Source organism: Corvus moneduloides, chromosome 6, assembly GCF_009650955.1.
Source record: "Corvus moneduloides isolate bCorMon1 chromosome 6, bCorMon1.pri, whole genome shotgun sequence".
In the NCBI taxonomy this organism is placed as follows: domain Eukaryota; kingdom Metazoa; phylum Chordata; class Aves; order Passeriformes; family Corvidae; genus Corvus; species Corvus moneduloides.
In genome coordinates this window covers 20,537,444-20,825,801 of record NC_045481.1, presented here as the reverse complement: position 1 = coordinate 20,825,801, position 288,358 = coordinate 20,537,444, and the positions used below count along the sequence as shown (strand labels likewise).

The following is a 288,358-nucleotide window of genomic DNA, read 5'->3' as shown; positions in this document are numbered from 1 at the left end:
AGTCACAGCAACAACATTAATAACAGAGAGTACAAGAGACGTGAAAGTTAACACACGAGTGCGCACTAGATGGAAAATGTCAATACCTAACTGCTCCACCACATGTCCTGAGTGGAAGGGACCCCTTCCCAAATACCCCCTGCACACGGTGTGAGGTTGTATAGAATAACCTCAGCATCCCAGCCATGCCCCTCCTGGCTAGTGCAAAAATTAACCTTCTCCTGGATGGAACCAGGACACAGATAGAGATGCATCTTTTCAGCTCAAGCACCATGGTAATTAGACTGATACTAGCAGTGTCAATTCCTTTATGTACCTTCTTTTCTTTAAACAGCATTATAAAATTGTGGATATTACTAATACCTATGGCTTCTTTTTTTTTTTTTTTTTTTTTTTTTTTTTTGTCTAGGTCACTATATTTTAGGGATGTTTACCCCCACTTTATCTCTCATCTATTGCTCTAGTGCTGTTTTACTGGTATCCTGGAAGGAACACCTTCTAACACCATACTACTGCCTGCCTGTCTGCCCTCCTTCTCCCTCTCCCTGTAGCTTCTTTAATCTGTTTACTTTATACAGCTAAAACCAAGCACAAGCATTTATATCTATGTTTCAGGTGATTATATTCCTGTTTGCATTTTTGCTTTTCAAAAGCTTTGTGAATCGGTTAGGGGTCAATTTTTGGGGCCAATAACAGACAGGTTCTAGACTGACCATGGTATTTCAGGTCAGAAATATAACAATTCATTTAAAAGATCAGTTCTCATATTAATTCACCTTCATAATAAAACCCTGAGACAATGAAAGACCACAAAACCAAATACTGATTCAACATGAGACAATGGGTCACTTCAGGTTTAGTGACTCTTAATTTAGGGTCTATAAAAATATAGAGTTTAGTGACTTTATATTTATTCTTCAAACCCCCATACATATGGTGGAACTTGTTTTTCATGTACACTGTAGAATTTGTATTGTATGTGTTGAAAGACTCTTTTTTCTCTTCCTGGTAGTGGGGAATCTGTGTTATTTGCACATTGCAAAACTTGTTCCACAGGTATGTTGTGAAATTTTATTGGGTGTTTCACAGTTTGTGATTGATGTCATGTAAAAGTTGTCCAGCTCAGCTTTGTATTTTACCAATTTATGAGTACTGCATAAATGTGATTTGTTGATTGATTTTCCTGGGATGCAAGGCTAATACTACCGTTTAAAAAGTCAACACTAACTTGTGCTTTCCTTTAAGACCCTGAAAGAATTGTTAGAGCACAAACTGTATCTGTGTGTATTTTTTAGCATGGAATATAGTAGTATTCAACTCTCGTTGTCCTAAATGTTTGTGAAATTCAATTTACTGGAAATAGAGTTCCCACTTGCTTTTATAGAAATATGTGTTTATTTTTGATACTATCAATGGGGTAACCCCAGTAATTGTCTGATTACCATGTGTTTTGAATAGGCAGTGACCACTGTTAGTGAGGTTCACACAGTGAACTGACATGTATTGTATCTGAGTGTATAGCCCAAGAATATATATGGACCAGGATACTAGAAATGCTGTTAAGGATCCTCAGTGAAAGGGAAAGCATCTGTTCCTCTTCATGAACATTTAGTCCTACATTTATTCTCCCAACACAGTAAATCATGCCAGCCATCTGTAAGCTTCCCCTGCTCCCTTTCTCTTTATAAGTGACAAAAGTGCTCATGTTTTCTTACTTCGGAAAACTTAGACCATTCTGTAGTTGAAGGTGAAATAGGTCTAAGAACAGTAGGATTACTTAAAGTGTCAAGAGGAATACACTATATGAGCTAAAGGAACCCGTCTAAATTATGTGTCTTTGTCTCTATTTTTGTGTGTAAAATACAGTGAAAAAGGTTAAGACGTGATGTACCCACCCATCCCTTTTTTCTGCAGTTCCAAGCAAGTCTAAGTTCTAGGCAATTAAAATCTCTTAGCTTTATTTTTAAATTACCACATATTCAATTTTTTGTGCTAAATCATTTCAGTGATAGAATTAACAGCCTTTTCAGTTTCATAGGCTGCACCTCTAGTCAAAGTATACCAGGCCAGGATAATTAATGTCTCCCGTTCACCACTTTGTTTGTAGAACTGTGCTTGCAACAGAGCCATCTTACCATGCTCACATTCCAACTGCAGTCCATTATTGTTAGTATCTGGATCACTTTACAAATGCAAACTATTACAATTATGACAATTATTCATGTCTGAAATGGCTTCTACATTTCTTGGTCTCAGCTGGAGCCAAACAGGAGCACCAAAATACTACAGGAAATGTTTTCTTTGTAGTATATTTGGGCATACACCAAAAATTTAATTTCAGGAGCATTAGACTGTTTATAAAAGCAGGCAAGCTATTGTATTCTCCTTAACCAAAAATGAGCTTGAATTTCCTTAAGGTTTGTCTACTTCTGTGCTACTAACAAAAAGTTAATTTACATGGGGAAAAAAATAAAGGTGTGTCTAAACTGACTTCCCTTCCAGAAATTATTAAGTATTTTATCTTACACAAATCAACTTTCTTAAAGTAGATCTCCCTGAATAAAGTTCAGAGAAGGTTCAAAAGAGGCGGGTGAAACCAGACATCACTCCCGTGGGATCCTGGTATCTCCATTGCACTGGTACCACAGTAGGGCTGGTCTTTGCCCAGCACTTAGAAAAGCATTGAGATCTGGACCTCAGCTTAGGAAAGTGCTCCCCACTCAGCTGTGAAAGGGAGGGAAGGATGGCCACTACCTGAAAGCACTAATTTGAAATCATTAACCTACCTTGTTTCATGATTTCAAAAATCTAAGTCTGAATGGCAAATTTGCTTTCCTTTTATCACCAGCCTTCAAGTTTCCACTCCAAGGGAAGCAGGGGCGGCCAGCCACACATCAAGAAACCTCACGCTGTCCTAGGCCATGCCAGGTCACAGCAGGCAGGAAACCATGCTGGGCTGTCTGAACCATGACTGCTTCAGGTCAGTGGGTATTTGACTTGCACATACCTGAAGTAATGTGTGCAGCATTACAATCACCCTTCTCAAACGAGTGTGCTTTTTCCCTCCACATGCATGCATTCCCAGAGGGACGAAATCTTTTTCTCAGTATGTACATAAGATCTGCTGCCAATACATGAAAGATGATGAGCAAGAAGATATTATTGTTTCGTTTCAACAGAAGAAACTATTGTTTAGTCAGCAAATGGGTAATTACCTTCTAATAAATCAAAGTGATCTTTAATGTGAAGAGGATTTACTTTAGAACAGAAGTGTTGGGAAATAAAGTCAAATTCCTCCCCACCCAAACTTTTCTGTTTTTCTCAGACTGAACCAGAAATAATTCATTTTGAAAGTTCAGAAATAGTTGATGAACTCTTGCTTCTTCCAGCTCTTCTTTGTTGTGTCTGCACTTCTGGGTTCCAGATAAATCTGGAAGTAAATGTGAAGTAATGGTCTCATGGCATTTTGGCAGGAACCTCTGGTAACCCCACAAAACAGCTTTTTCCAGACTCAAAGCTGATTTTAAGAGAGCATAACTTCAGCTATGTAAGAAATTGATTCTTTCTGTCAGAAAACTTACTTTTTCATGAGCCAGTAGGCATGATTAAAACACATCTAATTAAAAAAGCCATGAAAAAAATATACAAGAATCCAGTACAAAAACTTATGGAGACAGCTCCAAGGTGACAATGTTATATCTGAATCTAGTTCAACATTGAGGACATTTAGATACAGAAATTGAGCTTATGTAGTGGTCTTATTTCCAGTGTGAATCTAAACCAATCTTTACAATTGTTCCTACCCCCCGCCAGTTAATGTATAAATCTAGCCGTGTATAACATATGTATTGCCAGCACATATATAAACTTAAGTTGCTATCACACCAGAATCTACTTTCACGTGCAAACCTAGCTTTAAAAAACAAGTATGTATCAAGGAGGTTGTCTCCTTGTGTGACAGAAAGCACTTTTAGCTGGAAATAAAGGGGCCACGGCTTTCATAGTGAAAGAGACAGTTACGTAGCAATAAAACTCTTACAGAGTGGCAAAATAGGAGGGCCTCATGTTATGCTATCTGCCTCTGGACCACAGTGGTTGTTCCTCATTCCCTGGGATAGGGAGCAAAGACAGGTTGATGGTAGCTCACGTTGCTCATTAATCTTCTAGGTGATATAGGCATTTATGTTCTCTGAACCGCATATTATCATGTGTAAATTCAACATGATATAAATGTATTTATTTCTAAAGATTTGAAACCTTCCACATTTATATATATACTGGGATTACATATATTTTTACATTAAAAGGCCACGAGCATGTAAGTTTTTACTGATCCCCATTATTAATTTTGCTAAGTGAAAATCAAATTCTGCAAAGTATATTTTGATATGTACAATGCCTTGACTTTCTACTAATTTCAATACTCATTGTCTGTTGTTACAGTTCAGAACTAAAACAGCTCTTAAAATCATGGCTTTGTTAAAGACCAGGAGAGTTTGGTCTGGCTCAGTGCTTAATAAACATTATTTTCTGGTAAAATCTGCATTGTTTTTCCCAAAATTTTTCCATTGCTTTATTTCTGAGTATTTAAACACATGTAGATTGATTTGACCCTGCTTCTCACGGAGTCCCTAAATGTTATGCAACACTAACACCAATCAATATCAAAGCTGTGTTCTGTGCCACTGAACATTCATTCTTTCACTATATTTGCACAAAAAAAATTCTGCCACAGAAAGTCTGAGCAAGAGGAAAGCATTTGCTTATCCCTGGCAAAGGGTCCTACATGGCACCGCTTTGGGGCAGCACCACAACTCATTTTATGTGGTCACCTCAAACAAATCCTGATGATGAAAATCACTGCCGTGCTGCACACTGACACACTGATCTCTAACCACAAGTAATGCTGGAGAACAGAATTCATTCTGTCTGCTCACAAGGGTGTGTTCCAAAGTAAGAGCCCTCCTGACCTATACATCAGAAAGTTAGAAAACTTAAATCAAAATCCACTGGAAAATAAGTGGATTCAAATTTTTAAGCCGTGCAAAGCAAAATTGCAAGGCATGTTTACAGGAACCTGGATGCCAGCTAGGTTTTCTGAGTTTCATATTCAGATGTGTGATCCAATTTTCAAAAAACAGTATTAGAGAACAATGTTCACATGATGAAATGTTCAAAAGAATAAACCTGCTGTTCTGAAGGTGAAACAACACAAAGCCAGCTGTGCCTTCATAGCCCTTGGCAGGGCTATACATACATGAGGAAATGCAGATGAGTGAATTAAAAGCATATCTGTTTACATATATAACATACAAAGGGTATACTTGTCAGTAGGCCGACATTAAGGATCATGAAGGACATATCCAAAATGCACCATGGAGAGACTGCAGAAAGATCTTAAGGACTCTTGTAATAAATAAGCCATTAAGCAGATTCAGTGTCTACAGCTTGCTGATGAAAGCTGCTGAAATTATTATTCATGCTGGAAGTTCACCCAACAATAATCTACTATGTGCAGTGTTTGCAGAGAAGGCAGAGGTGCCTGGATAAAAATAGGTACCCTAAAATTCTCTACAGGTGTGTAACTCCTTAATCTCCTCAGCAAAATGTCAACCATGCTATATAATCACAAAAACTCATGTGTACATAGATGTAAGCACACAAACAAACTTCCCATCCAAGAACCAGGTAAGCTGATTCACCCTCCTTTTGGGGAAACAAGCACACTCATGTTTTAATCTCTTCCTGTGGGGAGGTGTCCTGGTTCCAGCCAAGATAGAGTCAATTTTTTGCAGTAGTGCAGTAGTCAAAAGGGGGTATGGCCAGGATATGGAGGTTATCCTTTACCACCTCACATCATTGCCGGGGTGCAGGGAAAGGAGCCTCTTCAGAGGAGAAGTTCCTTCCAGTTGAGTGAGTGTGGCAGAGGGAGCGAGGGGGTACCACCAGTTCCAAACCGGAGGGAGCGGTTGGGTAACGCCTCTGGGCCGGAGGGAGCCGTGGGGGTGGTGTGGCAGAGGGAGCAGACAGGTATTGTCTATTGCCTATTGTTGGGAGTTTCCGGGGTGAGCAATAATGTTTCTTTTCTTGTACCCTCTATTTTGTTGCTCTTACCGTTCATTTTCCTATCTCACTGCTGTTTCCAGTAAATTGTTCTTATTTCAACCCATGATCTTTACCTTTTGTGCCTCCAATTCTCCTTTCCATTCTGCCACAGAGGAGGGGGAGGGTGGAATGAGAGAAATGGCTTGGAGTGATTTCAGGGGAAATACTACATTGGAGAATACCATTCCTAAACCACAACAGGAAGAAAAGAGAACTGTTCATCATGAGTGCCCAGCACAGCTGGAAGGGGCCGCTTGTGTCCTAGACAGCCATAGAAGAAGGTTCTGTTCTCTTCTTACAGAACCATACTGGCAAAGCGTCACTGTACCCCTATGGCAATCATGGTCTTCTGTTACTAGTAAGGTGTAATGACAAAGGTCACTTTCCCAGTCCCCAACCCTCCCTAGAATGACAAAAGGAATGTTCTTATCATTTCCCTCATCTCAAAATTACTTACTGTCATTTCCCCTTTCTTACTAATCAGCGTCTTCCCAGTAGATGAACCCTTAAGTGATGTAAAAAGGTTCTGACAGGAAGCCACAAATACTTTTGGTAAATCCTTCTATTTTATTGTCTTAAGCCCATAAGGGCCATCAGTGACAATCCAGTGTAACCATCGAGTTGACTCTTCCATCTCCTTTTACAGTGAATTGCTGACAAGACTTGCTTTTGCAAAAGGAGATTGAATAAAGACAAAATATCCTAAAGCTGCAAGTCCCTTAAAAAAAAAAAAAGTAACCACCTTGAATTCAGTTGCTGCAAAACTGCTGGCTGAAATTATTTTCATTCATAGTCCATGCAGAGCCAATGCTCTAAAACTGGAGTGTGGAAGGGCAGGTCACTGCTAGTGATTTCTGCAGGCAGCCTAATTGCCTGGGCTAAGCAGAGACAACTGCACGTGCCTGACTGACTTTCAGTGTACAAAACATTATCAGGAAGAACATTTGGTCAGGAATAAAATTTTGGCTACTTCTTGTGTCCACAGAACAGAACAGAATTTGAGGACTTTGGTCCTGACCTCCGAGTCAATACCCATAGGCAGCCTGAGCTGAAACACCTCCGTTAACTTTGAGATGTCTTTTTTTCTCTAGATGTGTGTGGGGGTGTGTTGGGGGTGGGGGCATGAGGTGATGGGTAGGAGGAGGAGGTAATATGTCCTAGCAAAGCACTGTAAGGAACTTTTTGAGATTAAGAGCGTTGTTGCATTGACTTAGACAATGAATCTGGAACTGGTTTTCTATTAAGACACAGTACATACCTCTCAGGCATGTTAGTGTTTTCAAAAACTGCTTTTCTAAACGACACAGTAGTTGTACTTTTAAAGTCTTTTTTTTTTTTCCCCAACAAAAGACAGAAACTTAAACTCTCCAATAATGACATGACTCCAGCCATTGGAGCCCTTTGCCCTGGTGTTTGTCACTTAATCCACTTCTGCATGGTGATTTTTATGGGAACTCTCTCTATGGCTAGCACTCCATCCTTAATAAAATGGACAGAGCATTTACTCATTAGAGCACATTCCTTCAGAGAAACAGTGGGAGGAAAGAGATTATCAGAGATTATGTAACCAGAACCAATTAAAGGCAATATCCTAAATTATTTAAATCATAGGACACTTTGCCATTAGCATGATTTGGGCTGTGATGACAATCCAACTTGCCACTGCATTTTTCCTCTTCCATCCTCTTAAAACAAGCATCCACATCAGAATATCCTCCTAGAGGTCTACTGGACCTCTTCATATTGAAAGGGATCCAGAGAGCTATGCAGACTGTGTAAGTTGCAGGCATGATATAGCTCTGAGGCTCTTCACATCCACATTGCTCTTTTTCTATATATCTCAGTGAAGAGTATCTCCCCACACCTAACAAATCCAAATCCCATCAGCCCTCACTTTACTAACAATGAAGCTTAAATTTTGGAGCTGTTTAGTTGCACCCAGCATGAGCTAAGGACTTCAGATCCATGAGTATATTGCACAGACCTGAAAGAACACTGAGTCTTTTCAGATCAGCAGTGTGCTGACCCCCATTGTGCCAGCACTCCTGCTCACAAAAGTGCCATGAAAACATTGGTAATCACAAGGAGTCGAGGTTCAAGTTTTGTATTTCAGTCCAAGCTCACCAGAAATCTCAAAGCTTCTTACATCTCAGAGCTTCCTACAGAGCAATTTCTTTGCTGTGGGTGGTAAAAGTAGAAATCGGGGTGTTTGCCCCACCTACTGATTGTTTATAAGGTTATAAAAAATTGGCCAATAGAAAAATATCAGCAGGTGTGTTTGCCATTCAGACCTCATTATCCATGACTGTTTTGGTCCTTTTGAAATGCTCTTCCTTTGCTGGGAGTAGTTTTGAGGTTAGGAGTACTCCTAAATGACCCTACTCGTGTTCTACACTAGAACGGTGTTGTCTCAGGTAATTTGTACTCTCCTGTTCTGTCATTAAAACTGCACCTTTCTTGAAACTGTGTGAATAGTTTTTATATTTTCTTCACAAAAACATGTTCTTATCATGTACATGCTTTAGCAAGGAATTACTATTTTTCCCTTCAGGCTCTGTAATGGCATATATCATTTGCACAGCAACTTCTCGCCTGGACTGCTATTCAGCTACATACCAGAATTTGCATTAGGGCTCTTACACTATAATTCCATTCTGTATCATTTTATGTAATCATGTGGTTTTTGGGGGGTTTTTTTGTTTGTTTTTTTTTTTTTTTTTACATAAACAGAGTTTTTGTAACAACATAAATTAAACGCACAAAACTATGTTTAGAAAAATTGTTCCCTACTGAGTAGCAGAGGAGTATTTATAAATGGTTTCTTCTGATTTTTTTCTGTCTATTACCTGTCCTATCAGTGTGAGTTACCTAACCTCTGGAGATGAACTGATCTGCACATGTGAGTGTCAGTATTTAGGTGTTTTTCAAAAGGAGTATTTACTTTAAGTTATAACAGGACAGCAATTCAACTTTTCCCAAATAATGTGTCCTTTCAAGATATCTCAACATAGGAACTCCACAGATACAATAAATAGTGATATTGTGGAAACTGGTGCTTCATTCAACATCTGAACATATGGAGGAGAACAATGAAATTCTGGCAAAGAAAGACGAATCTACCTCTACTGCTACAATGCCATAGCCTTTTAACTGCAGAGAATTTCTATTCAGGAGAAATCAAACTGGGATGGTGACTACCATGAAATACACTGAGAGAAGGACTAATAGGTGAAAACACTCTTCAAGAAAACAAGATTTATCCTGAGGCCTATTAAATTCTCTTCATAGTCCTATTGTTTCTTCCCTTTATATCAGTATAACCATATTTTTTCAAAGTTACTTAAGGAGCGCAATACATGGGGCAAAAAAGACTTCAGCCAGTAATATGTAACTACTCTTTCTGACATCACAATGGAATATCTTGCATTCAATTAAACTATTAATAGTAAAACATTATTTATAAATCAGGATGGTTTTCAGTATCAAAGCAGTAAAGGAGAGCCAAAACAACATTTCTTCTTTTAGGTGAGCCAAAAGCATCTATGATGAATTATTTGACTTTAAGAAAAAAAATCTTGACTGTTACATTTTGACCATGTTTGTATTTTAGTATAAACATAAGAAACAACAGCAAAATAGAAATGAGCTCTATAACTTTCCATCTGCAATCTCAAAATAAACACAAGGAACTCAAGATACTATGTCATCTTGGCTACCATAAGGTAGTAAATAATGGGTCAGTCTTGCTCCCAAACAGGGCAGTGATGGCATTTTGTTCTACTCTAGTGGAAAAAGAACAGGGACAATACACTCCAGGTATGCTGAGAAATTAATTGGTACAAGTCCTCCCATTTCAGGAGCGCATTCACTTCTTAATCCAAAATGAGTTGGGCATTTCAGAAACATCCCTTCCTTTCACCTTTGTTAAACCTGCTGATAATATTTATTTCAGAGCTGATTAACCCTATTTAAAATGGCTTACTAAAACATGTGCCACCTTTCCTCAAAGGTAATGTTCCACTGGTTAAAAAATTGGCTTTCCATCAAAGACATCTCCTAAAATTTGTGTGTATTTTTAAAACTTGTTCTTGCCATTATGCATTTCATTAGGGAAATGTTTGATTGGCTCCAGATGCACGTGACAAAAATCCATGTGCATATAAACATTTTAATTTAGATTCTGTGACTTTTAAAAGGTTGGCTGCAGGAGAATGTATTGAACACAAGTAGTTACCTTACATGAGCCCTGCTTAAATTGTCATTCACAGGCTACGGGTGACATCGGAATGTACCACCTCACCAGCAGCATGGATTTTTTCATTTTTAAATGTTTTAGGAGAAGAATGGTCTAATGGATGAAATCACTACATCTAGGGACCCAGTGGAGTCTTATGTCAGGTCAGCCATATGTTCTGTGAACCATATTTGCTGCTCTTTTTACTTTTGTCTGTATTCCAGCAGTATAAATGGCAGGAGAGTGTTGTTGTTGCTATAGTCAAGGAAAAGGCACAGGAGCTGCATAAGACAGGCACTGAACTAGGCATGTGCTCCTGTTTTTACCTTCGGCAGTCCAAGATTGGAAAACAGGTACAAGAGGGAAGGCAGAGCTCATGCTTACTTTCTCTCTCTCACTGTGGGTCTGACATGGTGCCAGAGAGCTTGGGTTCCTTCCAGGGGTGGGTACCTCACCATGTTCTCCCCTTGGAGGTTATTCAGAATTGGTCCAGATTAGCAGAGCACTGCTGAGCAGACAGTACCAAATCAATTAAAAATTGAACCTAATAGAACCACAGTGGCCAGAGTTGATTTCACCATGGCCACACAGAGGACGACAACAGTACAGAGCTAAACTTCTTGGTCAGTGGGACCCCCCCAGTGCCTGTGCCAGGGCTGAACCATGGAGCTCCTCATCAAACAAGGCCTGGCTACACAGCTGAGGAAGAGTGGTGCAGACAAATGCATCCCAGTGGTCTTCACTTTTAAACCTATTTGGGTTTACAAGTGGATTTTAAGAGGCTCGGGGTTGCTCTGTGACAGTTTTCAGCTTCATTTCAGATAGCTGCAGCTGAGGACTCTGAAGCTGGCCAAATTTCCAGTGAAACTATTTGCTAGTTTTCAGTTTATCACACAGATGATATACATGGTTATCATGTTTCTTGTGGGTTTTTGTTTTCCTCCACACTCCATAAAAATATTTTACATTTATTCCAAAAGATGCCTGAATGTTTGCAAGTTTAGAAGAGTAATCTTCAAAATGTGACATAAGAACTTACGCTTTTATTTATTTCACTCATAAAAAAAATATAGCCCTGGCTTTTGCTCAAACCATAAATGCTTCTCTCAAGGAAGGATTTATAGGACTCAAACCTAACACTTTTTGCAGCTGCTGACACCTACAGAAACCTACACATAGTTCTTGTAAGGCACATTATTTAGCAGTGATTGTGTTATATGATTTCTGACTTGGCACACTGTCTTTTGTATATTTTACTGTCTAAATAAATGAAAGTGTAGGGACTATGGGAAGCAGCACTATTCAGCATGAATAGGATCCAGAACCTTCAAGAACTAGGAGACAAAGATATCAGTGTCTCAGACACTGATAGGGTCCCATCTGCCAGAGACTGTAAGAGGTGATACAGAACTTGGGCAGAATGGCAGGAAGTAGAATGCCAGGCTGGTCCTGGAAGATGGAGAGGAAAAAGGTAAAAGAAAAGGCTACACTGGAGAACAGGTTATAATAGAGACTTTGGACACTGGCCTCAATCTAAGCAGTCAGTTCAAGTCAGTCAAATTGAGCTAGTTCAAGCACAGATTACAGAGCACAAAGTCACAAAGGAACAGTGCTTGGTGCTCTGCAAACAGATACAACTATCCTTCCTTGGGAACTAACAGAGAACTTAAGACAGAAAATATAGCTCAGGCCCATCCAGTAGTTGTTGATACTTTCAACCATAAATAAATGAAGTAGAGCTCTTAGAGAAAATGTTTCAGAAAGTGAAAAGAAATTATACTGCACTTGTGTACATTATTTACATGTATGAGATTTCTGGTCGGGTCTTACCTCAGCTGTAACCCATGCCAAGAGAGCATATGCCTTATATGATGGTTTGCTTTCATATTCCTAGTAAATTCCAAACTCCTCTTCAAATCAAGGGCTATCTGGTCATGGGAGAAACAAAGGACTAGATCTTTGCTTGCAAATTATGCAGGGCTATGTTGCTCATGAGTGTATCAATTAACAAAATGGAGGGAGAATAAATAATACAGAACATGGACTTGAACAATTTTTCTTTGTTCCCTACAAAATGAAGTTTGTTCTAATTTGGATAACATTCTGCAATATACAGCAATAAAGGAGACCTCTGAGCCATTTCACACCACTGTACTTCTCCTCAACTAAATCAGCTGTTAGGAACATTTGTCTGTAGGATGGGTAATGATGTAGAAAGAGTCCAAAAGTAATATCAAAGGAAGGGGAAAAAGTGTCAGCTGTAGCATGGCTGATAAAGTTACTTTTCAGGTGTTTAGAAGAGCCAAGGATGTGCTCTGATGCATTTTAATACATAGCAGAGACCTATTTTTCAGCCTAATCGAATTTGATGGAGTTATTCAGCTTAGTTTGGGCCAGACACAATAGCATATCTCATGGAAAGCAGCATCTGGCTCAATATGATAGAACTCTCACTATAACAAATAATTTAGTGAATGCTCACCCCTCCCAGAGGTGCTTAAATTACATAAGCAGATTAAAACTTATTTAAACCTGTTGGTGTGCCAGTCCTGAAACACTATTACAAACCAGCTGAAAATTCTGCAAAAGTACAGCTTCTCAGATGCCAGAGTTTTGATTGTGCCATTTTTTTCTGATTTCAGCATTCCATTTGTTGCCTGGAGCACTGTGTGCTTCTAGCAGGGAGAGCTTATGCTGAGGCAGAGGTCTTGTGTGATAATTTCCACCCATTTATTAAATGATCTTCATAAAGAGCCAGACTGTCAGCTGATGCACAGATTAGGACAGATCCGTTGACACAAGATGGAGCCTTTCCAGTTCACACCATGTGAGAACATGGTGGTCCATTTCTTCAGATACTTTGAAAATGTTTTCTCCTTTACCACAATTCAACAAACCTCTACTGAAATTATCACTAGCATTTTTTTGCCTCACTACTGTTAGTTTCAAAGCATTTTTAAAGTGAGAAGGACAGAAACCACCACCTCCTTCATGGAAAAGTAGCCTGGTGAAGAGGTAGACCAGGTAGCTTGATCTAACAAAAATCAACCTCACATCTGAGAACAGACCTCAAAATAAAATTGTAATGACAATGTAACTATACTTCTTTTATACTAGGTTTTTGTTTCTGACTAGATCCGAGGTGGTTTTTGAGTGCAACCCTCACAGAGGCTATAAGCTATATACATCCAAGCTTCCTTTGCCACAACCCGCAGCTGTTGCATACTTCACTCTTACCCTAAATAGTCTCCCAGGCTGCCAGTTTAGACATCTGAGTCCAAATTCCCAATCATCCTTTCTGCCTTGCTGACTTTTATTTATTGTTAACATTGCATAATTACCACACTCCTTCTCAGCCTCAAATTTAGCTCTAAAAGTGCTTTACAACCCATGAAGGCTAATTTCATCTCACCTCTGGATGGACACATAAAGGAGAAGACTACAGAGAATGTGTGATATGAACTCTTTCCCTATATATAATTAATAAAAGATTTGAAAGAGAGAAACAAAACAATCTTTCCTATAAAAGAAAAAGTCTGTTTTTATGTGATAGGACAATGTGAAGAAAGGAACAAACATGTCAAAGGAAAAGATGAAGAAGATGAAGCAGTTACATAAAACATGCTGTTGCCACTGCTTCTACATGAAACAGGTCTCACAGCTCTTTTATTACCACCCTCTCACCAGCTTTCTTTTTTCCCATAGTGTTTTCCTGTAAGCAATAGAAAATCAGGAGAGTCAGAGAAAGTGCTAAAAATGCTGATTCAGTTTGAGTTACCCATGCACATTTTTAAATGTGTATTTGCACCATTTATCTGGAGTTCAACACTTGCTGAGTCATATGGCCACGTAAGAAGCCAAAAGGAGAACAGCATCATCTCCAGTCACTCTTTTTATGCTGCGGCTGGTTTTGGCATACTGGCAGAGAGAGAAAATATCTGAGGGACAGAAATTTCCAGGAAACCTTTCCAACATGTAACTCTAGTACCATTAAGATCACTAAGGATAAAGGTAAAGTGTATTGATTCTCATTCCTGCACTGCTTTGAATTTTAAAAAATTTGCATTAAGGGAGCAATTCAAGAAATTTTACACAGTGAAAAGATACTTCCCTTCTATCCTCTTGTTCAGCCTGGAGAAGGTGACACTGAGGGGAGACCTCATTGCTGTCTACAGATTCCTCAAGAGTGGAAGAGGAGGGGCAAGCACTGATCTCTTCAAGCTGGTGACCAGTGACAGGACCTGAGGGAATGACATGAAGCTGAGTCACAAGAGGTTTAGTTTGGATATTGGGAAAAAGGTTCTTCACCCAGAGGGTGGTTGGGCACTGGAACAGGCTCCCCAGGGAAGTGATCACAGCACCAAGCCCGACAGAGTTCAAGAAGCTCTTGGACAACAGCTTCAAGCACATGGTGTGACTCTTGGGGCTGTCCTGTGCAGGGCCAGAAGTTGGACTTGATGATCTTTGTGGGTCCCTTCCACATCAGGATAGACTGTGGTTCTGATTTGTCACCTTGTTCCAGAAGCCAGCAATCCCATGTCTCACCAAGAGATGGAAAATAATGTTGTGATTAATTTTCTCAACTTAAATAGCACCTATGGGGCTTAGGGCTATAACATATCATGAGATTTATAGGATTTAAAACCAGATGAAGTGCACCTAAGAATAATGTAGGCATTCTGATTTACATAAAATAGAAACAAAAATATTAAAGAAGGGGTATAAAACTGGAACGGCCTTCATGTGAAAGAGGGTCAAGAGGGTCTACTAGACCTCCTTAGGCAGTCTGAACAGGTCACAAGGTTGGTGCTCAGACTGGGTGCCTGATGGAGAGTTTGAGGTCATTTTTTCATGTCTTGTCTCCTATCCACTCTTCTGCCCAGTCACTACAGCCATTGGTGTTTACAAGACTTTGTTATGGCCCATCTTTGCCTCTTCCTACCCAAAATCTGAGGCACATAGAGATGAATGGACAGAAGCACTAGTATTGTATGAGGAATGTGAGTTTCCTGAGGTGTCTATTAAGAAATCTAAATGAAAATGACTCTCACCTTGCTGCATCTCTTACTCCTTTCTCTCTGTGAAACTGTAATTTATTAAATTCCCTACTGAAAAGCGTGTATAAAATACTGAGGGTGTGCAAAGGACAAACTTTTCCTGATAGATAACACATCCAATTCTTCAATATGTTTTTTCAAGCACATATTGGAAAGTATCTGAGAAGGATTGCTGTGAAGTCTGGGAAGAAAACACTCATGCATTCAGCTTCTATAATTCTACCATTACTAGAGGGTTAACAACATTTATGCATTACTATTTCAGCAGATCACCAAAGACCAGGGATGAAATCCATTTCTGTTTTCCAAAGCCGCAATACTGAACTGTGGACTAAAGGCACAGAGATGTGGCGTGGCTGCTGCCTTTCTGTGAAGCCCCAGGCATTCAGAACGAACTTGATGGATCATTGTTTGAAATTTCACAATTGTTGTTATTGAGTAAGATGCAAAACTGTACTGAGTGGGGTGGGTGAAGAGAGAGAGCATTAATTCTTTATTCATGTATTTGTCACAGACAAGTGGACACATGAAGATGGAAAGACAATACAGAGCTATTGAGAGAGGTAAACCATGTAAGTCTCTGAACCACTGGTAATTCCAAGGAGGGAGGATTAAGTCAGAACAGCTCATTTTTCTAAATCTGCAATAAGAAGCTAGATTAACAGCTACCAAATACAGCCATCAGCAGAAGTTTGGTGCCTTGAACTTTGGGTATTTCATCACCTTAACAACTCATCATGAGCTCTGATATAATCTTGTAATAGACTGAAAAGTGAAGACGTTTACTTCCTAATCCTTCTAGAGACTCAATTTTCAGGCTCTCATCCAAGGCCTAATTTAAAGAGATGAAAACTACAATTTTTTTCCAGTTCTTAGATGTGAATTTTCTTTTAATTCTGATGTACCTTTGTTTGCTTGCTAGATGGAAATCCTTTTACATATTCCCCAACACTAGACCAGTTAAAAAGTTAAGCCTTTTTATAGCTTTTCAGCAGACTAAGGATGGGACCTTTTGTACATTCTTTCAAGTGTGAAATCTGCAGCATGATTGAAATCTCCTGCTGCTGTTTAAAAAGAAAACACCACCCACATGGACAGGCTTAGATCCCCCAAAAAGCATCTGCAGCATTTTTTAAATGCAGTGTAATCTCTGCCAAAAGGAGGTGCACATATATTAATAAAAGCACAGCTAAGGTTGCTAGCACTGCTACATTAAGCAATATTCATTTTACAGCCTTTTGAATAGCCAGACTCAGCATTTTTGCCTTTGTGAGGGTAAAGCTGTGTCACACTGAGCCTGCTACCTCTTTGCTGCTCAACCATAAGTACTTGCACTACGGGTAAAAGCATCTCCTGGAAAAATAACAAAACAGCATAACAAACATTAACACCACTGCTCATCAGGAGAGAGGCAATCTTGGAAATGAGTATGAAAAAGGTCAAAACTTATTCCCTTATTTAGGCTTTCTGATGACTGTATGTCTTGAAACTCATGTGTGTCCTGTTAGAGGTCTGTGCTCAGTTCTCCGTGCCCATGAGCATGTTCCTGAGGGACAAGAAAGGTATAAAAAGGATGAAACCAGTCTGCAAGATATTTCTCCTCTTCTGTCCACAAAGTATTGCAGAGAAAGGGGCCTCAGCCCTTCCACCCATTTGTACGGTCTGCTGCCTAGCCTTGGAAGTGACCAAAATTTCCACCGGCAAAACAGCCATTACACACCTTCCTTTCTAAAATTATTATAATCAATTCTTACACCACCAGGAAGAGCCAATCTAAAGGCTACCAGAAGCTGCTAGTCAGTGCATTTAACTGGCATTTTAAGGGTACTTGCGCTGGCAGTTCTTCAGAGCTCTTTAGGTTTTTCCAGCTGGCACCTGCACTGGGATCCCATTTTCCTGTAAATCTCATCATGATGCATAGTACTGCCTGTGTTCTTGGCTGTCATCAAACATATTGAAGGACCTTAGCAGACACAAACTCCTTACCCCATGAAACCATGAAAGCAGTTTTTTTACTGCTACCTTACCTGTAAGTTACATCTCTCTTTATACCTCAGTGCTTCACGAGATTCTTTCTGATCCTTAGAAAATCATGTTTCTATACACTGACTTCATTTCCACACTACTTGTTTGTGACTCACCAATCTTTTGATCTGGTGAAATGTTCCTGCTTGGACATCATGCTTCAGGGTGGAATTCAGCTTAAATTTGCAGCATATATCAGATCTGAGACTGAAGAGATCTTTTCCATTTGTTTATCTTACTACCAAGGCTGAGTCATGCTCTATGGCAGATTTACTATTAACCACTCAGCGCCAAAAAGTTTCTCCTAGAATTAGGGCTTTACTGGGCTGTGCACTATGCAAGCAGATGGACAGCCCTTGTCCAGGAAGGGTAATGAAGGAACAGTGTGCTCAACTACCATCCTGGTCTTTCTTGTGTGAATACTAGTGAAAAGCATTGTTGCTTCAGAAATCTTTCTCCTCTGCCTTCCCAGAAACAGATTCAGAAATTTGCCATGATTAGAGGGCAGATTCTATAACAGTTGTTGTTGCAAAGGCAGAGGATGTATAGGCCCTCACATGACAAGCAAAAAATGACCTGATCTGCAAGAAAAAGTATCAAAATGACAAGAAAAAATCACTTGCACAGAAAGCAGTTTTGTGGGTAAAGAAGAGCCAGTGTGCCATAAAGGTCCTTACACTCTTAAGATCCCTTTAAGAGGGATCACAAAGGGTTAATTACAATGATATTACCATTAAGTATCAGTTTCAATATTTCCTGTAGGTTGTGTCTTTTAAGACTTGGTTTCGAATGATATATGCTGTGCTTGTGTTCTACATGGTATGTTTGAGAATTATATATGCTAGTCAACTATCAGAAATAATAGCTGAAATCAGAACTCTTTAACAAATAGAGCTTTTGCAAGCACAATGTTTTCCAAGGGAAACAGCTACTGGAAATAAGAATTAACTAAAAATCTAAATTAAGAGAGAGAATGCAGAAAAAAGATCACATTTCGGACTTGAATTTGGCATGCTACTACATTCTAAAAGTTTATTCATTCTTAATGGACAGTTAATGTTTTCCTAGCCAACATTCTAACCAATTGCAACTAAAATTCCTTCTCTGATCCATTCCTAGGAGGAACACATGTAAAGCTATGCTTTCTGTGCCAATTTTGAAATTCATTTAATTTGCACTACATTACAACAGTTGCAGTTTGGCAAAGTCATCGCAGAGGTCTCTTGCAGCAGAGATAACTCATTAAACTGCAAAAGATTATGAAACTGTGGAAAAAAAACAGAAGCCGTCTTCATTCCTTTCTTGTGCCTACAGCTTTTCTTCTCACAGTCACACTTCTGGGCAGTGAGAGAATGGATGAAGTATAGTTTAAAAAAAACCCAGATATTAAGAAGGAGCAAAAATAGGAGAGAGAAAAAGAAGAAAAATTCTTAACATGGAACACACATATGGGAAAAGGACACAGTAGAAACAGATGTTGATATATAACATCATCTCATCATGATGCAACTGACTAACCTCACTGGAGGTCATGCAGCGTAGGAAGAGTTTTCATTTTCATTTGGAGAAAGATAAAGGTCACCATTCAAACGAACTAGCTGCAGGAAACTTTCCTGTCTTTCTTCTGCCAAATAATCTTTAAAATGAGGTCTGGCTCTCAATCTTGTTTAAGGGTGGGACCTCCTCAAACTCTTGTCTTCTTTTCTTGTGGAGACTAAAGAGAAGCAAATAGCTCTTTGGGATGTTTTGCTTTCATGCTAAACCTTTCCCGTGTTTGCTCCCTGAAGGTACACAGAAAACCAGGGTAGATTAAATGCCCTAACAAGTGAGAATTTTCCCAGCTTTAATTTACTTAGGAGATTTTCACTGACTGTTTTAAGTAAACCTTCCTGACACATAACTCTCACTGCTGCAAACTTATCCACCTCCTTAGGTGGACCCTGAAAAGATAACAGCAACTGTTTGCTATAGGATGCCTTTCAGCACTGATGCTCACATCTTCTCTAGCACGTGAGGGATGAAGGGAGTACCACATTGCTTATCTTTTGAAGATGAGGGTAAACAGCAGAATTATATTTGATGTTAAAAGGTTTCAGAATCAATTCATTTTACTTATGAAAAAGTGAAATTATGCAACAATTCTGCAGTGTAACTTTGACAAATACTGAATTTAAATGTATCAAACTGCATTAAACTGCCACTGAGTCCGAACTCCAACACTTATGTTAGTTTGAAAAATACCAAAGTATAAAGAAGTATAGAACTACCATCTCTGTTGTTTATTTTCACTTTTTGGTCTTTTGTGAGCACTTTAGGCCAAGTTTAACTTTCTCTATTACACTGAAAAACTTACCAGGCACAAGCACAGTGAGCCAGGTTCAGAGAGTAAATTATGAAAAAAACTATCATATTTCACCATTAAAATAATTTTTTCTTTACTTTTACTTAACATGGTCTTTTGACCATGGTAGATAAGTGACATTATAACCCACTCTCTGAACATTTTTAAATGATAACAACCCAGCTTTTCACTTGAGTCGCTTCTTGCAAATCTAGTGCAATTGTTTTCAGCGTGGTTACATAGAGTATGTGCTGAAAATCTGAATTTGTCTTCTCATATTTAGTGCCACAGTTCAGTTCCAGAAGCATTTCCAGTCAATTCTGAGCAGATGTAAATTGAGGTATCCTTTCTCTTTATTCCCCTCAGTATATCTAGCACAAGAATATACATCCCCTAAATAAGTGCACATTTCTGACCTAGCAGTTCCAAACCAAACAAAGCCCTGAGTGGAGCTGGAGTTCAGCAACACAGTAACACAGCATCTGCATGCTCAGGAACATCAACTGACTGACCTACCTACTCCTGTGAGCTTGTATCAATACACTGAGTGCAATCCACTTCCGGGTCTGTAATTAATGGAGCTTATATAGCATTAAGAGAGTCCAAAGAAGATGCCAGAAGTCTTTAGATAGTATTTCCTAAAGATTGTCTTTTACTTGTTCAGCTTCGTACGTCCTCCCAGGATATTTCCAGACAAAGGATTAATTTATATTTTGTAATGAACTGCCTATATCTTCCATTATGAAGTATTGCAAGGACATCAAACTAGAGACAGGTGTCCCTTGCCTACCTCAAGTCACATCACATCCTTAAATGCCTTTTGTTTAAAGCAGCAGCAAGCAGAACTGAAAAATGAAAGTAAAGGCAAGGAGAAAATGCTATGCAATGGCAGGGCTATTACCACCTGCATTATTAGGTGCAGATGCAGCTATTCAGTCTCTCCAACTGATAGAGAAAGTGTTCTATCTTTAGAGGAAGGTTGAAGCCATAAAAATATACTTAGACCATGCTATTCCCAGGTCACTGATATCTCAGGCGGCAGACTTTGCCCTCCTGTGCTAGCAACCTCTGTGCCATAAATGTCCCTGCTGAGTGGGGAGTGAGCAATACCAAAAAAAAGGAAGAAAAAAATACCTGCAAGACAAGTCTCAAGAAAAAGCTCTCGTGTGAAAGGTATGCTGTGTATTTGCTGAGGATGTGAGGAAAGAAAATTGCACAGAATGGACTAAGCAAGAAGTATCAAACAGAAAACAAAATGCTGGTTTTTTCTAAGCTGTTAAAACTTCCATTGTCTCAGTGTAAAAGTTTGGATTTTTTTTTTATTAGGTCAATGACAAAAGAAAAGTAAATAGTTCTGTGAAAAATTACAGTGCATATCAATTCTTCAGCCATTAGCAGCAAAATGGAAAACAAAATATACTTGGAATTTCCAAGTATATTCTACAAAAAACTGTAGTAACACCATTCCACAAGACAATGCGAAAGACAGTCCACTGGGAGGATAAAATGTTTACTCTAATTGTCTCTCCAAAAGAGGGTCCTTGCCCAAAATTATAAAACAAATTTTGCCCTGATAGAATGAGTGCCAACTCTATCTGTCTAAATGGCTTTTCCTCACAACTGATGGTAACAACTGAGGAAAGCAGGGAATCCTAAGGACTGGACTTTGATAGAGGCATTTGTTTCTTCATTAGTAGGTCTATCAGTCAGAAGATTTTTTGTGAAAAGGAGGGAATTACTTTACTGGAATTGAAGAAGTGTTCTACTTTCCTACACTAATATGTTTTCTTCTTTCAAGTTTAAAATGAATAGATTACTGCACAGAAGAGAAATTCTAAGAGGATACTCAGACTATAGTAGCTCTTTGTTGTTCAGCTATTGGCAATTAAAGTATTAATGTTAAATATAAAAACAAGGAAGCACCACATGGGTAGAACTAAATATGTACAGTTAATGAGCTCTAAATAGAGGCACAAGTCAGTTTTCTTACTGAGCTTTCTAAAAGAAAATATATCCAGGGTTATGTAACGATAGAGATTGGTTTTTTACTTTGCTCTGAAGTTAATTTTTATATTCCATGTAGCAATTTTTAAAAATTATTTCACAACATTATTGGCATATGTAAGTTAATATCTAATAGGTCTAGTGACAAAATTCATCATACTATACCAAGTATATTTTTTTCTGAATTAAATCCATGAGAATCAGAAATAAAAGCAGCAGGGGATAACTACAGCTGAATTATAACAATAGAATAATAAAGAGAGTGTGTCCAAAAACAAAGTCCAACCGAAAAAAATTGTAGAAGAAGAAACCAGATTAAAAATCCATATAACAGTAATTGCCTATAGCATGATGAGCCAAATTAATCTCTGGAGTTTCATGAGAGTTGAATTTGGCTTTAAGCAAGATTCTTGTTTATGGGAAATTCCGATGATGGGAAAGAACTATAACATAGTACTATTTTCAATGAAAGCTAACATTCAAAAACCAAAGTGGAATTTCAGAATGTTACCTAAATCATGCAAGCTATCCTCATCCAAATGTTCATTTTTCTCAGATTCAGGCAGTGAAAAAGAACTATGTCTATTCATTAAAGATGCATATCCACAACTACTAGGGCTACTTGTTTATGTAAAAGTACCAAAGGAGCAACAAGTCACCTGGAGGAGATTTCTATACTTCAACTACTCATGTGCCTCCTAGATATAGCACTGCATGAAGAACAGACATGCTTTATAGAATATCTGGTGTTCTTAAATTCTCACATGTCCAGTGTATTTGTCTATCAAGGTATGTGGATATTCATCCCTATATGCTTATATATGTGCAAACATGTGCCTTCCTGTCTCTTACTCCTCCACCCCTCACAAAAAGAAACTGATAGGGTAATGATTTTAATATGCTATTTTTTTATCTGAGACAGAACAAAAGCAAAGCTAATAAACGCAGAAATAGTTGTAGGACATGTAAACGTGTAAGCACTCAGGCTTTCTCTTTTGTGTATCTCAGACAACACGATCTGTCACTACTAGGTGATACTGCAAAATAAATATACTGGGACATACATGTCAAACATATTAATTTACCTCAAAATCTACAAGGAAAGTTTACAGCCTTGGCAGAGGTAGCATTTTCACCTGTAGGGGAAAATTTTTCCTAGAGAACATACAGTGGATGAAGGTGAAGATCAGAGGCTTAAGTGTTTAATGTTGTTTTATTAAGTTTCACAGCAGCTTTTAAGTTACTCCAGCCTTCTATACAAATAAAGGGATCACATCATGCTGGAAGAAGGAGGACACAGCACTGACGCTGTAGGGAGATTTCAGTGGAAATTCCCAGCAACTGGAAGAGATTGGACCAATCATTGCATGTAAGTAGGTCCCCATTTTGCTCACATAATCAAAGAATTGGAAGACCAGCAATGGGAAAATGCAATGGGGAAAAAAACCCTCTCTCTCTTAGAGGAGATCCCCTGTTTTGATGTGCAGAAGACAACTGTAGACAGGCTCTTTCAGCAGCAGCTTGTGTGTCCTGACCCAAACTTCCAATATGTTAGCTCCTCATCTCTTTTCTGGAAGCATTCCCAGCCCAGAGAGAGACATCCTTGGATCACATGGTCCCTTTAATTCCCACTAGTAAATATGTTTTGGTCTTGGTGGAGTCAGTTGTTCCTCATAATTTCCTCTCAGATGAGAGGGAAGTCTCAGCCACCACAATACTCACAGCCATTAGCCCTGGCCAGCTGCAGTAAATCCTCCCCTATTCAGTAAGCTTATTACTGGAATAAAACATCAGCTTCATTCTATCACTCTCTTTGTACCTCAAGTGTATAATTACAAGTCAACTGAGGGTCATACGTTACCATGACACCAAAGAACAGAAAGCCTGATAAGAGCCAGAAGAACGACTCACACTGATTTTAAAGTGTTTTGCCTCAAACCTTCAACAACTCCCACACTGGAGAAGTAGATGCAGTTGTCACGATCCTCAAGGGTCGTGATGGTTCATTTATTGATCTCAGAGTGCAAAAGGAGACAAGAGATTTAGTCTTAATCAGAACAATGCACCTTTATTAAGTGCCCACAACACGGTAATGTGATAGAGGAGAGAAAAAGAGAGAGATAAGACAAAGTAAAAGGGTAGAGAGGAAGAAAAGGGGAGGAATAGCTACCAACAGATGAGACGAAGTCCTTGTGGTCTTCTGCCAATAGATTCATCTTCTTTCCATGGGGAGATCTTGTCTCAAATATTTTAGAAAGTCCCTTTATAGTTCTTTTCAGAAGCAAGGGGCAACTGGCCAGGAGGTGGGGAAATCTACAGCCATTGTTATGAGGTCCGTTGCTTTGGGAAACAGGTACAGGACAGACGTACAAGACAGGTGTACCAGAGAGGTGTACAGGACAGGTCGTTCCTTCCCGCTTCAGCGCAGTCCTTCCCGCCTGGGCAGCAAGAACGGCACAGTCCACTGTGACCTGCACTAATTTCCTCAGGAATGCATACCAGTTCCCAGTGGGCACACCCGCAGGCAACACTTGGCAGACATCCCACCTCAGCCAGGCCAGGACTCCTGTGTTCAGTCTGTCCTTGGCGATGATCGTGAGGCAGATGAGGGATCTTCGGACCATCTCTTACACCACGAGGACTTTGTCTCATCTGTTGGTAGATATTCCCCCCCTTTTCTTCCTCTCTACCCTTTTACTTTGTTTTCTTTCTTTCTCTCTCTCTCTCTCCTCTATCGCATTACCATGTTGTGGGCACTTAATAAAGGTGCACTGTTCTGATTAAAACTGAAATCCCTTATGTCCTTTTGCACTCTGAGATCTATAAACAAACCATCACGACCCCCGCTTGTATGAGCAGATCATGACATTAAACTGGCGTCACAGACAGGATTTCTGACAGACAGAAGGGGTTGCAAGGTTGTGTGTAGTCTGTAATAGGGGAAAGATGTTTTGCTGCAGCCGCACCCAGCCCAACACCCCGAAAAGGGTGAGCGGTGTCTAGAACGCAAGGGGGGTGACTCAAATTTCCTGCAAACTGCGCACGCCTAGGTGAAAAGCACCCCATACTCAGCTGAGGGCTCTGTCTTCAGATTTTCACAAAAGATCTCTTAGTGCAAAAGGGGGAACCATTTTTGGGGTGTGTGTGTGAATTTGGACGGCTTGGTGTAGCAAAGAGACAACCCGAAGTAATTTAAGGAGTACCTCCCAGGCAGATTTTGGTCTCTTAGAGAAGTCCACAAGGTTAAATCACAGGAGTAGAAAACAGGAGAGTGGCTGCAACTTGGACATCGTTTAGGAAGCAGTTCTTCATGTTTCAGTCTCCATTAGGGCCATGGAGGAGACATACTGGGTACTTCACTGCGTTTGTGCTACTCAAAGTATTAAGAACAGCAAGAGCAGACCCCCTTCCTGAGGGTCTTCCCCTTTCAGCTTTTCTTTCAGGTGTGACATTAACATCTAAAACAGCAGCGCAGTCACACTTAGTCTTAAAGGCCTCAGTTTGGGCATCAGTGCATCTTTCTGGAGACCAGCTACTTTAAAACAGCTCTAACATGGTCATAGACAACAGTGGAATTGTCAGGGAGAGGCTACCCTCTTTATCATGTAATCTAAAAATCATCAGAAAGGGACTCCTCAGCCATTCAAAACCAGTCAGAAAACTAGTATGTCAGCAAGAGAATGCATTACAGCACATATGATTTATTTGTGGCTATCTATAGATACAGGATTAGTTTTTACCATGTGTATGAGAATTTTAAACCACAGTGGTGATTAGATTTTCCCAGCAACAGCTTTAAGACTAGATAACAGCAAACTGCAGTAGAGGTAAATTAGGGTCTAAAACTACTTGTTTCACTGAAGTTCATGCTTGGTGCTAATGTATATGCACATGTTTGCAAATGGACGACCTAATCCTTTTATATTGTCTGGTACTCCCTAGTCACCCCTGAAGCCAGTATTTCATTAACACATTGAGATCTTGGTATCTTGCAAGTTTCTGAGGAAAGTTCTCAACTTCAGTTCTCCACATTATACCACCTTCAAAACATTAAAAAATAATAATTTTAAAGCAGGAAGTTGAAGGTGTAATCTTTTTGCTGGCTTGACCACAAATTAAAATGAGAAAGCATTGGAAAATCATGCTTTATATCAAGCCATGGAAAACAGAGGAAGGTCAAGTCATATCTGGAAATTCTTTCAGACATCCTGCAAGGGCTGTACATGACTTAATGTTGTTGTTTCTGGCTGTTTTAGTCACTCTGGAAAGAAATGTGAGCAGACCTGGGTATACATGAACAGGAAAAGGTAATCTAGCTCTGCACCAGCATTCAGTCATCTGTAATGCGCTAGTATGCTCTTACTTGAAATTACACTAGGTATTTAAGCTGATCGAATGGGACACATGCTGAAAAAAGTCATCCTACATTTTACTCCCTACTATCACCTGCATGGTGCCACCCAGTCTCTTGTCTCTGGAGCACTTCTGATGCTTTGCAGAGATGTTCAGTTCTGAGGACTTCAAAAACAAGCACTTGTCTTCACAGTACCCCCTTTTGGCTTGAGGTCCTTCTCACAAAACCTCACTCTCTGTGTCCTTCCTCTTTTCAAAAACATGCATCATGTGATTTTCTTTAACACTTTCTGCTCCATAGCCCTATACTGGTGGTTATTGACAGGTTACATAAAACCTCTGTGTGCCAGTTTGACAGAGGCAAAAAGGTAACGTAAAAAGCTTGGGGCAAAGCTGAGAGTTAACCCCTTGCATTATTATGCTTAGCTTCCCTACACATATCCAAATCTCTGTCTTCCTCTTTTTCCTCTCTTATTTACTATGAGCATTTTGTTGAACTAGAATAACCTTCATGACTGCAAAAGATGGAGTAATATTTGGCACTATCAATATTTAGTAAATATTCTAAACATTCTATTTGTTCTTTTGTGCATCTTCTCTGGACATAAATATTTTGTCACACCTAGGAGTGGGGCATTCAATTCTATACTATACATGCTAAAGAAAATAATACTATTGTATTACCAAACCAGTTGGCAAAGTCATTCTAAAGAAAGAAACTTAAGGGATGAACTCCAAATTAAATTATCATAAATAAATTTTTGCTAATACTGTAAAAGAAATACAAATATGCAAACTTGCTATGCCTGAACAAGGTGTAACAATCAAGTGATAACACTTATCAGAGCCACTTCAGTATTGCAGAACTGGCTCAACCATTTCAGGAAAGCTGTGGGAAACACACTGAGGTCTGAGCAGTTGCAGTTATTGTGGGCAATAGACGGTAAACAGCTGGTAATCTCCTAAAAGCAGATGCCATGAACCACTAAATTAGCTCTGATGGCCAAATTCTTATTAATTTAACAAATATTTTTCATATATATACATATGCATAAAAATTAAATAGATATTAAAAATATATAGAAATAACATCTCATATTTATTATATACTTTCATTCCAGATACTTGACACTTGACTGGAAGAACCACACCTAAATGTGCTCAGATTCCATTAGGGTATCTGTTACAAGCAGTGCCCTGGTATATCATTAGACAGGGAAATAAAATTCATTTCATGGTGTCCAAAACATTCCAACTGCAGGACATGGTTTATTTGTTTATTTTCACAAGTCTCACAAAGGAAATCCATGAAATTCTGCATTGAAGGGAAATCTTTCCCAAGATCTAGTTACAAAAAGAAACTCTCCAAACTGTGTGTGGCCACATTCTCAGCTGTACCATTGTTCATTAGATGTAACTAAGGAGGAGGCTGAGGATGAGATCCATGAAAAACCAACGCATTTCTCCTATCCTGGGGGCAGTTTTTCACCAGCCCTGCCCTTCCATAGATGAAAGCAATCCAAGGGCTCTTCTAATCTATACCAGCTGCTTTGCCAAAGCCTCATGTTGGTCAGGACTTGCTGCAAAACACCCAGGTCAGGTTCCCTTCTCCCTCTCCCCTGCTGCAATCTCCACATATGAGGTTGGTATAAAGCATGCCACAGGAAAATATCTCACACGGGAGGTGTGCACAGAAAGGATCACTATGCTGGGGAAACCTGACTGCTTCCCACACTCCTCTTAACACAGCAGCAGTGAAAAGGGAATGAAAGGGAGACCAGTCTCTAGTCTCTGTGCCTATCAGATCTACTTATTCTTACCCATGGCTCCAGCTCACAGTGGTCTTCATCACAAGTCTGCAGAAATTACCTCCTCAAGACTAGTAAGAACATGACCCATGAAAATTTATCATAAATCACAGGCCACCACTGTTCCCCAGGGATTTTACTTCTTAAATACCTCAGGATTTATGATAATCATGAGTTCATAGTATGTAAAAGTAAAAAAAAAGTGTGCCAACTTAGCACAGTTTAGCAAATGTAAATGGTGCGGCGACTGAAAGGCTGGTTTTGTTCTGCAATTCCACAAACCAAAGTTCACCTTGGAAATAGGGGACAGGGTGGGATGGGCAATGTCTCTCTGGTAGCCTAATGCCAAGATTTTGTAAGCCCAGTGACAGTAAAATCATTCTGCCTGCTTACAGATCAGAACCTGCAAATCCACAGAGCATTTTTATCTCTCTGTCACTGCAATCTACAACATCAAATCAGCAACATACTTGTTACAAGGGGGAGGGAAAAAATGAAAAAGAATAAAAGAAAAATGCCAACAAAGGCACTGAACTTCTAGTAAGAAAGAAATATTTCTATACAGAAAGTTTCTGAAGATGAAAGAGTGGGAGCAAAGCCCAGTGGACCTCTGCCTGCCAGCAAATGATTTATCATCAAATGGTCACAACTGCTGCTTCTAAGATGTGATCAAAAGTTGCGGACACTACAAAGGCTTAGAAAAGGCTTGTGGTTCATTGTGAGATCTTCTTTAGAGTACTCAACCATGTAAACTCCATCAGAAAAGTTGGCACACATGGTAAATGGACAGAAAAGAAATTTAAAAAGGTGGGGAGGGTTAAGATTGAAGTAATTTTAAAACTGTGCAGATTTACTTCTTTTTTTGCTGTCTGCTGCTGTATTGAATGTGTTGTTGGTCTCTAGTACAGCCTGATATTCCTATCCTGACATATGCAATAGGAAAATGCTGTTTTTTTCAAAAAGCAGGAAAATCACAAACCCTATATGATAGAAGAAAACAGTTCTTGCTCTTATTTGATCATTTATATTTGTGGGGGAAAAAAACCAAGACAAAATGTCCAAAGTGGTGAATTTAAGCTCACAGTAAATGCAGACTAAATGAGAAATGACAAAATAAAATTTTTGCCACTGAAATTAAATTTCCACAAAAAGTAGTCTTTTGTATCAACATTTTCTGTGTTTTGCTCAAAAAAACCCCAAAGACTCCCAAAATACATAAATATAAAAATTTTTGTAAAGCTCTCTGGTAAAAATTTGTTGATTATCAAACCTTTAAAAGCTTGACAAAATGCTTTTAAAATTCAAGCTTTACTTTTTTTGATTCATTTAGTTTAGTTGTTCAAAATCTTTTTCATAGAAAATTAATACACTCACTACTACTCTGTGTATGTAGTTGTTCGTTAGAGTAATAACAGATTCTTATCAGATTCCTAGGCTGATAGAAATCCTACAGGTGTAAGAGTCTCCCGCACTGGTCATCTCATGGCTTACCTCACAGGTTAGGCTCCACAGTGACATTTAGTCTAAAAGGTTTTGCTTAGAGGTAGAAGAGCCAAGACCAGACTCCCATGTTTAAACACTGTTCATTCCATCAGAAGATCTCCTGCCAGAGTCCAAAAATAAGTCAAAACCCAATCTTTATTGGATGGAATACAAGATACATCCCTTTGTATCTCTGTGAGAAAGCAAAAATGCTGGATGGCCAAACTCAGGTACCAAGTTCTCATTATTCAAGAACAGAAAGTACAATCAAGTAGGGAGGTATTGGGAATATGATTAAATATACTGAAATCTGGATAATTTTTTTTTCTAAATGGCTGTGTACTAACTACCAATGCAACCATAATGAGTGAAGATTAAGTCATATCTTTGAAAAAGTGCCCAAGTGAATCCCATTTTATCCAAACTATGCTGAAAAGACACAAATGCAGATTGATTCTAATACATAAGGATTACTTTATTTTTTACTAATTTTAATAAAGGAGAAAAATAAACTATTTCTTATTCCTATTGTTATCTGCAATACCCTGAAGTGAATGAACACCTTGGCTCCTGCCCAGGATCCCTGTCAAAACAAATTCCATTTGTACGTTTAAAAATGAGTACCAGGGAAAAACATGACAAAACCTGAAATGTGAAACATCAAACTTTCTGCTTTAACTATTCAGATCTGGCATGCATACATATGGCTTTTAAACCCCAGCTTATCCCTAGAGAGCATCAGAGCAGCCAAAAGATTGTTCCAATTAACACCTGCTACTATTGGTCCCAAAGGGTCATTCTGAGATCTAAGGATCTCAGTGCAAAGAACAGCTTCAGCAGCTGTAAAGAAAAGGAGACTGGACCTTAGTACACAATTCTTGCTGTGAGAGGGGAGAGATCTTCCAGTGTTTGGAAGAATTGGGTTAAAGGAGGTCTTGAGACAAGGGAAGGTCACAAAATACATTTTGCAGTACTGGAAAAGTCAGGTCTGTGATATATGTTTTATTGTGCATAATGAAAATAACTGTAAAACCTTTCAGTTTTAGTAAGCTTTTTCAAATGATCCAGTCTTTGCAAGAGAGATTCCTTTTTGGAGACAGGAGAGGGACTAATTTTTCCCAAAATTTCACAGCAAAAAACATTAAAATTGATTAGCCCATTTGGGAGAAGACAGTTGAATTTTGTTGTTCTCACAAGAGCAAAAAGTAACCTTTTCCAAAGCAATCCAGGACTCTCAATTACACTAAAATGAACTTTCCATCTTCCCATGCTATACAACCACCAACCTGTGGACAAACACATTTCCGCTTAACACTCTCAATGCCCCAAGCCCTCCTCTCCCCCATAGCATTCATCCTTTGGACTTATAGTCTCCCATATCCCACCACTCAGTACTTGGCAAAAAATAAATGAGGGGCAAGGGAAGAGCAGAACAGTCATGTGCCATCTGTCCACGGTATTTTTTTGTCTCCTGGTGATTAATGGGTCTCAGGGAAGCTCCCATCTACTGACCTCTCTCAGCCTTGGTAATCCTACTTGGAGTACTTTTATGAGAATTTTCAAGCATTTCTTTTTTCTTAAGGGAAATCTAGAAAATTAAATTTAAAAAAATATAAAGTGAACGCACTGTTATGTTCCTGCAGACATTTATCTAATGACTAATGTTATCCATGTATATACAAAGTTACACGGAGGCATAAATGTTTCAAAATCTGATCCAAGTCTGGTAAACCACTTTCAAAATCAGGAAATTCCAATGGAAAGGTTAGCTACATTTGCATCTGTATTATTTTCTGTTCTTGCTTCCATTTTTGGTGAAAATTTTAACATAATCCCAGTCCCTTAATCTAAACTATAAAATAAATAACACGCTTAAACTGTCATTGAGTAGTCTAAGGCTAATGATGCCACTCAAGCAAATAAGAGACCATGGAGAGGAATTTTGTTTGTTCATATTGAGAATATTTTTTAAAAGCTGAAGGAATAAAAAAAGGCTTTATAGTACAAGGAAATCAGACCCAAGTTTTGCAGAACAGCTGTGGTAAAGACCTCAGATCTGGGAAATTTCTGGCTAAGAACCTTTCATCTTAAAAGTCCGTTTATAACAGTGGACAAGTCTGCCTTTTTGAGCCAGCCTCAATAGAGATGAGCTTCAGTACAATAAAGAAAACAAACAAAAAACCCTGAGGAAAATCAGACTGTAATGAGCTATTCTTCAAGAATAACTAGTCTTATAGTACATCCAGAAACCTGTCAGAACTGAACACCGAACACTGGCTTACACATTCAAGCAGGATGCCTTTACAGACATAATTTTTAGCATATTATAAGCATAGATACATCAGAGTACTTACTGAGCTTGATATTTGGCTCAAATACTACACTACATATGAAAAGGGAAAAGAAGAAAAGGACAAAGGTGAATGAGAAGGAACAAATACTACAGAGCAGTTTGTACTTAACTACAGCTACTCTACACTTATTGTTCAGAGCCATTTTCCAGATGCACACACACCTGCAAGCAAGAGGAACTTTTCTGGTACATGAGTACACCAGACTGGCTTCTTCTGCTGCTACACATACAGCAGCAGCCAAACTATAAAAGAGACCTAGACAGATTAAAAATTTACCCCATTCAGTATTCTTAAGCCACCAGTCATTTGAATTAGCTACTAACGCTTTTTTAAGGGTTAGTAAAGATGAAAAAAACCCAAAGTTCCAGCAAGCTACTTGTATTTCATACCTCAGGCAGTACATGAATCAACATCATCATAACTTCACATTTTTCTCAAGGATTGATTCTCAGCTAAGGAAAGAAAACTATTCTTTTCTTGCTCTAGTGATGTACTTAGTTACTAATGAAGCACATCCAAAACTAACCAACAAGCATGTTAAATTAAAGACAATTTGAAAGATTAACAGCATTCAGCTGTGCTGCTGAAGGGAGGATTATCTGCTTAGTGCCACACCCCAGCTGTGGTAATTGAAGTGAGGATCAGGAGGGAAAAACCTAGCCTCAAAAGATAAGTCCAGGTTCTGTTTCATAACACTTCCCTTCAACATCATCTGTTCTACAGATCTTAAAAAAACAAAAATCAACACACTAGGACCAGTCTCAAATAAATTAACTCAATGAAAGTTGTCAGCCTAAAGCAGTGAAGACTTATTTATTCATAGGACATGTACAGCGCAGGAAGCTGAACTGAAAGCTTACTGAATGGCTTCTTGCCAATGGCCCTGCTCCCTGCCCTGGAAGACTGCTGAGAATATTTTGGAAATAAGAACAAAACCAATTAGACATATGAGGCATATATAGACTTTCAGCATATATATTCACCACCACCTCTCAAAACTGAGCAAGAGTCATCAACAAACAGCCTGGATTGGTGTTTACACCTTCTTTTCAGAGCATTGGTATTGTTCAGTCTCTCACACATCATTGCCGGGGACAGGGGAAGGGAGAAGGGGCTTCTTCTGGTCCAGTGAGTGGGAGGAGGGAGGGGTTGGGTAACACCTGTTCTAAGCAATCACATGTGAATCGCTTGTCTGTCTTGTATGCTTTGTTATTAGCATTTTTGCCATTACTGTTCATTTTCTTATCTCATTGTTGTTTCCAGTAAATTGTCCTTATCCCAGCCTGTGATCTTTACCTTGTGTGCCTCCAATCCTCCTCTCCAGCCTTCTGAAGGGAAGAGGAAAAGGGGAAAGGGGGGAGTGAGCAAGTGAGCTGCAGCTTGGTTTGGAGAGTCTCTGTAGAAGCACTGAATGGGGAAGTACCATTCCTAAACCATGACAGATTTCTGATCTCAAAACTATATTTTCTCTATACTTCTCTTTCTAATTATTGCATTCATTTTGCCTTCTTCCAAACTGTACTGTGAAGTCTCTAGAGGAGGGAGCACTATTTACATATCTTTCCAGTTTTTTTAAATTATAAACAAACATGCACAGCTTTTCTGAAGACATCATAACATGTCCTTTCCCTGTGAAGATTTCCTACGCTTTGAACTTCAATGCATGAAGGATATTGGTGCCTATATACCCTCTGCAGTCTTTCAATAGTACAACAGTTTCATCTAACTAGTGATCAGAATAAATTTTCCATCCAGAAATAATGAAGTTTGACGTATTTCATCTCTACCACTCACTGCTAGAAAGGGGTGTAGGATCCCTTTGCCACTGATGGCACAACTGTTTGTAGTATCTCATTGTAAACTGAGCAAGGGAAATGCTCCTTCTTCAAAACAACCCATCAGAAAAGACGGGTGTTTTTTTCAGCCCTTGATCCAGTTTATTACATGGTCTCACAAAGACTTGTGCCAACAAAACTGAGAGAGAAGTGCCAATGATAGCGACAAAGTAGGGCAGTGAGTCCTTCGGTTTTTGTCCCATAGGGCATGGCCTTCTAGAATGAACTAAGCTTTTTAGAAACTGATTTTAACATTTGGACGGCACTCAAGTTTCAGTGAGAGCAACCACTGAGCTTTTTTAAGCACCTGGAAGCAGCAGACAAATGATGCAACATATTTTCCTCTTACATAGCTAAAGACAAGACTAAATATTAGGTTGGGGTTGTTTTGGTTTTTTTTTTTCTGTTGGGAGCTCATCCAAAAAGCAAGCAGCAAAATACCTTTAAACTCACGGCCTTTTTGTTAGATGTTTTATTCTATGTCTTAATTTGTCTCAACAGCACCACTTATATTCCATTTAAGAGTTTCTATGTTACAGTAGGTGACACTGAACCGTGCCATAAATCAAATCCCTCCTGATGGGAGAGAATTTTCTAAAAGTCCTTGCAAGGAGTTTCAAAGATAAACCAAGACTTTTCCTGGAGTCTCAATGCTGCCGGACAGTTGTTTATTAAGCCTTATCAGAGGAACAGAGACATTAGCTTGACCCAGGTACAGCATAGAGCACAGAAAGCAGGAGAGAAGTCTAATTATCAAGATTTACGTGGCCTTTTAAAGATAATTTAACCAATAGTTACTAAAAACGTATATTATTTTCACTTTCCTACCAATTATTCAGTAACATGGGCAGGAACTGTGGAATTCTCTATCCAGTCATTCCAAACTACTTTTACTGCAGAACATGGAGTAGTAGAAGAAGGAGAAGAAGGTTTAGAGAATAACAACAACCCTCCATTTTGATATTTTTTACTCTTATCTATTTACTACAAAGAGAAGCCCAAAACCTCTAAAATTTTCACCCTGTGACAATCTTACATAGTAGTCTATCACCTAATTCACACCACTGTATTTTCTAGTTCTTGTCTGATCGTTGGTAATTTTTTCCAAGGTTGGAGGTTAAAACAGTGTTGTTCAGGGAGGTAAGAACCCTTAAAAACAGGCAGAGAAATATTCTCAGTACTCCGGGTTCCTACAAGTAGGTCCACTGTCTATCTAATCCAAGAGACTGGTGTCCAGAGCTTTGAAGAAAAAACAACATCCTTGTGTGTTCTGTCCATCAGAAGCAGTAGGCACTCTCACAGAGTTTTAAGGCCGCAAAGCTGTCCTTCTCCTGTTTCCAACTCCCATATTGTTAGTGGTTTCAGTGTGCAGAATAGCACAGTCCATTAGAGAAGCTTGTGAAATGAGGAGAGGAAAAGGGATCTACTCCATTTCATTCAGGACATTATATCAGTTCCTGATAATATTTTCGCTGGAAATTCATGACACGGGAAAGCCTTTCCAAAAGTGAAAGGATTTCACACATGGGAAGCTTATCTTATCTCTGCTGCTCTTCCAAACTTTGTACTATATTCCAGGAAGTATTGATTTTTTATTTATTTTTACATTTCTGGAATAGATTCAAGAGAGTCCTATTCTGAACATTGAAAGAGGTGAAGGTCTTACATTTTATCTGGGAAAAACTGGAAGGTCCCAACATTTCACAGTATTACCTTATCACTTTGATCAGGCCAGGAGTGTATTTAACAAATGTTTCATGTTTAAAAGTTTCAGGGTAAGAAAATTATGGAATCTAAACTGAATATGTTATGTTGTCAGGTACTGTAAAACTGCTTTCTTTGCTTCTGATAGCTTGAGGATGGGCAATTTTTAAAGAGGATTATACCTACAAATTCACAACACTAAAGTTGGTAGCACATAAAATGTCACAAATCTACAAAAACAGGAATAAACTCATTTAAAAAATGCTTCTGAGTGGTAAAGAAAAAGATCTAGCTCAGCTGTCTTCAATAGAAAATAAATGTTATTTCACAACTGACTAATCATTTTCAAGTTACTGCAACAATTAAAAACTGTATTCATATTTGCAGTGCAAAAGTGCATATATTTTATTACCTGAAGTACCTTTTTTTCTCTTTCATCTTCCTTTCCCCTCTAAAGAGTCTTGTGCAGAGGCACAGATGGCACAAGCAGCAAGGGTTTAAACACAATTCTGTGTATCAGAGAGTTGTATTAAAACTTCCTATCCATTCCTACATTGTACTTCAGTGGGGCCCAAGGCACAGTAGATCCAAAATTGAACAATGAGTATGAGGCATTTTTAAATGTTTTATATTAAAACTAAATGTTTAATGTATATAACTTCAGAACACTTATAATAGCATACAATTCTAAAGTCCTTTACTTTTAATTAAATACTTTAAAATGTAAGCATACAACCCATAGTATTTAAGCCAGAATGAACAGAAATGTATATAAGAAACTGCTTTGAATGCAAAATGGTAATTGGTAGTTTCCAGTCCCTGGGGAAATAGACCATGAAAGACAAAGTGGGTCCAGATAGCTTATCTTCATATAAAGAATTACTACTGAAAAAGGAAACTAAAAATACACAACATATACTGAAATCTGAACATGCTGAGGACTTATGACACCAATCATCTAAAGGTCAGATTGTTACAAGTACTTACAGTAAAAATATTTCATGTTGTATTATAATTTCCAATTATTTCTACAGGTGGGACATGTGAAGTAACATGCCAGAGGTTACAAACTAATCAGTGCCTGAGCCAAGAGCAGAAGAAAAGTATCCAATTCTGCAACCTGCTTTTTAATCAGCAGACAGCATAACCATAGGTAAGACCCATACATAGAACCATAGGTAAGAACAAATACATCTCCCGGTAAACATTTCTCATTGGCTGACTTTCTATAATGCACCATCATTTTATATATAGAAGCACTGTTCTTAAATTCTATTAAAAAAAAATTAATTCTTTGGGAGAGTGTGTTGACATTTTGTTCCCTTCATTCTATGTCTGTTTTTTCATTATTTGCATGTAGAAAAATTAAATCCTCAGAATAAACAAAAATATTGACATAGGTCTTTTTTCTTTGACATTGTAAGATAGCAGAATAAAGTACTTTTTCTTCCCCACATACTTCCACACATTTTTCCATTTTCTTTCTCAAGAGAAGCTGTATACATCCCAGTTGCATCTCTTGTATTTCCCCTATTTAATCCTTTTTTCGCACAACTGCCTCTTCAAGTAACAAGCCAAATATTTAAGAAGCACGCTCCTTGAAAGCCATTGGCCCTGATCTCTCTGTTTTTATTTTCCTTTCTTTATAGTTCATTTGTAATATTATTCAAGCGACTCTTCTAGTGAAAATGTTGACTTGCTAATAGAACTAAGATCATCCTAGCAATGGCATTTATTATAAGACCAAGAGAGATCCATCTGGTGCTTTGGCTGTATGACAGTCCTGAACTCTAAAGATTTGAGTTCATGTTTCTGCTCTACAGTAAATATCCTGTATGCCTTTTAGCAAAACACCATGAGCCTATCCAAACTCCATTGGTGAAGCATAGGTAACATTTTCCTGCTCTCCTATAGAGACACATCAAGATGCTTGGTCACTAGAAGTATACTCCCTTCCTCTTCACTGCTTCTTTCTTTTTACTTTGTTTTTTTCTACAGCCACTCCTCCTTTCAGCAGCTTCTAACCACAGCTTGGAATAGTCACCATTTATTGGATTCTCAGGACAAAGTAGGACTGCACATAAAGAAAGTCTCAAAAAGCACCAGAAGAAAGTAGAATAAGATCAGCTTTTAAAGTATGAAAGCACCCCTTCAGAAAATTTCAGTGCTGGCATGCTAAGTGAAAAAATAGCACAGTAAGACTAGTCAAAAAGAAGAAGAAATAAAAATCACAGAAAGAAACTTGCAAAAGACATAAGAAATTAATTATAAGCCATCATCAACTTCTGTTCACTCTAAAGCTCTAAGGGAACTCAAGATGAAGTAGTGAGGCACTAATTGTGGTATATTGCATCTTACCTAAAATTGCTTGGATGGCCAACATGAAGCTGATTCTTTTTTGGAAGTTTCAGAGAGACCCAAGGAAGACCTCACCAATGAGCCTCACAGCCCTCTGAAATGTTACTGGAATTTATCCTACATATTAAAATTAATGGACATGTGGATGAATATGAATAGAGTTAACACTATTTGTTTCTTGTGGGTTTTTTACAGAAAATTTGTGCCTCGCAGATTTATTTAATTTCTCTGAAGAAGCAATTAAGAATGTGGACAAGGAGTATCCCTTTGATATGGTCTACTTGTAATTTCAAAAGGCATTCAGTAATGGTCCTCACCCAAAGACTCTTAAATAATCTAAACAACATGGGAATGTCCTTGGTTGGATAAAGAACTGTTAAGGAGATCAGAAACAGAGCCAAAGAACAAAAAGCCAGTGGAGTCTCACAGGGTTTTGTGCTGGGACCTGAGGCTCTCAGCGTATTCATAAATGAATTAAAGGGGTAAGAATACCAAGGTGACAAAGAATGGTGCTGACACTAAACTATTCAAGGCAATATAGAAGAGAGGCAGTTTCAGAAAAGCCTCACAATAATGAGTGGCTTGGCAAAGAAATGACAATTGAAATTCAGCTTAGATAAATGCATATGGGGAAAAACAATCTGAACTTCACATATAAACTGTTGCTCCAGGCTGGCTTATTCAAAGCAGGATGAAAATCTTGAAGATTTAGTAAATAGTTTGATGAAAACATAATCTCAATAATTTATAACAGTCAAAAAAAGACTGTAGAACACCAGCAGTCATAAGAACAGGATTATTCCACTGCATAACTCCCTGACTCATCAGTATTGTGAAAATTTTGAGTAGGTCTGACCTCTCTTCCCCAAAAGGAGAATTAGAAGAGATATGAAAAAAGGACATGTAGCAGTATTGTAGGGAGCCCAAACCAGAAAAGCACTAATTAACTAAGGTTCCACAATCAGAAACTGAGACCATTTAATCTGAAATACAGTAGTGGTTTAAAAGATAAAGAGTAAAATGTGAAAGAATTTTTAGTATCCTCTTCAATACAATAACTAGAGAACAGCAAGATGATAAGGGCTAGATTCAAAAGTATCAGAAGGAAGTACTTCTTGATCACTGTGCTGTTTAAGCTATGGCCATAGAAGACAAAGGTCATACAGGTTCAAAAAGGGAATGGACAACCCACAGAAAAAAAAATTCATCAAAGTCTTAGAGGGCTGTGTAGACTCCTGGTTGCTGGGAGAATATTCTGGGGAAATATCAGTATGCAATTGCCTGTACTTACCTTTTCTTGTCACCTTCTACAGGTACTTTTTCTGGTTTGGTTTTAAGACATTCATTGGTGCTCTCATGCTACAAATTTAGAATTGCAGATTCTGGGATAATTGCTTGTTCTTACATTTTCCTCAAATTTTACCTCAGCCTCATACTTTGCTTCACATATTAGTACCCAATGTCTGAATGCACCTTTATTGACAGCAGTTTTATACAAGGGAGCATCAACAGAATAGGTGTGGCATAGGGTTGTTGTAGTCATAAATCTTAATAGAATACTTGATCTGGAACTTTCTCTACCTTCTCCTGCCCATTGAAGCTGCTTGCTTCCATGACTAGAAATCAGTACTTGTTGTCTTGGAGTCTATGTTCTGCACTATCATGGTCCTGTGTAGGGAGGAGCAAGTGGTTTCTGAACATCCCAGTCTCAGAGATCCTGGTGCAGTAAGGTTCAGGACATGTGAGAGAACCACTGCTGACCATTCACCTTTTGACTCCTTTGCATAACTTCTGCTTCTTTTCCTGATATAAGTCCAAGCAGGAAAGGCCTAAAGTAGCTGAAGAAAGTTGAGTAAAAGTGGGAGGATGGTGAACAATGATATTTGCCAGCCTACTGTCTGGGCAGCAGCAGCACTGACTTTCTAGCTCTTTCCAAACAGACAGAAAGAATGACAATCCTGCTTTTTCACTATTCCAGTTTGACAGCCTCTTCTGTTTTGAGTATCAATTCTTTGCATCTTACTCTCAGAAGTCTGTATCACTGCTAGCACAAAGGGGCCTTGACACTTGCAAGTGGTGTTGCAATACATGAAGTCTGGTAGTCATGGCCATTCTCGGTACCTTGACCTTCTGTTCTTCTACTAATGGGATCTGGATAGGATCCTTCAGATCCTGCTCTGCTGCTCTTGATAGCTTTCCAGGCTGAGGAAGTAAAATGGGTGATCTGGCAGCAGGTTTAAGGCAAAAAACAATGAACCACTTTTCACTCAACAAATCATTACAATGGGGAATCCATTACTATTCAGCACTAAATAAAAAAATAAGAAGGATTCGGGAATCAGAATAATGGAAAGTATTATCGTCGCTGAAAGTGCTCTGGATGTAGTTTCTAAACCCCTGTTCAAGGGAAACTGAATATAGAGTTCACTCACTGCATTCCTCTCTAAGCCTTTTCTGCTGGGCAGTGTCATGGACAGGCAGGTAAATTACATGGATCACTGGTCAGACAAGGAATGGCTGTTCACATGTTCTTACATTATGATTTCTGTAACTGATCGATGTCTTTAACTCCTTGTCAGGAGTTAAAGGAGATGAAGGATGGATTGACTAGTAAAGTAACCTTTGGCAGAAGACAGTTTGAAATCCTTGGATGCCATTATAAATGTCAGTCATTAATGTTTTATTGGACTGGGCACTACTAGCCCACAGCAGTTAAGCTGACAGATTGATACTGAACCTAATAATATCTGCAGGGTGAAAGTGAAAGCAAGGAAGTTAAGATTATTTCACCAACCAATCTGACTGCATTAGTAAGAAAAGGTGTTTCCTACTTAAAAGGTCTAAAGGTTCAAAATATGAACATATCTATATTTCTTCATCTAATGTTGAAAAAACACACTAAATTTTTTGTTCCTTTGGCTAAATATTAGGGGAAATAATTCCTAGACATATTATGTTATATTAGTGTTTAGCATATGACTGTGATATCTTTCTGAGGTCTCTGCCAGTACCAGGACTGACTGTATTCACAACATGACACAGATCTTTGCTAGGGCAGTATTGCACTACAAAAGTTTTAGCCTAGGAAGGCACGTATTGCACAGAAGATGAGAAGACAGAGAAGCAGCCAGACAAAATATTTTTGTGAACTTCATATTTAAAGCCAATTAGTCCCACTGGGGCAGCTGTGCACTATTGCTCCCTGTGAATATTCAGGAAGAAATGAATAGTGATATTCAAAAATGGACTGTGATCAATCATGTCAAGGTCTGGATAAATATCAATAGCACCTGCAGGTATGTGACGTTAAAGGCATGTGCTAAATCTGAGATATTAAGCATAAATTCTTCTTCCCTCAACAGGAATTCATCAGCGAGCACAATCAGATCCCTACCTACAGAATACATCATTGTGTATGTGAAACTCATGTGTCACTGGAGACCCTACACCATGTCTTAAATGAGAGTGAAAACTTCAAAACAGAGACATGATGAAGACTTTTGTTAGCATCAGAGAACAGTTATCCATTAGGGAAGCCAAGGGAAACCCAGAAAAGAAGAACCCAAAGGAAATTGGTGTCTTGCCTTTTAGATGGGAAGCATTCAAAAATAAACTCCAGACAACGACTCTAACACCTCCCTACTGATTTTACCAGCCAAGTAACAATTTGCAGTCACAGCTCAAAACTGTGCCTCCAGCTTTAAAATGACATTATGGAATACTGTTTAATGCTAAAGCAAAGATGACAACTGCATTTGTCTCCACAGGACTGAATTCTGCAACAATGGAAGCAGACACTGTGGTCCAGATTCCAGGATCTTATGGACTCCTTTCCATTACAGGGTATGAAACAATGCAAATTAAACACAATGCTCATAAGCAGGATGTGTTCTAGCAGCTACACAGTAAAAGTTATTTTCAGCTTCAGAGTTTCAACTATTGTTCCAGCCTTGAGCTGGAAGTATATAAGTAATGGAGGTTGGCCTACAAGTTACAAAAAGCAGGTTGTAATTTCATTTAAAGCTTCCCCACACAAAGAAAATGAAGAGGAAAGACTGGTCTCCAGACTCCTACTCATTAGAAATAATACACTTGGATAGCAAAAGCTGTAATACCAATTTCTTCTGTAGAATGCAAACAAAACTATCCAGATTCTGCCACACTAATATTAGTCCCCTTGAGTCTGAGTTTTCACTTTGTCTGTTACAAAGTTACTGAAGTAATATTTTTCCAATCTTACAAGTAGATTGTACTAGTAAAAAGTAGAAAAGTACTACCTAAAGTACTTAGTACATGTTCTGCATGGAATATAAAACAACAAACATCTGTGCACCCTACCACTACCTCTTCATCTTTTTTGAGAGGTATCAGCCATGATTTTTCTTTCTATTTAATTGTCCTATTCAGCCTACAGTCTTGACTGTGGCAGAGTCAGCCAAACCTCAATTTTTTTAGTAGCTCTATTGATGCAAACTTGAGGATTTTGAGTATAACTTGCTCAGGCATGGCCATTGGCCATGATGACACCTCTAGTTCCCAAATTTGCATTGAAAAGTACATATGCACAGAGGAAACATGCCTTCAATCAGAGCTAGTTAGAAACTGTAACAGTTCCATAAACTTTCTGGTAAAGAAAGAAAATGCAATTTCAAAAAAAGTTACACACACTAGAAGGGAAATGCACCATATTTTCAGATCATAACCAATAAGAAATTATAATCATGGGAAAATAAGGTTTGCTTCTTAACTTAAAACCTTTTCATGTTCAGTGTTGACATCAAAATGTTTAGAAGGTGGCCTGATTTCAACAGCAATCCATACCAGTGATTTTGATGGCAGAGCTGGTAGAGTACTCAAGCTTTCAAAAGTGGGTTGGGAATAGAAATCACAAGTGCTCACCAGTTATTTACTCAAGGTTAAAGAAATATTTGAAGTCTTCCTTTTCTGTATCTATAGCACAGAGCAAAGCTCTTTGTTTCCTATAAATATGGAGTTGCATCACTCTTATGAACTGTAAATAACAGTTCAGCTCTTTGAAAGAAGTGTCAGTTGCTGCCTCAACAGTAACAACTGATCATGTTTGTTGGGGTCCTTCCCCCCTGCCATGGAGCCCTGGGAGAGGGGCCCTGGGGGGGTGGCACAGGGTTTCCCTGCCCCTGGTCAGCCTCATTTCCCATGGGTTGTTTTGTGTTCCCCTGTGCGGGCAAGGACCCTCGGGTCCTGTGACTGTAAGAGTTCCTCAGCAGAGCTCCAGCCATGCGGCTGAAGAAATAAACATCTCTGAAACATCTGTCAAGAATCGGTCCATATATATTTCTTTTCCACGGCCCTCCTTGTTTGATACATCGTGTTACAGTATCCGCACTGTAACAAATGGTGGCTAATGCGGGCAGGATGATCCCCGATCCCTAAGGACAGCGACTGATTTGTGAGTAAAGAAACTTTGTATTCCTCTTCTTGTTTTTGTTTTGCTATTCCATATCTAAACTATGGAAGAACCGTGGGAAGACTCTTGGCTCTCAGAGCCGCATATGGACATTTATCTTAAACTTGAAAAGATTCTTGAACAACAATTTGTAAATTTTAGCTTAATTCAAGCTCAAAAGGAACTGAAACGCTTCCTGGCATGGTTGTTTAAGAACTTTTTCTGTGTTTCTTGGGATTTAATTCTTACCAAAGACTTTTGGAACATCGTTTGGACACAGTTAATTTCTGAGTCAAAATATATGCCGATGGAAGAATATTTTCGTGAATATTATTTAGTTACCGAGACTGTTGAGCAATGTCAGCTGTGTCCTGGTGAAAGGAAGCCTGGCTCAGGGACCGTGCGGCCCAGGCCACGTGGACTGAGCCCTTTGCGAGTAGCAGCGAGGCAGTTCCCGCGTGCGGGCGGAGCCACATGAGCCGCAGTGTCGGTGGCGGAGCGAGGCGCGGCGGGAGCGGCGGGACCCGGCGGTGCCCGCCCGGTCCTGTGCAGCGCGTGGTGGAGCGAGCCCCATGAACGCCTGACCGAGAAGGGCGGCGCGCGGGCGGCAGCTGGTGGCGGTGGAGCTGAAACGCGCTGGAGCAGGGCGCAGGGGAGTCATCGCTCAGGGGCCCGGCCGAGACATGGGTGCAGCACCTGGCAGGGGCAGCGCAGCTGAGAGCAGAGGCGGAGGAGCGCAGAGTGCTGAGCGGCACAGCCCGGCCCAGCCTGCGCGGCCCCGAATGCGACCCTGGGAAGAGCGCGCAGACACGAGCAGCCCCGACAATTCCAACACGGGAGCAAGCGACAGCAAAAGAGAAAGCAAAAACGCGGCAAGACAGAAAACAGCAGCCACTTGGAAAAAGGAAAAGATCATTGTAGCTAAGGTTTTAGGAATAGTAAAATGGTATAATGTTAAACAAAATTACGGTTTTATAACAAGGTGTGACAACCAGCAAGACATATTCGTGCATAGAACTGCTATTAAAAGGAACAACCCTGAAAAATGCATCCCAAGCTTGGGAGATGGAGAAGTGGTGGAATTCAAAATTGTACAAGGTAAAAAAGGGTTACGAGCATCAGAGGTCACTGGGCCTGATGGTGTTCCTGTAAAAGGCAGTATATATGCTAAAAATCGTAGTCATGTTAGACAGTATCTCCATTATAAGCCCCCCCTACAGTCTCCCTTTCCTAATCCCACCTTTCCCTTTTACCCTATATCCTATTACCCCCAGTGTATTCCCAATCCATTTTTTCACCCATGGTTTCCCTCACAAAACCATGCCTTTGCCAATTGTTTCCCCAAAAATCCCTTTCCAATGCTGAGTGGGGGATGAAAAGGGGGGGGGGGGGAAGAAATTAAACCCTCTCCTGCCTCAGTTTCCCCACAAAGCATGCTCAGAGAGTCCTGTCTCCCTTCTGTCAGCCTTAAGATGTTCCAGAGAATCTGTTTGGACATTAAAGACTCAGGAGGGTGGCTTATTTTGTTTTGAAACTGTTCTTGTTATGTTTATCCAGTTGCTTTCAATGTTAAGTTTTAAATCTCTTTTTGTTAAAAATAAATGGGTGAAATGTTGGGGCCCTTCCCCCTGCCATGGAGCCCTGGGAGAGGGGCCCTGACAGGACAGACACGGGGTTTCCCTGCCCCTGCTCAGCCTCGTTCCCATGGGTTGGTTTGTGTTCCCCTGCGCGGGCAAGGACCCTCTGGTCCCATGATTGCCTCAGTTCCTCGGCAGAGCTCCGGCCATGCAGCTGGAGAAATAAACATCTCTGAAACATCTATCAAGAATCGGTCCATTTCTTTTCCATGGCCGTCCTTGTTTGATACATCGTGTTACAGAATCCCCACTGTAACACGTTTGCAAGGGCCAACTCTAGACTTGAACACACTCGATGTCAATAGAATGGATATCACGCTTCTGACACTGGTCCTATGCTCTGACGTACAATCAACAAATGGTTAATGGGTGAGTGATTAGGGACCCCAAAACAGAAGCTGCCCTTGAGTTGTTGCAGAGTAGTGCTGAGAAACACATTTAAAATCTTTACAATTAAAGAATTGTAGCATCAGCCTTAACATGCTTAGATTTGGTATCCATGAAATGGAAAAAAAAAAAAAAAACAACGAACTGGAAAATCACCCACCAAAGGAAAAACAAGAAAACAAATATAAAAATCTACTCAATTGCATTCTCTTTCAGAAGTAAGAAACACATAAGACCAAGAATGTTTCTTTTAAAAACAGCTGGAAGGAACATCTAAGAGAGCTAAAACCTTTCAAGCAGTATGGTGTTTATCCAAAGGTGCCTAAAGAGGCACATGGTGAATGCACACTGACTGTTAGAAAGCCTTATGATGGAGCAAAATTATACCAACACAGCCAAGTAGAAAGCTGATACACATAATTAGTAAATTCAGAAAAATAAAATGTTGTCCAAAAACCCCAACCAACCAAGCAAAATCATTAACTCATACAAGTTCAAAAATACCATGAAAACCACAGTGCTGGAGACATCAATATTGGAAACAATTTTCAAAAAACTAAAAAAACTTCGAGCAAAATAGCTACATATGTAGTGTAGCCTCTTGTTTAGTATGAGCTTTGTCCCTAAGAATGGGAAGGTGACATGTTTAATGCCAATTTTTAACTAGTATTGCAGTGGAGAATACCCACCTTGTGGAAGTGCCAGCCATCTAAAAGGCTGCTTGGTTGCTCAGTGCAGACATGTATTGTTTACCCTATTCAACTACGTTCCAGGGAGCCAAACTTCTTGGAACACCACTTAAATTTGTTTCCTGCCCCAAGGGATCTCAGTTTGCTCTCCAGAAGGAACAGGACTGGCAGAATCCTCCATTAAAAGTCTGTCTCAGGAAGAGTTAATATCCCACTAACAAACAGTTGCTAACCTGAGATCATTTAAGGGAGAGTATGCATCAGAAAACATTCCAGTTTCACAGAGAGAAGCTTTCAATTTTCACTCTGAAGCCTTTAGTGTTCTGTTCCAATATCTAACCTGCTCTGTTTCTCATCAAAACCAGACAAACTAGATTTACCAGATATTATTTTCATCTAGATGGCCTCAGTTTTAGAAGATTGAAAAGTTTTTTGCATTCAAGTGCAATTCGGACCATGAAAGACCAGGTATCCTCAGTTGGCATGGTCTGAGTACATGCAGGATGCTCTCACCATCTGTCAGGCTTTAAATGTCATACTAATTTCCCAGATGCTTTGGGGCACTGGGAGGGCACTTCTGTGCCAAAGATTTAGCAGGAATTATATTGTGTTGTTTAGCTGGCTGGCTGATTTGCTTATTACTTCTCCCTTCAGATGGCTGTTTCTGATCCAAACCATATGCAGCCATTTTTTCAACCATCTTCAGGGTCCTTCTCAAAACTAACTACTCCATAATTCAAAAAACCCCTGCCATTTATACTGTAGTACAAACATAAAGCAGAACTAATAACAATATTCAGAATACCTCAAGCTACAAATAACGAATTAAAGTTTTGCTAATATTATGTGAAGTCATTCAAAGTTAGCTATACCAATTCTGCAAACTGAGTCACTCATCCTAAAGCATTAACCGTTCCACAATAGATATTAGTTACTTAGAGCTGTGAAATTTTTTACAGGGATTTTAAAATAACATAAAAGAAAGATGTATATTAATATTATAGAGTGACCTGCAAGAATTGGAACTGTGATATGTCTGAATTTTAGAAGGTTTCATGGTCAATAATTGTGAAGTTTTTAAGATAGCCAAAATTTGAAGAGAAGAAAGCCTCCTAATTTGACAATAGCTTCTAGGTTGCAGCATGAAATACTGAATTCAATGTCATTGTCGTGAGAGTTCCAAAATCCTGCCTGTATGGCCAAAGATGGAACCCACTAGTGCACTAGATCCTTCATGTGAGATCTGTCAGGGTTCCATTCTTACTGACTTACAAGAATCAAAAGACTGAGATTGAAAGGTTCCTCAATGGCTCAAGAAAAGTGGATACAGTCAAGATAAAGAAAGAGAATCCTAGTTGCTTGTCCTTCCTGAAATTGATGCTAATTTTGCAATGTACTTTACTGGGACAAGATTTCATCCATATGTGACATCCAGAAACTTTGATGCCTGTCTTGCTTTCTTTTTGATTGCAGAGGATTTAAGTTTCTAACTAATTTGGTTGAAGAGGGGAAGTTCTGCTTCTTACCTAGATTTCCTCGACTTCTCTCCCTTCTTTTCAAATGTCAATTATTATCCAGCATCTCAGAAACAAACTAGTGGGTATTTAAAACATTTGCCAACAGAAATACCCTAATAACGAAGTTACATAAAGTACAAGCTCAAGCACTGCCTAATCAGTTTTGATTAAGCACATCAGGTTTTATTCACTCAACTGGAAAACTAACATTTGCTCAGCTTGGGAACTCTAATTCCTTGTGCTTACTGGTGTAAAAAAATGTGCAGTTATCTCCAGCACAGTGTTTATTCAGTACCTGTGCAAGCATCCACTGCTTGGTTAGATTAAGCTGACAAAATTGCAAAGGTATTTGGAATTCCCAAAGAAAATGTTAAAACAAAAAATCTTTAATGCTTGGAAGACTCCTGTTTTCTTCTCTTCCACATTCTCTGCTGTGAAAATTGGTATGCTTCTATTGTCAGTAAAGTTTTGACCTGGTCCTACTTTTTCTTTAAAATATGCCATTGAACATGAACAATTCAGTTAATAAATGTTGCCGTTCTTTCACCAGCAACTCAACAGCTGAGGGCAAGGCTATCCTACTCAGAAAGGAAACTAAGACAAGCTTTGACTTATCCCGCTTGGGCGAAAGTCCTGCTGCAGAAGTACAGATTATATATAACCTGGAAAAGTTGAAAATCCTGTCATGCAAACCATTGTCTTTTTCTTTTATTTCGAGTGTATCTGAAGAAGGTTGGCTCATTCAGGAGCATGAGAGAAGGTATTTTAGTGTGCAAAATAGTTAAGTTTTCATTTCCAGGACAACTCTGGTTGTTGTTTCTCACAAAGCTTTCCATAAACAGCCTGCAAACTGTTTTGGTCTATTAGTCATAATCTTGCATTATCAGTTACCTGTTTGCCAATAAACAAAATCATATTTGCAGTGGTTTTTATATCTCACTCTTTTAGGAAGATAAATAAGAATCTAATTGTTCTTTTTCCTGTTCCTAATAAAGTCTATATTTCTTCCTTAAGTCATCTCATTGATTTCAGCACGCTCTGTTTGGTTTTTGACTGAGACAGTGTATTGGGTCGTGCATTATATTAGATCTTAAACATCTTCTCTTTTCTCTGCATCTTACTCAACTTCAATTTTCACTTGTGTATTTTTTAGCTCTGTTACTCCCTTTTCTATCACTGATAATGTGAAGTTTTTTCTACCTGTCATCTTACATATATTTTCTTGGAGTTAGCAAGGACTTCTCACTTCGGTATCGTTGTTTTCATCTCTAAATTTCTTTCCTAGAACTACCAACTGGCTACAATTTCCTTAGCAAGAAGCACAGCTTCTAGAACTACTGCACGAGCACAAGACAATGGATGTATGAAGAGCAGACATTCTTAGGTGATCAAGCTGAATTTCTGTCCTCACACATCCTTTGTCTTCTCTCATTTAGCACTCATTTTGTTCTTCTCTCATTTTCTCACTCTGCATTTGATGAATTCTTATTTCACTGTCTCCCCAGCCATCTTGCCAACAGTTCTGCTATTAACAAGTCTCTGACCCTCCTAATTCTTTCTGTTCTGTTTCATGAAGGTTCCTATATGCATTCCTCAGTGTTTGATAGCTTTATTCTGTTTACTGGACGTCCGTCTGTCCGTCCATCTGTCCATCCATCCGTCCTTCCCTTTGTCAATTTTTTTTGCCATGCTTTATTAGCAATGGCTTCAGGACAGCAGATTCCCTTGGTTTTGACTGCAGCTCTCTACTCTCTTCATACTGAGAGAGAAAAGCAGATAAAACTGACTATATTGAACAAGGCAGGATGAGAACCCATTGCAGCCCAAACCAGTGAGTGTTCTACTTAAGAAGCTGGCTCTTCACCAGCTTCTTCTTTGGCTCAACTAAACTACAAGGCAGAAATCACAGAAATATATGGTACTGACCATTTTTTCTTCTGTATGTTGTTTAATCTATCAAAAGATTCAAATTGTACTGTTTTACACTGCAAAATAATCTCAAATTTTAAAGGAAAATACTAGACATAATGCTAGCTGTGATAATGGAAATGGAGTCCGAATCTTCAGTGCAATAAGAAGTAGTATGTTCACAGGATTGCAACAGGCAGATAAGGAATATAGTAACTGACTTGTATTATGGTCTCTACACACACAGTGTCAAACTTCTGAAGCTCATTATCTTCACAGAATCACAGAATATTCTGAGTTGGAAGGGACGAACAATGATCATTGAGTAAAACCCCTGCACCATCCCCAAGAATCACATCATGTGCCCAAGAGTACTGTCTAAATGTCTCTCGAGCTCTGTCAGGCCTGGTGCTATGACCACTTCCCTGGCAAGCCTATTCCAGTGCCCAACCACCCCCTGGGTAAAGAACCTTTTCCTAATATCCAGCCTAAACCACCCTCAGTAGAGCTTCAGGCCATTCCCTCCTGTCTTGTCACTGGTCACCAGAGAGAAGAAATCGGTGTCTGTCCCTCTGCTTCCCCTCACAAGGAAGTTGTAACTGCAATGAGACTTCTCCTCAGTCTCTTCTTCTCCAAGCTGAACAGACCAAGAGTGACCTCAGCCACTTCTCATACGACCTCCCTTCAAGGCCGTTCACCATCTTCATAGCCCACCTTTGGACACTCTCTAATAGCTTAATGTCCTTCTTATATTATGGTGCCCAAAACTGCCCCCAGCACTTGAGGTGAGGCCGCCCGACTGCAGAGCAGAGCAGGACAATCCCCTCCCTTGCCCAGCTGGTGATGTTGTACCTGATGCCCCTCAGGACACACTTGGCCCTCCTGGCTGCCAGGGCACTGCTGGCTCATGTTCAATTTTCTGTTGATCAGGACCCCCAAGTCCCTTTGCCTGGCACTGCTCTCCAGCCTCTCATTTCCCAGTCTGTCCATACATCCCACATGCAGATTCCATCACCTTGCTGAACTCCACACGGTTTTGGTGACTGCCCAGCCCTCTAATTTGTTGGGGCCTCTCTGCAGAGCCTCCCTGTCATCTAGGGAGTCAACAGCTCCTCCCAGTTTTGTATCACCAGCAACTTGCTTAGGATCCCTTCCAGTCCTGTGTCCGAGTCATTTATGAAGATGTTGAAGAGCACAGGATTGGGGATGGAGTCCTGTGGAGCCCCACTAGTGACCAGTCAACAGTCTGATGTCACCCCATTCATTATAACCCTTTGTGCCTGACACATGAGCCAGTTGCTCACACACCACACGATGTGTTTATCCAGCTATTTTCATTCAGATAGTTTGTAAATGGACAGTACCATATACCTGTGAAGGTGAAAGTGATATTCAAGAAGACAGTAAGTACTGCCAACTACTTTAAACAAAGAAGTGCTCACAGACAGCTGAAACTTCACAAAGTCACAAAGGCTATGTCTACATTAGCAAACAATACAAGCAGATCTGTAGGTCAAAGCAGTGTTTTCTGAAACTCCCATGTCTCAGCTGTCTGCTTTTTATGGAATTTCAGGTCAGACTAGGTTCATTTTGGTCACTTAGAATGAAAGTGGTAATGAATATGGTTTGAAGTTGTCTCAAGGCCCAGTTCTTGCTGCTGGTGTCTCTCAGAGGCTGCTTTGCATTTGGCATGCTGGAATGAAACTTCTAATTTAATTTCCATTGAATGCAGTCTTGTTCTTATGCACCAAATAAGTGAACAAATATTTAATAAATTTATTTTAATCTTTAGAAAATTGTATTCACTTTACTTGGATTAGTGGAGTTTTGATCTAAGTTGTGGTCAGGTATAATTATCTTAAACCATCAGTCTCTGCTAGACAAGCACACCTGGAACAAAATACTAAGAGAACCATTTGCAATTCTGACAACTGAAATTCGGGGAGGTGGGGTGGTGGTATTTGTTCTATTTGAAAGATTGGTGTAAATTAGTTAACTGTGCATTCAAGAAGTTTTTAAATTGTCTAAAATTTATTTCACTTTGACAACCCACAGAAAATTAAAGGAGGTAGTAATGCTAGCTAGCATCTTGTTAAATACTCATTTCTGAGCTCTGATGCTGTTTATTTTTCATGCACTCCAAAGTCTCTCTCTGAGTAGATATTTGTCCTCCTTCATTCACAGATGATAGTCCACTTTGAGGCACATGAGAAAAACTCAAAATGACACTTAACAGCAACAGCTCCACTTACACAGTCCCTGCGGCAAAAAAATTTGGAAGCAGCATGGAAAAGCCAATGCAATCATTGTGGTATTTTAAATTACTCACAATATTGTGCAACACAAGTATGTTACACTATATTGGAAAATAAATGTTTTTATAAGGCAGTATTTTAGACAAAGGTGGATAAAGAAGGTTTTATGCAAGATCAAGATTACAACTGCAACTATCAGTTATTCCCTGCTTTTGTGTTTTTGAACCAGCAGAAATTGTATTTCTTCTTGCAGCTTTTTTTTTTTTTTCTTTTTTTGCCAGGATATGTGGCAATGGAAAGTCTGATCAGCTTTAAAAAACAAATAGTTTTGTGTGGCTGCTAGTGATATTCACTGGCCAATTTTTAAGAAAGGTTAGTGAAATTTTGGGAGCCAAAAGGTAATCATTATTTTTTAAAAGTTCTAATTAAGATGTCAGACTGGGCAGTGGAATGTATTTAGAATCCCATGTAATTTGATTGTGTTGGCCTATTTAGATAAATTACTTTGGAAAGACAAATAAACCAGCTCTTAAAATGTCCAAGAGGGCCAGGCTTCATTCCAGTGTTTCAAGCAATAGCCCTTTGTAACTATCAGCTAATCTAACAATAGACATACACGTGTCAAAGTCTGATAGAAAGAATGATACAAGCGCCTGAATCACCATCACTAATAGAATAAACAGTACACAGTGTTATTTAACTGCAAATGCTCAGCTTTTTTTTGCCTTTGAACTGCAGACCTTTGGAGACCATATTAAAGGAAATGAACACCCAAAGTTTGGAACATCTGAAGCTGAGGCATCATCCTACAAAAACCCCTGGGATTATCTGGGTTAGTTTAGTTCCGTTCACTACATGTGCTAAATCTGTATGACAAACATAGTATTTAGAACATTTTAATACCGTGCTATCAGTAACCTGAGACTCTAAAATCCACACCACTATCCTTGAAAATCAAAATAGAGTCTGACCCAGTAATGTAGCCTTTTTATCAATTTGCACCACAAAGAATTTTACATACAATCTGTTGCCTTTTCCTTTCATCAACAGGGAGAGGCAAGGGTGGAAAGGGTTAGAAAAGGGTATTTGTTTTCCAGAGGTAGTAGCTTTGTACTTTCTTGTCCTTGCCTCCACCATTGTAGGGTAGGTTTAGGCATGGACAGCTTTCCCAGGAGGAGGCCAGTGGGCTTCTTGGTAGTCTATCCCAATGGCACACGTTTGGTGCTCTCGGAGCAGCTCTACTTTTCTGACTGCTGACTTTCATCTGCTGCACCTATGCAAAGGGCAAGATTTTTTCCAATCTTCATGATTCTATGATTTAAACGCTTGGTAGTGCTTTAGCTTCACTCGTGTTTTTGTATTTTTGTGCTGTTGATCCCAACCCAGTTTTTCCTGCCCTTTGCATCTCGTGTGACACAACCACAGTTCAGTTTCAGGGGCTTAGAAGGGAAACTGTGAAGTTGCCAGAATAGATGAAACAAAACTTCCTCTCTGAGCTGGGGGCTCAGCAAACACAGTAGTGCACTGTGGCACTTTGGCATAGCAGCAGGGGCGTGCTGCCTTCCCAGGTCCCCTTCCTGTTCTCAGACTGTACTACAGATTATGCTCTGAACTCCTTCCAGGGTAGCGGGACACTCGACTACTGTCATGCCAGGCAGCCCCAAGGAGGATAAGAAAGGTATTTGCTCTTACTTGGGCAGACCTCGATCATTCCCTTGATTTTTTTGTTCGTTTGTATTTTTTTGTTGCTGCTGTTGTTAAGGGGGGAGAGAACGTTTTCCTAGCCGGAAGGTGAACAAAACAGAAGCAATTTTGCATGTCTTTGCAGCTAAAGTACCTGTTCCAATGCTGCCTGGAGATTTCTTTGAGAGGGGTAATTTGCACCCGATTTCTGTCCCCCTCATTTGCATCTGAGTTTCCAGAGCTTAATGAAACAGAGTTATATTGAACTTTACCCTACTGTTCTTCTCTGCCTTTCTTCAAAGACAACAGGGAGAATAAGGCAATATTTACTAATAAAAAATCCTGAACAAGTAAATGCAACCATTAATTTTATGCTGGTACCTGAAGTACTAAATCAACTCAACTTCCAATTCATTAATCAGGTTTAAAGCAACAGCAACTGAGTGCTATGGCACAAAACTGAATAATCCCAAAGCCTTGGGGAACTGCAATTCACATGACAGGCATGTATAGCAGCTCTCAGCCAGGGCAGCAAGCAAATTATGTGAAATATTAGATACAGAGTAGGCCTTGGCATGGCCTACTTCCCTAGTGTGTTATTTTAGATAATTAAAATTAAATTCTTCATATTTCTTTTCTTTCCTGAAATAGCAAAGAAGGTTGGGAGCAGGATCGATGTTTCCTGACAGCTGTAAACAATCACAGGCTCCTGCCTTTTGAAGTACTTTTTTCCTTCTGTGACTCGTGCATTTGCTTTCAAGGTCTTCCTGTGTTGATTTATTCCCAATTCCCCCAACTGATATCTAATTCTCCTCTGTACTTGGCATGGCTGTTACCCTCAATTACTCACTTACACAAACTTAGAAAAGCAAAATCTACAGACATAATTCAAGGCTCCTACCAGTTTTAAAAAATTCAGAACTGGAGAGTAGAATGGTATCTTACATTCTGTGATGAAGAAAGTGCCACTGCACTCTTTTTCTGCTTAGCCTACTAACAAAGGCTACTCGTTAGATTATTTAATGTCACTTTTAGTGCAGACTTTTACCCATAAATACCTAAAAATATTACTGCAGTCTTTCAGATAAAGCAAGGAGACTTGGGAGTTTAGATAAACCAGGAGTCTTTCTGGTTTAGCCACAGGTCTGCAGCTTTGGCCAAGACAGTCCACATACCTCGAAATTAAAATGAAAATTCAAAGTAGATATCACTCCTTATCTACCATGAAAAACAAGAGGGCAGGTTTAATTACAGGCTTGGCATGTAGGAAGAAAAGGTACAGAAAGACTACGAATAGTAAAACATTTTGCAGAAGTACCAGCTCACTCATGCCATTCACCATGCAAGGGCTCATTATTCTCAAGTATAATACTCATTATTTTATTTACCAACCATCTCCATTGCATCCACAGTGTATGGCATGTAGCATTAACAATATAATAAATAATACTTAAAACTTCATCAAATACACAATAGAGAAGGCAAGCAAACACTAAATAGAGTAATGGAGCATTGAAAAGTAAGCTTTTATATCTCATCTCCCATGTAGCTTCCAGCATCCCACTGTGACATTGTTTCAGTACTGAAATAAATGGAACAACCCCTGTTGTGTCACCCACATCAGTCCTTCTGGCACCGTGGCGGATACCGCTGTCAGCACCGCTCCACTGAAGAACAGCCCCTCCCTGCAATAACCTCTCCACTGCCTGTAGCACAGGCATGGCTAGAAGTAGGTCAAGACTCCAGTGGTCATAAGAATTGTTAAGGAGGAACACTCCTATATTCCACAAAACAATGGACTTCCCCAGAACCATTAAGTTTGAAAAAAGTGGATCCTTCAGGATCAGACAAGGAAGAAAACACTTCCAGATAGGCAGAGATGAGAGGTGATTTAAGAGCCCAGTTGTGCGCAGCAGTGGCTGTTATTTTGCAGATTAAATTTTGTGTATGCTTGAAAAAAATTTTAGGTTTGCCTGCACTCTGTACTATCTCACAAAGGGTAATTCCTTTCATTCATCTAATAGGGAAGAAGTTTCCTTCCTAGCTGCAGAAAAGCAACAGCCTCCCCACACATGTCTAACCAGAAAAACAGAGCAAAATGACAAGTTTTGGTTTAGGAGGTTTCTGAGATACAGTTTGCAAGAAGCTGGGAGAATAGTTTGAGGAGGCAGTGCCAGATGCTTGCCTAAACTCTTGCCTAGCAATTTATTCCTTAACAATGTTGGAGACAGGGCACTGAGCTAGATGGACCTTTGCTATGGAGCAATACAGAGTAACACACACTTGCTCCCAGCCTTGAAATTAGCATGGGGACAAAAGCTGTGAATTAAACTTTGTATCTTAAATCACAGTAAATACGATATTTCCTATCTAGGAGACTGCAGAAACACCTTGTAACATGGTACATTCTGAACAGCAATTAACAAGGTTGGACTTGATGATCTTGGAAATCTTTTCCAACTGTAATGTTCCTATGATTCTTAATGATCCTATGTTAGTGCAGTCTGTTGAGATCCAACAAAAGATTACGTGGGCTTTGAATTCCAGTATAAAACAACAATCCAATATGAAACATTAATCTTCTACTGTGAGATAAAAAGACACAGTTACAGTTATTAGTCTATATCTGATTAAACCAGGCTACTTGAGGGAACAGGGAACATTGATTCTTCTCAACTTCATTCAGAAGCTCTACTTTGAAGAAAGCAGTTTTGCTATGCCCCAGGTGTCTTCTGTCCATCCATTCCTTTTGAGCATCCAAATGAGCTAGTCTCATTTATTTTATTAGCCAGACTTATCTGTTCAGCAGAACGCCTTAGTTCCTCAGAAAAAAAAAGTGTTCTCTTAAAACTAGACTGTGCCTACAGGACAGACCCTCCATCAAAGGTCACAGAATCTGTTTCACATGTTGGCTTCAAAATGCTACAGAATAAGACCAGAAGATTCCAACCTCTGTCCATTAGCTAACAACTCCAACAGATCTTTCTTCCTTGTTAAAAAAATCCCATCCAGATGGGATCCTTGTTGCTAAAGCGCTTGCTACCTATCAAGCAGCCACAGCAGAAACTGATGACGAAAGAAACAACTTGAATCTCTTCCTTCCCACATTATTTTTAGAAAAGCACTTTTCGTGATAAAAGAAGGGTCTTCAGAAGGCAGAATTCTCTTACTGCAGTAAGAATTAGGTCACTTGAATTAGAACGTTGTAGGAGGCATATTCTGAAAGCTGACCACATCTACACTGCATGATTATGTCACAGAACTCTTTTGCTAAAAGACTCTTACAGATGATAAAATTCATACAAGTTTTAGAAGTATCAGCACAAATTCATGGAAGCAAAAAGAAACCTCAAGTCCATCATTAACTAGGAGACTATCACCAGAGGTTCAGGAATTCCATGAAATGAAAATTGTTACATGCTGGAAACATACCCTTAAAAACCCGCATCATATATTTTCAAAATTCTCAATACTTCTCCTTGGTATCTGGAGACAGAATTCTAGATTAGATGACATTTTGTTTGAAATGGTACCATTGTTCCAGGGTTTATATTCCCAAAAAAATATTGCCTTAATGTGCATTCAGGTACTTTTCCTTTTTAAGTGAGCATTTGTGTGTAAGCAGTTTGCTCTGAGCTCTGTTCTTGCCAATAAAGTATGGGGAAAGTTGGCTACATCAGGGGTTACTGCCAGCCAGTGACAGCTGCAGCCATAGCATCAAGATACTTCAACTTGGCAGTAATGGAACATGTGGAATAGCTGGAAATGAGTAAGAAAGGTTTCCTTCGTGAGTCTAACTGGCAAGACCCCAAAGGAGCTGGAACATATAATTTGCCCTGGACTAGCAAGAAGCTTCCTTACTGAGCGATTATGTGCATGTTAAGTAAGGACGTGATATCAAGAAGAAAAATCTCTAGTCAATTTGTGACTAATTAACTGCCTTCTGGTAGAAGACCAGAGTAGCTGTCTCCTCCAAGGACAGAGGCTGGAGCTAAAAACAGGAAACAGGAAGGAGAATTAGGGGACAGACTAGAATAGCTGCCAGAGAATGAGCATGAACAAAAAAATGAATGGACAGGTGCATGTAAACAGTCCTGCTGAGCAGAAGGCTTCTATAACTGTGAGAGACTGAAATGTTAAAGGTTAAAAGACTTTAAAAATTGGCCATTTGCAAAAGCAGCAGGTGCTTTGCTGAGGCCAGGTTTGCAGCCCCCAACCAAACAGGAGGAAGAGAGTTTTTGTGTGCTGTGGTAAAACCTCTGATCCGCATAACAACAGCCCAGGTGCAGAGGGGGTGCGCTCCCACCTAGAGAGGATGATCACAACAAACCAATCTTGGTTTAGAAACAAGCTGGGATCTGAGCCAGATTTGAGTGAAAAGGCTGATAAGCAGCAGATCCTTCGAGGTGGGAAAATGCTTTTTATCATGCCAATGTCCTCCCTCCCCATGGGGCTCAGGTGTAAAATTCCCCTCCCCATGGAGCTCAGGTGTAAAATTTCCCTCTCCCCACCCCTGGGAGAGGCACTGGGACATCTACACGTAAGTCTGAAGGTGTTCATCCCTTCCAATAAGGCCCAACTGGCTCAACTATGCAGGTGTGAGAAACAGCCATCATGTCTTAGAAGGGATCATAAACTACCAAAGACCCCAGAAGTGCCCCCAGACTCATTTCTGCAGCCTTCCACCAGAGAACGGAGCATAATCCACAGTGTTGTATCAGTGTAAAACTCCCCCACCAAGGCAGGAACCTGGGTGTTCCCACCTGAACTTGAATGTACTGAACTTTTGAACCCATTGAACTTCTTGTTTCATGGGCTCTCCCCACTTCCAATGGATCAAGACAGCGACCATCACTTCCATCTACAGACATTTAAATTGCATCAATCAAGTATTGTTTGTGGATCCAGGGGTTCCTCTCACTGTCTACTCTTGTCGTTTCTTTCTACTTTTCTTTTTTCCTTACACATTTTCTTATGTGCTATCTTTATACTTTTATATTGTTATATTACTATAGACAATAACCATTACCGCTACATACCTCCTTTCCAGCACAACCAAATTGTTCCAAAATAAACCTTATATATATACACACACACACACATACACACACACTGGTGTGTGTCATTTCACTGTAACACACTCCAACTAACCTATTAACAAGAATCCCAGTTACCCTGCCTCAGGGGTGGGTCCTAACAAATGTTTAAGCAAGACAGAGGAAGATTGAAAGTATCTCTAGAAAAAATTTTCTCCTGCTCACAAATGAGTCCTTTCTTTCAGGCTTGGCCTTAGATCAACAACATGATGGTTTTCTGAGATGCAGCAAATGATGCACAGTGCCTCCTAGGTCCCCAGGAATTATTATTTCCATCACTGCTCAGGTATGGTTGTGTATCTGTACTCTCCTCTCTGCAATGTCCTATTTTCAACTAATTCTGAGTTCTTCCTGTCCAAGATCCCCATCTCACATATTGAAAACTTTTCTGCCTAAGCATATTCAGTTACTCCCTGGGGCACGTCATCTTCCTGCCTTTTTTCAAAGGTTCTTGACCCCATCAGTCTCAAACAAATAAAGCAAATGCATGGGGACTACAAGACAAAAGGATTTGGGAAATGGGAGGTTGCATGTGCCCTGAGGGTAAGATCAACAGAATCAAAAAAATTACTACAAACCTGGCTACAAAATCTGAAAATATATTCTCCTAATCTGCATTATGCTAGCAAACTTTGTTATGCCTGTATTTAGTGGATGTCTTAAAAGTTGAGTTTATTCTATTTCTACCCCAAAACAGAGTTCACCATAAACTAAGAGAAATAACTGCATTTCTAGGCAGGATATATGTGGGAGAATTTTTGGGACCATCTCTTAGTAAAGTCATAGTATAGTTTTTTCTAAGGGACTGTAAGGAAATCAAGCTGCACTCTTATCAGTGTTGTTGGTTGCAGGTCTATGCTAGATTCAGTGTTAGACATATCATTGCCTGTTTGGAATTTTTGTCACAAAACTGACTATTGAAAATTACTATATAAAATTGACAAAATTGATTGTGGCTTGCACTTTGCTGTCAAAAGCTATTTCAAAAACTATTCCAAAATTCTCAGCTCCTGAGATAAAATCCAAATTGTAATTTCAGCATTGTCTATTGTTCTTTTTTCACAGTTTTGGGGAATCTTTTGTGGACCTAGTCTTGTACTCTGGTTTAGTTCCTATCTGAATTTGAGGCACCAGGAGGAACCCAGGGTCAGGCCAAGAAGAAACATCACTTTATAGTTCAATGGGTTCCTGGCTTAAAAAAGAAGCATAAGGTAAGGTCTACACTACTAAATGAGGGCCAGCTGGGGCTTCTATCTGAGGTCACAACAAATGCATTTTTCTGAGACTACAACTAAAATTCTTACTAAACCAATTTGTCCACTCTTTTTATCAACCTACTTTCCTTACCCATTGAGAAGTGTTGTTTGAGCTGTAGTGGTGTGCATTGCCAAGAGCATCAGAGATGTTGATTGACTTGTCTTCATAGTCATCCTGTCTCCTGTAGAACCATTGATGTGTCCAGCAGTAGTTTTCAGGCAGCCTTTTCCAGACAGTAGTATGTGCTGCTTTTGAAATTCTACCCAAGGATCACATTCTGAAGGTATCCAAAAGGAGATTGGAATAAACTACTTGTTTTCACTTGTAAAGAAGCCTGTAGGGTATTTGCCTGCCATCACAAGAGCTCAATTGTCAGGGCCAAGGCTGAGCCCATCAGCAAAGGTCGTAGAGCTTCTGGGACAGCAGATTTAAGAAGGGGGGGAAAGTGTTGTGCAACAGCTGCTGAAAGAGAGGAATAAGCATGTGTGAAAGAAATAACTCTGCTATCACCAGAGTCCAGAGAAAAGTAAGTTTGTTATAAAACAACTGCAGATCACAAAACTATGTAAAATACATGCAAAACTTCTTAACTCCAAAAGACAAGGGAATATGTAATAGAGGAAAATAATAGTAAATAAATAGTAAAATAATTACTGGCTTTCAATAACTGATTTCTCAGTATATAAAGAAACTGTATTTTGGCTTGTTTTGAGAAACCATAATAAGAAAACTTCATTATATGGAATTATGCAATACTTTTTTTGTTGTTGTTTTGGTTTTGTTTTACTTTGTATTTTAAAATAAAATGCAAGGCTTTGTCTTCCATTAAATGCTTCCATAGAAATTCAGCTGTGTGGAACTTCCCAGCAACAATGATTTTTGTTTCATTAAATACTGTCACGGCTCAATCTCTTGTTTAACTGCATCCCATTTCACTGCCTCCAGGGGTGTCTCTTATTTTAGGTAATAAAGAATTTACCATGGAACACAGATAAAGCACACATGGATAGACCCCACTCTGTGGGTGGACATGGTACCTATAATGCAGGAAATAAGCATCTAAGGCAGATGTCTGGCTCTCCTTTTTACTAAATGGAGATTTAAACAATATAGTTAGAGCAGCTCACTGCAATTTGATCAAACCCTAGCTGCTTACTTTGGGGTGAGATGAAGGATGCCACTGATCCTGTTGACTACAAAGGCAGGTTCATTTAGATGGAGGCAGATGTTCTGTTCAGACTCAAGTTCAATGAGATTAATCTTGTTCACACTCTCCAGGAGACTATAGGCACTACAGCCTGTCCTAATTAAGGGCACCTCTGGAAACACTGTCAGTAATGGCCAATGTAAAGACCTGCTCCTATTATAACACTATAATACATTGCCAGATTTTTGGGTCCTTAATGGTAAAAAAATCTTTAACCTAAATACAAATTTTGAATACACACTTTTGAAGAAAACTGTGGTGGCCTGTGAACATACATGACAAGGGACAGAGAGTTTTCAGTAAGACAAGTTCCTAGTGCCACAAGAACCACTTTACGTTCGGGTGACCAGGAAGGCTTCCCCCAGGCTGCATTGGTCTGTTATGTTCATCTACCCCAGTTTGGATTCCCGGGTTGCCTGTCAGCCTCTGCCCCTCGTCACTCCCCCAGAGCTTCCCCATTGGTCCCCGTTCCCTGGTGCTGCCTTTTCCCCGCCCCCGGATAAAGCTGTGAATTTTGGGATCACGCTCCTATTTGCCTCTGCAACCTTCCACAGCGTTGCAGGATTAAATGGTCCTGCGGGAACGCACGCAAATGCCCTTCTCAGCTCTTTGCTCCCGACTGTAACACTGAACCCACCCGTGCTGCTGTGGGGGCACGCGGGACCCCATGGAGCTGGGCAGGGACAGTGTTAGAAACCTACTTATTCTCACAATGAAACTAGCATCTTAGTTTTAAAGAAATATTACAGTAGAAGAAAGAAAACAAAAGAAAAAATCCAATTGCTCCTAGAGACAAGTTAAGAAGAAACTTGGGCAACACAATTCCATATCACACATCTATATTTCACAAAACTAAAAAAGATCAATTACATAAAACAGGCCTTTACAAAAGTTTGGCAACATCAGGTAAATGAATACAGATGGTATGCATTGCTTGGAAAAATAATTTATTATGTTAGTTTACAAAAATGACAAGTTTTTACTTTATACTTTAAATTACAAGTACAGCTAGCAACTTTGATCCTACAAAAGTACTATCTATCTCCTGAGCTGCAATGAAGACTTGCAACCCTGCCTTCAGGAATTGCTTGGAGTAAGTCCCAAGTCAGCAAAAGTGTAACGTAGCTTGATATTTTTGTTACTGCCTCACTGGCTAACATTATAGAGTCTAATTGCAGAAAGTAGGTACAAATGTTAATGTTAAATTAACATACGAACTTTCCTGGTAGAGCCTTAACCAAATTTAAACATACCTGCAGATTGTGCCAAGCTTTCAGTTTGCAGCAACATGCTCAGAGCACAAAAGACAGCTTTCATATACTTCATACTGCAATCACTTGACAAAGTCTCAGCACTTAGTAGTTTGATTGGTACTTAGGCTTTATACATGAGGCTTCATATTGGTACAAATCAGGCACAGGCATTCTGAAGTCAGAGCAGCAACTCAACAATAAAATTGGTGTTCTGGAGTGACATGAGTCACACCTCATGTGTAACCACGTACCTCAAACTTCACAGGTTGGTAAGGACTTGTACATCAAACCAACATGGTAACAGCTCCTCCTTTTATACTTCTACAATGCATTGTTGCTAAACCTGCACGAGGTGTTCTGAAAATCCAACCTGTACACTTAGTTTTATGTGCATCCATGCGATTTACAGGAAGTAATAGTCAAGCAGTAGTTTGGTTGAACTTGATCTAGAGGGCCTCTTCCTACCTAAGTGATTCTAGGATTCTATACCTTTTTAAATTCATTACATACTTCTCAAGATAGTCAAGTTGGATTTTTTTCCTCCTTGAATAATGGAAAAAGTGGACTGCAAATACCTTGTGAAGCTATCTTGAAACAAAAATATCATAGAACAAAATAGTCAAAACTGGGTTTATTTCATGAGTCTTTTGTAAAAAAAACCAAACCAATAGTGCTGGAATTTAGATGTAAGATATAATTAGCTTCTATCTACACACAAAAAAATTCCCATTTTGGGTACTCATTGAATTACTAGATCAGTTGAAAAACTGATAGGAAACAAACCATTTAGTCACAAGGGTGAAATACAATTGATACACATTAACAGATGAACTATCTCTCCTTGGAGATGGCTTCATTATTTTGAAAAAGCTGTAGTACACCACATTGAAGTGGAACAAAGAGCTGCAACGTTTCATAATTTTTCAAATTTCATAAGCTTGGATTAATGTTATTTAGAAGGACAATGGTTTTTATTATAGAACTAACTTAGATTTAGTCTTCTTGAAAAAATAAAAGAACGTAAATGAACTCAAAATTCATTTCTCAGATTCTGAAAAAATATAAAATATAAAAATGACATAGTGGCAGATTATTCTAAATGTTTTGCAGTTTGCTACCAAATTATTTTTATAAGAGCATGTATTTTTCAGCAAGTATTTGTTGCTCATCAGACCAACACATATTGTAGACTTGCAGACCTCCATAATGCAATGAAAAAATAGACTAAGAAAGTATTTCTCTCCCCTCTTCTAAAAGACAGCATGAAATGGTAACTCCACTGATATTACAGACAAGGCCTCTGCTAGCTTTACTGCAGTTAGGATTTCCAAGCATAAAAGGATTCATTTTCTTTTTGACCAGTAAAATTTTACAGTGTATGAACATGTTTATACACGTCAATGTCTATAAGAAAGAGACATAATTATGTGGACAGGATATACCTGATGCCTACACAGCTATTATAAGTCTGAACACACCTTTACATTTCAGAAATCAAGTTTGAAGGAAACTGCAATAGTTCTGGTTACCACAGTAAGATGAACTTCAACATGTATGAAGAGCTGGATTCCTTACTAAACTTTCAAGGACTTTATCTCAAGAAATAATTCAATGTTGAGGAATTTCATTCCACTATGCTTATTTCTATTACGTTAATCAATACAATAAGGTTTAGAAGTATTAAACCGACCTTTCTGACTTCACACCAGCACAGAGACATTTCGCATCCATATAATTTGTTGAAATTCTGTAGATTCCTTGTTGTTAGTTTATACTATACTGCAGTGACAATAGCTGACTGGGAAACATGATGTAATATGTTAAGTGTCACATGAATGAGATGCCTGGGCAATCTTAGTTTAAGAATGTCCCAACCTAAATACTAGTTCACAAGAATAATTTTGCTCCAGTTTTAGGACACCAACTGCAAAAAAACACTGTATTTCATTCAGATGAAATGAACACAAAGGATCTGGAGGAAAATGACTCATGTATCAACTAACTTAATTAGGAGTGCTTGTAATGAAGTATCAGAATTAGATGGTTGGTTTTTTTAGCTAACCCCAAATTAAATAGAAACTGGCAGCATGAAATGGCAAAACATGTTCCAGAAATCAAAAGTGAGTAACATATTTTCTTCTCATACTCTCCAAGGGAAAAAAAAAATAGAATATCAGCATTTGCTAATAAGGACATATAGAAGTGTCAGCCTCAAAAGTGACACACCTTCGAAACCTCAGTAATACACTGTTATTGTATTGACACTCTTACCTACAGTCTACGTATTTTTCTATTTGTTGCTTTCACAGCAGAAATTTGAACATTGGAGCTATTTGTTAAAATACACTGCAAGAGCCAGTATTCCATCTGTAGCATATCAGCTGTCTCTGGTGAATTTCAACTTTGCTATTCAGTGCACAACACACATAACAGACTTTCCCTAAGTATGGAACACAGTTAAGTCTAAATCAAAGTGAGCAAGTTTCACACATTAAGAGATGCCACAAAGTGGGACTGATGTCTGTTGATTAACATATTCAGGAGCTTCATTTTAGTATGTCACTCTAGTGAAATTTAACAAATTACTCGCATTCTGGAAAAATGAAGTGTTTCTTGACTTTGATACTTCATTTTTCCATTTTCAGAGATTTTTTGACTATGAAATAAGAATAATTTGTCTCACTTTTTAAAACTTTGTAGATTAGTTGTTTGTTAATTCATAGACCTCTAATCAATCAATGGACAACATACTAATGGATTCACGTTCCATGGCTAGTGAGCCTCCCTGCTGATGTAGCTCATGCTGAACAAATGTTTCTGCATTTTCTAGCTTTATGACTGCACTGGAAACTGCTCCAGAGGAGACAAAACAAACAGCTCCAAGGTTTCTGATGGACTTGTTGACATTTTGTTAGTCAAAACATGTAACAAAAGTTCTGCCAGCTACATGATATCTTCATGGTTGCAGCTGTTTGAATGAAATGGTGCTGCCAGCGCTGCACCCATCAGTGAAAGCCTCAATAAAAATGGTGCACGTGTTGCAATCCATACACCAAACAGCCACAAATGCAAACTGTTCTCTTGGCCAGCAGCAAAACACAGGTCATCTTCATCGTTTTCCACATAAAAAACTGTGTCACTGGTGGTTTCTGTGAAGAGCCTCATGCCAGAAACATAAATTGGGCTGCTTCCCAGTTCCATGCTTGTTTAACAATGTGAGTGACACAGAAATCCTTTTGATCATCTTTAGCAAATTTTAGTATCACTTTTCAAAAATATTTTAGGTGTCAGCAACTGTTAATCATGAAGGTGATTTTAGTGATATTAACACACTGAAGAAATATACTTTGCAATATGAGTATTTTAGGTTCTACACTAAGCACTTAGACAGATGTCCTAAATTAGGTGTAGTCTCATTTTTTGCCTTGAACCAAAAATATTTAAGGGTTCTTGCAGCAAAGTCTGTCCTTTACCATTTCCTTCTACAAACTGTTAGTAAACTCAATGCTGGCAATCAGAAAATCTAGACAAATGTAGTAAGAGACATATACTTTGTGGAATAATCTTTAAAATTAGACAGCACGTGACCTCATGTTAGTCCATTTACTAAGCAGGTTTTATTTTAGTAAACAAGTAAGAGTGTCAGAATTCATATGAAAAGAGTTTATAAGAAACAACTGCCTTCAACACTAATGTGATTCCATGGGAATATCAACTACCAAAATTATTGACGCAGAGTACGTGAAGAAATGATGGTATGTCTTCTGACATACTAGTGCACTGTAGATGGCAGATGAGAAAATCAGTTTAAGATCAAAACAACTCTGGTCTGAAGACAGATGAAAATAACAGATAACTCAAGAACCGTTGTACTTAAACAAAACACATATCAAGGAGCGATGTCCCTAAAAAAAGATAGCAAAATTATTCTAAAAGAGTGCAGTTCATGTTTTTAAATGTAATAATCTAACATGTTAATAACTATGTTCTGAAAATATTTAGTTCCAAATAGCACCCAAAAGATTCCTAAATAAAATGACTAGAAATTTTAAAATATCATCACTGCATATTTTCACACTACAAATTTTGTCATTATTAGGGGAAGAGAAAAAAAAATCTAATTAATTCAGCCAGAGAAATGACAGATGTGCAACTTCAGCTTTAGAAACAGGAGAGCTGTTGTCGTTAGCACAAACGATAAATGCTGGATGTTGCTGGATTTTAACCACAGCAATCTCCATTTTTGTTGTCAACATTCCCAGAAGCATTGCAGATTTTTGGAGGACTTGGTGATCAGATTCTGCTCTTTTGTACTCCTGTATAGAGCACTAAAATATTCTTCAGATTTAAAATCTAATTTAGTTATTTACATAGAAAAGCAAATAAATTCATATTCACAGAAGTCTAGACATGCCTACAGTAAAGAGTTGAGTTGAGCTAGAGTAGAAAGTACTTAAGCATGTAAAAAAAAAAATTATCCAAGATGGAATTTTATTTAGGGATCACTTTTATTCAGATGTAAATACTAGCTCTAAGGTGTTTTTTAAGCTAAGGCATCAAGAATAAAAGTGTTCTGAAATTATAATTTAATCACAAATTGCTTTCCATCCCTTCTACTGCTGCTTCTGAATTCTACAATTAGATCAAAACCACAGGAATTTGGGTGATGTCCTCCTGCACATCCATTTTTGACAAGGCTGTATCATCAGATATTGACCTGCAGCTCACATTAGTTTCAATATCAATTACTTCTGTGGGGTGACAAGGGCTTAGAGAGAAATAAATTTGTTACTAACACACTGCAGACACGGAGAGTTTAACATAGGTACAGTAAAATTTGACTGTAACAAGCAGTGCCACAAAAATTTATGCATCAATTTTTCTGCACGTTATAGATATGAGAACGCATCCAAGCTGCAAACTTCTCATTTTTAGCCATAAAGTTATATCAGTGTTACAAAAATGCCTACTGATTTCCTTTCAGGGTAGTACTGGCATTTTCATTCATGAAAACCCATTCAGTGCTACACAGTGCAGAGACTATGCCTTGCAAGCCAGAGATGAACTGATATGTAGATTCCTTAGCTCATAAATGGATTTTAGAATAGTAGTTTCTTTGTTGGATGGGTTTTTCATATATTTTCTTTATTTACTTTGCTGTAATAGTTAGTAAAAATGTGGCTGAGCTTTGAATATCCAAGGAGTACTTTCACCATCATGGAAGACTGGCTTCCAACAAAAATTTGAGAAGTAAATGTAAGAAAATAGATTTGTTTTGCACTGTAAAATTTTATTTTTTATTTTTATTTTGACATTTCTTGTTAGGATGACATAATTACACAATAAAAATAAATAATTTGGGCTATTTAGTAAATATAATCTCAAAAGTAATTAAGTAGTCTCAAGTCTGCTGTAAAATGTTAAGGAACTGAAGGGCATAAAATTTATAGCTTATTCATGTGACAACTATTTGACGCTAAAATAGAGGGCCAATGCATTTTTGAAAGCACAGTATTGAAGCACTGTATTTCAGTACAGCATTAAAAGAATGCCTGATACTAGCTTATAAAATCTGTATGTACTTAGTACATACATAAAAGTTTGCCTGATTTACCAAATGCTAAACAGAACAAAGAAATAAGCCATCATTTTTTAGTGTGTGCAATACCACGTTTTTGATTATTGAAAACCACTGCTTTGGGCAAGAACTGAGTAACAGGTCATTAAAGGGTTAAAGTATAAAAAAATCTGGCTACCAGAAGGGACAGCAATTTATAAAATGTGCAATATACAAAAGGTTTTATTTAAAAATTATCTGCTTTTCTACTTTAAAAACTGAAACTGTGCAGAAGAGTATTATTTCAGACCAATATGGAAAAAATATTATTTCTTAAACCACAAAGGGACAATTTCACATAATGTCATGAACGGAACTTTTGCCTTCAGTAAAGAGGAAACAAAATTCACTTTGTAATATGAACCTCTATCAAAGGTGGAAGAGAGACAAATGTTACACGCTATCTAGACTGCCAGGCCAAGAGGGTAAATTTAAGAAAGAATTTCCTGGCTTTGGAGTCCATAAGTCTACTCAGTAAAAATATTTTTTTTTTCTTTTTTTTTTTTTGTGTGGTTTCATGTCTCTTCTGTTCTTCCAGCCCTTTTAGAAAATTTTATAAAAGGATATAAAACTGTTGAAAACCCAGTCACATGGGCAAAGGCAAATATACTAAGCACTGAACATACTTAAAGTCTTAAAGCCAAAATTTTTCACCCAGTAGTAATTTCTGTCCTGTATAGTACAAAAAGAGATCCAATACTTGATGTAATAGTGAGGGAGATCGGACTGCTTATCCTTAGTTTTCTAACAATAAAAAGAAGTATCCTATTTTAGGAATACATATTTCAGATTTCTAAGTTACAAGTCAGGAAAAAATGTATAAATACATAAAATGGTAAGTTTTTTACAAATTCCTTAGCAAAAAGAGAGGACATTACATTTCTGGTATTACTTCCCAGCTCAGACTCTTAAAGACCCATTCATTTACCAACAGGCACATTTATGTCAAGAAAACATCTAAACTTTGGTACAACAGGTAAGGTACACATTTATCCATCAGCAATCAATGCACCAGACCTTGTTACCACATAAGGTGTTTTGAGAGCACAAGTTTACTGTTTCATAATATATTTTAAAGTGACCTTTCTATGTTTTGGCCATAATTTGTAGGTACCATAAGTCTGCAAGCTGGTGACATTTCATTTTGCATTTTTTAATGTTTCAGCAGACCAAACCAGTTAAAATATTTTAAATGCCGTTATTTCCAGCTCTGCTCTTGATCTAATAAAAAAAATGAATTACAAATGTTGGATCCGTTTAAAGTAAGTTTAGTTTATAGTAACTGTGGCTTGAGGTAAACACTGTTTCATGACATCCACACTCTTTGTAGAGAGCAGAAGTTTATTTGTTGATTTTTTTCTTGTCCCTATCATGGCTGTTGAGATGAGAACAGATGGATGTGCCTGTTTTGTTTCCTTGACCCTCTGAATGAGCAGATGTGCCAGAAGTCTGCAAAAAGCCAATGCCAGCACTACCATGCACAGCATAATACACAACAAAAGGTAAAGAAAACTTTTTAACCGAATCAGATTTTTTTTTAAATTTTAAGCAATTTAAGTTCATGGAAAAATGAATGGAGAATAAACTCGAATATTTTTCTCATTTCTGTGTCTGATTTTGATGTTCTCAGCATGTTTTTCTGTTTGAAACAGGTTGAATACAAGGTGATTGTCAAGGAAGAGCACTGTCCAGAGCACCCACAGGAACAACAGAACACTTCATCAGAGTAGGGAAAAAAAATTTTTAAAAACCCTCTTTTGAGATGGCACTCTGTGACCTGTGAATTATGCCTGAGACACCTACAGTGCTAAAAAATGACGGTGTTTCAGACAAGAAATAGGCTTCCTAAATATGACAGAAGTCTGCAAAACAAAATAGTTTGAATGGTGTTAATGTTGCTACAGTACTCTGATAGCTTTGGCAAATCTTTTAAGGCACACTAGCAGTGATCCAGCCAGAAGTAGCTGAAAGGAGAATAAAACAAGAAATGTGAGAAACACTTGCATTTCTTTAGACAGCAGAAAATTCTTCTATGATTTGCTCTTTGAGACCACTGTAATGCAAAACTGTGTCTAATTTGTTTAGAATAAAAATATCTGAACAAATACAAATGTGCAATATTGTATTTCCATAGTATTTTACAATCAATATGACACATCTTCTCTAACAGAGAACAAAACAGAATAAATAAATGAACACGAAACCCTGCTATTATGATTCTCATAGCCACATAGAAGTGCCTTTCAACACTTGATGCAGATGGGTGATTCAGATTCTTTAAAGTGCCTTACCAAGGCCATCTGATAAAACTGTTCTGGCGAAAAGAATAATTCTTATAACACATATATCCTGAACCTGAAACCAAGATATGAATTTTCACTAGCTTTGAGAAAATTTTGTTTTATCACTTCTTTCTTAAATGATTTTTTCAAACTGAAAGACCTATAATCAAAAATGTGTCTGTACAACACTGTATAATGACTCTCATCATAATAGGCAATTTCTGAATATTTTTGCATTATTAATAATGTTGCTAAATGTAATAAAAAAACAAGTGTCAGAACAACTGTATAGGGTAAATAAGCTCATAGCAAAGATTAATGTCACAGGTATTTCACTTCACAGTATTTCAGGAATACAATAAATTTAGTCTAGGAGGACTGCAGAAACAAATACAAGAGAATAGCAAATCCCAGAAAGCCTTTGGTGTACAAGTCCCCTAAATTATCACAAGAGTTCATCAGAATCACTCTTGGTGCTCTTTCATTTGAGTGTTTGGCAATTGCTGAATCATTAAGGGTGCATCGCTCCTATAGCAGATGGAATTACTACTGTTCAAACCCAAAAAAAGAGTGGAATGGAATTTACCACAGAGAAAACTGGTGTGGTTTTGTAAAATATTCTACTGCTTTCCTCCTTCTGCTTGCAGCTTCGTTTCACTAACAGCAACACTAGTAGAATCTTCCTTGGTGGCACTTGTATCCAAAGGAACCATCCCTTTCATAAGTGCTAGAAAGAAGTCACACAAAAAACCTAATTAAGTATCTTCGGAGACAGACATGAAGTCAGTTAGACTCAATGATCATAGAGGCCTTTTTGAACCTGTGATTCGCTGATTTGTTTGACTGACCATTAATGTTTATTTAAAACATGTATTTCATTATATGATATCATAATTTATTCCGCAAGTAATATGGTGTTCATAAATATTCAATATTCGTAAGGCTATGAATTGAGAAACTAACTTATTTTTCTAGAGAAATAGATTTTTATACTCTATATAAACACAGGCATAGCCAAGAGCTTTCCTATACACAAGAAATGTAGACTGCATTTACAAAAATTTGATTATTTCACTAAGACATATTTTCCATTTATTTTTTGAGAATTTTTGTTTAAATAAAATAAGACAAACTCTCAAAAATTTTGTGAAGGAATATCTTTACCAACGGCATGGACTAAACCCACCAAATAACACTGAACAGGTGTTCATACGATGTCATACTGTGTATATACCTTCACAGCAGGGTACATATATAGTGCATATTTCTAAATACATTATATTGCATCAAAATCCAGACAATATGATTTGACAAAACATCTTATGATAAAATGCTGAAGAAAAAAAAGTCAAAATATCCAAACATTTAGCAAAAGGCAGACATTAAGGGAAGGAAAGTGGCTACCAGCTTATACAACATCTCTTTATCCTAACGGCCTTCCTTGTATCACAAGCATATAAGAAAAGTGGTCCTACTGAATATCCAGAGAGCAATTTTTAAAGAGCCAGTAAAATTGTAGCAGTACATAACCAAAAGTTATTTAATAAGAAGCAAGAATTCACAGTTTGCTTAGGAGAGTTTTCACTTTCAGAAGAATGAAATCTGTGTTTGGGACGTTGGTGTGAGTTCTAAGTTTTCAGAACTGGTCCAAAGCTCTGCTACTGTATGCTAATGTCAGTGGTACCCTCCTGTGGACAGTATTCAGAGTAAGGCGAAAAATCATAAAGAAAGTGCATTGCTTAGCTAATTCAATTTGCATTTTTCTAAGTGATGATGTCAAGTTTAGAACCCGCCATTCCAGGTTCTTATGCTTAAGCAGCCCCAGGTTTTGTTCTACAAGGGTGTCCCATGGCACAGTGATGTTGCAATGTCTTTTTACTTTTAAGTACATTACATTATTTATAAATGCCAACACAAAGAGTCTTAAGAACTTATGAAAAACTGTACACAGAGGCATAAAGACAGGCATCAGCAATACAGTGCAAGAGTTAATTGTTATGACAATAAAGCCTACATTCTGGACAACTTGGTTTTATTCAGCTGTGCGATCAGTCATACTACATACCATGTTGACACAAGAGTGTTGTCTATCACAGCTTATGAAGCCCTGGCACATAAATTCCCAACAACAATAGAAAGCCTCTAAGACATATGGTTTCTGGGAAGCCATCCAGGTTAAAATCTCGAAGTGATGAAATGTGCAAAGAGAAAGGCAGGACTCAATTCACAAAGCTAATGCAAAGCACGTGTAACTCTAGGGACTTTTGTACTCAAAAATTCAGGAAAATACAGTGGCCATTAAAAACAGTTTCTGAGGATTATTCTTTAGGTAACAACTAGTAGTGACTTTTTGGACCAACCGTTTTGGTCTGATAATAATATAGACTGCAAACCACGTCTAGTAAATGTTTCCTTGAATAAATTATTTTCTCATTTAAACGTCTTCATTTCTAAGAAAATGGGTATAGAAATAAAAGCACATTCCCTCAACATATTTTAAAATATGTTTGTAATGGAAAAGCTGTTATAATTGCAGAAATTATACCAGTAACAAAAGAGATGTTGATGTTAATTACTTTCCTTTTAACTGCTTGCTGCATTGGCAACTTTTTAGTAAATACATATATATGGAAACAGATTTTTGTTCCCTTATCTATTTGTCCTTCTTTCTTCAACCCATTTTAACTGAAATCCCACATCACCCTCACAGATAAGTTAAATTATATCAAATGAGTCTGCTCCCCTTCCTCGTGCTCTCTACAAGTCACAGGAGACCCACATTGGGAAGGAAGATTCTAGTACTAGTTATTGACTCTATAATAGTCTGTAAGGTTTCATGAATTGAAGAGAGATGGAATGGGGAAACATAAATCACAAAGGCTTGCAAACGGCTCCAAAAGGTAAATGAAAGAAAAAAAAAATCCATTCTTCTATTTCTGAAGAAGTAAGGAGACAATTAATCACAGAAAACAGATGACAACATGTACAGGAAGATTTATTAAAAGCTACAGTAGGTTTGGGAGCTAAGATGTCAAATTATACTTCTCTGTCAAAGTCTCAAATGATAATTAATTAATATCATTACTGAAATTAAAAGTTCATGGTGTTTATGTGACTATCATGACTGAAGTAGCTGACTTTTCATTTGCCACTCACTGGAAAATCTCCTTAATGCTAATACCACTGCAGAATTTTCACTGTCCTCAAGATCTATATCAACAACTTCAAAATACGCATTTAACTGGTGGAAATCAGTTTCAGCATAAAGTGACAATCAGTCACAAACCAAAGGCTATGGAGTAATCCACATATCTTAGTGCCATAAGCACTAAGCAGTGAATTGAATCACTACTGTCTTTTGTTAATCATTTATTTTTTTGTCTCCAGGAAGTTTAGTACTTAGTGCTGGTAAAAAACAGTTGAATCAGAGAATAAATATGCAGAATTGTTTCATCAGATTGGTATTCAGATCACATGGATCCTATTTCTCTTAAAACTGCCTAAAATTTATTAAAAAGTATTAAAGTAACCAAGTCCTACCTTGTTTAATTTGGGTTAAGCAGCGTAAAGACATTGTAGTATTTTAGGAATATTTATGCTGCCTTTTTAAATTTCAGTAAATTTTTGCAGTGAATCACTTTTGGAATTCTTGAGATTGGAAGGGACTGCTGGAGGCCATCTATCTGAACATGCTGTGAGGCATGGGTTACTCCTTTTCTATACCCATAACAGGCTCAGCTGTACTTTGATTTGCAAGACTTTGACAGGGATGAGGTTTGGGAAAATGGAAAAATCAACTGTGAGTCAAGGTAAAGTGTTCCTAAAGTACAGATGATACGGAGATATTTGCTCCTGTGCTTTATTCCTACTATTGTTACTCAGTATGCTCTGCAAAAAGATATTAACCATAACCCATAGATTCTGAAAGGAAGAGAAACCAATTATCTTTAACCTCATCAGAACAGCTCAGGACTTACTGGTGAGCAGTAATGTACCACAGCATTCATTCTAAGATGCAATGCTTTCAAAGTGTAATGAAGCCTGAAATAGGACTTACCATTACAATAGAATGCAACTTTCTGAATAGGTTCCCAGTACACAAACTGGTTATATTGAAAAGAAACAGAAGATGACACCCTTCTGAAGAAAAGTATTTTAGTATCCATGTACTGATGTGCTCAAAAAAAACCCCCTTAAAAACCTTTTTGACACTCATGCAAAGATGTGCTTATGTACCTGGTAAGAACTAATACGTCCTATGTTTTATTGAGCATTTCCCAGCTGTATCAGAGATCCCATGACTTTGCATGAACAACACAAGTTGTATACACACAAGGGGGTAGAGAAACCAGTTAAAAAAACACAATTGAAGTAGAATTAGCGAATTCAACTTTCACTGCGAAAATGCTACATCTCTCTTGGTCCCTCAGAAGATACACAGCTTACACAGGTATGACTCATTATGCAGAGATTCAGAACTCAAGGGCAGCCCTTTTCTTTGGCATAGGTTTGGGTGACAAATAGAATATATTGTATGTCTCAGTCAAAAAAACCCAAACGACTATCCATGGGATGTAATGAAGTACTTCCTAGGCAAAGACATCCATCCAGTATCTAAAATTAACACACAGAAGGATACTTAAGATGGTTCTAGCACTTCTTTTCTGAAGAGTAGAAAACTCTTTCAAGTAGAAAAATTTTTTAGAAGAAAAGAGTACGTTACCTGTAGATTTTTTCTGTGATATAATACTTACAACCTGAATTGGAGAGCAGTGAGCTGCACAGAAAGCTGTTTTGAGTTTGCCAACTAGAAGAGTGAGCAGCTGCTTCTATATCAGAAATTTCAGCATCCCTTTTCACATCCTATAGGAGCCAAATAAAAATAATTTTATCTGTCACTATCAAGCAGCTGTAAATTTTAACAAAAAGCATACAGTAGCACACATATAGGCACATGCTGTGATTTCACACATGCTGGAAACGACTGATTTGAATTTTCTGAATTCTCAGTATTGCAGTTAGGTTCAAATTAATTTGCTTATGATTTTTATCCCCATTTCATCCCTATAGAAGGTCTGCAAAAAACTGCTTTGCCTTGAGAAAAGTACTGGCAGCATTGCAAGTCTTTGCCACTACAGTAAGTTGTAAAAATGCTCTTTCCTGTTCACATCACGTCCACAGTTCAGGACATGTCATATCAGCAGGGCAGACATCAGCGAATGATGACTTCCTCATCAATGAATGGTTCATATTAATTCACTGAAGTTATACAAGTAGTAACAAATATTAGATCTATTTTCCCTGCCACTTAGGAAACTTGAAGTTCACTGATTTCTCATATCAAAATACCTAAAGGTGCTTTTGAATTTTTTTGTTAAACCACGAAATAAAGTCTGAAGTATAATGTTACTATTCATGGCTAAATCCATACAGCATAGCTTCTTGGTGAGGAAAGTCATTTGGTCTATAAGCTAAAAAGAGAAGATAAATTTTAAAAGGTCTTTTAAACAAAAACCCCTGAAAAATCTCTATTAGCTCTGCAGCAAGTAGACCCCAGTTACAATACCATCCAAAATAAGATAAAAAGCTTGTCTTGGTATCCAAATTACTCAATTTCTTGAAATGAGAAGAGGTAATAATGAACAAATGCATCAGTTCATAAAACACACGAGTTTACCGCTGAATTCTTATCATAAACAGCCTCAGGGAATTTTCTTAAAACATCTTGCAATTTATCATTCATGCTGATACTAAGATTTGAAAACTAAACAGAAAACAAAATAAAATTCTACATTAATTTAGAGATACAATGAGCTTTTGTTCCATCACTGAAGAACGATTTACTCCTATTAAGACTAATGGGAATTATACATATTAATCCCCTTATGTGCTGATGAGAGACTTAATACCTAAAGTGTTCATAGCACAAGAACAACTTTTAAAGAATAAAAAAAGTTTGTCTTTCCATTCTACTTCCAGAAATGCTTTAGAAGAAGAGCTTTTAAACAAGAAAGGTGCTTCTACCAGTAACTGCAATACAAAATGGCTCTCTCTTTACAGAAATTTTTATTTATAGAATGCGCTTCATTGACAATTACATCTGTATGTTGTGTTTGAGAAGATGGTCGATTGTCTGTGACAGTGAAACTCCTAAAATATTTTTATCTCTGCATCATAGTATTTATCTCTAGTTTTCCTCTGTCTTTCTTTTTCGATTTTGCTTCTGTTGGTATTCTTTTTTACTATGTTATATTTATGGGGTTTTCCCCCCAATTTAACCTTTACCTACTATAATTTGGCCCTTTCTTCGTTGAAAAATCAAGTTTGTTGTACCTGATGGTATTCTACCAGCCACTGGCTTACTATTATTACTGGAAATCTTCCATTTTAACACATACAAATAGAAATTACAATTTTTCTGGGCTTCTGAGCAACAGGTATTTTAAAGCCATCTGATAAGACTACAGAAGAGTAAGAAGATTGAGTGGAGACAAAAGAAATCATAAGAAAGGAAGAAAAAACCTCTTTTAGGGGAACATTCAACTTTGGTTTAATTTTTCCTCCTTGAAATGAAAAAAGGCTGGGACACAAGATTAGATAATGGCTGTCTGAGATCAGTGTTGGCAAGCAAGCTGAAACAAGTGTATTATAAGAAAGGCTAGAAAGATAAACATAACAGAAGAGAAAGATTAATTCCACAAGTAATTTTATCTACAACGATTGATGTAAAAAATTTTGTAACAACCATGCATTTTCTTATCACCTATCAAATATCTATTTTGTATGGCAGGGGCACTATGTACAGAGCATGAACCAAAAATATCAGAAAGAATCAACTTTGATGTCCTCAAACCTACACTCTTCCAGCAATCAATTTTAGAGACTCCCAACTGACAATAAAAATGAAAAAAACTAAAAACCAATGCATTTGAGTTAGTTCCAAAGGAGGGTAAGAAAGGCAAGCATTAAAATGATTTTTTTTAGTCTAAGCTAGCCTGATCACTGAAATCAGATTAGCACCCGTCTGTTACTTGGTTTTGAACATTCTGTTCTATTTGCAACAGCCGTGACAGCAATGAGTACTGTATGTCATGCAAAAACCCAATTAGGCCTGACTAAATGGAAGCCATTAAATGCTCTCGGTTGTCTAAAGAAAGAGAATTGTTTTGGAATTAGCTTTGTACTGGATTCTGATTATTGAGTTCAAGTCACACAAGCTCAGTAAGTTCAGTCAGCTTAGTGCAGTGTTATGTTCTACCGTCAGCTGATTGCATTCCACTTAGCCTTTCAATGTTGTCCAAATTTCAATAGCTACTAATTTAGTAACGCTTGTGTGGAGGGAGGAGAAATTCAAGAAACTGAAGATTATCATCAGCAACAGACTGAATGCGCCTGTTTCATCCTTTCAATTCTTTCTTACAGAAGAGCAAGATGGCTTTTTCAAGTAACTTAATACCTTCTTATAACAGCAACTTAGTAAGCTAAAATATTCTGTATTTTTTTTACCTTTTCCACTTTTTAAAAGACATACTGGTAAGTATGTCCTCATTTTGCAGAAGGAAGATGGCTACAGATGAGTTGGGGAACACAAACATCTTTTTGATAGAGTATGTGATCCTTGATTTGAGCTCAATTGCTTAGAGACACAGGTATGATAAACTGCCAAAGAAACTGATTTGATTGAGATACATAGCAGAAATACTAGTATGATTCTTCAGGTCTAATCACTTATTTCAATCACTTCCATAAGAAACTGTAGTTCTGCTGAAGCAAGCCACTACCACAATGACAGTGATATAACAATGAACAAGCTAATAAGGGAAAGAAAGCATGTTAACAATTGGAAAGTTGAACTCATTACAAGCCAAGTTTCTAAACAAGAGCACTGGATCGGTATTGCAAGGAGTTAGTTATTCATGCTTAGCACTGCTATGAGTCCAGTGAGTGACCTTTAGCAAATCACTTCCCTTCTGTTTGCCTGGATTTCATTTATGTATGAAAGAGACATCATACAGAATCATTTGTAAAGAACGCAAATATCAACTACTGAAAAATTACTACATGTGATTTATAAATTAGTCAACCTTTATATAGAGGAAACAGGTTTCTATATCTTTTACTTGAAAGGATAAGAGAAAATTGAACAAAACAATTTAAAAATTGCTGTAGACAGCAATTCGACAAAGCAGGTAAACATTTCAGAGTAGTAAGACACAGTAAGACACCTTTCTGTAAAATTTGAAAGATTTTTGGAAACTATCCATGGCACTTACAATGAACGCAACCCCTAATTCATCAAATTTCATGCCATGTCAATATACCTGCCATGCCATCAGCCATGGCAGCTATATGAAACAGAAACATTCATGCGGGATTTTAGTCTGTGTTTGTACTAGGAGTTAATAAGGTACGGTTATGTTGCTGATTGAAAGTAACTGGGACACAAAAGTGGAGTACACACAAATACCTTGACTTGGCCGACTCTTTGCTTTGAATCTTCCAGCTGTTGCTGTAAGGAAGTTACTATATCTTTATACTTCATATATCTTTCCTCAATCATCTCCCTTCGGCAATAGGTCTCCTAGAAATGCATTGAAAGATTTAGATGATTTAATAACATGAAAAGTAGTTAGAAACTCTGACTATTGTAAACACAGGTTTCGTCAAGGACTTTCACCACAGCAAGAATGAATTAAGTACTAACTTTCAGAGGCTGAACTACAGGGGCCATGTAAAAGCATAATGTTCTGTACAGAAAAATAATGTTAAAACAAATGTAGATTAAAATGGAAATGGCCTTATCCTTAACTGGTGAATGATTTCTTGTAACCCTTTCTGAACTTCAGCAATATCATACCTTCTAACAAAGAAATTCTGTAATGTGAAATATTAATTACAGCACTGCAGAAACAAGCACTTGAAGAAAAAAAGGTTCTAAGGATATGGACAAAACAGTATTTTTAATAAGAAAACATAATGCTACTCACTGAACTAGCTAATGATTTGCTTGAATTAACAAACCTCCTACACAACCTGAGAAGTTTATCAAAACTTACTTCCTCTTTCGTTCTCCCTCCCAATAAAAACATTGAGGGAAGAACTTGCTAGCATTGGAGAACAATGAACAGCTTTGAAATACTTCATTCATGCATACCACTTGAGAGTAAAATATGCTATTGTACAAAAAATCCAGTATGTTATTTGCAAATAGAAACAGTAATGAAGCTCCAAACTGACATCCTTCTCAAAGTTAAGGCATAAAGCTTAGCTCTCTTGCATAATAAATTATTTCTTAAACAAAACACTGTGTTGAAAGGGACTCATCTTCAGAAAACCATCTTTAAAAAACTAAGCATGATGGAGAAAGACAGAGCCCAATTTAAACCAAAGACTTTGCATTCCACTCTCACAAATATTGGCTAAGTTATAACTAGAGCAAACCAGAAAATGACACCGTAATTTCAGAGCAGTGTTAAGCGAGAGAGGGCAAGTGTGAATGAGATTGAAGATATCCCACATTCAAGCCTTTGCTTTGCCTGCTGAGAGCAAAATTTTTCCTTTAGCAGAAACAGAAGGTAAACACAGACCTCTGTCAGAGCAAAAAAGCTCTTCTGGGGATACCTGGAATGTGAAATTAAAGCTATACATCTCAACAATATTTTTCATAAAAAACCCAAACTTTTTAACCAGTATTTGCACTACCAAATCTGTTGATGATGACAGCAATAAAATGGTGTACAATTATTAACTGATGACCTTGTGCAGGAACACAATAAACAATGCTCCAAACAAGTATGTTTTGAAATGTTTATGACTACCACAGATTGAGAAATTTTACATAGCAAATAAAATGCAAATCATTACGTATTTGTTGATCTGTGGTTTAATACTGACTTAAAATTTATACTGTGTAAGGAAGTTCCAAATTCTTTTTTATTAAACCACCCATTTCATATATGTAAAGTAACTATGGTACAGGCATTTAGCCACTTAGCCACTGAAAATCTAATCTGAGGTTTATCACTCTTGACAGTATCTTACCACTACTGTCAGTGTGTCCTACTGTATCCAAACACACCTTGATTGGATAGTGGTTCTAAGGAAATAAGTGACAAGTACTGTCATTATGTCAAGACAAAACAAAAAGTTGTAAAGATCATCTATCTTCACTCATTAAGTTAAATATTGAAACTACTGGCATAATTTATTTAATTATAAAATTTTCATTTTTTAACATGTAATATCACTCAATAAAAATATTCTGAGACAGTAATTAACATATGACCAGTTACACCCAGTTATCAGTGTTTGCTTACATTATGGAGCAGTGTTAATAATTAGAACTAAATTTATAACCTGAAAAAAATCTGAAAACCTGAAAAAATAGACATGAAAGTAAATTGCAGTATGTTTCTGTCTATATAATACGAACATACATAACTGTAAATGCCTTATTAAACAACTTATCTTTACATTCATAGAGAATATTAATTAACCAAAATATTTTAGAAGTACTGAGAGAGTCAAATGAAATCTGTCTCACTCCAGTATCTTTGCAATCTTCTAACAGGCTCAGTTTCTCAGGCACAGACTCCAGGTGGTCTAAAGCTACTCGAGTACTCTGAAGAAACAGAACACAAGTTCAAACATTAAAAATTACTCCATTTTTTCAGCCATCTCACACATTAAAAACCCCAGTCTTATTAGTGTACTAGTTTAAGCTTCCTCAGTTATGGTGTTGCCATGCCCTAAAGCTCAATCCCATGTAGCTGTGGGACTCACTGAAGCAGCCATGTCAAAGGCTCCAGCCAGGCAGACCTGCTGATGGGAGATGGAGCTCTCCAGGTCAGAGGCTGCCAGGAGTGCCTGATGCCTCTTCACGAGGCTGGAGCTGATAGTTTTTTTGAAGAAGGTGAGCTGTGCTTGAGGAGCTGGTCACCAGGTGAAGGAACTACGGGAGGAAATGAATAGGCTACGTAGTGTTTGAACAAACAAGCAAGAGAGAGACTGATTATTTTCAGAGTCTCATAGTCTCAAGAATCTCAGGAGCCATGAACCTCCATTGGAGGAGAAGCAGATGGACTCAGAACCCTGCAGGGTAATTAGACAAATGACTGCTAGCCAAGGATCTGTTAAAGATGAAGGCTGGAAGCAGGATACGGCATGTACTAGGAGGAAGGTTCCTCCACCTTCTCAGAATTTGACAGGTAGGACTGGCACCTTCTACAATACATGTGAGGCTCTGGAACTAGAAGGCCAGACAACTGATGAGGCAGGTGAAGGTCTTTCTGGGATAGTGAGGCCTCCTAAAACAACACCACCTGTACTCTGCACCAAGACCTCCTCTGTTAACAGGAAAATGAAGGGTAGTTGTAATAGGGAACACCCTTCTAAGGTGAATGGAGGGCCCGATATGCAGACTGGACCCAGCTCACAGGGAAGTCTGCTGTCTCCAGGGGCTAGAATAGGGGACATTACTGACATGGGAAGACTACAGAGATGCTGCTTGTCACTGTAGGGAGAAAATTCATGTGGCCAAAGCTCTATTGGAGTTGAAGCTGGCCAGAAATGTAGAGGACAATAAAAAGAGTTTTTTTCATATATATTAATGGCAATAGGCAGTATAGAAAAACGCTCAGTCCCTTACAGGATGAGGATGGTGACCTCACAAACAGGGACAGAGACAAGGCAAATGCATTAAATGCATTCTTTGCCTCTGTCTTGAACATGGATGATGGACCAAGGGGATCACAGTGCCCTGAGCAGGAGGACCATGACTGTGAGAATGATCAACTCCCAGTCGACCCTGAACTTGTGTGGGATTTGCTGCTCCAGCTGGATTCCTACAAATCTATGGGGCCTGAAGGGACTCATGCAAGACTTCTCAAAGAGCCAGCTGATGTCATCACAAAACCTCTCTTGATGTTTTTTGAGTGGTCTTGGGAATCTGGAGAGGTTCCAGCTTACTGGAAGCTGGCAAACCTTGTCACAATTTTAAAGAAGGGGAAGAAGGAGGACCCCAGGAATTACAGGACTGTCGGTTTCACTTTAGTGCCTGGTAAAGTTATGGAGAAGATTATGCTGGGAAGTATTAAAAAACACCTGAAAGACAACACAGTCATTGGTCACAGCCATCCTGGTATCATGACAGGAAAGTCCTGTTATTATCAAACCCGATCTCCTTTTATGACCCCCTTGAGTCCTGTGAGCAGTTTTGGTCACCACACTATAAATAAGAAATACATTAGAGAGCATCCAGAGGAGGGCAATGAAGATGGTGAAGGGCCTTGAGGGGAAGCTGTATGAGGAGTGACTCAGGTCACTTGGTCTGTTCAACCTGGAGGAGCCTGAGTGGAGACCACATTGCAGGCTACAACTTCCTCATGAGGGGAAGAGAAGGGGAGGGGCACTGATCTCTTCTCTCTGATGACCAGTGACAGGACCTGAGGGAATGGCCTGAAATTGTGTCAGGGAGGTTAAGGTTGGATATTAGGGAAGGGTTCTTCACCGAGAGGGTGGTTGGGCACTGGAACAGGCTCCCCAGGGAAGTGATCACAGCACCAAGCCTGCCACAGTTCAAGAAGAGTTTGGACAATGCTCTTGGGCACATGGTATGACTCTTGGGGATGTTGCTGTGCAGGACCAGGAGTAAGACTCAATGATCCTTGTGGGTACCTTCCAACTCAGCTTATTCTGTGATTCTATGGTTTATTTTTTTAAAAAATAAAAATATATGCAATGAGCACTGAGCTAAATATAGAACAATCAAATTTCCATTTTTAGATTAGACATAGTAGTGTGTACTACTGAAAAATGAATTACCACTCCAGGGAGAGTTAGGGTTGGACTCAACAATAAGATTTCACATTCACACCCATCACACAAAAAATGTAGTCTGTTGCAAGCTGCAAAGAACTGAAAAAAACAAATATCATGGTTTTGGTTTTGTGTGTAGATGAAGTTAGTTGGTCATGCACAAAGAACAGTCATGTCCCATAGGCCAGATGCCTCTGCAGTGTCTCAAAGACTGCCCTTCTATTATTTGCTGAAGAGCAAGTAAAACCAGTACTGTTTGTACTTTCTGAACAACAGTCAGTATTTCCTCCACAATTCCAAAAATCACACTTCTTTGGATAAGGCTCTGCTAGTCTGGTATTCAATCTACCAACAATGGGCTTCATTAACCATATTACTGCCCTGGTACTTCAAAACAAAATCTGTAAAACAAATAAAATTCATCAATCCTGAAATCAAATATATGTTATGTTGTAAAGCCTATGCAAACCGAGTTAACTTGCCCTTAACTGCAAAAGCTCTGTTGCTAGTCCTGGAAAGTCTCAACCTGACCAACATTCTGAAAAACATTCCATTTAGATCCCAGACTTATGACCTGAAGAGACTAAAAGTTTCAGTCACAAGAGGGTAAGAAAAATTAATGGGAGCCTCTCAGCACAAGTGCAATCAACTTCAAAAAGATGGAGACTAGGAGTGAGGAGTGGAGAATCAGAACTGAACAGGGTAACCTAAATGAAGACACACCATCCATTTAAAAGCAATGAGGTCTGCCTTGTTGTTAGTTCCAAACATTCAGTTTTTGAGGTTTTAAGAAATATCCGTAACAAACAAAGGTCAAATTTTATAAACAATGGAATTCATTTGCAGCTAACAGGATTGAACTTGTAGTCAGTATTCACTACCGATAAACTAAATTAGGCAGAGGATGTGAAACTCATTCTTCTGTTTCTGCAGTTACATGTGTGCAAAAATATTATGTGTACAGAAATATTTCTCTATTTTCTGTAGTTAGGAAAGATTTGTACTGACAGTTAATATGCTGACAATATCAGGACATATTTCTATAGAACAAGCATATGGTTAAATCAGTTTTCTGGGTATTTGGTTGGGTTTTTTTTCCTTGTGAGACTAAAGTTTCAAACAATATCTCCAATTTTCTAGGAATAAACTTTTACCCTTAGATTGTAGGCTAGATGAAACAAGGCTCTCATCCCACTGTTACATTCTGCAGCAGGAATGCAAAATGCAGTAGGAAAGAAATGGTTGAGAATTCCCAATCTGGTGCTTTTTTCTCTGAATAATTTCTATTCTTCACACTGTGCAGAAGGGAACAAGAATACACTGCAGTCAAATGAGCTAGAACAATAACAGCTCCATTATCACAGGGAAAGAATTATTCAAGAGGGTTGGATGAATTGTTGCTTTAAGAACAATATGAAGAATAAACGACCTACAAAATGGGGTAAAAGGACTGATCAGCATGTAAGGATATTTTAGATTTTAAGAAGTACAGGAAGAATTGTCCAAAGTGAAACAGAGTAAAAGAAAGATTTGTTAGTCACTTAGCAAGAACAGGTAAATAGAAATGAGACAGGAAAAATAATGTTGAGATCATTTAGGTAAGAACACAAACCAGAATGAGTAGTTTTGCTTTTCTTTAATACTAACACATTAATTCAGTTAGATTGATAAAAATTTACAGGAATTAGACAAGACTAACTATATGAATTATGCCTGAAAGATAGGTATATCACTTCCTGAAATGGGATGCCCTGAGGATGCTCAGTACAAAAAGGTCCCTAATTGCAACATTGAACACTGCCCATGGACAAGACCTGAAAGGACAGAAAGGTGCATACTTGTGCTGACTTGCGGTGAATAAAGAAGGGCAAATCAATTTTGTAAAACTCAGATTTAGAATTAATAAAGGATTTTTCTTCCAGCAAGAAAACAGCACTTTTTTGTTTCTCACCTGGTGCATGAGAAAGGAAGTTCAGTGATTTTCACACTTACTTAGCCATGTTTGGACCAAAACTACAATCTATGGTATTATCTTTATTAGAAGTCTTATATTTCAGTGTGTAACTTAGTTTGCAATATATTTTTTTCTACTTGCAAAATTCACCTAACAAGGATTTTCTGTAACATATGGTTCTTTACCAGAAAATTATTATGGAATCTGCAGTTATATATGTTAATAATAATGTATAAAATGGATTCTTTTTCGTATTTCTGGATGTAATCAAGTAAGAGGCCTACATGTTGCATTTAAAGTGTTTTTCACAGACGATAGTGTAGAAATATTTATATAGATATAAAATAGCTTCTTTCTTTTAATTTTTTCAAGTGCTACTGTACATCCTCACTTGAAAGTAAAATTGCCTAGAGGTATCTATCAATCTCTAATGTTTCCCTCTCACAAGAATCAACCACTCCACTTTTATCACAGTAAAGCAGTATTCATTCCTATTTTGTGCTTCTTTTACAATGGCTGTATGATCAGCAAAGCATAGATTTTCCACACCACTTTCGTACGATTAGATGTAATGTTTGCTGCTTCTTCACAAAGTAGCCCCTGGTATTGGTCTATATGTATATTTCTAAGCTGAAACAACAGAGCCTGAGGAATCCAAACTTGAAAATATATATGAAAAAAATCCTAAATCCTAATATTCAGCAGTCATTCTAGTATGACACAGATTTGATGGAGACCAAGTCTGCAAAACTTTTTACTTTGAACACCAACAACTCCCTTACCCCATTAGAAATAAAATGCCTCCTCACAGGAAATAACCCTGAAATTGCAATGCCCTTCAATCTCTCTTCTTGGTCCAGCATCAAATTACACTATAAATATTTTAAGCTTACAGTATATATTACCTAACACATTTTGATAAACTATTTTACTTATGAACTGCAGAAAAATCTAAATCTGAGATGTTACATAGAGTTGAAATAAAGTTTTCTGGGACACAGGGCAGACTTAGTGGAGTAGCTCCTCATCATGCTATACTGTACACCCAATTTACAGCAATTTCTTTTTCAGTTATGAAGATTTTTCCTTTCTTCCCCACCCTGTTTTAATACAGATGACTTGTGACCTGTTCTCATCAAAAAAGGAACTCAGGCCCTAGATGTAAGCCCATGCCTTAAGCCATCCCATTTTTCAATTCTTTCTCTAGTTTCAGTGCCAAGACCACATGTCAACACTGTCTGTAAGTGGATTTAAGGAAGACATTAATTGTCTGTTCTTCCAAAGTGTCTCCTAAATATATCCCCTCTATTTCATGCACTTCTTGTAGGGGAAAAAAATAAATTAGCTGTGTCTCTGCTAGTCCTTATTAGTTACATTATTAAATATAATCCTGAAAGCAGAAGACCAGCCTTTGTGTTAGATGCCTACTCAGCCCTTGGTTTTTGGTTCTGTTGAGAATCATGTGGATAAAGAATGGTATAGTCTACTTGGATTTCTGAAAGGTATTTTAGATTCCTAAAGTTTAAATATAACTTCACACTCAAAATGATGTGTTCTAAGGTAACCATTACTAGTCAGGAAGCAGATCATGGGGTAATGATATGTATTACCAAGAAGCTGCTAACACTGTGTTCAGTATCAATCAGAAAAGCAAAACCAACACTCAATATAATCAGGAAAGGATAAAAAAGCCAGAGAAAGAATATAACTGTCCCAGATTATTAATCCAGTTGCATCTTGACTGCTGAGTGCAGATGTGGATCTTTATTTCAGAAGGGAAATAGGGAAAGGTCAGAGAAGTTCAACAAGAATTTTCAAAGCCATGGAGTGGTGTTCCCAGGTGAGAAATTATTAAATACAATACTCTAAAGAACAGGACTCTTCAGCCAGGAAGAAAGATGCCTGAGGGCAGTAATGACTAATTTGCATAAAATCAGAAGTCACATAAAGATAGAAAATTTCATATGGCTTTAAGCAGAAAACTGGGCAAATTCGTGAATGAGAAAGACCATAGAACGGTTCCAAATTCACAGAAACTACATCTAAGTCTGGAAGCCTTTGAGCTTTGAACGGCTGGACTCGGAATGAGTGGGAAACAAAATACATGTCAGTCCTGTTCATACAGTCTTCCCCAAGCATTTTATTTCAGCCATTGTTGCAATGTCTATAGCTGGCCTAGACTGACCTTTGGTCTCAACCAGAATGGTTCCTTTTATATTCTAAAATTCTCACAGTCTTCCGAGCAGTTTGTGGAGGGACTTGAACAGGATAACAACTCACATGCTAACATTTTCAGGGACAGAAATGTCTGCCTTTTCCATAAAATGGATGAAAAGAACAGTACTGATGTCCAAATAAAAACAGAAAAAGAGAAAAAGCCACGTTTGTTGTTAGGGGAGATACAATAAGGAAGGTGGCAATAAAAGGATACACTGAAGAATGGGAGGGAAAGGTGATAAAAGACTTTTAGCTGGCCCACAGAATTGGTCTGGTAATTAACAAAAAGCACAGCAAGCTCAAGATGGTTCAAATGCCATACTTGTATCATTAATGACTACACTCTATTCTATTAAAAAGATAGATTTAGACACACAGATAAAATGTGAAAAAGGATGTTAGAAGCACCTGATATAGAGGGCAATTAAGTACTGTTAATTTTTTTCCCAGAAATCAGAAAGCTGTATGCCATAATGCATTACAAATAATCCTAAAGACAGCAATCACATCTGTCTGCTTATGTATAACAAGCAATAGCAGGTACTGACCCAGTGCACTGACGGTACTGATAAGAGGAAGAAACGCCCACTGTACTGGCTGAGGCAGTATTAATTGCATTTTACTTAACAGCAGTTCACCTCAAAAGACTGAGTGCTACTAATCTTTCTGTTTTTAAAATAAAGACTATTTACTTTATTTTCAAATAAAAAGGGGCGTTCTATGTTTTCACAGAGAATAACAAAACAAATTACTTATTTTCCATGACCTAATACAAACACTGATGTTTAAACTGCATGTGAACAGTTAATCCTCCTATACTGATGTGTTCTTGGTAATAGATGGTTTCACACTGTCTCAAGGGACAGATCTAAATCAAAATCCGACATATTTTATTTTTAGTCTGAAAGCTGCACTGCTAAATGCAAATAAATCAGAGCAGGTTTGTATATAGTACTCCTAAAGTTTGCCTTTATAGTCAATATATTGAAAACACATAAACATAAACCAGAAACCAAACTTCATTGACTTTCAAGTACAGTACTCCTTTCTTTTCTGAGGCAGGTAAAAACAAATGGCTATCTGCATTGCACAGATATTTTTTTTTAATTAGAGTTGGCTTAAGTACCAGTTAGCTAATCCCCAAAGAATAACCATAAAAGGATTAAATGCAACGTCATTTTAACTGACTGCAATGCATGTCAGCAGGCAGTTACTCACAATTGAAATGAAAGATATAATGTCAGAGGTGATCTAAAATGACTTGTTTTTAAAATACCTTAGTGTACTGAATACCTAAATAGCAAGAATAGGATGCACCCAGCATGTTTAAAAGTATCCTTTGCCTTCCCTGTTAAAATCTGTAAAACTATGCACAACCAGCTTCAATCCCCAGCTCTCCACTGATACATCATACACTTTCCTTTTACGGAAGTGGTCCTGCTTAAGAGGCCTGAGATGCTCTGCTGACTTTTATATACCAGGCAAACTCCATGATAGCTGCGATGTTCTGTGAATAGTACATTATATATAGAGAGGGAACTTTCGGACAAAACAAAAAAAAAGTACTTTGTATCTTTGTATTCCACGTGTATCATGACTCCAATTACACAATTGTTTGATTTCAGCATAGAAAGAAGTCATTACCTATACAAAGGTAGGCAACACATGTAACTTGATAAAGTTACAAAATGATATCAAGTTACATGCTCAATTGGCTTGTTTTTCTGTATTATTGTTTCATGAGTTTTAACAAGTAAGATTTTTTAAATATTTCCTTAGTGTAGTTCAAAAACTACACTAACGAAAAACAAATGACTTTTGCTAACAAAGCATTGCCAATGTCAAACTACTTGAACATTTAATTTAGATTCCAGATGTTTCGCATGGGGTAGACCACATTTTAATTAAGGGAACTTAATGGATGCTTCCTTTCCTGTTTGCAATGACATGGACTGTCTTTCCTCTCATTCATGAGCACATGACATCCCTGTGCTAACTAGGGGAATTGTTTACATGGGAAAATATTAGAAAAGTATTCTATGAATTTGTAGTTGTTTGATGCATACTAGCAGCTGGAAACATGGAGGAAACTGTTGTCTTTTGGCAAGCCAGCTTTCTGTGAATCCACAGTCAGTGCTCCAGGTACTCTGGGGGTCAATAGGACTAGTTTTTGAGAATCTATTCTTTATTTTTTGCTTAAATTTTGATCAGAGACATCCAGATATAATTCCCGGAAATTAAAACAAATATAACACAAGAGGCAGAGTGTGTAAAGTAAAGCAACGTTAGTGGGAACACATTCTTAAAAGATGTAAAGACTTCCTTGTTGCTCATCTTCAACATTATGGAGCATTGCAGGCTAAAAATCCTTACATGTAATTTATGTTAAAGTTTTGTATGCTAACAGTATTTCATCAAGCCTTCCAGAAAGCATTACAAAAATTCAATTTTCAGCCTTCATGGGAAAGAAGAAATATCGTTCCGTTTTTCAGGTGAGAAAAACTGAAGTGCAAAGAGAAGTGATTTAAACAAGGATTCACAGCAAATCAGTGTCAGAGTAGAAAAAAAATTACGAGTCTTCCTTATGGATTTCCCTATTTTAATAAAAAGCTGCACAATAATGAGAGAAAAAAAATCTATGGTATTGATGCCTGTGGTCTTATGGTTATAATTAGATCAAATATAAAGCATTTATAGCTAAATGAAGCTAAAATGAAGGATGTAGCGGCACACTGTAAACATCTAGTCAACAGTCTGCTGTCAAACAAAATTTAACTTATTTTGTGATATATGAAACAAACCAAGAAAAATAAAGCATCTATCTATGTCTTATCAAGCTACATTCTGTGGAAGAACTCAGATACATATTCTACAGATGAAAGGCCAACATAATTCATATAAAAAGTAACTGAGGGAGCTGGAGTCGTTTATCATGGAGAAAAGGAGACTCAGGGAGGACCTTATCACTCTCTACAACTGACTGAAAGGAGGTTGTAGCCAGGTGGGGGTTGGTCTCTTTTCCCTGGCAACCAATGTCAGGAGAAGAATAAATGGTCTCAAGCTGCTCCAGGGAAGGTTCAAGTTGGACATTAGCAAGAATTTCTTCACTGAAAGGGTTTTTAGGCATTGGAACAGGGTGCCCAGGGAGGGGGTGGAGTCACCATCCCTGGAAGTGTGCAAGAAACAACTGGATGTGGCACTTGATGCTATGGTTTAGTTGACAAGGTGGTGTTCAGTCAAAGGTTGGACATGATGATTTCAGAGGTCTTTTCCAACCTTAATGATTCTATGATTTTCTGATTTCTCAAGAGAATCCTGTGGATGGAACTCATAGGATCTCTCTTTAAAATTACATTTACATACATATATCTACTACGTTAAAAAAAAAGTGAGAACACTGTATATTACTACTCCTAGTTCAACTGAGATAAATAACTTTAGGTAACTTCAGTCTTTTGCAATAAGGATTTTTCCTGAGATTTTTATTTTCTCTAATTAAAAACTGAAGGATTTTGGTTTATTAAACTTTGGCAAAAATGTTCAATATTTGCAACATGTGGAATGCATTTTCATAATTTTGAAAGGAGCTTAGATAGAGAATGTAGGGGTTGCACCAGGAACATTGCCAGCAAGTCAAGTGAGGTGATCCCTCTCCTCTCATCAGCCCACATTTGGAGTGCTGCATCCAGTTCTGGGTTCTCCAGTACAAGAGAGACATACAAGAGTCAGTCCAGAAAAGGGCAACAAATTTTTTAAGGGACTGGAGCATCTCTCTTGTGAGGAAAGGCTGAGAAAGCTGGGATTGTTTAATGTGGAGAAAAGAAGGCTCTGGGAGGTCTCATCATTGTGTACAATACTCTCTGAAGGGAGAGTATAAAGAAGAGGGAGCCAGGCTCTTTTCAGTGCTGCCCAGTGACAAGCAGTGGGCACAAACTGAAACATGGGAGGTTCCGTCTGAACACAGGAAATGCTTTTTCACTCTGAGGGCTAGAAAGCTAAAGATGATTGTATTACAAAAATACCTCAAAGAACAAGTGAAAACCCAAATAGTAGGGGGCAGAGGATGGACAAGTAGCTGGGTATTAAACAAGAGCAATAGATACATAGGATGAGAAGACAACATCAAGGAAGAAGGGAAGAGAAAGCTGAGCATCAGGAGAAAAGAAACAGCAGGCTGCCAGCACCCTCAGGAAGCAGAAGTTACTTGGTGGTAACGAGTAGAGGAAGGACTCCGGGAAGCCCAATGAAGGGAAGTGACACACTGGCTCACCGATGAAAGGAAAGGAAAGGGCGAGGCAGGCAGGACAGAGGATCTCAAACTGCTCCTCCTCTCCTGGTCATTTTTATAAGATCAAAGAATGTCTGTGTTCCAGGAGGACCAGAAGGCCTTTGATGTAATGGTACTTTTGGCAAGACACTAAAGAATCAAAGAAAGGGGAAAAGAAAGTATTAACCCTTTGAAACAATATTTCCTCAACAATTATACAAGGAAAGCATGAAAATCATGAAATAATCTCAAGAGCCAACAGCAAGACTTATTTATTGAGGGAAGGCACACTGAAAGAAACACAGAGAGGGAGAGCAAGCACCTAAAAATGGATGGTGTCAGTTAGTCACATAATCTCTCTGCAAAATGCATTTAGTATTGTTATCCTTTCAATTCTTGTTTTGAATTGGATGATAAACCAAAAAACTGATGCAAATTTGAGCCTGCTACTACAGGATAATAATCTAATAGCTTTTACATTGCTGAATGGATGCAGACAGAAATTTGTTTTACTGGTATTCAAAACCTTACTTTCACGAACATAAAAATGAGTTACTACAAAACGCATAAATGTTCATGCTGAACAGAAAATTCATATTAAATAACAGTTTTGCTGAGTACTTACAGCATTACTGGGATCAACCTAGATTTATGGACATTGTAACAAAAAGTTGAACTGTGTCCAGAAAACTCTGGTCCAAGTATTCTAAGAAAATGGTAACCTCACTTCTGGGTTCTCTACTGAAAGCAACAAGCTGTTTTATTGATCAAAGGATATAGAATGCATATGTTCACTGGAATAACTTCAGGATGTGGTTGATTCCAAACTAAATTTTGCAGTCTTTTATGTCAGACTAGTACTAGTAAGGCAGAGGAATATGATTTGCAGCCTATGCTCACAAAGAACTGTATGTAGTTTACAGAAACCCAATAAAATCCCAAGCATGGCATAGTAGCAGTGTGCACCTACAAAATGCATCCTGATCTCTTTACAAGAAATAAATACACTTTCCATTGTAGCCTCATCTGAGAATACAATGCAGATTTTTTCTCAAAAAACCATATACCTTCCTCTATAAATAATACAGAGCCAAATCTTGTAGGTAACAACTAAGCTATACTCAAGATTAAAGTAAATCATCTTATTTAAAGATAAATCATATTAATTCTCTTGAAATGTCAGACTACATAATTGATTACTAAAGTAATCAGGGTATTTACTTGTTAATAGCTACGAAATAATTAAATTCACTTTATTAAACAGCATTTAACAAAATAAAAAAGCCACACAAAACACATAATCTCTAGATACTCAAAACCTCAGTTTTGCTTGTACTTGTTACTCCTCTGGAACTTCTCAACAGTTGAAGGATCATTCCAGAAAACATCTTGGTTCTTCAGCTCCTTTTATATCCACTAGTGAGTCTGTCTAATTAACCTTGCTCTTCCTTACCTTCCAGCTTCTGCTCCTGTCCTGTACAACTTGCTGGAGCAAGAAGTAGTGTACCTATCTATTGAATCATACAGGAAAATTGATCTGATTGAAAAAAAAGAGCCAAAATATCCAAAAGCTTCTTCTGATGGGTACTTTTTGCTCTTAGGCTCCTTAAGGGAGTGATCAGATCATGTGTAGTATCTTGAAGGAGGTTCATAATACAGCACTTTCCTCTGGAAACAGGAGTTGGCTAAGGAAATAGAAGACCCGAGAAACTGTCTGGTACAGTAGACAGGAGATGGAGCTTCCAGCTCAGACAGACTGCTGAGAGGAGAAGGAGCTGACAGGGCTCAGAGAGAGGCAAGGGACCTCCTTGTTTGCAGCAACTCACAAAATCACAGAGTTAGATTAAGGTAAGCCTGGAAGGTTAATTCACCCAGAGCTCTGAATGGAACCTGAAAGGTTCATGTTACATTCCTTTCCCAACTTTTTTTTTATTATCTAAGTTGGCAAGTTCATCACATGGCTACTACAACAATTTTATTGGCAAGGGCAGGAGTTAGAAATGAGTCGATTGTAGAGAAAGGGAGGACAGTGGGATAGTATGATAAATAGGTTCTCCTTTTCTTCTATCAGAACAATAACTTACAAATCTTCCTTTATAAAGTAGGAGACATTGGAAGTATAAAAGGGAGAAAAGCTACAGAAAAAATAAAAATAAATATTTGTCACAAAACACAGACTGAATTTGCAGGACACTGTAGTATTTGCAAGCAACTACCCTCTGCCTGTGTCAAAATAGCTCTGGGAGCAGAAAGGACAAGGAACTTGTGTAGGAACCCAGAGTGCAGAGAATATTTCTCTGCCTGTTTTGAAGGGTTCTACCCCCCTGGACAACACTGTTTTTGACCTTTGTCAAGGAGGCGAGCACGGAGACATGAATCAGTGTCAATACTGTTGTTGATGCCACAGACATCAGTTATCTTTCTGTGCAAGAACTGTGGACCGAGTCTTATGCAAAAGTGCGGGAAAGTTAATGGTATAAATTTTGTATGTAAGAGTGTGGTACAAGTTGTGTTGCAGATCAGAGATTCCTGTGAGATAAAGCTGTTGAACATGAAGCTCAATCAGGTATTACACTTGTGCCTTATCATCTCACTGATTGCCTTAAGCAATGCAGCTTTCCCAGTGAAACAACCAAAAGAAAATGTCTGGGAGACTCTGGCCAATGCATCAGGCCTAGACACCATTTGTCTCACTCACTGAAGACCAAAGGATCCATTCTCAACATGTTTGGTTGACAGCAGAGAAATGGCTACCTTCCAAACATGTTCATCCAAAACTTTCACAATTCGGTTCGAATCCAATGGAAAGTTGGGATGTTGGGACCAAATCCCTTCCCAAGGCTCCTTATGAACCTCAGGAATTGGAAATTCTTGGTTCAATAAAGATGGAGTTTTGTGTAATATTCAGTTCTCCAGGGTTGAAACAAAATAAAGTCAAAGCAACAGATGTTACTCCAAATTACAAAATATATAGAAATGCAACATCTTGGTGCAATTCAACAGTAAAGATGAACACACCATCCAACCAGGCTCCATTACAATTACCACAAGGGATGTTTCTCATTTGTGGGGACAGAATTTGGCCTGCAATCCCCTCAAATGTCAAGGGCAGTCCATGCAGTTTTGGGAAGCTTTCCTTGCTAACGCTTAACACAGAAATGATAGAAGAACATAAGCGTAGGGAGAAAAGATTTGTTGAGCAATATAAGTGTGATTGTAATGACAAATTTGCAGCTTGGAATTTTGGACAAAGGCTTACTGCAGCTCTTCTTTTACCTGGTGCTGCTGCAGGAGCAGCCTTAAGACAATTGGATGAATTGGGCTGTTGGCTAAGTAAGAACTCTCGTGCTGTCTGTCTCGCACTGAGCGATATGTTAACTGATGTTCAGAGTGTGAGACAAGCAACTCTGCAAAACAGAGCAGCAATTGATTATCTTCTATTAGTGCATGGACATGGATGTGAAGAATTTGAAGGTATGTGCTGTATGAATTTGTCAGATCATTCGGAATCCATCCATGGAAGTATACGGCAATTAGAGGATGGAATAGCTAAACTTGGAGAAGAAAGCGGATCACTGTTGAACGATTTGTTCAATTGGTTTGACCTTATACCCTTACGGAGAAAAATTTTGAAGATAGGTTTGTATGTTTTAACTGTTGTTGTAATTCTTTTAGTATTTGTGCCTTGTATACTCCACTGTGCTAGATGAGCCACAGACCAACCTGTCAAGGAAGTGGTTTTGGTTCAAACAGGAGGGGGAGATGTAGGAACCCAGAGTGCAGAGAATATTTCTTTGCCTGTTTTGAAGGGTTCTATCCCCTTGGACAACACTGTTTTTGACCTTCGTCCATGGAGAAAATTGCCTACCCTCTGGGAAGAATTAGAATCTACACTGGTGTGAATTAGAATATTATGTAAGATTGTCACAGGGTGAAAAATTTAGAGGATTTGGGTTTGTTAATATAGTAAATAGATAAAAGCAAAAAACTTCAAAATTGAGGATTGTTGTTCTCCAGACCTTCTTCTTCTTCTACTACTACTCCATATTCTGCAGTAGAAGTAGTTTGGGATGATTGGATAAAGAATTCCGCAGTTCCTGTCTACGTGACAAAGTGATTTATTGAACATTGGTGGAAAAGTGAAAATATCTTTTGTTTTAAGTTTTCATTGGGTGATTTACCTGTAAAAGACTGTGTAATCTTGATAATTTGGCATTCTCCTGCATTCTCTGCTCTGTGCTATGTCTGGATCATGTTGGTAGCTCTATTTCTCTGATAAGACTTAATAAACAACTATCTGAAAGCAAAGAAGGCTGAAGGTCCCGTTCGTCTCTCGGACTCCTGGCAGACTTTAAAAACTCTCCCCCATCAGGGGAGGCATAATTATGGCACGGACAGTGTCAAACTTGCAGGCAGTTAAACTCATGGTTCATGAGAAATGGATGGCAATGGATACACACCTGACTGGTTGCCATGTAAGCAAACCATGAGTAAGAGAAGGTTGTGATCAGAATTAATGTCCTGTCAACACCTGACAATCACACAGCACCACACGAAGTGCCAGGACACTGAATGTCAGCATTAGCTTTCTTCTTCCACAAGGCAGGTGCTGCAGCACAGCAGTCTGATTTCCAAAGGGCCTTTCATGACTGAATGAAAGCTTTTTCTAACATATTGAATACATTTTAAATATATTTTTGAAATCAGAAATTGTTTTCAGAGATGCAGAGACTATCAAAAAGAATAAAATAATAATTTGCACAAATAAATTTTAAAAATTTATATTTGCAGCATTGATTTCATCTCAGTAGTGGTTTCTTTAGATGAAATTTTCTGGATTTCTCATGAAAAGAAACTAAGGACCTGATACAAACAATTTGTGATGTCTTATTGGACATTCCTACATGAGAAGAAAGAAGCATGGTTCCAAAATTATGGGGCAAGCAGAAACTCATTCCAGCTATTCCACCTGATGGGCAAACTAGCTTGGGACATCTGGATAACGCATTCATGGCATGTACAGGCATGAAGTTTTGTTCTTCCAACTTAGTATCAAATTATATTAATTAAAGACTAAAATTACATTCCTTCACGCTTTTAGTGGCAGCGTTGATATGGGCAGACGAACTGATTCTGTCTGCACCTCCCAGACCAAACAACTAAGCACACAGAGCAGTCACTGAAATATTAGATCTATCCCATGGACCTCAACCACTAGAAATGTTAGAAAAACAGCATCATTGGTAGGGATAAAATCAACAACATTTCTCTTCCCAGGGATGGGATGAGGACTGAACTGTACAGAAAAATTACAACACTGAAATACACTGTATTTCATGTAATGAGTACACAAGTACTGTAGTAAAAATCTACACAGAGAGGCGCAGTTCAAAATTATCACATCTTCTCTTAAAAGTAAAATGACAGTTAAAAACCCAGAACTGCAATCATTAAAAAAAAAAAAAAAAATTTTCATAATTTAGACAAATTATCAGCAATGTCATTGTGGTAGGTTAGGAAATTAATTTAAGAAACTTACCATTTCTAAGGCCATAATACGTTCCTAAAAATGAAATAGAAGATGCCATTAGAAAGCAAGGAATATAAACACAGTGTAAGTCAAAGAATGGTAAATAGGATTCATTTTGGGTGTTTGGTGGTCACACGTACAGTTTTTTGTAAAAATCTCACTGAATAGGAACCGTTGTACTTATCGGATGTCTAACCTTTCTATACTACTCCATTTAGTAGTTTGTCCCAAAAAGAAGAAACCACCCAGAAACAAGGTAAGAAGGGATTTGAAAAAAATTACTCCACAATACATTTTTTCAATTAGTATATTAGGTTTTCAGTATTGTTTATTTTACTCTTACGTATCCCAAAGAATGATTTCTTTTTTTGATCATCTCAGACTGTAAATCTAGCATGTTTTGGAATTCATGTCATCTTAGCATCAGGCTTAGTTTTCTTTTACACATTTCCTTAGAAAACTAAAAAGTAAATTCCATATCATTATTCTTTCATCCAGAAATAGCTCTGAATAATGTTTTATTAATAACAGGATGACATTAGTCAAACAAATGAAACAAACTTGTGTCAGTTTTAATCCAGCACAAAATACAGAGAACCCAGAATTAGCTAATTTATTGCATATATTTTAATATTCTTCTCCCATTGCAAAGTATTTTAAAGAAAAATATGAAGCTATTAAAATCAAGATACTGTACTCTGGTACTATATCCTGACTAGGTATGGTATTTTAAGTAATCTGACAAAACACATATTCAAGTGTTTAGATGAGCCCACATTTAAAGTACGTAACCATTAAGACATTACAGGACCTCTTACCGTACTCAAATATTACTCAAATTTTTCTCAAGAAAGGTAGTATATCACATGCTAAAGTCTTTATTCCTTCTCAGAAGCAGGTCTGAGATACAGAGTATTTTTTTGTACACCAGAACAAACTTATGACAAAAAATATGCTAAAAACTCAGAAATTTTTATTCTGAGATGTTTGTTCCTCCACAAAATTGCAGTGGCAAACACTCATTTTTAAAGATTCTGAAACAAAACACACACTCATTACCATAAAAAAGATGGTATTTACAGATCTCATACATTTTTGGTGATAATGAACAACAATTCAGATATAATTTTTTTCAGTTAAAGAGGACTACTTTGAAAAAAAAGGTCTTAGAGTGAGTAGAACAGTTCCAGTGATAGAATAAATAGTGTTTTCAAAATGACTCATGCGTTAAATAAAGTGCATGGTATAGTTACCAAATTCTAAAAATATAATAAACTCTTACAATCTCACCAAACAATTTTCTGAAGACTAGTATCTAATGTATTAGGAAATTTACCATAGATAATTTATACACTACTTGACTGTGAAAGCACAGATATCTGAAGGAAGAAAAAACCACATCAAGCATTTGAATATAAAAACAGCACTACAGAGCACTTCAATTCACTACAATTCACACACTCAACCAGAACTGCCAGTTAGGGAAAGGAATAAAGCAATTTAATCAGGAACATGACAGTCAGGCAGGCACATATAGCCATACAAGACACTACTATGATGCAACTTCCTGCAGTCTAAAATTACTCCTCATTCAGTCAGAAGTAATATCATTAGAACAATTTGTCAACCATAAAGCTTCACATGAAAGCAGATGCAGAACTGTTTCACATGAAAGGAGATCTTTTTACATTGATGTAACTAGATATGCACCTGTGTAAACTGCTTGCGCAGACAAGCTCCCAGCCTTGTTGAACTTGAGCTGCCAGAAAGCCAGGCCAAGATTTTTGTTTGAACAGGAAACAGCTGGATTGGTGTGTTGTGTAACTTTTGGGTCTTGCAAGTTGTCTTTTCTTACTGGAGCAAACTGTTTGTATTCTAACTTCTTTGATACTTCTAGCCCTCAAAATGCCTTCTATTTATTATATGAGAAGGCTTATCTTCAAACAAACTCCTATGGTCAAAACTCAGATCAATACATAATTTCATTTTCCTTATGAGCATTATCTTCATCAGTTCCCTCACAAATGCCCTGCTTTCAGTACACTTACAGAATGCTGACTCATTGATAACCTCCATATTGTATGTAAACTTTTTTTTATATTCATATTGGGAATTGTTTGCAGCAATTTGTTGTTAAAAATTTCTTTTTTTCTCTCTGTATTCTGAAGAATACACACATTACCCTCCCTCATAGCCTCCTGAGCCTCACAATTCAGACATTCAAGCCTGTTTTTGCTTTCTTAGCCATTTCCATTTGAAAGGAGTATGTTTTATTTGACTGTAAGGCTTAAATACTATTCCAAAGCCGAGCTTAGGGTAAATCTGACTTGAAAGTTCTTAGCACAAACAGTCTTACTGCTAGAAGGATTTATAATATTCTATAAGGTCCTAGCAAATATTGACAGGTCCATTCTTCCTCAGAAAGGTGATTATGAACATTTAGTACTTCTGAGGCTTTAAATACTTACTTAGAATACTTTACTTTCACAAAAGAAAGTAATGCAGCCCAGAGAATTTAACCCAGCCAGTGAAGAAACTCAGCAGTATTACTAGCTATTGGGTCTTACTTGTCTGCATATACTTCCAAATCTGAATTCAAGCTACAAGGCAGTTCAGAAAATCATAATGCTGCAATACAATTTGGTAATTTTAAGAAATTTAACAAAAAATGTAGCTAGTTAATTGAGCAGAAAATATACCTGGAGAGCTCCCATTTCTTCCTCTCTTCTGTGTGTCTTCTCTAGTAGCTCTGCAAAATGAAAAATAGAACTTGTAAATTCAACTTTCTGTCTCATGGCCTGATAGAAAAAGCACCATGTAAAATAGTCATTGAGTTTTTATTTTACAGCTTTCACAACACCCCTTTTCAGCTGATTAAATAATAGATGAAATGTGTCAGTGATATGACTGTTTCCAAGCATGGGCTGTTGAGGTGACTAAAAAACAGCCACAAGAAAACAGAGAGACAATTTGACTGGTGGGGGAAAAAAGGCTTTCAGATTCACAGACAAACTTTTCTATACTGAAATCAATCTTCTGGTGTATTTTTAGAACTGAATGAAAAAATCAAAGAGATTCTTTCTAAAGATTGACTAAAACAGACTGTCAAAGCTACACAATTATATATGAAAAGTTACTGTAGAATACTGCAGACTATTTTGACTGACAATAATTACCTCCTCTCACTAAAATGGAACAAATTTGCTAAGGAAAATAATTCACTGTGACAAAATATTAGAAAAGTTTCTTATAGTCTTTATAACATAAAATCCTAGTATCTCATATTGTCACATGTGACAATTATAGACATTGGCACATATATGCACATATGTAACATTTCACATTAGAAATTAATTTTGTTGGAATTCTGTGGCATATGTTGCGAGTTGCTTTTCTCTTATTTCATTCACATAGTTTTATGATTAAAATTATGTTTTTGATAAATTGCAACATATTTAGAATTCTGGGAAACCTTAAAGTTATAACCTTATAAAGAGCAGGAAAAACAAAAAACCATGCTGCAGGCTTATTACTATTTTAACTATCAGAAGTTCACTCAGGAGTTTTGCATGAGAAGAGTATTGCTTTATCTAAGCCAGAGACTGACTTTGAATTCAGATATGCTCCAGTTTGCTAGCAAATAGGAGAGTTACAAGATTATGAAACTGCCTTGACAACATCAGGACCGAATTCTGACTGTCAATTCCCTCAGTATCCAAGGACAGAACAGCTAATTGAAAGTACCTGTGTTTACTTCCTTAAAAAATAAAGTTCACTGATACTTAACATAGTCATAAAGATAAGCATCAATGATTTACAATAGTAGCTACATAAAATATTCTACTGATATTAATTTGTCATCTTTCCTTTATATCGCTAATCTTTTACTTTTCTATCTCCTTCTCTTGTTATGAAGCCTCCCCATGAGCACCCCAACCCTCTTTTTTCATAGATTATTAATTTCTGACTGCATGTAGATTGAGACTTATTTCCAAGCACCAGCCCTTTAAAAGGGATGTAGATAACATGCAAAAAACTTTAGTCAATTCTTTCACAAGCTGAGAGATTGACTTGCTATTCTTTCTTCATAGCTTCTATGCAACTTTTTCCAAATCCTTTCTTAAAATTACTAAAATTACCGTTTCTTCACTTTGTTTTGGTGCATTTATGTTTTTCTGGATTATTCTTTGGTATGCTTTTCAGTCCAATGATTCAACTGACATACAAATTACTGTAGCCAAATGTGCTGCCATCAACATTAGTACAAGAATTTTGGGTTGGAAAGTAGCTGCCCTGTATGTTTTCCTTGGGTATATTCCAGTATTATATGTAAGTTGATAAACATTTGTAGTGTAATACTAGCTTTAAAAAAATTTAGGAGTGAGGAATAAGTTTATGAGAAAAGGGTGGGAAACGAAAAATTCATCCCCATGTTCCATCTGACCAAAACCCCTAAATTAGTGTACTTGACTTTGCTTTATTTTCATTCTAATGTAGTAACTAAGATTCTATTGTACAGACATGATTGTTCTAAGTGAAAAGGTTGCTATTACAAGGTTCCTTTCAAAGATCTTCTACAAATGTAAAGTAAGTTGAACTAATTTCTGCCAACAGTCTCTAGATTTGAAAGTTCTGCATCTCAAATTAGGGTTATCTAGAATCCATTTACTTTACTGTTCGCCTGCCTACATCAGCTGTCCCGCAGGACGCTTCATAAAACTCTGTCCCTGGAAGGGCAGGCAGGTATTGAAGGGCAGGCAGGTGTTATTTAACTGACAAAATATACACCTGCACAGAGCCATTCTTTATGAACACGTATTTAAAAATCAAGTTCTGCATTTCAACTGATGATTCCATTTAGTATTCTATCTAAAATAATGACGTTTTCTCCGAAGCTAAAGTAAAAAAAAATTAAAATTAAAGCAATATATATTAAACAGCTACAAAAAAGCCATATATAGCATATTATATCATTCTTCTGGACATTTACAAAGATAGAATAACTTTGCATATTTGATCTGAAAAGCTCTGTTGATTTATCATTTGTACAACACTTCCCATATTTAAGTTCTTGTGCAAACTTAAATATGTTTTATGTCATGTGCCAGAAAATAATGTTGCAATAAATTTAAGAAAGAGAATGCATTGTGTCTGCAACAGACTAGGTCACTGGCCCTAGTGGAGGCTCCTTTCATCCATCCTATGAACAGCTTCTGAGTTTCTCCAATTAGAATTTTGTTCGTAAAGGAAGTTGCACAGTGGCATGGGTTGCTACAACAATCCTGCTATCATCTTCTTTCGAGGCCTAATGTAACCACAGGGTACTTGGGGTTTTTTCAAAGCAATGCATCATTAGTCTCACGGGGCACAGACCACATCCATTTATAAATTTACTAGAAGAAATAGCATTATTGAAAAAGGCACCTTTAGGCATTGATGGCTCTTCTCAAAAGATGAATACATGGAAAAAGATAACAAGATAAATGAGATATAGAAATAATGATATTCATTATTACTTTTTATTTCTAGCTAAATATTGAAGCTTGCAACCCAATAAGGAACTATAAGCTAAAACTATTAAAAATCAGATATATTTCAGGTATTTAAAACTGCTCAAAATCAACAAGCTCAGGATACTGTCTGCAAAATTAGGGATCATAGTTTTGGGCAGTTATACAAAAACAATTTATTTACAGTGCTTAAATCTCAAATCATTTAAAGATTATATCTCACTGAGTTATAAACATTGAGTGTCCTTGAAGTTACACTACAGTGACTTAGATTTGACTAATGAAACTTACAGGAAAAATACAGCTTATGATTTAAAACATCCTGCCAGAATCATTATCTCTTGCAGTTTGCCTGACACTGAACCACCACAGTACGCTGCAAAATAATGCAAATACTAACCTGGAGATGAAAGTTATATATTCCATCATACCACACAGATAAGTGCGGAAAAAAGGGTATGCAGTTATTTGAACAGATTTTTTTCACACAAATACCCCAGCTGTAATTTTTACTGCTGGTGAAAAGTATCAGAAAATAAATTGAGGAGCAGGTATTTACTGACTGAAATGAATAAAATGCAACAGTACTATCTTATTTTTACTAGCTGATCCATTAATACGCCAATACCTACCTAGAATGTTAAAACTCCTTCATCAACTAAAATGTTCAACTCCTTTATCTCTGTGCTGGGTGCAACAAAGGTGGGAAACAGGACATTGACTTTGTATTAACTGGAGCAGCAACTTCTTGATTTCAAACACTGCATGACCTCCCATTTTAAGAAACTGAAGATAATGATAGACAACATTCCTCTTCACAATCTCAGAGAAGACTGACATGCCAGAGAAAAGTCTACAAATTGGACCAATACCACATTTTTACGTTCACCTTGTTCCAGCCAAGGGGATTGCACAAATACGGAAGTGTACACAGAATCAATTTTTACAGTCACTGAGATCTACTCATACAGTGAAAAAATCCTAAAATGTGATTCAGAGTACTCTGAAGTTGACACTCACACTACAATTCAGATTTGCATTCATAGGTAAAATGCTGTAAACTATCCTAGATATCTGCAGGCTGATGGTAGATTTGACTCAATACTCTCACCGCTCTGAAGCAGTTGCATATCACACAGGGAAATACAGAACAACTCACACAGCACAAAAAATACAGCTACTATGTGGCATTAAAGCAAGAAATATAGGTTATTACCAGAAAAGAAGGGCAGTTTGGAAAAAATTGTCAGCATAATTTTTGCATCATCAAGCTAAGAAAAGCTCTTCTCCAAAACACAAATCAAGGCTTTCAGTTATATACTAGCAAAACTATTTTGGATTTCCCAAAGTTTGTAACCCTAGATATTGAGGTTTTAAGTTACATAAGTGTATACCAAACTCTTGAGAAATCACTTAGTTAGACACCCTGATAATATTACCTTTAAATTTGCTTTGATCATAAAATTGTAGGGTTTTTTTATTTCAAGTATTTCCCATTATTCTCACTTCAAATACGCATCCCACAGCTTTCAGTCACTGTTTGGATATGTCTCCCACAAAACTGCTGAACAGATAATGCAGCATTCCTGTAGCTGCGCAAGGCAGCCAAGTGGGTTTCCATCAAGTATGAAGGAATTTTCAAGCAGCTGAGTAAACCAGTTTCTCTCAGCTAGAAATTACTTACCTTGCTCACATCTACACAGCCAAGTTTAACCACGTATTATACCACTTACAAGTTCTTCCCTTCGCACAATGAATCTGACATGAAGGCCCTATTTTGGGGGTGAATCAAGATGTTTCTAGCCGAACCAGTTTAACCAAAGTGTTTCACAAGATAGAGATATAGATAGATAGATATAGATACATATATTCATGGCTAGTAGAGGCAGAACAACTGCAGTTTTTCCCTGTACCAGTGTTAGGTTGTGATGAATGGCTTCATAGTACTGTGACAACTGTCGCAGTCTAGAAACACTCAGTAGTAAAGGATGTTTCAATGAGGCTGAACCTTTGTACTGTCAGGCCAGACACCACAAATCACCCTGGCATTAAAACAACTGAGATGTGAAACAGTACTGTCACATGCTTCACACTATTTTAATTGAAACATGACTTGCCACACATGCAAGCCATTAAAGGAATTTCTACATAACCATATTATTATGATCTTAAAAGAGCTTTAGTGAAATAGGTATTTCTTAGTACATTAATTTTTGCTAGTGTGGAACAAGGCCCATAAATTATTAGTATTTCAAAATGTGTTTACGTAATCCCAAGCAAGATTTAAAAAAAAAATCAAAAAACCCATAGGTTGCAAGTGATTTTTAATACTGATTAGAGCTTTCTAGTCCATTAGCAAACTGTTATATTAACATTGAGCACATTCCACTGTCTTTAAAGATTTTAGTTCTGTTTCCACCACTGCAAGCAATGCAGTATTCATGATCACCAAGACCAGAACAGCTATTCATCTGTATCTAAATCAATAGCTTTCTCACCCACATTTAAAAAGAGCTCCAGACTTAAAAGAACACCATTTTAAAAAAGGGATTCCCTTTTGCAATATTCTTTGCCTCTTTAGCTGCTAGCAATTTATTAGCTACTGTAGTTGTTAGCAAGTAACACAGTCAAGACTTCAAAAGAATATACCTTACACAAAACTTGTAAGTTTTTTTTAATTCATTCATTCTTTTTATATCTTTTAGGTATACACTTGTATTTTTACTGTGTAAATTCAAAGCAGATTCTTGAAGCTACAGTAATGCATTTGCTTACCTTAACCTGAAGCAGCACCCTTAATCATAACAGAAAAAGAAATAGAAGATAGGTGTCAGAACCTAATAGAGATAGAAACAGTTCACTGTTCAGATTCCCTAAAAGACTTAACTACCATATAGGAAACAGAACATACTCTTTTCTTTCTATTCCCTGAGGCTTAGGTAGGTCTGATGTACTGAGGCAAAACTTTTAAACATTTGCATCTCCAGTCTGGACTGGTCTATACTTCTTTATTTGCAAAGAAGATAATTACTATTGGGGAAAAAAAAAGGATAGCTTATAGAAAGGAAATGTAATCATTTGGGGGCTGTGAGGGACAACAGAGAAGTGCAACTTAATCTTCTCAGAGAATTTCTATTCAAGTCATATTCATGACTTTTACAAGACTTCTAGGAATGAGTGATACATTACTGGGTTAGCCCTAAAATCATGCAGTTTATATCTAACTTCAGACAGAAAGCATGAGCAGGCAGGGGGATAAAAAATGTTAATATTATTTACTCTAATGGCAGCTTCCAGAAATAAGCATCTGAGAACACCTAAGCATCTGAGAGAAACAGGACTACATCTGGACCATCCATGACCTAGCTGACCTCCATAAACGTGACTATTTCTTTAAAAAAACTTTAAAAAAATATATTAATGGCAAAAAGCAGTGCACAAATAACACTGGCCTATTACAGGATGTATCCCTCACAAACAGGGACAGAGACAAAGCAAAGGTGTTGAGCTGGGGTCCCAGTGCCCTGAGCTGGAGAACCATGGCTGTGAGAACAATAAAACTCCCAGCCAATCCCGAACTTGTGTGGGATTTGCTGCTCCTGGATCTCTAGAAGTCTATGGGGCCTGATGGGATTCTTTCAAAAATACTTAAAGAGCTGGCTCATGTCATTGTGAGGCCTTTCTCAATGATTTTTGAGCAGTCTTGGGAATCTGGAGAGGTCTCAGTTGACTGGAAGTTGGCAAACGTTATCCAGATTTTCAAGAAGGGCAAGAGGATGACCACGGCACCCATGGAAAGGGACCTGGAAGTCCTGGTTGATGGCAAGTTGAACAGGAGTCAGCAGTGCCCTGGCAGCCAGGAGGGCCAACCCGTGTCCTGCGGGGCACCAGGCACAGATAGCATCACCAGCCAGGCAAGGGAGGGGATTGTCCTGCTCTGCTCTGCAGTCGGGTGGCCTCACCTTGACCACTGTGTGCAGTTTTGGGTGCCATAATATAAAAAAGACAGGGGGGCTACAAAGATGGTGAAGAGCCTTGAGGAGAAACTGCATGAGGAGTGGCTGAGGTTGCTTGCTCTGCTCAGCCTGGAAAAGAGGAGGCTGAGGGGAAACTTCATTGCAGTTACAACTTCCTCATGAGGGGAAGAGGAGACACTGATCTCTTCTCTCTGGTGACCAGTGACAGGCCTGAGGGAATAACACAAAGCTGTATCAGGGGAGGTTGAGGCTGAATATCAGGAAAAAGTTCTTCACCCAGAGGGTGGTTGGGCACCGGGACAGATTCCTCAGGGAAGAGGTCACAGCATCAAGCCTGACAGAGTCCAAGGACTGTTTAGACAATGCTCTTGGGCACATGGTGTGATTTTTGGGGCTCTTCTGTGCAGGGCCAGGAATTGAATTCAGTGATCCTTGTGGGTCCCTTCCAACTCAACATATTCCATGATTCATTGAACATATGTGTTGTTTCGGATGCCAGAATATTTTGGGACAATGAGTTTCTATAATTGAAGCATGTATTGTGTAAAAGAAAAAGTTTCCTTTTGTTTCTAACATGATATCTGGACTTCCAGTGATTTTTTAGATGTATAATTCCTGCTTCTAATTTACTTCCTTCAATAAGTCTTCCTCATGTTTCATCCTGATATTTCTCTTTATTTCCTTTTCACTTTGATTGGTATTTGATGTAGATAATTTGCATACAAATATCTCTAACACTTCATTTAGAAAACCTCTTCCAACTTTCCACTTGTCCCAAGAAGCAGTCTAAAATTCTCATTGGTTTTATAATGTCTCTGTACCTGTCATTACCTGAACTATTACAGTGTCTGCCTTACAGTGAATTCAAAAGTTCAAGAGTGGATACATGTATATTCAAATACACAGCTTAAATACACAAGATACTTGGCCAAGTTGCTGTAGCCTCTTCTACAGTCCAAATATGATTGCATTGGAAAAGTTTTCTGAACATGAGATTAAATATATTAAAAAACCTAAACTATAAGGTTACCAATCAAAAAATTATAGGTCCCAATGTGCTGTATTTTAAGAGGCCTTTATCAAAAGAATGAGAATTTTTTTTCTAAAGCTTACATGAGATTTTTTATATCTATTCCTGGCTCCCCACTATTCCTGGGAAATTTTCTGTGCTTCATTTCAACATGGCTAAAGAAAATATTTCTCTATCTTCTGACGTGAAGTTCAAAGTGCACTGAAATCCATGCAAAATATTCCTATGAACTTATGAATACAAAAGGTGACCACAGCCCAAAACTTCATTATGTCTTAGCAACTGCATAACTTATGAGCTGGGATAGAGATTATGTCTATTATATTTGTTTAGGACCATATTGATTCCCAGTTGAAACTACTGTAGGAGGAGTATGAGGGAGGGTTGTGAATATATATATGCAGTTAACACATCTTGAAGCACAGCTATAAGCATTCTGTTGTTTTCCTTTGAATGACGCTTATGTAGCAGCAGACATACCGTAGAGGATTCCAAAAGCTCCTGAGGGACCTTAGGGTTTCTAGTTAAAAAAAACAAATCACTGAAGAACAACTTCCCAAAACAAGCATCACTTCCTAGATACTTTAGTAAGTTCCAATAAGTTTAATTAAGAAACAGTGACACAGACAAATAAGAAGGCTGACCTTGAAGTGATAAAATAAAAATGTCTTGTTCTGATTGAAAGACAATTTCATTATGAAAATGTAATCAAGGACCAGGTCCTCTAGCTCTGTGGGGTTGCACTTACTAAGGTGTGTATATTTATTTATCATCAAGTTGTGTACATATATATATATATATATGTATTTATTGTCAATAAATAAATATACATATATTAGGGGGGTATGCTCACAACTTTTTCACTGATGGCGCACGCAATCAAAATTTGGATACTAGTGCTCAGTATTTAGAACCTTGAAACAATCTCACTTCTGAAGTAAGCAGACTATGGCCGGCAGTTAGCATTCAGAATTTGATTTTTTTCAATAAAGGCATTTAGTTTTTATACAGCTGAAATGCTTTCTAGCCTCCTACTCCAAAATTCTTTCTCCTTTATACATCAAGCAGCATACACCATAATGCATAGAATTGAGAGGAAAAAAGCAAAGTTCAAGTAAAAGCAAGGTCTAATGAGAAGGGTGTCTATGGGAAGGGAAACTGTGTGGGGAAAAATGAGGAAGAGAAGAAGGGACAGAACAAGAATGTGTGGCTTATTACTCAAATACAGGCTCTCCTATGAGCAGCGGATCATATCTGGAGACCTTACTGTAGCTTTTGAGCCACTAGTGATTGGTACCAACTAATCTTGAAGTGGCAAACACATCTTCGTATCTAGAAGAGAACTGTCTGTATGTTAATACAAATCTTTACTATTTTTTATCTAGAATTATTAGTGTCTTCTCTAAACAGCTGCCACTATTATAAATTCAGAGGTGGTAACCCAGGTATTGCTTGCTCTCTAAAGCAGTGTCCAAATAAGCAAGCTGAATTCCAGCCAGAATAGAATCAAGGATCTCTTCTAGAGAGATGTTATATCACAATTAACACAGCTGGGATAGCAATACAGCTATTAACTCACAGTGAGACACAACTGAAGAGCTATAGAAAACATTCTGTTTGCATTATTTGCTCAACTCTTCTCTACAGACATGTAAAAGCATATAAAAAGCATATAAAGTCAGACCACCAGAATTTCAGGCAGACTCATTAATCAATCAATTGTCTCAGTCTTAGCAGCCACTTTTCATTGCCAGGAATACAAAATCTCCTATCTGAGTGTCCTTGCACTACAGACTTTAATCTGCTTCACTGCTGTAGGATGATACCACCATAGCTTTTCTTATTGAAGCCTTTACTATGCCATGATTCTACTGACAAAAAAAACCACTGCAGGCTAAAATTTTCTCTATGCCTCTATTTAACAATTTCTTAAAATTTTCTTTTAATATACATATTTCAGACTAAATTAATAATTTAGACAGAAATAAGAACTTTCTTCTCTGAAAATATGAACTACAGATATCAAGAATGGTACAACAACAAAAAAAACCCCAAACATGAACAAAATCATGGAAAATTGATCCAGAAAATCAAAAAGTTTATCTGAAAGGTATGGCTTCTGCCATGAAAATTAAAATGGGACACACCAGATACCAAAAATGCAGTTGACTTTTTTTTCCCATTACCTTTAATTAATGCCTCAGTTAGATGGTTTGAAAATGGTTCGGGAGTTTCAGAATGTTGACATCTTCTGATTATACATTACCTAGTTATAAAAACTATATCCCCAAATCTGCTGCAACCAGAAGGTTGATGTGAAAATTAAAAACAAGTCATACAGTTGTTGGTTGAATCTATGCTCAAATTAAATATCATTTAAATATCATTAAATATCATTAAATTATATTAAAACAACCCTAATAATTGCAATTACTCTTATCTTGTAACATCCTTTGTGTCAATACCACTTTTTTTTTTCATTTAACACGCTTAATGATAAAAAAAGTAGGATAGAATATAGAAGGAAAAGCCAGCATTGTTACCGTCTATGCCCTCCTCTTACATGAGCTAAGGAACATTGTCTTGTAACTGCACTTTAAACACAAAATCCAAATCTCAAACAATAACAACAGTGAAATCCCTCTAGTCATTATAGATTCTGGATTATGCCTTTTATTTGCAGGCAAAAAGAGCAAAATTTTTTTAAGTGCAAAACAAACTTTACTCATGGCAAAACTTTTAGTACTATTAAATGTAGTAATAAAATATTAATGTAATTTCGGTAACAGAGAAAGTAACTTCAAATTTCATCTTGCTTATTATCAAAGATACATATGCCAAAAAGAATTTGTTAACACACATACACATGGTATTCAACAGTTAAACACTAGAGTTGGAGTATACTGCTATGCTTTTCTTTTGGCTACTATCTACTGAAACATCTATCAAAAGACTCAAGTTCTTCTTTCAGACTATTACTAGGCTGTCATGACTCGACTACAACAACAGAAATCCTTGCAGTTATAACTATGCAGAATTTCTTATGAGGAAAAAAAAAAGATTTAAAACCCTAAAAATAAAGCTAATTGAGGAAATAATTGAGATTTACTAAATTTAGAAATTATTCCGACACTAGAAACTCAAACAAAACACAAGTCATAGTGACATTCTGAATTTCTGCCACTAAGCATTGTGTGATGATTATTAATGCTTCTAAGGCTTTAAATGCAAATTACTTGATTCTACTTCTAGATGAAACTGTTATCATGTGTATAGGTGTTCATTAGTCATGCAGCAGTAACACAGCCAATTAGTGCTGGAATGCAGGCAATAATGTTCCTATTAGAAACAAATCTAAAGAACAAACCTTTTAAAAAAAATGTAACATACAACGGTCGTGAATAAACGCTTCCAATTTTACTTGACAAATTTTGCTGAGAAGCCATCAAACTTCAACCCTAACAATCTAATAGCACATTTATACTACAATGAAATTCTTTACTTAAAGCTTCAAATAAACTAGTTTGGGTACTAATGAGTAAGTAATTACTCTTTGTGTCCCACAGAAGCTAGTCCAACCCAGCTGACATGGTGCTAGCACCAAGTGCTCCAGTTCCACCAGATGTGGTCAGATCACATCACAGATGGCATCTGCAGCTGCATTTGCCAGAATGCATGGAGGTCTCTTTTTGCTCCCTGCCCCTGGCATTTCTCTTGCTTACTTTGTCCTGCTTTGGCAAAATGACAAACCTGGACCTCCAAAAGGTCTTAGTTCATTACAATGAGAACAGCATACTGGCAAAAAACCAACAGTCCTATGTGGCTAATATTGAGTAATATATGATTATAGTCGGGTTCAAAGAGGAGGAGCCATACAACAAGGGATGGAGCAAGTAGCACTGATGGGAGTGAGAAAAACAGAAATAAGAATTCAGCCTTTGGTCTGCAGTAATATTAAATGTCTCCATGAATGGGATACTGCAATTTGACCCACTAACTCATGATTATCTTGGATTTGTGTATGTGAGCTGTCATCATAACTGTAACACAGACCTATGTAAGGAAACCAAACAATGTTTTTTTCTCCCATAATTTTGATTAAAAAACCTATTAAATAACCTGGAAAGAAAAAAAATCAGCATTATATAAAAGAAAATATAGCAAGAAATGTCTCAAAGCAAGGTCCTCATAATAGCTAACACTTTAAACAGCAAATACAGCTGAACACTCTTTTATCACTGCATATAATATATAATTGTTACAATTCTCTCCTGAATGGAAAAACATTTCCTTTCTGATAATGAATAAAATTTTCCAGGAGCACAAAGAAAGAAACTGAAACTTAATTAGTTTTCATTTACCAAGTGCAAGCTAGAAAAGATAATTTGTCATTTCTTGGTTTAGAAAATTATGTTGATATGTTTATGGGCATGGTAGCTATATAAAAATTATGGTATGGCATATGTAAATGACAAAACAGGAAATTGAATGCCACTTTCTTCAGCAAGCTCTCTCTCTTAATATCATAGGATTTTCTTTTTTTGATGTTTATCATCCCAACCATATTTATGCATATCAGCAAATTTCCTTTTGGCTACATCTGAAAGGCAGCTGCAGATCTTAATGCAAATATACACAGAACTGATCTTGGACCTATCAGCTAAGGAATGGTCAATGATTAAGGGTATCAAGGTTTTTGAAGCAGCTAGTGCAGCTCATTTGAATTGAAATAACTGGGCAAACCAAACGAGGCCAACAGCCGCAGGACAGAAGGCTTTTCTAGCCAAGGTCACTTGTTACCTGAGATGAGTAATTCTCCCAAGCCTAGAAGTGCATTTCTTAATTGGGCTGTTTGAAGATCAGAGCTAAACAATCCATCTGCGATGTTCACAGCATAGGAGAACAGATAATATTGGAAGCTCAAAGATACTGGTCCGGAAATTAAGTTTCTCTACCAATCTCAGAAAAAAGGGACTTTTAAGCAGCTTGGATGTCTTGTCAGAGGAGTAAAGAACACAAAAGAAGTCCTATCTCCATGGGATTCACTCCTTGATAAATGCTGTAAGAAAGCTTTTAATTCTACTACATGGCCCTATGTATCCCTAGGACCCAAAAGAAAACATTTAGTGCAACCAAACAAACATACATGCACAGAGGTCAGTATGACTTGTTGACACCAAATATAACGCAGCTAGAAATTATATAACACCCTATCTATTACACCTGCTATAGAGGAAGGTGCAATAAACTGAGCTAGCAGTTATGAAGAAAGCCATTACAGCAATCCTTCTAATTTTTTCAGCTGTACTTAGCCTTTAAGTTTATTCCTTGGTGGGACAATCCTGTTGTACTGTCCCATGGTAACTGATGCTATACAACTGAGACTTAACAACTCAGCTGGTAAACATTTCAACTTTTGGTGAATGGCACATTTCACTTAATATCTAAAAATCTATTTTGAAAATTACACTATCTAAATGCACTAACTTATTATTCCTTCTACACAGCCATGTGCAAGAATCTACAGTAAAAGAAGTCTAGTAAATTTTTTCAATAAGAACTTTTTATACATAGATTTGAGGAAGAAATCTCTCCTACACTCCAAAAGAGAAGAGAATATTAAGAGGAAAATTATATATAATATATTATAACTGAATAGCAACATCAGAGCTTTTGTTTTTCTTTTCTTTCTCTTGTGCAGTGGAATAAGTGTAATTTTCAACTGAGACTTGATTTCTTATTTCTGATCAGTAGAATTCCTGGAGACTGATCACAAAAAACCCAAATTTACTCTGCTGTTTTCACTGAGTAAGAAGGTAAGAGGGCATTAATCTCACAATGGAGATTACATGGAGAAATGTATATCCAGTATGAGCAGTATAATAAATGTACTATAAAAATTTTATTTGTTATAAAAGGACACTGCAAATCTTATTACAAGGTTGATAAAAGCTGCAAATAAATTATGTTTATTACAGAATTGCTTATCCCATTCTCTCAACACTACATAATTTCTACAGGTAGACGCATTCAAATAGCAATCAAAGAAATGGTAAAATGACTGTCAAAATTCCACAAAAATGCACTGTAAACAGGAGAATACATTGAGTATTCTACAAACCTAATCCTTTACCTATTTACCTTATAGCTGCATGTCTGTTTAATCTCAACAATGCAAACGCAAGGAATAAACTGAAGTTTGCAAAGGTGCTAAAATGTCTGATATGTTTTTATATGGTGCCTCTTGCAGCCCACATTATAAAGTAGATTGACAAACACAAACTTGGAAAGTGCTTTCAATAGCTGGAGCATCATCTCCAAGGTGAGGAATGGAGAGGTACCAAGCAAACGGTGAACGTGCTTCACTGGAAACGCCCTGAAGGGTACAACGGTTATGAGACATAGGTTAAAATGTGCAGTGATCTGCTCATGCCTGTTGAGAATAGACAAAACAACAGAAAACTACTCTCTTAATGTACACCTAATGTTGAAAATTCATACTGTAAGGTTTTTACATCCTCTAGCAATCTTATTAAATGACTAAATTTCTCTTCCCTTGGATCCTTGTATTACATACGACAAAATATAATTACAATCAATTAAAACTCCTCAGACTAAAAGTAAAGGTTTAAGCCTTAGGTCTGAAATATGTTTTGTACTGTGAAAATACAGTTCTAAACTTTCTTCAGAAAACAAGAAAATAACGAAAATGAAAACTTGGGTTTACTCTCAGAAACTGTTTTTTCTCTCTTACAGAGAAGTTTGTATGCTTTTCTGTGGCTTCTATAATTTAACCCCTTTGTCTAGTATAATTTTCCTTTGCTGCAACATTTGTTGCCAGCATATTTATTTCAAAAGGCCTTTTACTTGACATAAGGATTGGAATTTTTTTTCTGTATGACAATCTACAATTTTAATAATTACAATAAAATACAGATCATGGAACCCTTTCAGTTTCAAAGTAATATTTCAAATTAATCATGCTGAGTTTCTCTGACTCTATCAAGCTTTCTGACAGCATCTTTTCCAGACCTACACTTTACACATAGTACAATGTCACAGTGCAACACACAACTGTGCTTCTCCTCTAAGTTCATTTGTCCCAAAGCACTAGCATGACCAATAACAGATTTTTCCCATTTAATAAAAACTTGTTTTACTGTAAATATCTGCTCCTCTGCTGTCTTGATGTGTATTTTATACCTTAGCAAACCAGTTTACTTGAGCTGAAGTACAATAGTATTACAATTTCTTCTGGAATAAACTCTTTCTCTTGGATCTTGTTTGCTCTGCTAAGGCAGAGCAAACAAAGCCTTTAGAGCAATTTAAAAAAACAGAGCTGTCTCTAAGGACACAGATTAAAAGCACTGCTTGGGAAAAAGAGCAATGTCAGACATGCAACTTGGAACCAGTGTACACATGCAACTTGCACACTGTGTACTTCAGAGCGCACATCAGATGAGAACAAAACACATGCAATAAATTTTAAGGTACAAGACACTTGATACTATGTTTTCTTGACCTGGCATCAAAATATTATTCATATTGGTGATTCAGATGGAGAAAGAAAACTACCCAGCTTCTGATGACCACACACTCCTTATGTAGCTCTGTAAAAATGCCCTGATCACAGCTGGCATCTGTACTAGTGAACTGACACTGAGTACTGACATTTCTTCCTGACCTGATGCAGCATGATTCATGATCTGTCCAATACTGTTACACTATTACTCAAGTAAATTAGATTATTATAGGTTAGCAAATCATCATCAACATAATTCCTAATGAACAAAACTAAATTAATTACAAAAACTTTATGAGTAGCAACAAATAGAATGCTCAAATTCAATCACACTATATCTGTACATGACCACTTCAGGAAATATGAAATGCTAATTTTGTGAACTAAAAGCATTTTATGTTGCCATTCGTATGGTACTAACAGATTAACGCATGAAAAATGCATAATCATCTATCTGAATGGCCCACATAATCATACCATTGATTCTCAATTACAGTTAAGGATGGAAATTTTCATAATTTAGTAGTAATAACACTGGCTTTATTGAAAATAATTCTTTGGAAATCAAAATTCCTTCCAGATAACAGAAGAAACAAAATCTGTTGCTTACTGCAACACTACAAAATACTTATTGTTATTTAATCAGGTTACTTTACAAGTCACACACTGAAATGTTTTAAGATCAGATCAAAATAGGAGTTGTAGAGTACTGTAAACACATTGGATTTTAAAATACAATCATTTTTGAAACAGTCAAAAAAGAAATCTTAGGAAGCTTTCAGTTTTTATTACCCTCACAATGCAATATTCCACAATGTCAGAAGCCAGCTTGATAAGGCTATACTATATACATATTGTATATAAGATTTATATATTGGAAAGGATAGGGTATTTTTGTATTTTCAAATTCGAAATGTTTTTGCAACAAGTTAGAAACATTCCAACCCTAAAGTTGAGATCTTATCCTACTCTGTGGCTTATTTGCTAGCATCATGTGTTTCACTGTAATACACATAGACCATGGTACAAACTCATTAAACCAGTCTGTGTAGATAAGCCTCATGGACCAAGAATGAAGTATTAATATTTCTTCAGCTTTTACGAGAATAAGAATGTATATAGTAGAATATTCACATTCCACTCTTACTTAAGAAGCCTCTCTAATAAAACATAGCCCAACATACTTACAATCCCCTTAATACACTCGAGAACCATCAGCTTAACATTCCCAGCTTGGAGAAGAAAGTCCCATCTTCCTCAGACATGAGGATAATATGAAGCTATGCAAAGCAAACTTCATCTCAAGTTCCATGACATGTCTCATGGCTTGACAGAAGAAAGGCATCTGAAAAACTAAGTTCTCTGCCAATTTAAATATGCTTTTGCTAAAAAATAAACTGTTTTTTAATATTCATTAAGAACTTGATAGGGAAACTATGGATCACCAAATAGCTGTAAGATTGTTGCATTACACTCAATAGTGTCCTAACTTAATTCTGTCCTTTGAGCTCTTCCTTAATAAAAATGTGCTCCATGGATTTTAAGCACATCGCATTAGAACAAAATAATTTCACTAGGATTTTTTCATTTTATATAGTGTCTTGCAAGGAACGGAATACTGTCTGATCATTTGATTTTTCAAGTAGAAGCAGTTTTCCATACAGACAACATTCAAGAATTATTTTCAAAAAATGCTGCTTCTAGAACGTCAATCCAACCAAGAAAGTAATGTTTTAGGGCCAAGTCATCAAATATAATTAAAACCAGGGAGGCAAAGTTTTTCTCCTGGCAGCTGAAGTACGTACAACATCGATGCAGTATGTACATATGCATGAAGAACAGACATATATATTTCAATAGATGTGTTTTCTTGGGTTTGCACTTAGCTTCTTTCTTTAGTGGTAGGCATCTCAATTTACCAGGTATACTAAAACAAACAAACCAAATATCCACAACAAAATCATATGTGTTAATTTTTGTTTCACATTCTAAGTCAACAAATTTTACGTTTAAATGTTTCCACTAAACAGAGATTTCCATACTGGCAATATATAATGTTACACAAGTGTAGTGCTCAAATACTCAAAAATAAGTACTGCAATATGAACATGTGTATTTTAAATATAGTTCTCAGAGTAGAAAGGTGGTGCAGAATTAAGAAATTCAGCTGAGGAATATGAGACCAAGCTCAGTTCTCTCTCTTTTTTTTTTTTAATACCTAACCAGGAGCAATTCTCTTTATGACTCAGATACTGTATCTGTTTTAGCAAAAAAATAAAACTTTACAACAATGTTTACTAAGAGTGCTTAATCACTTGCACTGCAACTCCTTGAAAATAGACAGAAGTATTCAAATCATGCCCTTGACATGTTACAACTTTATCCTAGAGACATAATAGATACAGACAAGAAAAATACTGTGACACTCTGCCCACTCTAAAGATTCAGAAATATGTGCCATTATTACATGTGAATTTTTTAAAAATTACATAGAAGGACTTGTTGTTTAGTAAAAACAATTAGTAGCTTGTTGCTCTGATCACTCATACTGCATGAACTGTATAGTTAATTTGCTTGTCTTGCTTGTCTCTAAAACACTTTTAAGGATTTTCCCTTTTAACTACAAAATATGTAAAGCATTCAAAAGTACCAATCACAGTTCCCATTTTCTTAAACCAAAACCAAGAAGGAAAAAAAGGTGTTAGATACAGACAGTTGTTATTCTGAACATGCTCATCAGAGTAAATATTCAACCTAGGAATTTGTCATATTTAAGCCACTAGAAGGAAAAAATGTGCAAACAGATTAAATATCACTTATTTAATCTTTATATAGCAAAAATAAAACCAGCTAGATTTCCTTTTTTTTCAAGAATTCACTTATATTGTATATTCTGTAATTAAAATTATTTTGTTGTGTACAGTCAACATTAAGAATTGGTTTTACTGATGACTGAAGCTCTTCTCAAAGTGAGGAATTTTTTGGTACTGACATAGGACTTAAACTTCAATTCTCCAAATACACAATATCATGAAGACACACTTCAGGAAAAAAAAAGATTTTAAACAGCATGTCAGCTGAAAGGATATAAAAGCTATTAACATAGCAATGAACTACACTGAAAACCATATTCTAGACAAAAAATTCTAGACAAAACCATTACACAAGCTCTAATTTCGAAAGATATTGAATCTATGATATAGCAAGAGGCAAGATTTTAACTACTTTTTTAATTTCAAGAATTTTACTATAATAAATCTTAGATAGCATTTTTTTTCCATTTCTGTTCAAATTTCCAACATGATTCATCTGTATTTTAGACTAAGATGGCTTTGACCAAGGGAATAGGTACAATAGGAGAGGAACATAGAGCCCTTGGTTCAGTTTTATTTCCTATAAGAGAGTATATTATTTAATTAAACTGTCATCTTATCAGATATTAATAAGTTTCTTTAGGATGACATTGTTACCTAAAGAAGACTAAATGACAGCATGTTTCTGTAATGTACTTCTCAGGAAAATATTGAATTCAAGACAAGCATGGAAGTGTCTGTGTTGGGGTAGTTTTTGTTTGGTTGTTTTTTTTTTTTTTTTAATTTAATAACTGTAAATTGGTGATATCAGTCTGGTATAGAAACATAGTACATAACCTGAAAGCATGACAGCACCTTTCATATTAATTCAAGGAGTCCTGATAAAGTTGTACAGTTGATTACAAGATTCTCTTTATTATATAGTGTTAAACCACTGTTAAGCTGTAATTGTGCTTATAAATAGTCCTATGCCATCATTTCAACAGCTGTAAAAAAAAAAAAAACTCACTAGTTCATAGAATACCATCTATTTTAGCTTGGTTTAAAGAAAAAAGTCATCATTCACAAAAGGAAGAAAAGATCAAATAATACATTTAAACTATTTAATATACACTGAATCCCCATCCCCAGGTTACTCTTGTTAATTTTGATTTAGTTTCCGATATGTGCAGATAAACCCAGAAGTAAAACTAACAAATTTAGTCTCTTACTGTTAGTGAGCAGTACAAACTCAGCAATTTAAAGGGCTCATCATGCTTTCCAAACTAAAAATCTGTACATAAGTTTCAGAAAATCACCTAAACTATGTGATTCAGAAAGAAAAAAGAAATCAAAGGAAGTCTTGAAAACATCTTAGCTACAGTTTGATCCCATCTCTTACCTTCTCTTTTTCACAATGGCAGCCATATTTTCATGAGTGCATAAAAAGATAATGTCAAATGGAAACGGCTCCAGAAAAATACTAGATAATTACAGCAATGCATGTCCAGTCAGATATTTCCAGTTTTCCAATTTAAAAAATTCCACAGGGTAAGATTTCTAAATGATTTGGGTTTATTTCCATTCTTCTAGGAATCTGAACGCAGGTTCATTTTGGCAAAGTTTAAAATAACTTAGAAGTCCTCCCTCCTCCTTCCCCCATCACATTAAAAAAACCAAACATTATTTAAAGGGCAAGAACACTTATAAGAAGAAATAAATTATTTTAATAGTAATGATATTTCAACTTTATGCATTTTGAAGCTCACTATGAAAACCAAGTACAATGAAGAGTTTCTCTGAAATCCTTCAGATTCCTTCCTGTATGTATGCTTAAAAGAGTGTTCTCTCTACTTGATGCTCCCGATCACTGTTCAATAAAAGATGACTGGAAAATACCTTGTGATGTTTCTTGCTGCCACAGAAAGGACTCTTGTTCAAACAAGGGCACTATCATGCAATATATAAGAAAAAGAAAATTAATAAAAAAGAAAGAAACAAAGCTGAAGGGGCAGAATCAGACTAAGTTGTCTTCAAAACAGCATATGTATTTTACTATTAAATGAAATATAATAGGTCATAATAGAAAGATTTTAGACTATTTTGATTTTCACTGGTTCCCAATTTCGTATGTTTCCTCAGTTTAATAACAGATTCCTCAGTGTCAGTGTATTTGCACTCAATGTACTACACTGTCTCTTACTTTAAATTTTTGCTCTTTCTGCTTTAGTGTTTCCAAACAAAAATTGGACTTACTGACTTTAAAGTAGAAAAAACCAGGAATATAATTTGAAATATTAGGTTTTGTCAAAGCAGAGTTTTACCTACATTTTTAATCTACTTTAGTATAACAGGCTCTTTTGAGTGTACATTATCCACAGCAAATGAGTAACAGATAATCCTGACTGAACCTAACAGAAAAAAAAGAAATTAAACTGGTGTCTTGCTTCAGGAATCACTTATCAAAATCTTTGTAAAATATACTTGTTTTCATCACAAGTGATGAAACTAGAGGTAACTGTAAGATTCACAGAGATGCCACTGTCACTAAAGCCAGCTAAAATGTAAGTCTTTCAAAATTTGATTTTTGTATCCTCAAATCTGAGACAATGCACAATGACAAATGCATGAGGGATAAACTTAATGCATAAAGACAAACAGCACAGACTTGTGCAGTTCAGGTTGGTACTTGTGATAAAAGCATCTAACATTAGTCTATCATAGCTCAGGACTAGAATTGTTACCTTCTTAAGCTTTACTTAGCAGTATAACCTGTAAAAGAGAAATTCTAAATGTGTAACAATTTAAGTGTGATTATAGAGTATTATCTCAGTAGACAGTGAGAACTAGTACAGAGTATGTCCTGCATCACCTGGGACTTTGTGTAAAACAGCATATTTGCAGAATATTTTGAGATAAATTATATCAGTCTGTAAATAGGAGCAATGCACCTGCTCTTCTTACATCACTACAGCCTTACTAACATTGTTTCATTAAAAAAGAACAGATACAGCCTTGCCAAATATGTCAGGTCTTATTTTGCTAAACATTTATGTGTTGACTATCCATGTCTTCTCTGAAGTAGGAGCATATTATCCTAAAACAAAAGAACTGTGCAGACTTCATGTCCACCACTATACAACACATTATGTCTAGCTTATATAAATGTCAATATATTCCAAAATTTTCTTGGAAAGGCAATTAAAGTACATCTGAGCTTCTAAGACCAATGGGTGCACCCAGGATCAATATAGACTTTCACTGATTCGAATGATGAACTTTTCAGACTACACAGTTTGGCTAGACCATATAGAAATGCAGTAAATGAAAGAAATTTGTGCTAGGTCCTGGGTACAATTCTTGACAATGGCATTAAAAAGATAATAATAAAAAAAATACTTGTTACCTAAACTAACTTTTAAATTATTTTAAGAACACCTTGGCATGCTCAGTGATTCCAGAATGCAAATGAAGCTTAGTTAAGAAACTGGAACTTATGTGTTTTATTTCCTCATACCCTTGTTAACAGATTGAATACCTAATGCAATGTTTTTGAAATAAATTTGATAGTGAGACCAAAATCACTCTAAGAGGAAAAATGGAATCCAAGTTGTTATTTACTGAAATATCTCGTTGTGTAGCATGCTAGAAAAATATATTAAGTAGTGAACTGTATCCAAAGTACGAATCTGCAAACCTGAAATCAGAACTCACATCCTCTTCAGTTCTTCTGTATTCATAAATATTGCTAGACTTCTGAATTTCTAAAGTCTCCAGCATGATACTTTTACCAAGAATGGAAGACAAATGTAGCTGATCTTGAAGCATCACCAGGTAACTCTGAAACTTCTGCTACTCTGTAAACAATCCTGAAACTCTGTGCTTCACAACTGTACTTTGCTTCATTCTCTATTCTCTCATTCATGAATCTTTATGTTAGCTTACTTGTATTTTTCAGGATTATACCACATGGACAGCCAGTTTATACCACCACAGGTACCACTGTGATAATGTTAACACTTCTACAGAGATTCACAAGAAGGATTCAAAAGCCTGCAATATCCTAGGTATTTACAAATGCCTTGGTGAAGGGAAAAGACAAAAATACCCCATAGTTAGAAGTTTTAGTAGGCCTATTTAAGCTAATAAAACTTCCTTACACATGTTCATCAACAAAGCAGTTTAAATATTTATCCTACCTACTTTTGGTATGTCCACCATAAACCTCTATTTTTATTCTTTCTCCCAAAAAAACTCCAGGAGTAAACTACATTATCAGATCCATTGAAAGGAAATTAACAAATTAATTTCTTGAGAATACAATTTCTCTATCTCATTTTCAAAATTTTGACATAAGTGAACTTAAATTAATGGAGTATTTTCACACTATATCAGGTACTCAGACAAGTGGTTTGTGTCGGTGGGGACAGTCAACCACATACATGGATATTCATGGTTATTCACAGAATCTGGTAAAATGTTCCATCTAAAATCTGTGTCATTCCAAATGCAGCAGAAAATATTTTCATCCATTTGATCAAATTTGATTGAATGCCCATTTAATTTAGCAATACTGTTAAGGATACATTGGTGTTTAAAAAAAAATAAAAAAGTGAAGGGCTCTTTTTTATCAATTAAATACATTCTGCCTTCAATTGCTTAATTCCTGCACCTGGGATTTGCCCAAAATTTCATTACTGGGTGCCTTAGTATTGTGTAAGTACTTCCATTTTCTATGTTTAAGAAACAAAAGCCAACCAGCATTCTGCATCCTAAATTTAAATTTTTTATCATTTTGATGGATTGCTTTCTCCTTTTGGCTTAACACCTTTTTTATGCTTTTACCTGTGTTTTCTTTTTTCCCCTCTGGGAAAGTATTTTCCAATTTTCATGTTCAAGTCATTGATCCATTAAACTATTTACATGTTTACATTCTACTACTTGCATCATAATCAAGGCTGGGCTTTTCATTCAGTATGTAAGAGTATCTGTTCAAGATATAAAAGCAGTCAGATTTTGTCTTGCACCCTTTTTAAAATAAAAACAACCCTTTTTAAACATTTAAATGTATCACTTGATACAAAGAACAGTACTCAAAACTCACATTAACAGATATACATTCTATTATTTCTCTATCTTCTACAATTTCTAAAAAAAAACTGACTTGGTGTAATGAAGGTCATAATTTTCAAATTAAAAAGAACAATCTAAGTTGACATGACTGTAAAACAAACCAATTAAATTCATGTGGAGATTGTAGCTCCATTATTCTTGCATACACTGTCACATGCTCTGTCATTTAATTAGTGGTACAAGAAAATTATGTTAAATACCAAGTCAACCTGCCGATTGGTGCACTAATAAAAAGCTCTTAAAATTTTGTTCAATGTTTGTAAACATTATTATGAACTTCTGACTCTGGCTTCAAATTCAAAATTGATTTAAAAGCAGTAAAAATAAATAATACATAATATTTCCTTTCTTGGTATCAGGTAAATGAAATTAAACAATTCCAATGCTATTCCATTTTGCGTACCAAAAAAGCCACCAATGTTTTTAAGGCTCCAATTTTTATTATCATATTCCTACTCTTCATACTAAGCCCACTCATGAAGAAAAGTGAGTCTACAGACCAGCATCTCTAAAAGAGTACCAACTATCCCTTTGTCACTTAGAGAAGCACATTCCTTACTTGAATTTATCATTCTTATATTTAATCATCACATCAGTACTCCCCTGCACAGTTGCACGTTGAACACCATACAGGCGACAGCCATACTGTGGCTTCTGCTACATCTCTCAGTTATTCAGTAACTACCAACTATTTTATCAAATTAATGACAACAGGAAGTTGGGCTCAGATGTATTTTATTTCCCTATCTCTAATTAGAATGAACACTTACTGAATTAATAAAGTCTTGAATACTATTAAGAGAAGCAGACACACTCCTGGAAGGGCTGTAACACCACAGGGCTAAAGCTGAAGAAATACACTGGTACTGAGCCAAATCATGGTAACTTCATCTGTATGCACAAGATTGCTGACTATCAGATCTAATCAAAATGGAACGTGACAAAGTGAATTATAAATTTACAGACATGAAGACTATTCTTAATTGTGTATATAAATAATTGGCTGTGTAATTGGAAATACCTGCATCTCTCCTCCAACACTATTTTAATAGCAGTGCCCAAAAACAAACAAAAAAATCCCATCAAACAACACACCAAAAAACACCCTACCAATCACCACCTTACATGACCAGGTTTCAAATTATATCTCATTAAAAAACCATGGCATGTCAAGAGACAATAAGATGCTTGATAGCTGCTTATGAACACACTCCTGACTCCCTATTTCTCCATCAAACAGTAAATTACGATTATTTAAATCAGAAATAAAATTCAAAACAAAAATTAATGTTTTATGAATGTTTTTAAGTGAAGACAGCAAGGAGGATATCTTGGGAAATCCACTAGCAGCAGTCAAGGTTACTTATCTTCCTCTGCTGCTATCTTCATACCCATGTATCCTCAGATCCTGTGTATCTATCCTGATCCCAGGGTTTAAACCTAACACTGGCCTGCATTGCCGGCACTGCGTCACCTTTTTGTAAGTTCTATTTCTCATTCTTTATTTAGTGGAATTTTAAAGAATGTTTACTGTTTTCTGCTACACAGAAAACTTTAACAACTATTTAACAGTTACTTCCTTTCTCTTACCTACTTTTAACAAGCATCCACCTCTAGAGAAGACAGAGGAGAACACCATTTACTTAAAACTGCATAAGTTGTAGTATGTGAAGTAACAAATGGAACTGAGCATACTTGGAGGGGAAAAAAGAAATGGCCCTTATAAAAAGAAGGTATAAGATTACACACTATTTTTTGTGCTCAGTTAACAACATTACTTCTTACCACTCTTTTCAGTTTAATAATTGCCCATAATAACTTGACCTACAGCTTGAAATTTAAATGCAGGCTGTGAATTGTTCCACGAAGTCTAAACTAAATAAGTACAATAGAACAGAGATCTAAGTAAGGTTTGCTTTATTTCCTATGCACTTGCATTAAAAAGGCAAATAAGGCTTCAGGGAGATCATCTTACTAGATAATCATTCAAATATAAAAACACTAAAGCACTATTAATGTCATATCAGGGTCTGTGTGCCATCTTTCTTAACAAATGAAGGACAGCAATAGAAACATTCAAGCTTGAAAGATCAAAGCACGTTCTCTTTCAAAGTTCTTTGTAAGTGGAAGAAGAAAATTTTGACAGAATCTTACAATTCTTTTAAAACAACCAGCATTGTTCTATAAAATATTTACAAGAATGTTTTTATCTGTTATTGCTGTTGTGGTGGTGGCTTAATCCCAGTTGGCAACTAAGTACCATACGGACACTTGCTCACATACACACACCCCATTGCTGAAATGGAGAGGAGAATCAGAAAGAAGCTAAATCCCATGGGATTAGACAAAAGCAGTTTAAAAATTAAAAAATTAAATAATAAAATTTTTTAAATAAAAAAGAAATAAAAAAGAAAAGGAAAACAACAAAAAAGATAGAAATAAAAACAAAAAAACCCCAAGTGATGTAGAATACCACTGCTCACCACTGACGTCCAGCCCCTTCTCCAGCTGTGATTGGCTCCTCCCAGACAACTCCCCTGTGTTTATATACTGGGAATAGTGTTCTAATATACAGAATATCCCTTTGGTCAGTTCCCCCAGCCTGGCCATGCTCCCTTGCAGATATTTGTGCACCTGCTCACTATCGGAGCATGGAAAACTGAAAAGTCCTTGACTTAGGGTGCAACAACTAAATCATCACTGTGTTATCAACATTACTATCATATTGAATCCAAAACACAGCATGTTTCAGCTACTAGGAAGAGAATTAACTTTGTTCTAGCCAAAATCAGGCAGTTTTGGTTTTGCTACATTTCACAAAACATTTTCAATAATAAGTCAGCCACTAGAAGCTATAACTACACTTGCTAAAAGTTTACGCTTATCTGAGTCTACATCAATCAGCACAAAGTGACATCTAACAAAATAATTAAAGAGAATACTTATTCTGTCCAGTTATATCAGTATGGAGTCCTGAATAAAGACTGGAACAAGATTTCTGAAGAAAACCTAAAAGGTGACACCTTTCTTTCAAAACTGGGGGAAGAGAATACCATGAAAGATCATACCACGACACAGCGAGCTATGCAAATAGCAGTCTAACTCAGACAGCCTCAGACTCTTGTATAACCCGTTTTGCCCGGGTCGTGCAATGTCCCAGAAGGTACAGCTGGAAAATATTTCTATATCCACTGTGCATGATGTAAACTCTTGTGTTATTCAGCCACTGTACTGGGTTGAAACACAGTTGATTGCATTTGCCTTTTTTGTCAGCGAAGGAAAACAAAAACCCACAAACCTAGCATTTTTCTTGGTTATCACTAGCACATTGCAGTTTGCAATAACTAGTTGATAAAATACATCTGAATGTGCCATAGAAATTATAATTAATACAATTTTGCATTTTTTCTCCTTTTTATCAACAAAAATCAAACCAGTAACATACCTCTTTTTTCTCTGTGAACTTCTTCCAGAAGTTTTTCTTGGTTTTTTATCTGTTTAAAGAGAGACTGATGTTCAGTCTCCTTTATCTGTGCAAAGTGCTTGAGCTGTTCTCGGCTTTGCAGCAAGTAGCATCGCAGTTTTTTTTCCTTACTTTCTCTTTCCTTTACCTCCTCACACAGCCACTGAAGCTTAGTCTGTATTAAAAAAATGGTACAATAAAAAGTAAAGAATTCTAATGACAATAAAAGGACGTAAATGTTCACTGAGCAAATTGTCTTTGGAGTTACAGATTACTCATTTGTAGCTATCTGAATAATAATAATAGGGGACATTCAGATATATGACGAGAACATATGTGGACCTTCAAGAGACTCAAAAGACATATTTTGGTTGATAATTATATGTGAAAAGCCAATATAGTGATCTTCTTTTATATTATTGTATTTCTTTTTAAATAAGAAGCATGAATTTGCTAGGGTAGATATGGAAATTCACTTTGAATTAGTGCACACAGACACCAAGAGATAGGCCTTCCTTTCAGAATACCTTTTTCTCTCTATTTTATGTTGAAAGAATATAAAGTATTTCTCCTTTCTAAAAAAGTGACATCAATCCTTTCTAGTCAGCAAAAGTCAGTATTTAAGGTTTATTCAGAGGAGAAAAAGATCTCATTGATAAGGTTGTGATCAATATAGTAAATCTAGAAGTGATCAAATGAAATACTTTCACACAGCCTGTTTAATGACAAAAGAAAATAAAAGTGGCATTTTAAGTAGTCATTCATTCTAAACTTCCCTCTGGCAGCTAAACAAACTTAGGTGAGAAATGTATGCAAAATATTACTAGTCACTCTTTGAAAGTTCTTTTTAATATTATGTCAGTGTCACTTTTTCAAGTGAAGAAAATACTTCCCCCGTAACATTTCTCCTATGATTCCAATCTTGTCTCTGTTATCTATAGTGGTAGTGTTTCTTGGTCTACAAGTCTTACCCAGACCACACACCATGAATAACCTTCTCTTACATGAAAACATTTGCAATTTTTTTTCCTTAAGTCAATTCTCCCGTGGCTTTGACCTTTCTACATGAAGTAAAAACACCAGTTGTCGTCCAGAGTTTGTGATCTATTTTGATCATGAGAAACTTACTTCTTTTAAAAGATATGGGTAAGAAATGTGCTTATGTGTATGAGTTGAGGGTGCTAGAGGAAAGCTACAAAATGAAAGGCAAGATTTATGAGTTACAGTCATCACCTTGAAGATGTTTTCAAGCATATGTGCCCCCACATTATAGGGCTTGAAAGCTTTAAAGTGGAAAGAAAAATCGTTCATTTTCCAAGAATCCAATCTAATACATTTCAGATTTAATACCAGCCTTATTTAAAACCATCTCTTGCCTTGTGATAATGCTAAAGAGAAACTTAACCCGCTGACTACATTTTCATGCTTTACTTGTCTGAAAAAAATTTGAACCAGATCTAAAGGCTATCACTGCTCTTACTTCAATGCCTTTATTTGGTGATAACAACATTGCTATTTATTTTGCTACAGAGATGGCTATATCTTGTTGATAGAAACATTCGGAAAACTATTCTGTCAGTTGAAATAACAGTCTGGAAATACCAGAATTATTGCCAAAGGAATGCTTTTGTATTTTTCCTTTTACACTTTAAGTGCCATTTTAAACAGACCTTCAACTGAATCAGATCCATCCTTTCAGACTCACCCCCTCACTCAATTGTTAGGGCTGAAAAGGACCTCAGGGATCATCTAGTACCTAGTTTCAAACCCCTGACATGTGCAGGGACACTTCCCACTACACCAGGTTGCTCAAATATTGGATATTAGCTTATTCAGTGAAATTTCAGGAGTTTTGACTATTACCTTTGTTTCTGCTAACCAGCGATGAGGATCATTCAGTACTGTTGGTGTGAGGGATATTGCCTATGGAAAAGCAGGAGACAGAGAAACAGACGTAAAACGGGAATTAGACATAGAAGGAAGAAAGTCCTGATTACTGGAAATTCATCAAACAAATACATTTTTTATCAAGGAAGATTAAGCCTAGTGTTTGACTTCTCTGAATACAAGTATTTATCCATCAAATTCCTCCTTGCTCACCCAAGTTGTAGTGGCAATTTCTTGAAGGGTGAAACTTTTTAGAAACCTTGGCAATACCTAAAGTACTGGGCAGAGGAACAATATAACAAAGGAAGCTGCTTTTTTTCTTTTTTTTTTTTTAAACTAACTTTTTTTCGCATTAGCTGTCTAGTCAAAAATTCACATTCAGAACTAGTTTAATTTTGCCAGTGAGCAAAAAAAGGAGAATTGTACAAACAGGGATCTACAAAACTTTATCCAGAAACCAAAAGCTCTGCATGAGGTGGGAAGCAAATCCAAGAAGGTATGGCTCAATGATCAAGAATCTGGCAACCAGAGCAGATCACAAAACTTAATAAAAAACCAGACTGAGCTATAAGAATACAGAGGAGAAAGCTTGTTTGTCAAACACATTTTCTTAGAATTCTCATCTAGTTTTGTGCTGCAACATCCCAACTCCATATGTGAGTGGAGAAATGGTGTCAATTGTGAAAAATTCCTATTACAAAAGCAGCCTAGCCCAGTCAAATGACCAGGAACTACAAAGTATTCTCTGTTTAAATAGCAAGACAAAAAAAGATGTAATATGAATGTACTCCGGGGTTGCAGCTAAGGCTAAAAATCCACCAGGTCAAGCACTTTTGAGTGTGGCAACGAGCTGAGTCATACATTCCGTTCTCTTTATTCTCAGAAATGTACAATGTTGATTTAAGAGGATTAGTCATGTAGAATCATACGAAGGGAGGAAGAGTGGTTTCTGAACCTGGGGAACAAATGAGAATACTCAGAAGAAAAGCTACAGGGAGACAGGGGTTGCAGGAGAAGTAGTTAAATAGTGAAAAAAAAGTTACAGCAAGCTACCAGTTTCCTGAAAATTTGGGGCTGAGTTTTCTGGATACAAGGACCTGCTCCTCAAAAGAGGACGTTTTAAACTCTTTTCATTTTCAGTATTTAGTTCTCTACATAAAAAACAAAGCATCCAAGTGATTTTTTAACAAAACCTTTCTTAAATTTTCTCCCAATTTTAAAAGCATTTTAGGCCTTTCTTGAGGACTTCCCAACTCTAGACTGCCTAAGAAAACCTACCTCAAAATTTTGGCTCATAAAAGGTCTTTTCACACAAGCAAAAGGAGAACTGTTTCTCACAAAAAAAAAAAAAAAAAAGGGAAAAGAAAGCAGTACCAATTAATGCATGGACAGTTCTTCATAGCATCCCATTCTAATACCTAGCAATGTCCCTCTGTACCAGCTAAATATCCATAATTCTATTAGAATGATTATCTATATACAACACTGACAGTAATGCATACAAGTTCTGCTGCAAACTTGCATTAAGAAAATAACAAAATGTGAAGTATACTTAAAACTAGAATTACTTTGAATTTCTCCATGGAGTCCCGAGAAAAGATTTCACAAGCAGCATCAATTTCACTTCCTATCATGGAGAGAATGGATTGCTGTTCCATTTCTAAGTGACGCAGCTGATCTTTAAACTGCAGTCTGGCCTCGCTCATCTTTCTCAAATGATCTTCTTCATTGATGATCTGCTTTTCCTGGAGAGACAGAGGAAAAACAAAACAAAGATAAATTATTGCATTAATAATGTAACATACATTATTAGCAATATACCTTTCAATCTTATAATCACACTATACTCACTCATGCTAATTTCAACTCCTTGCCCTGGAAAAATAATACCTGCTAATAGCACTTTTAAGTTCCTCCCTTGATTCTCCTTATTATCCTGTAAATCAGTTAGGAAGAAACTGCTACCAAATGCAAACTCAACAATCATAAAGCGTACCTTCAAAGTCAAAAATAGATGTTCTATTACAAATCTCCTCATGAGTAGAAAAAGAGCCCAGAGCAAATGCTCCCATTATTACCTTCTGCCTGAATCAGTTATAGGCATCTAATCTCTATCATCAGAAGAGATCCCAGAAGGATAATTTTATTGGCAGTGTGCCCTCAAAGGAAAACTACTCAAAGAATATCTCATAGGAAAGTGAGTGGCACTGAGAAAAGCATTTTATGTTATCATCTAATGTCAGAAAGTTGATTAAATATGTTACATATGTTTTTAAAATTCAGATTCTCTTCTTTCATATCTATGATAGAGCTGCCATGTAAAACCAAACAAAACTGCTGCTGGATTACGCAAAATATTGAATTATGCATCATAATTAATATAGAAAAACCTATCTTGTGAAAGTAAGTGAAATTGAAACACACCTGTCTGCTGCTGAGATCAGGAGGATGTAATGCAGCGAAGGGTGAACACTTTAACAGGCACATTCCAATGCATGCAAGTTGCACCAAGAATGGTGAGAAAAGCAAGAATTTCAAAAATTTATTAATTTTTATTAATTAATTTTTATTAATTTTATTTATTAATTTTTATTAATAATTATTACCTCCACAATGACAAGGTACAACTGTTTGAAGTGTATTTGATGGAAATCTGCATACATTGCTCTTATGAGACACCAGCGTGGAGTTAGGTAATGTCTAACACAAGTTCCATGAATGGGATATACATGGAATCATAGAATCATCTATGTTGGAAAAGGACTCCACGATCTTAAGAGTCCAACTGCAAACCCCACACTGCCAAGTCCACCACTAAACCATGTCCCTGAACATCACCACATCTACATGTCTTTTGAACACCTCCAGAGGTGGCAACTCAACCACTTCCCCTGGGCAGCCTGTTCCAACGTGTGAACAAATTTTTCCTAATATCCAAACTAAATCTCCCCTGATACAGCTTAAGGCTATTTGCTTTTGTCCTACCACTTGCTAATCGGGAGAAGAGACCAATACCCACCTTGCTACCTCCTTTCAGGAGGTTGTATACATATATATGTATAGGTGTTACTTCTATTAGCGAAATAGGTGTTTTTAATATAGGTGACCTACAAATGTGAGACACTCACACTTGATAAGCAGTCTGATTTTTTTCATTTAATTAATACAAAAAATACTTGAGTTAGACGGCAGTTATTCCAAACTGAAGAAATCGTAAGATTTTTACAGATGGACAGGTTCCAGTATTTCTGTACTATAAAGACGGGAGCTGAACAGTTTTGACCTAGGTAAGTATTCTGAAAGTAATAAGATTGCATTGTATATATTTCCAGTATCAGTGTTCGGTTATCTCACTATTCACTGAACGCAGTCCATCACATGTCAAAGTTCATTCCCAAAGACCATGACTAAAACAGAATATGTAAATTTATTTATTTATCTGCCTGATTTTCTGAGTGTGCTAACATTCCTTAACATTCTACACCCAGAGCCCACAGGAGAATCAAAGTCACTAATGACTCAGAAGTGCAGAAGGAAAAGGAAAGAAACCAATCACTTTACCATTATTCTCTGCTCCTCCATCTTTCATGAAAAAAAAAATCCAAGGTAGCTATAATACCTATGCTTCTTTGAATTAGTATTTGCATTAAGAACAGAATGATATTAGAAGTATTAAAAGCATGGAAAAGGAAGTATTTTGTAACACAATAAGCTTCTGCTGCATTGCCACAACTCTATGCTAGTATGAAATTTCTCAAAAGGTAATATTATTTCCCCCATCCTAACACCCCTTTTGACAAGCCACGAAACCACAATAGCAAATATTCTCTTAAGTTAACCATTAATGCAATCTAGTAGAAGTCTCCATCTGCATTTACCTTCAAAAGTTGAGACCACGGGATTGCATGCTTAAAAACTCCTCTGATCTTTTTCAATTTAGAGATAAAAGATTATTTTGGTCTAAAAACAGCGTCTTCCCAACATTAAGGTTGGAGCTAGGTCACAACAGACTACAGAAGCCTATGTACGCCCCTATAAACATGTTTTCTTAATAATAGATATTCTAGAACTAAAATGCCAACATAGAAAAAACGCATTTTGAATTCTCATTTCAGATACTCTTTATTAGTCTGACAAGTTGAACTTCTAAACCACTTCCTGATAGAAAAATGTTAAACCTGGCATTTCTTTAGCTTGCTAAACAATCTCCATACTATCAAAAAAACCCCCAAAACACAAAAAGTCCTCCACCCCAACATTAGTTAGAATTTCTTTTACTATGCTTACGTTGCATATCTCCTTCAAATTACGTCTAAATTATTCAGAGCTCCACTGCTTCTTGAAGAAAAATATGAAGAAAACTAGAAGTGGTTGGTTAAACATTTGTTAGTTACCTATATTAGAGATCAGGCAAGCAACAGGATTTATATTTCTAGTCCTAAATAATATTAGCAAATCTTTGGAGGGCTACAGTTCATAACTCAGCCAAAGCACTTTTGTCTTCTTTCATTTATACAGAAACTGTGTACTATGGTATGACAGGGTATATGCTTTAATACATACATGCTGGGTTTTTTTAGGTTTACCATCTATTTCTATAATCCATCATTTATTTTAGGTATTATCAGCAGAGAAACAAATCATGGTTAAAATAAGTTAATTTTACCTTTTTCTCCAGTTCTTGTTTTACAGACTCACATTTCCATTTTAGTTTTATATTTTCTTCTTCATTTTGGGTTAATTCTTCTGACAATTTATCACACTCAACTTTTATTTTTTCCAGTTGTCGAGACTGAGTCTTAACTATGTTTTTCTCTTCTAAAAGTTCCATCTGATGGTAAAGGGAAAACAGATTACAAAGTCACTGTACTGGTTATTTTAAAACACACACAAACTCTGAAGTTTTAAATCAGTGGAACGCTATTGCCAAATGGTAAATGTAAAAAATCAAATTGAGTTAAGTTATACTAAGTGCAATCACTTATCTGAACACGGAAAACATGCATCACAGAGTAGAAGAACCATACAGTGCTTAAAAGCAGAAAATAGAAGTCTCAGATTCTGAATTTCAACTCTGCTACACTCATCAGCTTACATCATCCTGAGAAGCCTAGTATTTATGCAACTTTTCCATTACTGAAATAATTTGGAATCAGAAAGTCTAAAACTATCATTTAATTTCAGGAACTAATATTAAATTTATATTTGGAAGGAAACAACTGCAAAGACTTAGTACTTTTAAGTTCTGTAATTGTGTGGGTTTAGTGCTACTATTTTGTGCGATTAATGCTACTCATGAAAACATTGCAGAGAAAAATGAAGAAAACACAGAAAAATGAAGAAAAAAATGACTGACTGAAAATTAAAGATTTGAGAAATGCTCTACAGTATCTAGAATTTAAAAAAGAATACAACAAAGAAGCAAATTAACACACACATTACTCAAAACCAGTTTCCTATTAGATGAATTGTGGGATGCAGTTAAACACAAAAATAAATCTGCAAAGTAAATTTCCTTCTGAGGAAAAGCAAAAATTCTATTTCCCAATTACAATATAGATATAACTTCTGTAAGGAAGAAGGGCAAGAAGAGAAGTTTTATGAGTTAATTTAAACACTAAATGTAGACACTAATTTAGACACTAAAGGGATTACAAAAACCCTTCCAGGGGACAATTTTAGAAAGAACTTTGGCATCCACAGTCTACAAAGACTTATGACCACAAAGACAAGCCTGCAATGCCCAAAACATTTTCTGTGAATATGCTTATAAAAATCAACTTCTCAGTTCCTACTAAAGGTAATTGCATTATAATACCTGTAGATGGAGACAATCAAAGAAAAAAAATCCCTCACCTATATTACCCTTGAGACACAAAAGAGAAAGTTAATACTTACTAATTTTCAGTACGGACAAGGCAGATATGACTGTAATTTAACTGATCTTTATTGAACCCAATTTCAACATTTAACAATCTTCAGGAAAAGAAGGATGGCACAATTGGAAAATGTGTAGAAAACAATTAAAAAATAAATACACACATATAAACAATTTTATACGTATAGATACATATCTCTATATAACCTTAGATTAAAGATTAATACTTCAAATACTTCCATACTGTCAGGAATTAGGACATTTTGTACATCATCATTCTAAGAAAAGAAGCATGTTTTTAAAGCAAATGAGGGTATGTATTAGAATTAGGGGACAGATCCATAGCTTCTGAGCATATAGCTGAATGGGGACCACTAAGCAAACCACTTGAATTCCTATGACTAATGTATCTACAATTTTAAATAACAAATAAGACATCATAGAGGTATTGGTTGGGAATCATTTAGGATGTTCTAGAAGAAACCAAATTAAAAGTTTAAGTATCAGAATCTCTGTAATGAGACAGTAAGATCCTCCTTAACACTGCTACCTCAAAAACTCTACGTTCTTCTCCAGTTCTATTCCATCATACAGTATTTTTATGGTACCTTCCTTACCATCCCACAAAATCCTTAATTACCTAATAAATTTTCAATCCAGTGCCACACTACAGAAAACCAGGCAAAAGTGAGGCAAGGGAGGAAAGAACAACAAAAATCGAAAGTCACTCCTTTTTACAATCTATGCAGCAGTTAGTCCTCTAAACACAGGACTCTGCACCCTTGATTTCCTGGAAGTAACTCATAAATGCATCCTCTTTTAAGTTTAAGGCTTTGGATCCTACAAATACATTAAATTTCCCTTTACTCCTCAAGTCTCTCTCAACTGACCTTTATTTTTAAAGCTTTAACTATCTTTGGACAGGATATGTATATTCCTTTCCAAAAACAGTTACAAAGGTTGGACGCAGCTGAGACATAAATAAGGTCAGTTATTACTGTAACATTAAAAGACAACTGGTTGCTAGACACAAGCTTGGCAGCCTGAAAAAAAAAAAAAGGTTTAAAAAACCCCAACGTTTTCTGTTGGATTTCCCTAAACGCTACGCTAACACTAAATTTAAAAAAAAAAAAAAAAAAAAAAGGATAAAATTCATGTTAAATTTACCTTAATTTGGAAGAAAAGTATTTCCATAAAATTGAACTCCAAATGCAATGTAATGATGAGTTCAGACAAAAAGTAACCAAATCACCTGCAGGATGACATGTTCTCATCAGATCTTCCTAGAGATGGATATGATTTCCTATTTTGTTTCATTTACAGTCACTCAGTCAAGAGAATCTTGTGCACTATCATTTTGTATACTTCTAAAACAGTTGCATACCCTAATATCTTAGAAAATTCACCTCCCTCAAGCCTTCCACTCTTAAAAAATATATGTAGATTTAGGATTCTGGGAAAGTCATGGAACTGTAAATGAAATAATGGAAGTGAATTTTTTTAATACTCCATCTAGGTTCAACAATCAGTAACAATAAAAAGGTCCTAACTGTAGGATTTGCCATTTCATAGAAGAACACAGTCACAATCAACTTATTTTTTTCTTACCAGCATCCAGAATACACTTTCCTTCTCTCCACTTTATATCAAATATACACTCTTAATCTCAGTGTCATTACCAAAGAAAAAAACACATTTGGACAGACCAGTTAAATAATGCTATACACACTAAAAATTAAGTCCCCAGTGTTAAGCACTGCTGTCAAAATATTTAATCTTAATGATCCTTCTACTAAGGACCACCTAGGGGTTTTTTTATTGCTATCTTCACTTAAAGGTTTCTGTCAACTGTCAATTATTAAGCCATGAATGATACATTAAATAACTAAACACTAGTCCCAACAGAGATCCCTGAGGGACACCACTCATCACTGCTGTACATTGGGACTCCATACGGACTCTGAACTGTTGACCAAAACCCTCTGAATGTGACCATTCAGCCACTTTCTTATCTATTTAACAGTGCACCTATCAAATCCATCTCTCTCCAGTTTAGAGAGAAGGATGTTGTGGGGTATCACATCCAAGGCTTTACAGAAGTCCAGATAAATGACATCTGTAGCACTTCCATTGTCCCCAGATGTGGTCACTCTATCAGAGAAGGCCACTGGGCTGGTCAGACAGGACTTGCCATTGGTGAAGCTGTGCTCGCTGTTCCAAATCACCTCCCTGTCCTCCATGTGCCTTAAGACTAGCTTCTAAAAGGATTTGCTCCATGATCTTCCCAGGAGCAGAGATGAGACTGACAGGTCAGTAGCTGCCACAGTCCTCCTTCCTACCCTTTTAGAAGATGGGTACAACGCTTCCCTGTTTCCAGTCACCTGGCACTTCATCTGATTGCCGTATTAGAACATTACAGCTTCATATATTTCCTTTTATTCTGATCATAGACATATCTATTTTACTACTTTTGAACTAAGATTTTGACCTAAAACTGGTACTGTTACATTATTTACTCTGAACTTTAAACTTTTACAATGGCCTGCAAAAACATGTGTGTTAAGTGCTTTAAAGCCCATGCTTTATTACTTTCATCATTCAATGGCAGGGGCTGTGTGTGGGCTATGTGGGAGGAGGGGAGAAGTCTGACAATGGAATTCTTCATAAGTACCTTTAGCATTCTAATCTTAGCCTCTGCATCATCTTTTTCTTGTTTAAGGAGTTTCATGAGTTCTTGAACATTTTGTTCATGTTTGATTTTCACATTTTGTAATTCTGATCTAAGATCTGCCAGCTCCTGTTGGTGAACCTCTCTTTCCATCTTCAGCTGCCTGTTAGCTGAAGTCATCTCTTCATGACTAGATTCCTGCTGTTTCTGGAGGTCTGAGAGGCTCTTAAGTAATTCCTTTTTGGCTTTCTCCTCTTCTGCTATTCTGTTTGTTAGTTCCACACGTACAGCACTTAAATTTTTTACATCTGCTTGCATTTCTAGCAGCCGTTCTTGGTCTTTTTTATGGAACAAGTTAATAGTTTCAAGTTCTGTCTTCAAGTGTTCCTTCTCGGCTTGCATTTGATTTTGTAGAAAGACCTGCTTTTTCAACTCATTCTCCAATTTTTTTACAGTACCTTGAACTTCTTCAATCTCTTCTTCAAGAGATCCCTGGTGTGACTCCATTTCATTCAGTTTTACCTCTTTACAATGGAGGAGTTCTTCCTGCTGGGCTCTCTTTGTAAGCACATCATTCAGCTCTTTCCGTAGGTTTTCTATTTGGTTTATAGCTGAGAGAAGCTGACTTTTCAGATCATCTTTTTCTTTAAGGGCCTAGGAAAGAAGGAAAAAATCCACTGTGATCTGAAGTAATTAAAGGTAATTGTTGTAAGATGGCCTTAGACATTAGGAATGTCTATGGAACAACTAACATATGTATGTGAAAATACAAAATTTTTGCTTGCTATGAACTTAGTTCAAATGTATTCAGTGTTTCTTTAAATTTACACACAGATCATGTGCAATCTCAAACTTGGCCTTGTCCTTAAATTATCTAGCCTTCTAAGTAGGGATAGTTTTGGTTAATTCTCTGCTTCTCACACTCTCTCTTTGCAGACTGAGAAGTGTCTCTTTATTGGTTCCTCCAAATAGCAAGATGGAGAAAATAAGGTAATAGAGCAATGCAGCAGCATACAGGCAGGACTATTGGACACATACACCTTACTCACAGTCCACTCCATATGCTGATTTATTTTGTTTATTTTCTAAAATACTACATATGAAGTATACCAGCTTTAACTTATTTTTGAAATTATGCACAGTAGATGAATTAACAGCAGTTAAAAGCTTGGTTCACATATGCATCAAAGCCAAGAAATAATGACATCATCTCCCAAATAAAAATCAGTCAAATGTAATAAAAATTCCACTATTTTCCTAAGGATCTTAAGGGTTTGGGTGTTTTTTCCAACATTGATATATTTCATGTTAAAAATACCACAGAATCACAGAATGTGTAAGCTTTAAAGGACTGCAGTGGGTCATCTGGTCTAACCTTCCTGGTCAAGCAGACTTATCCTAGAGCACAGGCACAGGATTATATCCACATGGTTCTTGAATATCTCCAGTGAGAGAGACTATGCAATCTGTTTGGGCAATCTGTTCGGATATATCAGATTCTTTAAAGTGACTTAATAAATTTGATACTAAATTTTACTGAGAATTTTCACCAATTCAACAAGGAATGCACATTTCTTATGGATATAGCAAAATTATTTGAAATAATTCAGAACAAAAAGGCAATCAGGTTAAAAAGTGTGCACTTAAAAATAAAACTATTTGCAATTACATCAAGAATAAGCAATGCAAAGCAAAATACAAAAATAAAAAATTGAGGACATGGACTGATGACCATCATGGGTTTTTTCAGAAAAAAACCTACCAAACAAAAAGACCTTCCTAAACCTATCTTGTAATTCTACTTGAAGGATTTGGCTAAAAAAACCCAAAACCCAAAAAACCACCAAAACCAAAACTCCAGAAAAATTTCAAACTAAAACCCGCAAGTTACTTGCTTTGAGTATGTTTTCTACATTACATACTTAAAAGAAAATATATTTCAAAAGGCACAAGATGTTAGAAACTCCACTTTCAAACAGTATTAAGGACAACCACATGGGCAAAACTTTAACTAAATTATCCCAGTAACTCCAAAAGAATGAAACCTAAACAATCTCTCTATAGCCCATCCATTGTCTGCAAATATTTCAAAAATTTCGTAATTGCAAGGTATGATTGCAATCCAATTTTGAAAGTTTTCCATCAACCCTTTGAAGTCCTCTAACAGAAATCAAAGACAACAGACTGCCATTTTTTCCTTTTCTTTATTATTTTTACAGAATCTTGTCTCAGATGTTGTCTGTATATTTCAAAGCTAGTTAAATTATGTTCATCCAGTTACCTCAAGTTTATACTAAATACTGCAGCTAGATTGATTATATTCCTGTATGTAAACTGTTTCCAACTTTATACTGAGAACATGAAATATCGTCTGTACTTTTTTCTCCTTCACAATGACACACAGTTTATTTGATATTGCATATCTTCAAATAAAGAAACTTTCTTCACCAGTGACAATTACCTCAAACTCGTTGGCAGGATGGTGATGACTTTAAAAGTAAGAAAAAATACTGACGGTATTTCTTAAATGGAGCTTAAGACAAAGTTTAAGCACTGCATTTAGCACGTGAATATATTTGTCACATAAAAAGTGGTAAAATCCAAGTCAAGGAGTCTCATGTAACAAAGAAAATTTCAGTGCAGACAGTGCTATCAAGTGCCTCTACAAAGACCTATGTGCTTACATGAACAGTGACTTCAGAACCTTTTTGGGATCTACTGCTGCTTATTCACAACTCGCCTTTACTTTTTGCTTATTTGTCCATTTGATAGACACATATGATTTCAAAATGGTTCAGGTATTCTTCCTTTCCTTACAACCTCCATTTTCTTAGGCAAGAGGTGACCAGCTTCTTAAATGTTTGAGAATCTTATTCCCCCAGACAACCATAGGGCTAACCAAGATTACTATAGAATGAATTGTTGGAGCATGGATAGAGGAAATAATAATAAAAAGTAAGGAATATGATAGGCAACTCAGGAGATAAACAGCAAACCAAGGAATCACAGTTTAGATTTACTAGAGTTTATTAATTTCAACTCAGTAATAACCCAATTCTGACTTCTCCTGTGCTTTGACCATGGTTGCATTCATGTACCAATCTCAGAACGGAATACAGGATCAGAAACAACACAGGATTAATAGACATCCCACACTGCATCCCATATAGCCCTTGAAAACCTCAATCTTCGAGTAAGACAAAGCAGAGGATGGAGCCATCTCAAGCCCATCAGATTTAGTAAACTAAACTGGATAAAAGCCATGAGAAAATATGTGAAAAGAGAGTATAGCACTAAAAAACAAAAGCAATACGACAGACTGCACCAGCAGAGCATGTAAGTTAAGATAAAAGCTCACAGCATACAGTCTAGCACTATATTAGCCACTATAAGAACAAGCAACTTTTTACTCAGCCACTGGAAAATACAGACCCACAGACTCATTGCCAACAGAATGATGGCTTCTACCATTATTCTGATACAGGATGATAAGCATTAGCATTGATGTGAGTGCTTGTCTTTAAAACAGTGTCAGCAGCTGAACAAATAAGGGAATTCTTCTAAGTCAAAAATCAAAAAACCCATGTTTTTTCCTGAGAAACTTTAGAGGAGGAAAAAGAGAGGAATAAGTGATCTGCCATACTGAACAAAGACAAATGAAAAACCCAGAAATTCTACACAATCAATTTTCAAATTGATTTTTCAAAGAAAAAGTTCTGAAAATTATACAGAAGAGGTCCAGAAGTTAAGGCAGAAAGCAGTTTAAGTCACAGTTTGCATAAATAAGATCCTTCTCTTCATTTCTAAAACAAAGGGAAAGGGTACCAAAAAAAAATCAACCAATCTTACCTGACTTTTCTTGTCCACCAGTTCACTGATAGTTTGATTTTGTTTTTCTATCTCACGATTCAGTTTCTTACACTTCAGTTTCCACTGGCGGATAGTTTCCTGTGCTCTCACCTTCAAATCTTCTCTTTTTTTCTCAGTCTCCAGCCTGAGTGCTTCTGAATGCTTGTATTCAGTGAGATACCGTTCTGCTTCCTTGGTACTCTCTTCAACCTGTTGAGCTAACTCAGCAGACTGGAGTTCAGTTTGTCTACGTCCATTCTCACAAGCCTTGTAGCAATTCTGTATCTCCTTTAGCTGGTCCAGCATTTTTTCCTGCTGCTTCTCCCTGTCTTCCAGGTCAGATGTTAACACCTGGAATCATCATAGCAAAATACGAACATTCTCTAAAGATATGCAATATGAAACCTTATCAAACAACATATAGCAACATTAAATCACATTTCTATCTAAAATATGAACAGTGCAAAAAATCTGCTTGACTATCAAGGAAAGCCCTGTTAGCCCAGAGAATCTCTGCCTCTGGAATGGTAAAGAATTTCAATGCAAGACATAAAATACATACTACTGCAATTGTTCCTCTTCTGGTTGTTCTTGTTATTTTTCTGTATTGTAAGTTTGAGATCAATCACTGGCCATATATTACACTCTACATAAAGAAATAAAACCAAATAGTAAGATATAAGGAGATTAATGTAAAGATGAGAGAAAATGAGAACTGGAAAAGAAACAACAGCATTCACCACAATCACAATAATTTATAGTATATGAGTTAGCTGTTACCCAGTTTTATGCTGGTTGCATTTATGAAAGCAATGTGCTAAATAAAGGTGTATTTGATAGCACTGGATACAAAGAGAATACAGCAGCTTGGTAAATGTTTCTAGACCAAAGTGCAAAAGATGTTTGAAAATGCAGCAGGCATATATAAGCCTTTCAATAATGAATTAAATTGAAAACACACGTTTTAAAAATACAAAGTGCTGCATTTCTCAAATTGCATTTCTCTGAACAGTCTCATAAGCAACTCAGGAAAAATAGTCCATACACCTTCTGGAAGGACATGCTCAGAAATCAGTTTTTGAAGATACACTAGCAAAATTGTATTTTACTAAGATCATCACACAGACATTCACATTAGTATTCTGCATTTTGGGCCTATTTAGACTGCTTTCATACCATTCAGTCTTTTCATTAACAAAAGATGAATTTGATAGACCTGACCTATTGTCAGTCAAACATATTATCGAGCCTCAGGGGATTGAAATACTTTAGAGAAGAAGATTAGGTTTCAGAATGACTGGAAAAAATGGCGAATGTAGTCTGAAATAAACAGCCTGCAATTCAGAATGGACAAGGGAAAAGTATTTTACCTATGAAAGAACTGGAAACTTTACAGATGGATATAGAATGACTATTTAGACAAAGATCCTTCCACAAGGTTGGGGGCAGGAGGGAGACTTGGATTTGTTGATAAGGTAAGGGCTCTCTCCTTGTCAGTTTGTTAGTTTGTTTTGTTTTATTTTTTCCCATCCAAACCAGGCCAACACCTCCTGGGAGGCAGTAAATTCTATCAATCTCTTCAGGATAATATTTGCTGCGCTGAAAAGACAATCAAAACAAGCTCACAAGATACAACTAGCAAAATTTTAATCAAAATAAGCTTAATTTCCAATGATAACAGATTATAATACTTCTTTAAAGATAAATATTTAAATTGAGTATAGCAGAAGTTAAAAATAGCCTAATAAAATACAGTCAGATATTACATTTACCATTCCACAGATTTTCTAAAATGGGTCATCATTCCTTCAGTCATGATAACATGCTGTTATCACTTCCCATTCCATGTCTTCCTGGAGACACCATAGAGGATGTCATACTAAAGTGATGTAGTACTCAACTCTGCCTCATTAAAAAATAGTTGCTCATATATAATTTCCCCAGAGTACACACTTCATTAACAGAACTACAGCCCCCACAAACATTTTAATGAACTATGAGCCTAAGCTTAAACACAGAAAACAATATTCAATTAAATGTAAACATTCATCTAATTGTGTAGAAGTAAATCAATCTCCAATTTATTGATTTACAGTATAATAAAAAAGAGGAACATTTGTTTTAGATATTTACCTTGAAGCACAACAAATTTATCAACACAAACTATTTGCATGAAGAGGAAAATTGGATTTTGACATGGATGTACCAATATAAATGTGACTTCTAATGTTTTCTTTTTACAGTATGCGCAAATAAGATAAATCTTAGCAAAGAATTTGCACTTTGCTTAGAAAAGTTAAGCCAGCACAGGCCCAACAGTTGAAATCAAGTGGAAAACAGCATCATAGCAAGTCAACATTTCATGCAGCCAACCCTGCAAAACAAGAGGATAGAGAAAGTATCTCCACACTCTGTATCTATATCGTAACAGGAGTCCCAAATGTTCTGATCTGTACTTTTGAATTCCTAGCTGACGTATGATAAACGCGTATCTCTGTGTTAACATGGATGCAGTTGTCAAAATTCTGTCTGATCTGTAAGGGCTTGCACTACTGGCATTTAAAACACTAAATAAGCAACTGTTAAGACACTGTCTGAAGATATCCTCTTCTGCTTTGTATTACTGAAGTTTGGACAAGGAGCTCAATGTCACAGCCATGACTGTGCATGTACTGAAAAGGGTTCCACCCCATACAGCTGTGCCCTAAGCCTTGCAGGATGCCCTTTCCCACCACGATGGGAGAATCTGGCAGAGTGATGCTTTCTTTAGACCTTACATAATATATCCTAATTTTCACATTCCTATCTTGGAATCACCCTTCTAGGCAATTATGAACATAAATATTTTAAGGATTTCTATGAGACAAGAATATAGAGATGTAGGGTATTTGGGAGTTAGTTTTTGGAGTTTTTTGTTTGTTTGTTTGTTTTAATATTAATCTAATTTTCTCTTTTGTATTTGTTACTGTAGTTAACGGTGAGATAATCTAGGAGAAAGGACAAGCACTGTCAGGAGGTTGCACTCATTAAAAATAGAAGAAAAAATTTGCATAATTTGCATTCCTTGGACACTTGAGTTTATTTTCCAAGTAGAAAATTACTAACCACCTGTGGTTGCAAAAAAAAATTCTATACAGATGACAAATGCTGCCTTTATAGATTAAAGATTTCAGATTTCAAGGAGCATCCATTATCTTTCTTCGGTGGCTCAAGGTCAGTCACACAGAGAACTCAGTGAGGATCTCTGGAAGCAACCGAACTGTAACAGTATTTTGTGACATACATTACACCATTATGGAGGTTCTCCTGACAGAAACAACCCGGGATATTCAGAACAGTTTGTTGGTAAAATATGTTGTGTATGTATACAGCAATTGTTAGCTTATTTTGCATTGCGATTACTACAGAAAAAACTGATTGCAGCACATTGTCTCTCCTCACTTTTTACACAAGACAAGTCTGGGTCTCAATTTTTCTAACCCAATTAGTTTTATTGCTGCATTCTCACAATTCCACTGCTGACAGAATCAAGGGGAAGGTATTAGAATAAACATCTCAAGTCATTCACCATAAACATAATATCAAATACTCTCCTCCTGGCTTTAATATCTGAAGGTTTTTATAAAAGGTTAATACTTTTGTGGAAAAATTAAAAACTGTCATTAAGACTAGCTACTAAATCCTGGAGTACAGCATATTAATGCTCCAGAGATCTGAAGGCAACTATTATTTTCAAAATTGATTAGAAGGTTTGCATCAGCCCTCGACTGTAACAGCACCACAGACGTTTCAACTGAGAGACTCTGGCTAGGGAAAACATACAACAGAAGTGATTAACAAACTCAAGAACAGATGCAACATTTGCCTCAAATAAAACAGTTGTACGTCTAGTTTTCTCTAGATCCAATATCCCACTATGTAATCTAGCTTTCAGTTTTCATAAGAAAATAGAAGGAGAGAAAGGGGCCAACATTTCCCAGTTATAGCCGACTTACTTATCTGAAGTGTAAACTAATCACTAGAGGCACTAAACCTGTCACTCTACCACCATTCCAGATACTCCTGCAGTTTGGACTTTCTAGTCCCTAGTTTTAACTGCACATATCATACTTTTGCCCTGCATTTTTGACACTTAGTTTAAAAATAAAACCACCCCAAACTGCAAAACAAAATTCATTCTAGGACAACAAATTTCTTCTAAGAAAAGAAAACACAATACATAGTGTATTCAGTGCAACATTCCTTAAAACTCATGTGAACATTTAAAACACAAGTGAGGACCACTCATTTGGTAGAAGTTATGCAACTAATGCCCTATATCACTGTTATGTGCAAACATTCTATACTGATAAGAATACAGAAAGTCACATTTTACCCCACCACACTAATTATATTAATCACCTAAAGTAGATCTGTAAGTGTTTTTCTCCCTCCTCTCTTACCTGCCCTGCATCTCAGCAGTACAGGCACCAGACTGTAATGCTACATAATCATACCACTGTCACTGATAATGTTTACACCAATTAATCATTGCGCCTAATTACGTCTTATTAATTTTTCCCAAATGCAGACCTCAGATATTTCGTTCATCCCTATCTGATCTGCATCTCTTGCCAATCTGAATGCATCTAAACACTAAGAACCATTAACACCAAAGATTTAGATTTTTTATACAAGCATAAATTTTGTGAATTGAAAAATCAAAAACAGATACATTCAACCAGTCAAAAAGTACACTGATTCAGTAAAAAGTATGTTGCACAAAATCAGTTTCTTGAAGTGATGCCTTCTCTGTATTCTTCCAAAGCATGGTACTCTTTCTGACAGATAATGTCATATGTAAATACAAGACACACCAAAACCACCTTTTTTTTCCTCTCAGGTTGATATGTGTTTTTAGAGAGAAAGTGTATCAAAGCAAACAGTATCTGCACATTGTAAACCCACCTGTAGCACTGTTTCAGTATTTGAACACTGGCATGGCAATACAGACTGGTCTGCAAAGGTATTGATTTCTCCTATTTTGTAAGAATATCTTTAAATTTAGAGAAGTGTTACCTATTGATTTTCAAATACCTGAATTGACTCATAATGACAATCACTGGCTAACAATTTAATTTGTAGAAGAAGTCAAAGTAAATTTTAGTGAGATATAAGACTGAAAGATTTATATTACTGAAGAATTCTAATATTAAATAAACATATCAATTTTCTCTCAGAAAAACTAAAATATTTTAACAAACTGACTGTCTGCTGTACTGGACAATACTGTAAGACTACTAACACCAAATTCGAATGAAGAGTAATTAGTAAATCAAACAAGTTCATATGCATAAGAGTCTAAAAACACTTACGGAGAAAGTAGGGTATTGCATCTTTATAACTTGTGCACTTTATTTCTTAGTCATAACAGTTAAATCTTAATAGTTAGCCATAACAATCCCATATCTTTATGGTTTCATGCAGAAAAATGTATTTAAGATAGTTGTATACATTTGCAAGATCTCACAGCAGCACCCTCACATAAACTACAGTAGCTGAAATAAATATTAAATTTAAAAATTAATTTAAGATTGAACTCACTTTTAAACATGAGCTTAAGAATATGTTTTAACCTTTTTCATCCTCTCCATTTGACATCACATTGTGATTTTATGGCAACTGTCGGGGGCTAAATGTACAACACACACACAACTCAAATTGTTGCAAACAATGACATTTGAATAAATCAAAAGAAATTTCTAGTATCACATGTACATCAGAAGCAAGTGCAGTTAGATCCTCCCCACTAAACAAAGATAAATTGATCTCAAGTCAAACATGGCTGGTCACTTCCAACTGCGAATCAGACTATCTGATAGGAGCAGCTGTTAGAACAGGCTTGACAAAATGCTTTGTTAGTACACAAGTTTAGAAATTCACATCCTTGCATTCCTTGATGTCTCATTAAAAGAAAAACACACTAGCTATTTTCCTGTTACTGCCCCTGTAGGAGAAAGGCAGTGGGAAGCAGATAAGAAGTACAAAGTATTTTCTGTTGAGAAAATGAGGGAAGTCAAAGATTTCTAACTCAGAGAAATGACAATGACCCCAACTGAGCACTCTTGAATGAGTATTTTCAGAGCAGGAAATTAGTATTATAAAATCATTCTGATCCTTAAGAAAGCATGTTCTGCAAGCAGAAGTTTAAAATAATTGTTTTTCTGTGGGTTTTTATTCAATTAATTCATGTCACCAAAATAATTAGTTTCTCAGGCACAACAAACAAAATACCAGAATGTTTTCAGTTAGTCATGGGTTGTATTAACCAGCTAAAATACAAATGCTGATCGACACCAGGAAATGAGTTCTGTTCGTCTTATCCCCTATAGAAACACTTTAGGTCTTTTTAAACCTATTCAATGACCGAATTTCATAAAGCACATAGGAACTTATTTTGACATGGCTTTTTTTTTCCAAATGTAATTTGATGTATTAGTTTGATTTAAATCAGCACAGAAGTTTTCATGGTAAAAGAGCAGTAGAAGTAAACTGAACAGTATAGTCCTGTAAATCTATGAAAAGACAAAAAAATAAACTCCTACATTTGAATTTCCAACACGATGCAACATCATTTCAAGGTAAGTACCTTCACTAGGAAAATAAATACTAAATTTCTTGCTTACAGAATGCCAAAATACAAGCAAAATAAAATGTTAAGTCCTTGACTACTGAAATAATGCACATGGTTTTGCTAACAAACTCTTTTCTCCTGACAGTCATGGAAGACAGAAGAAAATTGATACTGTTTAGACATACTACTACCAATGACAAATCTAGACAGGAGCAAAAAATACAGAAATTTCCCATCTTAAATAAGAATGCTACTGCCTACTTAGATCTCATTTTATGGTCAAAACTAAAATTCCAGTACAAAAGGCTGCTGTTATCCTTTTCATAGAGAATCACATTAAACAGTATGTGCTTACCATAAAGAAGACTATTAATACTTATGATTATATTATTATATTGCATCTAATTGCAAAAAAGAGAGAAGTTGTGATCTACACTTGTTACTCTACTGCATTCTCTCATAGAACAAGGTATCTCAATTTTTAAAGTTGAACTTTAGTTCTGAGGAATGATGGAATGGGGAATAAGGAAGTACTACCTTATAAAAGTAGTTCCAAAAACCATTATTAATGGTAAGTGCTGATAAAATCAGATCAACTTTTCTTTCCACATGGGAAAGAGAAGGAATCCAAACCATGAAATCATGGGCAATAGAGCAAATACCTTTTTTGGTGTTACACGGGAGAGAAAAAAAGTCAGCAAACTCAAATCCCTTTCCAAAGTTATTTACACAATAAATAACAACGAGCACAACAGTTACTCAGTTTTAAAGGTTAATCCCTAATCTATCACCTAATGTTAAACAGATGAGAAATTATTGAAAAACCAAAAAAGTGCCACTTGACAAAAAGCAACAAAACCCGACTTACCTGTATGTGCATTACAAGCTGTGCTTTCTCCTTGTCCTTACGCTCTATACATCTCTTCAGTTCCTCTACCTCTGACATTACAGCATTATGACTCAGCTTTGCTTTAAGTTCCAAAATATGTTTCTCTAGATCCTGCTTCTCTCTCTCATATTTTTCAGCTACTGTAAAACAGCAAGAACAGAGGAACAGACTCAGTAGAAATACCAGCTTGTGATAAATTAATTTTATCTCATTTCACTTTTGGCAATTTGCTTCTCTACTTGAGGCTACTCTACAACTGCTGATTTTGACCAAAATATCTGTGAAAAATGGTATACCTGAATCATAACCTAATAGCATTTTACTGAATTAAACAGTATTTTTCAGTCATTTTATAGGGGTTTTCCACTTTTCCCCCTGGACACACCTGCTCCCCTCAAAAAAAACCCCAAAACAACAAAACAACCAAAGCCCCAACAAAACTGAATAAAATGAAATAGAATGGAAGAAACAATGGGAAAGTCCTGGTGTAAATGAGATTTGGCCACCAGCTTCAAGGCCAAGATTTTATCTCACCAGAGTAATACCTCCTAATTTGAAAGTCACATTATCTGTGAATTTTATGTCTGAATCCTGCAACTACAACCAAAGGTTTTGATAAGAGTAAGTTATAAATTCTCTCAGAAATTCAAAGGTCTTTAGTCATAAACAACTATTAGAGGCAAAAGAAAAAAAATCTCCATTTGTCTTCTTCCCGTGCATCTTTGAAGAAACAGAAATTACACAGCAAGGTGAAACATGTGCATACATTTATATAACTTGCTATTGAATCTTAACAGTTCCAGTATATTTTTATTTTCTTCATATTTTTACATCTTGTTTCGATTTATAAGACTAATAGGAAAATTAAAACATGCTTTTATTAACATGAAAGGCATATTGTTTCAAATAAATTAACTTTTAAGCAGATACATTAGCATGACTGGAGAAAAATTATTGAAATTATTACTTTGCATTACATTTCTGAAGCTAAGCCACATAAAAAAATCCAGTCAATTTCCAGTGTTCTGAGATTTGTAAAACACAGAGTCAGAGTCCTATTTTAAAACCCAAGATAACTCAGAAGCTGAAGTACGAAAATACAAAAATACGTCATTAGCCAAACCGATTAAACATTCCCCTAGACACTGGACTTGGAGTCATTATTCCTGTATTACCTTGAGTAATACATTTCTATGCTAATAAGGAGAAAGACTTTCCCTAATGTCTTTCTGATTATGTTTGAAAAGTTTAAACACAGACAGATAACTAACAATTAATTGAAGACCTTGTTAAAGTGGTAATTTAATATGCAATCGTATCTTGAAATAGTTTAAAGTATTTGTCTTCTAAATGAAACTATTCCAACTCTAAAACGCTAGCATAGCGCAAACAGAAGCCCTGACTGCATCATCAAAATTTTCTTAGCCACTCAGGAACATGCTGCTTGAAAATTCTACCAGAAAATCATCAGCCTTATTAACCACCTAGTCAATGACTCTTGTTATCATTTTCAAGATGGCAGAATTCAAACTGCAAATGGACTGAAATGCAAGTTTTCTGGAAAATGATTACTTAAAAATAATACAAATGTGTTTCTTCTGTAAAAACACTATTCAGTTTGCTGAAATTGTCTCATTTGTTTTAACCATGCAAATCAAAATATTTTATAATAAATTAACTGTCATTGCTATTTGTCTGTTAATATTCAGGTGCCAATATTTATTAACTTATATCTGATTAATTAAATGGCTGTTCTTGTTGAAATAATAGAAGAATTACACTGTGACTCTAAGATAAAGTTAATGTCCATGCCTACTAACTAGTTTGCAGGCCTCTAGTGCAAAACGTTAGTTGTACCTGCTCTAATTCTCCTGTCATCATCTTGTACATCCTGGTAACTCTGGCGATGCATAGCAGCATATGAAAGCTGATGTTGCAATTCTACACGGTCTTCTTCTGCTCTCAAAAGCTGGGAACGAAGATCCTCAATCTAAAATATATGCACAAGCATCAAATGTTTAATGAAAAACAGAACAAAAAAGTAAATACCATACTTGTATTAAACGCTAAAAAAAATAGTACACACAAAAAATATTTATAAATAAATCTTGAGAGTACTGCAGATGGTAAACACAAACTACCTCCTAATTACAGGCCACAAAGTGATTATTCAAAATTAAAGGAAATATTTTAATTTATGTCGACCACAGATGAGCATTAATTTCTCTAGACCAAAAATTATATGTTGCAATTGTCTCTTTACATAGCTAGTAAAAATGTCTATACAAATTTAACAAACAATATGTTTTATTTAAACTGTGTGCCTTAAAAATACAATGTATTTATTCATAAGAAACACTGGGGCTTTTCACATTTTTCTTTCCTATCATATATAGTACAGCACTTACAAAGATGACAACATGCAGGAAAGTAAAGAAAATCCAACATGCTAAAGCTGAATTGAAGAAAAATACCTCTAATTCATATTACCCTATATTCCATGCCCAGTGATTTAAATTCAAAACAGTAATATAGCTAACTCAAACTTCTGCTAGATACCCAAGTCAAACAACTAAAAGATGAGAATGCCAATTGCCTCCCCTTCCCTACTTATTTCAGTCTTTTTATCCAGCTCCTCTGAAAGAAGGATGTTTAGGAGAAAGGACTTTTTTTCTAAAGCAATAATCCAAATTCCTACAAATTTTATATTTAATCATTGATACATCAATAGCTACTGTTTGAAGCACACTTTAGATAGTTTTTCAGGTATTTGTTTATTTATTCTTATTCCATGTTACAATATAGCAAATACATCTAGGTCATTGATTTATCTGATTTCACCAATTATAGCACGCACTTTGCGGAACAATGATTACTAATACAGAAGTTGCTCTAAAGCATGCTATGAAAGGAAATTTCACATAATGTGTTTATGTACTGAAAACATACCATTATTACCACTACTATAATTAATATATATGAACATATACACATAAAAGTTTGGAAAGCAGAAAAAGTATAATGAGCTCAGTCCACATATTTTAGACACTTAAACCTATCTTCCTATACCTCATTTTTTTCTTTATAAAACAATGCTATCAGAGTATGAGATAGTAATATTAAACAAAAAGACCTCAGACACAATCTAATATGAAAACTTTAGGATTTTTACCACACCAAAGCAGTTACCTGATGCAAAAGAGCTTCTCTACTGCCTTCAGATTCACTCAACTTTTTTCGGGACTGCTCCAATTCCTGCTCAAGCTTTCATTTCAGAGGATGATGAAGAAAGAAAAGCAACATATGAATCATAATATAAAAGTGTATTTTAACATTTAATTTTGACACAAATTAATCCATATAAGCACCTATTTAAAATGCGATATAATATACACAGTATTTTTATTCATCCAAAATTTAAAGCAAACCTTCATTTGTACTAAATCCCTGCAATACTTATTTAAATTACATAAAAAGAGTTTTACTTACAGTCCATAATTTTTGTACAATATTCTGTATCATATGAAGATACAAAGTCATTTGTATTATCCAAAACAAAAATCACAAAAGCAAATTTTTACTGGGTTAAAAGTAAAAAATGGAAGATAAGTTTTAACAAAGTTTCAAAAACATTGTCCCTGGATTTGAAACATACTTTTAAACTCAAAATTAACAATGACTTAATATTTGAAGTCACCTTTGGTAAACACTTTATTCATAGAAGTGTTAAAGATGACATGCATTGGTAGAACTGTAATTGGTAAAACCTGTGGGGTTTCTGTGTTTTGAAAGATGATGTATTTGAATTATTCTCGAAACAAGATGACTAAAAAACTGAAGTGCCCTGAATTTCATAAAACTGGAAGTTTTCCTAAAAACATAATATTAAAAATGTGTAATCAGAAATAGTCAGCAAACTGATGACAATTAAAAAAAAAAAAGAAACGAAAGCAAAAGCTACAAAATATTTTCTGACTTCTTCCACAAATAGCTCAAAGATCCACTTGGAAACAAATACAGGTTTTGACAGCAGAAATTGTTATTGTTGAGATAGTAATCTCAAGGAGGATGTTGAGAGCCTGGCAAATGGGCAATGTAAACAGGACCAGCATTAAGGGAATGAAGAGAACAACATAACATAAAACACTACATAAAGGCTTAGCATAAAGGGGTATAACTTTGAAAGATGCTAAACTTGATGCAAGTGGGAAAAAAACTGGGCAAAGCCTACTATAGCCCTAGTATCCTGCTAGAATAGAAATACATGAAATCTTGTTTTCTATGAACAGAAAGAGTGCAATATGGCAAGAGTTCAGTAAGAGTAAATGACTATGTTGCAAAATAACCAGCATGAGTTAGTTGCAGGGATGAAGAAAAGGTGCTTTGAGCTGCTGCAAGTAAGCAACAGCAGACTATATACAAATTCAGAGACAAAACAGAGAAAGAAATCAAGGATAATCCTCAAGCGATAAATCTGTCTGCCTGGCAGGATGGAAGAGTCATCAGAAGTAACATAGTATAAATAAAGAGCTTTGAAGGAGAGACACAAGTTCAGCATAGCTATACTCTCAGTGCCTCTGATGCAGAAAAAAACTCCGCACCTTGTATTCTTAAAGAGTAAAGAAAGTTTTTTTCTACTGGTTTCTCAGAAAAAGGAAGCATATATTGTAACACATGACACTATAAACTCATTTAAAACCAAACAGAAAGGAAAAAATTAAGTCTTACCTGGTGCTTTTCACTTTCATATTTCACAAGTTTGTTTCTCATGAGTTCTTCTGTTTCATCTGCTTTAGCATCTTGCTTCCTTAAAACCTTTAGAGGAGAAAAATATATTGTAAACTTCATTATAAAATTTACAGAAGCCATCATTCCAAGGCTGTTAAAAATTAAAGAATCTGCTGATACATTTAAGAAAGAAGATCTAGACAAATGCTTTCTGTCTGCATCTCATATTTCCATGTAGAGCCAATGTATATTGTTATGAAAAGATAAATATAAGTCCATGCATACATAAACACACCCATGCAGAGAACAGGGACAAACACAAAGTCTAACATCCTTCCGATGTATAGAGCTCCACACACTCAAGTTGACCCCAAACACCTTTAGATTCAGGTCTAAAAGGCTCTATAGATCCCCTACAGATTAGCTGTGTACATATCACAGAAAAAGAATATATTCTCTAATATAAAGTGCACATGAAATACAACGCACTGTAGTCAAGAAAACTCTACCATAAGATTGTGTCATAAGGAAAAAAAAAAGGTTATTTTTTCTGAATCTGGACGGACACTTAGAGCTGTAGAACTACAACTGAATCAACTGAAACTTTCCTGACCAAAGTTATCAACATTGATGTGCCCTTCTTTGACAACAATAACAGAAAATAAAACAAATCCATGGGGACTTTTCCCATTCCCTCTCAAACTGAGGTATCTAAAACCATGTATGTCCATTTTCTAAACCATCTTACAAAAATAATAATGCCTTAAATATCAATTTCAAAATCTTGTCGCTCTGCAAACCAACACTATTTGCAGAACACATCACTGGCAAAGAAAGTATTAGATATGACAGATATTAATGACATGTAATATTTACAACATAACCCAAGTTTAGATATCTCAAGCCATAGCAATATCATTGGCTCATTTTAAATATCACTTAGAAACATCAGCTGAGAGAGATCAGTAGCCATATACTGATAATTTGCCATGAATTTCTGTAACTGTTAATTAAACACGGTTTTTATCTGTGCAACATGACCAAGCATTTTTCACACTAGTGTCAAATCAATTAATTAGGGACCTTAGCACAAATCTTTTACTTTTATCCCATATCTTGAAGTATAAGTAAGTACAACTATTCCTTCCATAATTACTTGCTAAAACAACAACAGAACAACAACAAAACAAATACCCCTGAAATTTGTTCCCATAAATTGTGCGATTTCATTCAGTTTTTGAATATTTTCTCTTCACTGTACACTGGAGAGCAATTTCAGTGTATGAAAACAGAATAAAAGATATTAATCAACTTCAGTGAACCCAGGCATTCAGCTTTAGAAGTTTTGACTTTAAAAGTAGTTTTTTGAAGAAAATAAATGACTATATATACTTACCTCACTCGTATAACCTCACCTCAGTAAATATAAGCGTTTCAGTATAGTTTGGATTACTCTCCTGGGTGAACAGCTTACATTAAAATCTGAGACCATGGAAGACATTAATCATAACTATGCCACTGAAAATATCATGCCACATAAAGAGTTATACTTTTAGTCATACTGATTCCTAATCAGATAATAGAAGACTGTAACACATTTAAGGTATTTTCGTAAGTATTCAGTAGAGATTTAAATCTATCATTCCAGTCAACTATAAAACTCAACACTGCACACATTTTACTCAAAAAGGCTCTTGGGAGAAGTCCCAAAAAGCAACATGAACAAAGTCTAAGATCATCGCTTCAGCTAATGCCGTTTTTGCATTACCCAAGTTGACTGGGTTTTTGCTTTATTTTGGGTTTTTTTATTAGTTTATTTTTAATGACCAGAAGTACTGGTTCAGAACAGCCTACCTGGAATACATGATGTCTATTAACTGTAACTGACCATCAGTTTTACCAGCAAAATTAGAAGCTCTGGTACAGACAGTCAACTTTATGCCAACTTTATTTTTGGCACTAAATTAATAATTAACATAGTACCAAACATGCATGTTTTCATGTGCAGATTTGGCTAGAGATATCAGAATCATAAAGAAAATATGGGCTGGATTCAGGAATACTAGTAAAATTTTCAAAGATTATTCCTGCTGAAAGCAAAAAATGACTCTGCATCAGTAGCACATCCTAACTCCCAGAAGAAACCATGGAAATAAATATGTCATTTCAACTTACTAAGGTTCACTGACTGATATTCAGGCTATTAAATTGCAATAATTTAAAACAAAAATGTGTCCTGTACTATAACTGATACTATAAATATAACCTTCAGTTTTATTTTCTGCATATTGTAAAACTAGCCCATAGCCATTTCATTTTAAGGAAAAAACAGCTCATACATATATATAGATATAGACAGATACACCAAAGTTAAAATACTGCAAAAAAAAGTGATGTGACAGTAAATGAAACACATTATATGTGCACTGCTTCAACTGTGAAACATGCATTGTACCAGTAGGTGCCAGGTAGGCAGTTAATCAGTGTCATTAAGAAATGGAAACATCTGGTCATCCACAGCCAGACAAATGTCAGCTCTTACTGACAATTCAGAAATTGTACAGGTCAAAGTTAATTCTGTGTTTTGCCCCCTTTCTGTACTCCTTTTTAAAGAACCCTCTCTTGTTGATTTATGCCACACTTGTTTTTTTCTCCACTAAGGATCTCTATACAAGCTTTCTATTGTGAGGGTAAAAGAAAAAAAAAAAGCAAACAAAATGTGTAAAGATCCAACTGATTCTTCGATTTCATTTGTTGTCCCCAAAGAAGGGGTTGGGGGAGTCAAATGTCAAAAATGGGAACTATGAAAAGGATGCTGAGGACAACAGTTCAAGCACACACTCCTCCCTAATGGCTCCCAAACAGCAGGCACACACTGCCCAGAGAAGCTGAAGCACCGAGGAATAGGAACAGACCTACAGTAAACAGGATTCTCCTACCAAGTTCCTCCTCTGAAAGCACTCTAGTGTCCAGGTTGTTTTGAAGGAGACTGACAAGGAGTTGATGAGGCCTTGGAGGGGGCAGGTACAGAGGCGGCCACAAGGAGACAGAGAATTTCCATGTGAAAAGGTCTTCACAGCATGGTTTTGGGAAGGACCAGCTAGATGTTCCACTGCCTACCTAGGTGGTCAGGCTAGATGAACTTTGATTTGACCAAGGAGAGGAATTCTTACAGGCCTTTATAAAAGAGTTCACTAACACAAGACTGCATTAGAATACAAATGTAACTGGTATACCCCAACTGAGCATACCTCATCCACATACACAGACTATCTATTGAACCCCAAAACTTCAAAAACATAACTTACTGCTTGATAGATCAATTTTTCCTATACATGAAGAAAACTATAGGGAGGATTCTGGAACAACAGTTCTCAATCCTTCCAACTTATGATAACCTTTCAAGAGCAAATAATAACTTTTACAGCAACTTAAGCCTACAAACTTTTCTTAGGCTTTGGATTTTGGTCTTATTTTGGTTTTGCTGTGTTGTTTTTTTTTTAAATAAAACCAGATTTTTTGAAAGCTGTGCACAGACCACAAACTGAAACTTGCTCTTTCAAAGTGAGACTGATCAGTGAGTTTTTCATACTACCAGAAACATACAAGCAGCCTCATGCTATAGTTTAAAGGCAGAAATGTACATCATAATCTGAATGAAAGTACTTTCCCTAACTTGCTACATTAGTGACTAGCATGGCTCCAAGCATGCTACCCAAACATAGCAGCCAGGCTGTTAAAAACAGACTACCTGGCTATTTCAGTGACAGATATGAATGAGACTTGCCGATGTTCCAAGCAAAAGACAGATTCAAACCACAATCAAAACAGAAACCATTGGCCACAGGTGGCATAGCACAGAGCCAAAGAGCAAGTATCAACAATGCACTAAAATATCCAGGTGGCTCAGAGCACAGATCAAGTTTATGTTTGTCTAAAAAGAGCGGTGATAAAGATATGCAAAAAACAATGTTCAGTAACACTTTTGACCATCAGTTTACCCCAGTCTCTGTCCACCAGCTTCTTACAGTTCACTGTATTTGCAGTGGGAGGCAAACAGAATCTAAGTATACAGCTGCACAAAGAGAAAGTTAAAAAATGCTTCCTGGCCTACCCAAGTTGCTAGCTTAAGATACAACTGTAGTCACCACCTTACCACAGTCAGTGGATTCAAGAAGTCCAATAAAGATGATTCTGTTCACCTAAAGCATGCAAAGCATGAACACATGGACACATTTCACCAAAATCCAGGAAGCCAAGCACAGAATTTTGTAAAGCCATCCAGGACACCCGACACACAGAAAAGCTGCCTACAGCCCATTTTCTTTTTAAGAATGATACTTGATCTTGTTTTAGAAAATAGATGCATAAATGCAACTATTACTTACAAAAACTAAGAGGTGATGGTGTCCTTATATTCAAAGAAAAAGAAGCACTGAGGAATCTCAAAATAGTTTTCATTTCACACAACAAATGCAGTTGTTAAAGCAATTCATGTATACATGTTAATACCACTGGCAAGAAGAGAATATTTGTTCTCCTTTCTAAGCAGAAACATGTTTATATAAAGAATATAGAAAAAAATTAAGATACACAATTTGCATGAATTTGTTTGCTAATTTATATTTTCCAATTTGCAGTAATTGCTGTTTAAATGCGCCAATACACATTAAGGTAAAAGATACATAAATATGTAGAGAAAATAATATCTATACAACTACACACAGCACAGACAGGCTACAGATTCAAAAGAAAAATGCAAATTTAAAAGTTAAAGATGTAAAATTTTATACATCAAGTTTTCTTAACAGTCAGTATACAAATAGATATCATCTTGGTTCATAATCAGTCTATGATTATAATACTACTACAATACAAACAGGAAGTTTGCACATTATAGAAAAAAAACTCATAGAAAGAAAAGACAGACAAGAGAAAGGTACAAAACAAGTACAGATACAAAACAAATGTGTCATCATGTTCTGTTAGATCCTGAAAATATATAATTTAATAATTGCAATTCAGGAAGGTGATTCTCTTAAGACAGTAAAACACTGACAAGTAGTGGTCAGTTACAGGCACTGCACTTTACTTAAAAATAATAGCATTTAAACTTCACAAACTTCACAAGAATTCTTAATTAGAACAATTACCGATCCCATGCAAAAGTCACATTTGATTTGGTTTGATTTAAAATGTGTAACAGGCAAACTAATGAAAAAATTGTATCATTAAACAGCCACAAATGCTTTAAATAGCATTTCGCTGTAAATCATTCAGGCCATATTAAATGACAGGATTTCAAAAGTCAGTCCAAACACCACCCTCCTTTCCAGCAATGTTACTTGGGAAGCATCTTGGAGAAATAAATGAAAACAGAAATAGACTTCAATAGAACATTATGTCCATGCAACGATCACCACAAGACTGAGGCCATTGTCAGAGTTAAGAGACGATTTAACTCACAATTCAAATTACAAAGGACAAGAAACAGAATAACAAAGTAACAAGCTCAAAATTATGCAGAAAGATGTTTCATCCAAATAACAATTGTAGCAAAATATTTATTTACTTTAAAATCACTAGGCTATGCAAAAGTACACAAGGCAATTCAAGTACATTCTTTCTAAAATACAGCAACTTAAGCTGTATTTTAGAAAAGGGTTCCTCAGGGAAAATGACTTGCAAAAACAGAATTTCCAGAAGAAGGATTAAACCATCTTATTAAAACAGCTGGACATCTTAGGTGAATAGGTCTAGGATGTACTTAGTATTTCATATTCATTGTGCATGAAATTCAAAAGATGAGCTACCAAGAATAAAGGTACGCAGCCTGAAGGCTCATGATGACATAGACTATGATCGTTCATGTGATCTACAAAAGATCATATGAAAATTTCTTGAACTACATTTGAACTCATTCCCTTGAATTCAAGTTTTCTTTCTAAGGAAACCATGGCAGTGTCAATGTAGATTACAAGTCATCAAGCCTTTAAAAGTAAAGTCATCATCCCTTTAAAAGGATAAAAAACCATTGTTCCATGCTGCAGATAACACTATCAAATCACACCAATTCATTGCATTAGACATCCCTTCCCCAGACTGAAGGCACTACTGAAGAACCTAGAAGCAGACATAGGCATATTAAAGAGCAATGAAAACTGAAATTCAGCACTCTAGTTCTTATCACCCACTAGGACATCAAGTGGGGGGAAAATGAAACAGTAAGTCTTTCCGAAATACTGGCAGAAGGATTACAAGCCTTTCGATAAACACTACCTTTTATCTATATCAAAAAAAGGATCTCATCTTCTAAAATATGACATCTTTGAACAGTCTCTAGCTTTACATTAAATGCATAGCATCACTCTTAACTTCAGGTTCTTCAGTATCACTGCACAGTGTAATGTCTTCCAAAAAGCCTTGCTGCAAATACTAAAATTGAAAACCAAGGAACTGCTTATTTCTTCCCAGTCATAGTATTCTATTGCACAGACAGAGATAAAATTGCAAATTGTATCTTAAGGGGAGTGAAATAAAAAGTTATGCTATGTTAAGACACAGATTTTCCAACCAGGAGTAAAATCAGAAAAAAAGAAGTATTTTTCATATATTTTCTAAAACGTACAGAAAAAAAGCTAACAGCTGTCTCAAATTTTAACTTATATTCTAAACATTTCTATTTGTCTCCTAAATAATATTTTATATTTCATTGGGCATTGTTGAATGAAACTGAAAAGCAATGAAAAGCTGTCTGGCCACTACAGTGGTTTTGACTGTTGAAATAAAGTGTTCATTTGCACGAGCAAGCAAAGCTTACCTTTTAGAAAATAAAATGTTTTAATTGAGAAAATCCAGTTAATGACTTGCTTTTGTTTGCTTGGGCTTTCAGGAAGGGCATAGGGGGTAGGTTCTTAGAAGATTTGTGGCCGTTACCAAAAAGGTCTAAATTATAGACAAGATAGTATAATGAAGAACTGAGACTTTACTTGGTACCATCTGGTCATCAAAACAAGCTGAGCTCGACTGAGAGCTAAAAAATGTGCCAAAGATATGAGCACTTTTGCCAGTTTGACAGGTACAGGCTCACAAATGGAACACATTCCTAACTAAATCCTAAATACATGGGAAGCTCTCATTTGCATACCTCCTGTAATTGAAGAGACATGTGTCCCAGCTGGTCCTGGCGCCTCTCTACGAGCTGTCTTTCAGCACGCATTTCTTCTTCTATCTCCTGAAGTCTTCTCTCTACCCGTTCTGATACCTTCAAAAGGAAAAAACCCATGCTGTAGGAAATTAGCGTGCCTTTTAATACATGTGAAAATATCAATGGCAAAAATGTAAACAGAGTATGGGGTGAAAAGAAAAGAGAATACATAATTTGTATTTTGTTAAAGCAGATTTAGAATGGAAGAGAAAATAACTAGTTATAGCAGCGAGTACTCCAGAAATACTCAAGCAGGCAACCAAATTGTTATCTTGCTGGCAGTATCCTCCTTTAGGTGTATGCATATTTTTCTCTACAGTGGTGGTTCTACTCAAGCGTTAAATATCCCATTATCAAGTTTAGAGCAGCCTAATGTGAAGTTGCAATACAAAAGTCTTAGCTTCTCTGTCACAAGCCTGATTAACCTCTGGAGGGACATTTCTTTCCCATCTCCAGTCTGCAAAACAGACCAGTGTTTGCCTCCTTCATGCACCAAAATCTGTGAGTGAAAAGTAGTAAACAAGAACTAAGTACATGAGAATAACTGTAACAACATAAAATAATTACATCACTTAAAGCCTTTTTCCCCAATATTTGTAAATCCATGTACAAACTAATAAAAACAACAACACGTATTTATTAAAGCAATTTGGACTAGGAACATAAAAGCTCAATCAGACTAGAATACCAGAACTACTTCACTTTTGCAATTCATACTGCTAGCAGACAGCACCCTCTTGAGGCAACAAATTATTTTTTTTGTTAAAGAGTAGCAAGAAAAACACTTAAGTATCATTTCCTCCCTATCTTAAAACTAATTATTTTAAGCAACCACTAGAAAGCAATATATCTATTCCCAAATGGTATTTAGATAAAAAGAGAAAGACATAAAACAACATTCGACTCCTAGCTTCTGATGTATGTGGAGGTAAGTTCTCATCTTTTTCCATTAAGCACACCTCCATTAGCACTAGGCATATAAGCACAGATAGAAAATTTTACTACGAGCAACACAGTTATGTAGCAACAGAAACACAATTAAGGCTACACTTATGTTCTGGGCTTCACACAGCTTAAACAAAACACTCTTTTTCTTTACAATAGAATACATCCCTCAGAAAACACTTCTTGCTTGTGCAGCCAGATGAATAGACAGCTTACAGTCTGGAATACTGTATTTTTTCCTAAAACCATCAGGAGATGCCTGGTACTGCATCAAACCATGCACTTTCATCTAAGTTATGAAAGCTCTGAAGTCATAATCCAGAATAATTACTTACTAAAAACTAATGTATAAAAGATAAAGACCACATCACGATGTTTGTTTTGACAAGTACTACTTAGTGTTACTTCTCAGAATTCATAAAATACTCCAGCTAACAGAAACAATGATACTATGTAGCAGGAACAAAAAAAACCACTCATTAAACTCGTTATATCTTTGCTCAAAACCAGGAAATAAGCTGTCATCCTTTTCCCTATACATATCTAAAATAAAGAAATTAAACAGTAGCGTTTTTGCATTTTTTAAAAAAGGTTTTGACTATATGTTTCTGAAGACAAGCTTTCTCAGATCTCTCATTTACCTTTTACAATGAAGCAAGTGAGCACTAAAGCTATTACGAAAGAAAATGTACAATTTTGACTTGACAGAAGATTCAAAAGTAACATCACCCCCAAAGATGACATTCCAAAGGAGAGTTCAGTAACTTCTTCACTGTCATGGGTCTAGCATGCACAGCAGATAACATGACACAAGGCAGCACTAGACAGGCTTTAGATTCCTGCAAACTTCTAGTTTCATTTCAAATCATCACTAACTCAGAACAAGTAAGAAATAAATTTTATGAAGTGATTTGCCTTGCCTCTAACTTCCTTCAACTCACTCCAGAATACAATTGTTGTATTATTTCTAACAACGTACTAAAAAAGATGGATTATATATCATTGTATTTGTCAGGTGCATGGAAATTCCAGTTACAGACATAATCCTCTTCAATAAACAAACAAAAAACCCCCCAGAACCAACACAAAACAGCAAACATTTTCATGCTGCTTATAACCCCTATTTGTTTCCCATACTTTGTACATTGGTATGGTATTGGTAACACCTTGGCACTTCAGCAAGGCTTTATGTCCCACAAGAATTGTTCCATGTTTTTGTAGCCTCTCTGACCTTCCTCAGTTTGTCACACAGCCTGTGGCGTACAACAGTAGGAATTAAAAAAAAAAAAGAATTAGAAACAGTTAAGGGTTAATTTATTAATTAGTACATGCAGAGTAAACTCAAAAACATACTTGTCTTCCTTTATCCCAAACGACCTTGACTCAGGACATTTCTAGCATGAAATATGTATCTAGACCTCTGAATGTTACCAAAAATCTTAGTGTAGACAAGTGGTTCACTGAAGAACAGTACAAAGAATATGGAGGCTCTAGACAACGACATGAAATACTAGCAGTAAACTGCTGCATTCAGAACATATTAGAATGTGACTTCAAGCACGCATTTTTAGCAACACAGACTATCTGAATGATAATGATGACACTAGAGCTGTGTCTCCACATAAAGCTTTAAGGTAGCAGCAAAATCCATGAAAACAGATTAGGCTATCAGAAAGTTCCTCCCCTCCCCTGCAATTAAACACAAAGAACAGAATATCCTTTTTAAAACCAGGGTGACATTTAAGTCATGCAACTAAATATAATCTTATGGAAGATGCTGGATGCTTACTGTACAAAAAGCACATCCTACTTAGTGAATTTCTGCCCTGTTTTTCAGCTTTCCACTGTTACTCCTAGTGCACAAGTGCTGCTAACAGAAATCTATTGCAACAGATTTTTGCTGCCTTTCTTGTTACAACTCATTTTATCATCAATGCATACTTGAAACAGGAGTATTAAAATCACAAAAAGAGCAAACTTTTTTCAGAGCTATAACTTTAAATATTGTTAAACTTTCCCCTCGTGACAAATGATAATATGTGTTATACCTTTTACAAGACACCTGTGCAGTACCAAAAAACCTTATACCCAATGTTCCGAAGGACAGTTCATTATCTGACAATAATCCTGGCCCTCTGAGATACCATAACCACAGTAACTCCATGCAAGATCCATTTCACTTGTCACTGCTGTCGTTTTCCAGAGACAGTCTATCATCATTTTATAATGGCACCATCTCAATTAAGCATCTACCTAATTTGAACTAAACTGTGCTTCAATTAAGTTGCTTTTTATGTATAAAGATCAGCATCTTGTGCTATTTGGGATGTGCTTCTATCCAAGAGATTGCAAGAAAATATCCAAGACGGCTATCTTATATAACCATAAAGTAAGTAAATATTCTTTCAATTGCTTCTATGCCTGTCTAGCAAACATCCAAACCCTTTTCAAGAAGGAAGGAATCTCACAAAATGTCAAGTTAAGAAAGAGATTTTGATATAGAGAGAGTTGTAGAACCTGAAAGGCTTTTTACCAAAACTGCACATAGATTCTCAAGTACAAGGCCATGGAGAGTGCTCAACCTGAAACAGGCATCCAACAATGCCTGTGTCACAACCTTCAATGTCATCTGGTTTTTATATTGAGATGGAAAAGCTCTCTTTACAGGTAAAATAGTGTGCATTGATTGTGTTGTGTGGATCTTAAAGTATTCAAATTCAGCATCAAAAAGGCTCTAAGAATCATAAAACTCTAATAAAAATAAATTCTGAACTAGTGACTCAGAAGAACTGCAGTGATTTAGACCTTCATCATCACACACCTACATACAGGCAATTTTCAAACAGCCCCAAATATACCAAACCGTAAGAATTTAGATATATGTCTCTAAAAAAAATAAAGACTTAAGGACACTGAACTGAAAAGAATGTTTCTACCATGAGCTCAGCCTGTGAAATTATCAAGATTTCAAGTTGACAATTTATTGCCAAGAACCATACAACAGAATATAAATACAAGGATGGCAATCCTCAAGGTGATAAACACTCCCAAATAAAGTCATAAAGGCACTAAGGACAAAAGTTCCTGCACAACTTTGCATAAGGAAGTTTTGAGAAAAACAGTATTTCCTCTTACCCAACTCACTTTCACCAATGACAATCAATTCTGAATTAAGCAATCTCATTAGAATTCCTAAATACATACACATACTAAAGGATCTCAAATATCTACAACAACAGACCCTAGTTTCTACATGTACTCTAATCTCATGCTTTGCTATGCATACTATGAGAGTTATTTTTATTCTTAACATCCATACTAAGTTCCTCTCTTTTGCATTTACCTCATCTCACTGATTCTGCCAGGCTCATGAGGTAATAGGAGACCACTAAGCTTTGAACCAGGGCAGAAGATCCAAACCTACTATCAGAGAGCACTGGCAAAGCAGCAGTGCACAATGTTGCTACCACTAGGCTTTTTAAGTGGTGTGGAATTGGCAACATCGCATTAAGTCAGAATTTTTCGGCCTGAAAAGTAACACTCTGAAAAGCCTCTGAAGAAACTGAACAACCTCCCAAGTTAAAATTAGGGATGAAAGAGTAGTTAGATTTAAAAACCAAACAAATAAACACCCTACAGCAACTAAAAAAAAAACCTACGACAAAACACGTCAACCAACACAGACACACACAAAATAACCAAAAAAAACCCCAAAAAACAAACCAGATCACCTAAAAAGTGGCAGCTCCTCTCAAAATATATAACCTATCTGAAGAACCCCTTGCTATAGGACAAAATCATAAAGATACGCAAGTTGTAACAAACACTGGAGAAGTGTCAAAAAAGAAATCCACAGAGAGATTATCACTCAGTACAGAAAGCAGACAGATCACTTCCAGATCAAGAAGCGCCTAACTCACAGGTGACTAGACTACTACTGTACAAAATTATCATTAGATGACTTTCTGTTCTAATACTGTACACTAAATTTCCACTTTTTGGCCATTCATCATACATGGCTAGATCGTTCCTAACTACCCGTTTCTTCTGCAAATTGAACCCCAGCAATTCTTTTATCTTTTCAAGGAACTCTGAATCAGTGGTCTTTTTTATTTTTCCCCGTTTTCTTGCTTTCCCTCTCCTCTTTCCATACTTCTTCCCATTTGGCCAATGTTCTTCATAACATCAATAATCAGTAATGAGCAGAATATTCCGGGTGAATTCTTACTATTCCTACACATAAAAATCATCTCACTGCAGCTTACTGCAGCATTTGTTTCTTTACTAAAAGAATATCAGTAAATATTTCAGTTTGCATAGCTTTATTGCATGATAATGTTCCCTCCCAATTAAGACACTTATTCTTCTGATATTCCCCTTACCATGAACAAACTCCTTACACTTCACCTCTCTCATTTTTTGCTCCTCTCAGGTCAAAAGTTGTAACCTTCAATTTCACATCTTGAAACCCTACTGTAGGAGGTCAAAGAGCTAGTTATTTCTTTCATTAATGAACAGACAGTGGATGCCTGCATTCCAGAGGATTGAGGAAGGTTTGTTTCTCTCATGCAAAGGCACTGAACAGTTGTAATGTAGCCAGTTGTAGCAGCTATTCTTTTGAGAATCACCTTGGTTAAAACTTAATGAATTCGCTAATTTCCTAGTACATGAAAGAGAAAAAAACATACTGAGAAGTCTTCTACAAGAAAAACACAGCATTTTGCAAGTATCAAGAATTCTTTAACAGATAAACTTACTTTATCCTACCAGGCTACTAGGAGAAAACAAAATTAACATTTCAACAAAGACAACCCCATCCTATTTTTCTACAAAGGCTGACAAGGCAAGTCTTCTTTCCCTAATGGACTCTATCATATCAAGAACATAACTGGTACATATAGTGCCTCTTGAATCACTGTCCAACTTAATCTAGAGTCAGGAATTTATACAAGTATGTTTATTAAGTCTGCTGGTACCAACAAGTGGTCCACGCCAACAATATTGTTATCGGTGACAAACACATCACTAAAGCCCTTGACAGAGCATTTAGTACCAATTCATGCAATTTTAGGGCAAGATGAATCACCTATGGGAAAATAAGCATATATAACACCTGGTCTGAAAAGTCAGCATTGCTACTAATATCACAGTAAATGCTTACATAAAGCATACACTCGAGCCTTATGTGTCAAGAACTACCTACAGGATTCTCACCTACTAATTACTGGGGTGATTCTCAACTTCTCTTGTTCCTCCAGCAATATGCTGTTTGACTTTCATCTCAATAGCAGATCTCTTTCAGATTAAAGTAAAAGAGACTGCAGTTAGTCTGCTTCCAGCAGATACAGGAGACAAGAAAAGACTGTCATGGCTGTCCTGCCTTCTTTGTTACATTTTGTCACCAAGCCTTCAGAGAAGAGCGCAGCCCAAAGAGACTCCTTCCATTTTGCTACATAGATGATAAGGATTGAAAAGGACAGGGAGGGAGGGAGGAACAAGAAGCAATACTATTTATCATCATAACATGGGAAAGCTTGTATCTTTCCAAAGGTATCTTCAAAAAGTGTTAATAGCATTCAAACCAATGTTTAAAGTTAAAAAGCAGCTTCCTCCGAGGCAGTGAATTTTGAAACAGAAAAATTCACAATACACACACCTTTAAAACACTTTTACTTAAAATAAGCACCTGAAACACAAAATTTGTCTTGCTGATTCAATTATCGAAGAGTAATATTTCAACAACCTATAGTAGCCTAAAAAAGATCATGTTCAGATACACATATCAATATGCAATACCGATTACCAACACACACATTAAACTAGAAGCCCACATTTTGCTTAGAATACTAAATATAAATAATCTCTTCATGTTAGTCACACTCACCGTTTCTTGTCTTTGGGACTCAGTGAGCTTTTCAGACAATTCTTCTAGAGTCTTTCTTAATTCAGCATCAGTCCTTCATAAGAAAATATAAGTAAGACAATATTCTACAGTGCAAAAACTAAGTAACACCCGTGATAATTTTAAGCAGCAACAACCTCCCAGAATTTTTTGCTACTTCAATTTCTTCTACAGCCTATTCATAATAGATCATAGCCTATTCATAATAATTTATAGCATAATTACAAACAAGACTCAAGGGGAAAATTCATGATAAAAAGCATTTCCATTCCTCAAGTGAAGAAACAGAGCATCTAAGTATCAGCTAGGTATCAGGTCAGCAAGTACAAAATTATGGGCACATCCACACAGCCCTTTTGAACAGTACTTTCCTACTAGGAATTAACAGTCTAACTCCTGTTATTGCTGTTGAACAAAGCACGACATGTCGAGAAAGTATATAGATTATGGCCTGCAGGAGAGCTTGCCCTGAAAGGACTCCAGTAAAAAGAACAAATTAGGAGCAAAGATGTAATAAAAGAAATTCCCTAGTCCTTGTTGTTTTGTGCATATTTTAAAAAAAAGCTGAGGAAAGCCTCATATACTACATAAATTGGAATTGATGGGTGTTATTTACATTTATAAATACTGCAGAAGATGACATAAAACAAGCAGTTCATAATCCTGCTTTCATCTATATGTTGCACAATCTCCCATTCTCCCCAAAATTATTTTTTGAAATAAAAGAGTTTAAGAATTATTTTCCACACTGTTCTTCACATGAAGTTATATTCTGTTTATACCTATTTCTCCTTGAAAGCTCACGACTGATGTCATCTCCCAGGCGAACTTGTTCACTGCTGAGATCTCGAAGAGACTGGTGAAAAGAATGAAGCTGTAAATAAAAGTACACAAATTAAGCTAAGGCTTAGGAACCGTTTTTTTCTGTGATATTCCAAAAATACATATCTACACATATATACACTTTTTAAAATAAAGCAGACAAAAATAACCTACAAAATAATAAAACTCCATGAACTGTAGTTGAGCCTGGATGACTGGATGAGGCTTGCACACTTCTATTTCAATCAACCCTTCACAATACATGCTCATTGTAGTTTAATTTTCAGTACTTTATTTGCTAAACCAAGTTTCCTAACCATGCTTTTTTTCTGTGGTTCAGAGCTTAGACACTGCACCACCTCTTTACGCTAATGCAAAGCAAGTTGAAACATCTGAACAAGTAATGTTCAGGAGAGACATATTTCATGTTAATAGATCCTAGTATAGCTAAAACAAATTCTGCCCAGCTATATATGCTACTAAAAATAGATGACATAGGAACTTGAAACAGAACAAGCAGAGCGGTATGATGTCTTCAGGAACTACCAAGAACAGGTATCGCCCAAGACTTTACGGGCTCTTTTTTCAGATCTTGGGAAAAAAAAAAACAGAAAAACAAAAACACACATCTACTTTCCTCTGTAAAATCTCCCACCTTCCCCATTCAGCAGGCTCCCAACTTATCATCAAAGTTTTAGGGAGCAAATAAAAAAAAAATGAATAGGTCATTCAGTCTTCATGGGATAGAAAGTGACAGTTAATCCATCCTAATGCAACCTATTCCTGTCAACAGTTCCATGGCCAGGATTATCGTTATTAATTTGTAATATTCCTTTGGTCTATGCCCTAAATTTAAACCTTAATCTTCCACAACCAAGCTGACTGCCCTCAACATTCAGACACAGGCACTACTACCTCCCTTGTGTGATTACCCAGAAATTTCAACCTGACCTGAGAGACTTTGAAAAATAGAGCATATTTTCAAAATGTGTGTGCTAAGAAGGAGAGGGACTTAAATGTGTCAAAAGGTTATTCGGCTGAAAAATTACTTCAGCTAGGAAAAGTCAGAATGGGAATAAAGAGACACCAGTTACAGAAAAAAAGAAAACGCCACAACTTTAGTTAAGCAGTACTGCTTTATCTCTGGTCTAATTTCTACCTATAATCATGATCAATGACTACTTGTAGTTCATCATTCCTCAAAGCACTATACTCTTCTTACAAAATAGTTAATGAAAAGAAAAAAGCCATATTCACTCACTGAAAAGCAAGAATAAGGAATAAACCAACGGTTATCATCAAAACTGGAAAAAAAGCTATTTGCCTACACACATATTTAATACGAGGAACTTTGTATGCATTGCAGGAACTCCTTTGAATAAAATTTCCAAGATATTTATAGAATATCTAGAAGTAATCTAAAATAGTCCTAAGATTTTTTGATGGTTAGAAGGGAAGATTTCCACATAATATTATTTCCTTCCAAGGATTATTTTCCACTCTTACCATGGGGGAGGAAGGAATGGGGAGAGAACTAGATTAAAAAGATAATGAAATGGGGTTAAATAAAAGTCTAGGAATTTCTATAGCTTCCCAAAAAGTCAACTGAGAAAACATATTGTAGTTAAGTTTAAAATTATTTGGAAGCTGAGACTGATTTAATAAAGACTGATTTAATGAGTACCTTACAATCAGCTTCTTTAATATTAGTCTACACAGATTCACTCGAGCAAGTCTAGCCACTCTGTCTGAAAAAGCAAAAACAGGTAGTGAAATCTCCTCTCTATCTCTAGGATAACAGAAACACTTTAATCTTATTCATTAAGGTAATTAATTTATTTTTTCTGAAGTCTGCAAGCAGACACAAGTTAAGGGGTATGGAAATTACCAGTGGCAAACACATCCTCTCCTCCTCCCATCATCTGCCTGAAGTACAGGGTCAAATTATCCCACTCACAGGTCAGACCAAGAACTAAGATGAAGAACTAGTTGGATCAAAATCAATCTAAGCTACACTGAAGTAGAAGCAAAAGCACTAATACCCTATGCCATTAACTAAAGCAGAATAATCCCCTTCACAGCCTCACTGAACTTCAGCATGAAGGTGAAAGATAATTGGTTGGAAGGGACCTCTGGAGATCATCCCATCCAAGCCCCCTGCCAAGGCAGGGTCACCTAGAGCAGTTCCACAAGGCACTCGTCCAGGTGGATTCTGAATGTCTCCAGACAGGGAGACTTGGCAACCTCCCTGGGCAGCCTGTGCCACTGCTCTGCCACACTCATTGTGAAGTTCTTCCTCATGTTGAGGTGGAATTTCCTGTGTTTTAGTTTATGGCCATTGCTCCTTGTCCTGTCACTGGGCACCACTGAAGAGTGTGGCACCATCCTCTTGACACTCATGTTGAGATATTAATATGCATTACTGAGATCCCCTTTCAGTCTTCTCCAGACTAAACAGGCTATTCAGACATTATTTTTCTTTGCCATTAGATGGCCTAAAAAGTAAGGAGATTATTTTCGTATTTTACTTTTGATATCACTACCATCTGCATCTTTTTTCTCTATAATGATTTGCATGAAAGTTCATGACAGATACAAGAGGTGACTGCCTAACGAAAAATAGCAGGTAACACTGAAAGCACAAATCATAGCTGAAACATTCTTAGCTGCATCTCCAGAATCACCTCATTTAATGTAAAAGCAAAAAGTCTGGTGACCACATATTGCCTATGTGGGACAGGAACTCCCATTAGTGTTCTGTACCTGGTCCACATTATCTGCCTCACTGACAAATCGAACACTTGCAGATCTAGACCTTCGATGTTTATTGCCCTGTGAGTCTCTATAATCCCTGAGAGGAGAAGTGGGCAGGAAGTGGCGGTTCCCTGTAGGAGATATGAGATTAAAAGAGTAAGTAGGAAGACAAAATTTTGTATGGGAAATTTTTCATTTTGCTTCATGACAAATGCATATTTCATCCTGACAATGTCCTTCCAGGTCACGTTACAGACAAAACAACTACTAAATTACCTAACATCCATGTGATTCTTTTAGCTCTTCTCTTCTTCAATTTAAACATTTCTTACTCATGACATACAAGTATTCCAGAAAGTAGAATTGTTTCTCCAAGGAGTGAGTAGTTTTTCCTCAAATTTTATTTGCCCAACCAACCACTTTTTCCTCCACATAAACCCATTGGAGCTTCAAACTATTATATTTCACAGCTTTGACATAGGAATGAAATTTTTAGAGCTTTCTACTAGAATATATTAAGTACCAGCTCTGGAAGGAATACTCCTCCCAAACATACCTTTTCCTAAAATACAATGAATTTTCTGAGACATACAAGGAAAAAAACCTACTCTTCTGTGGGTCATAAATTACTTCTGTTTTTTTCTTTTACACTGTTTCCAAACATCCACAATCTCATGCATTTAAAATTTAAATTCCCTTTTTGCTGTGAAGCAAGCTTCAGAAGCTGCAATATCTTTTGGATTTAGCTTTAACTTGTATGTACCTACAACTCATGCAGTGGAAAATTTATTTTCTCAGCTGAAAGAATCAACATTTCATTTAGATCTCTTGGGATATCAGCAGAAAATACTACGTAACAGAAAGCTGGAAAAATTTACCACATAAACAACTGCATAACTTAATGCAGGTCTCCCAAATTTTTAAACTGAATTTCTTTCATGTAATCAATGATGAGTTTCCATGCCACTACTTCTACACATTTTTCTTAATTTCCTCTTTGCATAACACAGCAATATGACATAATTTAAGCATACTCAAGCCCTTTAAGTATTTTACCTGATGTTCCTTCTCCATCCAGGTCACTGGGATATAAGCTTGAGAGAGATGCACTTCTCATCCCAGAGTTTCGCATTAGTCGCTGGCTCCTTAATTGACCTATAGATTGTTCCAGTGTTTCTTTTAACTGCAGAAAAGTTGTAATTTATTGAAGTATGAACACAGACTTATTTTTTAAAAAGCATGGAAAATATTATTTATTTAAAAGTCATTAAGAGAATAAAAACTATTTTTAAGCCAAGTACAGCTAAGAATTAATAACAGCTTTTCTTCAATATCTCATATATCACATTCCTGTAATTATAGCAAAACATGCTTCCAACATTGGCAGCTTAAAATATAAAGTTTCTTAAAACAGTGGTGCACCACATGGTGCATCACCATGAAAACTCAAAAGTTTGTCTCCTACAACCAAAACAAGACCTATTTGCCAGCAATGCTCATTAACAGTCCTGCAAAATGCAGAAAATAACTTCAAAGAAATTAGTTTTTACTAGAATTTTTCTACCAGCCCTACCTGGAATCAGTTTTACATATGGCTATCAAATTTCCCTAAGCAGCTTTACAGAAACCCCTATTTTCAGAAGTTTCATTTCCAGGAAAAGGAAGACATTCCCAATTTAAGAGTACAGAACTAGCTATATTCAAATATTAGTTCTTCATTTTTCAAACTTGCATCTCATTTTCTACAACTGCATTTGCTAACTTTGGTTCTTAGCCACTTGGTTTGTCACACCTTTATTTTACAATCCACAAAACATCAATTTCTAAAGGTTCTCCTTTTTCTAAGAGAAGCTTGTAAACAATGGTTAAATTGATGCTTTACTCCTGCAGAATTATACACTGTGTTGGATCTCTTTCTCTGAAGAAAACAAGCTTTCTTTTCTACGCATTTGCTTCTTCACTCTCTCTATCTTCACATGTAAAATATTCCTATGTAAAATGTTCCAAGGCAGCACCTGCTGCAGCTTGTTTGTAACCAAATTGTAAACCTCTCTTGCCCTAGCAGCACTAACTTGTTTTGCTTTCTCTAAGATACCTGTTTTCAAACTTGTAGAAGACTCATTTTAGAATTTTCACCCTTTCTGTAGTTTAGAGCAAGCTGGTCAACAGATCCAGAAACTGTTGTAGAATGACAGGAAAAAAGCTGCATCAGTATGATCCCAATCCCATTCCCTGCTATAATTCAGCTTTTATCTTATCACTTATTCATGCAAAATAAACATATTCCCTAATAATCTATTTCAGCTACACATATTGTACTTGGCATAGCACCATAACATAATCTACTGGGTGCTTATAAACCAGAAAAGTAATGAAGCCTACAAAACCTGTCATGGTTTCATTATATAACACATTACTATACTATGATTTAGATTGCTCAAATAAATATGAGAAGTTTCTGTTTACAGCTACTTAACTCCTTATATATTCTGTCCATTAATATCAAGTTTTCAGCTATGAATTCTACTAATGGAAAAGACCTAAGAAGTTAAGATAAACTGAGATAAACTGAAAGTTGCTCACAGTTGTTATTGCTTTGGTTTGTTCCTTGTTGTATTCTCTGTATTGTCCTAGCAAATGGTCAACATGTCTTAGATTTCTGTTGGTATCCTTAAATAAAAAAGTTTTAGAAAAAAAAGTGAAAACAGAAATCTCCTCTAACCAAACATTACTGTTGTCTTTATCCTTCTTGATTTCTAAGATTAAATTGAAAACATAAGTGCTTTCTAAAGGGTCTACACATTCAAAATCCTATTCAAGTAATCAGAATCTGAAGTGGTACAGCAGGGCTAAAGGAAGGAAAATAAAGAAAAAGGAAAAAACAAAACCAAATGCTATCATTTCAGTACAACAGTAAGTCCTCAGTTTCAAATAAAAAGTTTTTTCAAGTTTCAGCCATTCTGTAAAAAAACCTTTTTAATCCAAAGATCTTAACATTATCTGCTTGTAGAACAGAATAGTGATCTGAGAAATAACAAGTTTTTGAAGAACACACTAGGTAAGGTCACTGCGTGAGCATTCTCTGACCAGATGAGCAATTGGATCAGATGGCAGATCTGCTGAAAAGCAGTCCACAAAAAGCAGTTAGCTTAAAATCAGAATTTCAGAACAGCAGCTAGAAAGATGTTAAGACAGAATCAGGAGAATACCAAAGAATCCCTTTTAAAAAACAGTCAGACTGTATTCTTACTAACTTATTATCTTTTTTACCAGATTGATGTTTATTTTCGAGGTAAGAAGCTTTGAAGTTTAAATTTACCATTCTATATTGATTTTTCTCATATTTTAAAAGGAAAAAAAAATACTTCTGGCCAAACAATAAATAATAAAACATACACCCACCCACTCTAGGTATTCAGAACTGTCAGCTAGAGAAGAATGGGAACAAATTCTCAAGCATTAATGGTGTCAGGATAGCTAAATGTCTCCTCCCACTTGCAAAAAAAAGTCAGATATTCCCTCTGCACCTTCCACTGAAGAAGAAGGAATGAGATGAACACTTTTTCTTGCTCAGGTATGTGAATCTTACAAGTTTAGAAACAATGCTTCTCACCATGCTTTTTCACATCTAGAAAATATTTCAAATGTAAGCTCTATCCTGAAGGAATTGACTGCCTACATATTCATCAGAAATCTGGAAATTTACACAGTACAAAGACAACCAAGACAAGGCTGAAACTTTCTCCTAGAAAATTTAATGCCTCTTGTGAGAAACTAACCAAGTTGATTTGGCCCTATTCAGTTTCCTAACTTTATAAATAGTATTCCCCAACATGTCGCTGTTTCTAACAACATTCTACTACTGTCTGAAATAACAGCTGTATAAAAGTCTAACAAGCCACACACTTTCAGTTCAAAAGCAGTATGATCAATTTCCCAAAACCCTTTTTGGTTTGCACAGAAAGCAGTATTTCCCATCTGTACAGTATACTCCACAACTTTAGAAATGAAAATTTGACCCTGTGTTACAGAAATGCAGGCTCTATAAATTCTTTAAAACCGTATTTTGTAAACAACCTGCAAAGTGCTTGCTAAAGTATGGATCTTCTCTGTAACTTCTTCAGCACCATAAATCTGAGCTCTGTTGTGGGATGCTCTCAAAGGCCGCTTTCCCATCCGACCCGTAAGAAAGTTGTCTGAATCACTGGATGAATCTGCCATCAGTATCTTGAAGCCTAGGCAGGAAGACCAGAAAAATTACTTATGTTAATTCCTGAGTGCAACTGAACAGTCTTGCACAATATTCCCAAAGCAACTTCACAGACTCAGATTACATTTACATTAGCCTTTCTAGTCTGGGTCAGCAGGATGTACTTTTGAAGCAGATCTTCCAGCCAATCCTCAATTATTACCTTTGTTCACACTATGAAGCAGCGTCAAGATGCAGGAGGCATCTTGCTCTTAGAAGCAAATTAAATCAAAATAGGCACTCTCATTGCTTCCAAATGTTCAGTACTCATAAAATCATGGCCCAAAGCAAATTCTCCCCCCAAAACATACAGTGGAGACATCAATGCTTTATCAATCATCCTGTTCTGCAAAACCATTCTCCTCTACCTCCCACTACTCACTAAGCTGTATTCAGAATGGAGATTGCTAAGTCTCAAGGATGGCAAGAGAGAGGGAAAATAGGTCAACAATCATCAGACAGGGGAAATTATTAAAAACTACAGACAGCTATGCCTAGTATAGTAAAGTTACATAGTAATAGATTAAAATAACTCTCAAAACGTAGATTAGATCAAAATTTTTTCTTAAATTATTACACACTGCAGCAGATTGCCTTAAGGTCATGGAATGACTTGACAAAGAGAGACTGGCAAACTCTTGAACACCCTGTAGTCAACAAAAATAAAGTCACAGTAAAGATGTCATTCTTCTAGCTCTAAGAGCTGAAATTTCAAAAAGGAACCATGGATGGATTCAAATCTTATATTGTATTTTATATGTAGGCAATTTGATATTTTTCCAGATCCTTGTATTTAATTTTTAAAAGGTTGCAAATTTGTGTCCCCCAGACTTGGATAGAAACCTATCCAATAGGAAAGGAGAGCAAATCAATGTGCTCAGTCTGTGCTCAAGTACATCAGTGTTCCTTATATTTTCTGAACTGGTGAATTTATCTCATCTTTCCTCTTCTTATCTCACCTCACTAAAGCACATTTTTACTAACAGTATCAGAATTCATTATTCCAGTGCCTCACTCTAGTCAGCTGCAATAAAGTCTTAATGAGACTGAAAAAGCACTGTGAAACAGGAAATATGGGATATTTTCAAAGACAAAGAAAAGTAAAATAAATAAAACACTGGTTGAAATAATAACATGGAATAATATTGGTTTTTACTGTAATTTGGAAAAAAAAAATCAACAAAACCCAAAAAACAAGCAGACCCAACCATAAGAGCCCCAACTATTGAAAAGCAAACACTGGGAAGAAAAAGGGAAATAAAGATTTACAGCAGGAAAGATTAATGGGTTTATTTTCAGCTGTCCAAAAATAGGCTCATTAAAATATTTATTAGGCAAAGCACAAAAGAAAGGTCAGTAATCAAGGTAGACGCAAAAGAAAGCAGTCGATAAAGAGAACATTTTGTCTGAAGAAAACTTACAATTTATGGTTAAGCATTCCTCTCTGTTCTCATGAGCAACCTAAAAGGAACCATAAGTACTTTTAAGGTAAAGAAGTTGTTTCATATAAAGCAACATCCTCATTTTTAAAGGAACTGTGCAAGTTTCACTTTAGGTTAAAAAAAATAAAAATCATAAAGTAGAAATTTGTAGAAATGTTCCGTATGCACATTTGCCCATCAATTGAAACAAAAAATAAAGCTTATTACTTTTCCCAAAAAGCTACACTAATTTCAGCACATGATCATATTACCTACTTGACAATGAGAATCATTCAGCTCTTACTGGCTTTTAGTGCTACCCAAACAGATCATAACCTTTGTTGAACTGATAAAAAGCATCAATACTCAGTATTTTTCTTTCCTGTAGAAAACAGAGCATTTCAGCTTCACTGAGGACTCTCTTGTTAAGAGATCTGCAAGGTAAGAAGTAGAGCCGACAATCTGAACGTCAAGTTCTCCAGCTCAAGTAAAAAAAAGATAAAGTCAGTGTACACAACCTGATTATTCCTCAAGTGTTTTATTTGTTCAGCTCCACACAGACTCATCTATCATTAGGTAACTAACTTAGTGTTAAAGGTATGGTTGAAGCCTTATAACTAAGACAGAGCATGACCAAAAAAAAAAAAAAAAAAAAAAAAAATTATAGCCATTCCAGAAAGGAACAAAATGACACCTGAAAGGCCCTTTCCTTCAGTGCTTGTATTTGAGCCCGGAAAAAGCCAGGAAGGTGATCCTGTATGGTGACATTTCATCACCGTGCCTTCAGGGATCAGTACCACATTTTACTGTCAATTTTGCACACCGTGCTCCCTGCACTCTTCGGCAGCACGACACAGAAAACGAACCCTCCACACTGTTCGTACACAATGCCCTCTGCAAACCCTCCTCCCGCCGGGCACGCAGGGAACTTCACTAACAGCCGGCTCCAACTCTGAGAGTCTCCTGGTTCTTTGGCCCAGACAGGACCGTGGAAGACGAAACGGCGCCGGGCGCGCCGCCGGCCGGGCCTCCGCACGGTCCCGAGGCACCCCGCGGCCGCCGCGCCCCGCGCCTCCCGCCGCCGCTCCCATCCGCGCCCGCCCTCCCGCGGTGCTCCGAAGCGGGACAACCGCCTCCCGCACACCGCCCTGGCCGCGGCCCCGGCTCTCCCTTCCCGCACCCCCAGCCCTCACCGCACAGCGCTCCGAGGCGAGGCCGCCCCGTACCCGGGCACCTTCCGCCCGCCTCACCTCGCCGCTATGGCAACTTGAACTAGCCGCCCTGCCGCCAGCTGCCGGGGCCGCGGGCCGGGCACCGGGCCCCCGCAGCGCTACATGGGACATGGAGTCCACAAGCGGCGAGCCCGCCATAGGAAAGGCAGCGTGCGGGACTTCAACTCCCGAGAGGCTTTGCGGTAGCAGCGCGGCGGCAGCGCGGAGAGGGACGGGCAGGGCCCGCCTTGCCGGGAGACCGCTGGGCCTACGGGGGGCGCCGGCGGGCGGTTCCGCAAGAGCCCTGGTGTTTATGATAAAGTTGTTTTGTGAAACGCTAAATTTTTACAAAATACACATTGGTGTTTACAAACATGTCAGCTAAACGACTGCGAAGAGCAGAAACAAAAGCTGTTGCCCTGGTAAAGCAGACGAGTCTGTTCCGCTTCCGAGCAGACGGCTGGCACGCTGGAAAAAGGCGTGTGAGCTACGGAGAGCAGCTGTTCTTATAAGGGGGCATCTCCCTTCCTGTTTGTTGACTTTTCCTTGTTTCCTTAAGCCACGCATGTCCCTGTTGTGTCCATTACCCTTATGTGCAGTAAAAACGACCAAATATTACACACTGCTACCCTGACTGGCCTTGAAGAGAGAAAAGTTTTTCATGGCTTTTTCATGAAACAAAGCAAAAGGAAAAGCACAAGAATTCCTCAATGTCCCGTAGCCATAAAACTCAAAAACTACCTTGAAATAGAAGACAATTTTTTTAATATGGACATGAATTGTCAAGAACCTAGAAAAAAATATTTCATATGGCTGTTCAAACACTTGATGCTGTGTCAAAGCAGTGTGTCTAATGCATTTTGTTCTGACAGGCCAGAAATTATTTGCGATACTGAAATAGAAACAGGTAGGAATTGGTGTATCTTCCAAGTGTCTAGTATGGCAAAACATGTTGGTTAGTCAGAAAAAAACCCCACCAAGTCTTTTAACCGACTCTTTACTGATTTATTTTCCTGGTTTAAATATTTCCTCATGCAGATATTCCAAGATGTGGCTGTTGATATCTGGTGATCTATATGGAACACCAATTAGACCTAATTGCTTCTTTGTTAGAACCCATTGTGGTTTATCTGATTTGTGTATAAACCACATAAGCAGTGCAAGGATAACTGACAAACCACATCAGATCTGGCAGATGATAATAATGTTATTTTTTTCAGAAAGCACCACAAAAACAATGGAGTTTGGAGCCTTGCAGTGCTTGAGATGATATGTACTAAGTGAGAAACCATGGCTGTCACTAGAGGGAGTGCCTGTAAAAGTGGAAAAATATGCTTGTCAATTTTTGCTGTGTTTAAATTAATAGGGACATGCGGGGATCGTAGAAAAAGCATCAGAAAAGATGATCTGCAACATACTGTGATTTTAAAGTGATTTTCTTTCCTATTTGTTTGTTTGAATCAGAGAAGAGGACAATTTAATTTATAAAAATTACTTAATTTCTCTAGCCTCAGGGCATACAGGATTTTGCATGTCTGTTCTTAGTATTATATTTATAATTGTGGATGTACACTGGTTGGTGATACTTTTAATACATTAACTGGTTTTAGTGTATAAAAGAGGAACATTTATTAATAGTCTACAGGGTTGAAAAGTTGCCAGTCACTCTAAGCTGCTAGATGCCATCGTTTTTCAAAACTGATATGGTCAGAACTATTGATTATTGTTCTTTTTTACAGCTTAAAACGCTTCCAGTCTTGACTAAGCTAAGCAACTGTGTTCTATCATTCCTTCAATACAGGTCATGTTTCTAAACCTCCCATTTTCCTTACTATCCTGTGAAGAATCCTGTTTGTCTACTTCTTGATGATAAAGTATTCCAGACAACTCTATAAATGTGAAGTAAACTGGAATAATTGCAGCATATTCCCATATTTCTGCCATGCAGGGTGTATCTTATTGCATCTTATTGCATTGCTACCTGTGTTTTTCTATTCGGAATTTACATTCTGATCTAGAGTTCAGAGACCTCCCTAGCCTGGGGTTATCTGTAGACTTACACTCTTAGTGCCCCCATCACTGGGCCTATTCTTGAAAAAGTTGAACAGAAGGACCAGGAACTGTCTAGAAGAAGACAGAGCATGGCAATGCAAGGCCAGCAGCTCCCTCAGGGCCAGGCACCAGGAGCCACAGGGTATCCTCCTAGAGCAGCAGACAGGGCCTGGCAGCCGATTCTATCCCACCAGCCCTGCCAGGGTCTGGGAAGCTGGTGGCTTTTGGGGCAGCCACAACCCCAGGTACTGTCACCTCCTGAGGGAATTGGGACAGGCTAAGGCGGGGCCAAGGTGGCAGCCATGGCCAGGCAGGACAGTTGGAGACCAGCCCCAGTGTGGTAGTGCTGGGGCAGGGACTGATAGCCCTGGAGGCTGACACGGTCCTGGGCTTTGTGCAGGCTGGGGGAAGGTCCTAGTGGAGGCCAGGGGGAGTCAGGTCCATCAGTGCTCTCAGCTCTGACAGGCTGCTCTAGGGAAGGACTGCAGGCTGTGAGCCAGGTGTGGCCACAGCACAGAGAGTGACACAGTCCTGCAGCATCTCAGCAGGACTGGGTTGGTGATATTGACAGTCACAGCAAGGCAAGGAATGAAAACAGATCCAGGATCCAGATAGGAGGAGCAAGAGACACCTGGAGACAAGACTACAGTGTAGGTCCAAGGTCTATCAAGGAGACAGGACTGGAGAGAAGACCAGAGACAATGCTACCTTTCACATCGGTCCCCAGGAAATGCAGGAAAATGAGTCAGCAAGACAGGGCTGCAGGAATCAGGCTGGGAATGAATTCAGTGTTTAAATATCTCAGTCCTGAGCTGACCCAGAGCTGTCACAGAGGGTACATGGTGCTGGGGTGAGCAGGTTGGCCAGGACAGAGCCCTGACAGAGGGAAACAACTGAATGGTGATTGCAGACTTGTAACCAGCAAATTCCTTAAACATGCTAGAAACTACAATGCAAACATCATCTTGCTCTTCCGAGCGAAGCCAGTGCCCATGGAAACACCGTGTGGTTAGCAACAGTCATTTTTCTCTCTGAACTCTGTTGATGTTCCTGGTTCAGAATGTGCAAGCCAAGTCTTGAAGCACAGAAGGAGGTGCATCCAGACCTGGAGCTCTTCCCAGGCTGAAGTTACATGTTCTGTCCTGTTTCCTTCAAGACTATCAGGCCTTCAGCAACAGGAGTCCCTTGCTTCTCTCATTTATCGTTCAAGCCCAGAAACCATATATTAAGCAGTTCTTATTTATTTTAGAATCTGTTCCAAACATCTTTGTGTCAGCCTTGCCATTTCTTTGGTATACAATCTTTCACAGTTTCCATTTTTGATCCCTTAGAAATAGCTGGGAGGATACTTTTCCTTCCATTAATTCTTTCTGGACTATCACCACTGCCACAGAGGCATTGGCATGCCAAAGCTTCTGATGCCAGTATGTATGTGCATGCTCTTTTTCCCTAATAAATGAAAGATAATTCAAAATACTTTGCTCTCAGTGAAAGAACAATGAAGCAAATTACCCTTCTTCTTATTTAAGAGTCTGAAACACAATTATGATGGAGTAGTTAATGCAGGTTACCCTATTAGTAAAGGTAAGTATGCCAGATGAGTCAGTAGGATTTGGTTTATGATGTGAATGACACAAATCTTGGGACTACTTATCTTCCCACCAGTAAAACTATTTCTCCTTTATTTTGTCCATGCACAGTGATACATAAAAAGTAACTCTGAAGTTGGAATAAAAGTGGGAAAGGGGCGGGCTGCCAGAGAGTACACACAAGATATTGTAACAAATCACTCCAGCAGTACTGTAATTAGAGATGTGTCTCCCATCTCTGGTCTTTTCTGGCAAATGAGGTCATGTTGTGAGAAGTAGGAACTCCTCTGTTATGCTCAGAGTCATACTAAGTCATCAAAATTGGTTGTGAGAAAACAGAGATTAAGCTGGAAGAGAATTTTATGCTGCTTGAAGCTGACAAATTGCCTCTGGACAGTGCCAGGCAATATTGTTTGCTGGATGAAACAACTATAACCTGTACCCACCACACCTGGAAATCAGGTGTAGAATGGGCTCGTGACAGCTGAGAGATAGGTCCAAAAGACAACAGAAATTCCTTTGATGATGCATTTGTTTTGCTATATGGTTTTGTATGCTTTGTGTCAGCCTGTGTCAACCCATATTTCTTTGCCAAAGCCAAAAGGAGCAGAGATTTTCATTTCTTATTTCTAATATGGTATACAGTGTCCCTGGGACAAGCTGTTACTTTGGCAGTAAGAAGCAGAAAACCAGGTGAGAATGTTGATATCCTGGAAAACCCTATAGGCAGGTATAGCGCTGCATGATTTTTGTAACATGTAACACATTAAGTGAAGTTCATTAAGTGGCTGATTATTCCCGTTGGATAGAGGATCCAAGGCAAGCCTAACTCCACTAAACTTTTATGTTTGTTTGGTCTCTGATATATTTGCATTTGATTTTTAAAAATTATGGCCATGGAAACCACAACAGCATGAGAAGAAAAAAGAAGACAAGTCCCACAGATCCTGGCAAAAGCCTCCCTGCAGTACAGGTGGGCACTGAGGTGATGTTTCCAGATCTGGGAAAGATCAGTGGCATTGAATGGAGCACACAGTAAGGAACCCTGAGCTTGCACTGCTACCCCATTCTTGTGATTTGCCCTCAGAGATCAGTAAGACTTCAAAGTATTATGAAATAATACAATTGTGTCCCACAACTGATATAATAGGTGGATGAGAATTGTTATCTTGTCTATGGTTCCTAAAACAGGAAGACAGGCTATGCCTCATGAATGCCAGGCAATATTACTCTGAGTGTGTTGGACAGCAATATAAGTTTTGCAGATTGTAACAACTGTGGTAATGTTGTACTTGCTGACTCTCAGTTACTGTGCCAAACAGGATATGGTGCATCTAGCTTCCAAAGAGGACACAATGGGTGGCACAGGACCAGATGGGGCAGCAGCACAGAATTAGGTGTGTTTCCACTTTCAGAACCTGTACTGCTTTGTGGCTTACTTCTTCATGAAATGTGGTGTTAGCTCTTGGCTGGGAAAGAACATGATCCCACTGCTGAGAGATGGCAACCTTGAAAACCTTGGTAGCAGCCTGGAGCAAGCCAGTCTGGCTTATGCCATAGTGGAATCTGCTCCCTTAGCACTGAGCAAAGTGGTGAACAGTTACAGAGCTCCATGTCTGACTTGGCAAGACTGAGTCACACCTTTTGTCTCATCTGTGCCTCTGTGGAGTGTGTATCTCTCTTGTTCATTTGCCTTGAAATTCAGTGATCTGCCTGTGGCTTCGTTGTTATTTAGTCAGGTTGGTACAGACACCAAAAAATGGTGGTGGATGGTGGCTCTTAGGGCTGCAAGTGAGTTACAGATGTGAGCAGTGTGTCAGAAGGACATGACTGAACAGGACATAGGGCAGCCAGTGTTCCTGAAGGAATTCATGCAATGCAGTGTGAAGTTGTCTAGGACACTGTTGTGGGTGCTTCAGCTTGTCACCTCTCTGGGACACCCCTAAGGATATCCCATCCTAAACAGGAATAAGTGTAACTGATGGGATCCCTCACGTACACAAGATCTAACTTCTTAACATAGGCCCTTAAGATCAGGATTTATGTTATATTTCTTTATGGGCACAGTATCATTTGCTTACCTTTAAAAGATGCAGTAAAGGGATTCATTACATTTAGGAAACACATACTGGTCAGCTGACTTAAAGTACTTTTAAAGAGTTATATCAAAATAGTGTCTGATGTGTTGTACTCAAAACATTGGAATAACTCTAACATAGCTGGAGGGGAACTATTTATCCAAGAATATTGTAGTCTAATTTACACTGTGCATAGGATACATTTTCAAGTTTCCTCCTCTGAAGGTTACAAACATTTATTTTGACATTTTTCTTGTTGTGTACCTACTTAAGGTAGGACAATGGACAATAATTCCACTTTATTTCTGTCAAGGTTAGATTTTTTCCCCCCATTTTTTTTCTTCAGTGAATGGATTTCATCTTTTCTGATAATGTGGAAAATGCTACTCTGTCCTCTTTTGCTCCATCCTGTCATTTTCAAAATCATTAATTTTAAATTTTCAGTGCTTTTTAAACTTCTTTACGTTTAGCACATATCTAACTTGTAGTCAGTGAATTTTTGCTTGTCGTAGAGGTCTGCTTTAACTTCACTGCTTTCATCGGTGAGTTAGTATGGCTCTTACTCAACCTCTTTCCTTCTGTTCCTTTCTGCAAAGATGCCAGGAGGAATGGTCGGGATCCGACGTTTCGCCGCTGCCTTTGAAAACGGCTCGACGGGCCGGTCCCGCTGCCGGCGTGAGTCTCGCCCCGGCAGAGCAGGGCTGGGCTGGGCTGGGCTGGGTAGGGCAGAGAGCCCGCTGTCCCCACGCAGTCCCGGCCGCCCGCGGCAGGCGGCCCCGGCGCCCCAAGGCTGCGCTGGATCCGCCGGCTGCGGACGAAGCGCGGGGAGCGGCGGGGTCCCGGGACACAGCGGTGAGAGCCGGGGTACGGGCGCTGCCGGGGGCGGGCCCCGGGGGACCCTGCGGGAGGGGTGCGGAGGAGCAGGGGGCCGGGTCCTTGTGGGGCGGCAGCGGCGGGGAAGGATGGCCGGCGGGGTGGGCGCGGGGCCGGGGCAAGGAGAGGGACCCTGCCCGATGGCGAGGGCGCGCAGGGCTTGCTGAGATCTTTCCTGACCCCGCTTAGGGAGGAGGCGGCGTTGTCCAACATAGGTGCCGCCTTTCCCCGGCAGCTTGTCCCGGCGGGGCAGCGTTGTCTGCCCCTGCAGCTCTGGAGTCTCCTCGTCCCCTCGGAGAAGCGAGGGGCAGAGCGGGAGCGGACGGCGAAAGATGCTGTGCGTCACGGTAGCCTTTCACTTGCTGCTGGTGCTGGTGCTGTGCAGCCAGGGCATAGAGAGGTGTCCTTCAGACTTCTGCGAGTGCTCCGACTGGGAGGACTACAAAATCACTTGCAGGGACATCCACTTCATTCCCAGCCTTCCGGAGGATACCCAGACCCTGTGAGTACATTGCGATGGTTTAGGGAAGCAAAGTCGTCATACTTTGCAAGCAGGAGATGCTCTGAGCTAATGTCCTGTGAGATGAGGAAGTGGCGAGAGGGGAGAAGTGCTGCAGATTACCTGGGCGGTACAGGATAGCGGGAACGGCAGTGTGCACACTCTGCGTGTGGCTGGAGGAGGTAGGAAAAATCACTCTCAAACCTTAAAGAGCTGTGAAGAGATGGTTGTTCATTGGATCTTAAGAGTTCTGTGTAAAATACTGGAAAATTAGTAACTGGGCTGTTTGTGGGCAAAGTGAGCACTAGGCTGGATTCTGTGTAGCAAGTGCTTAGCAGATGAGGGGAAGGAAGGGTAGATCAAACAAGTTTTGTGATTAGAAACTGATAGGGATTGGATGTGTCACCTCACAGAGTTCCACGAAATCCTCTGTGCATTTTCAGCTTCTTTGTTAAAGCTGGAAAAAATAAATAAAATCCATGAGAATTGAGAATCCAAGTATACTCTCTGGGAGATGGAGTACTTCAGATCAAAGTGTGGAGTGTAGGATAAAGCAGCAAATTTAGAGCTTGCCAAAGTGATAGAGAATTCAGGTACCTAAGCCTAAGTGTTTGGTCCATTACAGGCACTGTAGATCTTGTCTGAGTTCCTGCTGCCAGCCCAGATGAGCATCTTATGTCATATCTGTCAGTTAAATACTGTAGTGCGACTGAAATGGCACCTGCTAGTTAGTTAAAACTGAGCAGATAAATCACTCCTGGCTTTTACTTTGTTTCTTGAGTTACAAAATGTTTCTAGTCTCTGTGGGAAGGTTCTTTTGTAAATATAGATTACTTTCTGATAAAGTAAATGAACTCAAACTCAGTTGATTTAATTGCAAGATAAAACAGTAACAGATTGATTGGTTTATGTCTTGATAATGATTCTCAGGACTTTATTTTAAAATACAAACCATTAAGTTACTTGAACTTATTTGAATGCTGCTCAGATTTTTTAACACTGAAAGTAAAAGCTTAATTTGATCACTTGCCTAGAAAGAAAGAAAAAATTATTTATTTCCATTATTTTTGCTTGCCTTTAATTTTTTTGATGGTTAGACTGCAATATTTCAGTTAAGATTCTAAATTATACAAGTTTTTTTTGTTATTATACTTTTATATACACAGTTTATTTAGGTTGAAATTGCAGTGATGTTACTATAGTATGTTCTATGAAATCTACCAAGTAGTGTGTTCTTTGAAATCTACCATGACAAATTAGAAAATATAGGAGTTTCAGTTTATAGAAGCAAATGCCTTTGTACAGACATTTAAAAGAGTTAATAGAAACAATGAGATCACATAATGAAATTTGATACTTTCCTTGAAACATGCTGGCTTGATGGCTGAGAGGTACCTCTCTACATACAGCTCCAGAAATAAAGCACTCTGGCCACTAGAATTCTAGTGTTTTAAATATATGTAATAATGGGGGCTGTAAAATAATAAGCTATTGTTTTGAAAAGACAAAAACACACAGTGAAGATCTTATTCCCATGGGAGAAATAATTAACAAAAACAAATGAAAAATATTTTTCTGTTTATTTTGGGTGAAATTTAATCATGTGCACCAACTAGAGTGACCATTGCAAACTTCTCAAGACAGGTACTCCCTACTGTATCAAGAAAATATTCCAGGTAATGACAATTGTGATTTTATAGTGTAGAACATGCACTGCAATAGTCTTTTATTTGAAAGCAAATGGGAAAATTATCTGAGGAAATAAGGAAACACACAACCCCCCCCCCAAAAAAACAAACAAACAAAATACAACCTAATAAACCAAATAACAGAAACAAAAAAAAAAAAAAAAAAAAAACCACCCCTCTTTTTAACTTCAGTTTGAAGTTTCCTCTCTGGGTGAAGTGTGTTCATTTTTCTTCTGTTCTCTTACTTGAATTGCTGAAGTCTGGTGGGCTGTACGTAGTTCTGTAGTCCCTTGCTCTCTGTAAATGTCTTAAACTTCTTTACCTCCATATGTTAAATGGGAGCCATAACAGTTACTTATATGTGTTTGCTGCTTCAGTTTGCAGTTCTGAGTGTTTTCAGATGCTTCAGACTGGATTATTTGCACATGGCAGATAAAATAACAGAGTTTTTGTGAGGGATTGTGAAGCGTGTTACCTTTATTCCATCATGTTTTCATCCTTTTGCCGTATAATAGGCAATCGTTCTGAATCAAAGACAAAAGATTCCAAAATAATTGAAGTTTCTGTTAAACTTAAGAACAAATGAACACTTCTTTGAGATGAAATATGTAACTGTACACATCTGCACATTTTATGTTGAAACCCTCTACAATTTTCCTTAAATCCAGCAAGTTTGTTACTTTAGGCAAAGTAATTCTGCTTCTTGGTGGTAACATGTGAACCTCAAGATTGCCGGTTTAAAAACTTTTTTGTGTGGCTATTCAGTTTTGTAGGGTTTGTAGGACTAAGAGACTGGTGAGTCTAAGAACACTTTGCCAGCTTTTGGAGATGATGAGCTCTTTTCAGTGCACAGGATCTTGAAACTCCAATTAAAGTTTCATTCTGATTATTCAATCAGGACTGTTCTCATTTCTCTACCCTACTTTAAGACAATGGGGCAAACCTTTATTTAAGAAATGCTTATAAGAAATTCCAATGAATGTTTATTTCTAACTCTTTTAGAGAAAAGTGACATGAACTTAAGCCAGAAAAGTGTGTTTATTTTAAACTGTTTGTAATGTATTTATCCAAATATAGTTAATGCAGGTGCTTATCCAGAATGCCTGAATGCGCAGAATTGATCTTGGAGATGTCCTTTTTTCAACATAAGATTTTTTTTTTTTAGTTCCTTTTCTGGGAAATTAACAAGAGAAGTAGAAAGAAAAAGGTTGTGTATATTATAGGTAATTCTTGTCTTGTTGCCAGAAGTTAAGGATTATATAATCCTTATATAATATATACACATACCGTACTTTGGCAGGGAAGCCATTCCAAGTGGTATGCAAATTCAGTACTAAAAATATGGAATAACTTATCAATTATTTTGTCATATCTATATTTTTATGCCTCGCTCTGAATAGCTGACACCCTGACTTGGTCTGTTGCCATTTTACCACTTCCTGATCCTCCTTTGCTTCTGCCTTTGCCTATCCTTGTCTCCAGTCCTCCATGCTATGACAGTGGCAATACATGCATGGTAGTGAGGAGATCTCTGTCCCAGCCCCTTGGCTGGCAGTGTTTTTCTCTTCCACCAGCAAAGTGCTGGAGCAGAGCAACAGTTGGTGCTGTAACCTCCTCTGTGTTGGAAGGAATATGGCAGAAGAGATCCTGGCCTTTCAGTGCAAGCAGTTCCACTAGGAAGTGGAGGTTAATGACTAGGAAGTGGAGGTAAAGATTTACTTACACATACAGATCACCAAAGCCCTACTGAACATTTGTCCAAAGATATAATTGCATCATAATGCTTGAATTATTGTAATATCCTTCTTGCCCTCATTATGATGACATGATCAGATGGTATCGCTATCACAGCATCACCTCAATGCACTTCTCAATGCTTTTCATTTTATAAATGTATTTTTGTAGCTTTTAATTATTTTTCTTTTGACAATAAAACTAATAAAGTCTTTCTTCTTATTTAGTGTGCATTTCGTCTCCTGCATTCACTTACTTAAATAACTTAATCTCTCTCTTCTCCCTTCCCTTCCCTTCCCTTCCCTTCCCTTCCCTTCCCTTCCCTTCCCTTCCCTTCCCTTCCCTTCCCTTCCCTTCCCTTCCCTTCCCTTCCCTTCCCTTCCCTTCCCTTCCCTTCCCTTCCCTTCCCTTCCCTTCCCTTCCCATATTAATATGGTTTCTATGCTGTACCCAGGTGCTGTTTTCACATCAACACAATCAAATTTGATTGAAATTGAACAAGAGGATATTAGGCAAGGACAATGGAACTGGTAAATAAATAGACACAAAACCAGTAGAGTTGTCAAGAATATGCTCTTTACATCTGGTATTAAGCTACAATTCTACATCTGCTCCAATATATTGGCCATAGGTAGGATACTGCCTTTTGACTAATGCAAGGCAGCTCACCCTTCAGGGATAAGGAACCCTAATGTGTCATGTTTACTGTATTGGCAAGGGTGAGCATGTGGATACCAGGCTAAGATGTAGTGAATCAGCTGGTGTATTTAGTTCCCCATGCTATTGTTAGCTTTTAATAAAGGACATACGGAAACTGTGCAACGTTTTACACATTTAAAATGTGATATTTAGAAGTAGCAATGATATGTCAAGTGCTCATAAATACTTATTGATAAACATGGTTTTTTGAACTGGAGAACAAAATATATAGGGACTAAACAGTTTTACCTGTAATAACTGCATCACCAGCATCCACATTTTTTATTTGCTTAATGTGTAATTTAGAGCATTTTGGTTCACAGAATCTATAAGTAGTACTGAAGGTGATGATGTCTCTAATTTACATACAAAATAAATTACACTGATTTAAAATATTTCCCCCAAACTTAAATCTTAGGAATTGTCTGAAATTCAGAGATATTGTGATTTCAAGTAATTCTAATAGTTATCTTTTTATAGACTTCATTGCTTCAGAATTAAGTACGGAGCCTCATAAATGCATCTTCACAAGACAACCCTGCAACCTAAGCACATAATTATTATCCCTATTCTAATGCTGAAGTACTGAGAGTCTAAAAAAACATGAGGAACACTGACATGCTTAGACAACGGAAGGGAACTATTAGGTTATCCTTCAGAAAATGGAAGTCATGCCCGGAAAAGGAAATCTTTGGAAACATGAAGTAACACAGTAAAAAAATACTTTCAAGAGAAACTTGTAATATCATAAAAACTCAGTATAGTCTTTAAAACATATCAAATGCTAATCTCGAAAAACTATCAAATTACAGTGTCGGTATGAGTTTTGTTTGAAACGAACTGAAAAAATTGAGTAGATTTAAATTCCCTGAACCAGATAATACTTGTGTTAGTTCCATAGGCAAAAAATTGCTGCATTACCTAGTGTAGTATACAACTTACTGTTTAATTCAGCCATGGTGACAAAGCAATGGAAGGTCAAGAGTGTAGCATAATTCTTTTTAAAAATGTTTTAGGGAATACCTTGGGAACTAAATGCTTGTTGGTCTGTCTTCTCTGAAAGACTCTGAAAAACAGGAAGGACTCAAGCTGATAGATAGGGTGTAGTGTTTGCTGGGTCAGTGATGGTCAAATGATGGGATGGTCAGGCCCAGAGAGTGGTGGTGAATGGAGTTACATCCAGCTGGAAGCTGGTCGCAAGTGATGTTCCCCAGAGTTCAGTGTTGGGGACAGTTCTGTTTAATATCTTTATTGATGATCTGAACAAGGGAACCAAGTGCACCCTCAGCAGCTTTGCAGTCAACACCAGGCTGAGTGGGAATGTTGATCTGTTGAAGAGTAGGAAGGCTCTACAGAGGGATTTGGACATGGGGCACGAAAAGTCCATTCAGGCTGAAGGAAGAGTGGCTGAAAAGCTGCCTGGAGTCAAATAACCATATATTCTGTATATTCTGGAGGTAATATAGAATGGCAGCACTTTTTGAAATAATGTTTTAGTTGCAATTAGTTCATTTTCCAAAAAATAGTGAGTTATTTTCACTTGTAGAAGTATTTAACTGTTTCTGAAGTAAAAACCTGATTTGAACCTTCTTAAATTTTTTTTTTTTTTTTTTACCAAACACCATTATACTTACCAAATCCGTGAAATTGTTTTATCAATTGTCTTTCAGGTAATGATTTAAATAATTCTATGTACATACTGCAACATAAAATGTTTTCTAAATACTGTATTTTACATGAAACTATAGTTTCTTGTCAAATCTGATGCTTGTTATTATATTTACCTACATATTTTGCTTAGAAAGGCATGGTATTGCTTCTATAATCCTGCTGTTAACATACAAAAATCCTGCATTTGACATACAGTAGGTCCAATATACTAGGTTGAAAAATTAGTGTGTGTTATCATCGCAGTTAAAGTGAAATGTTAAAGTGAAAGGATTTGTTCATAATCACAATGGTAAGTTGAAGCACTGTTATAAGGGTTCTTGAAGTTATTTACAAACTGTGCACTGCTTTACTGTGCACACACAGGCCAACTCAAAGTGAGCAAATGAAGAACAGGAATGAGTGACAGTAAGGGAGCAGAGAAACTGCTAAAGACCAAAATAATATCTTGTAAACATTGAATACAATATTATTTTTCATTCCTTATCAGTCATTGTATCAGTAGCATTTCTTGTACATTTGGAACATTTAAATTTCCTGTGTCGTGGCACAGAATCCCTCAAATGCTGGGAACTGTACAACCTCAAACCAAAAAGCCATTGCCATTCCTAGTAGAAACAAGCATTACTTCAGCATTTTTTAACTGCACACCAAACTTGCTCAACAGAAAGCAGAAGGATTGCAAGTACTTCTTTTGTAAATGCTGTGAAGAGCTTAACCTCAATGAGAATATCACACATTTTTACAGAAGACACTGGTGATAAGGCAGTAGAAATTCATTTGTACCATTTCCTTGTCCTAGAAGATGACGAGTTTTGATCATCATAGTAGCAAAAGAGTAGTTTATACCAGAGTTAAAAAAACTCTATTTTTAGAGTTGATTTCAACAGAGGTTCAACAGACTGATTCTGTAAGTGTTACACTACACTGAATCTTGAATTGCTACTGTAGTCAGTTTTCATTACAGTGTTTTCTTTTGACATAAAATTTCCAATCCATTACACTTCAGAAGCACACAACAGCCTTCTCTTGAATTGGGAAACAGAGCTTATTGATATATCTGTAAAAGAGAAGAAAAAGCTTAAATTTTACAAAAAAAAAAAGAAAAAGAAAAATTCATGTGACTACTAAGGGGTAATTTACAGATTTTTTTGCAAATAGCTAATATCAGTTAAGAGGGCAACTTTTCATGAATCTGACTCATACAGACTGTTTATATATTTTCAAAATCAATAAATGTTTGATGTTTTCCTTAACATGGGTTTACAGAACCTCAAAACAGTCTATAAAAGGTGATTATATTTTGAAAACTGGACTGTCTCAGGAAGTATTTTAAAAATGTCTAAATGATCTGCCTTCATCACCAGGTGTGACTGAACCTTCCCACATGCAGTTCAGAGAGACTACTGTGAAATGCTAATCTTCCAAAACAGGAATAAGAAAAATGAGGTACAGTCTCAGTTCCTCAAAAACTCAACTTTAAACATGCTTTGGTTGACCATACCTAGGCGACTACTATGTGGTAGCCAAAATTTGGAGAGTAGAAAAAGTAGCTTGTTTTACTCAAAAACGAGAAGTGACCCATCTACAAAAGGCCATTTTATGTCAACAACTTCTGTTCTATTCAAGATTGTGCAATCCAGCCTGTGCCCTGATACCTTACACAAGTCAATGGGAAATGATACTCAGGATTTTGCAAAGTGCAATGCTATGGACTCAAGTTGAAGCAATGAGAGCAACTACATTAAACATTAAACGTTACAATTTAAGCATCAATTTAGGCAATGAGCTGCTGACACATACTAAAAGAAGATTAGTTCTCTCTTGAACTCAAGTCAGTGAGTGTGATCTGTCTGGATCTAAAGAAACAGGTATTTTAAATGGCATTCTTTATGAAGAAAGGTTGAATCACACAACATGAAAAGTTTGAGCTATTTTTTTCTCAGAAATAAGTAGATACATAAATATGGAGGCTGAAGAACCAGTCAAGGTAATTGAAATGAAACCTAATATAATTTAGCATAGAATTATTACTGCAGGCCTGGTTCCTACGGTGTATCACCGTGTCCCACAGCCGTAGGGAGGAGGAGGAGAGAAGATCCAGCAGGCAGGAATTGTGCAGCAAGATTGATTTATTTAATTATTTTACAAACTCTTTTATAGACTTTTTTCTTCATAGTCTAATTGGACAAAGGACCAGCCACCCCTTGGGGGTGATTGGCCAAAATCCTAAAACATCCATTGTCAAAATATTTTTCTACTATACCATAAACAAGACTTTTCAAGGTTGCAGGTGGTTTGGTTGTTTACATTCCCTGCTACCTCTTTTGTGAGAGAGAAAAGTCTCTCACGGACTTAGAAAATAGCAAGAAAATCCTCACTAACAGCATAGAATCATACAATAGTTTGGGTTGGAATGTACCTTTGAAGATCATCTAGTCCAACTGCCTCTTCAAAGAGCAAGGGCATCTTCAACTTGATCAGGTTGATCAGAGTACCATCCAGCCTGACCTTGAATGCTTCCAGGGATGATTTATCTACCACCTTTATGAGCAATCTGTGCCTGGGTTTCACCATGTTCATTTTAAAAATGTCTTCTTTATATTTAGTCTGAATTGATCACCTTTTAGTTTAAAATCATAACCCCCTGACTTATTGCAACAGGCTCTACTAAAAATGTGTCCCCAGCTGCTTTTTAGAAGCCCTCTTTAAGTGCTGGAAGGCTGCAATAAAGTCTCTCTGGAGCCTTCTTTTCTGCAGGCTGAAAAAACCCAGCTTTTTCAACCTTTCCTCATAGAGAGATGTTACAGCCCTCTGATCATCTTTGTGGCCCTCCACTGAACCTGCACCAGCAGGTCCATATCTTTCCTGTGCTTAGTACTCCAGAGCTGGATGCAGTACTCCAGGTGGGGTCTCACCTGATCAGAGGAGAGAAGCTGAATCCCCTCCCTCACCCGGCTGCCCACAGTGCTTTGGATGCAGCCCAGGACACGTTTGGCTTTCTGGGCTGTGAGTACACATTGCTGGATCCTCTCATCCACCAGCACCCCCAAGTCGTTCTCATCAGGGCTGCTCTCAATCTGTTCATCCCCAGCCTGTGTTGATACCGGGGGTTGCCCTGACCTAGGTGCAGCACCTTGTGCTTGGTCTTGTTTAACCACATGAGATTCCCATGGGCCGATTTCTTGAGCTTGTCCAGGTCCCTCTGGATGACATCCCATCCTTCAGGTGTGGCAACTGCACCACTTAAGCTTCGTGTCATCAATAGATTTGCTGAAGGTTCATTCAATCCAACTGTTTATGTAATTGATGAAGATATTATTCTCTGCTGGGCACAAGACTTGTGTATTTGCCCACTACTGGGCACAACACTTTTCACTGTTCTCCATCAGGACATTGAGCCATTGACCACAACCCTCTGAATGTGACCATTTTCAGCCACTTTCTTATCTATCAAACAGTCCACCTATCAAATCCATCTCTCTCCAATTTAGAGAGAAGGATGTTGTGGGGCACTGTGTCAAACACTTTACAGAAGTCCAGATAAATGACACCTGTAGCACTTCCATTGTCCCCTGGTGTGGTCACTCCATCAGAGAAGGCCACTGGGCTGGTCAGACAGGACTTGCCATTGGTGAAGCTGTGCTGGCTGTCCCAAATCCCTTCCCTGTCCTCCATGTGCCTTAACGTAGCTTCTGGGAGGATCTTCCCAGGAGCAGAGATGAGACTGACAGGTCAGTAGTTGCCACAGTCCTCCTTCCTACCCTTTTAGAAGATGGGTACAATGCTTCCCTGTTTCCAGTCACCTGGCACTTCACCCAATTGCCATATTAAAACACTACAGCTTCATATATTTCCTTTTATTTTGATCACAGACATTCCTATTTCATTACTTTTGAACTAAATTTTGATTTTGACCTAAATGGTACTGTAACTTTTTTTACCCTGAACTTTAAACTTTTATAATGGCCTGCAATAAAATGTACTCTACAGTAGAGAAGAGCCATGTTTCTGAAATATTGAGCTAAAAGTCTATAAATGGCTGCAAAGAAAGTTCAAACAGGAACACAAAATTTTGAAAAGAGCAATCTGAAGAGGTTCACTTCCTACAGGGAAGGAGAGTAAGAACAGGCTGTAATTGCTGGCTACTATTGTGTTTAATTGGAGAACCACTAAGTGCCTATAATTGCTGCCAGCTGCTCAGCAGAGGTAAAAAAGTGAAACTGAATGTTAAGAATTATTAAGATAGAAATATAGATGAAAGTAAAGGAATATGTTTTGCCTCTGATTGCGTACATAGCACCTGCAAAAAGGACATTCAAATGTATAAAATTACTTGTATACAAAAAACAACTGCATAGCAGCCACTAGCCTGTGTTTCCTCAGATCCTCCTTTTTGCCTCACTAGAAGACATGCAGGCTGCTTTTCTTTTTCAGACATAACTTCCCTTGATCACTATGATCTTTCAAAGATGATAGGGTAGCCTCAGAATGATATCAGCCAGCTCCCCCATTGCCCTTAGGTGCAACCCGTCTGGTCCCATAGATTGCTGTATGTCCAGTACCCTTCTGTGCTTCTTTAGTGTATCCTCTACTGCAGGTACTGCCCCATTTCCTTAGGCTGTGCTGCCAGGAAAAGGACTTAAGAGGCCTGGGAGCAAATTAAAAAAAACTAAGTTACAAAAAAGTGGCCTGATTTTGGCTGGAATAGAGTTAATTTTCTTCATAGTACCAAGTGTGGTGCTGTTTTAGATTTGTGCTGGAAAAAGAGTTGGTAATTCAGGGATGTATTAGTATTGTTGGCAGTGCTTAGAGAGTCACAGCCTCTTCTGCTTCTCACACTATCCCGAGCTGGGAGGGGACACAGCGAGCATAGATACCATCTTTATTTCAACCCCCAAATTTTCTCACTTTTACTCTTCTGATTCACTCCCCCATCCTACCCTGGGGGGAGTGAGTGAACAGTGTCTGGGGCTTATTTGCCAGCTGGGGTTAAACCATACCAAGAAGGAACTGGGGTCTTTTCCATGTCCTTTGTCACTAAATCCCTTGTGCCCCTGAGTGGTGAGCCCGCAGTTTCTTTGTTTTCCTTTCATGGACCATGTACTTCCAGAAGTCCCTTTTGTTACCCCACACATACCTTGCAGTTTCAACTCTGTCAAAGCTTTGGCTCTTCTAATATGATCCCTGTATATGAGATTATTCGTATCTTGTGCCCTGGGCAACTGCTTTTGGTCAATGTTCAGGACAGGATCTTGGGTGAGATGGAGCTTTCTTCATGACCCAGTAAGATAATGTTTAGGTTTTCATGCTCCAGGACACTCCAAAGATTCAGTACACACACTTGTTCCCCAGTAACTAACAAAGGTCATTGGAACTAAGATCCATTAGTCAGAAAAGAAACACCCACCAAAATGGTTTAAAAGAGTCCATGGCAAAAAAAGGCAGTTTTCTCCTTATCCATTTAATTAGTGAGTTTCCACAAATGGCAATATAAATTAAGAATATATGAAATATAATTTTCCTGCAGAACCTCTCTGAGAGGTAACATTCCTCTTCCTTCCTCCACAAGGACTGATGAAAGTTAGGAAAAGGTAAACCTCTGTCACAGGAGAGTGAACAAAGGTTAAAAAAATGAAAGTCTAGAACTTAACATAGCTATTAGAAAATTAATTCTATTCCTTTTGATGGGTAAATTAAGTTCCAAAGGAAAAAATGATCTGACTTCCTCAGAAACTACCTCTATTACAATGTTCTGTCAAGTCTGACCATGACCCACATGCATTCAGCTGAGCCTTAGCCACTCCTCATGGCAATTTTGAAATTCATGTAGCTGAAAAGGAAAGGTTTGCTTCTAATATAATTCATAAAATGTGTATCTATACTCTTTGCAAAATCCCAACTCTAAGCAAAGAATTATCTTTTTTTCTGGCTGTCAGGAAGAAAAGAGGATAATCTTTACCCTTTCCACCAAAATGATGTCATATTTTTCTTCTTAACCTTTCTTTCTTTCTTTGTATTTGCATATTATTACTTTTTTCTCTTCTTCTTTTTTTTGTTGTTGTTTTTGTTCATTTTCTTGATTTTTGCATGAGTCAGACACATGTATTACACAGTTGTTGGACTATAGAGGCCATTCTCCCAGACTGAAAATGTTTCAGCAAGTCCTATTTACACTACAGACCACTTGAACCATGTCCATTTAAAGAAATTTTTAAATGTTTATTTGAGAATAAGGAAGGAATTTGATTGGAACCTGACTAACTGAGCAGGGATTATAGAACAGCATGCTTTAGTTAATAGTATTTTTTACACTGAAAATGTAAATGAAGAAATTTCCTGCTATTCCATTAGAACAAAAAAAGCAACATCTGGTTTTGTGAGACAAAGAAATCTGAGGTCATATGTGACAGAGAGGAAAGAGGCTTTAAAAGCCTCAGAGGCCTTTATAGAACAGTCTTAGACAGATTTTAAATTTCAGAAAGATCCCTGAAACCTAATTTTTTGTATATAAAAGGCACATAAACTACATAGGAAGTTGCTTCAAGAGTGCTTGAATTTCTACTGAAAACACACACAAGCAGTAATTCTGGTTTCATATTCACTTTACTTAAATAACTTTCATTTATAAATTACAACAATGACAGAGCTCTGGCTCAGGGAAAAGAAAGCAACCCTATTCCAGAAATGGGTGTGTATTATGTATATAAATATATAGCTTTCTACTTCTCATGTTTATCTATATCTCTCTGCAGTCCTACATTACATTTGGAGGCAAGAACTATCTATGTCCTGTCCTCCTACAATGCCCACAGTTACAGGGTTTTGGTCCATGAAGGACAGATATATAAACAATGAATGAAATAATTAATATAAGTTTCTTGATTTTTTTCCTATATGAGGAATGTAAGGAATGACTTGGTGTTGACTTGTGGTGATGACAGTACAAGTTAAATACAGGCAACTATGAGAAGTGTATCTGGTATGCAAATGGACATTCAATATGTAGCCTCTTTTAAAAGGTTCCAGATTAGTACTAAAAATCCAATGGCTGCCTGTCAAAGGGTTTTTTTTCTCCCTGTTAGATTGTGTAAAATCCTCAGTGAAGGATGAGGGAAACTAATAAATGCTGATACAGAAATCTGGTCAGCATCCCTGACATTTCTATTACGAGTAACCGAAGCAATGGAGTACCAGCTGGTATTTCAGACTGTACAGCACTTAAGGTTTAGAATCTTAGAGAAACTGCCAAAGATAGCAGACATGGTACTGGAGCACTATGATAAAGCTGTTAATATACAAGTAAATAAATCTAAGCTTTGAGGTTGATCAAAGAGAACACATTCTGCATATGTTTGTATCTTTACTCAGACCTTCCTTAAGAAATAGCTTTCACTGTTATTTTCTACCCAATACAAATGTTTATGTAAGAATCTTGTGTATTAAATATAAGTTAATGCAGTTACCTCCTCCTCAGGGAGACACTTCCATATACAGGGAAAATTTAGCTCTTTGTTATGGGGAAAAAAAAAAGTCTGGTTAATTTCCAAGGTTGTGACAATCTGGATAAAGACTCTCCAAAAAGATTATTTATTAAAAGTAGGAAACAAAGGAGAAGAATAAAGGAAGTTCCACAGGGATCTGGGTAAGACCTTAGGATGTTTAATATACACTTATAAATGACCTGAAAAAAGGGGATGAACAGTAATGTAACAAAGTTTACTCATGCTAGGAAGTTATTAAGGTAGTAGTGCTAAGAGCTGACTATAAAGAATTTCAGAAGGCTCTTACAGGATGTAGTGGCTGGGAAACAAAATGGTAAATAAAGGCTGGTGTTTATAGAGGAAAGGATTCAGTGGGAGAACCATATAAAGATACATATACTAAAAATGACAGATTCTGAGCTCATAATTTCATCAGGAGGAGATCTTGACATTATGTTAGATCTTGGCATTAGTTCTGAATTCATGTTTAGGAAGAGTCAAAAAAACCTGCAACAAACCCACACAAAACAAATAATCATTAAGCCAAAACCTAAATCTAATATTAGAAAATACTGGGAAAGGAACAGATAACATACTTTTGTCACGACAAATTTAGGGTTTGCCTGTACCTTGAATACCTTGTAGAGCAGGTATTGCCACTTGGGGTAGAAGATTTACTTAGAAATGGAAGAAATACAAAGAAAGCAGGAAGGATGACCAAAGGTATGGAATGGTTTCCAGAGACGTACAGGAGGATGAATCCTTCCCTAATCCTGCTGACCACACTATTTCTGACACAAGCCAGGATGCCATTGGCCTTCTTGGCCACCTGGGCACACACTGGCTCATGTTCAGCTGCTGTTGACCAGCACCCCCAGCTCCTTTTCCATTGGACCACTTTCCAGCCACTCTTCTCCCAACCTGGAGTAGTGTATGGGGTTGTTTTGACCCAAGTGAAGGACCTGGCACTTTGCTTTGTTGAACCTCATACAGTTGGCCTCAGCCCATCAATCCAGCCTGTGCAGGATCCTCTATAGAACCTTCCTGTCTTCAAGCAGATCAACATTCCTGCCCAGCTTGGTGTCATTTGAAAACTGACTGAGGATGGGATCATTCTTTCCTATAATCTTTTTTGACTCAAATCCAGTCATAAGCAGTGGGTGATCACGAATTGAGTAAGGATAAGCTCCAACATTGTGGATTGGTGTTTTTCAAATTCAGTCATAAACAGTGGGTGATCACAAATTGAGCAAGGATAAGCTCCAACATTGTGGATTGGTGTTTTCTGTTTGCTATAAATTAGCAAGTAACCAACCTGAATTCTTGCCTGTCAGTCTGAAAGTGTCCATATGTACCTCAATTTGTAGGAAGAGGATACATTAGCAGTAAGAACTTCCTTTCAGTACCTAATTGTCCCAAACACTGACCTGTACACTTTCATTTTGAAAGCATCTATTATTTAATTTCTTAGGGCTGGGCCAGTTTTGAGAGATACTTTATGTTATTCTGTTGGACTGATAGTTAATTGTAGGAAAGCAGCTATATAGTCTTCTTGCATATTCAGAAGTGATTCCCCACTTTCAGAGTTCCTTTGCTTTGTTAATCTTTCCCTCCTTCTTACCACATTGGTAATACTAGCATTGGACACTAGGTGGCTGGTAATCATCTTCTGGTAAGCTCAGCATGAATTTCACTATGTGAAATGTCTTTTCATAGCTATTTTTGCACCACTGAAAGACTACAACACATTTATTTCAGAATAATTAAAAAAATATATTTTTGTGTGTGTTGTATTTAATTGGATATAAAAACCTAGAAACAAATGTGTCAACAGCTCTTTACCTAGCCATTACTTTGCTGTCATGTTTATTTCTCCTATATAAAAGCTGGAAGGTCATTACTTGTTATAATTTTCTCAGAAAAAAGAAATTAGGATTTAAATTTTTTACTTTGTTTCAAATTGACAAACTCTGTTTCATATTGACATATGGTAAATTTTCCCCCCTGTATTGGTGCAGAATAGTTCATTAAAATACATATAGCTTTTGTTGACATGATTCAAATTATAAACCATGTAATTTCAATCTGAAATTCTTTGGGTGGTCTGTATTTACTTATTGTGTTTTGTAGATGTGCATTTAAAAATTCTTTAAAAATGAAGAGACAACTACATAAAATATATATATACTTTCCTAATATATCTTACTGAAGTAATATCACTGATACTGCTGTGGATGTTAAAATAATGTCTATAAGGTTAGACATATATTTATATATTTCTGAATATAGAAAATGTGAAACAATTTATGTGTGAGGAAAATACTGGTTTCACATGGATTTTTCACATATTTGCCTCCAGATCCTGTTAAAAGATAATGTCCTCTCGACACTGGCATGGCCTACTAAGTGCTTTTTGCTTCCTTATTTATCCAGAATTTCCAGGCTTATCTGACAGGATGTGTAAATTTCAAGATTAATGTAAGATTTCAAGATTAATGGGAGCTCAATTAACGTAGCTCACGAATGATGGGTCAGACTCCACTCATTCATGGAGTGGGATGATTGTCTGACATAAGAGCAGGAGGTCAAGAAGAGACCTAGGATGATGTTTAAATTCTTCAGTTTCTAGAAAATGGAATTATTTGTAAGTGGTAAGTTAAGTAACGTAATGATTGGGGATTGAAAGTAACAATGTGTGGATCAGCATTTTTTAGGGGAACAGGGGACCAGAGGTATATAAGAGGGATTAAAAGTGAGCTTGGATAGTCCAAAGTGACTTAAATGATATTTTTCTTGGCTTTTGAGCTCTAACAATCTAAGGTGGAAGCCTTAAGACTGCTTTCTCCTCCTAATGCACCTGGGTTACCATTAGACTTATTTGCAGCAGGGGCACATTGCTGACTGACATTCAACTTGGTGTCCAACAGGACCCCAGGTTTTTTTCTGCAAAGCTGCTTTCCATCTGTTTCCTCCCAACAGTGTTGAACCCTGGAGTTAGTCCTCCCCATGTGCAGGACTTTGCACTTTCTGCTTGGTGAACTGTGTAAGGTTCCAGATGGCCCACTTCTCCAGCCCATCAAGGTCCCTCATTCTCACTATTTTACTTTAAGACCTGTTAAAACCTGGCTGAAACCAGAACTTCCACAGTAATTATTGTCAGCTTCCTCAAAGGCCTGGAAATACAGACAAATGTTGACACAGAACCACAAAATCAGCAGGCTGTGCTGGACTATAGAGAGGTTTTCTACAAATATTTTGTCTAGGATTATGATAATGGAAGGAAGTAGTGTGTGAAGTGGAGGAGGGAGAAGGATGAGAGAGCACTGGTATGGGTGTCACAATGCTATGGGTACAGGGGAATAAGCGATAACCTCTGGACCAATTGACATTCCACCAGTCAGGGGCTTGGCTGGAGCCAGGTGTATTGAGGTCAGGAGAAACATCAATTCACTGTTGGAAAAGTAGAAGTCTTTAGTCATACTTGCAACAAGTATATGGAGTGGAGAAGGTACACTTGGGACGTAGATTCTTCCCTTGGGATTATAGGAATGTACATTCTCTTAATTTATACTTTTAATTCAAGATAAAACTTTTAAGAATTTCTACAGCTATTGTTATTATTAAACTCTATTTCTACAGTTTTATTTCTTGTATGTAAGTTCCAGAACCTTGATAAATCTCAAGATGATAATATATTTGTCTATGTAAATCAAATACAATTATGGTAATCAGAAACTAAACAGAATCAGGAAATCATACTAATTTGTTTATTTCTTTTCTCTTTAACTGTTGTTAAACAGCAACTAGGGGAAAGGTTTATCATTTGTTCTTGATTATTCTTCAAATTATTCATTGACTAGAAATTCTGTAAGTGTGTTCCCAAACTCTATTGGAAAACCAAGGACTAACAACAACAAGTTGTAACTACAAGTTTAACAGACATTGTAGGCTGATTTTCCAAAGCATTTCCTCCTTTCGTGTTTAGAGGAGTGAGTCTGCTAGAGATTCATCTGTTAAGAGCTTGGCTGTTGATAAGTATCTCCCTTAAATATTGTGGGTTTTTCTGAAATCTCCTGCAGATGGGTAAGGTACATGCCACCCCCCATCAGAGGTCTGGAAGAAGAATGTAGTATTAATTACAAAGAAAATAGAGAATTCTGTGGAGATAGTATGTAATTGCTCTAATTCAATTTTGGCTGATATACCTGAATTTCTTGCTCAGAATGAGGGATAGGATATCTTTGTGGAGCCTGAAATGATGAAGGGAATGCTTATTCTCTTAATACTTCATTTACTTCAATGAGCAAATATGTTTTGCTGGTCATGCTGTGGACCTTGAAAGGTCCATCATCACCACTGACTGCTGAGTTCTTGGGAGGGATGATGCAGAAAGCTGTAATTTAGATTGATGAAGCACAGCAAACAAAGCAAGCCACATAATGGAACAGGAATAGAAATGAGGCAAAGATGGCAACACTGGGAAAAGGCAAGATAAGAACAAAAAATATTGGAGTAGAGCTGAAGCTGTGGAGGACTTTTTAATGTTAAATTGTACTTACCAAAGGAAATTAACTGCCAAACTTTTATTTCTCTAGGAGGTTTATGGAGACTCATCTAAGAACGATTCCAAGAGATGCTTTTTCCAATCTCCCCAACATCTCTAGGATGTAAGTTCTCTTCTGTTTCTGATACTATTCTTTTAAATTTTTATTAGAAATCACTCTCCTTCTCCAAAATTCTTTGTGTATAAAAACTTAGGAAATGAAAATATTCTTGTACCTTTGCATCCTCACCACTTTCATTTTAGAACCGCAGGTAATAATCCTATTGTTTATAACCTGAACCAGCTATAGGAAGGCATTCTAAGTATTTGTGAACAAGACCACTCCTCCTTTATTGAAGTCGATGTGATAAATAAAGCTATAAAACTTTGTTTTAGTTAGCAAATTACAGGAAATCATTTCACTCATAAAAAATTAACATATTCAATTGCTGGTCCTGGCTAAAAATTTGTTTGCAGCTGCCAGCATGATTTGTAGCACATCTCATTGGAGACCAGGGGCATTTCTAGACCAGAGATGGACTTTCACCAAAACATTAATATTTCCGTGATGTGAGAGAGACTTCCATTGTGTCACTTCCTTTGTGTGCAAACATATGCATGGATAGAGTCCATGAAAGCAGAACCAGCATCCTCTATCTGTTTGCCTCACATCAACATTTGTCCTGTTGAAGGTAGCTATGTTAAGGAAACTTGCCTGTCCGACCATCCAGGAGCCACTCTGACAGTCATGTTCACACCATTACCAGCTCGACCGACCATTTCCCATAGCAGAGTCTCAGATGTCCAGATCTTTCAATAGTTTAATCTTGATTCAATAACTAAATAACAAAATAGCCCGAGCTTGGTGCCTCCAAGCAGGGACCCTGAACAAAGGAATCTCTGGGCTTTTACACCCTCACAATCTAAGTGCCCCAACATCTGTGGTCATTGGCTCCTGCTGTGTCTCTGAGTGTTTCCCTCACCTGGCTGGGCCACAGGTCCCTGGGTCCTTTGTTATGCAAAAGGTCAGCAGTTCATGGCCCCTTGCTTCAGGCTCCTCCCACCCAGAGCTCAACCTGCAGCTCCCACTGCAGCTGCAAACCAAGCTACCTGCACTGAATGGATTCCTCAACAGCTGCCCTTGCACTGTACTGCTCGTTGATGTCAACAGTCTTGACAAAAATTTGTCCCACATTTGTCTGTTCTTTGTCGCTGGCCCATAATCTGTGATCTTGTGCATGACTGATGCAGTGAATTTCTCTGCCACCTCACAATTCACTCCCTAGAATCAGAGCCGTGTAATTTAGAAGGGACTTCAGGAGGCCTCTAGTCCATGATCTGCTCATACGATCCAATCAGAATGCTTAGGGCTTTATCAATCTGGTGCTCAGCTTTATCTGTGGCCACTGTTAACTAAATAAGCCACCACATTCAGCAACAGGCCCAATTTTTCTTGTTCAGCTTTTTATTACTAATGTAGCAATAGGAATTCTTCTTCTTGCCCTTGATGTTCCTTGCAAGTCTCAATTCTATATGAGCTTTGACTCACTAGCTGAGTATTACCATCTAGGAATTCATGAAAAAGGACTTTGGGGGAACATAGTCTGCCTATTATATTTTATAGGTTCATCCAGATATATTGAAGTAAAGACTTTCTATAATCATTATAAGTAATTGTTCTTGAATATCTGCAGCCTCATTTACCATCAGTTTAATCAGATAGATGGTATATTGTTTGGGGGTTTTTTGGAGAGGGAGAAATATCCCTCACATGATGTATGGTATCGTATATAGAAAGGATAAACTTAGTTTAGAACAGAGATTGATTCAATATAAAAGGGTGTCAGCTCTTCTTTGGCTCCAAAAACTCCAACTGGCATTTTAAATTTGAATACTGTCAATGCCCATCTGGATATTTCTTATAGCATTACTACTACCACAAAACACGAACTCCCACCTTCTTGATATAAACTTCAGGTTAAGGAATCAGTACCTGTATTTTAACTGCAACTCTTATGTGTATGTCTTGGCCTTTAATGTACCACGTCTCATTTGCCTCTCCCAGCCTATAATTTCCGTGCAATGAAACTGTGCAATGAAAATTTCCAGATCATTCCTGGTTTTGCAATTTCATCTAGAAAATGTTCTGAAGTGTCAACAGGGGAATATATACTGTGTTTACTGTTCCAAATACAGCAGTTCATTTTGCTATATGGTTTCTACTATATGATTTGCACAAATAAACACAGATTTTTTATCTGTACTGAGTAGAAAATTTAGTTGTCCTCTTTATGAACCTTATTTAAACAAAAATTTTAGAGCTACAATTTCTCTTAAATTAATGCATGTCTATGTATTCTTGATAGCCAGAAGTAGAGAATTTTTTCCCCTGTGCTGCTTTTCCACATGAATGAAAGAAAAAGCATTTTAATTACATGCTTAATTGCAAAGCTAATTGCTGTCAGAAAGGCGTCACTGAATAAAAGAGTTTTATAGGATATTCAAATGCAAAAGAAATTTCTGGTTTCCACTGTTAATCATGCAAATACACTAAATCTTGGTAAAATGACTTCACCTGCTGTTTTCTGCCGACTTAGGGACATATTGAACATTCAGTATTTTTAAGGTCAAGGATAAGAAACATTTTTCCTGGGCTTAGCATGATGCTTTGGGGTCACATTCATGAGTACCTCATAAACACCTGTTCTGTAGCTCCTTGAAGTGTTTTCTCCACAGCTTCTCTACACAAAGGAGCATCCCAGAGTGCCCTCTGCCAGCAGCCCCATGTAAAGCACGATTCCTGTGCACCACTTTCCTGCGCAACACAGTGCCTTTCGCACCCTGTGCACACTGCTGTCCCATAGCCAGTGCCACCACTCAGCTCCCCTCACCTAGCATGTTTCTGCACCTCCCGTGCTCCCCAGTGCCAGCTGATACAGCACAGCCTCAGCTCAGTTTCCATTGCCTTACCTGCTCCTGGTTGTCCTCTCCTGAAGTGCCCCATGTGTTACCAAGCTGGTCTCCAACAGCGGCAGAGGACAACAGGGCCAGCTGGTGGGCAGCAATACAGGGGATGCTGAGGTTGGAAAAAAAGCAAAGAGAGGTGGAGAGAAGGAGAAGGAAGAAAATAAGGGCTGGGAGAGGGCTTTGTGGCTGCTGCCAAGTGTTGATCTGATCCTGTGCTCTCAGGCTTTCTGAGTGGGCAGCGGTGATTAAAGTGTTATCTGCAAACAGACTTCCTCTGAAATTGTGCATTTGGTGTTCAAGCTATCCCTGCATTCATGATGAGTGTTGAAGGCATTCTGAAATCCTGCAAATTAAACAGAGCCAGTAGGGAGAGGAGGTGCTGAATTGTAGCTTGCCTTCAAAATGGCAGTTTAAACATGCTTTCCTTTTTCTGATGCAACTCCTTCCAGTTATGATTGCTATGATTTTTATTTCTTACATTTAATGTGTTGTGTTATCTGTTCATTAGGCAGAGCCCAAAGATTCTTGAGGCACTCTGAGCACTTGGAAGTAAATGTTTATGCACTATTAGTACAAATTTCTGTTTGACATTCCCACCTCAGACAAGATTTTGAGTGTGTTTGTGTGGAGGTTTGGGTGTTTATCTAGATGACCCTAAAGCAAATAAAACTACTCATTTTCCTGTCATCAGTGGTGGTGTGGTTTAATTAATTTACACAAATACATATGCTTGTAAAGTAGAAGAGCAAAGGTCAACACATGAAGAAAGTAAGCCATTTCCTTCCCACTGTGTACCACAATTTTAAGACATAAAACTATACCTCAAATGGGTCCCAGCCAGACAACATATAGTAAAAATGTGACATGAAGCGTGGTGGGAAAGTACATAATGGCTGCAGGGGTGAGAGAGGGGAGGAGGAATCATCTTCTCTGGCTCTTCTCATACATGGGAGAAAAGCACCTGCTTGCCTGATGTAAGGTGACTCATTTTGATCATGGAGCACACAGAAAGTACTCTCCTACTTCCTAGCTTTTACAGGAGGATACAATCTTAGCTCATTATCTGTTTTTAATTTTATTTTCTGTCAAACTGATTTTTACATATCAATTTGCTACATAAAGAAAAAAATTTTAATAATATGTTATTAATACAATGTATCTTTTGGTGCATTAAAACGTAGGGTCTTTTAAAGTGGAATAATCCATTTTCTTTAAAGACTGAAACTCCAATTTCCTGGGAAACAGACATTATTACTTACAGGAAAACAAAATTAAAGCATTTCACATAAATATCTAACTCTGCAACACTAAGTTACAGAGGCACAGACTGGACATATTTTCTTTATTGTATTCCTCTTTTGTTACCTTCCTTCATTTTGGAAGAGGCAAACACCTTTGGAAAAGCAGTATTACTCTAGAAAGAGACTCTGATAGTCATGCGATCTCTACTTGTTACTTGTCTTTCTTTTCAAAGACAGTTGAATACATCTCCAAAGTGACCAATACAAAATAGATTTCATGCTCGATGAGTTAAAATTAATTTGAGTAATGTGCTTTTAGCTCCAGTCTGGAAAGGACATCAATTCCCCCCCAGTTAGTGCTATTAGTCGTCTTCTGGTTTTTAAGGCATGCGCTGGTCACAAAGTTTTCAGTACAATTTTTTAAAGCATTTGAAATATTTTTTTAACAGACATTGAAGAAACAAAGATTTTTATTTTCTAAAATTTACACAAAAATTAGTAATCTGATTTATAACTGATTGTATTAGAAAGCCTTCCTCGGTTAAATGATCATATTTTAATTTATTCTTTACTGTTACTACTCCTTATACTATCATTGGGAAAAATGGAATGTTACAAATCTTCTCTCTTTTGTTTAAGGAACACAACCCAATTGCAATTAATGTAAAATAACAGATATTTTTTAAATTATATATGACTCTAGGTCTTTGTAGGTCTGCTGATTAACAAGGAGGAAAGCCACGTGACACAATATTTTTATTATTGGTTTTTTTTTTTTTATTTTGACATCTAAAATTGATGTCTATGACTCATCTACTCAATTTAATTTTGTGCACTTAAAATACTTATCACGTTGCTCAGGGTTTGTGTAACCATGCAAAATATTAAAAACTGCATTAATCAATTTTGATCAAGAGTATCAAAATGTAGTACCTAAATATTTTACCCATAATTATAAAAATTTATAAGGAATTATTTTTTAAAGAAATATATACCAATTAGAAATATGATATAAAATACTACTAGAAAAGTAAATAAAATACAGTGATAGATCACTTAAATCCTATTCCAGTATTAATACATTTTAAAGCTAAGAGGTATTTTGAAAGACAGAATCAGGTAATTTAAACTAAAGAGCAATAGATCAGTTACACTGATAATCAGCTCTAGTTAGTTGTATTACAACTTTATTCACACTTCAAAGTCTTTGATAATAGTTGCAGTATTATAATTCTAATGATAGTGGAGAGGCTGTAGAGCTGTTTTCTCATCACATTCCATGGATCACCAGCAGTGCAAATGATACTCAGTCTGAACTGTGTACAAATAAATATTTCTTGTCCAGTTTTCTTTCTGAGCCACCTTACTCCTTTATGACACTCATTGTATGGCTAGAGTTTCTCTCTAAATTCATGTTATAGCACGTTTTACTCAGCAGTATCAAAGTAGTGGTTGCCCTGATGACTTGTCTCTTTCCAGAGAAATTGCAACAGTTTTTACAGCGATGCCCCAAAGGTCATCTTTGTTTCTTTCCTTCCTTTTTTTAATTCTTTAGTATAGAGAAATATGCCAATTTACCTGAGGCTTAGATTCACCTTAGAGAACTCCAAGGTGATCTTAAGTGGGGAAAAGGGAAGAAATATGATGCTGAACTGTGAAATACTGGTATCCACTTTTGCTGCTTATTAGCACTGCTCTGTTGTTTTGGTTTGACTGTGTTCTCCAGTACAGTGTGAATCTAAAGCATCAGTCAAGATCAAGACCCTTAAAAGGATTTTAAAAGTGTATCCTTCAGACCCTGTTCATGTGTCTGGCAGTGTCATCATAGCTGGGTGAGAAAAATAATGAGATAAAAAATGAAGTGGCATGATGGGCATGGCTTCCCAGTGTCTGAGACCTGTTTATTTTTCTGTTTGCTGGTGTTTAGTTACATCTCTATAGATGAAACACTTCACAGTCTGGAGGCCCATTCCTTCAACAGTTTAAGCAAAGTCACTCACATGTAAGTACTGTAATTAAATTAATGAACGCAGTGATGAGATATATTTGGGATGTGTGGAAATAACATACATGATGATGTTTGAGTTTTCATTCCTGTCTCCTTTGTAGCTAAATATTCCTTTTCTCATTTCCTTTCTCCATAATGTAGAGTGAGTCAGTCTCTTTTTTGAGCTTATTTTATTGTGCTTGTTTTCCATACATCTTTTTGGTTCCCTTGCTCTTCTGTATCCTCCTATAGAAATGCAGGTAAATGCAGTGAGAAACTAGTGGGACTTACATCATGAGCTTGATGTAAAGTTGAAATAAAATGGCAACTAAGAATTATTTCTCTCAATTTACTGCAGGTAAGCGTAAAACAGTAATATAAAGATCAGAAATAAAATCAGAAGGACCAAAGCACAGAGCAAAATGGCACTAGCTGGAGACATGAAGAATAAGTAATCATTCTGAAAGTGCACTAGTAGAATGAAAAGTGTTTATACGGTTATTAAATGGAACAACAATAATATGGAAAAAGGCTTCTGGGAAGTGTTTTTACACCTTTTTTTTTCATGCTCTGACCAATCCTCACCACTAGTGATGCACTAAGGGCAGTTACAGAACTGGTAGGATACCTGCATCCAGAGAATTCTTGTCATTCATCAGGACCCTGTCAAAATGAGAATGTAATGTATTGACTAGAGAGCTCCATAGGATCCATCCTGTATCTGGTACTCTTCCATGTTTCCATTACTGATCCAAAGGAGGGATTGGAAAGTGTGCCACAGTTGTAAAGCTCAGCCAAATTACAGTTTGGCATATTTCAGAGATTTTTGTTTGCAGAGGTGCCATGGGAGAGCACTGTTGGTCACCATGGATCCAGAAAACATTGTCAGAGAGGAAGGTCTTTTGTGTCCAGAAAGAAAACGTGCCAGAGGCAGATCGATTTTTTAAGGTTGTTGCAAGAGGTGCAAGCTACCACCCATTTTCACACTAATCTTTGAAAAAGAAAAAGGAATAACAACATTAAAGTAGATTAGAGGAGATTCGTGTCAGACTCTAGGAAATGTATTCATATGGCTGGTATAAATAAACACTAGAATTGTTTTCCTGGAGACATTCTCTACCACTGCAGACATTTAAGGCTGTATGATCTCAAAGTCCATAGATCTATTTAATCTTCACTCAGAGAAAGAGATTGAATTAGATGATCACTTAACACTGCTGTATTTTCTATTTTTTTTTTCTTTTACTTTGCACAGTGTGAAACAGAAAGACTAACAAAGTTACAGGAGAAAAATATAATTATTGTTAATGAAGATAAAGAGAGAAACTAATGCTGGAAAGTGTCAGTGACTCCTCTAAGAGAACCTGAACCTGACTAGCATATCTAGAAGCAGAGTGCAATATCCTGAGATCTACTTCAGGCCAACAACATGCTCCAATAGTATTCCAAAGAGTTTCATAGCAAGACTTTGGTGTGATATCAGTACTTACCTTTGGTTATAATGCCATTCCCTATTCTGTAGATGTTTTTTTCCAAGCCCGTTGTGTCCATGTTCTCTCTTCCTCTTTCATAGTTCTTGTGTCTTTAGAATTTCTTGTTTAACACAAATGAACATTTAATGAAACATTTACTGGCAGCACATTTTATAAGCAACGAATAAAGCATCTGCCACTATGCACTACAAATTCCTCATGTGATACTTCTTTGGTGGTTCACTTTATTAGAAATTAAAGATAAAATGCTCCAGACAGCTCCAAAATCACCGCATTGTCACACCCACTCCAGCCCTCAGGCCTGGATGTGTTGTCCATGACCGGGAAGCTGGAGGTCTGTGCAGGAGTCAGCGGAGTTCACAGGCACCCACCCTCATGTCACCTCTGGCACGGGCTGTGGGGAGGGCACTGGGGGAATGTTTCCTGCTCCACTATACAACGGTATGGTAGTGTGGGACCCCTTATATTTCTTGCAAGGCACTACCAAAAGAGAAACTGTACACAGATATACAAGATATACTTTTTTTTTTTTCCGCACAAGAGCCAAAAATACTACCCAGGAAAAGACATCAGAACTCTGCTCACAAAAGTTACAGGAGAACCCCAGGCCTTTGCAGATAGCCCACAAAGAAGGGCAACCTCTACCACTCAAAAGTGCTTACCAGGTTTATAAAATCTGTTTGGAAGTTAGGCACATGTATGATTTAATCAGGGAATATCCAGGCATCTGGCAAGTTACTTGCATATAAGCTGTGAAAGTAAGCAATTTATAGATCTGATAATTTTTATGAATTGTTTCCATAACTCCTGATTTGTTAAGACTTATCACTGTTGAATTTGATTTACTTTCCAAACAACAGGATTAAACAGGGATAAATTTGTGTCTTGTGCTATGCATTTATTTAATGTTCTCCATTTACACAGTATTTTTAAAGTATTATTGCTAAAATAATACTAGGTTAAGATTATCACAAAATATTTTAAAGGAGGTTGAGATTAACGTTTTGAAAAGTCATTTCATGGGGTTTTATTTTTACAGCTTGTTTTTCCTTGAACTTTCAAAAAGTACAGCTTTATGTAAATAATCTTTTTACCCTAACTGAAACTTATACACACAGTTTCATTTTCAAAACATTTCTTTTTAGACGTAAGAACTTCTTAGGAGAAAATTTAGTGTTTGTGGAAGGGAGGAACTAATAGTTTGGCATGAGCCAAGTGTTACGTGAATAAGCATCCTGTGTTCATCATGATCTGTCTGCCAAGCTTGTTAGTGCACTTCAGCTTTGATCTTCACCAACCCATTTTCTCAGTCCTTATTTGGTTCATGTGCCTCTGTTCTGACTTTCTGTTCCTTCCAGACCTCAGCTCTTTAAGCATAGGCCATATTTTTATGCATCCATGCCTTTCAAGTACTGAGCAACTTCTGCAAACTAAGGATACTGATCACCTGCTGTATTTTAATGAGCCACATCTCATTTTGCTGGTAATTAGTGGCAAAATTTCCACCCTATGAAGATGTAAATAAGGAACAAGCTTTTGCTAGGTTTTTTTTCCTCCCCAATTGTGTTAAATTTGTCTCACAATGGTTTCTTGTTTCCTCTTTTTGCATTTACATTTTTTAAGTATGTCTGTTTAAGAAATCAGAACTGTCTGTCTCATACAATTACATAAGTATTTATTTTTTGTAAATGTAATTGTGAAAGGGTCTGATAAGCAATCAGTGTCTCTGTGTAGTTGCCTTACTAGTAGAGCTGAAGCTTGGTAACATTACACGAAATAAAAACCTGTTGTAATTAGGTCTGTGTTTCTCAGGGAAACATTCCTGTGAATGGAACCTCAGAAAAATTCACTTTCTTTTCGTCCTTTCTCTGTGTCTTGGCTCACCCTCCCCTGCTCTCTCCCTACTCTCTTCTCCTCACTCATAAAGCATTCTTCTCTTATACAACCACATTAAAAGCCCTCTGAGCATTTGGGAACACAGCCAAAGGTTATGGTTCAAGTGGCTTGTCCTCATATATGTGATGTCATTTGGAGAGCAGGTGGGGGACCACTCTCCAGCTCTGCAGTGAGATGGAGCCAAGGGCCAGGGCAGCCCCACCATCCTCTGGGCCAGGGCTGCACTTCTCTTGGACAGCTTGTGATGCCAGGCCATGGGATACAGTGCTGCAGAGAGAAGAGAGAAGCAACTGGAGAGGAAGACTGAAGAGATTTGTGGAGGAATGCTGGATACCTGCAGTGAATTTCAGAGCACTGGGATAAGTGCTGTGCAAAAAAATCTTGTTAAAATCTGCAGTCTGGAGGTAGGGAACGGACTGTTGGGAGCCTAAGCCAGTTTTCTGGTGCCAGTGGTGCAAAGGCTTAAAACAGGTGCATGTAGATGAAATAACATGGATACTTTGGCTGCAGAGGGAAAATAAAACATGGAAGTAGATGTACAAGTGAGAGAAACTAAGGTAGCTACAGACAAAGTAAGTCTCAGAAGGTGGGGGGGGGGCAGGTTATTACAAGAGAATTAAAAAAAGGTAATTTAAAACATTTCACAATTGCTGACCTGGATATCCTTAGTCTTTGTAGGTATCTCAGCATAACATTGATTATATTGCTACTCTAAGGCTAGATTTGCAATTTCTGAATTCTGGGCCTAAACAGACTCAAGAATGTGTCAATATTGCAAGGCAGGTATGAAAAGCATGTCTGGTAAATGAAATTTAGAATCCACTTAAATATGTAGATGTTTGTGCTTTTTAAAATGTTATTAAATTCAGATACAATGTTAAGTAGCATATTAACCCTTCTGAAAAGTTAGCTGACAAACATATGTCTCAATTAATTAATTAGCCTAATATTTGAATAGTTCTTACTATTACTTTCATTTTTAGATTCATTTGGATTTGAAACTAAGTAGTTATATCTTTGCAACTAAACATAAGTTCATAGCTATTTTTAAGTCTTCACGCATATCTTTATATCATCAAGTGACTTTCTCTGCACATCCATTCTTAATGTGATAAAGTTTTTTGTGTATTTTCATTAAAAAGGAAAAGTGAATTGCTGTTCTTGGACAGTCAGGTGGTGATTCGATTGTAAACCTAGTACATTTTTAGTTCCTAGTCTGAGTGCCAGAACTAAAATTTCAAACATCATTTGTCTTTAAGGCACAAATAAGCCAGTTTTTAAATGGTTTCTGTATTTTCAGAAATAAAGTAGAAGTTGAATAGTTTGTAAAGTAACTTTGAATACTTTTATAAATACCCCACGAATAACTCTCTTAGCTTGTGGGTAAGTAGCAGCATGCTTCTTTCTTATGAGCATCTCTCCGTAATTTTAGTTAGGACTGCAAAGTGAAATGTTTTTTCAGGACACCTTTTGCCTTTTGGCATCAATGGTCCCCAAAAATGCCTCCTAACTGTCTCAGGTTTTCTTATACCTTACACGCACTGAATGCCCAGAAGGACCCAGAATTGTAACACTGCTGTATGCCATGATTAAGTTGTATTTGTAGAGTGTGTTGAAGTCATTTCAAAAGTAATTTAAAATCAGCTCTCATAGACACTTAGATATCTGGGAACTAGCTTACTAGGCATTTACAAGTACACTCTTTGGCTTTATCTGCATTTTAGGCAGTGAAAACTACTAATAGTTTTCCTAGAGCTCCTTTTCAAAGAACCATAGCTTTTTAAATTCACAAGTTTCAATCTTTTCAACTCACCAATTCATAAAAGATAAATTATATAAGTGCAAACCCTGCTTAATGAATTTACTGATAATCAACTTGTTCTTCTATCTTTATGGACCTTTTGGGATTAATATTTACAACACAGCAGTCTTTTGATTACAGTTTGAAAATTAGGATCATATAACATTTATGTGCCTTTGAGTGTATTACGCATGACTGATTGCTGTGAAAGAAATTGTAAAATCCAGTTTGTCCTGTTAACTGATGAGGTCAAAACAATTCAAATATCTTTCCTCCTTACAGGCTTAAATTCATAGGCTCCAATATCAATGGAGCAATAGATATCCTTTAAATCTGTGATTTAGGGAGGAATTCCTTTCAGTACTCTAAGACTAATGATGTTTGAGTGTTTAAAACAGGAACAGCAGCACTGTTCATGAATGGAAATGAATTTGAAGATCTGTGGGGAGGAAAGGGTTGAAAAATAGAAGATTGGCAAGAAGAGAGAAACATAAATTGGATTAGAATTGTTTTCATTCAGAGACCAATCTTGCACCGGGGAGATGTTAGAAAACAGTGTGCGAGAATTACGTATTTGTGTTTGTTTTGGTTGTTTTTTGTCTACTAAAGAAGAAAAATTTTCTGACAAGATAACATAAAATTGTGAAAGACTTAAAAGCATTCTTCCTATAGGCTTGGGGTCTCTTTGTAAGCAGGGAAAGGAGATAAGAAGTTCGGAGATTGTAAAACACAGCCTGGGGAAGGTTTGCACATGTTCCAGGCCCGCTTTGATATGTAAGGCAGGAATCAGGCCTCACTGTGTTGTGTCCCTGCTAACACAAGCCTAGCAGTCTCTGTGTCTCTGCTCACTTTTTTTGAATCCTCCAGCCGGTGAGATGATGGAATACATCTACTCTTTGCACTTTAGCTGTGTGTCGTGGTCATCTTGGTGTTGCCTAAATATATCCAGGGCACACAAGATCTTCCTCTTTTTCATGCAGATAAAGTAAGAGGCCACATATTCAGGCCAGTCAAATGCAGGAGGCACATTTAACTGGACTAGAAGTAGGGAAAATTTGATTCCCGTCCTCATTTTTTTTCTTAAGTGTAACATTCACTTTTGTCAAACCAGCTTTTATTTTTATACCTCTCTCATCTATTTTGACTAGACACTTCTAAGCCTGTCTGTCTGCTCCACAATGGCCCTTTTCTTCCTTTTGGGCTTTAAGACACCTCTGTAATACAAAGTGTAGTGTGAAATGCAAATATAAATACAGTATATATTAAAGCATACTTCTTTTTTAATCCCAACACCACCAGTTCAAGAAAATTGAACAGCTGGGACATAAACCTTTTCCCAACGTTTAGTTGAATCATATTGACTCCCTCACTCACATTATTTAGGATTTTCTCTCATTACTGTGCTAAGTGTCTCATCTAGCTGTTTAAAATATTTCATTCTGAGATTCATTAGTTTTTCATTTGCCTTTTTTAATCAGCAAATGTCCTCTCATGGCCCAATTACTTAATAAATCGAAATCGTATCTCATTACATTATTTTGCTCTTTTAATTTTAGTACAATCTGCTGATTTCTAATTCTTATTTTCAGTACCCTCATCCAAATAATTTATGCAGAATACTATGAATAGCAACATGCCAAAACCTGATGACTCTATGATACTCCAATGCATTATCCATTTCCAGGCTAAAGGCTGAACTGAAGACTCTCTTTCCCTGGAATATACTTGGTCCACAGAGGAGTAGATGGCCAGGAAGCTCAAGAGTCCAACATTCTGAAAGCAGTCAGTGATGGAAAAAACATGTCAGTTAATGTTTATGAAGCTAATTCCACTGTTGGGAATGTGATAGCTACATAACTAATAAAATAACTGGAGAGAAGCAAGAAACTAACACTGAGAGGATTTCTTTTAAATACAGAAACACAGCTACAGTTCAAAGTAGCTAACAGATGTGAAGAATAGTTGAATGCAGCACTAGAGTAGCAGTACTATAGCTATTAATGACATGAGTTTAACATGCAAGTAAAAGGTAAATCCTCATTTCCCTGCAGGGTTTTAGTAAACAGAGTGAAAACTGATGACTTGAAGGGTGAAGCAGAACCGTTTTGTTACTACAACAATATATGGAGAGGTTGAAGTTTTTGTACCAGTGTCTACATAGTGATTTATCTACTAACTCCTGTCTCTTTTTCCCACTTCTATTTCTTAGACAACTTGTCTGGGTTGATTTTATCGTATTAAAGCAATTCCAGAGGTAGAGGTAGTCTTAAATCCCAATTTCCTGATTCTTATATTATATAGGTTACTTGGCACAGTTAGGCCATGGTAAATTAAATACTACTGGTTTCTGCCCATTGGGTCTCTGTCCAGTAGCAGCACTTTGACTGACTTAAGGCTGGAACACCACTGACGTAACCTTCACCACCGTGCCATCTAAATCTGTCATCTTTATCAAATTTCTCTATATAAGTAGCTAGAAATGTTTTCTTCAGGCCCATTGCTCTACGGCTAGTATCAGGAGGAAGCCTGGCACCATTCTTTCTATATGGTTCCTATTTTAAGAAAGGCTGAGAGTTATTTCAGCAGTGTTATGAGACCAGTGTCCAGGGCTGATTTAAGGTAAAGAAATAGAAGCAAACATGCAAAACCATCCACATCCTTCTGGAAACAGTAAAGAGTCCAGGAAATGAAATGTCTATGTGTGATGGAGGAGGGCTTTTTTAATAAAAGATGAAAATTGGTAGGTCTATTGAATCTACCTCAATAATGAGAATTTTGGCACAGTCTGACTGGTGCAGCCAGACTGCTGGCTGTTGTTATAGATAAAAAAAAAAAAAAATCTGCTAGAAAATAGAAGATTAAGAAAGATTGAGGGGAATTCCATTAAGGGAAGAGACAAATATTTCAGAAAAATGAGGAAGAGTCATGACCACCACCACTCCAATGATGGTGGTGGCTGGAGGGGCAGCAGCCCCACCAACACACCTACAGAAAGCACCATCATGGCCACAGCTGTGATCGGGCTGTTTTTTCAACATGTGCAGACTAAAAAGCCATTTGCAGACCAAGCTGTCTCCTGGGTAGAAGTATTTAAAGATGTAACTGTGGACAGAAGATGTAAGGAATGAAGTTTGTGTTGTGTCTTGACTCATTATATAGCAAAGAGATACGCTGTCCTCTATACTGCTGCGCATGGCTATGTAGTGAATGGTGGGTCCATATCAAGTCTCAGAACAAAGTTAAGTGACTGAGCCATCTCTCGATGAGTTCTGTAAAAGAGACAGGAAAAAATAATACAGAATACTGTCAGACACATGAAGATAGTAAGCAGAAAAATAGCACATAAAATAATAAGGTGCATAGATGGTTGTAACTTGATAGGATTATTATAAATCCTGAAGATTTTACTTTTCTTCTTTTTACTGAGCTTTGCAGACACAAAACCCTCACTATGTTCAACGTAATAGCCATTACCACAAGATATTTGTTTTGATTTTAGGACCATGCAGACAAAGGATCCATAATCAAATCTTAGGTACTTCTTACTTGCTTCAACAGGCCAGTCCCCAGGATGGCATCTATCCAGACGATAATGCATCACTGTAAGATTGCTCTGGTCTTGAGCTAGTGCTGGCCAGTACAAAAAGCTTATTGCAGGAATTAGGTCCCTGAAATTTCATTTTAACATTGCTGATTTCTGTTGTGATAATTAAATATTAATTGTCAGTGTTCCTCCCTTTTTACAGTGAAATTCGAAATCTTAGAAACTTGGATTACATAGATCCAGATGCCTTTAAGAACCTCCCGCTTTTGAAATATCTGTAAGTATTTAGTACCTGTAACAAATTGGTACTTAAATTTCACAGATGACTCTTTATAGCAGTTTTGTTAGTTTGCATTTAATTTTGGAATTGATTGCCATGTTTTTGCCTGTTGCTTTATTCTAATGACAGAAAGCCAGCAAAGGTAGGGGTTGGAACTCTTACTACTTTTGTGAGAAAGGAAAACATGTTCACAATTTCTTCAGTAGTTTTCCCATTTGTCTTATCCATTAAATATCTACAATACACTAGTGTTCCTTGGCAAAATTCCACAGCTAGCTTTTTTTCTTATAAGTGCTGCCTTACTCTATTTTTGTAGGAAATAGTGGGAAGAAGGGACACAAAAAATATATACACGTCTTTAGTATTTACGAGGCATTTATACAGGGTTTTAAAGCATACCTGTCAGCCAAATGTGAAAAGCACACCTATAAACACCTGATTTCATATGACCTCTAGGGCAGAAAGAAATCCTGAAAAATGCCCATGATTTTCTAAAGAAACTTCTGTGATTTTGAATAATATTTGGAAGAAAGGCCTCTTCTGTGTGTGTGGGTGGTGGGGGCAGTGTCAAAGAGGAAAGATTTGTCCAGGTTTTTCCTATAGATGTGAAAGCAATAAAAAGGAAAGTAGTAAAAAATTCCAATTCAGGAGAATAGTTTTAAAAATTGAGAACGATATTTTCTTCAGTTATTTTCACTCTACAGAAGTTCAGAAAGAAGGGGCTGTAAGCATTCCACATTTTAAGACAGTATCCCTTTTTAGAGCTATATGAACAGCTCTTAGCCTCAATGAAAGATAGAGGATTCAGGGGCCCAGACTATTAAATGAAGCAGCCTTAATCTCTCAAGTTAAAATAAACCAGAGTTTTAATTATTTTCTCCCTATCAACCTCACAAGCTACTTCCCTCTGCAGATCTGCCTAGCTGTCTTTTTAGTCTGTGTTTCCATTTTTTAGATTCTATAAATTATCATAAGTCTGGTATTTTGAATTTTTAAAATTGTTCTGGTATCCTTCTATTTTGAACAGTTGATTATAAATTAGTTGATTGACTATAGAGAGCATGCAATAACCATCTTGTGCTATTTAACACTTTAAATGCACTGTTCATTGTTGTTCAGTGATCCAGTAATTCTTTCTGTTTCTCCTCTCTTTCAGTGGTATTTTTAATACTGGACTCAGAGTATTTCCAGACCTCAACAAAATCTATTCATTTGATGTGAATTTTTTGCTGTAAGTATCTGTCCTCACAGCTGGTTAGAATATTGCCATCCTCGGAACACAAAAAAATGTATAATGAAGGTTTCTGGTTTTGAGAAAAATATCATGTAAGTCTGACAAAGCAGTTTTCCTCAAGTGATATTTCAGTGATCATTAGCACCAAATCTGGAGAATGCCAGGTCACCTAGCACTATATGTTTGACCTGAATTCGAGACATGGACATGCAGCACATTCACAATATACAACTTCTACAGGCCCTTTGCTTTTATTTTGTTTCTGGGTTTGCAATGGCTGTCGAATACCTAAATTAATCTGAAGTCAGAATAGTGTGACACACAGGACTTGAGCTGGCATACATCCTGCTAACATCAAGTCATCCTATCAAAATTCTTCTAACAATTTTGAGCTGGCATGGTGAAGCAAACTGCAGAACAATTTCTTGAAGAAAGAGAATGGGAATGCAAATAGGGGCAAGGAGGTCTCCCACTATTATCCTTAAAGGTGTTTCAGAAACAAAGAGTTCTACTTTGAACTCTAAAAATAGCAGGTGTTTCTCAGTATTTAAAAAGAAGAGACAACATCTACCTGTTTAATCTATATTAGAATTTTGGGTTCTAATCAAGTTAAGGAGGAAGAGTAGCTCAAATGAAGACTTGCAGCCTGATACAAGGTAGAAGTATCTTGGTGACTTCTTGGTCCCAGAGAAGAGTTAGAAATTTTATATTGTAGCAGTTTTCAGCTGGAAGAGGCTTGAATTCTGGATGGGCTAGGCAAAAGGCAATTAAAAATGAGGACTATTATGTTAGAAGGTGACTTGCAAAGACATGATTGATGATCTACTGCAGCCTTGTTTCAGTGCTGCTAAGGGGTGTTTTTGATCAAGAAGGGTCAGTTCCCACTGCATTCATGGTCTGCCACTGGCAAGATGAACCTCAGAGCAATGTAGAAATGCTGCTTGTTTTGCTAGAAAGTGTAGGAAGCAATGAGATCTTCCCTTCCGAGCATCTTCGAGACCAGAGATAAGCCTTGTTCTAAATCATAGATTCACCTTGGCTGTAGGCCTCAAAGATTGAAACCTGAGTCATTCAGAGCCCTGAGTAAGATATAACTACATCTTAAGAACTATTAGGGAGTTTCTCAAAGACCAAAAGGGCTTCAGCTTGGATTGAACTCTGCTAGATCTACTTGTACATAGTAGAGAAAACCAAGAATTAAACAGGCTAGATGAAACAAAGCAGTTTATACAGCCATCTGTGTTCTTACTTCCAACCAACTCAGTGCTTTTCTAAGTGGCAGAAAGCCAAACATTGTTTGACTTCTGCCTTGATTTTTTTTTTGACAGAGATCACTAACAAAAGATAAATATAGGTCTTATATGCTACACAGAGTTTTTAAAGAATAGACCTGTACTTTCAAGGAAGATAGTTCTATGATGTGTATTTCTAAATATTGCTATTCAGTGAAAGACTTTTTGTTTCTTCCATCAAGAAAAAAAATTATTTTGAAAAATAATAGGTTTCTAAATAATGCATAAGGTATAGCTGGGGAAAACCCATCCATTATATTACTATTTGCCTTTGAGGTCAAGCAACTTACAAGTAAACATTTATCTAGAAAAATGAACCAATCTGCAAAACGTCAAACTCAAATGACTTGTGGTGGAAACCACCTATCAGTGAAAATTACTTGGAATGAAAATGGTTGTAGTACTGTTCAGTGTTAGCACATATATATGCACAAATGTAGCACAGAAGAGGAACGAAGTTATTTCTGGCACATGGATAATTGCTAAGACTTCTCAGCCCATGGACTTTATTAGGCCGTACCTAATCCACAAGCTGAAGAAAAAGAAAAATTTGTGCAAATTTTCACAGACTATAATATGATTCAGGAAAAATCAGAAAAAAGGCAATCAGAGACTTTGTTCTGCCCTCTGTTTCTACCAGCTTTTTTTCTCTCTTCTTTCTCCAGTTTAGTCATAGTAAATCTCTTTAGTTTTCATTTCTTCCTTTTGTTACAGGAGAATTTTGGTCTGAAGATACATGGTATTTATTAAGACTGCAGAGTAGGAGTAAAAAAAGTATTTAAGAACTGAGTAGTGAAACACTTTTTTGGACAAGAGGTGAGAAGAATCAGTAAGTTCTTCCACTTACTAGTGAAAGAGATGTGCTAGATGCACTTCTGTAAAGTAAAATGCCTCTGTCCTGAGTAATGTGTTATCTGATATCTTATCTGAATTTGGAGAGCAGGATTTCAGCTCTGAAGCCACATGGGTTGTTCAGTTGATACTGAACTGCAGCTAATGCTTATTCACTCTGCTAATTCTCTGGCTCCTGAGGCCAGGGTCCTGTCTGTGCCATTAGCCACTATTATCACACAGGCTGGCACACCTCACCAGAACTACAAAACCCATTTACCTCACGAGCTGTCATCCTGGATGCTGGAACATGCTCAATTCTTCATCCTACATGTATCTTCTGGCCTTAGATGTAACTAAACAGGGTATTCTTTTAAACTTATTTATTTAAATAAATAAATTTACATCTATAATATAATAAATATGGAAATTTTATTTATTTAAATGATATTAATATCATAATAAATACATTAAAATAATTTATTTAAATAAATTTATTATATTTTAAACTTTATTATCAAGGCAGAGAACAATTAGTAACAAAGCTGTTCTTGAGATGCTCTGTTGGGCAAATGTTTGATTGTGATATTTTGTTTCCTTTTTCAGTGAAATTGCAGATAATCCTTATATGACTTCAGTGCCTGCAAATGCCTTCCATGGGCTTTGTAATGAATCTCTAACCCTGTAAGTTCTTCCAGTTTAAGTCACAAGGCAATTACCTCTCTAGTAATGCATATGGCAAAATGTTTATAAAAAAATTATTCCTGTCCTACTCTCTAGGAGTCTGCAGCCAAGAAACACCATAGACAGACAGTATCCATACTCTAGTTTGCATAAATTCTGTACCTTGACAGCTATCCGAATCAGTCCTGCTCTTTTCTTTAAACTGGCTTGATTAATGTGGTTTTGTTTTTCTATGACCCTAGTGCCAGTGAATGGTTATATTTGAAAAAAATCAAAGGAGAAAGTCTGCAAAGTTCTCCTCTTGTAAAGCTACAGCAGGGTTAGAACTGTGTCTAACTTTTTTTGCAACCTAAGTGGCACATACCATGGAAACTAATGGATGGCAAACATCAAAAGAGTCATATTTTAAAGAAAATTGTTAAATAAAATTCAGTCAGTCAGTGTGAGCCACAAGATAGAGCTGATGGGAGTGAAAATTACTGTAGTGAGTTATGACCTGAACTGGGAGGAAGAGCATTAGAATGCAAACAAATGAATTCTAAAGAAATTCTAAAAAAAAATTCCTTTTGCTCTAAGGGAGGATAAGAATGAATTCTAAAAATTTAAGCCAGGCCTGATAGTAAAATCAGACCTTTTTTGCTAGTTGTTAGTTCCTTTAGCCTTCCTTAATCAATCCTAGCAGGATTTTGCTTCCCTGCTTTTAGCCTAAGGGTGGGCAAATTATAGCTAAGTGTTTTAGTCTATCATTGCTGTAAAAAAAGGTGAAAGATGGCACACCTGCCATATGGTATCCTTGACTCAGGTGCACTCAAGAATGCTTCTGGGCATTTTTTTGACCTTGTGCAGTAACTACTGCTTCTTCAAGAGATTAAAATTAACCCATCCATAAATGTGCCCTTGCAAAGAAAAATGATCCATAAGATGTTAGGTATTCATGTATTGAAGCAGCCCAAAATACACGAATGTAATTTTTTTTTTTTTTTTTGCCTGCAGTAAACTCTACAATAATGGTTTTACCAGTATTCAAGGCCATGCTTTTAATGGGACAAATCTGGATGCGATGTAAGTAGCAAGTCATTCTCTTCTTTCAGCAGAAAAAACCCAAACTTCTCTGCTTATTTGAGGCTCTAAAATACATATTTAATTTTAATTACTTTTAAGGAGCAAAGAGAGGATATTAATTTCAGCCAGCAATAACAATATCATTGCTTAATGTCTTTTGCAGTGTGCTTTCATTTAGTATATGTATTTATAGCTCAGAAATAAAATCATGGCAAGTAATTCCAGTGTGAGTTTTGTTCTGGTTTGAAGCTACAGTAAAACTTTGTTTGACCAGGAACTTTTCTAAGATGATTTGGAAGATAATTATGCTTTTTTTTACAAGACTGTTTTGTTTTAGTAAGTGTAGCACTGATAATGGTAGCAGCTCTTCCACAGGTATCTCTTACGTGCAAAAAACAGGGTGCTGTAAGGTGCTGGGAGCAATTCAGAGGAACCAGCCACTTATACTAGAAATGAGATGCACATCTCAAAAGCATGAATCAACCATTTCATATTTCCCTGCAACTTCTTACTGTATTTTCTGAAAAATTAATATTTACTGAGTGAATATCCTTTTTACACCATACCCAAAATCACCTGCCTCAATCATTAAGACAGAATAAATATCGGTTCTAGAGACTCCATTCACTTTGGCAGAGCTTACTCTTGTCCTCCAGAGGCTTGACTGAAGAGTTTGTCACTCTCATGAGTAAAGAGATTTCTTCATCATGAGCTCTTAAATTAACCAGAGAGACATGAGGATAGATATTTTTAGTACTTTAAATTAGGCTTAAATTCTATAAGAATTCCATAAGAGCATCCTTCACATGGTCTTAATCTTTCCAAACTGCCTATTTTACCATTGCAGCTAGCTAAACTTCTTAACGTCTGAAAGGTTTGAGTTAAACCAAAAATCTGAAATAGATCTGATTTTATTCACACTGGTTCAGTTACTTTAAACTTTAACATGAAAAAGGAAGTTTTCCATGATGACATAGTGTTTGTACTAGTGCCCACAGAAATCAAGAGATATAAAACATGGCAAAATAAATCCAGTGTCTTGACTGAATCCCTCTTAGCTGCATGCAGCAATACTCAGAACCTTTTCAAGCCTTAGCCAATACATGAACTGTGTTGGTTCTTCCATTTTGACAAAACACGGGTTGGACACTATTTTGTAGAAATTTTTCTTTATGCTTCTCTGATAGTAGGCAGGTGCTATTGCTTCTGTCCTCTTTGGAATTTCCACGATTATTAAAGAATCAAGTGAAAATGCAGTTTTAGAAGATATGGAGTCCTAAACATCTGCTTTGTTGAACTGGGAAGTAGAGAAGCAGACAACATATACTAGCTTCTGTAGATACTGTTTGTTTACTTTTAGAAAAAAAAATTTGTAATTAGTATTCTTTAAGGATATTTAAGTATTTTTTAAGGTCAAGAGTAGAGGGCTTTACAGAGAGATCTGGACAGACTCGAGAGCAATCACCAACCATATTCAATTTAACAAGAACAATTGCTGGATTTTCCATCTGGCACAGTATAATCCTGGTTATACATACAAAGTGAGAGGCTGGAGAGCAGCCCCATAGAAGGAAATCTGGGGGTCCTGGCTGATGGCAAGTTGAACATGAGCCAGCAGTGCCCTGGCAGCCAGGAGGGCCACCCGTGTCCTGAGAGGCATCAGGCACAGCATCGCCAGCCAGGTAAGGGAGGGGATTGTCCTGCTCTGCTCTGCACTGGGGCGGCCTCACCTCAAGTCCTGGGGGCAGTTTTAGGTGCCACAATATGAGCAGGATATCAAACCCTTAAGTGTGTCCAAAGGAGAGCAATCAAGATGGTGAAAGGCCTTGAGGGCAAGACTTACGAGGAGTGGCTAACCAGGCTTGTTCAGCCTGGAGAAGAGGAGCCTGAGGGGAGATCTCACAGCAGCCCACAGCTTCCTCAGGTGGAGGGGCAGGTGCTGATCTCCTCTCTCTGGTGACCAGCGATAGGGCACAAGAGAACAAAATGAACCTGCATCAAGTTCAGATTAGACATTAGGAGAAGGTTCTTCACCAAGAGGGTGGGCAGTCACGAGAACAGACTCCCTAGGGGAGTGGCCACAGCACCAAGACTCTCAGAGTTCAAATTGCATCTGGATGATGGTCATAGTCATGCTTTTGTTTTTCAGCATCCTGCAAGGACCAGGGAGTTGGACTCCATGACGCTTATCAGTGCCTTCCAACCTGATATGTTCTATGATTTATAATCCTAAGTGAATCCTTCCAGAGACTGGCTATGAGGCACAAGTTAATCAAATCTAAAAAGAAAAAAGAAAACAACCAGCAGAGTAACTAAAACTAGACTAAAAAACTAAAAGCTAAACTAAAACTAGTTCATGGGTTTATCTACCAGCAGTAAAAATGGTTTATTACAATAAACACTTTTCTCCTAATTAAATCATATGACATTTACTTGGAGCAAAGCACTATTCCAGATGTGCAAGGCAAACTAGGGAGCTGAACATCCTTTCAGTGGTAAAGTGGTAAAGCCTTTATCTCTTTGATAGACTACACTAAAATTTCTAAACTAATTTTCTTAAGTAGTTTGGTTACCATATGACAAGATAAAGTATAATTTTGCTAAGTGCAAGCTTAGAGATTTGTTGTTTCTAGCAGCAGCATTAAGTTAATGCAAGAGGCAAATATTTAATTTTCTCAAATCTGACATTTATAATTTGAACTCTTGGTTATCTACCACTGTACAGTGAAGGAAGTACCTGTTTTTGTCTGGGTCTTATCCAAGAGCCTTTGAACTTAACAAAAACAGGAGCAAAAATAAACTAATAGAAAAGGGTGAGAGAAATTTGAATGGGTTTTGAATTATTATCTCAAGGACAAAAATAAGTAACAGAGTAAGACAAAAAACAATAGTAAATTTTTGGCAAATTATTCAAAGACTTCATGTTCCACCCACAAATCAGAAGACATTTTGGTAATCTCAGAGGATATCTTCTACTATGCCTTATGCCTTTATACCACTCTTGCAGTATTAAAATGCCTATGTAATTAAAGAGGGTCAAAAAAATTAATGCAGGTATAGGTGAAAAACCATGGATAAATGGTTTCCATTATCACACTGAATAACAGCACTACCTAGTTGATCTTGTCATCCAACAAGGATCTGTGTTTAACAGCAAACCACAGTATTGCTGTGTAAGTTTTACAAGGGCAGGGGAGTAAGAAACCAGGAACGACAGGCTGAATGACACTTTTACTGAAAAGCATTCATCTGACACTTGAATCCCTCATCTTAGCCCATCATTAAGGTCCATAAACTGCATCACTCCTGCAAAGTGGTGCTGCTGCACCAGTATTTATTTCTGTAAGGTAATTGGTGAGGAAAGAAGAGTTTTTAAAAGATCTTTTCAGTGAATGGCAAAATATATTTGTGATGAGCTTTTACAGAACTATCTAAATTACTGAAGCAGAAAGTGTGTGATCTCAAAATCTAATTACAAAAATAAACTCCAAAGGAATATATTTACTTTGGTATACAGTTTCAGGGTTCACTTACAATGCTTGGCACAGCTCAGAGTTAAGATAAACAATTGTGTGGAAAAATCATATGATGAATCCTTAGTACTGCTCACTTACCAATGCATCTTTTTTGCCTGTTCTCCCTTTCTTTAACCTCCATTTCATAATCCAGCTGGATGCATAGATACATTAACGTGTCTCATGTTCAGAGCCCACTTAATACTATAGTAGTGATACTGAAATATGTGTCCAACATATTAATCCTGTCCTTGTTTTTTATTCTCTGCTGCCTTATTTTAAAACTAGAAGCTGAAAACAAGGTGCAGACAATACGTAATTCCATAAGTCCGTGAGGTGTTCCAACTAGGATCTTTGGTAACTTAACCTGATTTTTAACTAAGTGATCCTTTGTAAGAAAATGTTGCAGAACCTCCCTTTTAGCCTAATCTATCTGTTCATTCTTATTCCATCACTCCCTGCGCTGATAAAACTGGACTGCAGTAAAACCTAATGAGTGAAATAATTCAGCTTTAAAAAGCACCAAGAAAGCTGTGTCCAGCTGCAACATAGGGCATGGCACGAGTGACCTTGTACTATGAACAAAGAGAAACAGAAATCTTTCACATTTAAAGAAAGGTATGTGGCACTATACATTAATTAGTTGAATAGCTGGTCAGAATTTTTCATTCACATCTTTTACCCCCAGAAAAAATCAAATATTTTGTAAATTTATCTTCAGACCTTACATTATTATTCAGTTTTTCATCTCAGTTGAATATTTTGAATATTCAGGATTTTGGTTTTCTTTTGACAAATCTCACTTTTGATATTTGCTCTGTATCTCCAAAATGGGTGTCCCTAAAGAGCTCCCAGAATGCTCTCAATAATGTAACCTTCATACTTTTGTTCCTTACATATATATACCTATACATATCTATATCTATATCTATATCTATATCTATATCTATATCTTTCTCCTTTTTGGAGGCTAAGCTGTGTTTTCTTCTTCAGCTTTTTTGGTCCTTGAGAGTTGCTGAATATTAGTACCTGGTGGTTGCTCTTCTAAAACAGACTTGAGACACTAGCATTTTGAAACAGAGCATGCATGCCACTCAAGATGAAATAAAAGGTTCCTTTTCCTTGTGCAGACTCTCTAGTCTGTCACTTTATGAGGCATGCATTGATACTGTCTGAATACTCAGTATCTCTGTCATGCCCTGACCTTGTCCTGTTTTACACAGCACTTGAAATGTTCTGTTAGTGTTTTGTGCCCTCAGAAGGTCCTACTCAGCATGCTGCAGTCATGGTGTTTTCTGGTGGGGTTGAGGCTTAACCCAATATTCTTCCCACTTACCCCTGGACCTTGAGTCTGTAGAGACTCTGTTAGACACAAGTATAGTTGGCTTACTGATGTGACTGGATTGAAAACGTGAAAAAGGGCCTTCATTTACTTACATAGCACTACAAAAACATCAGCATCTCCTACTCCAGATTCTGCACTTACTACTACAGATTTCCTGCACAGTTCGTACTGAGGTATTCATGTATCTCATTGCCATCCACCAACTCTACAAAATTATGATTATTCTAGTGTCCCCACTGCAGCTAGATATTACACATCAACTATGTGATTTCTAAAACTTCTAAGATTTGTTTAGACATGTTGATATCACTGTTCTGGTTTTCTCTTCTGCAGTGAATTTAAATGACATTCTGCATCATTTAGCTATCAGTAACAACAGGATTAATGGCACTTTCAGAAGGAACCATACTGACTCTACTTAAGCTTTCTTTGTCAAATTAGTATTTGCCAAAGCCTTATTCTTTCCATTTAAAAGCAGTACCTATCAAAATATAAGGGCTTAAACAACTGAAATCAATTAGCAGCAGGAAATTATACATTCTGATGGGCCTGACTCATTGATATGAAAACTGGCAGCTAACACCATAGCCCCTCCTTAGTAACACATGGTTCTGTACTTCCCAAAGCCTCTAGCTGTTTCTATTAGTAACTTTGAAGATTTTTATCATGTAAATCAGCTATTATATTTCAGGTTTATTACTCACTATGGTACTCAAATATCAGGGGAAAATATTTCAAAATTGGACAAGCAATTAACTGGTTGTATAATAGTGTCTAGTTATTAAAGCAGACAGGTTTTATTAGGTTAAGCAGGTTTTTGCGTCCTTCAACACTACAATCTAGATGTTGAAATCTTGGATTAATTCTTAACTTGGTTGCTCTGGTTTGAATTTTTGTATTCATTTTGCAGACAAAATCATGAGGAAATTTGCACACTAAAGGCAATGTTCACAACAATAATGTGCCATTTCCAGAATATGAAAATCAGTTCTCAGAAAACACAAATGCCAGGTGATCCGAGAATGCCATATATTTATAAAGAATGAAAGCTTATTTCAAACAACAACAGCTGAGAAGGTGATGTAAGCTATTTTCCCCTGTAAGAAACAAGGCTTAAGGCATGAATGATGTCCAATGAATAACATGCCAGAAGCGTTATTTGGCTCCCTAAGACTTTCTGTTGTGTAACCCAGATGAAGTGCATTTACTTCTCATTTTTCACCATGGTGATCAATATAAGCTTATATCCAGTGAATGTTATGAAAAATTTGCCAATGACTTCAACCAGGACTGGATTAGAATATTTCCTTAATTTTTTCCACACCATGGCTTGCCAGCTGGGCAAGGGAGGGGATTGTCCTGCTCTGCTCTGCTCTGCACTGATGTGGCCTCATGTGGAGTCCTGTGAGCAGTTTTGGTCACAATATAAGAAAGATATATTAGAAAGTGTCCAAAGGAGAGCTGTAAGGATGGTGAAGGGCCTTGAGGGGAAAGCTGTATGACGAGCAGCTCAGGTCACTTGGTCTGTTCAGCCTGGAGGAGACTGAGGGGAGACCTCATTGCAGTTATAACTTCCTCAGGAGGCAAAGAGAAGAGAAAGACACTGATTTCTTCTCTGTGGTACCCAGTGACAGGACCTGAGGGAATGGCCTGAAGCTGTGTCAGAGAGGTTTAGGTTGGATATTAGAAAAAGGTCCTTCACCCAGAAGGTATTTGGGCACTGGAACAGGCTCCCCAGGGAAGTGTTCACAGCCCCAAGCACTGACAGAGTTCAAGTGTTTAGACAACAGTCTCAGGCACATGGTGTGACTCTTGGGGCTGTATTTTGCAGGGCCAGAAGTTAAATTTTGGTGATCCTCATGGGTGCCTTTCAACCCAGAATATTCTGTGACTCTGTGAACTTCACAGACAACCTCTGACATCTGTTGTGACCACCTTCCTATTGCACTTTTTATCTTACTAGCTCCATCGCAAACTAGCTTGTAAATGTTTATAATGGGGTACCAAACATCCAACTCTTTCCTTGCTCTTCTTATAACAAAACTTCGCTCTTAACTTTTGACCTGTATATGGAAACCTCCACCTGACTATGGAGATTTTAAAGCATTTAAAACTTTTATTGAACTCACAGCATGGAGGAAATTATTTTCCTGTTTGTTCATTATGTGTTCCATCATGTGATTCCCCATACCTCATTCTGATGAAAGAAAACAAAACTATTTCACCTCATCCTCACACATATGTACTTGAAGATACAGTGTGTAGGCACATGCCCTTATGTGTATGACAGAGAGAGAAAAAGAATTTGGAACAAAGATAATAAATAAATAAATTAGCAAAATAAATTACTCATTGAGAAATTTAATTTCTTTTCAAAATAGAAAATCTGTATTTTGTTTCTTGGGTACACAGAAAATGAAGTAACTGATTATGCTTCAATATGTCATCGAGAATGGATGGCCTTTAAACATATTGCTTTTGTACATCTGTGCAGGCAAGTAAACTCGGGATCTACTCTAACCTATGAATAACTACTTCCAAATCACTGTGTTTTGTTTGTTTCTGCAGTTATCTGCACAAGAACAAATACCTTGAAGTTATCGATGATGATGCATTTCTGGGAGTGCACAGTGGACCAACTCTACTGTAAGTAGGAGAAAATAAAGTCGAGAAAGCTTTAAAAATAATACCATTTTAGTTTACAATTTCTTTACAACCATTAGCATCAGAGCAGCAGGGACAGGAATGGCATGTTTACAGAAATAATGCCAGTAACAAAACCTGTGCTTTAGGGAACTGATTTATGAAATGCTTGCATCTTACATTATGTATACTGTTCCTACCAATTGTTCTTCTGGAAGATTCTGTACTACAACCTGTCTTATGGCTGCACAATTGTAATACAAAAGAAGGACTCTTGTACCACACAGGTAAAGGAAACTGAAAAAGATGAAAAAATAATTTTAGACAGAAAAATAGTTACTTCTGAGGCTCTTCTTTTTTCTCCTGTTATTTGGCTTCCAGCCTGATTTTATAATCCTCCAAAGAACTTTTCACTAAAATTAGGAATCATAATACAGAATGAAAATAAAACTTTAAAGAAGTTAAGAATTTCCAGAAGAATCACATTCCCTGACTTGAATTGTCTAGTATGTAATGTAGTGCCTATGGCTGATCACAAGGAGAACTGAAATACTGAAAGGGGAATTTCGTCCTCTACTGCAAATCCAGATGGTGTTGGCAGTGCTCAGTCACTTTCTGCTCTTCAGGAAAACAGTATATTCATAGCAGAATAACAGTGTATTGTTCTTGGAAGGAATCCTAGTAGCTACCTGCAATAACGAAAGGTGCACAAGTCATTATTTTTCCTTCAGAATCTTTTAAGCTCCAGAAAATCAGTCTGGCTCCAGCAGGTGAGAGCTTGCAGAAGCACAGATTTTTGACTCTTGATTATTGTGGGTATTTAAAGCATCAGTGTTGTTGTTATGCCGGACAGGTGAGCAAGTAATGGTGTGCTGCAAGGGGTTGTGGGTAGTTAACTGTATGCTGTAACAGCCAGATAAGCTTCCTGAGCAAGGGCTAGCTTTGAGATGTGTCAGCTACACAAAACCTCTTGGTTTAGGGGCTAGAGATGCCTTCCTAGGATATGCATATCTAACTGTAAAGAACTTCCTTTTTACCCTGTGTTTTCAAGTTAGATAACCCAAATGACTTGAATTTTTTCTAGTCTTCTGTAACTATTGTGCTAGCCCAGCTACCACTGATCCTTGATCTCAGGACATGTTTTATACTTGCAGTATAAACAGCCCAGCTATCCATCTCCTACTAGAATTATATACGTTCATGGCTAATAAGATTCCTAGCAGTACTTATAACTAAAGAGAGACGTGGTACTTACTACAGTGCCATTACCGAGAGAGGTATCGCTTCTCAAGGGCACAAGGCCAGAAATGGCACGTAAGCACAGTAAATCAACAGTGATTTTAAAAGGCAGAGTATTTCACATCATGATACTTTGATATGCCAGTCCTAAGCTAAAGCTCCTGGGATGGTGTCACAGTTTAACACTGGCCTGCACCTCAGCTCCACACAGTCGCGTATTCGCCCCTGCACCCAATGGGATGAGGGAAAGAATTGGAAGGGTAAAAGTGAGAAAACTCATAGGTTGAGATAATGCCATCTTAATAATTTAAAAAGGGATGTTGAAGAAAAAATCAGAGGGGGAAGAAAACAAACGAAACCCAAGAACAACAAGTGATGTAACAAGAACAATTGCTCACCAGCAGCTCATTGATTCCCAGCCAGTCCCCTGGCAATGGGAGTCCTGGCAAACTTCCACCCAGCTCTTACTGCTGAGCATGATTTGATAAGGTCTAGGATATCTCTTGGTCAGCTGGGGTCAGCTGTCCTGGCTGTCCTCTCCCAGATTCTTGTGCACCTTTAACCTCCTCGCTGGTCACATGGTGTGAAAAACAAAAAATGCCTCGGCTGTGTGTAAGCACTGCTAAAACATCTCTGAATTGTCAACTCTATTTTCACTCCCAAATCAAAAGCATAGCCACATACCAGCTACTGTGAAGAAATTTAACTCTATGCCAGCCAAAACCAGTACAGAATTAATAATTCAAGTTATTAGCTTTTAATTCTACTTTAATGTAATTTTATTAGCAGGTTAGGGAGGACTTGTGGTACTCACAGAAAACCAGGAATTATTCTGCATGTGTGATATAGAAAAGGTTTGCCACAATATGAGCAACAATTTAAAGTGGAATCCTTCCACCTGGACACATCTCTTAGCTGACCTTCAGGAACTAGAACTATTTTAAGAGAAACAAAAGAGCTCCTGAAACTCCCACATATGCATTACCTTAAGAGGGCTGAAGTCAAAAAATGAAAACTGAGTGACAACCTCATATGTGTTGTTGTCTCATGTCAATGGCCATTAACACCTCCCACAGTAGACAAAAATGTCCTTGCAATTGGTGCCTTAGTATATAACCCCCACTATACCATCATGACCAATGAGTTATTTACAGAGACCACAGATTTGTTAACTTGTGTAACAGTCTGAAAAGTCTGACCAATACAGCCCCTCCATATTCCCTTGGGCAGTGTAAACAGCTTGTTATAAGAAATAATTTGTTACATCATTTTTGGTTCAGGCACCTTGGTATTCTTAGCTGGTCGTTGGATCTTCCTCAAAAAGAAAGTTTTACTTACAAAACTGTTTCATCTTGAAAATTAACTCTATGGAAAATGATTGTGAGAATATTGCTTTTTTTCTGGGACAAAGAATGACATTGCTTATAGTGGCAGCACTATGCAGAAAGAAAATTTAAAAACCAAACCAAACCAAACCAAACCAACCCAAAAAACCAAAAACATTTATAAGGAGCTCTAAAGAGAAATTCTGTCTTGCCTCTCCACCAAGCTGGCAGAACTTATTGTTTGGAGTCCCCTATATGCACTCTTCAAGTGAGATAAGAATTTATGGTCATTGGAACATGTTCCCCACAGATTGTGCATTTTTTTTGGTCAGGATTTCAGCAGCAACAGTAACTTAAAGACTGAAAAACAGAACATGGATCCACCCCTAATAGGGTAAGGTTCCATTTTGGCTTTAAAGAAACCAAATGAGATTTAACTACAAAGAATTGTGCCTGACTATATGTATGTTGTGTGAGTTTGGCCATGCTCTCAGACCACCTAAACTTAAGTAAGTACTAAAAAGTTAGTTAATTTTTTTTTTTTTTCCAAATCTGCACAACAGCAGAGGAAGCAAGGATTGTAATCCCTGAACAGAGGAAAACAGATGTCAGTAATTCTGGTTCCTTTGTCACGGTTGTATACTCAGATGTATGTGGATGTATCCACAGATTGCTCCTTTTAGAAAACTAATTTAACAGTATGATGACAGTACACTGCTCTTCACCTCAAAATGAAACCTTGGCAAGGATTCAGCAACTCAGTGGACCTGATTTACTAAATGCAACAAGAGCTGCTGCCTAGAGCAGAAGTTCAACAGAGTACAACAAAAATACAATCAGGCTCATTGTTCAATTAGCTTTTACACAGCACAGTCCAAGCTGAAAACGTTACAGTCACGCAAGATACATGTGAGTAGTTAATTATCTCTAGAATGCAGAATTTCTCTTTAAAGCATCATTTCCCAATCTAGGAATGGTTCCTGCCATGGGACACAAGCAAGTCTTTGAGCAAGAGGAGCACTCCATATTTTGCTAATCAAACAATGCTAATTTGTAGATTTAAAAAATCCTTCAGTAGAATTAAAATAGTATCTGTAGTTTAAGTCCATCTATTATATATTTTACGCTTTTTAAACTATTGCAGTACTCAGAAATTTGTATATGATTAGGTAAAAATTCTCAATTGTACTATGATGCATTCAATCTCATTTTCTTAATTACCTGTCTTTTAAATTATTGCTATTACTGGATTTCATACTACAATTGCATGCTTCCAGCAATGAAAAGGCTTATTGACAAAAGCTATTATCTCTTAGATCTAGTTCTGAAATTCTGACTTCATAAAACCAAAAAAGAATTGGACCAAAATATAATAATCCAGGAAAAAAGAAAAAAAATCTGAGCAACTACATATCTGTTTAACACTTCTATAATAAACAGTTGGTTCAAAAAACGACAGCTCTGAATTCATAAGCTATGTTTTATTCCCACATTTATCTGAACCTCTCCAATGTCTCTTTAACATTCAATATAGTGTGTAAATTTCATCTGAGATAAGCAACAGCCTAGAAATGTCACAAGAGATTTATAAAAATGTGAGGACGAAACAAAACCGCTACCAGGCCAAAATGTTGAAATTGGTTGAGAGCACTTTGGTTGCTGTTCCGCCTCACTGTGTAGAACTCTACGCTAGCACTCCCAGTACCTCAGCAGGCTCTAGACCACGGCTACTTAAAAGCTAAAGTCTGGTCTGGCTCTAGGCTAGCAGTGAATGTTGCTAGCCTTTTCCATAATCCTGAGCATTTGACACCTTCCACAAGAGTTTGTCTGCCTGGTTTGTGCCTCCGCCTTGTGGGCATTTGTCAAAAGCCTTGTAGAAGTCCCGGGAGACTTTGAGCAGATCATAAGTACAACACTCAGAGAAGTCTGCAAGGCAGGACTTATTTTTACAAAAACCCCTTACATGCTGACTTTCCCAGGTTATATCGTATTTGGTAGTGGCTTGTTTGCTGCCTTTCAGCAGGAGAGCTAAGCTGAAGGTTCCATGACTCTTACCAATTCAACTACTTCCTCCTTCAGCTGCTTCAGAACTTTCCTGGTGAAAACCATCCAGTCCTTGTGACTTGCTATCATTCATTTTATCAGTTTCCTCCCTAGACTCTTTTACAGTCACTTCAGTTTGAGACAGATCCTCTTGACAAGTCCATCAGACCTCTTGTCTCTCTTGTGTTTCCTTAAGTGTGCCAGCTACAGTTTAGCAGTGCCAGCAAGACACTCTTACATGCAATGTAAGCACCGCCATGTTTCAACATCATCTTAGGCATCAATATTATTAGATGTTAATGAGGCAGACATAACTGCAGTCAGTTCCCATTTTTGTCAGCAGACCAAAATCAGGACTGATACTCCCTGACTGATTGGGACTGACCATACTTGACTGATCAGGGCTTGGTAAGAAGTGACAGGACAAGAGGAAATTGCCTCAAGTTGTGACAGGGGAGGTTTAGATTGGATGCCAGGAAAATATTTTCACAGAAAGGCTTGTAAAGCATTGGAACAGACTGCCCAGGGAAGTGGTAGAGTCACAATCCCTGAAAGTGCTCAGAAAACGTGTGGATATGGCACTTGAGGACGTGGTGAACATGGTGGTGGTGCTAGACTGATGGTTGGACTGATGATCTTAAAGGTCTTTTCCAACCTTAATGATTGTATGATTCTGTACACTGGCACACAAATCATTCAGGAAAATGTGTCTCCTGTCTGAATGCAGGTGTCGCTGTTGTACCAAGAACAGCAAAAATGACACAAGTCTAGTTTCGGGTTAAGTGGCCAGAAGTGGCTATATTTAATTGTCTAAATCAGCTTATATAGCTTTGTTCACAAGGGTGGCAGAACGCTATTGGGTGCTTGACTATCTGCCTCTCAGAGCGATTGGCGGAATGCTCTGATACCATTTTCAAAATATTTTTCTCAGTGTGGAAAACAAAGACACAAACAGCCTGCACCTGTGAAATAGTTTACAAAATCTCAAACTGTTTCCCAGCTAGTTAGTGTGAGAACAGAGACTTTCACAGGCAGCTGTAGAAAGCTAGAAAATTTCTCTGCTAGCCTTTTAGTATCCACATGCAGGCACAGATATTACAGTCTTGGCAACTCCAACTACTTGGATTCACATGGCTCTGAGGATTAGTAATTGTTTATAAACCTTTTCAATCTAGTTTGAAGACAGCTGCTATGCTGCTTGAAGTAGATTGTGAATCTGATTAGATAATCATCAAAACTTGATTTGTAAGGTAAAAAAATCCCTGAGAATCCCACACTTTCCTCTTGGCCAGCTGACACACACTTTGTGACTAGCGAAGTGTGGGCCTACGTAGAGTAACTAAGAAGTTACCTTCCACTGTGAGGCAAATTATCACCAGACTCCCGGGAAGCTTTTTGATTTGCAATAGCAGTGGTACAGAGAGGTCACAAGACTTCTTGGTGGCAGACACCACATAGCAGCAGTTTAGGGACTTCCCAAACTGGGATTTTGGAAACTTCCAAACTTCTGAGCCATTGTGCTTAATACGGCCTATGGATGGGGCCAAGTATCTATAGGTAGCTCTACAACAGGATTAATCCTAAATCAACAAGAACTTCAGGGCATCTGTGCCTATAACTTTTCACCAAGCTCCCCAGTATAAAACAGAGTGTTTGAAAACAAAACCTACAATACTTGTCTGCTTAAATATATACCCATAGGCACATACATAAAAGGATTCACAGGATTTGGTAAGATAGAATAGAAATGACAGTCTTACAACTGATTCTTCCAAACCCTTTCTTCTCACTGAACAGATGTTTCTTTCACACTTTTTAACATCACTTGGTAACACTCTGAGTTGCCACAGACTTTGCATGTTCACCTCTGCTCCCTGGGAAATTGTTTCCACAGCTGGAGCCCTGGGCTGGCTACTCCCTTCTGTTCACAGCTCTCCAGGAGCTGCAGCTCCCTTCCCTGTACATCCAGAGAAGCTCCTCTCAGCAGCTGTTTCCAAAGCATGAGCCCTTGTCCCCCAGGGTGTTCTTCCTGAGCCAGCCATTTCTGATGGGAATGTTACACAACTGTGAATAAAACCCAAACAAAAAGGTATATTGTCCTTTTTGTTACTTAGCTTTTTGGCCTACACGATAAACCATGGCACTGATTTTCACAATGGAATGATGCAGTTCTGTGTAAAGACTATGCCTTCTCTTATTTTTAAATCTCTTTAAGTCGCCTCACATTCTTAGGTGTTCCAAAACTTATCTCACAAGAGTGAATAATCATTACCCATCACCTTCTTTACAATCTGCATGGCACTATAGCCTTACTGCTGTTTCCAGACATAGCTTTTCCCAAGAGGAAAGTCCTTATCTGTACCTTATTACTTCATATATAAACAACTTGATACTTTTATCATCCTAGCTGTAGCTTTCCATGCTCCTATTATAACTGCATTTAGTATTTTTAGAACTGCATGTAATATTTAAGTTACAGTCATACTAGATTTACAAAGTGAGGTTTTTCTGCTCTATTTTCTATTTCTTTCCCAAGCATTCTATTCCCCTTCAACATTACTAAAAGCACTGACCTGGAATTCACAGAGGACTCCAAGATCTTTCCAGAGTGCTAGCTAAATTAAACCCCATTGTCATCCATGTAAAGTTAAAATTGCTTTTTCCTAAATGTACTTTACATTCATTAATTTTGAATCATATTGACTATTTTCCTGCTCAGCCACGTACTCTTGCAGGAGCCTTCTGCTTTAGACAATCAGCTTTAGCTTTCACTACCTTGTATTACTTTGTGCCAGAAACAAGCTTTGTTGCAGCTACTCTCATTTCCTTCCCATCCTGTTTAGGAGTATTTCAGTAGCACCAGCACCCAGCCTGGCCTCTGTGGGCCCTGCTGCAATGACCTGTATATTCAGATACCAATTAGTTTTCCATTCTTCCTCTAGCATGAAAACTTGTCATCTGTTCTCAGGCTTTCCCCCAATTCTTTTATTTTTCAATTAATCCAGGAGAGACATTCCCCTTGCCACACAACAGATTAGTTCTCAACAGCCCTTGATATCTGATTTTGTCAAGGCTTGTCAGAATTCCCAATTCATTGCACAAACAGGATCATCTTTCTCCATAAGCTTGTGCCAGTACATCTTCAAAGAACTCTCAAATGTGTGTGAGGTGTAATTTCCCTTTCAAAGAGTCTTAGCATCTCCCATCACACAGCATTTAACCTGCTGCAAGATAGCTGCCACCACCATGAGCACTTGATGGAGACCCATGAGGGTTGCTGAAAGGCCAACTTTTTCTTGGTAAGATCTATCCCAAGATCTAATTTATCAAGATGTTTTACTGGAGAAGAGTTCTATAAAACGTCTCAAAGGGGGAAAAGGACTTCGCTCAGGACTTAGCAGGGCTTGTTATGGGAGTTTTGAACTACATTTGAAGAGAAATGGGGACACAGCCAGGCTCAACAGAGATAAGGTGTGGAAAGGGGAGAGCTATAGCAACTGCCCAAGGAATAAAGGGAGACTTAAGAGGGGCTGACTCCAGTAAATACAAGCAAAGATATAACCACAAGAAAGGACTATGGGACATCCCTTTGCACCCTCTCTGGGATATTGACACAATACAAGCAACACAGCAAAACATAATCAGTCCAGGAGGTTCCTGGAAAGCACTGATGACAACTTCCTCTCACAGGTAATGGAGGATCCCACATGGAATGGTGTGCTGATTGGCCTTATACTAAGAAATATGGAAGGCCTTGTTGGAGATGTGAAGGTTGGGTGCAGGCATAGCTATAGTGACCATGAGATTGGGGAGTGACTTGGATTAAGAGGCAGATGCCTCCTCAGTAAATTTGCTGATGACACAGAGCTGATACCCCAGGGTGCTGTACAGCCCTTCAGAAGGACCTCAACAGGATGGAGAGATGGCCAGAGAAGAACTGCCTGAAATCCAGCAAAGGCAAATGCAGGTCCTGCACCTGGGGAATAATAACCCCATGCACAAGTACAGGCTGGGGGCTGACCTGCTTGTAAGCAGCTCTGGGGAGAAGGATGAGGGGGTCCTGGTGGACAGCAAGCTGTCCGTGAGCCAGCAGCGTGTCCTTCCTTGTGGCCAAGAAGTCCAGTGGTATCCTGGGGTACATCAGGAAAAGCATTGCCAGCAGGTCAAGGGAGGTGATCCTGTCCCTCAGCCCTGGTGAGGCCACATCTGAAGTGCTGTGTCCAGTTCTGGGCTCCTCAGTCCAAGAGAGACTTGGAGCTCCTGGAGTGAGTCCAGTGGAGGAGTACAAAGATGATTAAGGGTCTGGAGCATCTCTCTCACAAGGAAAGACTGAGGGAGCTGGGCCTGTTCAGCCTTGAGAACAGATGACTGAGAGGGGACCTCATCATACATATGAAAAAATTTCTTTACTATGAGGGTGGTCAAATGCTGTAACAAATTGCTAAAGAGGCTGTCTCCTGTCCTGAAAATGCTGAGAAATTAATGGGGACAGCTCAGAGCAATCTGCTCCAGGTGACCCTGTTTTGATCAAGGAGGTCAGACTGGATGATTTGGAAACTCAACTATTCTGTGATTCTTTAGAAGGTAAAGTGATAGCAGGCAACATTCAGACTCTTCTAAGAGCCAGTTCAGGCTGTTGGTAGAAACACCTATTGAAAAGAATTTTATGTAGTTGAAATTAATTAGTTGTGACATATTAAAAAACATATGATAGCAAGGAAGTTTTTAGAAGTGAAAAAGTCCTCCTACAAAGAGGAACAGCATTTTCTAACTCAATTTAAAACCAAACAACTCAAAAGGGGAAAAAAAAAAAACAAAACACTGCAAACCCCAGTGTTTTAGACATTTAAAAGTTGCTTAAAGCATAAAATTAGTTCTAATTTCCTTTTAGGTGCAAGAAACCAGACAATGAGCAAGACTTCTAGAGGGATAAGAAAGTGTAAAAAAAAGCTGCATTATTTATTATGAGGGTGTTCATAATAAAACAGTGCTCAGAAAATGTTTCTACACTAGAACCCTTTTTACAGGTTTACCTCTCCACAGACAGTAACTCTAAGAATATCTTGACTTCAAGTGTCACTAGAAGAGCTTTTGGGACAAAGCAAAAACTGAGTAGAAAACACAGGTGACAGGCACCTGGCAGTTTGAAAGGAAAAGCCACCTCCTCATCAACTCTGCATCATCTCTCTCATGAGTCCACCTCAGCAGACAAGTAAAAAGCAATAAACATAATACTCAGTTTTCTGAGAGATTCAGGATGAGAAGAAGATTTTAAGAATGAGACAGAAAATTTTAATTTCAGTATATAGATAATGTATAGGAATTCTTTTAGGAATACAATGCCTTCTATTAAAGTGTGCCAATAGGTTACAATGAATCTAAAGAAGTCTAAGGGAATATAACTCTTCCAATGGAAGATGTGATTTCTTTAAAGAATTTTTAAAACTTTGTGTTTGCATATACATTTGTGTCTGGTTGGCTTTAAAGGTATAATTTTAAAAGTTATGATATTTCATTATAATTCATATTCTGTGCTATAAGACATTAAAAGACAAGAGCTTTAAAAGACAGTGAAAGTCACAGAGAAATGAACAGCCTACTTTAATTTGAATGGTATCAGAACTTAGCAAGGCAATATGGAATCCCCACCTCCTCTGGATTTGATTTTTATTGTAGAATTCTGTGAAACTCCTGAAGAACTGTAACAATCTGAAAAAAACATCTGATCCAGTCATCTTTTTCTTTACTTACTTAGGGACATCTCCAGAACAGCTGTTGCCAACCTTCCAGCCAAAGGATTGGAAAGTGTAAAAGAACTAATGGCAAAAAATACGTGGGCTTTAAAGAAATTACCAGCTGTAAAGGTATTTCTTCAGCTAATGCGGGCTGACCTATCATATCCAAGTCACTGCTGTGCTTTCAAGAGCTGGAAAAAAAAAAGTGGGTGAGTTTCACTAACTGGCATTTATTTTTTAAGTATGCCAGTGAAGACAATATTTTCTTAGTAATATAAAAATACATCTATTGGCACTTTTGTAACTATTTTTTCTAGGTACAGGCAATGTCCTTTGAAACAGATTACAATTGCAAACTGACAGAAGAATTTTTTGTAGGATCTTTTGCAGCAGTTCCTCCTCTTGTTGAGCCCATAATTAAAGGGAAAGAAAAAAGAAAAGGGTAATGTGCTACAGCAAGGCCTGGGAAAAAAGTGTTGGAGAGTTTATACCCTCAAGTCTTGTATGTTTTCTAATTGAAAAGCTTTTGACTACTGAAAATCTTTTGACTGCAAATACAGCTGCATCACACCATGAGGTACAGGATTCCAAATTGCTGCATTGCTAGTTAACTCTAAAGAAGCTACTGAACAGAAATTAGACTGATGGAAGTTCTGGGACAAATGGAATTGTGAACAATAGTGAAAAAGAATGTAATACTGTATGCATTATCCAAGAAGTTATAAACAGTAGGTAAATGTCTTCTTACCTACTAAGAATGTAGATTCCAAAAAAGAAGATAGATTATGGATGCCAAACAAGTAAAATTACTACTGAGGATAAAATTTTAAAAATGCCAGAAATGCTGTCGTACACTATATGGTCTGTTAACAAAAATATATCCAATCACATTTTAATAGCTACATTTTTATTCAGGATGATTTGCTTTTGAAGCATTCCCTTTGTTTACATGCTGTGTGCCAATCAGACTGTAAATGCCAGCAGTGATTTCCCCATCTACTCTTTCAGGATCCTGGAGTACCTGATGTGTAACCAGAGCAGCCACAGCTTTCATAAGAGATCAGTCAAGGCTATCAGAGACCCGTTTTACAAAGATTATGCAGAAGAATACACAGACCACACCGATGCTGTGTATGACACAAACACCAAGTTCACAAATTTTCATGAAAATTCCCATTATTACATTTTTTTGGAAGACCGTGGAGAAGGAAATTTTGGCTTTGGCAAAGAGCTCAAGAACCCCCAAACAGAGAATGTCCAGACCTTTGACAGTCATTATGACTATCCTGCCTGTGGAGGCAATGAAGACGTAGTATGCACGCCAGAGCCTGATGAGTTTAATCCGTGTGAGGATATAATGGGATATCAGTTTCTGAGGATTGTGGTGTGGTTTGTGAACCTGCTTGCCATCCTAGGCAACATTTTTGTCCTTTTCATCCTTCTCACCAGTCATTATAAACTGACTGTACCTCGCTTTTTGATGTGTAACTTGGCCTTTGCTGACTTCTGCATGGGGTTATACCTCCTTCTGATTGCTTCAGTGGATCTCCACACCAGGTCAGAGTACTATAACCATGCCATAGAGTGGCAGACTGGGCCTGGCTGCAACACAGCCGGGTTTTTCACGGTCTTTGCCAGTGAACTCTCTGTGTACACCCTGACTGTGATCACTCTGGAGCGCTGGTACGCCATCACCTTCGCCATGCGCCCCGACCGGAAGATTCGTCTCCGTCATGCCGTGCTCATCATGCTGGGAGGGTGGCTCTCCTGCATCCTGCTTGCCCTTTTGCCACTGGTTGGTGTCAGCAGCTACAGCAAAGTCAGCATCTGCTTGCCTATGGACACTGAAACACCAGTGGCTGAAGCCTACATTGTCTTCGTTTTAATATGTAACATTATTGCTTTTGTCATCATTTGTGCCTGCTACATAAAAATCTACGTAACTGTGCGAAACCCCCAGTACAAGTCAGGGGACAAAGACACCAAAATTGCCAAGCGGATGGCTGTGTTGATTTTCACGGACTTTCTGTGCATGGCTCCCATCTCTTTCCATGCTTTATCTGCCATTATGAACAAACCACTGATAACTGTCTCCAATTCCAAGATTTTGCTGGTACTTTTCTACCCACTCAATTCTTGTGCCAACCCCTTTCTTTACGCTATTTTCACCAAAGCTTTCCGTAGAGATGTGTTTATCCTGCTAAGCAAGTTTGGGATATGTGAGCATCAGGCTCAAGTCTACAGAGGTCAGACAGTCTCAGCCAAAAACAGCAGTGGGTCTTACGGGCAGAAAATCAGCCGAGGGATAGGTCAGATTCTCACAAGCATTCAAGACCCAGTCAGTGATTATCTTCCTGCTGTGACAATGCAGAACCAAATTCTCATGGAAGAATGCAAGCAAACTGAGCTATAACATCCCAAAGTATCGCAGCCAAAATCTGGTCAAGGGGTGATTGTGCATACAGTGAATCAAATGAGAAGATAACCTTGTCCATATCCTTTTTCCCCAGAATATGCTTAGCTGAAAGTACCTCCAGAGTGGTCTTCTTTTGGACAAACCACTTACTTGAACCTCTTATCAGTGCAGGGCAAAACATACGGTCCTGATGATAATTCTAGAGGTAGATGTGAATGCTCTGCCTAAATAGGAAAATTTATATCTATAAACTGAGCAAATATAAAATACACCCTAATCTAAAACAAAATGTAAGAAGCAGGAGACCAACAATAAGACTTTGGGGTTCTTATATGACTAAAAAAAAAGGACAAAGTTTGATAATTAAAATCATATTAAAATAAAAAAAAGGTTAAATTTCTCAAACACCTACATGTCAGAAGGTTCAGTTATTTTTCTAATAGCAAATTTCTGAAACTTCCACTAGGCCTAAACTGGAACAGATTTTTTCACATTCTGTCATCCTGACCTAAAACAAATCTAGTCTTTTGTTTGCTGTTCTTGGTTTAGTTCAGTGAGGTGGGAAAAGAAGCTTCTTCTTCATACTGCTTTTATTTTGGTAGAAGGAAAATTATCACTGATTTTGCAGCTGTTCATAGGATAACAGGTAAGAAACATTAGGGCATTTGTGTCCCTCACTATCACTCTCTCACTTTTTGATAAACCTATTTAGGAGCTGGTTTATTTTAATTTCCTTTGAAGACCAGGCTACCCAGTCAAGTTAATGACGGTTGTTTGGGGTTTTTTTGGATGACTGATCCAGTTTTTACCATAGTCCAATGCTGTTTAATCTGAGCATGCTTATTGCTCCGAACACCCTATAACTCCTGTTTTCTTACCACTACTGCTGTCCCTACTTACCTCACTCTTACAGGGTAGAACTGTCCTTTTACCACTTTCTATGTTGAGCTGCCTCAAACCTAGACTTAGACCAAGGGAGTAGATCATGCCTTTAGGTTACAGTTTACTGCATTGAAGGCTGACTTTTAGCTCCTCCAACATGTTTTAAGAACATCTCTCTATCTTGTAGTGAGATCTGTTACCTGACCTTTGTAACATTTGCAGTACAACTACAAGAATCACATAGTTACCTTCTGGCTGGCCACAGCATGGCTGTAATTGGGACATATACTCTCCACAATGTGCTTAAGGAAATCCATGCTCAGACACAAGGAACAACCCTCAGTCTAAAGCACTAAAGCATCCTTCTACCATACCTGCTGCTAGATGGGGTCAGGCTTGGCTGTGCTCAGCCCATTCATATACCACAAACAAATGAATGGAGGCCTGGCTCTCTACACCTCCTGCAGACATCAGGACTCGGGGTAGGAGCTGCTCTGCACCAGCTGCATTGTTAACACCTGAGTGGCCTGAGTGCCTGGCTTTACTGGCAGGATCACACCTGTTCCCAGCCAACTCCACAGACTGGCTCTGCAGAACTGCTACCAAGGTTACCATGGATCACTCATCTATTTGAAAGCCTTGGCATAAGAATGGAAAATATTGTGTGAATATTCGCCCTCAGGTAGGTATTTTTAAATTCGTTTTGTAATATCTATGCTGGTTTTCATGGAATTATAGATTAATGATTAACTATAATTAAATTAATCAGACAATAGTCAGGTCTCATGTAATCTAGGCTAGTAGTGTCCAAGAAAACATAATGATAGAGCCCTTAGAACTGCTGGCTACTACAGCTGGAAAACTGAGTGATTGCAAATGCCATGTACATACTCTATTAGAGTCTGTATTTTCCAAATATTTAAAACTCAATTTGATTCTGTATTTCTGAATATAAATGAAGGCTGCTTCAGTGAGCAAAAGCAAGGGCCTAGATTCATGAATTCCATGAGATGGTCTTACACAAAATAAATACTCTATCATCGTTAAAGCCATTTAAAAAAACCTACAATATTGCATTATAGATTAATTTAGCTGCTTATTTTGAGGGAGAGGCATGTTTCCATTTTAGGTTGATTCTCAGCAAACTCTAAAAGCAAAACTGCTGAAACTCATGCGAATAATAATTTATGACCTCCTCTTCTGTAATCTGGACTCGTTCAGTGTTATATCAGAAACAAAGACAGCTTCTTAAGTGTGCAGATCAGCAAAATTCCCTACTCTTGAAACAGCTGTGTTTGTAATGATCTGGCCATGTCCGAGAGTCCCATACAAACATGGGACTTTTGAGATGCAACACCCTCCAGCCAGGTTCTGCCACCCTTCTGATACTGGCATAACCATTAAAGGGAGAAAAAGTTGCCTGAGTGCCTTTATTTACTATCTCAGCAGCAGCAAAGACAATCAAGTTCTAATGGACATTTATCCTACAGACTTCACAGACACTAGTGTACCAGAGGAAAAGAAAATTCAAGCTTAAATCATATTCTTTTTCAGAAAGAGAAAAGACTAAACCAAAATTGATGTTAAAAGTGCTTCTAAAAGTATGTATCGGTTTGGCACAGCCTGGTTTTACATAGCAGGGGGGCCACAAAGGTGGCTCCTGCGAGGAAGCTGCTGGAAGCTTCCACCGTGTCTGGCAGAGCCAATGGCTGATGGCTCTGAAGATGGACATGCTGCTGGCCAAAACTGGGCCAATGAGAGAGGTTGGTAACACCTCTGATGACATATTTAAGAAGAAAATCAAAACAAAGTCACAAGATTGTGGATTCTAGTCAGAGAATAGGAGGAGGTGAGAACATGTGAGGGAAAACAACATGGAGACACCAAGGTCAGTGCAGAAGGAGGGGCAGGAGGTGCTCCAGGCGCCGGAGCCGAGGTTCCTCTGCAGGCCGTGGTGCAGCCCATGGTGCAGCAGCTGTGCCCCTGCAGCCCATGGGGATCCACGGGGGATGCAGAGATCCACCCACAGCCCGTGGGGATCCACGGGGGATGCAGAGATCCACCCACAGCCCGTGGGGATCCACGGGGGATGCAGAGATCCACCCACAGCCCGTGGGGATCCACGGGGGATGCAGAGATCCACCCGCAGCCCGTGGGGATCCACGGGGGATGCAGAGATCCACCCGCAGCCCATGGGGATCCACGGGGGATGCAGAGATCCACCCGCAGCCCGTGGGGATCCACGGGGGATGCAGAGATCCACCCACAGCCCGTGGGGGAGGTGCCCGTGCCGGAGCGGGTGGATGCCTGGAGGAGGCTGTGATCCAGTGGGAGACCCGCTGGAGAGAGAGGGCCCTGCTGCCAGGCTGGAGCAGCCTGTCCTTGGGGGACTGCACCCCGAGGAAGGAGAGAGCCCCGGCGCAGCAGTTTGGGAGGGCTGTGGGCCCGTGGGAGGGGCTCACGCTGCAGCAGGGGCGGTGCGGCCGCTGCTCGGGAGAGCGGACCCACGCCGAGGAAGTTCAGGAGAACTGTCTCCCATGGGAGGGACCCACGGCCTCACAGGGGAAGACTCCTCTCCTGGAGCAGCGGAAGGAAATCCCGGTGATGGACTGACCAAACCCCCAGGCCCTGTCTCCTGTGCTGTCGGTGGGAAGGAGGGAGGGGCAGGGGGAAGGTGTTCTAAGGGCTTATTTTACTTCTCATTATCCTCCTCTGATTCTGTTAGTAACAAATTCATTTTACAGCTTAAGTTAAGCCTGTTTTGCCCTTGAAGTGTTTCTCCCAGTCCTTATCTCACTCATGAAGTGTTTGTTAATTTTTTTTTCCTTTTCCCTCCCCTGCCCAGCTGTGGCAGGGGAGGGTGAGCGAGCGGCTCTCCTGGGTGCCTGGCATTGGGCCAGTGTCCAACCACAACAAAGTAACATGGATCTTTCCAGAATATTTATTTCACAGAAACTAGTAGGACATTGGAAAGATGTGGTATGTTGGACTGGTACAGGTTCTTGTAAATTAATACAGCTGTTTGCTGTTACTAATGGATGATGGATATATTTACACGTTATTCAACTTTTCTGTCTCTCATCATTGCATACACATTATGCCTGTTAAAAGAATTCCGAGATACTGCCTTTATCAATGAAGTTTGATATTTCCAGTTTGTCTTGCATATTCCTTCTTGTGTTTAACTTGGTAAAAAATATTTTAGAAGCTCTTGGAAAGGTCCAGGCAAATAGAATTTAAATATTTGCCAGATCTTTTATTGTAAATGTTTGTATCCTATAGATATTCGCTTCCATTTCTGCTCTGATCAATCCCTTGAGACATTTTTGGGTTTGTGCACACCTTTATGTAATACTTGATATTTTAAATCTGTGTGAGCAAGTTGTATTATTTCTGGCATTTAGTATATATGTTCTCTAGAATACTTCAGAAATAATGCAAAGCATGGGAATAAAATGTTTTGTTTGAAATTGGAAGAGGCTCAACAAGCTTTTTTGGGAAATCTTAAAATATTTTTCCTATAAAAGAAGTTAATACTGTTTCTCTTGCATTCAGTGTCATTGTTCTCCTTGGCTGACCTACCCCATGACACCCTGTCTGATGCAGTTTTGGGGTTTTAGCTCCATCACTAGCTGTGAGAGGGATGTCCTAAATAGCCATTTCAGACAGTGTAGTAGGGATAGAAAGGAACAGCAGTAGTACTGCTGAGCTCTGGGATTCTAAAACCATCACTCATTACATCCAAAATAATCCGAACAGCCACCTAACAGCCATGGGGTCCTCTTCAAAAGACTAAATCTGGAATCTGATCTATTCATTCTCCTTTTTAAACCTAACATATATGGTCAGCTGCACTGACTAAGGATTGAACAGTTCATGAGAAAACACTTCATACTATGAAGTTTGTGTGGTGGAGAGAGACTACTGCAGGAATTCTTGGAATAACTAAATGAATCTTCTCATCTGCTACATGAAACAATATCCCTCCCTCCCACTAGGTCTCCCCTCAGGGCCTTCCCCTTTGGTCTGTATTTGTTAAAAATTTATGCTGCCAAATTTTATGTTCAGTAGTTCTTATCAGTGGGGGGGATGGAAGGGCGAAGTTATCTTTGCTATATAGATCCTTGCATTACCTGAAAAAAACCCAAACAAAACACTTGAGTGACAACTCCCAGTGCTGCAAACTGTCAAAGCAATCAAATATCAGTTAGCTCTTGACATACCCTCCCCTGTCCCAAAAACCACAGCTGACTTCAGTATCTGCACACTTTACCACTCCCTGTAATGGTGCTTCTCACTATATGAAGTTTTAGGGTGCAAGGAAAGCACAGCTGGATGAAGTCAGGAGTAGCAGCTGACTTACTGAAACTTGTTGTTAAAGGTTGCTGTGGGTAATAAAGTTTACATAGGTTTATGGAGAGACTGAAATTTCACAGAAGAGAAAGCTGAGGGAAGATACTAAACCCACAAAACCTGTATGACTGGGGATGCTTCTGAACTGCAACTACATGGCAGAAGGGAGGCAGTACTCAGGGAGTGTATCACATGTACTTGCCAATTCTCCTACTCTTCGCTCACCACATACTGTTAGCAGCTATCACAGTCAGGACTTTGGCACAGGTGGACTTCTGGTCTGTTCCATGGCAGCCACTTTTCTTCTGTTCATGCAGTTCCCTATTCAGACTGCAAAGACAGCTTCAATTCCATCTTCCTTCAGTAGGTCTGACCTCAGAGCTCAGGTAGGTAAAAAAATCCATCTGGGTGAAGAACATATTCCCTGTTCACAGCACTGCCTCAATTAATTGACCCCTCATGGCTCAAGTGCTTTCACATGAGGGCAGAGAGTAACCACCTTCTCTCAGAACCCTGCACAAAAAATGGGAAAATACAATGTTACCATTCTTTGGAACATCATATGGCTCTGAGATTTCAGATTGGAGGACAGAAAATCCTGATCTAGGGTGGCAGATAATGCCATTATTTTCTCTACATAAACTTCTGTGATTTTATCTGCATTATGTGCATTACATTAATAACACACCATGAAGATTTCTTCATTCTTGGACAACATAGGAAAAAAGCTGGAAAGTTGAGCTGGAGCCGTAGTTACAAACACTTGGAACTTTCTCTAAACAATTTAACGGCTTTAGGTGACCTTTGTTAGTCTCCTCTCTCTCCAACAGAGAGACGTGGGGGTTTTTCATAGAGTAGATATTGGTTCTAGATGACATCATCTGCAACAGGTCATAGTCAAAGTAAGCACACCCTGCCCTGCTGATGGTATTTGGATTCTGAAAATAGCACAAGCAATCAAAGATAAATTTCACATCACTACCATAGCATTTTGGTTTATTAACATAAATGCCCTCTTGCTTCCTTTCTTGTGGGATAAATAAAGTATTAATGCTCACAGCACAGTCTTTGGAACCAAAGACTGTACCAAAAAATGTCCTTAGAAAAAGAAACTTGATTTGAGTAGGAGCCCTATGCTTATGTGTTAAAATGAACCAAAGCCTCCCTCCCAGGCTCTTTGGGCAGGCTGATGAGTAATAACAGCATAATCTGTATTGTTTTTCTAACAGATACCAGGCATCTGCACTTTAAAACCACTCAGTAATCAAATGGTTTCAGGGTTGCTGTTAAAATTGGTCAGTGAGGCAGAATTTTAGTTGCATATTATGCCTTTCCCTTATGCATTCTCTTCCTCCTTTGTAGGGATTCTGAAAACATATGACATTATACTGCACTTACATGTAGGCTTTGTGGACTAAGGCACAAGATGTTGAAGGGCCCTCATCATGCCCTGGAACAGAAGATGGTTAAGAGGTCTTAGTGACGCACACCAGGAATATTCTGACAGCATCGCCAACCTAGAATTCACACTGGTCAATAACACATCTCCAGAAAGCTGGAATACTTTTCATCTGTTTAGTCACTTCCATCTGACCAGACTTACTTTTGTATGACTGGAAATCATGATGTGAAAGTGGACAAATGAAGGCTCTATGAGGTCAATATACAGAGTATTTCATCAGAACCCATCAGCTCTAACTTCCTATTCCCATCCCACACCTGCCCCCCCCCACGTACACACATTGGTATGAATTTCCACAGTAACCTAGTAATTTCTAGGTTCTTAGCTTAGACAGGATACCAGTCCTGTGTAGTTTTGTAACTGCCTGGCCTTACTTTCCACCCTGAAAATATTGGGTAACTATTCCAAAACGTGGAAAAGTCTCATGAACTGTAGCACAGGACTTGGATCTCACTGGGACCATCCTGAACTTACTCCTTCCAAGAGTTTAACTTCTGTGGGATTAATATAATCAACTTGAATCATACCCCACCTTTTTGGGAGGACTTCTCTGCACCGTCCTGATTATATGCAATGCCAGGGCTTGTACTTGTGGCCATCTCAAGTCATGCTGCACTGTTGCACACCTGTGCAGTTCCACTGAAGCTTGTGAAGCTTTGCTAATGAGTTCAAGAAGAAGGTTCACACTCATTACGGTTCTCAGCTATTCAATATGCAGCTGTGATGAGCAGTCTCCTTTGGGTTCTTAATTTTTCTTCTCTCTGAAGGAATGAAATCTGTTGTGAACTGAACATCAACTTCATTAACAACCTCTATTGAAGAGCTCATTAAACAGTCATTACAAAGTGACTGAAATTGTTGGATTGTTACTTGCATATATACTGTGATACTTTTTATAAGACCTACTTTGCTGCCAGGAAGAGACGCTCTGTTTCGAACACTGAGACTGTTAACTGGTGGACTGCCAAACCCATGCTGGTTGTCTTACAGTTTCAGCTGAAATGACAGTGGCTTTTCTTTGAAAAGTGAAGAAAAAGTACAGTACTCATGTCTTTTATGAAGGCAAAGCGGCAACAAATTAAACCTGAGCAGTAACATGAGTTTTACCAAAATCTTTCTCACTGCAGGCTCTGAGGGTGTTACCCGATGGGGTCTTCCCCATGGCTGGCTGCTGACATATACAGGATAGCATCTGAAATACCAAGCAGCACCAAGGCTTTATTTGTGCTGGTTTCAGTTTGACTGTAGTGAGAATTCCCTAAGTTATATGTGGATTACTGCTGCTGCCTAGAGGGAGCTGCGGAAACAACAGATGAATTCTTTTTTAGCCAGCTACAGATTTCTGACTATACCCTGCAACTGTCAGTATAAAACAGCAAGAGCAGTATTTTCATTAGAAAGCAAAGAGAGCATGTGACACACTGGCACATGCACTTTGCCCATGAAAAGTTCAGAATAAAAAAGGGGGTTTTTGTTTCATATATACACTTCTCCTTTGACAAGAAAGTATGCTTGCAATCTCTCCTTTTGTTTTTTTAAAGGCTGGCTGCATTATTTTATCTTTTCCTCTGTACTCTGTTTCCTCTTTCCAGTTTCTTTTTACATCTCCTTTCTCTGCTATGGCAAAACCCCACACTCTATTTGAAGAATTATTTTATGTTTCCCACCTACTATCTAAAGTGATTTAGGCTACATGGCAACACAGGAACCTCAGAGAGAAATAAAGCTGTTTAAGGACGTGAAAATCATTCAGGGCAGAAAATGAAAGCTAAAAGATACTCTGAATAAAGACTAACAGCAATTTGATCTGCTAAGTTTAAGAACTGCTCCACTTTGTCTCTGCCCCCTCCCAAAACCAACTTAAGTGATACATGCGAAACCATCTCAGATGTGAATATACTTCACCTTTAGCTACCTGATTTTTAACACCAGTATCATCATCACACTTATCAAGCCACGTGCCAACTCTTTATACGTACGTGGTATTTCACTAGATGCTGCTTTAAGACTAAAACTACTTAGTAAAATCAGACAGACAAATTCAGCCCACAAAAACCAGGATGTCAGAAATGTTATTCCTAGCACTAATGCTTTTTCTTCGTTAAGAGCATGAACAAGGTGAGCTCAGGAGGAAAAGGCCTCCATCCTGCAACAATTTGAATTTTCTGAAACAAAAGGCAATCTGTGCCAAAACAAAACCTACAAGCAGTATTCCCACCAGGTGAATTCTGCAATAAATCCTTTTTTAGAAATGCTGTACTTGCCACAACTGTATGTTTCCCAGAATACATTACCTGTTGGAACAAGACAGCCCACCTAGACTCAGCCAGTTGTTCCTCCAAGGGGAAAGGTCTGTATGAAATACTCAGACGCTGGTACAGCAGGACACATGAGGAGCCCTGTCTGCAGGGACCTCACATCAGGATTCCTGGGAGAAATTGGAAAATTCAGGCAGCCAAGAGCTTTAGCAGAAAGGACTGCCATCTGTATTTTGCTGGTCAAAATGGTTTTCCACATCACAAGCAAGGAAGGGCTGTTCTTTACCTTGACATTAACTCCAGCAAGCTCCAGTACTTGTAAAGCAGCGTCCGGACTCTTGGGATTCCAACTGTCTTCTGTTCCAGACATTCAGAGGGATTTTTCCACAACACAATTCTTCATTCGGCTCCTCTAGCAAAGGAAAAACATTTCTACCTTGGCAGAATCACACATCCACACAACATTTTTTGCTGTTATGAGATTATTTACTATTTTTACAATTTAATGATAGTCCTTGTTTTGGATTTGCTACTGAAATATACTTATCCAAATTAAACACCATGTTTTCAATTTCAGTAAATTTTTATTTACCAACCTGAACTAAAAAGGAAAACAAAAACTAGATGTATTTTTAAATAGTTATAATTGAAAAGCTTATTAAAATAGCAGTTCATGAATATCCATCTTCAGAAAGCAGTTTTTGACCCATGGAAGTGAACGGGCAACTCAGTATCATTTGTAATGTAAAGCACTATTTTAATTTATTCTCTCTCCACATTATCTATTTCAGATAACCCTCTTTCAGGTCACACGAGGGCATACACATTTATAATATGTAAAAAGGTGTAATTGCACAGGCACTTCACAAAAAATAATTGAGAAAGTCTTCACTCTAAAGAAAAAAACTGCCCTAAACCTATTTTCTGAATATTATATATCCACACCGAAGGTCAAACGTGGTTGAACTGCAGTTTATCTGACTGTACTACAGATGTCCTTACCTCTGAAAGGATTAGATTTTGGCATAATCCCATTAGTGGTAAAGAGTGCTGAAATCTGCTCTGAAAACAAGGGGCAAGTCTTTAAGAGTATTTTACAAACAGAAGTCTGCATTAGAAAAAACAAAACACATACTCAAAAGCTGATACAGTTTAAGACAAGTTGTAAGGAATAATGTACAGTTGAAAATAAACGGGGATATACTGAAAGCTATACTAATGCACTAAGATTCTTATCCTCTCATACCTCTGCAATGACAATAATCAAGCCATATAAAAATCAGATAACAAAAAATGATGCATTTTTAAATATACTTGATTTTGAAAAAAAAAAAAACATCCTTCAATACTTTGCTCAGCCACAGCTGGGAGAGCACAATTAACATTCAATTATAACATTCTCATCTTTCCTCAAAGGAATGAATTTTTTTTGTGTTTTAACTTAAATTTGCCATTAATTTGTTTTGCATTCTGCTTTGCCTCCTCTTTTGTCAGGGTCCTTTTGGCCAAAATAACAGGCCATTTTTTTGACCTGTTTGTTTCTTATGTGGTGTGCAAGCTACAACAGCAATGATCTCTTTTGGAAAAACACTGGATTTTTTAATAGTTATTTATCCAGAATCAACTCCAACTCCTTTTCAAGTAAGGCAAATATTATCGAAAAAGCAGTATTGTATTTTTTTAGATTTGTTTAAGTGTTGAGGGCTGGAGAGTAAAGAGGAGTACTGGGGGATGGGGAGGAGGGGATCCACCCCTGAGTACTAGGGAAAAAAACAAACCAAAACACACCACTCCTCATGAGTCTTGGTTTGCTACACATTGATGCCACTGTAGATAAAAAATTAGTTCAAAATCACCACATCCTAAAATACAACCCCCCCATACAGGCAGTATAGCCTACACTTTATTTTCTTTCTAATTATTTTAGAGTTTCAAGTTCAAAATTTAGATTTAAAAATAATCACAAGTTCATGTCTCAAGATACCGCTTTTAGACAGGAACTAGAAAGGTATCACCTGCTTATGCCAGAAAGCAGTTCTGTCAGAATAAATTAACTAATGAAGAAAAAACCTTATTGATCAGCCAATTATCATCCAAGCACTCTGTATTTTACTTCTTGGTATTTTCTCGCATTTCCACATACAGGACTAACATCATGATGTCACACAGAATCATTAGGGTTGGAAGAGACCTCTGCAGAGCATCCAGTCCAACCCCCCTGCCAGGCAGTGTCACCTAGAACAGGTGACACAGGAACTTGTCCAGGTGGGTTTTGAATGTCTCCAGAGAGGGAGAATCCACATACTCCCAGGGCAGCCTGTGCCAGTGCTCTGCCACACTCATTGTAAAAATGTTCTTCCTCATTAAGAGGTGGAACTTCATCATGTGTTTGGCCATTGCTCCTTGTCCTGTCGCTGGCCATCACTGAAAAGAGTCTGGCACCATCCTCTTGACACCCATGTTTGAGATATTAATAGGCATTAATGTGATCCCTTCTCAGTCTTCTCCAGACTAAGCAGGCCCAGCTCTCAGTCTCTCCTAAGACAGATACTCCAAACCCTTGGTCATCTTTGTAGCCCTTTGCTGGACCCTCTCCAGTAGCTCCTTGTCATTCTTGTACTGAGCAGCCCAGAACTGGACACAGCTCTACAGCTGTGGCCTCACCAGGGCTGAGTAAAGGGGGTGGATCACCTCCCTCAACCCACTGGGCACTGTTCCCCAATGCAACCTCAGGAAACCACTGGCCCAAACAACCAAGTGTTTCAACCAATCTTGTCTTAACACCTAGCCTTAGGTTACCACGGGGAGAAATCCTTAAACAAATATCCAAGTCTGGCCTCAAGATTAAACTGTGAATTTTTTTTATAATACTGTGATGATATTAAATTGAAAGTCTGCAAGGCAAACTCAACTAGTAAGTGACAGTGAAATTACCTGCATGTGATGAAAATAATTCAGAATCTTCAACATTATTATGGATTAGTAATAAGCCTTACATATGAAACAAATGCACATGCAAGATAGTAAATGAAGTGGCAAACATTTTTAAATAACATCTTTAATTAAAGTTTTTGCAAAGGCAAAATATTAAACTTAAAATAGGTCTTAGTACATCAAAATACTAAGTTCTCTAATTGTATTCCAAGCATGGCCTTTGAAACATAATATCCTGTATATCACAGAGGAGCAACCTTGATCTGCAATTGTACAGAATGAATTTTACAAACATAATAAATATATTTACCCCCTTACACATAACAGTATATGTACAACAGCAGTTGACAATAGTAGCTCAGAACAGCAAAAAAGGATAGTCCCCCCACTCCATAATCTATTGGTACCCTATGCACTCTGGAACATGTCTCATTGGATGACTGTACATATAGCTAACCCCAGGTAGTTTTTTCCTGTTTCAAAAAGCTCCTTTTGTTCCACAACATCTAATCCACCAAATAATAATTAAAAAACACACTGCATGAACTGCCTGAAAAAAGTAGACGACATGGAAACCAATGTACTGGTTTTTACACATTTCCCAACCAATCACAGCAATGGGAAAACGAGACTTTAAATGCCAGACACCAATACAGAACAATATGCAAGTTTCTTCATCTTGTATAGTCGCTAATCTCAAAGTCTGAGAAGAACTCTAATCTCAGATGGGGGTACATGGGTGGTGTGGGATGGCACACAGTAAACTCCACGGTGCTGTGTAAGGCAGCCCAGTATCAATCCAGTGTGCACTGCCCTAAAACCACTGTTCATTTCCTGGACATCTTATTGCATTCTATTAGGAAGCTTTTGCTTTGGGGGAAATTTTGGGGGGGCTTTACTGTTTTTAAAGGAGCTTTTACAAATTGAAGAGATTAAATCAATACGAACTTTAGTTAACAAGGTCTCTAACTCCTTCACTGAAATTAAGAAACTTTACTCTGGTAGTGTTATGTGGTGACATAATTACTGCAAACTGTCAAGTGGTGAAATTATTTTCACAGACTCAATGAAGTTTACTTTAACACTTCTAATTGTGCAGCAGAAAGATAAGAAAACATTTATTTAAAAAATCAGTTACATAACGCAACATGTTTTTTGCTTTCTTCTAGAAAATGTGCTTCAGAATCGCATATCAATCTTGGAAATAAACTCGGACCACAACTGTCACTTTAAATAGTGTTTAGGAAACTGAATGACGTTTAAATGCAAGTTGTAAGTACAATGCAGGAACAAGGAGTATGAAGTCTCAAAGAAATCTTGTTGCTAACTAGCAACTGAGGGGGAATAAAAACATATTTTATTTAAATAGTCCAATAAAATTCCTTATGTGACTAAATTCTCTATTATCTCCTTAAAAGAAAATATTTCAATTTGTTTTCCACTTAGATGGTTTTAAATGATTGCACACACTAAAACCCAACAGAATTAGCACAAAAAAAAGTTGCTTTTCTGATTGAAGCACTGCAGGAAATTTACTCTCTCAAGAATCATTGTCAGACTGGCAAAACAGGTATTCTGCAACTGAAAAGGCACAAGACTCAATTTTGCCCAATTGCCCTACAAGTTTCCATCAGCCATCATGGTTGTAATTCTGAAGTTATCTTCCCCATTTTTTTTCCATCATAAAAAAAGGTGCTCCATTATCTGTGCAAATTTTAACATAAGCCCTCTTGAAACCATTAATTGTTTCCATAATACTGAACTATTTAAATTGGGAGAAAAAAAAAAAAAAGCTATTTCTAAGGGGGGAAAAAATCACTTATGAACATGGGAATCCCTTGCCCTCTGAAAGGAATGGTTTCTTTTGAACCTAATGAAATGGTCTGTTCAGTTATATAGTTAAAACCATGATTAAAAATTCAAGTACAATAATAAAATTAAGCAAACTACATTCTTACAGCAAGCTGCTACAATAAAATGAAATTAAAACATGCTTTTTGACTTAAAAAAAGGAACACTTGATGTAGCAATAAGAGCACAGTTTGGTATGTGCATGGTTTGACTGGCTTTCCCAAAACTTCACAGGTAAGTTTTGTCTTCAAATACAAATATCTGAAAAGCATACCATACAATTAGCTTGCAAGAGGCTGTGCAAGTTCAGAAAGCTTCTAACATCCTTCAGAACAAATTAAGCTTAATTACCTTTAAAATTCAGCTACCCCTTAAAAATAAATAGAGAGGCTATGCAGCTTCTAGTATATGTATGTGGGAGAGAAATATCACTAAGTTCTATGAAAATGAAGTGTTGCACAAGTAAACTGGGTTCCAGTAGTATAAAAAGGAAACTATAGCTAAAGGGATGCTTTTTCCTTTTGTTGGTTTGGTTGTGCAGCATTATGGAAATTTTTCTGAAGTCCACTACTTAAGACTTACTGGTAACAGACATGGAATAGGTGAGGGAAGGAATTAGTTGGTACATTATTGATTTCCTTGCAGTTGTACATAGAAGTGTCAACAGTGGTAAAAAAATAAAATATCTGCCTTGTTCAGAAGAAAGCAAACACCAATCAGTTTGAGATACCTTGAAAGCCCCAAGCTAAAAATGCACTCTAAATGATGATCCCATTATTGAAAAATCAATTAGAAAAATCATCAATTAACTTTTCATAAAATTTATGAATGTAGACTGCTTTCTAATAACCATATGGCTCTAGACACGCCTACAGGCAGTTTTAGTCATTATCAATGAGAGCACAGGTGTACAAAATCACAGCAATAAAACCTTCTTTACAATTCGTCGTGATTTTTCTATGTACTACTGACTACAAATGCACTTGGAGGCAAATAAATCAGAGAATGAAAATTAAAGCAGTTGTTACATACTGCTAAAATACACTTGTGACTTTGTTAAATAATGTTTAAGATGTCTCATTCTCAAGCAAAAAAATAAAGTCAGAAACCAGGTCTGTTTCTCATGGTCTTCCCTAATTTAGTTAAAATTATCTTTGCTGTGTCCTTTTTTTATAATCTTTTCAAGCACCCAACAAAATGCAAAATTTTGAGCCACATGAACATTCCTTCCTCAACAGTTTCTGAAGTATAATGCCCATTCCCTCTCCTCACTCAAAAGTAACTGCATTTCCAAAAGCAGGGTTTGCAAGAATGACCTACGCACAAAGAAAAGTTGTTCAGCTTCTGAGGTGAGAAAGGGAAGGAGGGGGGAATAACTTTGTTGCTTTTCACAAATCGAACACAAAAAACCCCCAAACAAATAAACAATAAAAAAGGCAAGTGAAAAAGTGACTACACAAGGTTTAGTGCATCTGACTGCTTGATTTGCTGTTACCGAGACAGCCTAAAGATACTCTAACAAAATTTGTGTTCTCAAAGCTGTGCAGCTCTGTTCATGAAATTACATGCCATCTGGAAACATTAGAGACATTAACTGCGGCAGGTAACTTCTGGCTACACTTTTTAGTAAAGCAGATCTTTGATTAAGAGTTGCAGCTAGGATGTTAGAATTTTTATGTGATTTTCTGTATTAAAAATTTAGTCATTCCTGTGGTCTGTTGAATTATTTGTGGGTGTCTGGACTACATACATAGTAAGCAGGTAAGGGAATGCATCTATTATGGCATTACCTAGGTATTGGATTCAAAGGGTCTCCAAACCCTTCAAATATGTTTTTTTTTTTTTTAGATCAATGGAAACTTACTTGTTTCAGTTCAGTGATGCTGAACCACCACTGAATAGCAAGAATGCAATTAACAAATTAAGTAATCTGACTTTTGTGGGGGATGACGTGCTTCAAACTTGAAAAATGCAGCCCTAAATAAAACCTATCACATGAAATTAAAATAATTTTGAAATACAAATCATCATTTTACCATTTTGTGACTGCTAGGAACAACAACCTGTTTATGGGGAAATGCATTGAAAACAACAAATAGATATAATAATTAATGAGCGTATCAGAATTAAAAATATTTTCCTTATACGAGTTATTTAAAATTTAACACCTTAATTCTTACCCTTCTGTACAAAGCTTGCACGCAGTTTAAGTAAGATTCTGACCATCCTCACTACCAAAAGGAAGTGTTCAAAGCAAAGATTTGTACACACAATAAGCATTTTCAGATTAATAATCTATGAAAGGGAATAGTTCCTTCAATCAGTGGAAGAAGTATTTTAAAATCTTAAATCAAGGGCAGGGGGGACAAAGCCTTACATGCTAAATACCAGCTGTAGGTACCTGTATGTAGAATTGATAATTAAGGTATTCCTAACACACAAAACCAGCTCCCAGACAATGCTATAGCTGCTACAGTCCATGGCTTGCTCATCTGAAGTAGTGTCTTTGTTGCCACATTTTACCTTTGTTCCAATACTTTTGTTTATTTCTGATGTGCAGATACACATTTTGATTGGAGTATACATCCAAGTCTCAACCTTTCCTGCTTTTGTTTTGCTTTTTTTTTCTTCCTTTTACAGGGAGTTCTTTTGTTTTGTCTTTTAAAACTTCACCATTCTGCGTCCCCAATGGCTTTGGAAAATACATAATCTCTTCCATTAAGATTCATGATGCCATCTTTGAGATGAAATTTCCATTTGTTTTTACTTCTGTGAATCTAAAAACAGGGCAAAAATGTTAAACTATTACTTTGCCTCAGAAATAGGTAATAATGCGTAATTATAATGGCAAGAAAAATAACTATTAGACATGCATTACTGAATTATTAAAAATACTGAGTGCCACATCCAGTCTTTCCTTAAGCTCCTCCAGGGACAATGAGTCCACCACATCCCTGGGCAGCCCATTCCAATGTTCAACAACCCTTTCTGTGAAGAAATTCTTCCTGATGTCCATCCTATTTGTTTTATTTAAAACTAAAGAAAATTGAACAAATTTCAGTCAAAAGGTAGAGGAGTAACCTTTGGAAAACCTAAAAAAAACCACACCCAAACAAAAAACCAACAAAACAAAACCCCCACCACATACTGCAAGCACAGAGCAGACAAATACTTGCAGTCTATCAAAAATTGCATCTGAAAGAGCGAAAGATCACCAGATGACCAGATACTCAAAGAATACAAAGACTTTTCAGAAAGCTGAAATGCTGTCCAAAAGGAAAGTCTATCATAAACTTTTGCAGATGGAACAAAGATGCAATTCTAGATCAAAGATGATCGAGAAAAAGTTAGAATTTTACGTAAGTCATAAACACAGGAAGCCCTGCTGCATTTTTTCCATTTTTACCAAGCATAGGAAGTCTCACCATCTACCATTAGTGCTGTAGAAACAGTAACGTAGCACCAAAACAGCTATGACCATATCACTCTACTAACTATTTGCAGTACTGTTTGGTCTGTTCTCACTTAAAGCTGAAAAAAAGACCATCAGTGGCAAAAGACAGCAAATAAATGAACAAGGAAAGGTCTGGCTTATACACACTACTTGCCCTACTGAATTGCATTCCACAATAATCCCTGATCAGAAACATTTTAGCTGCTGTGAGGTTAGAAGGAGGGTCCTCAGACAAATAAATAACTGAATAAAGATGGGAAAACAAGGGTAAGAACACAGTTTTTACAACAAAATGAGTTCATTCCAGCTAAGATTTGTGCTGGTTAGAATCTACAGAGTTTAAGAGCTCACAAAGAATCTGAAACATGACGAAACGTACTGATCATACAAAAAACCAGTTACTGAAGAGCTGCAGAACGATGTTACTGCCCTAACTCATTGTGTAAGAACACAATGGTGGCATTCAAGGCATACGAAGACAGTAACAATGGGGAAAAAAATCAATTTCAATTTACATGGACAATAAAAGTGGTGGGTTTGAATTAACAATTACAAGCCAGGAAAGAGATTCCAGTGTTCTAAGACTTTCCCATGAGAATATCAGCTCTGTGTTCAGTGGGGCCAAAAGCATACCAGTGCAAAAACTACTGCAGAACATTGCTACACCAGTAAATAAATTGAAGTGTTACCTGTGTTCCTCCCTAAACCATATCTACAGAAAAATAAAACAGATCTGGCAAATGAAAGTAAGAGCAATCAAATGTTTGAACAGTTGTACAAATAACAACAAAGTGCAGCTCTGATTTCAAAGATATGACTGAGGAGGGTTACGACGGTCTGCAATATCGTAAACAGCACAAGAAAGCAAAAAAGAAGATGCTTTAGAACTAGGAAGTATCATATGAAACTAATGGGTTTAAAAACTAGGTGATCCTCCACACACCACACAATGCATTTATGAAACTTCTTGTCGTAAGAAAGTTTTCAAGGATTCAAAAATAATCAAATCGATTTCTAACAAGTAGAGGAAAAAATCCTCTGTTGGCCATTTGAGAAGGCACTCTCTCTTCCTCAAGAGACAGCTCAGAGAAGGATGGTAAAAAGGTCTACATGAGCAGCACTACCTGTCTGCCCTTGTCTCATAGTTCCACCACCATCAGCTGATGGAGGACACAGCAGGAGGGAGCTGCTCAGATCTAAGCTGAACCTATGTGTTTTACAGACAAACTGAATAATGATTGGTTGAAAAGAGATGAAGTCCTTTCAGAGCATGTGGCACTGGAAGTTAATGATGGGCACTGTTTCCTACCAAGTCCCCATTCTTAACTTTTAAGAGGATGAGGATTTCAGAGTAGTTCCTGTTGCTCAGCTTCAGCAGCTCCCAATAAGCTTTTCTGACTGCTGCTCTGAGGTCCCTCACTATTCCTTACAATTTGCCTCAAAACAGTTTTGGATTACAGTCTGGAGGAGACAGATGGCTGGATCACTGGTAGATGGATGGCTGGTAGATACTGATACCACTTCATCTTAAATTTTGTGTTGAATCCAATGGCAAGTCTAAGCAGAGTCTGAGCATAACCAAAGACTTGCTAACACAGCCATTCTTTGCAACGTAGGAGCTTTTATTCAACAAGCTTACAGCTTTTTTTTTCTGCTTTAAAAATGATACCTATTCATTATAGTCCAATTAATTGAGTACAGGAAAAGAAAAAAAAATCCACATTGAATAATCTGTGTACTACCTCAGCCAAAAGGTTCTGATATCATCTAGACACATTTAAAAAAAAAACCAGCACAGATGAATCCTTGCACATTCCAGGGAAAACACGATCCCCTGTAATGACTGAATTCTTGCAAGACCATTCAGCAGAATTTAAAGCAAAACAAGCACAAGCACTCCACACTGCCATTTCATATAGCACAATGCATAGCACAGAAAGAGCCTTCTCCTCTGGTAACTATCCTATCATTCAGAAAAGATACTTTTAGTGATCAAGGAACAGTTTTGCACAAGTCTAAATCCTGATGACTACTTTTCCTGTTCATAGCCACAATAAATGTACAAACTTACAGTAGTTCACCTCTCCTGATCCCAGAAGACTGTCCTTTTGTTAAAGAGCACAAAAAGACAGGATGAAGAAAAATAAAATGCAGCCAAATTCTTCTAAGCTTTACTCATTACCAAGTTTAGTACAAACATGGTACACAAACCTGTTTTAAAAACAATAGGTAATTCCTGTATTTCCATTCATATTATAGTCTGTACAGATCTATCTGTACTTAACAGTCACAAAGACACTACTTAAAAATTATGATCTGATAGGAAGAACAGAGAAAGTAGAACTCTTGGATGGTTTTCTGTAGAGATTTACCTTATCATACTGGCACACAACAACATTTTCTGTATCGAACAGTTCTTGTCCTTCCTCGTCACTCACATCATCTTCACTGTTCAGAGGTTCCTGAAAGAAACACATGCAAAAAATTATGATGTTTGGCAAGATTAGAGCTGTTACTTCGATTATTAACATGAGGCTACAGTGTTGTCTATGAATACAGGACCCAAAATGCAATTGAGGTGGGGAATATTAGGCTTTCCAACAGAGTGCTGATGCTTCCTACCCTCCATCTGGAGAAGATAAACTCTTATGAATTTTAGTCTGGAACTTCTGTCCAGGCCAGATTCTGAGCACTGCAGCCTTGTGTCACTACAACTACTCTGTTCCTGCTCCTTCACTGCAAATGTTCATACAAAAGTATGCAGGTTTTCATTTTGAGAAAGCATCTAAGCAGTGGAAAGGTGACATCAAATGTGAATAAGCCATGGAGTTTAATTTTTAAGGGCACATAAGGAGCAATGTGACCATAAAAATAAAACTCCATGGCTTATTCACATTTGATGTACCAAAACTGAAAACAAACTTCAACACACACGCTTTTATGTAACAAACACTTCAACAGCTAAAACAACCACTAATAAATGCAGAACAACAAATATACTCCCAAATATATATGCTAAGTGGACTAGTTGCTAGTGAGAGAAGAAGGTGTACTAGAGGTCCTAATTCCATTCAAAGTAATGCTATGTTTAACTGAGTTCAAAATCTTTAAGGAAGTGGTCCACTCAAAGTAGCTGCTGAGGAGCAAAGGAAGCAAAAAATAAAAGATTTCTGACATGCTGATAATGAAATCTTGGCATCTAAAAACTTCCCTCCAGAATGCTAGCATTAAGGTTAAGGAACACTCAGTATTTAAGAATAATGACCTATACTTAATAAGGCAACTATTAAAACATTCAAACTGACATGAATGCTGAATGATATAATGGAAAAGTGATGTGAACCCAACCTGTAATTTGTAACAGAAAAAATACTGTTAAGACACCACTGTAAATGTACTACAGAAAATCTGATTATTTACAAGTTTTACTTGCCTATCTTGCATGGGTGATACAGACTGTGAAACTGTTCATACTGGCATTTTAAATGGAATCTAAAATAATTGGAAAGGCTGTAGAGAAGTCTGGAAGCAATATGGCAGTTCAAAATGCATTTTAGGGACAGATTTAGGGAGTACCAAGCTTCCTGTCTGAGACAAAGTATCAGTACTTTTAACTTAGTAGTATTCCCGCACCCTCTACCCATTTTATACAATTTCTTATTCTTGTGGGGCTTTTTGGTGCAACACACCAAAACTCAGTAAGAACCACTGCCTGAAGTCCAAAACCAAGCCAACTCAAAGTCTAAATCAAGCACATACTATTAAGAATGCAACAACTCCATCCTGTTCCTGTCTCTGTATTTTATTAAATCAAGGTCAGATGTGTTTCTAGAAGACGCTTTATAATCAAATTTGAGTTCTCAGCTTGTTCCTGTGTAACAGAAAGCAATGGAATAGCCAGTGACATACAGGTAGACCACATCTGTTAGTGCTATCAGTGAGCCAAATACTGCTCTCCTTTTTATCAACCTTAACACCCTGCTTTTGTATGCACTTGGTCTCAAGTGAAGTTGACTATTTCTGTTTGCTCATGAAGGTTTCATGATTTCATGACTGACCTCTCCATAACATCAAAAATATTCCTACTGAAGTTTGTTAAATGGCGCTGGTCACAGCTAACTTTTGCTGGGTCGCCCCACATCCTCCCCAGCTGCATTTCAAGGTGCTCTGCTAATACACACCATTTTCACAACTTCAATATTAGAAATAAACTATCTGAAGTACAAGGGTAAAAGTTATATTCTCAAAATTACTGAAACATACTATTATTTGGAATAGACAGTTTTCTTTAAAATACCAAGAAAACAACTGAATTGAAACACAACCATAACATTACATTTACCTCTTCAACTTGGCCATCTTCACCCCCATCTTTTTCTTTCTCCTCCTCTTCATCATCATCATACTCTTCTTCCTCATCATCTTCTTCTTCAGATGATGTGTCCCCTGTTCCATCAACTTGGAGAACAAGTGGTGCTTGTGGTTGTGCCTGCTGTTGCTGTGGCTGCTGCTGACCGGCTGCAGGAATCTGTGCTTGAGCTGGTGTAGGGGCAGCCACTGTTGTAGGTATAACTTGAGTTTTATTTCCTGTAAACAGGATCTGCTGAGGCTGAATAATCACTCCTGTCTGCTGGGAAATCCCTCCAGGGAGAGGAGCCAAAACCTGGTGGAATATCATTGTAAGTACTGTGGCTGCTAACGACACAGACTACCACATCACAGCCTCAAAGAAAAAAATTAAAGCATATCAATCTGGTTTGAACGAATTACGGAAGAGTTACAAATATTCCACCTATATCAGGTATATAATTTTAATCACATACCTTCTTTTACTACTTGATGTTCATTTTCTGCATTTTGCATTGCTAAATTTAAGAAAAAATTTTAAAAGTCTATCCATTCTAAAACATGAGCACTACCACCACACCTGAGTTCCAAGCATAGCACTGGAATGTTTTAATTCAAGTAAAAGATGATTTTTAAAAACCTTCTTTATAAAAAAAATTAAACTCTACAAATTGTTAGTCATGCTTAAACTGTATAACTGTGACACTATGATAATGTGACTATGTTAAATTCAATGCTAACCCAGTCTGGACAAACAGTTGACCTTGTAGCTGAACAAAAATCTTTCTAAAACATACTGTATTCACTACTAAAATAACCAAGGACTGTGAGTTTTAGGTATTTTGTTCTGCGTGTTATGTGACGCAGAATCATTTCAATTAATTTACAAGTATGTAGACTAGGATTATGCACATACTGTAACTGTCATCAGGAGAAGCACAAAAGAAATTTTAAACTGCAGTCAGTATCTGGCAAGAATAAAAGTGACATTAAAAACAACATTTCAAGATTGTTCATTAAAAAAAACCAAAACAAACAAAAAAACCCACCAAAAACCCCCACCACACTTGACACAACTTTCTCTTTTTTTTAATTTTACCATTTCTGACTCTGTGTTCTAGTTCAACTTGCTCACAAAAACGCAAGCTTCTTTAATAATTACTATTATGGTTTTTTCTTCCAAGTGCTCCTATTCGAAAAATTTCCTTTACCTGCTGAATAACAGGTGCTTGTACCCCGCCAGGCTGCATTTGTGGTATAACCTGCTGCTGTAGAACCACTGGCTGCTGTGGTTGAATAATATACTGAGCTCCATTTGCAGTTCTAACTACTTGGAGGATCTGGCCTGTAGTAAAATAAGGATCAAATTAATCAAATGTACAAGTTCACTTTTAAAACTATCTTAGTTTAGAAGCTCGTTTCCTGGAAGAATACTAGTGGCAATTAAAAGAGAGAAACATTAAAACGATTCACTTTCTTCAGTGAAAAGATATTATGCAATTGCAGCTGTGCCAGAAACAAAGAATAGGGTTCTTTACCATCTAAATATGATAATGAGGTATGCAATCCAAAAATAAATTTATCTTTGCAGGCCACAGACTAATCCTTTAGCACAGCACAGTATTTTAAATAATAGCTCCCACTTAGGAGCATACCTCCTGTTTCAAAAGACAGATTTTACAGCCGGAAAGAGAAATCAACATAAACCAAAACAGAAATACAGATATTCACAATACAAAAATTCTATCCACTGCCAACACCATGGTATTTCCAGGGTCCTATGAAATGATGACCTTTCCTCAGAATTTTTCCCTTCTGATTGCCACATTTCAAGTAATTCCTCTGTCCGTAACTTTCTTTGCAGCATTATTCGCAGTTGTTTTTTTGGAAAAAAAAAAAAAAAAAAAATCTATCCTTACACTTATTGTCCACCTCTCCTTTCTGTTCCCACAATATCTGCACTTGATTTCCTTTTGTTATCCTTTAGCTTTACCATCTTTTACCCTTCATCACTTAACAAAATATGTCCAAGACACAAACACATACTTGGAAATAGCCTGCAATACTGAAAAAAAGCAAGAGCTAAGATATATTCCAGCATTAGTTTTTCACATTTCTTATCAGAAAGGTGGAGTTAAACAGAGAAGAAATTAAATTAGATAATCCTGAACTTTATACATTGCCCTCAGAGATGGATTTCTGTTCTCCCTCCACAGCAAAATGCAAAGCTCTATTTACTGAAAGAGCTAAACGTGTCTGAAAGAAGGGACTACCCCAACCCTAGTCTAAGAAATTACTATAAATGTTCAAAACTGAAGAATTACGACAAAAGTAACAAATATGGGCTGCAGATTATTCTGTGCCGTAACAAACATAGATGTGCTTCCTTAAAATTGGGAAGATTTTGATTTTTAGAACAGCTGCACATTTAAATTTTATGTCAACTATATACCATTGAAGTTTTTAAAACAGGAGGGTTAAGTCTTGGGTGATTCTGAGCATACTAGGTGAACTACTCTGGCAAAAGCAGCAATAGATCTAGAAAATGAGATTTCTCAGGCCTTTCTTTATTTTCTATGCAATATAGATCTATAATCAGGTTTACAAAATCAACATAATATAAAAGTACATTAAATTATCAGATATGCTGCTCATCAAAGTAACATTTAATTATATTCTGAATGCATGGGATAACAGTATTTAGAAACTATAAATAAGAAATAAAGTTAGAATTGCTAGAAAAGTAAGAAATTCCACTTTGCATGCTTAGCAGGTACAAAAAACCTTAAGACATTGCTCTTCTGAAGCCATATGGTGTTGCTTTCATAATGGGATCTGAAGTTTCTGCACAGAAATAGCGATACTGCTTTTATACCCAGCACAGTACCTCAGCTCGGATCATGCATCACAAAGCTCAGATGTACACAAAAGGCAAAGACATCAACACCAATCTTTGTGCTTGTAAGTGGGGAAAATTTACACAGACTCTAACCTACAACACCATTAGGGCAGAACCACAAGGTTCATAAGAAGGTCAGGGAGCAAAAAGTGCAGGAATCAAATAAAGAGATTGCACTACCTTGTAAGGGTGGATTCCCAGACTCCGCTTCTTAGCAGTAAATAACAAGAAGTAAGGCCCAGAATGTTTCCCTCTTAAACCCCCTTGAAACTATGGTTTGTTCTCAACATTACAATTACCTGAATTTGTAAGTATCTGCTGAACTGGAGTAACACCAGCGGGGAGAGCCAATGTAGCTGCAGTGGCTGCAGCACTCTGAAATACAAGAAGAGCTTTTTAACCAAAACCATAATATTGACAGTGTTTCATCTCACAACATTCTGCCTGAACATACCTTTTTATTGCTGTTTACAGTGTTTTCACACAAGCTCCTGCAGCTACTGAAATGCAGGCATTTCAACTGTACATAATACTACATATAAAAATTATTTTATTTTCCTTCTTTAATAGGAAGAAGACTGAAGCAAAATCGCTAAATATCACACCCTAACCCAATTCCATGTGGTTTCTTTGTTTTTCTGCAAGCTCAGCAGATAAACCTCTGCCTTCTCTGCTGATTTATTAATACAGTACAACACTACATTGTTCATGTGGCAACTTTAGTTACACTTTTTCAAAGCAACTAAGGCTATGGGCCTACAAATCCGAAGAAACATAAGGTACTGAAGCAATGATTATGTTCGCCTGTCTTGTTTTCACAAGGAGTAGTAATCGGGTTTGCACTTTACTTCATTCTGTAAGTGATTTGCATTTCAAGTCCCTCATCACACAGCTCCTTTGAGTGAATCTACACATACTGTGTACTGACTGTTCCCAGAATGACTAATTTTTTCTCCCAAGACAGCTGGTTCGAAGAGAAAGTGGAACTATCAGTGAGTAATGATTTGAACCTGCAAGGAAACTGAATTCCAACACAATTTTGGGAGCTCCAAACACAAGAATCTGTATTAAGCCCTTAACTTGCAGGGGGTGATAGACTTCTGTAGAGGCCTCTCCATTTCAAGGGTCCAACTTCAGCTGCCTATGGAAAAGCCTCCCTTCCCCTACTATAAGGGAACCATGGCCAATTACTCTTTGTTACTGTAAGGAGTTAAACTTTATTACTGGGTAGAGTGCAGGTTTCCCATTTAGAAGAAACAGGATCTCCCCATCTGTCTAGTCAATATAACAATTACTACTTAAACGTTTCTAATAAACACAAACAGTATTTACAGTTGATTGTAACTCTTTGCTGAATGGTAGTTCTCTGTGGTATACAATTCATCAACATTTTGACAGCAGTGGAGTTTAAAAAGCTTGGCATACTCATTTTTTTGATACCCTGAGATAACCGAGACAGGACAAAAACACATATAACTGTTGGATTTGTGAAGTTACAAATCCCATTGAAATGGCTGTCAAACATAAGAAAAAGGTGAATGTTTATGTGCTCTTGGCTTGTGGGTAAATCATGCTATTCAAGAAACAAAGTTCAGGCTCTTTTCTGTAGCAAGATCAGCAGGTAAGGGGAAAGTAAAGGCTAAGAAGGCTGTTCCAGCTTTAAAACTTGTTGCATCATAAAACTTTGATTTATGGGCTTTTATCATAGAACTGGTAAGAATGCTACGAATTATGATCATAATACACATATTTAACTTATACTAGGGGTTGTTTTCAAAGCTTTGCAAACAAGTTATTTTCCCTTAAATTAAGCCAGAGCATTTAAAGCAAGATCAGATAAGCAATATTAAACTCTAGAGATAGAGAGTGCAAGAAAACTGTAAATGACCAGACTCAGTTCTATATACTGTTACATAATTAGTGAATCAAATTAATGTGACCAGCAAAGATCTTTGTGAAATGCTAAATTATCTCTCATTCAATGTAAACTTTAGTTTGAGCGTATTTAATGCTTTTTCCTGCATCTAGCAAATACCCTATGCTTGCATCACTTAATGATGGGGTACTGGTACATGAGCACATCATCATGCAGATTCATACCAGCAGTATTCCAATTTCTGATTTTAAAAAAGTTTTGGTTAAACATATTTAAGGTAAGTCTTAGATTTGTTATCAGAACTGAAGTTATAGATTGCTGTTCCTAAATTGCACTAAGTGCAGCAGCAAAACCCAGAAAGATGGCAGATAGCTTTACCAGTGTGTCTTAAATTACTTTTAAGCATCTGATGACTAATATCAGATTTGTGTTTACTATTTAATCAAAACAATTTACATAATGACAGTGTAAGCCTGTATAAACTTCTGCTTCTCTTACCATGCCTGATGCATTCATATGTGGTATCAGCTTGGAATCTGGCACAATAACCTGCTGCTGAGGAGCTAGAAACAAAAAAAACCCCAGCATTTAATGAAAAGTACACAATCTGCCCAAAATAACATCCAAGCCAGAGCAACTTAGAAAGACTATCACCCAAACATCAGTTGAGCTTCATCACAAAAACAAATAAGCAGTCTCTAGCATTACTAAGTTTTACTCTCAAGACAATATTCAACAGCAGCTCTGAGGGGTGATATGACTACTTTGCCTTTACAGATCTTATTTCAAGGGCTTCATTTACCTATTCTGAATCTAGGTAAAGCAAGACTGAAAATATATTTCTGAAATTAAAGGTATTAGTGAAATGTTGATAAAATTGATGATGTCCAGTATCAGAGTTCTTCAAAAACAAAAGTAGTTAACTCTTAAAACAGACTTAAGCAAGGATTGTTCCAAGATGAAAAGTAACAGGATGCTGCAGTTAGCCTGAGCTATGTGCAGTCAGCACAGATGTACACTCATGATCTTCACTGTTTTTCTAATGCAGCAGAAGCAGATGAAATGTGATAAACCACCTGTCCCACACAACAAAGCAGTTTTGGTGTTCTAAAGGAAAGAGACAGCTAAACTGTACAAACAACCTGTTGATCATCTCGAAGTGCATGTGTCCGAGTCTATGGAACAAGCAGGTTGCCACTGCTATTATCAGTGACAGTAAACTTGAAAGTGACAGAGCAATTTGAATGAATTAATCATTGACAAACTATTGTCCATCCAATCCTTTAAACAAATGACACTTAAGAATATTAGGAATAAGAGTTTCTGGGAAAGAGTCTGGGGTAGGAAATCTCACAACCTTGTACAGAGATCTGAGGGCATCTCCAACTTTCAAGGAAATGAAGGAGGGCAAAAGTTTAAGGAAATCTCATGAACCTGTGCCAGGACCTGAAAGGACAGCAGGAATCACCATGACAACCATTCTGATCCCTCCCTGGGACTGCACCAGGTCATGTGAAGAACTACTATACCATCTCCACCATGGAACAGGGAAATCAAGTAATTCATGAAACTGCACCTCTGCGATGGAAGTACTTTGATATCCTAATTTTATTTGGTCTCCATGCTGTCATTTGGTCATAAGCCAAAACACTAGGCAACAATAAATCAGCTTTAAGCGTCTTACCCCGGGAGCAGAGGGAACAACCTCCATGTTCCAGGGCAGGGAACGCGGTCACGGAGCCGCGGCTGCTCCGCCAAGGGGCCGCCAGAGGGCGCGGTGAGCGGCCGCCCCTGCGGAGGCCCCGAGCCTTTGCAGCCGCCGCGTTTATTGAGACGCTTTCATCTCAAAATTAATTTCATCCCAACGCACAAAACTGATTTATGTCTAGCCAAAATAAAAAGTACTATAAAAGAAAATAAGCAACCAACACGATCTTTCCCTCCCCCTCAAAAAAGTGCCCCAAACCAACCACAAAAGGACAACCAAAACGACACCATGGAAAAACTAGTCACATTAGTTCTGTACTGTGTTCAATGTATGGTGGTTGGGTTTTGGCTGGTTTTGTGGGGAAGGATATCAACCCGTATCTATCTTTTGTGCCTATGACAACACAGGTCCTCTGATCCATGAAAGTCAAGAAGACTGAAGTCTGTGACTACCACAGAAATATTTTAGGTCACGAACTTAACACACTGAAAACTCAACCAAGCCTTTCATATGTAACAGATATGTTTACTGTGCATATATGCAGTAAAATCCAGTAGTATTTATCTCAGTTTTCAAATGAAATTATAACTGCTGAAAAAGTTTTTCATTAAAATATTAATGAATACTCAAGACAGTAACTACAGGAAACAATACCATTATTCCTAGCTAAAACATACCTTGTACATCCACATCTACAGAGTGTGCCATCTTTTAAGACAAAAAAAAACCCCCAACATATATTCAGACTATTGTACAAGTATTTTTCATGTCCTAGCATTGAGTTATGCCAACCAATAATGGTTTTCTGAAAAAAGTTGCTCCTGATGACATTACCACCTCATGACTAAACTGTCAACTGCTTCTGTATATATTGGTTTGAACTTAGAGCTGCTAATGGAATTTTGAAAGTCATGCACTCTGAAAGCATGTTATGTTGTAGGAGACCAAGAGAAGAATTCAGCTTTTTCAAAATCTTCTAAAGAATGTGACTTAAAACAAATACCAAAACACTTTTCACCAAGACAGCTTTCTTGACCCATTGAATAGAGAGGCCAAGTAGAAAGACAAAAAGTTAACCACCAGACAAGCATCCTGCCCTAGATTTAGGATATGCTAAGGAGCTGGACTAACTTCAGAGTCTTTTGCCAGAGTGTTTAGAGATTATGTCTGACCTTGCTGAGATGCTGGAATAAGGACCTGTTGTGGCTGAGACTGCTGCTGCACAGTCTGCTGCGGCTGAGGTGTGTGATGGTGGTGGTGATGATGCTGCTGTTGCTGCTGCTGCTGTTGCTGTTGTTGCACCTGCAATAAAAGCTGCTGCTCTTCTGAATGGAAGCCATCTACAGCCTTAGACTGCATCAGCTTGTTCTCCCACAGCTAGTTTGGAAAAGGAAAGAGAAATATCTGTGTACGACTTTTACTCAACAGGATTTGTAACGATGTAACAACAGTACTCCAAAATTGAGTTTCTTTTCACTGTTTATTTTGTGCAAAAAGCCCAAAAAGCGTTCAGGCAGATACAGACAAAAGGTAACTCCACAGAGTGAAGAAAAGAAATTAAATATCCCTTGTCAGCCCAAGATTAAGCTTTAACATTCTTTCTTTCTTCCAAGTGTGGAAGATTTACAACAACCCTAATAGAAGCATGAATTGAGATAAACTAGGAACTTTAAGTAAGACTTCAAGTTTTCCATTTCCCTATATTCATTCTTTCTTACCTCTTTAATCACAAAAATAATTCTTTATTACAACTTTCCTCAAGCCATTTCTTCTTGGAACTCCTCAATAAAAGTTGCTTAAAGACCACTGCCTCCTAACATGTTTCAACAGAAGCTACCAGTATACCTAAGATAATGCCTCTCTACAATCATTTATACAGTTTCTACCACAATATCAAATTCAGCTTCTCCAGCCCTACACTTCTTTATGTCAGCTGACATATCACCAAAGGACAGACGCAGATGCACAAGTGCAGCTCTTGTGAAAATAGCAACACAAGTATTCTGTAATACATCTGAGTCAAAAAGATTACGGGCACCCAGGACTCATGATTTCAAAATCTGCTTAGGGCTCCCTTCTTCTTCAATACTTCATTTTTCTTCTTGTCTCTTTCCTCATTAATTTTTTCTGACATCATTTGCAGAACACATCTGTGACACAAATACCAAAGCACTTTTTTTATAGCGCTTACTGTGTTTCCATCAAGACAGGTCATGGTCTCATGGGAAAAGTCTTCACCTGTTTCTGTCTAGTCAAACTCAATTTGTTTCCCACTCCATCTATTTTTTAATACTTCAAAAATACTGTGAATGTGGAATACCACGCTCGCTGAAGAAGATGAGACAAGATGTCACCTACTTTCCCAGTTTCCTTTATTTTTACAGTGTTGTTTTGCCTTTTTTTTCCCCCCTTCTTTTTCCCTTCCCCTTCCAAGGGCTTTTTTAACTCATGAAGAATTTGAGGAAAAGACATAGGAGACCCACTGGAGCTCAGGTTAACATCCTGCCTTTATTTTGGACCTTTGGTTTTACACTCCACGTAAAACAATTCTGAATCAGAGCTTCAGGCAAGTGTGGTGCATACAGTGTGATTTATTACGTACCAACCTCCAAACGACAATACTTTTGCAAACAACAAACCATACATACAAAAATCTGAAAATGCATCAACAATGCAACTCCTCTTCAAAAAGACAGAAACATCAAGCAGTGCAGACATTTTATTCTTCCTGCAGAGAAACACTAAGAACTGTCTGTCTCTAAAATAAACATATTTTTCCTTTTTAAAGATGCAGTGTTTTGGGGATCAAAGTAACACTGCATTCAGATGACTGCTGATATCAGATTAGGGAAAATAACAAGGTGAGCAGATCAGTCTATATAACAATTCAAATGGTATGGGGGCTACAGATATGCAGATTACAGTGCTTAATCAACTAAAAATTAGTATTTCTACTGTGAACAACAGCAGCCAGATTTGGAAACTAACTGCTGTATTGGTCTATTAAAAAGAACTTTTAAGTTCAACTTACTGTTTTGAGTTCCATGAGAACTTGTTCATCCACTCCTTCATCCAGAAAAACTTCTCTGACATCATTAATGACATCTTCAATTACAGACCTGTACAATTTAGGCTTTAAAAAAAAAAAGTAACTAGTCAGCACTGTTTTGAAAAAAATCTGTCACTTTAACACTAAAATAAGATTTCCCCCCGACGAAAAATTGCATTTCAGAATACACCACATGTTTCCGAGTGACTGAAATATCCAGGCAGGTGTAAATCAGGAAGAACATCTCAAACAAGGTGAAAAGGGAAGGGACTGCTCACTATCCTTTGTGACGTAACTACAGCACAAGAGTTACCAAGCCATGAAGAGCATAATTTAAAACAGAGAAAAGGAGATTGTTTTCCACTCACTCAATTTGTTTTCTGCTTGTACATATAGATCCTAAATACACAAAAATACTTGGTTGTGTGCAAAATGCATTAATGAACATTTAAAGTTTGAAAGTATATTAAAGACAGGAAAAGAAACCTGCTAGCGCTTACTACTTCAACAGGCACCAAGATCAGAATGATCTTGAGCTGAAAAAAAATTGAAGGCTCAAAAAACTGGAAGGATTCATGTGAATGTCCTGTTCTTCCTTACGTATTTGTTTTGAGAAACTCTTGAAGACTTCTGTTTTCCATCAGTACTTATGCTTTCACATTTCAATTTTTTCATTTTAGGGAAATACTAAAAATATGTTATTATTACACTGCTTTCACACCTAAACGATCAAAAATAAAGTGAATTGACAGTTCACTTTAGGTTGCCAAAAGAACTTCTGGAGCCTCCATTCCTGGAGACACTCAAAAGCCATCTGGACATCGTCCTGGGTTCTAGTTGGCCCTGCTTGTGCAAGTGGATTGCAAGAAGACCTCCAGAGGTCCCTTCCAATTTCAGCTATTTTGTGAATTTTAAAATGAAGGTACAATTTAAAACAGAGAATGCAAACACTTAACATCAATTAAAGCACAAAATTTAATTCACAGAACCACACGAGAACTGTACTATGCACATGCTGTACCTTTTAAACAGTACATCTTAGACCTCGCTTTGTATGTATGAACCTCAATGGGATTTTGGCTGGGCTTAAATATCTGTGCCATCTAATTGCAAGGTAGCACTACAAGCTGTAAATTATGGTTGATCAGTCTTGCAGCCTGTGAACCATATATACTTCAGTGACCAAGACTGCTCCTTGGGCTGGGAGTACACCAATTTTAAACTGATCAGAAAGCAGCCGCAACTTTCTCCAAACTGTCATTCCCCACTGCCTAACTCCCTTAAGCAATAAATCCTGAATGATGCCACATACATCAGACACGCTGTATATATGCAAAACAATCATCCTATACTGGTGCAGTGGGTTTGACACTCCAGGAAGGCTGTACCTCCAATGCACACAGAGGAAATCTGCACCAAACACAAGTAGTTAGCACAGAGGTGCTGGAACTACACAAATTTACTGCATGCATTGAAGCATTTATTTTATGCACGGACATTAGCTTAATGCATTCCAGAAGTATTGAATTTGTTGCAGACATGCTAAAGAGTATATTGCACACGTTATGGAACTGTTATGCCTAAATTATGGAATAATGTAGGGAGACTAGTAGCACATGATTTACTAATCCACTGAAAATGTGAGTGGTCAATAAAGCACAAAAAGGAAGCTGAAAATCTTTACCTTTAGATGCAGGGAGAAAAAAAAAAGGAAAATAAAACTTAAGAAAATGCATTAAGATTACAAGGGAATAAAAGAACATATTTGGAACCTGGAAATAAGCAGTCTGAGGGCTGCTTAAGGCATTATGTCCTTACTGTTTAAAAAAACCTCTGCACTGGGGCATGCTCAAGTTTGTTGGTTTTTTTGGTAGTTTTTTTTTTTTTTTTTTTTTTTTTTTTTTTTACAACCCCCAGCCCAGTCCCTCCCCCCAAAAAAGAGAAAGAAATGCAAAAATAAACCAAAAAACCCCAACAAAACCCAACAAACCACTCTATGTTACTGATCACATTTCAGATTTAAAACATGCTGCTGCAGATCAAGGAGCTGAAATGTTATCATTTAGCCTTTTGTTACCTGTCTTTCAAAAAAATACCACTAAAAATTTCTGGCTTCAAGTCACAGGGTAAGTTTGCCATCCCTAACAACTACATTTACAGCACCTATGTCCACAGCTTCTCCAAAAGAAACAAAACATACCATACTGCATGCTCACTTACCCAGGTTTCAAATACTGCATTAACTGAGCTTATAAACATTGAAACAGACTTTCAAAGCCAGCCTTGAGTGCTAGTATTTTAAACCTGTGTAGTAACTCAAATACCAAGCACCATTAACAGGATTATTTTTCCACTTAATTCGTAACAGATGCAAAAAGACATTCTACTTAATAATATTAAGTCCTATTATTTCTATAATTAAACAAATTGCATGAAGCTTATACGATTCACTAGCACGGAAATACTACTTAACCTATTCCATATATTGTTCCTTATTATATTAAAAGCATCTGTTCCTTAATGCCAAAACCACATTCTGCAAATAAACATGCTTAACCTCAAGCATGTAAGTTACTTTATTTAAGTCAAGAGAAGTACCTGTGTGCCTCAAATTACAATCAAAATTCCTGCAGGATGGAGGGTGCATTTTCTCCTTTAATCCTCCTCTCCCTAAATTACCTCTTAGGTCTACTTTTCTAATAAATGGGATTTTACACAAACAGGCCCTAAAAATTTCCACCAGTAGATACTTCCTCCTATCTCCACAATCAGGTATTTCTGTCAGGTTTATTTACAAAGCCTTCTGAGTCTATAAAGTCCTGTAAGAAAGATACCAAACTGACTCTACAGCCCAACAGTCTGCTTGGAAATTTCCTTTATTCCCTATGTAGGTAAGAGAAAAAACAAATTAAAGCAGATACTGGTTTCTAGCGTCCAGCATTAGTTTAGCAAGACCTCAGAAAGGCAGGTTAAGAGCACATATGTTTAATCTGCCATTGCTGACACAGGATCCTTCTGCATTACTTCCAACGGTCCAAGCAAGTGGCTAAGTTCCCCAAAACAAGACAGTCCTGCAGGGGTGAAGTGAGCCAAGGACCGTGCAGGTTTACAAGCCCACCAGCAGCAGTCTGTATACGCATGTATGCCTCTGCATGAGCCTCACAGTGCACTGGATCTCAAAATGGGTCAGAATTTTCAGACACTGTTCTAATCACACAGTAATATACACGGTACACTCATGGCTCTGTGATTAGGAGGAAGAAAAGAGAGAACAAAATATTTGCATGCTTATAATGAAGCAGTATCTGTCTGATTTTACCTATAAACATTTACATAATACTCAGAAATATCCTGTCCAGTTGAAATTCTCTTTTGTACACTCCTACTGAACAGCCAGCCCAGGTGGATGGAACATCTCCCACGCTGGGGGCAGCAATGCCTTCAAGAAACATTTACAGTGGAATTTTGAAGAGCATCACAGAATGCTCTTTTCCTACCTCAAAGAGCATATCCTGTAAAATTACAAAACAGTCATAAGTTCTAGGCTTTAAAAGAAAGGACACTGTATTGTTTTCAACATACACTAAGTGTTAGCTTTAAGCGTTATTTATACGATGCTGAAGCTGTTTATATAAGCCATCTAAGACACTGGAGTTGAATGACAAAACTATTTTCATACACTGCTTACTCAAAAAATAAATACAATTCCTGAATAAGTCTAAAGATGGGATAGTAGGTGAGCTTTCCAACAAGTTTCTGCATTAGGTTAGAGAAAGCAATGAGAACAAATGGAAACTTTAAAAATTGCTATTAAAATAATTGTGCTTTCATCTGGTTTATAAAGTGTCTCCCTCATAAAGAGTACATTGCTGTAAATGTCAAGCTCTTTTAAGAGCAAAATATTCAAATCACTCTTCAATAAACACTATTCCAAGCACTTACTACAGATTAAAGACAACAATTAAAATTCCTGATTTATTAGATACAACCACAAACACATAGAAAAGATTTGGAATCTACTATTTCCCCCTCCAGGAACATAAGGGAATGATTATATTTTACTTTCTCTGTGCATCTTGTAAAGAAAACTCTTGAGTATGGTGACACTGCTACACACACACTCCAAATCCAGGAGCAAGCAGCAAGCTATTTTAAGAAATGCCACATGCCTTTGGGGGCTTACACTTCCTACATTCCTTCCGCTTCAAGGGTACAAAAACTGCAATCCTTTGTAATTATTATCACAACACTTGGGATTTCAGAAGTTTCGATTTCTAATAACCAACACATTATGGAGAGACAGACCACAGCATGCTTTGTACATTTGAAAACAGTTTGATCCTGGTTGCTTCTGCAGCTGTCCCTGAGACACTGCTAATTTTCTCCCAGACGTGCAGTTACTGCTGTAAGCCAGCCACATGCAGCCAGAAGGGCACAACGTAAAGGTAACTACTTCTAGTCTCAATTACATCAAAGATGTGCATAAAAAAAGTAACACAAATAATCTACATTGTTATGTTGTTGTAGACTTTTACAAATAAATTACCTTTATCCCCTGTAAAATCTTATACTACATATAACCGTTAACATCTAGTACTTGTCCTTTATTGCAGAGAACAGATTTCTAGCAATTTGGATTTGATCAGATGCTGACGTGATGCCATTGACACATTAGGCTCCAAGTCCAGCTTCCTGAAGTCACATGGTTGCAGCATTTCAAAATGTTCCTACTCATCTTTGGCAACCCTTGGGTAAGCTATGTATTTCTTGCTACTGAATGAGACCCAATTCGACAAAATTGTAGGATTTTACTACTTAATTGAAAACTAACCTAAAGCATACCTATTTGAAACATGCTTATTTTAAGCTTGGCTTTTACTATTCCAAACATTGACACCTTTCAAAAAGAACTTCCAGTACAGAAATACAGTGAAAGAAAACGAGTTGTAGTAAATTGTTGAGTCAAAAATATTTAGAAGTACTCTGGAGATTATTCAACATATATATTTTTTGCTATTCAGTACCCCCGTGGTCAAGAGAGAGAAGCAAAACCCCTAATTTATTACACAGAAATAGATCCTTTTCTTACAATCAAAACACAAAGCAAGAAGTTTATAAACAGAAGGACAACTAAGATTCAAATCACACACATTCAGTATGCAGCCTGCTGAGTAACTGCCCTCTGTGTAACAGCTGACTACTTTCCTAGAATTTTCTGATGCAAAAGCTGACAAAATATCAAATCAAAGATGTTTCCTTGCAATTGCATAAACCTAACTGACAAGCAGGTCTGTAAAATTTCAGATTTGGAAAAGAAAACTAAGACACTTTGCATTTTCTTTCATATATTTTGTACTACACCAAATATTGTAATGAAACCGAGTAGTGAAAATTCCAAAACCACTGCTCTGGCTGGACTGCACTAAAATATTTGTAGACTTTAGACACCAGAAACACACAAATCACTGAGTAACATCTGCAGCCCATGACCCATACATAAAACTTGAATATTAGCTTCACTTTTGGGGAAGACAGCTGTAGTCAGACCTTGGCAAAGCACCATAAAATAAATACCACGACTCTCCTTGATACACTGGGAAAGAACCGTTTAAATACTCCTTTCCCCACGCAGCAGAAAAGCTACTTTGAAGACTTTACAGGAGCACAGGAACGTGTGCGAGCCGTATGCCAGGGGCAAAAAACCCCAAACCCAAAACAAACAAAAACCCCACACCAAAACCCAAAACCAACCAAGCAAAATAAAAAATATTTTAAAAAATAAAAAAAAAAAAGGAAGGAAAAGGTAAACAGATTCAAATGCACGAGGAGATGAAAACTGTCTTTGTGCAATGCACAGAAGCAAAGGAAAGCCCATTGACACAGGCTAGGAGACACCTTCACCCCCGCAAAGCACCACCGCTCCGCAGGCCGGTGGCGACGGGGACGGGCGGCGCTGAGGGAAGAGAGAGCGGTGAGAAAGGCCGGTCGGGATCCGAGGGACAAGCCGCCCGTCTCCCAGCCTCCGCCGCGGACGCATGCACCTCCCAGCCCGCGCTCCGCGGCTCGCTCCCTATTTAAAGGCTGATGTGGTGTTTAAATGGAGAGGCGGTGACGTGGGGCTGGAAAGCACCTTCCCATCCTAGCAGAGTCTATATTAGAGAGCGGCAATAGCGCTATATAAACAGGGCAGCCACAGGGAGGAGGAACACAAGGAGCAGGGAGGCAGAAAGGCAGGGGGAAGCCATGATGGATCTGAGAGCCACAAACAAGGGGGCCGAGCCCGCCGCCGGGACGCCGGGTTTGTCTCCTCCAGCGCTTCGGGGCGGGGGTCGCGGCCGGGGGCGCGCCGGGGAGCGGAGCGGCGGCCGTGGGGGCTCGGTGGCAGCGCAGGTCTGTGTGACTGCTTGTTGCAAACCTCTGTGAGTACAAGTGCAGCAGCGAGCCACCCGCCAAGGTGCAGAAAGCACGAGAAGGGAACGGGGCAGAGGTTTGGGGCTTTTTCTTTTTTTTCCCCTTCTCTCTTTTAAAAATAAATACTGCCTCGCTCGCCAGAGTTGAGGGCTTTCGCCTGGCTTAGCCGATCCGGTCGGACTGGGATAAGTGCTTTTCAACCATCGTCTCCTTCTTACAAAGCAACATAAAATGGCTCCAGCGGAGCCCGGGCGGGCTTCCCCGACACCGCAAAACCGAAACCTGGCTCGGGCGCCCCTTCCCCTCGCCTCGGGGCGGGCGTTAGCGCCCGCGCTCCTCCGGCTCTCGCCCCTTCCCCGGGCGCCTCCCGCCGGCGGCGGCGGCGCCCCCCGCCCGACGCCCCTTCCTTCCCTTCCCCGCCGGACCCCCGGCCTCCCCGCGGGGCCGCCCCCGGGCCGCCGCCCCGCGCCCCCGCCGCTCCGCTCCCACCGCCTCTCTCTCCCCGCCGCCGGGCGCCACAAGTTGGCTTCCGCCGCGGGGGCGAGGCTGCCCCGCGCCCCCCGCCGCCCCTGCCCGCCGAGGGGCCGGGACCGCCCGAGGCGGGCGGCGGGAGGGAAGGGAGTGCGGGGGAGGGGGCGGCGGGCCCCGCCGGCCCCCTCCCTCCGTGCTGCCCCCGGGGCCCCCCTCGCCCCCCGACCCGGTCCTTACCACGGGGTTTGTGTTAGTCGAGCTCGCCATGTCCCGAGCCCCCCGGGACGCCCCCAACCGCGGGGGGGGGAGTCGCCCCTAAAACAATAAACCTGCCCGGCTGAGTCCCCCCAGCGCCCGCGCGTCCCGCCCCGGCTCACGGGCGGCCCCGCGGCCTGTGCCGGGCTCGCTCGCGGCCCCGGGGCTGCAGCCGCCGCGCTGCCGCCTCGCCCCTTTATATAGCGCGAGCCGAGCGCTGCGCGAGCGGCCGGCGAGCGGGGGACGCGGGCGGGGGAGCGCGAGGCACCGCGAGAGCTGCCGCGAGACCGCGCCGGGCCCGGAGGCATCACGTGGGGCGCCCCGCCCCTGCCTCCATGACAGCTACCGAGGCGGAAGCGGGTGCGCGGGGCTGCGCGGCCGGGCCCTACCGAGGCGGAAGCGGGTCCCACTCGCTCCAGGGCGCTGTCCCCGCCCGGCGCGCGACCTCACGGGGCGCGCGCGGCAGGCGGCGGTGGGGGCGGGGCGGTCCCTGGCGGCGCGCGGGAGGAAAACGCGGAATTGTTTAGTTTGGAAAGACCTGTGAGAGCATGGAGTCCAGCCAGTGACCGAACACCCACCACCGTGTCAGCTAGACCAGGGCACCAAGCGTCACGTCCAGTTTTTTCTTTAGCGCCTGCACGGATGTTGACTCCACCACCTCTCTGGGCAACCCTTTCCAACGTCTAATCCCTTTTTATGTGAGGAAATTCACCCTCATGGCCGACCTGAACCTCCCCTGTCTTCCTGTCACTGGTTGCCTGGCGGAAAAGGCCGATCCCCACCTGGCTACAATCTTCTTTCAGGTAGTTGTAGAGAGCAAAAACGTGCCCCCTGAGCCTCCTTTTCTCCAGGCTAGCCAACCCCAGCTCCCTCAAGCTGCTCCTCATCAGACTTGTGCTTCAGACCCTTCACCAGCTTCGTTCCCTTCTCTGGGCACACTCCAGCACCTCAATGTCCTCCCTGAACTGAGAGGCCCAGAACTGAACACAGGGTTCGAGCTGCAGCCTTACCAACGTCAAGTGGAGGGAGAAGATCACTGCCCTGGTCCTGCTGGCCACACGATTGCTGATACAGGCCAGGATGCTGTTGGCCTTCTTGGCCACCTGGGCACACAGTGCTGCTGTTGACCAGGGCCACATACGGTGGCCACGCCAGGGCAGAGCGCTGGGAGCAGGGCTGGCAGCCCTCACAGAGGAGGTGGCTCAGGCCCTGCTGTCCATGCTGCTGGTCACAACTGGTGCCAGGCTTCACAGAAATCAACACGCCATGCTTCACCTCAGTCCCTAGGAGGTTGCTCCAAGGCAATTAAAAACTGCAAGTAACCGCTGCAAAGCAGAAATGGGTCTTCCTGGCCCACAAAAAAGGGGTCCTGAGCCCTGCTTGGCATTGTGAGCACTGGTGCCTTTCCTCTCAAGCAGTTGCTTAAAGACTGCCTGGGCCAAGGTGCTGCTGTCATAGGCAATGTGCTATTACTTGGGCTGGTAACTGAGGCTGGAGCTGGCCAGGAAGCGGGAGGCAGTACAACCTAAGAAGTTACAGATGTCCTTCCTCAGGGGCTTGTCAAGGCCCACAGGTGATCACTGATCTGCAGCATTGCTGCTTTTAACAGTTCTTCACCGAGATGGTGACAACAGGATCTCTCAGCTGTGCAAAAGGTTGTTGGAGCTCTGCCAGCTGGCTTAACTTCCATTTTTCCCTCTTTATTGTCTTTTCTTCCATTCCCTCTTTATCCTTTTTCTCTATGGTAACCTATGAGAGGCATGTAATACGGGAAAATCTTCTCAGCTCTGAGTATTGTTACGTCAGTGTTGACCATTCCCGCCTTCGCTCAGTCCTTAGCACAACTTTTGAACTCCACTCATCCCTTAGATCTCCACCAATAACTCACCTGTATAAAGTCCACTCAAGCATATATGAAAAATAACATTGAATTCTGACTTGGCGTACACAAGGCATAGTAGGTTATAGCTCTTCAACCATTATGGTGATGTAGACTACATTTCTTATGTAACCTTCAGCCTGAAGTCCTCCCCATTAACTAGCCCTAGTAACAAGTTCAGGGACTCCTGTCTGGTGTCTTCTGATGGGGAGGAGTTTGTTAGTTGGTATAGTGGGTACACGAGGCCTTCCCCTCTGATTCCTCAAAATCTTTAATTTCTACAGTAACAAACACTACCTTCCCTGCTAGAGTGCAGACTTTGTATAGGGGCATGACTGGTTTAGAGTGGGTCAGCTGATTAAGTCACTATTCACTGTGTACATTGCTGGAGCCCTGGCCAAAAGAATAGCATAGTTTACAAAGTTCTACCATTTTCACCTGTCCAACCTCACCTTTTTACTGGAGTTTTCCACCTGCATAGCACAGACAACAGGACTGAAGAGGATCTGCCCACTCAGAAGCCCTAATTCATGGTCTGTTGTATGAATTATAGGGATTGCTTGAGTTGCTGGTGTTACTTGACTTCTGATGCCTCTGATAGGAAAGCAGTAGTATCTTGCAAAAAGTTTGTACTTCACTGTGAAACAAAAGTGCCGAAATGACTGGCATCTTACCAGGAAGGAATCGGGTTGCCATTCATACCCCTTTTCTTTTCAAGCCAAGGCATTGCATGGCTACAGTTTCCTACCCTGGAGCCTCCTCCCAGTTTTTCAGAGTGGCTATTTAGTTAAAAAAAATTTAATATGTGGGCATGTTAGCAGTACTGCCTCGGTCTGGTATCATGCTCCTTTCCATATTTCACCAGACTGCCTTCCCAGAAGGCAAGACCTGTGTGCACAGCCCTCTCACAGTTTCTCAGGCACAACTCCAGTTGTGGCAGAGCACTGCAAACCCCTGAGTGCCTCTGAAGAGTATTGCTGTGAACAAAATCAAACCCTCATGAGAAATGCCCCATTGAGTCAGACTAATGGTCCATTTAATTCATGACAATTCAGCTGCTGCTTGGGGAGTCAAGCGAGTTGGCCGCTTCCTGAAGTCTGTTCACCCTGGCTGCCTGCTGTATGGATGTTAAGGGATTCTACTTCATTTAGCATTTTGTTAGACAGGAGTAACATACATGCTTGTGTATAGAGCAGGAGCAACGCTGATAGTCTGGGGAGCATCAGAAGGCGTAAGCTACATATCAGCATTACTTTTATAGTTATCTGTATTTATCTGCCAGCATTCTCCTTTGTTTGCTGGGCAAGCATGAATCTTACTAAGTTTGTGTGTTACCCTGTCTGTCATCTTTCTCCCTGAGGTTTCTACCACTGACAGCTCACAGTGGCTTCACCAGGTTTAGCAATAACATAGCTGTACTGTTGGGTGGGCACTTCTGTTTTAGCTATTGGGCTGTCTAGGCTTGAACCCAATAGTGAAGACAGACATTACATCAAGAACAAAGATGATAACATTTGGGTAAACTTTCTCCTTCAATGCAAAAATCGTGCCAAATATGGGATGGTGTAGGGAAAAACCAATTTGTGCACAAGATCAAAAGCTGATCCTTGCTGTGTTAGAGAAGAAAATAAAATAGAAAAGGTCCCACTCAATTCTAGACACAACCATATTCCTTTCTCTACCAAATGTTTGAGACAAAGACAAACTGTCTTTTACAGCTACCATTTTGCACTCAGATACACACAGTCTACATGGAGTGCCCTGAATGATTCCTGACCTGTCCAGAAGCATCCCTTGCTTCTCCTCAGCAGAGCAAATGACTTACCACTGCAACAGTAGCTAAATTAATAAAAAGGGTCTAGGATACGGGGATATTTGTAATTCATCTTCTTTGTAGTCCATCATGGAGCTACTTCTTTTAGAATAGAGATTTTTGAACTTGTGAATAGGAAGCAGCAGGGGGTGGGGAAGAAAGAAATAAATTTTCTTCAGTATGATTTCTGGGTTGACCACCCTTCCATTTTAAAGTTCTTGGCAACTACTAATGGGTTGTTCTACACCGTGTATCTTTCAAGAAGACATTTGCAAAGGGATAACTGATACATAAGTATTTGCTAATGGGGGAGGGACGGGACACGCTTGAATATAGAAAGTCAAAGATACAAAGTGCCTGTGATTGCCACAGAAAACCACCAGCTAGCAACTGAGCTGGAAGAAAGAACCACAAAATCTTGATGCTAAGTTAAAACACACTCAATGTAAGTTGCAATCTTAATTTCTATTTGTCTGCATTGTTTAGTTAGTTTTTTTAAGTGAGGTTTTTGTGGATCATCTGAAAATTGTAAAAAAAAAATAAATCTGAAACTACTCTTCTGCCTCCCAAGAGCAGACCATGAGTATGCCTGACCTCCTACACATGGAAAAATCACTACCGGAACAGTATCAGCATGCACTCATTTTTCTTTGAAATAATTTTTGATCATACAGGGAAGAATAGAGTACCTAGTATGAGGTGTTGCTGACAACAGTGGTTTTTAATTTCCTAGCTCTTGAAACAACACAAAACTTGTTTTGTTGATGACTTGTGATTATGTCTACTGGTTCCCCTTCCCTCTGAGGGGGAGTGGTCGAGCAAGGAAAACAAAAATTGGTCTTACCTATATTACAGGATGACAGAATGAGGCTCACCGTCAGCACACCTTCCAGATTTGTCATCATTGTCTTGTCCACACTACCAATCTGCTCTTGAACTGGCAAACTCTACTTCAGGCATGGAGACAACATACATTTTCACCCAGTATATTTATTACACTCTTACCTTAAAAACAAGCTAAGCCATTGAACACTTTTCAGAAGGCTTTGGCAACACAGTAGTATTATTAGTCATGGAATTAAACCTTCTCACCTAATCTCTGAAATGGCATGTTTTCAGAACACTTTTAAACTTTAAATTGCAATAGCATGTGTTAAAGGATAAAACAGGAACCTACACAGAACTAAGGCAGTCTAAAAAATGTTCATAATGGGCAATGCTTCTTGAAGTTATGTTCACACATTGTGAGAGTAGAGCTTATTTTCTCCTCTCTCTCACTACTTCCATTCACTGTACAAAAGAGAGAACATAGCCTTAAATAAAATTTGAGAAATTTTGTTTGTTTGTGAGGGGTGGATTTTTTTGTTCTTTTTGTTTCTTTGGGGTTTTTAAGTGTCCATGCAGAGCTAAAAACAAAAATAAGTGGCCCAAGCCACAATCCAAAATGTTGGGCACAAGCAGAAGTTAACAACAGACACATCATAGTGAAGCTTTTCTGGGTGCAAGGAGCCCTCAAGAGTCAGAAGGGATGCTGACACATAGCAAAACTTAGGTGACATGACTTTCAGTGTTCAGGTATTGAATAAAAATTCCCTAATTACATGGTATAAATTATATATATTAATTGACATTCTCCTAACAGCCTGCTCACCATTATCTAGTACCTGGAAACCAAAACCAGTAAACATGTCCCTCTTGCTTTCAGCAACAGGCTTTCCAAAAAGGTTTTTTTTTAGCAAGGCAGAAATGGAATGAAATAGCTCACATCACCCTTATTGCAAGGTATCTCTATTCTTCCTTCCAGTTGGATTTACTGTCATATCTAGAATTTGAAGCACAACAATATGCTTTATCAAAGCACACTAACACCAGTTTTAAGGATCTAGTATATGTACAATTCAACAGCCCTCCTCATAGCCCACAGAGAACTAAACCTTATCCTACAGCAGTGTATTTTTGCATCTCATGATCTTGCAGAGGCCAGGCAATGTTTCAGTGAAGTCTCATCTTTGAGGTGCTAGAGCAGGCAAGGCCTTCAAGAAATCTTTAAAAAGTCCCTAAAATTCTGAAGGTTAGAGCTTCTCTGAAAGGGTGTGAAGTGAAGGAGTGCCTCTGAGTTACACATTAAGCTTTTATTTCATTGTTAGATTTGTAGAGGCTCAGGCCTGCTCTGCTCTTACCAAGTACTTACTGAACCAAAGTAGGAAACATGAATAATTTTTCTTTAATAGAGACTGTTTACTGTCAGAATACATAAGAGTTTTTTGAAAACAACTTATATATACACCTTTCTCATTAGGGCATGTCTAAACTGGACGATAAACCTATGAACTTAGTTATCCAGTTGGAGCCACACAGCTACCAACATAAGAAAGCCATCTTCCCTGCCCCAAGCAAAATACCCAAGTTGCAACTTCACAGAAGACTACATAAGCAGGTGACCGGCTACTATTCATTACTGTAGCTCCTTCTGTCCTCATCTGTTTTCAACAGATCTCTCACCTCTTCAAACACTGGAGAACAGCACCACAAAAGCCAGGAGACTGATCAGGCATTTTCTTCTGAACCTGCCACTAAGAGTTGCTTGACCCTTTCCTGTCAATGCCAGGATTTCTCTTCTTGCAGAATCATAGTTCCCTATCTAATTTATACACAAACTCCATGTCAGATTTTGCAAAACTATTCCTTTTCTAAGGCCACTCGTGTCTCCTCTGCTTAGGAAATTGACTTTCCTGAAGGAATCATTTCACAGGTGTGCACCCTGGTCTTTTTAACAGCTGTTTCAAGTAAATGATCAGCTACAGCTGGAGGAGACAAGTAGGTCTTTTCCAGGCTCTTGCTATGTGTTGTATTTATTTTACACCTTAGCAGAGGTTTTTACCTCCGTGGATTTTGTGGATCAGAGATTGTGGGTTTTTTTCCATGTTTCTAGTTGACAAAACTACACTTAATTTGTAAAGGCACAACTTGAGATGCTGACTCTGTTTTTCTCACGACCCCCAAGTATTCAGTGATAATGAGGATTTCAGGCATTCGTACTTCCTTCCCATACCACTGTGTGCTCGTTCTGTCTCTGTGCCACCACGCTCTGCTTTTGCCGTTGTGCCAGTTCCTTGCTGTGCTTTTTTTTTTTTTTTTTCCCCCCTCCTGTGCTGGCTAATTTTTAACCTGGATCAGTTTCCTGATCTGGTTCATAGGGCAGCCCTACAAAAGACGTGTTAGTGCAACTGAAAGAGCTGACAGGAGTAGAAATAAGTGACCAGGGGAGGAAATGCTTCAAAACAACGTTGTTGCCAAATGCTTTGTCATGTAGAAAAGTCTCCAGGCTTCCTTTTATTGAAGAAGAATTGGCCATTACTAAAATGCACACCCTGCTTGCTGTAATCAAGCTCTCATGCTTGTAGCAGGAAGATTACTGGTCGGAGCATAGACCACCCCTTCATTTTTCACATGTGTGCATGATTGGCATAACGCTGAAGTCTCCGCAAACTGAATGATTCATAATTTGAATACAGAGTACTGATTCTTAAATAGCTAAAAAAAGTCCCTAAAATTCTGAAGATTAGAGCTTCTCTGAAAGGGTGTGAGGTAAAGGCGTGCCTCTGAGTTACACATTCTGCATTAGTATCTTGCTGAAGTGCTTTTAAAGTAGTAACATTATTCACTCAGACAGTAACTGTTACGAATCACAGCTACTCAGCTGTGATGATGTTCCAGTAACAGCCAAAATATTGCTGGCTCTGATCCATGAAACCAAACAACAAAAAAGTCAGATAAAAAAAGGCAGACTTAAAATACCAATTAGTCTCCTTACACGCAATGTCCTACTTTACTGATCCAAAGCAGAGCTGCACCTCGCGTGCTGATAA

The 288,358-nt window shown here is 37.8% G+C and overlaps 3 protein-coding genes across 7 annotated transcripts; 1 reads left to right on the top strand and 2 right to left on the bottom strand.

The window, feature by feature from the left end:
- Positions 1 to 61,651: 61,651 nt before the first annotated feature.
- On the bottom strand, positions 61,652 to 177,241 carry CEP128 (centrosomal protein 128). 4 transcript variants are annotated; one of them, XM_032112432.1, is made up of 26 exons: positions 177,090 to 177,241; positions 175,897 to 175,936; positions 174,304 to 174,461; positions 172,810 to 172,896; positions 171,283 to 171,409; positions 170,236 to 170,357; positions 167,433 to 167,524; positions 166,633 to 166,705; positions 159,744 to 159,860; positions 152,597 to 152,683; positions 151,058 to 151,132; positions 149,726 to 149,858; positions 147,848 to 148,008; positions 140,367 to 140,717; positions 136,521 to 137,171; positions 132,638 to 132,802; positions 129,540 to 129,716; positions 127,948 to 128,007; positions 126,067 to 126,259; positions 99,357 to 99,406; positions 96,667 to 96,690; positions 80,417 to 80,494; positions 78,341 to 78,454; positions 74,628 to 74,736; positions 70,460 to 70,600; positions 61,652 to 69,555 (listed from the first exon to the last, which is right to left on the bottom strand). In XM_032112432.1, exons 1-25 carry the CDS (start codon positions 177,237 to 177,239, stop codon positions 70,494 to 70,496), a joined length of 3,501 nt encoding a protein of 1,166 aa, XP_031968323.1. In that variant the 5' UTR covers positions 177,240 to 177,241; the 3' UTR covers positions 61,652 to 69,555; positions 70,460 to 70,493. The 4 variants fall into 4 exon arrangements, with proteins under 4 accessions (XP_031968323.1, XP_031968322.1, XP_031968324.1 ...); XM_032112431.1 differs by having other exon boundaries at positions 61,652 to 70,600; XM_032112433.1 differs by having other exon boundaries at positions 61,652 to 70,600; positions 177,147 to 177,241.
- Positions 177,242 to 183,609: 6,368 nt separating this feature from the next.
- Positions 183,610 to 245,210, top strand: TSHR (thyroid stimulating hormone receptor). Of its 2 annotated transcripts, XM_032112984.1 has the most exons (11): positions 183,610 to 183,678; positions 183,935 to 184,201; positions 202,067 to 202,138; positions 208,150 to 208,224; positions 217,146 to 217,220; positions 218,380 to 218,454; positions 221,187 to 221,264; positions 222,258 to 222,326; positions 229,755 to 229,832; positions 240,192 to 240,380; positions 241,180 to 245,210. In XM_032112984.1, the coding sequence occupies exons 2-11, from the start codon at positions 184,032 to 184,034 to the stop codon at positions 242,582 to 242,584; spliced, it is 2,286 nt and encodes a 761-aa protein (XP_031968875.1). In that variant the 5' UTR covers positions 183,610 to 183,678; positions 183,935 to 184,031; the 3' UTR covers positions 242,585 to 245,210. The 2 variants fall into 2 exon arrangements, with proteins under 2 accessions (XP_031968875.1, XP_031968876.1); XM_032112985.1 differs by lacking the exons at positions 183,610 to 183,678; positions 202,067 to 202,138; positions 208,150 to 208,224 and having other exon boundaries at positions 183,833 to 184,201.
- A 9,360-nt stretch (positions 245,211 to 254,570) lies between these two features.
- GTF2A1 (general transcription factor IIA subunit 1) lies at positions 254,571 to 281,043 on the bottom strand. The gene is made up of 9 exons (XM_032112261.1): positions 280,780 to 281,043; positions 273,643 to 273,744; positions 271,784 to 271,988; positions 269,402 to 269,466; positions 267,327 to 267,402; positions 265,340 to 265,473; positions 264,124 to 264,444; positions 262,154 to 262,243; positions 254,571 to 259,104 (listed from the first exon to the last, which is right to left on the bottom strand). Exons 1-9 carry the CDS (start codon positions 280,807 to 280,809, stop codon positions 258,997 to 258,999), a joined length of 1,131 nt encoding a protein of 376 aa, XP_031968152.1. The 5' UTR covers positions 280,810 to 281,043; the 3' UTR covers positions 254,571 to 258,996.
- Between the last annotated feature and the right edge of the window lie 7,315 nt (positions 281,044 to 288,358).

What these genes read in the sequence shown, in the direction of transcription:
- CEP128 (XM_032112431.1), bottom strand. Translation starts at nt 177,239, where the DNA reads ATGTCCCATGTAGCGCTGCGGGGGCCCGGTGCCCGGCCCGCGGCCCCG. An exon ending in CTTTAGCAAGCACTTTGCAG is followed by an intron (nt 172,897 to 174,303) that starts GTTGTTTACAAA and finishes TTTTTATTTAAG; the next exon opens with GATACCAACAGAAATCTAAG. An exon ending in CTAAGATTAGAATGCTAAAG is followed by an intron (nt 132,803 to 136,520) that starts GTACTTATGAAG and finishes CTTTACCATCAG; the next exon opens with ATGGAACTTTTAGAAGAGAA.
- TSHR (XM_032112984.1), top strand. Translation starts at nt 184,032, where the DNA reads ATGCTGTGCGTCACGGTAGCCTTTCACTTGCTGCTGGTGCTGGTGCTG. An exon ending in TTAAGCAAAGTCACTCACAT is followed by an intron (nt 208,225 to 217,145) that starts GTAAGTACTGTA and finishes CCCTTTTTACAG; the next exon opens with TGAAATTCGAAATCTTAGAA. An exon ending in GGGACAAATCTGGATGCGAT is followed by an intron (nt 222,327 to 229,754) that starts GTAAGTAGCAAG and finishes TTGTTTCTGCAG; the next exon opens with TTATCTGCACAAGAACAAAT.
- GTF2A1 (XM_032112261.1), bottom strand. Translation starts at nt 280,809, where the DNA reads ATGGCGAGCTCGACTAACACAAACCCCGTG. An exon ending in GCAGATACTTACAAATTCAG is followed by an intron (nt 265,474 to 267,326) that starts GTAATTGTAATG and finishes ATTTTACTACAG; the next exon opens with GCCAGATCCTCCAAGTAGTT. An exon ending in AAGCACCTGTTATTCAGCAG is followed by an intron (nt 264,445 to 265,339) that starts GTAAAGGAAATT and finishes ATATTCCACCAG; the next exon opens with GTTTTGGCTCCTCTCCCTGG.